This window comes from Lutjanus erythropterus, chromosome 13 (genome assembly GCF_056507025.1).
Source record: "Lutjanus erythropterus isolate fLutEry1 chromosome 13, fLutEry1.hap2, whole genome shotgun sequence".
Taxonomy (NCBI): Eukaryota; Metazoa; Chordata; class Actinopteri; order Lutjaniformes; family Lutjanidae; genus Lutjanus; species Lutjanus erythropterus.
Genome location: NC_139329.1, coordinates 34,339,484 through 34,627,841, shown reverse-complemented (window position 1 = coordinate 34,627,841; position 288,358 = coordinate 34,339,484). Strand labels below are relative to the sequence as shown.

The following is a 288,358-nucleotide window of genomic DNA, read 5'->3' as shown; positions in this document are numbered from 1 at the left end:
GCTTCAAAAATACATACGTACATACATACATACATATATACATACTTTTTATGCTTTAAACATACATACATACATACATAGTTTTACTCTTTAAAAATAAATACATACATCCATACATACTTTTTACGCGTCAAAAATAAAAACATACATACATGCACACATACATGCATACATACTTTTTATGCTTTAGAAATACATACATACATACATACATACTTTTTACTCTTTAAAAATACATAAATACTTTTTACTCTTTAAAAATTCATACATACATACATACATACATACATACTTTTTTATGTTTTAAAAATTCATACATACATACATACATACATACATACATACATACTTTTTATGCTTTAAAAATTCATACATACATACATACATACATACATACTTTTTTATGTTTTAAAAATACATACGTACATACATACATACATACATACATACTTTTTATGCTTTAAACATACATACATACATACATACATACATAGTTTTACTCTTTAAAAATACATACATACATCCATACATACTTTTTACGCGTTAAAAATAAAAACATACATACATGAATACATACATGCATACATACTTTTTATGCTTTAAAAATACATACATACATACATACATACATACTTTTACTCTTTAAAAATACATAAATACTTTTTACTCTTTAAAAATTCATACATGCATACATACATACATACATACTTTTTATGTTTTAAAAATACATACATACATACATACATACATACTTTTTATGCTTTAAAAATTCATACATACATACACGTACTATTAATGCTTCAAAAATACATGCGTACATACATACATACATACATACTTTTTACGCTTTAAAAATGAAAACATACATACATGCATACATACATGCATACATACTTTTTATGCTTTAAAAATACATACATACATACATACATACATACTTTTTACTCTTTAAAAATACATAAATACTTTTTACTCTTTAAAAATTCATACATACATACATACATACATACTTTTTACTCTTTAAAAATTCAGACATACATACATACATACATACATACTTTTTATGCTTTAAAAATACATACATACATACATACATACATACTTTTTTACTCTTTAAAAATACATAAATACTTTTTACTCTTTAAAAATTCATACATACATACATACATACATACATACTTTTTTATGTTTTAAAAATACATACATACATACATACATACATACATACTTTTTATGCTTTAAAAATACATACATACATACACATAGTTTTTATGCTTCAAAAATACATACGTACATACATACATACATACATACATACATACATACAGACTTTTTGTGCTTTAAACATACATACATACATACATAGTTTTACTCTTTAAAAATACATACATATATCCATACATACTTTTTACGCGTTAAAAATAAAAACATACATACATGCATACATACATGCATACATACTTTTTATGCCTTAGAAATACATACATACATACATACATACTTTTTACTCTTTAAAAATACATAAATACTTTTTACTCTTTAAAAATTCATACATACATACATACATACATACATACTTTTTTATGTTTTAAAAATACATACATACATACATACATACATACATACTTTTTATGCTTGAAAAATTCATACATACATACACATAGTTTTTATGCTTCAAAAATACATACGTACATACATACATACATACATACATACTTTTTAATGTTTTAAAAATACATACATACATACATACATACATACTTTTTACTATTTAAAAATTCATACATACATACACATAGTGTTTATGCTTCAAAAATACATACGTACATACATACATACATATATACATACTTTTTATGCTTTAAACATACATACATACATACATAGTTTTACTCTTTAAAAATAAATACATACATCCATACATACTTTTTACGCGTCAAAAATAAAAACATACATACATGCACACATACATGCATACATACTTTTTATGCTTTAGAAATACATACATACATACATACATACTTTTTACTCTTTAAAAATACATAAATACTTTTTACTCTTTAAAAATTCATACATACATACATACATACATACATACTTTTTTATGTTTTAAAAATTCATACATACATACATACATACATACATACATACTTTTTATGCTTTAAAAATTCATACATACATACATACATACATACATACTTTTTTATGTTTTAAAAATACATACGTACATACATACATACATACATACATACATACTTTTTATGCTTTAAACATACATACATACATACATACATACATAGTTTTACTCTTTAAAAATACATACATACATCCATACATACTTTTTACGCGTTAAAAATAAAAACATACATACATGAATACATACATGCATACATACTTTTTATGCTTTAAAAATACATACATACATACATACATACATACTTTTACTCTTTAAAAATACATAAATACTTTTTACTCTTTAAAAATTCATACATGCATACATACATACATACATACTTTTTATGTTTTAAAAATACATACATACATACATACATACATACTTTTTATGCTTTAAAAATTCATACATACATACACGTACTATTAATGCTTCAAAAATACATGCGTACATACATACATACATACATACTTTTTACGCTTTAAAAATGAAAACATACATACATGCATACATACATGCATACATACTTTTTATGCTTTAAAAATACATACATACATACATACATACATACTTTTTACTCTTTAAAAATACATAAATACTTTTTACTCTTTAAAAATTCATACATACATACATACATACATACTTTTTACTCTTTAAAAATTCAGACATACATACATACATACATACATACTTTTTATGCTTTAAAAATACATACATACATACATACATACATACTTTTTTACTCTTTAAAAATACATAAATACTTTTTACTCTTTAAAAATTCATACATACATACATACATACATACATACTTTTTTATGTTTTAAAAATACATACATACATACATACATACATACATACTTTTTATGCTTTAAAAATACATACATACATACACATAGTTTTTATGCTTCAAAAATACATACGTACATACATACATACATACATACATACATACATACAGACTTTTTGTGCTTTAAACATACATACATACATACATAGTTTTACTCTTTAAAAATACATACATATATCCATACATACTTTTTACGCGTTAAAAATAAAAACATACATACATGCATACATACATGCATACATACTTTTTATGCCTTAGAAATACATACATACATACATACATACTTTTTACTCTTTAAAAATACATAAATACTTTTTACTCTTTAAAAATTCATACATACATACATACATACATACATACATACTTTTTTATGTTTTAAAAATACATACATACATACATACATACATACATACTTTTTATGCTTTAAAAATTCATACATACATACACATAGTTTTTATGCTTCAAAAATACATACGTACATACATACATACATACATACATACTTTTTAATGTTTTAAAAATACATACATACATACATACATACATACTTTTTACTATTTAAAAATTCATACATACATACACATAGTGTTTATGCTTCAAAAATACATACGTACATACATACATACATATATACATACTTTTTATGCTTTAAACATACATACATACATACATAGTTTTACTCTTTAAAAATAAATACATACATCCATACATACTTTTTACGCGTCAAAAATAAAAACATACATACATACACACATACATGCATACATACTTTTTATGCTTTAGAAATACATACATACATACATACATACTTTTTACTCTTTAAAAATTCATACATACATACATACATACATACTTTTTTATGTTTTAAAAATTCATACATACATACATACATACATACATACATACATACATACTTTTTATGCTTTAAAAATTCATACATACATACATACATACATACATACTTTTTTATGTTTTAAAAATACATACGTACATACATACATACATACATACATACTTTTTATGCTTTAAACATACATACATACATACATACATACATAGTTTTACTCTTTAAAAATACATACATACATCCATACATACTTTTTACGCGTTAAAAATAAAAACATACATACATGAATACATACATGCATACATACTTTTTATGCTTTAAAAATACATACATACATACATACATACATACTTTTACTCTTTAAAAATACATAAATACTTTTTACTCTTTAAAAATTCATACATGCATACATACATACATACATACTTTTTATGTTTTAAAAATACATACATACATACATACATACATACTTTTTATGCTTTAAAAATTCATACATACATACACGTACTATTAATGCTTCAAAAATACATGCGTACATACATACATACATACATACTTTTTACGCTTTAAAAATGAAAACATACATACATGCATACATACATGCATACATACTTTTTATGCTTTAAAAATACATACATACATACATACATACATACTTTTTACTCTTTAAAAATACATAAATACTTTTTACTCTTTAAAAATTCATACATACATACATACATACATACTTTTTACTCTTTAAAAATTCAGACATACATACATACATACATACATACTTTTTATGCTTTAAAAATACATACATACATACATACTTTTTTACTCTTTAAAAATACATAAATACTTTTTACTCTTTAAAAATTCATACATACATACATACATACATACATACTTTTTTATGTTTTAAAAATACATACGTACATACATACATACATACATACATACTTTTTATGCTTTAAACATACATACATACATACATAGTTTTACTCTTTAAAAATACATACATATGTCCATACATACTTTTTACGCGTTAAAAATAAAAACATACATACATGCATACATACATGCATACATACTTTTTATGCTTTAGAAATACATACATACATACATACATACTTTTTACTCTTTAAAAATACGTAAATACTTTTTACTCTTTAAAAATTCATACATACATACATACATACATACATACTTTTTTGTTTTAAAAATACATACATACATACATACATACATACTTTTTATGCTTTAAAAATTCATACATACATACACATAGTTTTTATGCTTCAAAAATACATACGTACATACATACATACATACATACATACTTTTTTATGTTTTAAAAATACATACATACATACATACATACATACTTTTTATGCTTTAAAAATTCATACATACATACACATAGTGTTTATGCTTCAAAAATACATACGTACATACATACATACATATATACATACTTTTTATGCTTTAAACATACATACATACATACATAGTTTTACTCTTTAAAAATACATACGTACATCCATACATACTTTTTACGCGTTAAAAATAAAAACATACATACATGCATACATACATGCATACATACTTTTTATGCTTTAGAAATACATACATACATACATACATACTTTTTACTCTTTAAAAATACATAAATACTTTTTACTCTTTAAAAATTCATACATACATACATACATACATACATACTTTTTTATGTTTTAAAAATTCATACATACATACATACATACATACTTTTTATGCTTTAAACATACATACATACATACATAGTTTTACTCTTTAAAAATACATACATACATCCATACATACTTTTTACCCGTTAAAAATAAAAACATACATACATGAATACATACATGCATACATACTTTTTATGCTTTAAAAATACATACATACATACATACATACATACATACTTTTACTCTTTAAAAATACATAAATACTTTTTACTCTTTAAAAATTCATACATGCATACATACATACATACATACTTTTTATGTTTTAAAAATACATACATACATACATACATACATACTTTTTATGCTTTAAAAATTCATACATACATACACGTACTATTAATGCTTCAAAAATACATGCGTACATACATACATACATACATACTTTTTACGCTTTAAAAATAAAAACATACATACATGCATACATACATACATACATACTTCTTATGCTTTAAAAATACATAGATACATACATACATACATACTTTTTACTATTTAAAAATACATAAATACTTTTTACTCTTTAAAAATTCATACATACATACATACATTCATACTTTTTACTCTTTAAAAATTCAGACATACATACATACATACATACATACTTTTTATGCTTTAAAAATACATACATACATACATACATACATACTTTTTTACTCTTTAAAAATACATAAATACTTTTTACTCTTTACAAATTCATACATACATACATACATACATACATACATACTTTTTTATGTTTTAAAAATACATACGTACATACATACATACATACATACATACATACATACTTTTTATGCTTTAAACATACATACATACATACATAGTTTTACTCTTTAAAAATACATACATACATCCATACATACTTTTTACGCGTTAAAAATAAATACATACATACATGCATACATACATGCATACATACTTTTTATGCTTTAAAAATACATACATACATACATACATACTTTTTACTCTTTAAAAATACATAAATACTTTTTACTCTTTAAAATTTCATACATACATACATACATACATACTTTTTATGTTTTAAAAATACATACATACATACATACATACTTTTTATGCTTTAAAAATTCAGACATACATGCATACATACATACATACTTTTTATGTTTTAAAAATACATATACACATACATACATGCATACATACTTTTTATGCTTTAAAAATTCATACATGCATACACATACTTTTTATGCTTTAAAAATACATACATACATACATACATACATACATACATACTTTTTACTCTTTAAAAATACATAAATACTTTTTACTCTTTAAAAATTCATACATACATACATACATACATACTTTTTACTCTTTAAAAATTCAGACATACATACAAACATACATACTTTTTATGTTTTAAAAATACATATATACATACATACATACATACATACTTTTTATGCTTTAAAAATACATACATACATACATACATACTTTTTACTCTTTAAAAATACATAAATACTTTTTAGTCTTTAAAAATTCAGACATACATACATGCATACTTTTTATGTTTTAAAAATACATACATACATACATACATACATACATACTTTTTATGCTTTAAAAATTCATACATGCATACACGTACTATTTATGCTTCAAAAATACATGCGTACATACATACATACATACTTTTTACGCTTTAAAAATACATACATACATACATACATATATACATACATACATACTTTTTATGCTTTAAAAATTCATACATGCATACACATACTTTTTATGCTTTAAAAATACATACATACATACATACATACATACATACTTTTTATGCTTTAAAAATTCATACATGCATACACATACTTTTTATGCTTTAAAAATACATACATACATACATACATACATACATACTTTTTACTCTTTAAAAATACATAAATACTTTTTACTCTTTAAAAATTTATACATACATACATACATACATACTTTTTACTCTTTAAAAATTCAGACATACATACATACATACATACATTTTATGTTTTAAAAATACATATATACATACATACATACATACATACTTTTTATGCTTTAAAAATACATACATACATACATACATACATACATACTTTTTTACTCTTCAAAAATACATAAATACTTTTTACTCTTTAAAAATTCATACATACATACATACATACATACATACATACATACATACTTTTTTATGTTTTAAAAATACATACATACATACATACATACATACATACATACATACATACTTTTTATGCTTTAAACATATAGACATACATACATAGTTTTACTCTTTAAAATTACATACATACATCCATACTTACTTTTTACACTTTAAAAATAAATACATACATACATGCATACATACATGCATACATACTTTTTATGCTTTAAAAATACATACATACATACATACATAAATACATACATACTTTTTACTCTTGAAAAATACATAAATACTGTTTACTCTTTAAAAATTCATACATACATACATACATACATACATACATAAATACTTCCTTTTTACGTTTTAAAAATACATAAATACATACATACATACATACTTGTTACGCTTTAAAAATGGATAAATACATGCACACATACTCTTTATGCTTTAAACATACATACATACATACATACATACATACATACTTTTTACTCTTTAAAAATGGATACATACATACATACTTTTTATGCTTTAAAAATACATACATACATACATACATACGTACTTTTTACTCTTTAAAAATACATACATACATACATACTTTTAATGTTTTAAAAATACATACATAAATACTTTTTATGCTTTAAAAATTCATACATACATATACATACTTTTTATGCTTCAAAAAAACATACGTACATACATACATACATACATACATACATACGTATGAGCATACATACATACATATATACATCCATACATACATCCATACTTATGACCATACATACATATATACATACATATGAACATACATATGAGTGTACATACATACATATATACATATGACCATACATACATACTTATGACCATACATACATACATACATAAGAGCATACATATGACCATACATACGTACATACATACATACATACATACATACATATGACCATACATACATACATACATACATACATACATATGACCATATATACGTACGTACGTACATACATACATACATACATACATACATACATACATACTTACATACTTACTTACATACATATGACCATACATACATACATACATATGAACATACATACATACGAGCATACATGCATACATACATACATACATACATACATACTTATGACCATACATACATACATACATACATACATACATACATATGACCATACATACCTACATACATACATACATACATATGAGCATACATATGACCATGCATACATACATACATAAATATGAACATATATACATACATACATACATACATGCATACATATGAGCATACATACATACATACTTATGACCATATATACATACACACATACATACATACATACATATGAGCATACATACATACATACATACATACATACATACATATGAACATACATACATATGACCTTACAGACATACATACATACATATGAACATACATACATACATACATACATACATATGAGCATACATACATACATATATTCATCCATACATACATCAATACTTATGACCATACATACATATATACATACATATGAACATACATATGAGCGTACATACATACATATATACATATGACCATACATACATACTTACGACCACACATACATACATACATAAATACATACTTATCATACATACATACATATGAACATACATACATATGAGCATACATACATACATACATACATACATACATACATACATACATATGACCATATATATTACCATGCATACATACATACATACATACATACAAACATACATATGAGCATACATACATACATACATATGAGCATTCATACATACATACATATGAGCATACATATGACCATGCATACATACATACATATGACCATACATACATACATATGAGCATACATATGAGCATACATATGAGCATACATACATACATACATATGAGCATACATACATACATACATACATACATACATACATACATAAATACATATGAGTATACATATGACCATGCATACATACATGCATATGACCATACATACATACATACTATGGCCATACATACATACATACTATGGCCATACATACATACATACATACTTATGACCATACATATGAACAAACATACATACATACATACATTTGACCATACATACATACATACATAGATACATATGACCATACATACATACATACATATGACAATACATACATACATACATATGACCATACATACATACATACCTACATACATACATACATACATACATATGAACATACATACATATGACCATACATACATACATACATACATATGAGTACATATATATACATACATACATACTTATGACCATACATACATACATATGAACATACACACATATGACCATACATACATACATACATACATACATACATACATACATACATACATACATATGACCATACATACATACATACCTACATACATACATACATACATATGACCATACATATATACATACATACATACATACATACATACATATGACCATACATACATACGTACATACATACATACATACATACATATGACCATACATGACCATGCATACATACATACATACATACATACATATGACCATACACACATACATATGAACATACATACATACATACATACATACATACTTATGACCATACATACTTACTTATGACCATACATACATACATATGAACATACACACATATGACCATACATACATACATACATACATACATACATACATACATACATATGACCATACATACATACATACCTACATACATACATACATACATACATATGACCATACACACATACATATGAACATACATACATACATACATACATACATACATACATACTTATGACCATACATACTTACTTATGACCATACATACATATGAGCATACATATGAGCATACATACATACATACATACATACATATGACCATACATACATACATATGAGGATACATATGACCATACATACGTACATACATACATACATACATACATATGACCATACATACATACATACATGCATACATACATATGACCATATATACGTACGTACATACATACATACATACATACATACTTACATACTTACTTACATACATATGACCATACATACATACATACATATGAACATACATACATACGAGCATACATACATACATACATACATACATACATACTTATGACCATACATACCTACATACATACATATGAGCATACATATGACCATGCATACATACATACATAAATATGAACATATATATATACATACATACATACATACATACATGCATACATATGAGCATATATACATACATACTTATGACCATATATACATACATACATAGATACATACATACATATGAGCATACATACATACATACATACATACATACATACATACATACATACATATGACCATACATACATACAGACCTATGACCATATATATATACATATGAGCATACATACATACATACATACATACATACATATGAACATACATACATATGACCTTACAGACATACATACATACATATGAACATACATACATACATACATATGAGCATACATACATACATACATATGAGCATACATATGAGCATACATATGAGCATACATACATATGACCATACATACATACATACATACATACATACATACATACATACATATGAGTATACATATGACCATGCATACATACATGCATACATACATACATACATACATACATACATACATACATACATACATAGATACATATGACCATACATACATACATACATACATACATACATACATACATACATATGGCAATACATACATACATACATACATACTTATGACCATACATACATACATACATACATACATACATACATATGAACATACACACATACATATGAACATACATACATACATACATACATACATACATACTTATGACCATACATACTTACTTATGACCATACATACATACATATGAACATACACACATATGACCATACATACATACATACATACATACATACATACATACATACATATGACCATACATACATACATACCTACATACATACATACATACATACATATGACCATACATACATACGTACATACATACATACATACATACATATGACCATACATGACCATGCATACATACATACATACATACATACATATGAGTACATATATATACATACATACATACTTATGACCATACATACATACATATGAACATACACACATATGACCATACATACATACATACATACATACATACATACATACATACATACATACATATGACCATACATACATACATACCTACATACATACATACATACATATGACCATACATATATACATACATACATACATACATACATACATATGACCATACATACATACGTACATACATACATACATACATACATATGACCATACATGACCATGCATACATACATACATACATACATACATATGACCATACACACATACATATGAACATACATACATACATACATACATACATACTTATGACCATACATACTTACTTATGACCATACATACATACATATGAACATACACACATATGACCATACATACATACATACATACATACATACATACATACATACATATGACCATACATACATACATACCTACATACATACATACATACATACATATGACCATACACACATACATATGAACATACATACATACATACATACATACATACATACATACTTATGACCATACATACTTACTTATGACCATACATACATATGAGCATACATATGAGCATACATACATACATACATACATACATATGACCATACATACATACATATGAGGATACATATGACCATACATACGTACATACATACATACATACATACATATGACCATACATACATACATACATGCATACATACATATGACCATATATACGTACGTACATACATACATACATACATACATACTTACATACTTACTTACATACATATGACCATACATACATACATACATATGAACATACATACATACGAGCATACATACATACATACATACATACATACATACTTATGACCATACATACCTACATACATACATATGAGCATACATATGACCATGCATACATACATACATAAATATGAACATATATATATACATACATACATACATACATACATGCATACATATGAGCATATATACATACATACTTATGACCATATATACATACATACATAGATACATACATACATATGAGCATACATACATACATACATACATACATACATACATACATACATACATATGACCATACATACATACAGACCTATGACCATATATATATACATATGAGCATACATACATACATACATACATACATACATATGAACATACATACATATGACCTTACAGACATACATACATACATATGAACATACATACATACATACATATGAGCATACATACATACATACATATGAGCATACATATGAGCATACATATGAGCATACATACATATGACCATACATACATACATACATACATACATACATACATACATACATATGAGTATACATATGACCATGCATACATACATGCATACATACATACATACATACATACATACATACATACATACATACATAGATACATATGACCATACATACATACATACATACATACATACATACATACATACATATGGCAATACATACATACATACATACATACTTATGACCATACATACATACATACATACATACATACATACATATGAACATACACACATACATATGAACATACATACATACATACATACATACATACATACTTATGACCATACATACTTACTTATGACCATACATACATACATATGAACATACACACATATGACCATACATACATACATACATACATACATACATACATACATACATATGACCATACATACATACATACCTACATACATACATACATACATACATATGACCATACATACATACGTACATACATACATACATACATACATATGACCATACATGACCATGCATACATACATACATACATACATACATACATATGACCATACACACATACATATGAACATACATACATACATACATACATACATACATACATACATACATACTTATGACCATACATACTTACTTATGACCATACATACATATGAGCATACATATGAGCATACATACATACATACATACATATGACCATACATACATACATATGAGCATACATATGACCATACATACGTACATACATACATACATACATACATACATATGACCATACATACATACATACATGCATACATACATATGACCATATATACGTACGTACATACATACATACATACATACATACATACATACTTACATACTTACTTACATACATATGACCATACATACATACATACATATGAACATACATACATACGAGCATACATACATACATACATACATACATACATACATACATACATACTTATGACCATACATACATACATACATACATACATACATATGACCATACATACCTACATACATACATACATACATACATATGAGCATACATATGACCATGCATACATACATACATAAATATGAACATATATACATACATACATACATACATACATGCATACATATGAGCATACATACATACATACTTATGACCATATATACATACATACATAGATACATACATACATTTGAGCATACATACATACATACATACATACATACATACATACATATGACCATACATACATACAGACCTATGACCATATATATATACATATGAGCATACATACATACATACATACATACATATGAACATACATACATATGACCTTACAGACATACATACATACATATGAACATACATACATACATACATATGAGCATACATACATACATACATACATATGAGCATACATATGAGCATACATATGACCATACATACATATGACCATACATACATACATACATACATACATACATACATACATACATATGAGTATACATATGACCATGCATACATACATGCATATGACCATACATACATACATACTATGGCCATACATACATACATACATATTTAGGACCATACATACGAACATACATACATATGACCATACATACATACATACATACATAGATACATATGACCATACATACATACATACATACATACATACATACATACATACATACATATGGCAATACATACATACATACATACATACATACATACTTATGACCATACATACATACATACATACATACATACATATGAACATACATACGACCATACATACATACATACATACATACATATGAGCATATATATATACACATACATACTTATGACCATACATACATACATATGAACATACACACATATGACCATACATATGACCATACATACATACATACATATGACCATACATATGAGCATACATACATACATACATACATACTTATGACCATACATACATACATATGACCATACATATGACCATACATACATACATACATACATACATACATACATACATACATACATATGACCATACATGACCATACATACATACATATGAGCATACATACATACATACATACATACATATGACCATACATACATACATACATACATACATATGACCATACAGACATACATTCATACATACATACATATATACATACATACATACATACATACTTATGGCCATACATACATACATATGAACATACATACATATGAGCATACATACATACATACATACATACATACATACATACATATGACCATACATGACCATGCATACATACATACATACATACATACATACATACATACATACATATGACCATACATGCATACATATGAGCATACATACCTACATACATACATACATATGAGCATACATACATACATACATACAGACATACAGACATACATACATATGACCATGCATACATACATACATATGACCATACATACATACATACATACATACATACATACATACATACATACTTATGACCATACATACATACATATGAACATACATATATATGAGCATACATACATACATACATATGAGCATACATATCACCATGCATACATACATATTTACGACCATACATACATACATACATACATATGACCATACAGACATACATATGAACATACATACATACATACATACATTCATACATACATACATACTTATGACCATACATACATACATATGAACATACATACATATGAGCATACATACATACATACATATGAGCATACATATGACCATGCATACATACATATTTACGACCAGACATACATACATACATACATATGACCAGACATACATATCACCATACATACATACATACATACATACATACATACATACATACATACATACCTATGACCAGACATACATACATATGAACATACATACATATCACCATACATACATACATACATACATACATACATACATACACACTTATGACCATACATACATATGACCATACATATGAGCATACATACATACATACATACATAATACATGCATATGAGCATACATATGACCATACATACATACATACATACATACATATGAGCATACATACATACATACATATGAGCATACATATGACCATGCATACATACATATGACCATACATACATACATACATACATACATACATACAAACATACATATGGCCATACATACATACATACTTATGACCATACATACATACATACATATATACATACATACATACAGATATAAACATGGGTTGATAATACCGGCCCAGTTTTACTCATCGGACCAATGCCGATATGTTAAAAAATGACAAATATTGGCAGATACCGATATTAATTCCGATATATCGTCCATCCCTATATGAAACAAACAAAGTATCATATATGTAAAAATCTTTTCTAGAGTTTTGTCAAAAGGTCCGATGTGTCAGGCTTTACAGGGATTAGAAGAAAAGATTCACTGGATGTATTTTTGGTATGATATTCTGAACACTGGATATATACAACAAGAAATACACAAACTATTCAGCTTCTCTCCAGTTGTAGTCCTGTGACAGAGGTTAAGAACTGGAAAATTAAACTGCAGACTGAAGTTTACAAATCTTTTTCCAACCTTCTCTAAAAATCCCTTCAGGCTTCCTCTTTGCTCTTATTTCATTTCTGTCACATCTCTCTTACATGAATTTTCAACTTTAGAGGGTCACCGTGTCCCAAGGCTCCGACTTCCTTTCCACTGTGCAGTGGCTTCTCTTGCTCTCAGCTAAATTGCCTGAAATACAAATGCAGAGAAGAGAGGAGTGGGAGGGAAAAGACAAGAGACGAGAGTAACTATTAGTCGTGCTGATGAGAGAATTACCCTTATCTAGTCTCCATCCGAACCCAACGGGAAGGCAGGAAGGTGTCCAGTTAGACCTCCACAGCCCGTCCTCAACTCCCCCATAAAACCCTCTTCCAAAGTCAAAACGCGTCGTCATGGTAACCGCAGGAGGGCTGGCGAGAAGATGTGCGTGCTCTGTCACCCCACTTAGAGACCCAAACTGCATATAATAGTATGGCGCCCGGGGTTAGAGGGACTGCCAGCATGAGAGGACAGCAGGCCAGATTTGTTCTTCTTTCTTTGTCCGTTTCACTCCTGTTTTTTCTTCCAGTGAGTTTCGAAAGAAAAACAAGGAGAGGCCGGAGGCTGACACACTTACTGCCGGGGGGAGGGGGGGGCAATGAAATGAGAGACAAAGACAAATTAGGAGCCATTCATCACCAGCTGAAATGAGTGCAGAGTGTGTAACGGCAGCAGGTGTGGGTGTGGATACTTCAAGGTTGATTTTGGAGCCTTAATTGATCTGTCCCTCCCACCCCTCAGAGAGCAAGTAGGGTTTTTTTTCTCACTCTCTTTCTTTTTAAGTTTGCTGAGCTCTCGCTCTCTGCTTTAGTCAAAGATCTGTAAATGTCAAATGGAAAACTGCTAAGTTATCTTGACAAGAGGAGGGGGAGGATCTGCTGAAGCATGTCTTCTCTTTCATCTTTCCACCTGACAAATCAAAGCCGATCAACACACTGACCAGGCCTGTTGTCTCCAGTCTTGAAGCCGATCACACGTTTCCTCCCCTCATATTTAATTTACAGATTAACTGCAAACTCAACTTGTGAGCCTACTAAGCTTTTATTCACAAAAAACATACACGTATGATTTTTTTTTTTAACATCTGTTCGCTCAAACAGCTTGTGTTGCGTAATATTTTGAGAGAGATGGGGGTTCATCTCATCTGTCTACAGTGCAGGATTTACAGGCAGATTCAGGTGAGTATTTCAAATTTGCCAGACTCAAATGGTATAAGACTTTATTTGAATGTTGGGAAGAGCCCATGAGATTCAGCGCTTCATGATTCTTCACTGAACTGTCACTCACCCTTCAGTTGAAACCAAATTTGAAGGGTTATTTACTGCTAATCCCTGATCCCAGCATGGTAATGTCAGTTTTGGTCATGAAGGGGATAAAGATGAGAGCACTTTTTCTGAACAGCATTACAGAGTAGAGACTAAATGAATGTTGAGATGCAGTCACTACTGATGCAGCAGCAAATAGTTTGTTTGTCCACCAGCTGGAACTAATCATAGTTAATGAGAATGACCAAATAAAGCAATAAACTAAAAAAAAAAGAAAAAAAAAGGCCAGATTCCTCTTTTTTTTTTATCTTGATGAAGACTTGGGTAACAAATAAATTGCTGAAATGTTCCCATAGCAATTACATGTCACAGTACAAATGAATCACAGAAAATATTGTTTATCTAGATTTATCAGAGGAATGAAAAACAGCTTTGTGACAAAAACGACACAAATTCCACATCATAGTTATACTTGGAAACAACAGTCTGTGACTGTATGATGTTGCTGATAAAGAACTAGGATGTTCTGCAAAGCCTCATTGAAAAATTTCAACATTAAAATGACTATCTTATTAAATAAGTTTGGTATTTAGAGCTTGACTGATGAATCAGCTGAGCCAGTGATGATAACAGTTATCATCATGCTGGGTTATTGTTGCTGCCTCTGTAGTGATGAGCTGTCAAAAACAACTCTACGAATTAATCCTGACTCTTCCATCGATGAGACTGGACGGGTTTAATTTTCTGAAAACTGCATCTCTTCTGTTTCACCTGCGAAAACACAACGCAGCATTACAACACAGCAGAATTATGGCAGTTTGTGTTAACATAGTGTTTAAAGCACTTTTCAAGCTTTTTTTTAGCACCTTACAGCTGCTAAATGACATACTTACATACAAAATGATTATTTCACCTCTTCATCGCATTAAATCAGATGGTTTTGTGCTTTTATCAACCAAATTTATGTTCTGTGATAGAAAGTTTAATGTTTCAAAATGTGCCACCTCCTTTAAGGGTCACGAATTTTGTGCATTTTCCTTCCATAGTTGAAAATGCTAACAATTGATTAATTGATTGATCATTAATATTTTTTTCCTCACCTAACGTTGTCTTGTTTTTGTCCTCTTTTTTTCTTATCCAATGAATGGATCGCTAGACAAAACAATGTCAAACGAGACACAGTTAATGCAACTAGACTAGTGATTAATTATAGTAATTATCCTAATCATACTTCGATGTTTAATCAGGTAAAAACAATTAATGATGAATCATTAACTTCCTGTACAATCTGGCTCAGCAAATACTTGACTTATTTTATTTCTTTTCTAAAGAGTTAACTAATTCAGTCAGGCAGCAATTTATTATGAAAGTAATGTGATTACAGTTTCAAGCTGCTTCAAGCACTTAATGCAAAATCCAAACACTTTTCACACCTTGAAAACACTACACTTGCTCCAAGGAAAAAATGCATGCCCCATTTACAAGCGTCTAAAATCACACTGCTCTCATTTTTAGACGATACTTTGGTCCAGACTGAAATGTGTAAAGTACTGGATAGATTTCCAGTCATGGACGCCAGATGATAAATCCTGCTGATAAGACTTGGAGAATGGGTGACCAGTTTTTTTTTTTTCACTTGCCTTTCCGTAGCCTTGTTATATAACTGTGTAATGAAGTGTAAAGAGGCAAACAAAACACAACGCGACACACTTAGATTTCAATGTACTTTAATTGATGATCACCAGGCTGTTTCCCTTTTACAATGAATCTGCAGTAGTTCTAGTTTTACCAGTTAGATTTAAAGAGACAGAGATATTGAATATTGCACTGAAGAAGAAAAACATAACTAAGATTAATACAATGCAAAAAAAAGAGAGAGAGAGAATCAAACAGAACTACCAATACAGCGTCTTCTTAACAACATGTTAATAGGGCAAACAATAAAAGCACAGCCCAGTATTATATTACTGTAGGTCATTTCAGTACCAGTTAAGACAATTAGCTTTTTTCAAATATACCTCTTTAAAATAGCATTGTATTTTTTATTATTATTTCCATGTTAAACAATTACATTCAGGATTATAACTAAATAAATCACATGCAGAGATTAGATGGATGGATGACACCATATTGTGATCAAATGATATCTTCGTTTTAATGCAGGTATGGCGATGAGATTGAACTGAAAGATGCACTTTTTTTTTCATTCTGTATCTTGTCAGCGTTTTGTGTAGTTTGCTCGGTTCAAGGAGTAGTTAGCAGTTTTGATCATACTGTCACTAAAATCAGCTAAAATAAACAGTTATCACAAGAAGGATAGTTTCTTATATCTTTCAGATTTTCTTTTCTTTCCAGAGCAATATATGTACAAATCTGTGTACAGTACATAAACGTACATGTAGCGGTTGTTTTAATTTTACTCATGGTTTTTAAGTCTGCATGTGTTTCAAGTCATATTCAGGAAAAGGAAAAAGTTGCAGCTGCAGTTAGTACTATTTCTCTGTTATACTGTTAATGTATATTGTGGGATCTCAGTTGCTTTCTGACGCGTCAAAAGTCAAACTTGTCTCCTCCTCTGCAGCAGAACGGTAACTGATGTGACAGCTTGTCACAACAGGAAACAGTATCTGCCTTCCTGTGCTCCCGAAAATGTATTTCTGTCGAGGTTTGGTGTGAATGTTTATTTTTGTTTTTATTATTTTTTTGTCTATTATTGTTTTTGATCCAGCAGCATTCGCACGGTAGTACCAACTCTACATTCAGAAAAATAGATCTCCTGTATAGTGCATTCAGCTTCTGTATAGTCACACAGTTCAGTATTGAGTGATTCACAGCGTTCTACTGATGCCCTGAAACATCTCAAGGCCCGGTATTTGGAATCTGCCAACTTAAAAACATTATTCGAAGACAGAACAACACATCAGACTATCCACAAAATCTGATCCACACATTGAAAAGCTTCTCACTGGCTTTGATTTGGACACATTTCCAGACAGCAGCGAAGACGGGGGGGTCGCGAAAAGGACTTTTTGCTTGATCGATCGGTTCACAAACACATGAACTGTTTACACGGGAGTTGTTTCGATCCTTCACTGTCCCCTCAGTGTGCAAATCTTAATGCGGCCTTGGGTTAATCCACTCCCTGTGTGTACTTGTGCGTGCACAGCTGTTTAAAATACAACCTGCATCAAACTCAGATTCTCCCTGGCGGGATAAGAAAAGCCTCTCACACAGTGCATAATGAACACGTATAACTAAAGGGAGGCCAGGCGGAGCGACGAGAACGGAGGCTTTGGATGATGAGGTATAATAAGGTAGTGCGAGTGTTACGAGAGAGCTTTACAGGGAGAGAAGATGGCACTGGAGTTTGTTGTCATGTTTTGTTCCATACTTTGAATCAAGATCGAGGGAAGTTAAAATGTGCAAACAGAGGATCCTCCCTGCTTTTAGTTGGCAACAATCTGTCATCGATAACCCAAACAAAGTGCTTTCTTGAAATCCAAGCCTCCACGTGCTCCGCTCATCCTGGCCCGACTCGAATCAGTCTTCACAACAACAAAAACAACACGCAGGTCATGAGCCATCTTGACAAAAAAAAAGACAAAAATCAAATGTAAACAAACAAAAAAAAAAATCTGAATTATGCTTGACATGAATGAAGAAATAAAACTTGGCCTCATGTAAATTTAACACGAGCTTCTCTTGAATCTGGACAAGCTTTCATACCGATCCCACGGGAAAACTCACTCGCCACGTCGCCGGCAGAAACAAACCACGCTGCATTATAAAAAAAAACAGCTACTCAAGTGTGTATCGTATACTCACACTCAAACAGAACTACTTCAGAGACATTCCTACTTTGTAACTGCGTCCAGTACAATCATAACCATCACATTCATTCATGCTCAATCCTATAAATATTCCTCTGGGATTAAGATTAGATAATTAATTTATATTACAGTGGAAATACTTTCTGCTACTACGCTAACGCCCTGTGCTTCCGACGCCTGGATGCTCCTCCCCCAACCTCAGAAAAGTACATTCCTATTTGGTGCAACACTTTGCTCGAAGACATTCATATCTGTTTGGCTAAGTGGCATTTCAGTATAAGAATTACAAAGTTATTTCCATGTTTGTGTTTTATTTCAGAGCATCTACGTTGTGGATAAGGTTTTTGTGCGTCTACTGTTTTGAACTGATTGGTCCTGTATTTCAAAGTCATGTACTTTTGAATTACCCTGGTTTCTGGCTCGGCATCAAAATGGCTGACATGTCCTTAAAGTGTCCTCCTCCTCCTCCTCTCTCCAAAAGCACAAGCTAAAGGCACATGAAAGAAGCCTCCTGTAACACACCTCTTATCGTTTTTTTTCCCCTCTCCGATAATAAATACAAATATTGCGGTTCCCACTGGCGTAACCATCCCTCTGAAGAGACAAGCAGACGAGCTTCCGTTGCTACATTTGTCACAGGTCACTGCTCGTTTTTTTTCTGTCCATCGCTTTGTGATATCGACAGAGACGGTAAAAATGTGGCTGAACAGGAGGAAATGACAGAAATGTTAATTAAACCTTCAAAGAACGCTGCATTCACCTCGGTTGCTGCATCATCACAAAATATATCATTTATTTAACATAACCTCTGTATTGATATAGAAACATTGATCCTATATGTATACTGGAGTACATACAACCAACAAAGACCATGATAAAGACTTAAAGAGGAACCATTACATCCAGCGGAGATATGATTAGTGTACAAACGTCGTTCCTTTTGCCTGTCGCCTATTGAATTCACTTTAGCATAGACAGCCAAACAGTGTAGTAACCTATCTACACTATACTGCATTCCACACTTGAAGGCTGGCTAAAGAAAGGATTATTAACCCTACGCAGTTCTGAAAGAGTCCGAGCTAAAACGCAAGCATCATGCACCAGCGAAGCTGTGAAAGCCGAAACAGTGTCAACTTCAGGCACCTCCTAAAACTTCACCACAAATGACGAGAAGGAACTTTTTCTTTTTTTTTTCTTTTTTTTTTGTTTCTTTTTCTTGTTTTTTACGCAACATCAATTAATGTCATTATTGAGTTAATCCAAAAAACTACTGTAGCGTGAGCAGAATTTGCAATGGATGAGTTTTGTCATGTGCACAGATGGAAAAGAAAGCTTCAAATTATGAAACTGAAAAAAAATTCTACCCTTCTAAAAAACACTTTGCATACAATCTAAACAGATCATTGATCACTGATTAATTTAAGAGAGGTTGTGGAGAAGCTAATTAATAAGAATTTCTCTTTTGGCACTTGTTTTGGCCCTTTGGATGAGAAATTTGCCACTTGGGAGTATTTCATTTCCAAGATAATTAAGATTTGAGCCAACAGTTTTGAGAACTACACACTGTGGCATTATGCATTTGAGGGATAACGATGTCCATTTGTCTGTTAGATATGAGGCAAACAAAGCAGTTAAGTGTGATTATATTATTGAATTATTTGAAATTTTAATCAAAATTGTTAATATAAGAGGTGTGTCAGGGCAGACATTAAACTCACAGAAGAAAACAAACATAAAAGTAGGTTATTATCTGCATGATAACCCCACTGTCACACAGAGCACAAACCCAGAGTTTTGACTTTGATTTCAGCTAACAGAATCTAGAGTATTGAGGGCTGCAGTGAATGCGTTTGAGACTGGTACCATGAGAGAGCGAGAAGCTTTGTAGGAGCAGAGAGTGCTGTTCGCTCTCGCTCTACCTCCAGTGAGGACGGATGACAGGGAGGCGGAGAGGATGGGAGGGTGGGGAGGGGTGGGGGGAGCACAGCAGCGGGGCTCGTGAAGCTCAGAACTCGATCTTGCAGGCAGGGAAGGACTCGTCCTGCATGACTACGGTGCTGCTGGAGGCCAGAACCATGATGTTCAGGTCCTGCTGCCTCTCGTGGGTCTGCTGGTACCAGTCCCGGGTCACCTCCGTGTCGTGGGTCGGGATCAGAGTCACCTGACGGGGACACAAACAAACATAATGAAAGGGGAGGTAGTGAAGGAGAAAATTAATTGTTCATAAATGATGATGAAAAGTGGGGAAAAAAACCTACAGTAATGGATATTAATGCAACAGTTGACATTTTTGGGAAATAAAGTTATTTTCTTTCAGGCCAAGAGTTACATGAGAGGATTGATACTGCTCACTAATGTTAAATATGAAGAAGAAGTGTTGAAAGTATGATTAAATATGTTCATAAATGACATTTTCCATGAGTAAAAAAAGTCAGCACTGACATCATTAAACACCAACTGTTGCTAAATCAACATGCAATATTGTTGATGAATAAAGACAAGTCTGCCCGGTGAAATTAAAATGTCATGTTAGGCTAGTAAATCTAGCAACTCACTCGCCCCGTAGAGAAAGTAATAAATTATTTTGATTACTGATTAATCGAAAATGTAATCTTTCATGCAAAAAATGCTGTTTTCAGCCTCTCAATTAGGAGATCTCAAACTTTTCTTTGTTTATTATTATATTAAACTGAATATCTTTTGTTTTTGACTCACAAAACTGGACATTTAAAGACACACCATCACCTTGGATTTGAAAAATGTTTTCTGACATTTTACAACCATCGCAGACTAAACAGGGCAATGAACTTTAATCTTTGTTGTTATGTGATAACTGCTGCAGGAGCAAATTCACTTTGGATGAATAGATTTCTAAAGAAAACAAAAAAAATCAAACAAGAGCATTAACATTGAATCCTGATATTTGGTTCAAAAAATAAGAACTCAGCCAATCAAAATCTCTCTTTTCTGCTGCAGTTTGTTTTTTTTTGTGCTGCACACGCCATATCAGGGCCACACCAACAGGATACAATGAACACAGTCAGGGCCAGGAGTAACTTGCACCAACTATTTTACATAACAACAGGGCTTGAGAGAAAGAAACGAGGTGATATTTAGGCCCATTTTAGTTCAATGAGGCTGAGAAAAAAAAACGAATCCATGGCTTTATCGGAGGGGAAGCAGTGTGGCCCAAAACTAGCTGGTAAGAATAACACAAACCTGAAGAGACACAGAAAGGCTCATCACAACAAAACTGAGGTATGCAGAGGTTCTCAGTTTTTTTCTCAGTCAAGGACCTCTTACAAGACTATTACTACTTCTTATATTATTTTTCTTACACTTCTAACTTGGTTATTTAGATAAATGTATTAGAAATATAATAACCCATAACATACATACACCCACATCAAGAGAGTGTTTTTACTCTTAGTGCATACACAAAATAAAATGCAGATTCTATGTATTTTCTGTTATTTATATATGTTTACAGTGTGTGTGCACACAAGAATCTTTCTGCATCTTGGCAACATTTCACACTGATTCTTATCTCTGTTCAGGTGTGCCATTAGGTTATAGATTTTAGGATTCTGCAGAGAACTGCAGAAAGCTGCAGTCAATACAGAAGTGTCTTCATGATCGATGGGTGGACATCAGGCAACGCTCCCAGTCAAATCTATCCTACCCTGCATTTAGTATGTCACAACAGAGACAGGATCTGCTGAACCAGGCAGTACACGGTACTCGACTTCAGTTTCTCACCTCAGCACTGTTAATAATGTGTCTTTTTACTTTCTCTTTGCAGACATGAGTGAACACTCTCATGATCTTCCACCAGTTAAAATGAGTTTTGTGCTCCGAGTTGCTCTATTATACTGAGCAGTCATCTGCATGATTATGATACCTGTTACTTTACAATTCCCCTCCTCCCTGTTTAATTAACAAGTTACCTGCTGCTCAGTTCACTCCAGTTCTTTATTTTCCCAGGGAGGACTGCTGACAGGTTGCGTTAGTTTACAGCAGGGATGGTTTAACACCACTTTTTCATGCCAGAAACCGCAAACTTTATCTGTATCTGCTGATATGATGTTAATCTAATACCATTATATTTTCCTCTCTTAGACAACGTAGCTGTTAATAATACATGCAGTTTGTCTTACACCTCTAAAGAACATCAGCTCGATCTGTGAAACAAAAATTATACTCCATAAAACACCCCACAACATGACTCAGCTATGCAACAGTGCTGCTTCTTTTTGTTATCACACACAGAACTACTCAGAAATCAAAATAAAATTGAAATAAATTGCATAAATCACACTGAGCTGGTTTGTTTTTGTCTTCCTTCAGCTTAAAATAACTCCACACAGCTGACATGATGACGTGTTGCTTCTGTTAACGTGACACATGCTGCTCATCTGTGTCACTTGTGGCACATCTGTCTTTACAGCATGTCGTTCAATGTTTAATTAAGCATTTATGTGATAGTTTTGGCTAATGGATTGTATCAGATTACTATTAGATTAGTATCGGGTCATTACCCATACTGAGTATAAGATCGGCGCATCCCTAGTTTACAGAAACAGTCTCAGTAAATAATATCCACACTCTATATTTACTCCTAATTTATTAATATGTACAGCAATAAAGGTTCCACTACATTAGTCTGTTTAAAGTACATATAACAAAGTAAGTCACCAAGCAAGTCTTAACCTTCAAGTCTCAAGCAAGTCCCAAGTTACTGTGGTGTGATCAAGCAAATCAAGTCGAGTCAGTGCTCTGGTGAAGCAAATCACAAGTAAAGTCATGAAACCCTGATGATCCCCTCAAAGTTTCCACATTTATGTCAGTTAAAAGTCATAAAAAGCTGAGAAAAAAATGCAAATATTTAATTTAAAATAAGGCAAGTCCTTTGAAATCATCCATCTCAAGGCTACGTCAAGTCTCAAGTCATGAATACCAAGTTAAAGTTTTAGTCATGCATGTCTCAAATCCTCAAATTTGTGTTTGAATCCCCCAACTCTGACATATATTGGTAAATGCAGAGAATATGAGAAACGGAGGCACAGACAGACCGATGAATCGGAGGGTAAGTACCTGTAAATTGGAGCCCCACTGAGCTTTGCCCTCCAGCAGGGCGTCCAGGACTCCACGGCTGGGCTCTCCGCTGCCCGGGTCGTTCCCGCTCACCACATAGTACGCGGCTCGCACTCTCTTGAAGAATTCCTGGTCCACGTTCTTGGCACTGCAGTGGTTGGGCACATAGGCCAGGTCGACATAGACGGGCGGTCCGGGGGGGACGGCTGAGCTAGTTTTCTGGGAGTTGTTAGCTAGAAGTGAACAAGAATTTAAAACAGGATCAGACGGTAAAAGTACTCAGAATTTACTAAACTTGTGCCGCAGTAGCAAAGAATGTTTCTCGTCAACTAAACAAATTACAAGCTGTTCGTTAATTTATTGTTGGAAACCAGTGATTCTGAAAAACAACCACACCATGTATCACTGCACCTTCACAGAAAATTGTCTGTGCTGCATATTCATCATTATAATGTGCTCCTGTACCACCTAACTGCAAACATTTTAATGACCACAATCTGTTGCATGTCTGACGCTGACATTACGAGTCATTATCAAGTACAGACTTGTGACAGCTGCAGATAGACAGATGAAAAAAATGAATTGATTAAGAGTTATCAGCTCATCCACATAAACTCTGTTATGCACAAATCAGCATACTGATTTGGATAAGGTGACATCAGAAACCACTGAGGTTGGATCAAAACAAAATGTCCAAGTTTTTTTCACATAATTTCTTTTCTAATAAAGTTGTTTTTCTTGCAAATGTATGACTTAATAATCTCAAAGGATATCTGAGTTTTTTTTTTCTTGTAAATCTACCACTTTAATCTTTTTAAACTAATGGTCCTAATACACTTAAGATCTAGCTCTGACTTCATTTTTAGAACTGAAAAGATCCGATATCAAGTTTTTTATCAGTGTCTCAAATATGATTTCTGACACTGGAAATAAAAAACCCCTATCGTAACTGATCTACTACTGATGATATCTTTTTAGGATTATTTTGAAAGGTAATTCACATTACCAACTGCAAATGTAATCAGCTTTCATTATACTGAACAGTTAAGGCTCCATTTTCTTGAATTGTGGAGATTAGTGTTTCCTGATGGTCAGTAAATCTGGTGTGAACGTGGTTCGAATCAGCCTGTGAATCATTTTGAAAGTAAATGCATATATTGTTGCAGGATGTGAATGTGTTAACACACCTGAACTGCTCTTGACGCCATTGACCAAGCCTTTCCCCGGGTTGAGGATCTCAGTCCTGGAGCCTTGGGTCTCAGACATCTTGATCAGCCTGGAGCTTCTGTCCGCGTCCTTCCTCCTGAGGGAGGCTGATCGAGGTGAGGCGGAGTCCTTGGAAGTCTGCTTCACTGGAGTAGAGGACCTCTTCCTGACTTCCCCCTTACGAGCGGGGGAGGCTGACTTGGGTTTGCCCTTCCTGAGGCCCTTGGTGGTCTTGTGCTCCTTCTTGAGAAGTTTCTCTGTGCTGCTGTGGTCGTTGAGAAGAGCCTCCGGATCCACCATGCACACGTCTGGGTGAGGAGGGTGGGGAAGAGGGTCCTTCATCGGTGTGGGGGGAGGATCGTGAGTCTTCTGAGATGACCTTGGTGATGGAGGATGGTGGCCACCCCCAGCTCCAGATGCAGATAATTTGTCCACTGGCAGATGTTCAGCATCTTCATCTGAGTCCAGATTTCCCTCAGCTGTTATGGACGGACACTCCTCGGTTTCTGGAGGGACGTCAGAGTCAGACTGCGAAGGCAACGACTCGCTCACCGACGTTGGGGGCGTTTCCTCTCCAGCTAATGTCACAGCCAAGCCAGATGACATGGCACCAGGAGGGTGTGATCCCTGTCCGGCATCTCCATGGTAACTTGGACCGTGGTGGCGCCTCTGCTTGTGCGATCTCCTTTTCACAGAGTGCTGCTCCTGATCGTCTTCGTCGCCTTCCTGTGAGTGGTCACTGTGGGCCTCCTCCTCACCCTCGTCACTAGAGAGCTGATGAGGGCTCGGGTTGATGAACGATGGAGAAAGTTCTCCTTTGCGATGTTTATATTCACAGGAGGAGTAGCCTGGATGGGAGGAAGAGGAGGAGGTGGCTCCGGTGTCCAAGTCAGACGGACGATCAGCCTTTGTGGCTCCTTTGCTAGATGTTTCTGTGTGATAGGTATCTTGTGAGGACATGGAGGTACTGTGGACGCTGGCCATCCATTCCATCGCTTCCATTGCTTCTTCATCCTCTTCCTCATCATCATCATCACCATAACCTGGAGGTGGGGCACTTGGGCAGTCATCAGGCCTTTGTAGTAGCTCCCAATCAGATATACTGCTCTTTCTCCTGACTTCTAATCTCTCTGATGGCTTCTCTAACAAACTTTTCTCCTCTACTCTTGCATCGTCTTCTCCTCTCTTACCATCTTCTGCTTTTTCACACATCTTTGGATCAGCTGTTGCCTTCTTCTCCTCTGTACTGTCTTTACATGTCTTTTCCTCCAGTTTTGTATCCTCTAATTTCTGCTTAACTTCACTGTCTTTAGCCATCTCTGTCTTTTCATCTTTCTCCTTTGTTTCTTTTTCTGACACCTTTGCATCTTCCTTCAAAGGTGCAATAGCTCCATTTGTCTTTTCCTCTTTTACCTCTGGTGTTTTCTCCTTTTTCTCTTTATCCTCTTCTTTTTTGGACACATCTGTTGTGGCACATGTGGTTTTGCTAGCACCACTATCAGTCAGTGGAGTGAGTGAGGCTGTCTGTTGAGTTGTTTCCATCACCACATCAGGTTTAGACACAACAGAAGAAGACGTAATGGTGACTGTCTTTGTCTCAGTAGAGTGTGTGGTACTTTCTACGACATGTGACTCAGTTATTGATGAAAAAGTCTCTTTTTGCTCAGCCACTTTGATTTTTTGACATTCAATACGACATGGTAGAGTGCTGTCCTCCATTTCAAGTGTATCAGGGTCCTCATCGTCCGCTGATTCTTGGGACATTCTTTCAGAGGACTCAGCCCTTTGGAGGGGGGAGACGTCAAAGCAAGCCATTGATGTGGTTAAACTCTCTGACACCTTCACTGGTTCGGTGCTTTGTAGAGATGGTGCTGCAGAGGACGTTGTAATCTTAGTTTCCAGCATACAGAAACTATCAGTGCTCGATTTTGTGTCCGTTTCAGGCTTTGCAGAACTACTTTGACCCTCAGTCTGTTTGGCAGTGGTAGGTAAGACTGGAGACGATGGTTTGGTCTCGTCCAACTTACTGGGTAAAGACACTTTTGCTGCAGGTTTCGTCGTCACTTCCATGTACTCATCTCTCTGAAACCCTCCAAAGCAGGAGCTTGATGACTCCTCTTTGGCCAGAGTTACGTCAGAGCTTGATAGTGTTGTAGAAGTTTGAACTTTGTCTCCAAGCTGTTGGCTCAACGGGGCAGAAGTTGAGGCCGTGGACGAGTAACTGTACGATGTGGAGGAGAATGTTGAAGAAGAGTATGTTAAGGTGGTGTACGTGCACGACGATGAGGAAGTTTCCTCATGTTTTGTGGTGATATCTGCGGTCTGCCTCTCATCTCGACTTTCCTCTTCTCTTTGGCTGTAATATTTATCATCGCTTAGCTTGGTTAGCTGGGAGGTATCTGGGAGTACAGGGGTTTCTTTCTTATCCTCCTTCAATCCTACTTGACTCTCCTCACTGTAAAAATGCTCAGAATATGCTTCAGATCTGCTCTGTCCAATATCAGCATAGCTGCCAGTTAGCGGAGGGGAGGGACTAGATGTGGTTTTGGGCGTAGACTCTGAATGGTCAGGTGGCAAAAAGCTGCCTGTGAAGCTGCTTGTGGACGTTGGCTGAGAAGTTTCTTTAGTCAAAAAGCTTGGGGATGGTGACCCCTTGGCTTCATCTCCTTTTGCTGACTCTAATACTGCAGAGGTAAAATCCTCTGCCGATGACAACCTTCTCTTTGTGGTTGGTTCAGGAGACAAATGCTCTTTGTCTGTGTCCTCTGCTTTCTTTGTTTCAGGAGGTTTTTGGGCATCTGATGTTTTGCTTTCATCCGTTTTGTGTGCACTTGGAGCTGGTGATGGAGTTGTTTTAGCTACATCTTCGCTCTTTGTCTCAGGAAGCTGGGATGAGGCTTTATCACCAACTGTATCATCCTCTTTGAGGGGTTTTGTTTCAGGAGATGGTGGTTTTTTACTAATGTCCCCCTTGTCTGCCTCTGTGACTTTAGAAGCTGAGGCGTCATCAGGTGTTGGTTTACAGACCATTTCCCCCTTAAGGAAGCTTGATTCAGGCAACTGAGACTTTTTATTTGAGTCCTCGACCTCTGCTAACGTAGCACTATCACCAGAGCTACGCCTGCACATTTCTTTTTCAGACTGCTCTCTGGCACCCTTTTCCATGTCTATATCACTTAACTCCTCCTCTTCCTCCTCCTCCTCATCCTCATCTTCATCTTCATCATCGTCAACATTGAAATCTTCCCCCTCTACGAGTAACCTTTTATCTATCAGGCTCTCTTTTCCTTCAGGAAAGTCTAACATGGATTTACAAGTGGCAGAGCTGCTAATCTGACTATTGTCTGACGCCAGAACATTATCATCCATTTCATGTCCTAAAAATGTGGCAGCAGGTGAAATCCTTGAATCACTTGAAGTTTCTTCTTTCTCTGAAGGTGATGCTTGCTGAGGTAAAATGTCTTTTTCTGCAGGTGAATGCCGACCAGATGGAGATCCATCTCTTTCATGATCAGAAGACTCAGGTTTTTCTTTTAGTGACTCAGCAGGTTTTTCTTTCTCTTTTTCTGTTGTTTTCTTTTCCGTGAATTCTCCAAAAGCTACGGGAGAAGCTGAAACCTGGGGACTGAGATCTGATTGGCTCCATGATGGAGAGGGTGTTTCTTGTCTTAATGATGTACCTGCTGAGTGAACAGCTGCACTGGTAGAAACCTTATCACTCTCTCCTGTTGCCCCTGGTTGAAAGGCTGCTGCAGCACCCTCGGTCATGTCCTCTTTCTCCTTCTCTGATTTCTCAGGTTTGTCCTCTTTGGGACTGAAAGAGTAAGACTCAGCAGCCTGGGACATTTTGTTATCTTGCATTTCTATGGATGAAACGCTCTTGTCAACATAAGGTGTATCCGGCCTTTCTTCTCTCTCCCTCTCTTCTTCTTGGCCTTTCTCTCTGTCATCATATTTAGGTGAGGCACTTCGGCTGTGGTGGCTGCTTCTTTCACTCTCTGTGAGGGACACTGGACTGTAGTCTACTCTACTGAAGGACAGAGGCTCTTCTTTGTACTGATCATCCAGGAGGAACATGGCTCCTCCAGCCTCTGCCTGGCTTGTTCTTCTGTTATCATCAATACCGATATCAGAGGCGTGATCAAACCCTAAAGAAACCTCACTTTCTTCTCTAGAGTCCGAGTCATGATCCTTTGGAATGGGCTTTTCATAAGGATCATACTTTGATGCACCAAAGGTTTGCTTTTCGTCTCCAAGGCTTGCGCTGGCTGCTTCTTTCTCTGAGGTCATTTTATCAAAACTCTCCATTTTTGCAGTGTCTGGTTTTACAACTTTAGTGTGGCTGGCGTCCTCAGAATCTTTGTCCAACATGAAATATGAACAAGGCTGCGATAATCCTGGAGAAGCCACCTCTCGCTCTCCTTCCATCTCCCTTTCTGCTTCCTTTCCTGGTTTCTCATCCGGCTTTGTCTTTTCTGCAGCAATAACTCCTGAGCTCGTCTGAGACGGCATCTGCTTTTCTTGTTGTGGTGTTTCATCCACGCTGGATTGGCTCTCAGTGCTGGAAAGTGTGCAGCTCCTGGGTTGACTGTCAGTGCTTGATACCGTTGACAACACAGGTTTTTTCTCAGTTGAGTCTGTCACTGATTCAGCTTTAGTCGCTGAAATATCAGAGGCTGTTTCTTGTTTTGGAATAGAGGTCGCCTCCTCCTTTGATGTGACAATATCAAAGGAAGGCTCTGGCTTGGCAAGTGGCGCAGGCATGGTTTCTGTTTTCACAATATCTTTGCCTGCTTCAGGTGAAAGTCTGGATTCTTCTTTGCCGAAATCTTTGATGTCTTCATCAATTGAGGGCTCCTGCATTGTAAGTGTGGGTATGACCACTGTGGTCGGTTCTGATACTGCAGGTTTAGTTTCATCACTTGTCTGTGGAGTTTGGGATGAGGGCAGACCTGCAGAGGAGATGTCATGCTCGGATTTTCTCGGCTCTACTGACAAAGGTCTGGAGCCTGCACCTCCCATACAAATGTCCTCCTCCTCTTCATCTTCCCTGTCTTCATCGGAGGACTGAACCACAAACGCAGGTTTGTAATCTGACTTGGATGCCATTGCTGCTTCTCCTAATACTGCCTGTGCAGGTTGTTTAATTGCTTTGTCCAGGTCTTTCTCTTGTAACTCCTCTCTCTCCCATTTCTCCTCTTTGGTGTGATCTGTATCAGAGGAATCATACTTGTCTTTGTCAGTGATTTCATCTGTCTTTGTCTCAGAAAGATCCTTTTCTTTGATCATTTTTTCATCTTCTTCTGGTTTTGTCTTTTCATCTTTGATGTCTTCAGTCCCATAAGTATATTCTTTCTCTTTCTCTTGTTCTTTTTCCATTTTCTGTTCTTTGCTCAGTTCAGCCTCATGTGCATCATCTTTTTCTTTCTCCATCTTCTCTTCTTGACTAATAATGACCTTTGCTTCTTTATCTTCTTTTTTCTCCTCTTGGATGTGGCTGGGAGGCACACAAATGTCATCTTTTACTGGTTTTAGGTCTTCGCTTGGTGTAGTTACAGAAGTGTCTTTCTGCATTTCTACGGATGTAGCGCCGAAAGTTTCCTTCTCTTTTGGAGTTTCAGGGAGCTTATCAGAGATTTCTTCATCTTTATGCTTATCGCTAACATCACAAATGTCATCCTTTTTAGGTTTCTCCTCTTCCAAGGTCTGAGACATGGGAAGATCTGCCTCTTTTTTATCATCCTTCTTAGATTCAGACTCAAAAGGATACTCATCTTTCCCTTTTTCCTCATCTTTGGTGCCAGACGTTGGAGTTGTCATCTCCTTCTCTGGCTCTTGTTTGATGGATTCAGATTCACGACTATCCGGTTTGACAACGTCTTTCATTTTGTCCTCAATGGTTTCAACTTTAGGTGGCTCAGTGTCTTTTATAACCTTGGGTTTCTCAACACTGGAGTCTATTTCTTTCTCCCTTGTTGTGTCATCTTGTTTAGTCTCTTTGTCCTTAATTTCCTCCAAAACGGGTTTGTGATCCAAGATATCACCCTTCTCCTCCTCTTTATCCTCCTGTATTTTTATTGGTTTGTCAGAAACGTCAACTTTTTCCAACTCCTTTGTGGGTTTGACTGAAATATCATCTATGTCTTTTTCCTTTTGCTCCTTAACGGATACAGAATCAGTAGTATCACTTTTTTCTTTCTCTTTTTCCTTTTCTTCTTCTTTGATCTTAATTTCTTTATCAGAAATTTCTTCCTTCAGGATTTCTTTTGCCTCTTCCTTGATGGGTTTTACATCAGGTGTAATATCTTTTAACTCCACCTTCTTCTCCTCATCTGCAGGAGGTTTTACAGCAGCAGCGTCTTTGCTTTCCTCTTCCTTGATGGGTTTAATATCAGGTGTAACATCTTTCAACTCCACCTTCTTCTCCTCATCTGCAGGAGGTTTTACAGCAGCAGCGTCTTTGCTTTCCTCTTCCTTGATGGGTTTAATATCAGGTGTAACATCTTTCAACTCCACCTTTTTCTCCTCATCTGCAGGAGGTTTTACAGCAGCAGTGTCCTTGCTTTCCTCTTCCTTGATGGGTTTTACATCAGGTGTAACATCTTTCAACTCCACCTTCTTCTCCTCGTCTGTAAGTGGTTTTACAGCAGCAGCGTCTTTGCTTTCCTCTTCCTTGATGGATTTTACGTCAGAGGTTACATCTTTCAACTCCACCTTCTTCTCCTCGTCTGCAGGAGGTTCTACAGCAGCAGCGTCTTTGCTTTCCTCTTTCTTGATGGGTTTTACGTCAGATGTAATGTCTTTCAACTCTACCTTCTTCTCCTCGTCTGCAAGGGGTTTAACAGCAGCAGCGTCTTTGGTTTCCTCCTCCTTGGTAGGTTTGACACCAGAAATTTCATCCTTAATTGTAACTGCATCTTTATCTTTCTTGATGGGTTTGACAGCAGCAGTTTGATCCTGAATTGGCAAGTCTTCCTCCTTGGATGGTTTCACAGTTAAAGTTTCCTCTTTGTCTACAGCTTTCTCCTTTTCGTCTTCTATCGTTGACTGGATAGGACTGATATCTTTACAGATTTCCTTCTCCTTTTCGTCTTGAGTGGTAGGTTTAACAACAAAAATGTCATCCTTTTTGGTTGCTTCATCCTCTGAAGTTTTGACAGTGGAAATATCTTCACTGATCATTACATCCTCTTCCTCCATCTTGGTGGGTTTGGCAGCAGGAATGACATCTTTATCTTTACTTGTTTCTTGCACCTTTACTTCTTCAACGGCTGGTTTGACAGCATCTTTAACGGTCTCTTTTTCTTCTGCTTTGGTTGTTGTGGCAGAGAAATCATCCTCTTTACACACTGCTGTATGATCTTCCTCTGTTTTGCCAAGTTTGATGGCAGCAGTTTCATCTTTGCTTTCCTCTTGTTTCTTATCTTCTCCAACAGTTGGTTTAACAGCAGTAGTGTCTTCCATACTAGGCAGTATTTCCTCTTCTTTTTCCTCTGCCTTGGGAAGTTTTATAGCAGCAGTATCATCTTTACTTGTGTCTTCCTTCTTGTCTTCCTCTACAGTAGATTTGAGAATGTAAGCATCATCCTTGCTTGTTTTCAAATCTTCTTCCTGCTCCTTGGAGACTTTGGTGTCAGAAATCTCATCTTTACTTGTTTCTTTTTGTTTTTCTTCCTCTGTTGTTGGCTTGGCTGCAAGAATCTCCTCTTTACTCACTGTTACATCCTTTTCCTCCTCCTTGGTGATGCTGATGGTTGAGATAGCATCTTTACTAATTTCTTGCCCCTTTTCTTCTTTCATGGTAACAGCAGACGTTTCATCCTTAGTAATTATTTCTTCTTCTTTGGTGAGTTTAGCAACAATTATGTCGCCCATCTCTTTCTGCTCATCTGTAAGGGGCTTGGTTGCAGAAACATCTATCTTTTCAATCTCTTTTTCCTCTTTCTTATCTTCTATCACTTTGATATCAGTTTCCGTCTCCTTTTTCTTCTCATCTTTAGTGGGCTCAGTAACGGGCATATCATCCTTCTTTGCCTCTTTCTCCATCTCGTCTTTAACAGGCTTGATATCAGCAGCCTGGACCTTTTCAAGCTCTTTCTCTTCAGTTTTTATGGAGCTAATATCAAAAGCATCAGCCTTCTCTGTCACTTCCTTCTCCTCCTCTTTCAAAATCTTACTATCATACACATCATCTTTTTTAACCTCTGTCTCAATACCCTCACCTTTGGTTTTGAGGTCAAGATCATCGTCTTTTGTATCTTTCTGTTTCTGCTCATCTTTGATTTGTTTGGCCTCAGAAACAACAATTTCCGTTTCTGCTTCTTTAGTAGTTTTGTCTTCAGGAATGTGGTCTTTTTCAGGCTCATCAACTGTGACAATGTCCTTTGCAATTTGCTCATCTTTGATAGGTTTAATGTCAGAGGTATCATCCTTAACTGCCTCTTTCTCTGCCTTCTCGTCTGTGACGGACTTAATGGCAGAAACGTCTTCCTGGATGACAGATTTCTGTTTTTGCTCATCCTTGATTTGAATGACATCTGAGGTGTCATCTTTTTCTTCCTCCTGTTCTGCCTGGGCAGTTTTAACTGCAGATTTATCACCATGATCATCATCATCATCCTTCTTGTTATCATCGTCATCCAGGAAACGACTCTCCCTCTCTGGAAATTTACCTGGAACAGGTGATTTAGGTTCTTTTTCTTTGAGCCCTTTGTCAACCTCTTCATCAGTTGGTTCAGATGAGATGAGGGAATCCTTCTCTAATACAGGTGGTTGTACTTCTGTTAAAGCTTCAGCAACAACAGGGATTGTTTCTGCCGGTTTGGATTCATCTTTTGGAACTGATGAAATGTCTTTTTCTGGCTCCTTCGTCACTGGAACCTCTTTTATGTCCTTTTCTAATGATTTGTCCAAAGATGTTGAAACTTCTATCTCAGGCTGATCTGCTTTCTGTTTGTCAACATCTTTTTGTGTCACTGTTTCTGCTTCGTCTGTCTTTTTAGTTTCGTCTTCAGTTGCTGTGACTACCTCGAGGATCTCCTCTTGCTTTTGCAGCTCCACATCAGGGAAGGCCTTCATCTTGTCTTCCACTGGGGACTGACGAAGTGGAGAGTGGGCTGCACTCGGTGGTCCGGACTGTGGAGGAGAGGCCATTTTCACAGTGATATCATCCGGACTGAAGCAACGCTCCTCACTCTCTGAAGTTACTGAGTCTGATCCAAAAGGTCTAGTAGGCACAACAGATGAAATATCTTTAGGTGCAACTGCATCTATATTTTCCTCTTCAACTGGTAGGTGGACTGGTTTGGTATCTTGTAGAGACTTTGAAACTGGAGAAACGGTGCCAGCAAGCTTTTCGATATCTTTCTCTTTATCCTGTAATAACTGAGTTGAAGCATAGCCCTCTTGGAGTTTTTCAAGGGAAATTTCAACGTTAGGAGTTTGGTCTTCTTCCTCTTCTTCTTCTTCCTCCTCTTCCTCCTCCTCAGGAGCTTTTGCTCCTGTCTTCACTTCTCCAACAGGAAGCTGCAAGTCCTCTGATGGAGACTTGGCTTGTTTGTCATCTTCTAGAGAAGGCGGTGAAAGAGTTCCTGCAGAGAGTGGCTGCTCTTTGCCTTGGGTTGCGTCAGGCGACGTTGACACCGGAGCGGGGGTTTTGGGCGGTTCCTCAGCCGGAGGTGCTGCGACAGATGCCACAGATTGGTCTTCCGCGATAGATGTAGGGAAAGAGGACATTTTGTCATACTCTGTGATGGACGTTGCAGAAGACACGTGCTCCTCTTCTGCCAGAGGAGCGGTAATGATGTTTGTAAACACGGATACTTGTTCCTGCACACCTGGGATAAAAGTTTTCTCGGTCATAGCTGCAGCTTGCATCTCCCTCATTCCGTGAATGTTTACGAATGATTCAGTCTGATCTGGAACAGAGATGTCATAGGCACCAACATCGTATTGAAGGTGTGGTATCCTCTCCTCTGCCTCCTCATGAATCTCCTCATCAGAGATGGTCTGCTCTGTCTCGGAGTAGCCGGGAATGGTCTCGTCTTGGATGTAGGAGATGGGTTCAGCTGCAGCGGCTCCTTGAGCTACTGAGGTTATGGGAGCTGTGGCCCCTGCAACATGTGACAAGTAGCCCTCCTCCTCTTCCTCCTCTTCTTCTTTGGCTGCAGTCAGAATGTCTGTGGTTTTGCTTTCAGCGACCATTTGTTCCTCAGCTGCATCTTCGGGTTTGACTTTGATCTCTTCATCTGCTATTACATCTAAATCTTCTACCTCCTCCAGTTCAGCTTTCTCCACTGCCTCCTCCTCCTCTTCCTCTGCTTGAGTCATTTGTAGCTCCTCCTTTGACACAGCCAGAGCTGTGAGAGTTTCTGACTTCTCCATTTCTTCTAGCTCATGTTTCCTGTCAAGCCCATCATCTTTTGCCTCCTTCCATTTTGATTCATCTTCCTCTTCGCCTATTCCCATATCTTCTTCCTCTTCCTCTTCTGTTTTCTTTTCAGCAGCTGGGGCCACTTCCTCCTCCTCTTCCTCTTCTTCATCCTGAGTTGCTGCTCCCTCATCTTCGAACTTTTGAGCCTCTTCCATTTCTCTCTCTTGTGTTTCTTGTGACTCTTTGTCCTTGACTTCAGCTTCTGCAACTGGGACCTCCTTTTCTGGAGACTTTGTGCCAGGTGGAATTTCAGGTATAGTTTCTTGTGCTTCCTGCTTCTCTGGGGTAAGGCTTTGTGCTGTCGGCTCCAGTGAAATCTTGTTACTGTCTGGTGGCTCTGCTGATACATCTACAACTTCAGCTTTTTTCAGTTCTTCAAAATCCTTGGTGAGGTCTTCGGGAGTTGAGGGAGCAGATATGCCCTCAACAGCTCCGTTCTCTATTGGTTCAGGTTGAATCGCTTCAGGTTTGGGTTCTTCTTTCTTCGGTTCAGCGGGTTCAGCCTTTGCTGGTTTGATTTTTCCAGTCTTGGCTTTGCTTGACACTTTAGCTTTATGTAATGTCTTTCTGACTTCTGGTGTAAGTGGTTTCAAGTCAGGCTTTGTGATTTTTCTCAGCTCTGGTTTGGATGTGTCCTTCTTTTTGTCTTCTTTGGACTTAACATCCTTCTTTTCATCTTTTTTAGCGTCATCTTTCTTTACTTTCTTGATCTCTTTCTTTTCCTTGTCCTTTTTCTCATCCATTTTTGACACCCTTTCCTTAGAATGTTTCTTTAAGGATTTTTCTTTCAAGAGTTTTTTCTTTTCTGGCACGTCAGTTTTAGATTTAATAGTTTTAGTGGGCTTCTTCTCCTCTTTTTTCTCTGATATATTTTCCTTCACGGAGTCACTCTTTGCCTCTGTTGCAGCTGACACATCATCTTGTCCTTCAGTTTCCTTCTTTGTGGGCTTCGCAGTAGTCTTCGGGGACGACTTGAGACTCTCTTTGCTATCTGTTCTTTGTTTTAACTTGGTTTGTTTTATAACGGAGGGAGGAGCTCCTGAGGCAATGTCCTTTTGTGTGGCTACAGGATAGCGCAAGAAGTCAAGGTGCTTTAATTTTTCCAGCCCCTCCAGGATCTTGTTTTGTGGTGCATTCCCAGGGAACAGCACTCTGACGATCTTTTCTGCAGGGTTGGCAGGGAGCCAGACGACTAAGGCTGTAACTGATGTCAGGTAGGGCACAGAGATTTCTCCTTCTTTGCCGTTGGGCAGCACAATGCCAGTCTTGGCCTTGCTGTTACCGGCCCACTTCTGCATTAAAAACTGCATCTCTTTACTGTCTTTGACAGGGTTGAGAATATACATGTCTAGCCTGCCCACTCCCATCTTGTGGAACAGAGTGATGGGCTCAATAGTGTTGCTGACCACTCTACAGAGAGGTTCAGGCTTGATTCCTAGTTTGTTAAGGTACTGCAAAGTCAGCGAGGCCTCTTCGATGCTGCGTTTCACTTTAAGATTAGATTCTGGCATACGGAGCTTCTCTGGCACGTTGAAAAAAACCACGCCTAGTTCAGGAGAGATCAGGTTCTTCATCCAGTCGCTGTAGTTGGTGGAGCCTTGAGACTGCTCCTCCTCCTGCTCTGCTATCTTCCTCTGAAAAAGCCCATTGATACCTGGGAGATTGTCAGCGCCGATGTGTGTGAGTAGAATTGAGTCAATGCGGTCCAAGTGACGAACCAGCTTCCAGAAGCATGATTTCCGCTCGGAGCCTCCGTCCACTAAGATGTTGAAGCCATTGACGGCGAAGAGAGCGGAGTCTCCTCGTCCGCCGGGAAAGATGTAGCAACATGGCTTGGACAGTTTCAGGAAGCCTCCGGAGGTCGGTGGCTCCAGGAGGTCGAAAGGTGAAGGGACGTCGACCGTCTCAGAGATGTACTCTGTGAACTCGCTGACGCCCTCCATCTTGGAGAGAACAGGCTCAGGGTTTAGTTTGTAATCCAGGAACTCCCTCAGGGTCTGCTGCTGTCCCAGGGAGCTCCAGCCCACCTCCCCGCGGCAGGACACAGTAAGTGTAGCCTGCTGCTTGGGGGCTGCTGTGCCCAGTAATTCACTGACCTGCCAGAGGGAAACACCCAGACACATCAGTCAGTGATGAATGCATAAATGTTGCAGACTTATGTTGTTAAAAAAGAAGAATAAAAGAGTCAAGCAGACAATCTTTGTGTCAAGAGAACGTGTGAAATTGATAATTTAGTCTTTAGAAAATATTTTTAAGCCTCTTGTCAAATATCCATATTTCTGCAAATGTTTGTTGTCTATTTCTAGCTAAATTTTTTGTCTGCTGCAGCAACAAATACATTCCTAAAACATATCAAAGCATGCACCTATCCTTTGATATAAATATTTTAAAGCACTGAAGGGCATTCATTAATGCGGCAGATAGATTTTTCATCACATTTGTTGTTAAGTGCGAGAGGACAATAGATTTGACTCACCCCAGGATCAGCAAAGATACGTGAAAAGGTCTGGTAGGTGAAAACCCCAGTTTGAAGAAGAAGGCCACCGTGATCTGAGCTCTGGCCACTCAAGACCAGGAGCTTGTGTCCTGCTGAGTCTGTGACTAGAGACTGGATCTGGGACACACACACACACACACACACACACACACACACACACACACACACACACACACACAGGAAGAGAGAGAGAGAGGGAGACAGAGGACAGTTAAAGGAGAGACAACATTGCCAAGATAGAGAGAGAAATACCTGCGTCATTGACAAATGAATATGCACTTTAATTGTGTCAAGGTTAACAAAATTTAACAGTTTTTTTTTCTTATTGTATATCCTTAATAAATGTGAAAGCTGCGTGGTATTTTGTGCTGAATGAAACCTTTATTGCCCCTAAGATAATTTGTGATGCACAATGAGAATAAAGACATCAGCAACCATACATGACAGCACATAATATAACATAAAGCATAAGCATCACTGTGCTAAATTCAGACCGTGTGATCGGAGCTTGTTAGGGAGCTGAATGCTGCGTGGGACAAAGGATGTGATGCCTTTTTTAGTCTGCATCCTGGGCATGCTATACTTTCACCCTGGAGATGAAAGTGCGTATTCAGGCCATAGAGGGTGCAGTGGGTTTGCTATGATCCTATGTTCTAAGTCAGTGTTTCCCAAACTTTTTTTCTGGGGACCCACTTTTTTTAAAATGACAAAGCATCGTGATCCAATTCACAAAAGGTCTTATCAGCAAACCTTGGGGGATTTACTGGGTGCATAACTGAAGGTTCCTGACCTTTTTTACTGCAATTTCTGCACCACCTTGTATTATACTGTATTATTGAAAACATATACACATGTTAAATATTGTATAAATGAGAAATAAATGCATTTAAGCTGAGTTAACTGACCATCTTATTATTTTTATTTCCTCTCATCTGGAAAACAAGGACATTTTAGCCTACTTCCTAATTGAGACAAAATAATAATAAGTTAATAATAATGATAAGATGCTTTATGAAAAGTGTCCTGCAGATATAAATCTTAAATTTGCAGAATTTCTTCCACAGTCTTCTGTTTTTTTGGGGGGACCCAAATAAAACCTCCTGACTCCCACCTGTGGGTCCCGACCCAGTCTCTGGAAATGACTGCTCTAAATTCATGGTGTACTAGTCTGTAATGTAAGAAATGCGTCACGCTGCTTCCTCAGTTTAAAAACTTTTTTCAGTTTGTTCTTGTTCTGTACAGATGATGCTCTCTGAATGAAGGTCTTGTAAAACTTTGTCTGCATACTTCTGTCCACATTAAAACATTTAAGTTTCCTTAAAAAGTACAGACGTTGTTTTGCCTGGTGCCATAATTCAATATTAGTTTGCTATCAATAATGCTGCCTAGGTACTTATAAACCAGTACATGAAGACGAGGAGCTTCTTCTGAAATTACTGATAATTTGTCAATTTTTCTTTGTGTTTAAAATCAATGAGTTATCTGAACACCAGTTGTAGAAGCCCTTAATCTAAGCTCTATAATGTTCAGTAATTTATTTTGTTCCTGGTTAATACAGAAATAAGTATCTGTTTTCACTGTCAGTTAAAAGACCTGTCAGAGCCACATCATCTGCAAATGTGATCACAGTACAATTATCCTGGTGGCTAACGCAGTCATTGGGATACAATTTAAACAGCAAAGGTGAGAGGACACAACAGCTGGAGGCAGGAATTGAATACCTGGCCAGATTTATAAACTTGTTGTCTTTGATGAGACTGATTCTGATTCAAATAATAGTTTTGCCAATTTTAGACTGTATAAAATAAACTGGTTTACAGAAAAAATGTTTATATTCAGCAAAGTTCTGGGAAAAAGTAGAGTAGAAAAAGGTTTTGTTTTTTGCTGATCTGATATGAGCTTATCAGATATATTAGTGCTAGCATCGTATGTTGCTGATAATTACAAGACATTACAGTACAGACATGCCAGTGATATGTTTTGAGGTAATTTACTAACAGTGTCTTAATTACATACTTAGTTTTTTTTTTTTACTGCAAAATCTTCTGCCACAATTGCCTCAAGCCACATTTTGGTCAAATATTTCTTTAAAAGTATTTTAAGGGAATTTTAATTTTTGCATTTTGAGGATAAGATTGAAGTTAAAATAAAGGTTGAATAAACTTGAACTTTCAGTATTAGTCCCAGACATAAGAAAAAATAAATCAGAGGAAGATTTTTTGTGGCACTTTGAGAATAAAGTTGAAGTACCATTTCAACTTTATTTAATCCTGATTTATTTTTTCTGATGCCTGGGACTAACACTGAAAATCTGAATTTACTGACAAAATGCAAAATAATACATAACAAAAAAAAAATCCTCAAAATCAAGCACTTTTTGTGCTATAGAAAAAAGAATTGTTTTGGTATTACTGGCAAAATCATTGGTACTAAAAATGTCCGACAATGTAGAAGTGACAGGTACATTTTGACAGGTAGGAGGAGAAGTAACAGAGCATAACTTTTGTATTTATACACTAAAACACTGATATGTAAGTGTCCATGCAGCTAACACCTGAATAAGTTGGCCTTACCTCTGATACAACAGTATCTTCTGAGGGGTTGACGAGCACCACAGTCTCTAGGACATCACTTCTGTGGTGGAGAGTTCTTTGTCCTGTGAAAAGAAGATTGAAAACACGATGTTAATCTTTCATGAATAAAACATCCAAAGCCTGAGCTTCAACTCCCATCGAGGTACGAAGGTCGAGCGAGGTAAACAAGTTGACAGACAGTGTTGCCAGACGCTGAGCCGTCTGGTCTGAAGACATCCTGCTGGACGACATCCAGACCTGATCTGGAAAACCTCTTTGAGTCAGGGAGATTTACTATACTGCATTCTGCGTCGTATGTGGGGCAATCACTATATAGAGACCGGCAACCCACTTGTGCATCAACGCAAGAACAAAAGTTGGAATTGGAAATAGGTCACTGATGTCTGTCGGGTAAAGTTTAAAATTAAAGCTGCGAGAACAACACGCACTGAATTCAGACCAATATTTACCCTTAGTGCCAGGCATTAAACCTGATTTCATGCTTTTCCTTTCCTTGACCTCTGGCCATTGACAGACACATGCCACTTACAATGTGGCGCACCCCCTTGAAGATGAGTCTGATTTTTAGATTGCACGGCAGGAATATAAAAAGACAAAACAAGCCTGTGAGTAACAGCACTAATGCATGTAAATCTGCACACAAAAACAAAGAAAACATCTCAAAATGCACTTCGCTGCTGAGCACATTTCCATACGTCCTCATGCATATTCATCATAATTATGCATCAGCACTTAATTCCACTCAGAGGTGATGTTAAGCTTTTAATTCCCCTTTGTTTCAGCACAGATGCAGGCTCTAATATTAGAGAGGAGGTCTAATAATAGGAGGATCTCAGTGACTCCACCATCCACTGGGATCTTTAGTGCATCCCCTGAGTTTGCGGTTCTTTTTAGGATCAGGGCCGTCAACATGTGTTTTCCATGAAAAACGTCTGATGTAAATCATTCTGAGCCTCGGATATGATGATGTTTAAAGGGACAGTTCACTGCAAAAATAAAAAAAACACACATTTTTCCCCTGGAAATGCAGTGCTTTTATCTATCTAAATAGTTTGATACTGATCATAGAGATGTCTGATTTCTCTCCAATATGATGACACTAAAAGGCGCTCGACTTATGTGTGCTCAAACAGCCAAAAAATGAATTTGAAAAATTCAAAACCAGCATCTCTTGACCTGGTTACTCAAGATAATCCACACACATTGTTGTGAGCAGTTTCATGTAGGAACTATTTTCTTTCTGCAACAGAATCTACCAGAACTAGTGTCTTTCTACTAGAAAGAAAAAAAGTTAGCATTAAACTGACTGCTTACATCAAGGATTATCTTGATTGTCTTGAGTAACTGAGTATTTTTTTGGGAGAGACATCTCTACAGCTGATATCTCCACAGCTCTCCAACTCACACCAAAAAAATCTGGATGGATAAACAGCACTAAAGACCCGGAGAAAATGTGAAAACTGTCCTTTTAAAGTACTGAGACATTATGAAATGATAAAGGTGTTACTAGAGTTAACATGCTTAAAAGTTTGCATGATAAGAAAAGTAATTTCATACAGTAAATAAGTGGTTCAGCTTTCTATCAATAAGGTAATCAGTGCAGTACTTAAAAGTCTAGACTATCTATGAGTCAGGGGCAGAAGAACTCACTAAGTAGCTGTTCTATTACAGATTATAATCACAGCCATATTATCTGCTCTCAGCTGATGATTGTATTTTATGCTTTCTTATTCCTCATTGAACTAAATGGCATTAACTTTATAACAGTGATGAAACGAACGAACTGAATTAAATCGTTTTATATTCCAGCACATTTTCCTCTTATCTAGCAAATAGTCATCCATGACATTTTCTAATATGAAGAAATGTCAGGAGATTTTGCTCCTCTCTCGCAGATCACGAAAACTTTTTAGTTGGCTGCTCTGCTCTTTTTAGAAACTTATCTGGCTTAAAAGCAAAAGTTACATTTCACTTTTTCAGCAGCAATAACAGAGGTTCATGAGGATTAAATAGAAATAGAACCAAACAGCTGATCTATTCATCTTTAGCAGGATATTATTGTACTGTTGCAGTCTTTTCTCTACCCAAAAAAAGCTTCTAAGGCAACTACAGCTTGTTCAAAATGCAGCTGCCAGACTTAATAACACCAGAGACAGCAGTGCGTTAAGCTAAATGATAATGTCAGAGTGCTAACATGCTCACAATGAAAGCACTAACAAGCTGATGTTCAGCTGTTATGAAGTTTACCATGTTGATCATCTTAGTCTGGTGTGTGAGTCTGCAAACATTTGCTATTAATGTCATTAATTTCTCAGATATTTGGTCATAAAGCAAAGTATTAACCCTATGATGGCATACAGATTTAAAAAAGGGGCATCAATAAAGATATTTCAGTTTATCCTCAATAAGACAGGAATATCTGTAAATTTTATAGCAACACATCCAATAGTTTTGCAATTTTGTTAACCTGGCAAATGATATAACATTTTGTTAGCCTTTTAGCTAACTAGTAAACAATGTAACATTTTGCTAACTTTTTGGCTAGCTAACTAGTTGTGTTTTTTAAAAATCATTAAACTAGGACTGATTAAACAGATTAGTTTTTATTTGTGCAACAGAGCTCTTCTAAAGTTTAAACCTGGATTTACTAATTTTAAACCTTGTTTTGCAAAACTCTGATTGTTGTTGCAGCCCAGTCCAAGGAGAGAAAATCACAGAATTTGTTGAATTTTGTTGAGTTTGCTGAAAAAGGTTAGAATAATAAAGTCAGTGTTGGCATGGCCTTTAAAAATATTCATATTGAGAACATTAACTTCATAAATATCCATCGACAGCTGATTCATAGCTTCATATAAATATCATTCAGAGAGCATCACTGTGGCAAACTAGAGGCTGTGGCTCCCTCTGTTGATGTTACCATAGCAACACACTGACAGCCATATGTGTTTTTTTCCCCCCTGCAGACTCACTGCCATCACCATCACTAATGTGAGACAGAAAATCATTTTTACTCAGCTGACCGCCGCGTGGAGTGAGCGGGGAGAGGTGATTGAAGGATGCTGTTGATGGACGGAGAGCGATGATGATGATACCCCTCGCTGTTCAAATGAACCTGCTGCTGCAGCAGTCAGGAGCAGTTCTGACACTTCAGCAGATCTGCCCACAGACGCGTCCGGTTTCACAGCGCGATGACTAAGCTGCGAGGGTGAGGGATGATTTGCAAGTTTGCTTTGATACTTCCAACGCTGACAAGAGCAACGCGCACAACACCGAGGCAGCGATACAGACGCTAGAGACACCTGCGTCAATCAGATGTGACATGAATTTGTAAATCCACTCTCATAAGAATGAAGCCCTGAGACACAGCGTGCCCCTTTGACCTCCTGATGTGCTTCTCTCAGGTGAAACAGAGGAGAAGAGACTGCATTAGCGGCTGCTGATGGCTGCCTGCAGGGTGACTGCTCGCTGACACTGCGGACTGGTACAACATGATACTACGACAACAAAGACACTGAGTCGGTCTGAAATGCTGCTGTTTTCCCCCAGGGGGTCAGAGAACATCAACAATGCAGAGCGGCTGAGAGGGCTGTCACTGCCACTGCAGGCTGGAGGTCTCTCAGATCAGGTTCACTTTCACTCCCGAACACAGCAAATGGACGGGACTCTGTGTAGGTGACATTGGTGGTGCACAGAGAGATTAAAAGGCCCCTGTAATACTCCTCCTGTGATGCTATGCAAAGACAAGTTGTTGTTTTTTTATCAACTGGAAGAGTGCTTAGAGAGCATGAGGACAATAATCGAGTCTTTTATAAATGATATGCAAATCTGCACGTGCAAAAACGTGTCTGGATGTATTTCCAAATCGAATACACATATGTAAAAATATGCAAGAAGCCTCATCACCTCAGCTGTGCATTTACAAATATCAAATTCTCAGATTGAAATTGACATCATGAACACGGCAGCTTGTTGTCAAAAACAGTTAAAGCACACCATTGACAGATTTGTGCATGTGAGACAAAACCAGTTCTTTTTGCCAAAAACATTGCCGTTACAACTGATCGATCTTGCAGGATACCCTCCAAAATATAATGGGCTCCTCCTTGGCCCGCGCTACATCTTTCCAGCAAGTTTCATTATAATGAGGTCAGTAGTTTGTCTGTAATTTTACTGACAAAGAGACAAACTCGATTCATTAATCGATTAATTGGCAGACAGAAAATCAATCTGCAATTATTATGATAAACGATTAATCTCTTCAGTGAGTAAAAAAAAATCCGAACATTCTCTAGTTCAAGTCTATCAAATGTTCCGAGTCTCATTTCCAGTATGTCCAAAGTTCTGGGTTGGAAAAGCATCCTGAGCAGAAAAAATTAATCAAAATAAGAAGGTACGTGCAGAGGGTGGGGTTTCTGTTGATGCCACACACTTCTGCTGGGTTGATGGGTGATGATTGAGAGGGATTATTTTGGTATAAATTTATGCAGTGTTTTTTGGGGTGAAAATCCTGCATAGTTTGTATTTAACACACAGATAAGTGCAAGACGTAAAATAGTTTGAAAAGGTTCAAAAGTTTAAAAATCACAGTGTCATTTACAAAAAGAAAATCAAGACTTTTCATCTTTGCTTCTAAAAATACTGTACCATCAGTATGACGGCACAAAGACAAGGTGTCACCCCACCTGAAGCAACATTTAATCTTAGCATTTAATTAGTTTGTGCGATGCGACGTCTCCTTGGAGGTGTGTCTGTTTAGACCTGCACTTCTAATGAGGACCCACTTATTGCTGCTGCAGAGACAGACTGATGTTTCTGAGAGAATATCAGAGCGATGACGTGTAAACCGAGAACTCGACCAAGGATTCTGGATGATTTTCGGTAAGGCTGCCGAGTTAGTCATCCCTCCTACTGATGCATTTGTATTTTCTCTTTCATCAGTTGTACTTTTTACTGGATCTTTGGGCGAGGACGACAGTGTTACATACTGTTAAAAAAAAAAAAAAAAAGTTGGGTCATTGTCAGATGTGGGTGTGTTGTTTTATCACAGCCAGCATTTGTGTGACTTTTCAGCACAAAATATCCTGATACATATGTTGTTTCTGTATGTGTTTAAGTTACGTTATGCAGTGAAGCATGCAGGTTAGAAGGATTTTCATCACCTGAACTTGAATGCACCGCAGGTCTCTTAATTTATTAGCATCCCCATTAGCTAATGCCTTGACATCAGCTAGTCTAAGGGTCAGCGTTAGATATTTACAAAAACTTTAAACATTATTTAGATTCAGCAACAGCACTTTACTTTGGAAGTCCATTTTCAAATCATCTGAAACTACAAACAACATAAAACTTGTAGGGTTTTCAAATTTATATGTGCAATAACTTTGTTGAATTAAATACAACAATAATATATACAATGCTGCTGGTACCTGACTTTCCTCCCAAAGTGTCTGTATTTTCATTTAAAATGTTTTTTTAAAATATAATTTACAGCAAATGCAAAGAAAATGTGATCATTTTTAACTTTTTCATCCATAAGCGGTCACACAGAAATTGCCACAATTACATTGACACTATTTGCACAATTGGAGATGCATCTCAGTTGCTTGGCAACTATCATTGTGTCTGTCAATTAAAATTTCACAAGCGGTGTTGATTTCCAATTTCCCAACATTAAAATACCAATTATTGTTGTCGGGCAGAAACCTTGTATTTCTAAAACTGTTATTTTCCAATATATGAAAACAAGAACTGTGTTTTAAATTAACTGAATGCTGCTCATTCAAAGTTAGTAGTGGAGAAAAGTAGGGGAGACCAGGGCCAGTTGTAACTCTTTTTGTCTCAGCACAGTTAACTCACTGGAGTTTTGTGTTAAAGTACCCTTACTCATTACAAAAAGTAATGTTTCCATTTTTTTTGTTTGTTTTTTTTTGTTTCATTTTTGTACTTATTTTCAGCCTTTTCCTATTGGCTATGATTATTTTTTGTGATGGTTCTAGGTATTTATTATTAATGTTAAAATATCATGTTTATAATCTTATTAAACACACTTGACTGTGTCTCACTATGAGTAATTCTCACTGTGAGTTACTATCCTACAGAAAAATACGGCTGTGAATATATGCAATCATTGTGGTTTACTACACGCAATGGCATGCATATTGATAAATATATAAATAAATCTTACAAAATGTACATTTTGGTGTTATTTCATTTTTAAAATGATAAACTAACAGAAAAAATGCATTAAGCTCTTAGTCTTGTATTTATCGTGAGAGATAACTGGGTCCATTGGCCAGTCTAGTAGTTACTTTTAGTGTTAAAAGCGGCTCTTTTGTCTGTTTTACTGGTGTGATTCAGTAAAGTGTTCACTCCTGTGATGGCTCTGTGAATTACATTAGACTTCAGAGATTTGTCCTTGGTCTAGTTGGTGAAAGACAGCCTGAACTGGCCTGTCTAGTCAGATGGTTATGTCAGTTTGTGATGTGCACTTCTTGGTCAGATAAGCACAGTGGTTTCATCCCTGAAGAGGAGCAGAAGAGTGGATCATAATCTTTTCTCTATAGCAAGCCATGAAAGATCTCTGTGCATCTGATTAACATTAGTGCACACTGAACAGCGGAGAGCTAATCTGTCAGCTTTGTTTTTTTAGATGTTTCTTAGCTTCAGATGACCAAATGACTGAACAGGAGTCGAGGTGTGAGCTTGGATCACTTGGTTCAGTATCTTTCATCTGTGTGTTTAAGCCTTAGAGTGAAAAATTCAAATCTAACCTTTTTGATTACTTGACGGGCATAAAATGATCCAGAAAAAAAATCCAGAAAGGGCTCTAAAGTTCTTTGTATAACTAATTTATTCAACATTACCACACTACTATAAAAGTAATTTATATGTGTATCTTAATAACTATCTTTGTGTCACACTGACAAATGTCAGATCGATGTAAAACCTTTGGCAAGTTTCTTACTTATAAAAATGATGAATGTGCTCAGCCTGAAGAAAGCTGTCAAACGGGGAAGAGTGATGGATTTTTCAATGACTTAAGTCAAGGTGGGAATCGACTTATCTCTGCAGTGCGTCAGACACGCCTTGATTAAACACAACTCCACCTCCAACATCGTTCACGCACCACTGTGTCGGCCTTTTTCTGCCTCTGTCCTCAAGGATGGAATCCATGCAGAAGCAAGAAAACACATTTTTGCACCACTTTTTAGAGGGGTCCATGTAAAAAACGATTAAGAATTCTAGTTTCAGCCGAATTTCAAGGAGGTTTTGAGGTATTTGTGTGTCTACTGCAGCGAAACAGCGCACCATTAAATAACGCAGTCAATGCTGGGTAAAGTAGCCAACACAAAGAAAACTGTGTGCTATTCATGACAAACCATCTATCATCACATCAGTAAATTAACCCTGTGCTCTTTAAACTGTAATAAATAAACAAGGCTGTTACTAAAAATTACAACCCAGTGATGTGAGTCAGCCCCGGGGGTCTCTCTGCATCCACCGAGATACAAACAGTGTGAAGCTAAAGCCTCCTCAGGCAGGCCAGCGTCTGTTCCTCAGCTTAAATGTGTTTGTTTAAACAGTCCTTTTGAAGAGTGCGATGTTCAGCCAAGTTGCCCTCATCTATTCATCCCCGTGGCTTTCCTTCACTGGCATCCCAGACAGAGAGGAGGCATCATCCTTTCACATGAAGTGACTTTCAGCCAAAGGCATTTTGAGAATCTCAGTAAAAAAAAGAAAGACTTATAAAAATGTGGCTGATTATTTCTACTTACACTGTTTTAAAACACCCCTCATTCCTCCACAGAGTTGACTGCTCTTCCTGACTCCGTGCTTTTCTTTGTCGAATGCGAATCAATCTTAAATACTCGTAGCTTCTTGGTTTTCAAGCTGAGTAAATATGCCCGTGATTGTGAGCATCAAAGCGGTGCATATCATTAGCATGTCACTGTGACACATTTCTGCACTTCACTCGGTCCACAACAAAAGACATGGCAACTGACTTTGGGATTAAAAAAAGAAACTTAATTTGCTGAAATTTATACGTCAAAGCTTTAAATCCACTGAGTCTTTGCTTTAAAAAGCATCAAACTGAGAGGGCTAAAAATAGAAAGGAAAACTTCTTTCCTGTTTAAGGGAAAAAGTAAGAGTCTATCAAGTCATCTGGCTTGGCTTGACTCGGTTTGACTCGGCACGTCAAGGATTTGCACCTCCATTACAACAAGGCTACCCACTTGAAGACGTTTCTTTTAACCGACAAGCTCATCTTGAACAGCGAATAAACATTTCGCAATAAAGGTCTCATTATTTTGTTATTTAAATGCTTTTATTATGAAGCAGCAAAATCAGGAAATGTTACGTTTTTATCTGAGCTCATGTTTCATTTACTTCAACAGATACGTCTGGGTCTCCTCCTGTTCATTTTTGTACTTTTGCACAACTGTGTCTGCTAAATCGGCTATCGTGTCAGTATTAAACGAAGTGGACTGTTTATTTTCTCTAAAAGAAAAACACTTAAAGCTTTTGCTGACAAGAAAAATGGGTTTGCTGTTCTTCTGACAGGATTTGGTCTAAGTTTAAGTTGAATTTACCAACTGTGATACGTCACATGTTTTGTTGTTCTGATAGTTTGTAGGTCTGACCTGTCCTTTGGTCTACACCTGTTGAACGCCCTTGGAAATCAAAATGAGCTGAAAGACGTCAGAATAATTTTGAATTTCTGGTGATGCCAGTCTATGCCATAACTTTTTTTCCCAGTAAGGACATTTGGTAACGTGTAACCCAGCAGGGGTATCTGTGTTAAACAAGATCACACATCTGCAATGATCCATTTTCTTGACAGAAATAACTTTGGTGGCGGGGTAGATGCTGAATGTCGTGTGGCCCGCTTCTGTCGGTCGACTTAAGGATCTCGGGAGGAGGTGAACTCTTCGCTCCCTTTCGGTCCTCGCGCGACTCTGTTCATAACTGCGAGGCCCAGAGGAAGGGAAGGTCATTTGTCAGACAGAACTCAGTGTTTCTGCTCATTCCGGCTCTTCCTCAGCTGACCTGCTTGTTATAAATATCCAAGTCTGAACTCCCCAGACGAGAACGCTCTGTTTAAAGGCGACTAAAACGGAGCACTGATCGACCGAGGCCCAGCCACTGCACTGCTCCAGATAGCATGTTCCACATTTGCAGTGGCGAGAGGGATGACGAGAGGGTTCAAGGAAATTTGAAGACAGCAGGTAAAACATTTCAAGCTGTAGCTGCTTCTAGGAAGACAGACTCTAATACAGTTTAGTGTGCCGATAACCTGACTTTTTTAGACTGGAAATTCTGTTCAGCAAGTTATTATATTAAAAGTGGAGCGAGAAGTCTAAAACTGAACTCTCCAGCGATGTTAACACAGTGTTTCAGAGTTCAGTAAGTTGTCGGTGTATCACAAAGTTCGACACGGAGCTGAAAATGATTCAGCACCAAGGACAGCTCCTCTTTCAAATGTAAAAGTCATAACTCTTCCTAAGTCCCGCCCCGTTTTGCTCTGTGCTCCAATAACAGCTGAGCAAACTCGGTACCCTGCAGAACCACAGTCAACGTTCTCCTTTCCTCTTTCCTGTATTCGATATGCCACATGCTAGGCTTGTTTATGCTGAAAAGAAATCACATTTTGAAGATGGTTAAAACATGTTACTTGGGTTTCTGTGAAAGTGACGTATTAACAGTCACATCTTAAGTTAGTTAATGTTAGAAAAATGGTAGCTAACAGGCTAGATAACATTTGACATGGACTAGCTAGCTAATTAGCTACTATTTTGCTGACATCAGCTATCAGATATAACTAGCTAGCTAATGATTGATGTATGACTTATGCTGTTGTCCCTGCATTTTATTGTTTTTATGCTGAAATGGACTGAAATTAAGTTTAACTTTAGTTGAAATAGTACATAATCAGTATTGTAAGATTCTCACTGGTGCGACAGTAGAAATAGGGTATGAATTTGAGATTTACTGCAATTACATTATGTTAATGTATTTGTTTTTCATTACATAATATTTTATTACAATTTAGTGAAGAAGAGAAAAACTCATCAGTGAAATTTGCTAATCAAATCATTATTTAACGCAAAGGTTTGCTTGTTTTTCCTCTTGAATTATTTAATTGTAAATGAATAGCTCTGGCTCTTTGAAGGTCATTTTGGACTCAAGTAACTTGCATTTGATATTATTTTTGACAGTTTATAGAATTAAGAAAATAGTGATACACTTTTCTACCGTGACTGTCAAAGCTCTTTGCAGTTTTGATTGAGCACCTCTCGGTTCATTGTTTTGCTCAGGGACACTCTGACTCTTGGACAGGAGGACACATCGACCCTGGGATTAATGGACAACTCACTCTACCTCCTGAGCTGCAGCTGCCTGCCTTTTGAGATTAGAAATGTATTCTTGACCAAAGGGAACAGTACAGACTTTTCAGGTCTCAAGGATTTAGCACTTAGGAGAAAACATTTCACACCTTAAGATCTCTGATGGTACACAGAAAAGAAAACCCCTGAAGGGCAGACTGTTACTGGAGCGGTGTAAAAACATCGCACGGAGAACGCTGGAACACTGGACAAGAAATGCTGTGCTGTAACCTGCCCTTGTTTTCTGTTAAAAGTAAATCAAGTTAAAATTAAGTTACGTAATAAGTGAGTTAATGAAGCTGAACCGATGCCTCAGGCTTCTTCATATACACGTCAGATCAACAGAGGTTGATTGAAGCCGACATCAAAAAGTTATTACCCTGTTCTTAATCTCATTTGCCTAATGTGGGCTCATTCCTTCCTGCGGACTGAGAACTATTGTCTGAGCTCAGAGATGAAGTGCTGTGAAGTGGGTTGGAAAATTAAAGAAGCCACAGCAGACCCGGCTGTCTCCACCACGCTCATTTCTGCACTGCACCCCCCTCACCGGTGAAACCATACATCAGAACTACAAGTCCAGCCATTTGTTTGTGTCTGAAAGCGTCAAGCGAGTGCTGAGTCACTGCTGAAGTCTGCAGACTGTCGAAACACAGGGCCTGTAACTTTAAATTATGCCAAATTATGCCAATGTTTTCACTTGTCTAATGATAATGAAATGAAAATATGGAAGATATATTATTAAAGTTGCAACAATTAATGTATTTATCACTTTTTAAATTAATCACCAACTACTTTGATAACTGATCATTTGTTTGAGTCACTTTGCAAGGAAAAAATGGTAAAAATTTTCTGATTTTAGCTTCTTATATGCACATATTTTCAGTTTTCTTTAATACTTGATGACAGTTAACTGAATATTTTTGGGCCGTGAACAAAACAGACGTAACCTTGGGTTTTGGACGACACTGATCAACAATTTTCTTTTTGTATTCATCTGTGTGAAACAAATAAACCTAAACACAAACATAGATACAGATATTTTATTATTTCTTTAACTGACTGAACTCTTAAATAGATGCCATGTGTGCTACCTGTTGTCTACTGTAATTAATTGCATAATCGTAACTCAGCGGCTGTAATCAGCCCCTCGCCGGTTGAAGATTATGTAACTCCTCATTCCACAATGTTGAAATGATGAAATCAACCCCGATTACCTGGTTTAACCTCCAGGACAGAAAACTTGTTCCTTGAACCACAATCAGTCTCATTGGTTCACAACAGCAGCAGGAAGCCAGAGACTTAGTTCCTGATGCTAATCCTGGTCCTGTGATTTGGCAGCGCTGAGTTGTAGGGCTGTTCAGCCAGTTAAAGCCTGTTTGCCAGAAACAGTTAGCAAATACTCTTTCTAGGAAAAGAGGGAAACATGCAGCATGTATCCGGTATCCATTCAAAGTGGTCAAAAGAATCGAAAGCTATTGTTCAAAACTTGTTCACTCATATCCTCAAGGCTAATTTTATTAGCTTCACCGTTGAAGTTGCTAATCTTCCTGGGGATTAAAAATGTCCAAATAAAGGATGAATATTATCATGAAAACAAGGTCCTACTGAAAGCAAGTGGATAAAATAAAGCAGCTCAATCAAGTGAACTACTCTGGTGTCCAGAATACTATTCTAATATACCTCACAGCTAGATGACATTAAATTCTGCACACTGGTCCTCTAATACAACAAATCAGTAATCAGACACAGCTATCAAAATGATCATTAACTGGTTGAAATCATGAACAATAATAACGGCAAACATTGTGCCAAGTAAGCACAGACAACAATGAATGATTGTTGCACAGTGCAGCTATGTGTCAGTACACAACCATCCGTTAAATTCACAAAATTTAAACAAAATCAGATTTAGAAAAACAAATATTTTTAGTAATAGTTTGCTTTAGGTTGATTTTAAAAAGTGCAAACATTTGATTCTCTAATTTTGTTTGCTAACTTGTTCCATTTCACAGAAGCCCTGCACATAAATGGATGTTTTCAAAAGTTTGTCTTGGCTGTAGGGATAACTAATTGTTGTTTATCCACATACTGAGAGGGATATGTACGTGTTTGACCTGAGCACTACAACAAAGATGAATAAAAACTGTAAAAAAAAAAAAAAAAAAAAAAGGCACACTGTGGGAAAAGTACATTTAAGAAAGTGGAGGTGGAGTCAGAGATACTCAACACAACAGATTAACTTTCATGTGCAATGCAGTAAATCTTCAGCAGCGATGTCTTGTAGAGTCAGAGGTACGATGTTGGTTTAATGAGTGAACAGACCTCCAAATCTCCACAAATCCATTTCCCCACAGGGATCACTTAAAGCGCATCTGATCTTATGTATCTTAAAAATCCATCACTCCCTCATGTCACAGAACCATCGGTGGTGTGTCTCCTCAAAGATGATCTTCTTTCTGAATTCTTACCATGCTAAATTGTTGCTGATAAATTGCATATTATCAATGTGCTAAGACAGCAACTTCATTAAAACTAGCTTGCTTGAGGCCTTGATTCAAACAGTGAGCCACGAATCTGCAGCAACTCGCACCTTTAACAAGACCAGTGAAGTGTTCAGAGATTTATTTGAGTATAAGGAGCAATACTACAATATAAAAACACTTAAAAGTATAGGTCTTGCATTTAGAGTTTTACTTTAAAAAAGTGTGTAGGATTTAGCGGCATCTAGCAGTGAGGTTACAGATTGCAGCCAACTGAACACCACTCACCTCACACTCTCTTTCTAAGCACATAGGAGAATCTACAGTGGCTGCGAAACTCGTGAAAAACTCAAAAGGCTCCATCTAGTGCTAGTGCTTGGTGCAAAATGATAGTGCAACATGGCGAACTTCGTGGAAGAGGAACGAAAACACAACGGTTCTTATTTTCAGGTGATTAAACACTGATGAAAACGTACTTATGAATATTATATTTGATTATGACCATATTCTGTCGATAAACCCCAGCAAATCTTACACACAGGATCCTTAAGTAAAAGTATAACATAAAGTATAACATCAAAATAGACTAAAAGATACCAAAAGTAAGAGTACTCAATGTGCAGAATGACCCACTTCAGTATTTATAGATTAAAAGTTGTGATGTATTAATGTGTATCTCTCTTTAATGTTGCAGGTGGTAAAGGTGGACATGATTTTAAATTACTCTATAAACTGCTGGGTATAATTTATGACATGTAATATGATAATCTATAATAATTTACGAGTTGATTGATTAATAATTTAAATCTGCAAAGTTATAAATAACTCTGGTGGAGCAGAAAGCAGCACAGCATATCTGAAATACTAAAGTAATGTACAAGCACCTCAAAATTGTCTTAAATTATAGTGCTCGAGTAAATGTTCTTCGTAACATTTCACCACTGATTAAGACTATTCAAGCTCTTCTTTGTGACATTGATTAAACCCTTAAAATAAAGCAACACGTGCGCTCATGTTCTCCAGCAATTCACCCTAAGAATGTGTCTAATTTTAGTTTGGTTAGTTCAATTTGAATTATGTTTATCTGCATAGGGCGCCTAAGCAATGGAGCAAATTAAGCAGCTGCACCCGTGTTGTAAAGTTTGTACAGAAATATATTCAATCTTCATGGATTATATTGATGCTGAATTGACAAGAATACTATCAACATATGATGCCTTTTATTTTGTACTTCTAGAGTTATGTGTTTTTACAGAAAAGTAAAAAGAGTTAATATTTCATAGTTTTTAAAGGGGGTTTGGCGCAGGGAGGTTTAGGTTAATTCGAGGTGCTAATAAGTTAATTTTTTAACATTTTGTCACGACTGCAGAAACACTAAGGATGTCTAACATTCACTGATGTTAGTTACTGGTCTGATAATGTCTTAATAATTCAGTCACCATATTTTTTGTATCCAGATTACATAATCTGTAATCTGTAATCCGTTAGTCCTCAAGCCTGCAGGCAAGTTTGTATATTATGTTACAAAAGAGATAAATGTCACTTTATATGGTCTCTTATTAACATTAAAGAATATAAGATGATTATAATAAAATATTATCTAATGCACAAAACATTTTCCCCACCACTTCAAATTGGATTCTAAAATAGCTCCAGCTCATTATCAGTGTATGAGTCATTACCACATGAATAAGGAGATGAGAGAAAAGAACATAAGCCAGCTGACTGAAGTTGAAAGTGAAAGTGCTTCACTGACCTCCTGCAGTCTTTTCAGGGGAAACTTTCCACCTGACAGGGCTGAAGTATTACCTCACGATCATCGTATCTGACACATTAAAAGAAAAAAGTCAATAGGAGGAGGAGAGGATAGAGGGCGAGGATCTGACGATGAAAGAATCGGAGCTCTTTAGTATTTCAGTATGTAAGTATCAGCAGTATTTAAGGTCCAGACTTTTTTTTTTACTCGGAGCTGATTCAACTTCCATAATACGACCAGCCTTTCCAATCTCTTTTTTCCTCCGCTCCTTGAAGGGCCTCTGAGTTCCCTTTGCAAGTCTGTGGTTCAGTCTTTGTTGCTGCAGACTGCCATGGTGATGCCCTACTCACACACACACACACACTCTGGCACCTGCACGCACGCTTTCATGCGATCACTAAAGTCTGATAGCAACAGATTTGACCAAAGTTGCAGATATTCATTTTTTTTACAAATGTGACTATTTTTTCTAGAGCAGATATATCGGCTGATGTTGGCTCGGGACAGATGTATAAATAAAGAAATGTCAGCACAGAAATGCCAAAGATATGAGGTCGGTCCTCTACCGGAGAGCACAAACAAGATTATTTTTCAACTATAAAATGTCCCTCTCAGCACAAACTGTGGTCCCGACTCTTAAATAACCAAATTTAAGGGTTTCTTTACGAAACAAAATGTTCATGTTTACATAAAGGAAAAAAAATATCGACTCATGTGTTGTGAGTCTTTTCACTTTTCACTTACTTTACTCTTGTTATCGAGGAAAAGCCTTTGAAATGGTATTAATAACATCACAAAATCTCTAATAATAATTAAATGTTAGATCAAACTATAGATTAAATAAAAACAAACAGAACAATCAAACAATTATAAAAGAATTAAAACAGTAATGTTAATACTCTTCTAAGAAACTGTGAACCAGGCAGCACAACTTTAGATAACAATATATCAACATACACCACATTAATAATTAGTGTGGTCGTGAAGATCAGTCCTGGTCTCAAGACAACTATTTCTGAAGTCTCAGTCTTGTCTTGCTTGGTCTCGTCTTGGTCTAAGACAAAGAGGACTTAGGATTTTATGTCAAGATCATCATGTAAAACATCAAATGCAACTTTATCATTGGATTTAGCTGGTGAGATGATGGTATGTTTTTTAATGTTGTGTTTAACAGTTTGTGGAACTCAAGAGGGGAGATTCGTACTCAGTTTCTTTATTGTGCAGATTGTATAATGTTAAAATGCTCACTATCATCTTTCTGATCTTTCGCAGGTCTGGGGTTCCCTTCAAGACTCGACATCACTCTCTCCATCCTCTGCTACATCGTCACATACAGTACAGCTGTTATCTCATTGGTTGGCATTAAAAGGTCAGCAGCACATGAGGCCAAAGTTCAAATAATTTGAACTTTTCAGCGCAGCGTTCAGTGGAAAATCCACCGCTGATCATGTGTTGGAGCCTTTACCAGTTATTCATCACTCTCCAACTCTCTTCATGCACATTGAAGAAAGTTAATGTGGGAGACAGGAGGAGAAACAATGACTGTCTGTCAGACAAATCTTTGCTAATAAAATCTGGCTACTTGAGCCACAAAGAGTTAATCTGCAAAGCAATTCTGCAATGCAACGCTTACCACTTAGAAAGGAAGGATAAAGAAAGGTAAGCTAAGTGTAAATGACGCTAGCAAAGCTGGCTGGGTAACTTACAGTTTTGCTTGCTAATCCATATGTTACGTCAAGGTTAGCTAACATCAGCTTTGACATAAATGCTGCACAACACTGGGTGAGAGGACTGGAGATGTGACAGCACTTTGTCTTGACTTGGTCTCAACACCTCAAAGACTTGAGCTCATGTCGGCCGCGATACACTCTGGTCTTGGTCATGACTTGATCTCAGTGGTCTTGACTACAACGCTGTAAAAAAAATGAAGGATCAGTGATGCTGTGATAGCCCTACTTTACATGCACACAAACCTACATCCAGCTTCTACTTTCAAATAGTCATGTCTGTTAATGGAACTGCAGTAATGTTTGTCATTTACTTGAAGCAGTCCAATAAACCAGTTTAGTGATAAACTTTATGGGAGTTGAAGAGAATATAATGAGAGCGACAGTGAGAGAGAGAAACAAACAGAGCGACAGGCCGACTGACCACCCTGAGAGTGAGGAGAAGCATGAAAATGCAGTAAGAGCTGCTGTTAGAAAAGGGCAGCGGGAGGATATTGGCAAAGTGTCATCGTCTCTTAGAATCCAGCGTGCCAGCTATGACATCACTGCTACCCCCTGTACTCCTCCTACCGTCTAAAGGCCTAAAGAGTCGCTGAAAGCAGTTCAAACAACACACACAAACACGCGCGCGCATGCACACACGCTACAGGACAGTACAATGCTGCCAAAACATCACACTAAAATGTGTCAGACCATCTTTTTCAGGCCACCACAAACATTTCCCCACGCTGTCCAACAGTATAAATACCCACAGTAATGGGCCTTTTGTGTTCAGCGTGTATCTGGAACAAAAAGTCACATTCAGACACGTCGCCGTATCTGTCCTACATGAGCTTGTGTGGCAGTGAGTAAGTTATATTACTGACATTATAACTTCCTTTAAAATCTTATGTGGAGACTTTTATTTTGAAGGGTACATTTTATCACCTCCTGTATCATATCCTACTGTTCTTTCATTTTGTTCTTATGGGAGTAAATAATTAATATCATGTTTTAATATCATGTGCAATATTACTTTTCGTTCATTATTATTACCATGTGCAGTATTGTGTTTAATGGTGTGCAATTTGTACATTAATTATCTTTTTATTACTTCTCAGTGTCACTTCTAGTATTACTATCAATGTCATGGGCCATACTACTTATTCTGTTTTAGTTTACTTTTTTTTACTTAACCTGTCTTATCTCTATTATTATTCTATTGAGCACCGTTTTACTCCTTATACAATTCAGATTTTATAATTCACTACAACAATCTATTGTTATACATATATTAGTGTAATTTGTGGAGCAATCTGGTACAAGAACCTTATTTTATCTCATCTTGTCTTATCTTATCTTATCTCAGCTCAGCTCATCTGTTCTGACATAATTTGTGCACTTTCCTCTTAAAGGGAATGAAAGATGTTTAGCAAAAGCATTTTTTAAAACTTCTATCTTCTCCTCTAGTCTGTCCTTTGCGGTGTTGGAAAGTAACTAATCACGTTTACTCAAATACTGTTTTTGACATTCTTGTATTTGAGTATTTCCATTTTATAATACTTTATACTTTTAACTTATACTACTTCTACTCCAGGTAAACACTGTACTTTTTACTGTACTATGTTCATTGCACACTGATAGTTATAAGTTAATTTCTACACACAAAAGACATATGATGCTTATATCATACGGTCTCTGCAGATGAGACTGAAAGGGATAATTAGGGCTTATGTTTAGATGAGTCTGCATCGTTTTAGCAAAATGTTGCATATTTATGCCTTTAATTTTAATGATAATTTGGTTTATCTTTATGTGATGTCTACATGTGCTCTGCCTCTTGTTTCAATTCTTGACTTTTCCTTAGGAGGGCAGAGAAATCTGTGCAAGTTAAGTAAGTGTTTCTGACATTTTATGGACCAAACAACTACATGGATTAATCAAGTAAATAATCAACAATGAAAATAATCATTAACCCTAGAAAGAATAAAAAACCTAGAGTAATACCAGTACATCAGCACCGTTTAACTTGAGAAAATTTCATTCAGGAGTTTGTCTAAAAGCAGAAATACATTCAGCATTTTGAAAACTTTCTTACTGCCTATTTTTCACTCTGAAATATTGACATAAATGTACGCTGCATCACCCCTGACACCCGCCCAAACACACACACACACACACACACTCCCACACCTTTTTTCTTTTTTTTTCACCGAGGACGTTCCTCATTTTCATCGCTGAGGTCTTGCTGTGTCAGGAGAGAGCTACAATGATTACAAACTGGTTGTCAGCAATACGTTGACGAGCAGGGACGTCCCATTCATCACGGTGACGGACACAAGACGGGGTCTCTGGGTCAGACGCATACGAGCGAGGGAGTCGACAGTTATGAAAAATAAGTGTCAGCGTGACCTTCCCTCACACAATGACAAGATATTCGATCCCTCATGGTGGGAAGACATGAAGTGATGGAACAGGGAGAGAAGAAGAAGCTTTCCTTCCCTGATGGAGAAGACTTCAGCAGCCCAGGAGAGATCACAAGCTTGAGAAAGAGAAAATGGGAATGGAGAGGTGGAAAAAAAAAAATGCCGTTCAGAAGTCACGGGCTGTTAAACTGGCTGCTGATAGACTGCTATTTGTTTGGAGCTTTTTGTGCAGCGGCTCCTGGGTAAGAGGCACTGGCCCTCGGGGATTTGCTCTCAGCTTAAGGTGGTTTGAAAACCGCCAGCGTGCGGGTTCAAGTTACTGGCTGGTCGCTTGGTAATAACAGCTTATCAGAAACAACAGCCTCATAGATACTTGGCTTTGGATGGAGGACGACTTCTTTGCTGATCCAGTCTAACGTGCAGAATGAATAGCTGTACGGCAAGTAAAGGGCACTGTTTTTTTTTACAGTCGAGGCTCTCAGAGAAGGAAAAGCCGATGTAGATCCAAATCTGTCACTAGTTAAACTCAAAACAAAAGTGAAGCACAAGGCTTCTGCTTTCACTATTATTCATTGGCTGCGTTCAATTCAAAGTAATAATAAAAGAAGAAAAAAAAAAAAGCTCTGTGTTCCAGTTTCTTTCTGGGCTCAGCCAGTCACAGATTTGGATCAACACACACACACAAGCTTACTTCAGGACTATTCCAGCTTGGCGTGGTGGATGCTTTTCAATCTGCTGTTCTGTTTGCAGGTTTAAACGTCTGCAGGAGGATTTGAGGATTTAAAACTGCAAAATTAGGTTTCTAATATTTAAAAAAATGCAACCCCTGCTCTGACCAAAACATGCTAATAAAGACTTATGAAGGCTTAAAGGGATACTTCAGATTATGTGAAGAGGTTGTATGAGGTACTCATCAATGGTCAGTGCATAAGTCAGTTTGGGGAAGCAGCAGTAGTCCCGGTGTAGGAAGCTAAACAATGTACTGCTGCTGTAGGGTCAGCAGCAAAATGTTCTTTAGACACCCAGAAAATAAAAATCAGTTAAAGTACACACTAATTTAGAATATCTTCACCACTTTACCTTGTTGTCACAAAGCCTTTTTTAACTGGAAGCCACTGTTATATAAGCTAAATATCTCTTTCTCCAAACCAACCAGACACCTTTTGCAAAAACAATAATTTTTACCTTGCAGATAGCAGGAATTGTCGATCTGCCACTGCCTTAATCTGTTCATTTGTTTGTGTTGTCTGTGACTCTGGTGTTTTAAAAGGCAAGTTCAGAATCACCAGAGTCACCCAATAACACAAACAAACTAATTGATCGAGGCAGCGGTAGACCAACAACTCCTGTGTTCTGTGAGGTAAAATTACTGGTTTTGCCAATGGAGTCTGGTTCAGCAAGAGAGAGCAATATTTGGCTTATATAACGGCGGTTTCCATTGGAAAAAGCTGTCTGACGGCTAGGTGGGCCTTTTTTTAAGTGGCTACTGCAGCAGTATTTTGCTTAGCTTCTGTGCTGGTACTCCTAACCACTAATAAATGAAACAGTTTGTACAAAAGCAAGTAAAAAACTGACTTTGGACAAGTAGATTTCTGACCCAGAAGTGAAAATTAACATAAACGTTGAACCCTGATTCCTCTCTGCTTCTCTAAACTGCGGGCGTGTCTATTGCCCTTTACTGCAGGTAACACACAGACTACAGATAAGTACCTCATACAAGCCCACTTCAAATATTCTGGACTATCCCTTTAAACTACTCTGAGACTTTTCATAAAATGTTTATAAATGTTGGACTGCAACTAATGGCAAAAGAGTCTGTGTCAGCTCTGTCACAGCACATAACAAAACAGAGAGGTTACTTCATATTACAACAGGGTTAAATGAAGGACAGGTTACCATGGACACCAGCCCCTCATTAGTTCTCGCTTCCCTCCTCATTTGCATCTGCTGGTTGCAGAGCACATTCAAACCTGCAATGTTCAGCAAGACACAGGTCCTGAGGTTAAGCTTCGGTAATTTTTTTTTTACACACAGAGTTTCTTGTCCATGTTTTTTTTTTTTTTTTTGTTATGACTAATGTTTATGTTCACTTCAAGACCAGCAGCTTGATGAAAGGGACGAGGTAAAACATTTAAACCAGTACGAATTCAATTCATGCTGACTGTCTCTGAAAGTCTTAGTTATTTTGTGATTAAATGTTTTCACTTGCTTTTTTTTTTTTTTTTGATGAGCTCACTTCCTTTCAGCCTGCATCATGATGCCTTAGACAGCATTTTCCTACATTTACCAGAATACTGTTCGGACAGAGAAAGCAACAGTTATTGAAGTTGTTGCAGCATTACAGTTCTGTCCTGCCTGGAGAGACACGAAAGCCATGCTTCTGTTCCACTTTTCCACTTTTTTAAAACTCGAACACCTTATGTTTACCAAAGGTATAACATTTGTTTTCTGGCGTTCAACAATTACACCTCCCACGTGTTTGTGACTGCACACACAATTGTGGAAAACTTGACACCAAAAAACTGATTTCTAATATGATTGTTGAACATCGGTGCAAAGTAATTAAACTAGGTTCTCAAACTGTATCCACTGACAAAGACCGTGTGACCCACTTGAAAAGCCCTGAATCATGCTTGTAAGTGAGCCTTAAATTTGGACAAATTGCCAAATTGTTATTTTGAAGTAAAAGAATGAACTTTGATGAGCTTTTGAGCCAACAAGAGAAACAAGATCCAAGTCCTAGGCTGTGTTGCAGAGCTCACATGTAGGCAGATTCGTTTTCACGTAGGGATGTCACTAGAACCTGTACTTAGGTACCACGGGGTGATGCACGCCGACAGTTAAGCCAGAGAATCTAATCTACTTCATTTTGAAGTAAAACTGAAAAACAGTCGAGGATGTCAGTAAAGGTCAGTTGATTCCCCTGCTGGAAAGCTGCGCACACAGTTACGACAAGTGAGGGAAGTCAAAGCTGAAGAAGGACGACAGTTTGGGTAAATAATCTGTCATTTTCTCTTCCTCTTCCAAATAAGTTTTCCTCACCTGTGGGTTGGTTTAAAACACGTATGATTATCCAGTCGTTCGTGTTTCTACATGCACGGCCTACCTGTGCATGTTGGCAGCTTTACAATGGCATGACCTGGCCTTAAAGGATTCAATTATTTCATTAGTCTCTGTAAGTTCCCTTTAAAATAAGAGGCCATCATCTCCATAGTATTCTAGAAATAGCTGCAGGCGTTGCAGTGTTTACTACACTGCTAATCTCTCATGATGCTTGCTGGGGTCATGGCCACTTGAAAAAGTATCAGCTTGTGTGAATTTGATTGGAGGGTGGGCTGTGAATAACAGTACATTAAAATAAATTTGATTATTTTAATCGTTTATAATCAATAATAATTGTAATTGGACCACAGTAGCCTAAGTTTCAAACTAAATGTTTTCGTAAAGCTATAACTAAACATTTATTCTGTCTGAATTTTGGGTGTGCCAGCTGCCTCATTGGGTGACGGATGCACGCCCTTTCACACCCGTGGCTACACCACAGGTCACAGCATTCACACATCTCAGCAATTAACTAGATAGATAAATCAAAAATAACATTAATACCAACTGATGAACAAAATATCACTCAAGTTGTAATCAGCAGTGGAAAAAAGTAATAAAAATCTGTACTCAAGTGCAAGCACTCCTACGTCACTAAAATATTCTTCAGTTACAAACAAAAGTACTGATGTTTGAAAAATACTTAAGCTAAAGTACAAAGAGTTCCTGGTCACAGTCACCTCTCCAAACTAGGGTTTCAAATTTTGAACATTTTCCTTTGAAAGATACAAAGCATGTTTTTTTATTCTCACTTTTTTGTTTTGCTATTTTTTTTTCTCATTTTAACTTCAAGTTAAAGTTTCCTTTCTCAACAAATGCCTAAACCTTGTCAAATGAGGTACAATTACTGCCATTTCTAGACTACTGATTAAACATCACTCACTCCAAACCTGTGCTGCTGAGTATTTGTAATTAGTAACTTCCACCCCTGGTTGAAAAATTATTTTTAACTGCGCTTGTATCTGCAATAGTAAATCAAAGTTGACCCAATTTTATCAAACTTTGGTCAGTTATACAGGAAAAGAAAAAATTCACAGCCAAAAATGAACAACAAAACAGAGAAACAGATGGAGCTGACTGCGCCAGTAGCTGTTAACAAAAGGATGAAGGTTTGTGTTTAGATGGACTTTCCTTCTCAGATGTATAAAATCTGAAGGTGAAAAATAAAGGATTATAATTTATTGAGGTCCATCCCCTCAGAGTCTGGGTGTGTCGGGCTCATTGGACACACCGTGGCGTCCCTGTCAGCAGATCAGAGCGGACAGAGGGATGGAGGCTGAGGCCTCTGGGAACGACTCCTGACGGAGGGATCAATGTCTGCTGCTGCTCTCTCACCACCACCCCCCTCTGACAGAACGACACAGAGGCATCACCTCCGCGCTCCGGCCCAATATGGCTGCCGTCAGCATGAATTGTCTGTCTGCGGTGTGACTACTCTCTCTTTGTCCTGTCCTGTTTGTCCGTCCGTCTGACTCACTCACCGTTGTTCTGCCTCTGTTCAATATGTTTGTCAGGCGGTCTGTCTCTCTGCCCATTTCTCCCTTATTTCCTTTTCTCACTCCATCTCTCACTCTGCGAAAGACCATTTTATTTCTTCTTCCTCTCTTTTTCTTGCTTTGTCATTCTCACCCCTCTATCTCTGCAGCTTTCACCGAGTCTTCCTGCTCTCCATGTCGAAAAAGCTGCATAATGATGTTCTTTACTCTCCTTCAGTTCATACATCTATCCCTCTGTATTTATGCTCTATAGCCCCGAGGGTATAGAAAGAAAAAGAGAGAAATTGGACAAAAATATTTAGCATTTAACCCTGTGTGTCCCTGATTCTCATCTACTGGTTAGTGGCTGCCTATTTGAGAACTATGGGACGTGGATCTGCATGGTTGCACCGGTAAGAAATAGAAGAAGAATATAATAGAATAAAAGAATATTTGTTTTTGTACGTTAGACGGAGCGCTCCTGTACAGAGAGACAAAGATCTTGTCAAGCAGAACGCAGCAGAGATAGAAACTGAATAGGAAGACGGAGACTGTGGCTGAAAGCTTCTGTACCTTGAGACTATCTTTTCTTCAAAAAAACAGGGACTCTAATCTCAGCAGGGGGTATTTAGGGAGCGGAGGGAGGGGCGGAGGGGTTCGCCGCATTGGTCTATACCAACAGTCGAAACAGTCTCTTTTTACATAAACATAATACAAACACAGCCTGGCTATTTTCTGCATATCTGTACATCCCCTCTCTCTCTCTCACACACACACACACACACACACAGACTCTAGCAGAAGGGAGAGCTGGCTAAAGCAGCAGAGCAAACAGGGAGGTGCGAAACACTGCAAAGACTGCTCACTGCTGCATTCCCCGAGCCAGAACCTCCCCTCTTTTCTCTCCATTGTTGTCGACGAGTCCCAAGACTCTCGGCTCAGTACCCGTTCTTTTCTGTACGCCTCCTTTGTCTCGTTAAATCTGCCCAGGGTTTTTAGAAACGGAAATAATGTACAGACCTTTACGTTTCATGCAGCGATGATGGGCGACTTGTGCCTGGTCGTTACTTATGTAACTAGCACTTCTTAATCATACATAAATATCACCAGGGAACAGGATTAGCTATACTGTGACAAATTACGCAGCGATTATCGACAGGCTGTGGCTCGGACAAACGTACACTTCGTAAGGGTTTGACCACTGATGCTTTATGAAAATCAGTACCAGTGACTGTCAGACTGTTTTGTAATGATGTTCTGCATGTTAATGCAAGTGCAGTACTTAGTGTTTCCTCTGACACAGCAGTTAAAAATGGGACAGTAAAATCTACATTAAATACAGGCAGGTCAGCTGCTCCTTAAGGTGAGGTGACCCAGTAGCAGGGTAGGGTCTAAATGCACCATCCCTTTAAATGAAGACCTAAAAACTAAAAAACTGAATTTTACTACCTTCATATATGTCACTCATTCTTAAGAACTGGAACAAAACTGTATTTTGAGGGGGTTTTGATTTTTACGTCTTTCATTTCACAGCATAGAAGCTATTTTATTTTTTAAAGTTACTACGAGTCCTTTTCAGGCTAATCAAAATACACATTTTAGAAGGGCTGCTGAGTTGACATGTTATGATTGAGACACATCTGGGAACAATATTATTTAATTAATTTGTCAAAAATTTGGAAAGTTTACCTGCACTTGAGCAGCATTCCAACCTATTTTTAAACCAGGAAGTGAGACAGGGGTCCGTGGGGCATAGCTAACCCTTTTTATGCCTGATTTAATCATGTTTTTGTAAAAATCTGACAGAGTTGACAGGAATTGGGACACATCTTTAAAGAGCCAACATTTTCATAAAAAACTTATTTTAAAACAAAGTTAATTACAATAACACGTTTTATATCTGTGGTATCAGTGGGTATTGTTAGTTTTAGATTTTGAAAGCTTTTAACACATTTTTAAATTGTTTGAAGTTATTGTCTGGGACAATGAAGTTTTCTGACACAGAGCAAATTCAAAAGTAAAAAAATAAATAAATAAAGCAAACCAAAGCCATTTCATAAAGTACATATTTTGCAGAAAAATAAATCCTTAAAGAATAAATTTACACCAAATGACTGGAATTAGAGTGTTGGTATTAATCATTCCTAAAGTTTTCTGTTTGTTTGTTTTTTAGGTAAGACATGATTTGTCCCAGTTTTCAAGAATGTGTGATGTGCTGTAGATAATCAATGATCATATATCAGTGATTAGGAAACCACTGCGTAGCCAAGATAGATATATCAATTAGAAATGAATTTAGAGTGGCCAAAAGCTGTGTGATTATGAGGAAAGTGGGAGTAAACCCACACGACCACAGCAGTTAACACACAAACTCAGAGAGGCTCAGGACCGGGAATCAAATCCTCGCCTTCTGGGTGTGAGGTCACACTGTCGAGGAGGCCCTCAGAGCTCAAGTCCTGCCCCAAATCTGGGTAATTTTCTGCTCCACTGGTCTCTGTTGAGCAACAGAAACCAGTGGAGGAGAAGGTAACCTGGACTTGAGGCCAGACTTGAGCTCTTCATTGCTTTCACTTTGAGGGAAAATATAAATCTCAGACAATTTCTTCCTCCAGGATGGAGATGGAGATCTGTTTTATATCAAAAAGCTTTTGGGCTAACAAGCCTTTTTGGGGGGAGCGAGTGGTCCCAAGTCTGGATAAATGGGGAGGCGATGCTGGAGGGACATACATCATAAAAAGCAGATGCCAAATCACATACATGGATCCATGCTGGGTTGGGCAGGGCCCAATCTGCCAGCACGCAGAGGATTCACTGTGGATTCTCTACAAACACTGAAATCAGCAGCCTATTTGCATCACCAAACTTCTTTCATAGGTTCCTGAAAATAGCATTGTCAAGGTTTGTATAAACTTTTGAGGTGATTTTAAAATCTGGATTCTCAACCTCAGCCCATGTTTTTTCCAACAAACTCATGTCCTGAAGGTCTCTGATGGTCCGCTACACCTTTGCTTTGACGAGGGTCCGCAAAACAAGCTTCTCGATTAGCGTCCTGACAGACATCTGATTTTTTTCTGCAACTGTCCCTTCACATTTTGAGTCATTCCCTGTAGCAGTGGGAGCCAGTGACTCAGTGTCCATTAAAGCGCAGGTCACCCTTTCACTGTGACTCGTAGCCTGAGTAGTCAGCCGCACATGTATCAGCATTTAAATGTTTAAATGCAAGTTTTTCTCCTTTCCATTGGTTCTGGGATAATGTTTTGCATTTCCTCTGTCATGTGACTGTAGAGGAGCTCACTAAGTTGTTCTGTGAATTTTTACCACTGAAAATATTTTTGAGCCTCCCAAATTCATAAATGTCAGAAAGGGTGGAATCCTGCTGCTTTTTACCAGCCTCTGGCAGAGGCAGAGAGTCGACTCCATCCATAACTGACTGCACTGACTACTTCCTTTCAACTTTGGAGTCTTGGTGAAATTGGCTCTTCAATCCTGCCAGTGTGTGATGTATCAAGACTTTGGCAAAGCGCTTTGCAAATAAGGTCTTCATCTTGAACTTTTGTCTTTTCAAAGACAGTTTGCCCTTCTGTTTGTGCTTTGGACTTGGACCTGCAGCATCTGTCTCTTCCATATTTTTTGATCTTTGCAATGTCATCCGTGACAACTTCAGTCTCCAGGGAGGTTTCAGATTGCAGCGACTCATCATCAGAGTCTAACGGATGATCCAAAAGAGGTTTTGTGATTTCACTAATTGCTTCCCTAATTATTTCCTGGACTACTTCTCTCAAAATGCTGTCGTCTGATGAAATGTTCTCTGGGGTCTTTGATTCCGCTGACCGGTGATTGACAGACAGTTTCTGATTCCACTGTTTTGGCTGATTTCACTGTTATGACCATGGACCGAATACCAGTTGTTGGATCCACTGTAATGACTGACAGGAATCAAGAATCTCTGGTGACTCCACATCTGGAGGGCTTTCTGCCCCCTTAGAGGTCATAAACTTCTCATCGTGGCCATGAATGACTTTACCATTTTACAGGCATGACCAACTGTAGCATTAACTCTGTGTGTGGGAGGTGATGCCATGGCATCATCAGGGGAACCTGATTTCAACAATTCCCACTGTTCAGCTGTCAACCTTTTAAAAAAGGAGTTTCTAGGAGAGACCCTACATTTGTTAAACTCGTGTGAGATTTGTATGTATTATTCATTGTGCACGCTATACAAACTAATAATGTTTTCCAATGTGACAATGCTTTGTTTAAGATCTGGGTAGGTTAGGACAAAAAACACCTGGTTATTGTTGGTTAAAGTTCATAGTTTGGGTTAAAATGATCAGTCTCATGGGTCTGGGGTTCCCTTCTGGGCTAGACTGGCGGCTGCCTGGTTTCAATCCCTCTCGTTTTACAAGCAGTCACAAAAATGTGCCTCTGAAAACACACGAAATAGGCGACGTAGTAACAGAACCTTGATCCATTTTTGATCAGCACTGGAAAAAAAAGCCAAGAGCCATTTGTATTCGTAGCATGTTTTCATGAAATCACTAATCTAGTCAGTGCTGAAAATTAGTAAAGCGACATGCAAGTACGGACAAAAACATATGTGGATGACAGCATATGTCATCTTGTCTGGTACAACTGGCATATAGTAAAGGGACAGTTCACCCCAAAATCAAAAACACATTTTATCCTCTTATCTGTAGTGCTGTTTGCACTGTAGAGTTGCAGAGTTTCTCTAGAATATAATGGAACTCGAAGGCATTAGTCCTGTGGTGCTTACAAGAAGCACAAGCAGGGTGCAATTTAGTCCCATTATACTGGAGAGAAGGCAGACATCTCCATGGTCGATATCTCCAAAACTCTGCAACTCACACCAAAAAACATCAAGATGGATAAACAGCACAATAGGTAAGAGGGAAAATATGTATTTTTCATTTTGCGGTGAACTGTCCCTTTAAGCAAACATAACTAAACTAAAAATAACTGTTTAATATCTGGTAATTCAGTTTGCCAGTAATTGATGGATGAGCCAATGAAGTTAATTTTGGACACAGACTACACCAGTTTGCAGACAGGTTCTCTCAAGGCGATGAGCCAGCAGCATGATGATGCCAGTTTCCTGGATCAGTTTTATGATGTTCTCTCAGTCCATCTAACAATGCAAAACACCCCATACATTTCAGCATTTAGCTGATGGTCTTATCAAAACAGAGCAGGTAGAGGCTCAGTGTCTGTCCCCACCAAAAAAAAAAAAAAACCCAAAAGAAAAATAGACATGGCTGTTGATGGAAGCTGGCATCAAAGCTACGACTCTCCCGCTAGAAGTCTGCATCTGTAACGGCTCGACTTCCCTGCAGGGCCTGTGCAGGACAGATAATGGCAACGGGAAGATTTGCTTTGTGACAGGTGTGGGGAAAAAAACAGAAACATCACATCAGGTTTGCAGCGAGCAATGGAGAGAAGTAATAGGTCAAAGCAGTGGCCTAAAGCTGAATTAGCTGATTAGTGGACTTTGTTACGTGCCGAAATAAGTAAAAACAGGTCTCGACCCAAGAGGATCGCTCAAAGTCCAGCTGGTATGAAGCAGAAGCTGGTTCAAGCTGATTTCAAGCTCTGCTCTCTGACTGCATTTACATAATCAAGCTGGTCACTAATTGGAAAGCCATCTAATGGCCCCATTTGAGCATTTACCCAGTGACATAAGACGGCTAATACTTTAATAAGACAACCTAATGAAGTATGGCAGCGATCACAGTGGTCTGCACCTCAGGCTCTGTCAAGTGGTCCAGGGAGAGTTATGAGGGCTTTGGGGTTATTTATGATGGTCAGCGGTTAAGCCGTTTGGAGACATTAAATGGGACGGAGATGTGTGAGTTTGTGTGTGTCCACGATTATGATTTCAATCGATGAACTTCATCTAAATGAGGTGTCTGCTCTATCATGTGATCAATTTCCCCAGACGCTCACCTCCCCTCCACCGTGTTAAGCTGGCCAGCAGCTTATCTGAGAGCGAGCGCGGTTCATTGTCTCCATCACAATCCCAAATCCTTGCAGCTTAACAAAAAAAAATAAGCACCTTCTTGAGTGGGTAAGAGTTGGCAATTTGAAAACATGCACTCGAGTCTGTTGTGGCAAATTATACATATTAAATAACTGGGGTAAGCACCAATGTGCTTGAATTAATGGTGAAAGGGTAATAGGATAAAGTCCAATCACCTGATGGGCTGATGGACCTGCCAGTTTTTCTAAATAAATGTGTCTGTTTTGTTACCAGGTATGGTCTGAAGTACAGCTGAGATTATTATTCAATCAGGACAACTATTTTGACAATGGATTAATTGGAAAAATATTTTTTCAAACCATAAATTTCCCTTGTCCCAGCTTCTAAATAATGAGGATTTATCATTTTCCTTTGTGATAGTAAACAGAATAAATTTGAGTTTTGAATAAGAGACGGGACAACAGTCTGCTAATGCTGTTGTGCTGACCTTTATTTCACTAAACTTCAACTTGAATTATTTCAGTTGCTTCCCCACTTACTGTTAATGAATCATAATAATTGTGGGGTTGGGAAGCGTGAACTTTTTTTTAGCTTCTCCAGAAGAAGTTTGGGAACCACTGCTACAGGAAATCTGATGAATTCTGATCTATGTTCACATGAAGTGACGCACAAAATTATCAAATCTACCATGTGTTCTTTTCAGTACACATTCAGTATTCAGTAAAAATAAGACACACAAAAATCAACTCATTGTGGCAGCACACTGAAAGGAAGATGTTTGCCAGAAGTCTGCTATGATTGGTGGAATCTGCTGGAAGCTACAATGACTGGTCAAATTTGCAGAACAGTGGATTGCACAAAATTGCAAGGTCGAACAGAATGGTTGAAATGAAAACGGTCGAATTTGCATTAATTGTTGTGATCAACATCGCAGCTTCCTGGAGGGACTGTCTGACCTCCTGGTAGAGAGTAGAGAAGGAGGAAAGACAACTCTCCCTAACAGATCAATAAAAAATACCACACTATCATCCCTTTAAATACCATGTAGTTTGCAACACTTTCTTATTGTGAGCAGCCTTACTGGTGGTTTTGGTTGTAAATTTGTTGCAGTGATGTCTCAGTACGAACACAGAGAAACTATGGATGTCATATTTTGTTTGTTACTCCTTTTCCCAGAGATATCAACAACCTGTTAAGTGCTCAGTCTTCCAAGAAAACAGTGTAATACATTAACAACCAACAGCAGCACAGATGTAGCAGACCAGAATTTGATGCTCTGCTCATTGACACTTTATTAAAACCCAACTCGTTCATTTATTTTCCTTTCCCCACTGAGATTGACGTCTTATGTTTAAAATCCGCTCTAACCTTTATCCTGCAGCTGCTCGATTAACTGGAACAACTCGTCAATCTCTAAAGCTTTTCAGTCTGAAGCTACACCAGCATCAACACTCCCTCCAGGCCTATCAAAGGCAGATCTGCTCAGCCATTATAATTTTTTGTACTATCAAAGAGACTCAAGAGGATTTATTAATACCAACTCTCTGATTTGTATTAAAAGACTAGTACAACCACTGGACTTCTGACTAGCATCTAAAACCAGATGGCAGAAGCTTCAAAAGAAAACAGGTAGAAGACTAAAGACATTTTCTCTTGATTTGACAAGTCATCTACTGCAATTTGTGTCTTTATCGTCCAAAGCGCTTTCTATAGCTCATGTAGAAACCTTGTATTTATGTAGAGTCAGCGTGGGATGTGAGGACTGAATCGTAGGAAGCAAATGTCAAAAAGTGACTCAGCACTCTCACTGCAGCTAACTGTTGATTCACTGGCAGGCCGAGCAGCTAGGATGGGATAACAGCATGTTATTCCTGACTTGCCTTGCTCAGTGGTACTTCAACAGCGCCCGTTAATGAAGCACAGACTGTCACACAATCCGTGGGATTTGGACCACGCAGTTTAAAGTTTGTTTCTACAACATTTATTCAATGTATTGGCTGCCTGACAATGGGGAGCAATAAATGTCAAATAGTGACTCAGCAGTGTTATTTGAGCTGGTAACAGCTAATTCACTGGCAGGCCAGACAGTCGGGCTCAACTTTTGCTGCAAAGAAAACAGTGCTAATGATTCCCAGCATGCCACAGGGCCCAGATTCTTATCTTTCCACCAAGAAAGGCGGTTTTAGCTTTGGCACAAATGCAAATAAACATTTGCATGCACTACTTTATTCCAAATGGTAAAACGGACTAAACCATGCTCACATTAAAGTTCAGAAGTTCACCATTTTACCTTGCTATCAGACACCATTTTCCTACTGGAAACTGAAGTTACATTGCTTGTTATCTTGGTCTCTCCAAGGCAACCAGACTCCTTTGTTGCTGGTCTGCTGCTGACTTGATCAGTTAGTTTGTTTGTGTTATTTTGTGACTTCTGTGTTTTAAAGGGCTAGTTTGAATTCAACGTTGTCACACAATATCTATCAATATCTATCACCTATCAATTGAGGCACAATAGACCAGCAACTTCCGTCTTCTGTGAGGTAAAATTACTGTTTTTGTCAAAGGACTCTGGTTACATTGGAGAGACTGATATAACAAGTGATATAACTTTAGTTGGAGTTAGTCAGTTAGTTAGTCATTTTCGGGTACAAAAAAGATCTAATGCTCGTATCATTTGACTTGTGAAGTTTCAATATTACTTAGTACTGGATTTTTTCAGTCAATACCTTAAAGGGGCATTTGCTCCTGATAATCCACAGACCTTGTTGCGAGCAGTTTAATGCAGGAACTACTTTCTTTCTGCAGTAGAATTTACTGGAACTACATGAAACTGCTCAAAACAAGGTTTGTGGATTATGATGAGTAACCGGGTCATGATTTTTGGAAAGAGACACTGGTTTTGCATTTTTTAAATGTATTTTTTCTGTGTTTTGAGTACCACAAGCTGAGTGTCATTTCATCCCATTATATTGGAGAGTAAGTAGACAAAACAATCTAGATGGATGAATAGCACTACAAGCCAGGGAGGAAATAGGTAGTTTTGATTTTGGAGTGAACTATCCTTTTATTGGTATCGAGTCCAGGTACCCAGCCCTACCCCTGTCTGCCTCTCCAAACTGGGGGCATACAAACTGCTGTCTACTTTTGGTAACACACTTAAATATCTTATAACACTCCACTTCAAAAAATCTGGACTACGCCTTTAAATCCATGGCAAACACAGCACACACACACACATTTTAATACAGCAGCAGGGCCTTTTCAACTGGGCCAAGTTAGCCCAGTTTAACTCAAGCAGAATGTTAAAGTACCCTGGCTGCAAAAGCATCTAAGTCTAACTTAACAGTAGAACTCTATGACCAACACAAATTCTAACTAAATGATTACTGTGTGTTCTGCTGTGAGGTATTTGAAGCAAAGTCATGGCTTGAAGTGCAGCCTCCTCCACCGACAAAAATCAAAGTCGCACATCGTCAGAGGAGATCTCTCATGACACATGATTACAGAAGTTGACGGCTCAATTTTAGCCTAAAATTAAAGTTGGGATTAGCACGCTGCAGAGTAATTACAGAGACACAGCCATGCATCCAGACAATCAAGAGTCTATATCACACTGCAAAAATAACTGTGCATGCAGACAGACTCTCAATTAGATCAGTTACAAAGACACACACACACACACACACACACACACACACACACACACACACACACACACACAGTAGCTGGGGTCGAACCACCTTTGCTGAGTCACTGGAAACATCCAGTCCCAAGAAACCTGTACAGGAAACCAGAGCAGCCTATTACATGACAATAACCCAATAACACAGGATGAAAACTGACTAATACTGAAAAATAACAGCTTTTCTTGGCATCAGTCGTCATCTCACAGACAGCCCACCACACACACACGCACACACAGTAACACACTCACAGAGAAGGATGGTTTCACTGCAATGGCAACATCCTCGGCATGAATGAATCATCACAAAACACAGTTAACTATTTTAGAGTACAAATGCGACTAAAACACACAAACCCTCACCCACTCGCAGCCTCTATCCCCTCTTTGCGCACTCAAGTCTGAACCTGCACGGTCATTTGTCCTCCTCTGGACCACAACACAGCCCCAGAGACTGACTTCACCCCATTACGTTACCAGCATGCCAACTGGAAACCATAGCAGTGACACAATGAAACTGTTTTTTTTTTCTGTTTTTTTTCTCTTGTGTCTGTAGGGGGCACTGAGTTCATCTGCATCACCTGCATGTTAGGTATCTCTCACAATTATCCATATGACTCACAGTGACTCGGCAGAAAGAGGCTCATTTTAGGGGATCAAACCTGTGTCCTTGCAGTTGCAGGACAATCTCTCTATCCGTTACATCATCCTCAAACCTCTTATCTTTTGGCAAGTTTTCATATGAAAAAAGTAGGTACAGGCTGCAGAGATTTTTCATAAAAGCTCGCACACATTTGTTATTGATCTGCAGGTTCACGTACAGAAATCTTTTCACAGAGAAAATAGGTTAAATAGGCACCTACTGTTCTGTCTGCCTGCATTAATCCCGTTACTTTGGATAAAGAAAGGTCTTGCCCAAATCCCTTGACTGAACCTTACATGGCTCCTCTTATGTCAAGGTAGATTTAACAGGACTGATTTGTTTAACGAGTTTATGCCGTCTCATGCCCTAATTTCTTCCAGACATTTCTCCCAGTACGCGCCATCAACAACACTGCGCATAAAAAAAGTAAATGTTTCCTATCCTGGACGTTTAGATGGTCTTACGCAGCAAAGGCAGGCTGGAAGAAAACCGACTGAAACGCAGTTGTTTGAGGGTGAACGTCACGTCTGTGCGGAGAGGAGAAAAATCAGAGCTGGGACTGAAAAAAACAGAGAAAATACGCAGCAGTCGGTCCACAGCATCCCACTCGAGAAGAAACCTGTCGTCGCATCAACTCCGCGCAAAAAAGGCAGAAAGACACAACACAAACAGTCACAAACAGTTTACGTACCGTAGTGGGTGATGAGCCACTTTACCGGAGAGTTGTGAGTCTTGAAGCGGAGAGGAGCGTCGGCGGTGCGTGTGTGTGTGTGAGTGTGTGTTTGTGTGCGTCAGGCGGAGACAGGAGGACAGAGGAGGAGATTTGGCACATTTGGAGAGGAACGCAGCCTGGTGGCGGAGCGCAGCGCGCCGGGATGCGGCAACATCCGTCTGCAGACAGCCGAGCAGAGCAGAGCAGCGGCGTGCGGTCCAACCAGGGAGGGGCGCACCAGGCTCACACACTGCACCAGCAGTAACTCATTCACTGCCAGGGCGGTGTGGGTGGGTGCACTGCTTTTGTAAGCAGGGGGAGAGAAACAGCAGCTCTGTGCTGTGTGTGTGTGTCTGTGTGTGTGTGTGTGTGTGTGTGTGTGTGTGTGTGTGTGTGTGTGTGTGTGTGTGTGTGTGTGTGTGTGTGTGAGTGGTGTTATGCACCATCTCTCACAGCACTGAACAAAAACATCTGTCGTCAGTCACTCGTCAGTTTTACAATGACACCGCGAGATTAACCACAGCAGTTTATATATCAGGCAGAAACTACACGTCAGATATGATCACAGACAAAACAGGAGTTCTACAAGATATAAAAAAACAAAACAACAATGCAGCAAATTAAAAATATGTCAAAATAAATATACTATAAGCCGAATATACGTGAAATTATAGTAATATTATGGGGGAGTTCAAATAGGATTAGCCCACAACTTCATTAATTTGCTTCCCCATGACAAGATACATTATCATCATGACAATGCAAAGGTGTTTTTTCATATTTTGCATCTGTAAAGGAGGTCAACGGGAACCAAAGAGAGTTAGAATAAGGTGTGTTAACATTTCTGCTTTATCCAGTTACATAGAATCTAGCAGGAGTAATGTTTAAAGCTGCTGCAAGGACTGGTTACGAAATGGCCTCAGTTTAATACTGATGCCTTTAAATGACCTACATAAGCAAAGGAGACCATCAGCAGGAAGATCGGCTATTTCTATAAAGTTATTCTTAATGCCTGCTTCTTCTTATTGAAATCTGATGAAACAAGCCACTGTTTATGTTTTGTTTGTTAGTCTTGGTGAAATAAGTGCAGAAGTTTGGCAATTTTGCAAAATTTGGCAAATTCTAACCAAATTCCATGGCAGTGAGGGCAGAAGGGACCAAATTCACCCAACTGGACAGAAAGCACCCCTGGAAAAACAGCAGGAATTACCCTCTAGGTTGCTCAGGGCAAAACTGGAGGCCCAAATGGACATCTTAATACACATACAATAGAGTGTCAGGAATGAGTCCTAAACAGGGAAATGAATAAAAAAATATCAGCGTTTTAGTTTGCGCCCTGTCTCGAAGTCAGCGTTTTTTTCTTTTTGAACATTTTTTGATTAGATGCCTGAAATAAGATCTATGTTTTGTTTTACAACTTATATCAGTTTTGAAGCCTTAACAGGTCTTAAAAAAGGTGGTCGCAAACAAGTGGCTAAATGAGACTACAGAGGTTGTCAGGGACATTAAACGTCATCACGCCGAACACAATTTACTGAGTAGAGGTGACGCTGAAGTGATGTGACTTTGGTGTAGTCCTTTTGTGGTATCTTGCTAAACAAAACATGTAAGTATCACAATTTTTTCTGCACTAACCCAAAATCCAACAGAAAAATCTAATTGGAGGGAACCAGAGTGATGCATCTCTGCAGCACTGTAATATAGTTTTGGTCTGATTTTGCTAGCTCGGAGATTGTTGTTTCCTGGAGTGTCAGTAACAGATGTTTGCGTTCTTCTGTTTTCATGCTAGTCAAATGAAACACGATCAAAACGCTTACTCGCTTGCTTTTAATTCTCTGGACAATGACCTGCTCTATTCACTCATGGGCTCAAGTGAACATTACATGGACTTTGTACTTGGGAGCTGGCAGAGTAAAGTCTGCTAAATGTCCAGTCCAACTAATTTCGATATTTGCGCTCACATAAAACTCTTTTGTGTAATGTCTAGGTAAGTCAGTTTCTTCTGATCAAGATAAGACGTGTCCCCATGCAGAAAGCCAGGTCTATAAAGAAGCATTTTTCACAGTTTGATGTGGAAGAACTTGGCTTCCCTGCACAGCGGCCTCACCTAACCTCGTGCAACACCTTTGGGATCAACTAGAACATTGACTGTGAGCCAAACATCAGTGGCCGACTTCACTAATGCTCTCTGGTGACTGAATGGGAGCAAATCCCTGCAGCCAGGTTCCAACATCTTGTGCAAAGCCTTCACAAAAGAGAGGAGGCTGTTATAACAGCATGCTCAAGGCCCATCCATGCTCTGGTAATAAGATGTTCAACAATCACATATGGGTGTAATGTTTGTCTGCCCACAGTGTACATTTTTAATAACTTTGTCTTTTACCATCCTAGTTAAACAGAGAAATATAATGCACAAACAACACACAGGTTTAATCACAATGCTGACATTGTGTGCATAATGTCCGCCCACAACACCGATACGTTTGTATTTAGCTGTTGACTTCACGTTATTTGACAAGTGCAGCCCACCTTCCCTCTCAAACACTGAACTCTAATCTTTTATACCTCTCTGTATAATGCTGTATCATAAAAATAGATTCAAATTAATCATAAAAGTAAATGATGATAATGTTTACGCTCCAGTAAAGGGGATTGTGGGATTGTGGGTTTGTGCGTGTGTGCGACTGTGTTGGCTATTACGTATAATTATGCTTGTATATTGTGTTAAGTATTTAATGTGTGTCAGGTTGATCATTATGTATCATCATGCTGTGTATCAGTGTGTGTGTGTGAGTCAGACAGCATCACTCAGACGGCTCTTTGGTGCCACGAGTACACTGCACCAACTGCCACCCTGTTTCATCTAACAGTGAAGCAGTCCCCTCAACGCACACACCTCATCCATCTCTCTGTCTCTTTTGTCGCTGGAATAAAACCTGCCAGCTGATCAGATCACCAGAGCCCATTCAGTAGATGGTGAGACCACACCCCTTCACCCACTTATCCCCACCTTCTCACAAAAAAAAAAAAAACCACTGCCAATCCGTGGAGCAGAGAGAGCGTCTGACACGTCTCTGCATAGATAAGGCTGCAGTTCCTACCAGAGGAAAGAAGATTTTCCCTCCTGGTCTTGGCAACAAAGTGTCTTAGTCATATCTGTGCTGGAGATGGATGGGAAAGTAATGCTAGCCTGGTTCCACACCACTACCCACATATCATATTTTGTGGAGTGATGCAAATGAGTCTGGTGTAGCTTTAGTGAATGGCTGCTGGAGAAACGGCCAAAACAATCAGTGCTTTTGTGGGTTGGACTAAAAGCTGAGTCATAGTCAACAGTTAAATCACTGTGGCACTGTAAAATGCTGCTCATTATCAGACTGCCTCTACTAAAGTTGCCAAAAGTATTGCTACCTCAATGCTTTTTCAATATCACGTTTAAAACAATACAATACTAACATTTGATAGTATGGAAGATATATAAATATATGAAAAAAGATCTAAGTGCTCATTCAAGACCTCAGTTCAGTTCTTACTTAAACTTGCTTAAAATGGTAATCTAACTCCATACCGGTAAAAGGTTTCTAGCCAGATGATTTGTTACACAGAACAATCAGAGGAGTCATCTTTAGAAACTGTTTGGAAAAGGGCAGGTACTTAAAAAAAAAAAACTCTTGCCGTAGCCGGTGAGGAGAAGAGTGCCGTTCTTTTCTCTTTTTTCAATGACAAAATATTCTCCAGTTCTGATATAACCGATGCTATAGAGGTATCTATGTTAACCTCTTCATGAGCCGCCATTGTTTGATGCTTCTCAATGTCGTCACACCAAAAACCACACCTGTAGCTGCCAGTAGTCCCTCCTAAGACGCTGATTGGCTGCACCGCTGTTGGTGCAAAAACAAACAGATAACTTGAGGCCTGTCAAGATAGAATCCAGCTGCCTCACAAGGTAAAAAGGTCTCTGCTTTCAGTAAAATAATATGTCTAGTGAGCTAGTATTTAGGCAGGAGACTTATAGTCTGACAGAGAATAATAATAATTCACTCTCAGACTGAGCCTGTACTTTCTCCGCCTGACTGCCCCACCTGGAAGCACTGGTTTGATAAATCATTATGCAGAGGTAAACATCAGGGCAGATGGTGTGCAACGCTGCATCAGGTTCTAACCTCAGTACTGCCTCCTGCTGGTTTCAGTGAAGCACAGACAAGTCAGACTTTTACCTCATTTCACCCTCTAGCAAAAGTAGCATTCAAGCCAGGCCGCTTGGAGATCAACTTCATGCTTGAGATGGATGACAGATGTTCGTGTGTGCAACACTGGACTCAGTCATAGAAAGACTGGAGACTGGATGCCGCTCTCTGCCAAGGTCTGATGCTTTGTCCTGGCAAGACTACACACTGTTTGGCTCTCCGGAGCACAAAGCGCTGGTCCCAGATGGATATTTTTCCTAAACCTTTCTCTTTTTCTGTTCTGTCTGAAGTGTAATCTCTGTCTTTTTTATTTCTGAGATAACTTCTTAACCATAGGTGCTATTTTTATTCATGACAAACAAATTTTCCACAAAAAAGAACTCATGAATGCATGATGTATTCTCGTTGTCACACACCATATGGGCATCTCAGCGTATCTTCATCTTTTTATTACTTTGTTTTCGATGGATTGTTCCATTCTTGACGTCTCTTTCTTCCCATTTTTTTTCTCACTTATTCCTCCACTCTAACTTACTTTCTCTGTATTCATGTGACTGCAGTGATGGCAAGCCCTGGGATCAATATCAAAGCTTTGCATAATTCAGCAGCTGCCTCAATAATGTATGACGCAATGAGCCACTTTGGAAGGATGCCTCTCCCCTCTCTGTCTCTCTCTCTCTCTGTGTCTGTGTTTGTCTTCACTCAGGTGTAGTCAACCTGCACCGCTATGTGAATTAGCGATAAGTATGCCCAAACAAAGAAGTCAAATTAGTTTAGGAATTTTGTCCCGTGTTCAAATCTCAGCTCTCTTCAAGTTTGTTTCTCACGTCCCTACAATGACTAAAAGAGCAACAAATAACAGGATGATTCAACAAGCTGCGTATCGTCTTTTTGAATCACAGCTGCAATTAGCATTGTTGCAAAGAGGATTATCGCAGGAGTGGAAAGATTCAGTCAAATCTAATGCTGAGGAAGATTCTCTGTATGTGGGACAATACAACACACTGTATGACAGGGATCAAAAGCTAACCTGCAGGGCATTAACACCAACAACACAGATCAAACACTGCAAAGACAGCACTTATTAAATATTTAAGGAGATCACTTTTAAAGTAAGGTGAGCAAAAATGAGCTGTTTTACCTGAAAAGTGCTTTTAAATGTTGCCTCTCACTCTCCACATATGACAAAAATAAATATGACAAAACCACAGATACACATCCTCTTTTCCCCCACATGGGAAGGGTCAGGCTGGTGAAGCATCTCAGAGAGATTACAGCAGAGCGGTCTATGATGACGTTGCACTTTAAGCACTATTGGATTAGCATTAGTGTACGCACAGTTGTAGATTCACTCAGATCCATTCAGCACCTAGAGGAGTCTCCTGAGACCAAAGATTTTAAATAGAAAGACCCAAAAAACTCTCAAAAAGTGAAATATCATCATCATCTTCATTCCCCCACCATCCTGGCCACATATTTCCTACCAATGTTTTTATGAGGCTGCAGGAGAAGAAGACTTTAATGTGCCTATTAATCATAAATGAATACAATTAATTGCATTAGCATTTTATTAGGGGACTCTTTATTCATGCCATGTGGATTTATTTATTTATGGAGTTGCATATCTTGAGGAGCTGCAGGTTCCACACTGTAAAGTCTCATTTCAAAATGTTTCTTTAACAATGTTCTCAATTTTTTTGTAGAAGAGTCTCACTGATAACTAAATAATACTAAAGGTTAATGTTATGGCTATCAGTTTTTCAAGGTCTGCTGCACTTTATTTAATCCTTGCACTTCTTTTTTCAATGCTGAGGATAGGGGTGCAGTGACCTGCGAATCTTGAAACACTGCAGCGTCCGATGGATTCACCCTCGGCAGCTGGCTGTGGCACGAAGCGCCCCTTACTGAAGAAAGACGCCCAAATCTCCCGAAGGATCCGGTCTGAAGCCTCACGCCAAGTGACTGAGAACTTTTTCAGAGTTTTAGTTATTGTTGTCAGCTACGAATGAGAAGCTGCTTTTCTTTACTTCTCTGTGGAATCAATGACATTTTGTCCACAACCCAAAGATATTTAGTTTACTCCCATAGAGGAGTAAAGAAAGCAAGAAAATTATAATTTAAGAAGCTGAAATCAGAGAATTTTGATTGTAGTCTTGAAAAACTTACTCAAACGACTAATCGATTATCAAAATAGTTGCAGATTAATTTGACAATGGATTAAACAAACCTGTCAGAAGCATTTAGCACTCACACCAGTTAGCATTTAGCTTCACGTTTTAGCGCTTGCATTCAGAGCGTGGGTATGAATGAAGTCCTCTGTCGAAGAGTACAACTTGACAACACGAGTACTACGAAAACAAACATGAAATTTTGATGTTCCACTAACCCTTTTAGACGCACTTGCGAACTTGAGGGAATTTAAACTCTTCACCCCGCTCGCTGCCTCCAGGCGCAGGGGAGCGTTTTACTAGAGAGCACAAGACAAGACGATGTGCAGGGAGGCGGAAAGACACGAGTCGACTAAGTGCAAACGGCCTTTCCACTTTGGTTCAGATCAGGGCCAACGAAATGGAAACCGACAGCTCCTCAGATGCTATTATAACGATAGCTGACGCCGTGTGTGTGTGCGGATTGTGCTGTGTGTGTGTGTGTGAACATCCAGTACTCACATAAGCATTATTTGTATTTGTATGAGTAAGAGGAGAGTGTGTGTGTGTGTGTGTGTGTGTGTGTGTGTGTGTGTGTGTGTGTGGGTGTGTGTGTGTGTTCTCAGCAGGTCTGTTTGGAAAGGTTAAAGTGTCCCAGAAGTGAGTCTCTGTGACCTTGGTTTGAATGGACACATCGCCAAATCCCACTGAGAGTGATGACCCCTCCCCATTCCTCCCAACAGCACCAGAGGGGGTAACCTCACATACACACACACACACACACACACACACACACACACACAGAGTTCCTCCCTGTCCCGCTGCGACAAGGTGAGAGAAGAGAACTGCTGTGTCACACTGTGGGTCAGGACACTGTTACACAGCAAAATTAAAATGGTGGTTACCTTGAGTGATGTAAGAGCCAAGGATACACAGCTGAGACAATGATGACTGTGATTATTTTTAATCTTACATGCAATCCTCATTTTAACATATTTATATAGTGCTATTTATTAATCTATATTCCAGACTTTTTGTACACAAAGCTCACCGAAAGTTGAGCCGAAAATCGAGGGATCAAACAATAAACCGCAAAGAAATTCCTGATGATTAGTATTACTATTTTAAATTTTAATTTTCGTATTGTGATAACAGTGTTTTATTACTGTGCTTTGAAAACAAAAATCACAGTAAATGCAATCCAGCATCAATTAATCAAAAGTTAGAAACAGTCCCCCAGAGGCTGCAGGCGCAGCAGCGACGAGGGTTTGTTCTGAGGGAGTGAAAACACGGACATGATGCCATTTCAAGTCCCTAAGAGGTTTTCAAAATAAAACTTTGCGAAATTATTTCAGTGTATGTATCAGCACCTTTTAACTGTACTGTAATATTTTCTATAATAATGATATGAAATTTTTGTACCATTTAATCTCTACCAAACTGTCAAGGCACATGTGAATTCATGTCCATGTAAAACAGCCTCTGAAACACTCATCCGAATCACTCAGTAGACATTTATTTTTATTTCCTCATGCCAAATAAAAACTGACATCATCATCTACTGTACTTCATTAACATCTGCACCAACTTGCCTCTGTATTGGAAAATGAGTGCACATTAAGCACTGATACAACAAATTGAAAGTTAATTTGAAAATGTTTGCGTAGTTGTTTACTGTAATAATAATAATGATGTATGTTTGTCCCAAAATCCCATGGCACATCTGGCCGCTGCTACAGCCTCTTACTGTTAAACACAATCCTCATCCAGTGCTATTATCTGCCCATATACTGATGCATAAAGTGAAATACGATGTATCTCTCACACAATTCTGATTGTAATATATTTATACAGCATTAGCATTTCATTAGAATTAGTATAGTGATGCATATTGTCAGCATTAGCACCTTTATGAACGTTTATGACTTGTTATTAAGTGTTATTGCCTCCAGAAAAAACGTTGCGTTCAATTTAAAACATTATTAATTGAACAAGTCTTACTAATCAATAAGATTCAAAATGAAACATTGATTTTTCTGAAGCTGATGATGAAACTAACTCTCTTCCTTCTCATCTCTTTTCACATGCCCAGCGGCCATCAGCATTTTTCCCCGTCTATATTCTAACGTCGTCAGCGTCTAGCTGAGTCTGGTTGGACTGGAGATCCCAGCCAGACCGGAACCGAACACAGACTCTAGGACCGATGGTGGCCAGTTTGAACACAGCGAACACAGTACTGAGGTGGTTTTCTTGCTGGGTTTGACTCCTGGCACCCCGGTGCTGAGTCAGCTAATTAGGCGGCTCGCTCCACAGCTAACGGAGCTAACTAGCTAGCACCAGCTACAGATCACAGCTGACGCAGTTAGCGTCAAGTAAACTAGCTAACTGCTTTCTGTCCATTAGCTAACTGCAGTTAGCAGAAGTGTCACGACATGGTTATGACAGTGTAATAATGATAAAGTGTTACTGTATTATCTTAGAGTTAGTATAGAAATTAATTACCTAATTCAATTAAATCTCCTTCTTATCTTACTTTATCTCTATTTACTGCTGAGCTGCTGTTCTTCTCATCCCATACATTTCATTGAAGCGTTGACCCTGCATTAACCTACATATAACCAATAAAACTGCACTCGTACTCAAAGATAATCAGTGAGAACGCTCCAGGCGATGGTCAAACAGAGTTTAATAATGTGCTTCACAATGCATGTGTCTTTTTTATGTGTTAAGTTTTATCAGTACAGTAGATTCCCGAACCAAGAGCAGCATCTGGTTTAAAACATGAAGCACTGACTGAAGAAATAAATAGAGGAGCTGTGCTCCACCAGCAATTTGCTTTTCTTCTTGTGCTCTGCTTTTCTTTAACTACATTTTGTGCATCTGATGCTGTATATGTATAATATAAAACCAGAATATATAAATAATTCTTTACTTGACATCATTTACACAAAAGTAGGTCAGAAAAAGAGAGAAGAAAATCAGAAAGAAAATTATCCCTTCCCTCAAACACATTGATTCAAAGAATCTTTAAAGCCAGCAGATAAAGAATAAGAACTGTACGTGACTTTCTTACACAGTGCAGAATAAAACTTTTACATCTGAATTTAAAGCTACTTACAGAGAAATCTGCAGGTGGTATTGAGGACACTGAAGGTTAAGAAGTTAATTGTGCAAAGAGCTGCTCTACATCATTTTTGCCCCAAGCATACTGAACACTCAGTATGTCGCCGATCGATACTTGAAGCCCAGCAGAATACTGACAAATAAAACATACATTTAGGTGGGGAATAATGAAATGATGCTGAATTATTTACATGTGAAAATTCTTGTCTTCAAAAAGAAATATTTTTCCAGAAATGTCAGGTGACACAAATGTGTAGAATTTATGAGCTGAATGCCGATTGTGAGTTGAATAATGAGGACCTTTTTGCTCGCTTGGATTCTCCACAGCACCGGATTACTTTGTCTAAGAAGCCATTTGGGACAAAATAAAAACAGCAAGCTCATGCAATCCTGAAAGTGCAGCAGTGAGGAGAATAATGTTGATTTTTTCATGTGACTAATTGCTGTTCAGCCCTGAGAGGAAAACACCAAACACCAAGGAGATTTTGTTTTTTTAAAAAACAGCAACACTTTCTATGATGCCCATGACTAAAATGCATTATAAATATACAGGACTTATAATGCATGATAAATATAGTTACAAGAACTTTAAAGCATTTTAACATTTTGATTTTTCACCATGCAGTTAGTTCAACAGTGAGGAACATACAGCCTGGTCTTACAAAACAGTTACAGGTGATCACAGTGATGAGAGACGAGTTTTAAATGCAATTATTGACTTTTCTGCATCAAGATATAATCTTTCAAGAAAGAGTTCTGTTGCATCTAAGAATCGATTTCTTCCACAACCCTAATTATGACAACATTGTTGAGGGGAAATATTACATAAGTGAAATGCCAATTCGGTTTCTGTTCTGACTCATTAAACAAATAAATTAATTTTACAACTTTTTAGCATAGATTTATTTTAAACCTCAATCCAGCCCTTTGAAAACAAAACTAGTCATTTTATTTAAATAAAAACAAAATAAAAAGCTTATGGGTATTTAAATTGTTTATTAGAAGATCATCATTTTATTAGCAGTCTAATTAGCCCATTCATTGGTTCTGTCTGTTGTTAAGCACAGAGATGCTTAATTTATTATAATTATAATTATTATTTACCTCAGGCTGTTTAAGATGAGGTAATTTAGGAGACTCAAATATAATTTTTAAAAAAAGTTAAATACAGCAATGTGTTTATTTGAAAAAAAAAAAAAAAAAAAAAAGAAGCTACTTCTAATTTCTGATTACAAAGGTGCTTAGATTTTTCTTCCTGCACGTTTGTGCATTTGTATTTTCCAATTTTGGAAAAAGTAGACAAAAAATAAAAAGGTGCGTAGGTTTTACACGTTTAAACTCCAAACTTTACAGGTCAAACAGGAAATATAAATATGTGGCCCCTTGAAACTTTAATTTTTTCAAATCTTGGCCTTCTAAAAAAAAAAAATAACTGAATAGGCCTGACTGAGAGTAACTTATAATCACATTATAATGCATTATACCTGTGATTATAATTAGATAGACGGCTCTATCAGTCTATATAATGTCTTTATGTCTGATATGTTTTTTACAGAACTTAATGCAGAATTTAAATTTTTTTCAAAGACTTTTTTTTTAATGTACAGTTTTTCAAATATCATCAAAGCTCTGTTGTCATTTTGGATTTTACATACACACCCATTTTAAATGGTTTTAATATATTACAACTATGAAAATACACTATAATACTTGAGAAAAAAAGCCAGCAATTATGAAGTATTATGACCTCATAAGTCATCACATATAAAATGTTTTATGAATATTGTTATAAAGCATAATGAATATTTATGAGTGCTTATCACTATTATACTATAATCAATTGTAACTATTTACAACTCATTATAATGCATTATAGACCTGGCCATCATAGAAAGTGTTAAAGTGTGGGGAAAAAGAGCTTCCAGCTTCTCGACCATAACTTCTGCTGCCACTGTGCTCAATCGATTCCTTCAAGGCAATCTAGCAGAGCTTAACAGTGATGAAAATGTCTCCTTCTCACCATCCAGTATAGAGGACAGAGACAGAGACTGACACGGGAGGACATATTTCAGAGGCAGGAGGCGAGGCGTGATGGGAGTAGGAAGGAACAATGGCGCCGTAACCGTGAGAAACAACTTTTTGTACGACATGACAAACATCACAGGAGGTCAGCGGAGAAAATCTGGTTTAGTGTGTGTTTGTACATGATAGAGAATCCAACTGCTAAAACTGTCTCTTTCAATCTGTCAATATTTTTGACTTTGACTTTGTCCAAATTCTCCGTTTTCAGCTTCTCAAATGTGAATGATGTCTGGCACCAAACAACAAACAACAAATTGATTAATCAAGAAAATAGCTGAAAGAGAAATCAATAATGAAAATAGCCAATTTGTTGCATCTCTATTTGTGATCTTCTCCCAATGTGTTTGTCATAGCTGAATAAATTAATTTCCATTTCTCCACCATCACTATTGTTTCCCTGATTTTTATTGCTTTGTTTTCATCTTCTCCGTTCAGAATATTCTTGTTTTATGGCACTGTTTTTCTCATCTGTGTCTGTAGCACACGTCAGATTTGTTTTTCTGTCTTCCTGTGTGCGGCTCATCAGATGGTCTAATGGTCTCCGATGTTAGTTGAAGCAGCTCGGGGAAAAATCAGGAGCAGTTGGTTTGATGCAACAGCAATCAGCTCCCTGCTAATTCGAATATAGCAGAATTATGGCTACATGAGAACGAGACTGTAGCTATGAAAAGAAGAAATAAAAAGAAAAAGAAAAAGAAAAAGAAAAAGAATTCATGAAACTAAATCACCACAAACTCATATGAGTCAGATCCAGAGTCCTGCTACTTTTTGAAATGATCAAAAATAAGTTCTAAAAAATTGAGAAACTCGAACTGGTAAAGCAATCATTATATAATACAATAGAAATACAAGAACATAATAATTATATAGTCTATATTTGCTTCTTATATAGTCTATATTTGCTTCTTTGAGGACATAGTTATAATTTAACAACCAGTCCCACTTTATATATATATATTCCTGGTTTTTGTCAAACAATTTCATGGAAGATTAAATTCTTAATCATCATCTTAAAATATGAGTCAAAATTATTTAATTATTACTACTTATGCCACCCTCGTACAGATATTAAATAATGTAATATTTATGATCTCAGTGATCGTTTAACTGATGAGAGCAATTCAGTCAGGTTTCGTAAGTATGACTCAGCAGATAGAGCGTATATACAAAAACAAAAAGAAGGTCTCTAATTTCAGAATATCATCATCTGAGTCACACTTATGATTAATGACTTCCCATCACTCCCACCTGTTAATCAACCGTATCAGTTACAGAATATATTCTGTGGTTATTGTTGAGTTGTCATTAGGAATATCCAACTGATGGACTTGTAGCCGGTTAGTTCACGTATGGAGGAAGTGGGAAGCTTAGCATTAGCATTTCCTGCTCAGCTTCCCAGCAGTTGGGAAATGACAAGCAGGACTTTCCTTGGTCGTGAGAATCTGCAGCTTTTCTTAACCGACAGGCCGTCATCTGTGCTGTATATTTACTGCGCAAATGTCAGTGTTTCTGCTCTGCTGTGAGCATCACCGTCACTTTCAGCCCGCTGCAGACTCTCCTTCACTTACACGCCAGTTACACATTACAGACCACCCTATCCCTTAAAGGAACTATGCTACGTTAATGACACCATGCTTCAGTAAAGTACAGTAAAACGTATTATTAAGGCAGTTGTGGTAAACCGTCATCCCACAGGAATATGTTGCTCTGTCGCCGCGGTAAGGAAAAATCCACACCGTCACAATGGGTTGCGTCCACAGAGCACTCAAACCTGATTTATCAACACCGCTTTTATTTTGTGGTGATCAATCTGAGAAACACAAAGCACAGATTTATATTATTCTGTAATTATAACTGAGTCCTGGTAATTTGACAGTCACAAATTGGTGATAATAATCTACCCATCATTTTATTTACCACAATAACACTGAGTGGAACCACAAATGGGCCACATTTCAGATTAAATTCTGTCAGATCATATTTTCCCATCTCTCCCCCTCACACACACACGTCCCTCACGGGGTTTCTGTTGTCGGTACAAATAAATAAAAATGGTGGGTGGACAGCCCATTCTCCCTTCAAAAGCAAAATTGGAAAACAACAGACACGGTCAGCAAATTTATTGACTAAATAAAAAACGATGGTACCAAAATGATTTGTTGGTCAGATGTTAGGTCATGATGTGAACGTCTGAACGCTGCATTTCTTCAGTGTGGGCCAGCAGCAGGCCTCAGCTGAGCAGAGTGAATGTTTGCTGTGATTAGACCTGCTTAATCTATGTGGATAATTCCTTGTTAGTGCCTTCATATGAGACTTCCCCTCTGCAGAGTACCTTTCAGCATGAGTGAAATGGGATCAGATGGCCAACCTTTCAAGCAACTGATACGTGTTTCAAAGTTCAGAGCAAATATGGCTATGACTTAAGAAACCGAAAGTGTTAGGAAATGATATAAAGACTAAGAAAATAGATAGAAGGGATTTTTGTAAAGCAATTAAAGCCATCTAGAGCTCATATTTTAGGTGTAAAAATATTCCTTTAAGCCTAAAATGAAGTGAGAAAGAAGTGCAAGAAATGCAAAACAGTGAGGAAAGCTTAGAGACGAGGTTTTCTTTACTTCTAGATAAGCAGATACATGGAAGTAAGTAGAGGGGGGAGATTTGGGAGAGGGGACCTGACACAATGCTAAAAGGAACAAATGAGGTACTACTCTAGATACTACTCAAGTCCATGCATGTGCACAGACATCCATCAAAACTAAAGATTTTCATCTCGTCTTTATAATGTAAATGTGGTGAACTTGTGTATTTTGACAAAATAATTCAGTGATATTCCAGTCATAGACCTGCAGGTTTGCAGGTTTGTGGCGGCTGTAGACCTTTTTCTGTGCAGCCATGTTAATATGCACTTAAGCACTGGGTAATTTTATTTTCAGCAGATGTATTTTTAAGATGTTACACAAGGATGGCTCAGTTGGCAACATCTACTGTATATGATGGTCTGGAAGCTCACCAGCTCAGTGCAATGTAGAGGTTATTATTATTATGTTAGCACAGAGAATATAGGCCCCCACCTTAATGCCACACTGGGCTGCTATGAAAAAAGTCTGAAGAGGCCCCCAATAGGCAATACGCCCAAGTGGTCAAAATTTATAGAAAGACTTTTTTTTTACCTAAAGCCATGCATTTACAGTAGTAAGCCTACCTGCAGCTGCATGAATATTTAATTTTGGACCCTGAGCCAAGATACCAATAGCTGTAGTGGTTGTGGCATAAATACATGCACACAGCAGCTAACAGTGCACTGGTTCTAACATGTGTGCACTGTTTTATTTGCCACGACTTTCTTTAAAAGATGTTCAAATTCTTTTTGCTTTTGCTGTTTTGCACGAGGCTGCAGCTTCCTACGTCCTCTGGAAGGTACAGTTTCCCACACTGTGCCTGTTGTGATATTTTTAATTAACTGCAGAAAAGAATGATAAATAATGAGCACAAAACTAGAAGGGATAGTATAAAAGGACAGAAGGACATAACAGACCAGGTTTACAGGCCTCTGTGGGCTTGGCTGGGCTTGTTCAGTCTCCATTTCCTTAACATATGGCATATTTAATGTATTTTCTCAATGGTTTGGATAATACACACTCCTTTTTTTAGACATTTTAACAACAAATGAAATAGATGTTGCAATAATACAGGAGACCCAACTAATGACTGAAGATGTCAGAGGGTTGAGTAATAATATTCACAAACTAATGGCTTATTCATCTGCATTAAATAAATTCTCTAAATGTCGTTTCAATGGAGAAAAATGTGTCTTGGCTGGAAATGAACGCAGTTCTAGATAGGAAGGGTTCAGTCAGGACCACTTCAGTCAAAAAAAAAAAATTAATAAGTTATATTTGGCAGTGTGGCTCTGTTTCTGGGACCTTCCACATGCGTGTGTGGAAAGCCTACGGCAGGGAGAGCAGCGGCACAGACCCCTTATAAGGTACAGAACAGAGCAGACATCAATTAAGTCAAACACAGCATAAAAAGGAGGAGCTGGGGCGGAGGCAGGTTGCAAAGCAGCTTGCAGAGGAAGCAGCAAGGGTAGCCAGGCTGAAAGCAGCTTAAATAAGGCGCCCTGTATGAGCTTTGCCAATTAGATGCTTAGAAGTGAATCAGCTGAACCATCAGCTGATGTGGGCTACTCGAGATCAGCTGCTATCAGCTGATGCAGCTTGGATTGTTAACTGAGCTTGACTTCATGCCCTACCTGAACCAGCACTATGCTCGATTAGTAAAAGCTGCTAACATGCTAACAAGCTAAATTGGTAAACTTGTTAAACACTAAACCTGCTAAACATCAGCTCAGAGGATCACTGCACCTACGTACAGCCTCACAGACCCGCCTGCATGGCTTGATCTTGTGTGAGTAGAGCTCATTGTTCACCTCTCAACATACTGGCAATGTTGAAAATCACTGAATAAGACTGCACTGCTGTCTGCCAAAGTGATTGTTTTGATACTTGTACAAGGAGTTGCTGAGGTCAGAAATGTTCTAATCCCACACCTTAGTGCTAAACAAGAAAATTAACCACTTTTAATGTGGATGTCCAATCAGTGTTAATGGTAAATGTGGTCAAACTAAGTTTTCCTTCCTGCATCCAGTGATGTCACAGCAATGTTGCTGGTGTTAAGGAAGAACTACAGGCCATTTCAGCTTGGATTTCTCGTCTCTGCCTCTGTGTAGCCATGAATCGTGTTAGGTGAGAACATTTGTTACCTAAAGCTATGTTTTGGCCCGCAAGGTGATAGACTTCAAGCAGAAGCTTGTACATGCTAGGTAGCCTGCAAAAAATTATATAAAAATGTATATATAAATTCATGTATATGCGTAAGGATAAAAATGAATTCTAACTAGCTACTACTAATACCACTCCTATTAGTTATACATCCATCCAACCATCTTCAACCATTTATTGAAATAGTGTTGCAAAGGTAAGCTTTTGGTCATGACCCACCCTTCATGACCATAGATTCCCCCAAACAATGTGACATCACTGTGTGATCGACAGACAGAAGATACTGCATCGGCATTGTCACTCAGTCTTGCCAGCAATTTTCCGAGTGGCCACTCAGTACTGGAGCAAAAAAATCCCCACTGGTCCAAAAAGCTTTTCCCCAAAGGCTACCATTATAAAAGAGATATCTGTAAAACTGTTGACAGGACACCTTGAACAGGAAACAAGGTCAGTTAGTTCATTTTCTTTGATGAATTTTTGTCAACAATACATTGTTGATGGCCAGGACAGACATCTGGGAGGAATTTGGCGTGATCAGAGACTGTGAGAATAAAATTTACACAGTTACACAGTGGATTAATGAGGATACTTCATGCACTCTTTTAGAGAAATTAACTCACAAGACTTGGAAGATAGAATCAATTCAATGTACTGTCTAATCTATTAGATCCTGTTCAAGCCAAAACTACATTAATTTATGGAACGAGACAAAAACAGAGTCTGTCCAGCCTCCACCAGCTAGTACTGTCTTTGACCTCTGTCATGATAAATCGATAAACGGCATCCAGCCTCTTTTAACCTTTCATCTTTGAGACCTTTGGGGTCCTCCAAGTGTCATCACACTCAGGCAGGGTTGGAGAGGTCGCTACGGCAACGGGCATCAAAAAGCAAGGTCCCCGAGCGCCGGAGAAAATTGGCTCCATCATCGAATGTGAATCTTTAATCGCAGTGCGCCGCCCCCGGGCCAACTCTCACCTCAAACACATCCATGTCAAACAATGCCATGATGATAACACTACCTTGTAGGTGTGTGTGTGTGTGTGGGGGGGGGGGGGGTTCACACATGTCAGGTTGAGAGAAACTCTTGGGAAATAAATGGAATTAGTTTTCTAATAGAATAAAAAATGTTTTTCCTCACATCTACACCTACATACACAACCGACGGTCCATTTCATGACGGATTTTTCTAATTATTGAAGGTAAAGCTGCAACCTGGAATTACTTTTCTTGAGAAGTAAATCCCCTCCATTCATTCATTAATTGGGTGCGTGTGCATTTTTGTTTCCAGAGGTCACAGATTCACTCGGAAAAGCTACAAAAGGACGTCTAATCTCAGCAACATGACTGCCCTCATGAATGGGCGGCAGAATTGTACAAGGTCTGTACTGCAGATCTTTCTGGAAGCCTCATGTCTGTACTCGTTCATGAGCTCCCCTCCTGACTAAGCCATCTTACTGAGTTCAACCTGTGTGTGTGTGTGTGTGTGTGTGTGTGTGTGTGTGTGTGTGTGTAGGAGGGAGGATCCACACGTAATGATTACATCGAGTTTATTCCCACTGATTCTTTTACTTTTCCCTTTCTCTCCGCCCACATCTCCCTCAACGAGAGCGAGTAAGAAACAGAAGAAAGACGAGATGTTTCACATCTCACTTCAAAGGATCTCTGGACCTTTGAGACGTTAAAGCCCGTTTCCCATCAACAGACTCATGCTACAGTCCTACTTAGCACTCTCACTGCTTTGTTCAATACGTTTCATAAACAGCTTAGAGAAATACCTGCATCGACGGGCTGGTAGTAGCATGTGCAACCACTAAACAGTATACTGTTAGTGCTAAATGTACAGTCCTCATCGACACCGTTTTCTAAAGGTGTTGTATTCATCTGTCAAAACAAATATGCTTCTGTTTCTAATTACATTTAGTTGCCAGTTTATTGCAGCCCTCCTGCAGAAACTACTACTTTCATGAAGGTTAACACAATGCTAGTTGCTCTGTTGTTTTATTGATTCTATTCTTTTCTCTCCTACATGCTCTGGTAGTTGGGTGAAGCTAACTGATCAGTGCGAGATGTATGTGGACTAGGGTTGCAAATTTAGTGCATTTTCCTTAACCAACAGTTGAAAATGCAACAAAACTCAACAAAAATCAACTGATTAATCAATAATGATTAATAAGATACAAAAACCCACCTTTTCACTTTTTTTTCCTGATTTTTTTCTAATTTTCTTCTCATTTTACATTTTTTAAAATGTCAACAAATGGCCTACACCAGACAAAACAACGTCAAATGAGGCACGATTACTGCCATTTCTAGACTATTGATTAATTACTGAAAAATACATTTGTAATCGGTCAGTGGGATGAGACAGCAGTATAAATTCACTCGTGTGTCACCCTCAATCCTCACTGACATAAATGATGTTGAAGAAATATTAGAAATACCTCTCAATTGCCATATAAAGGTCCAATGTGTTTATGAGGAGTTATTGCCAGAATATGGAGGAAATGGAATAAAATAATCATAAGTAAGTTTTTATTAGCGTATAATCATTTTGTTTTTCTCTACAGTGTCACGGCTAGATGTCACTTAATCCTGCACACTGCTCCTTTAAATAAGATCTGCTTTCAATATTTTGTGAACTATACTGATTGTCCAAAACCTCTCATATCAGTATGAGAACGTATAATTAAACTTTAGGGGGGAAATAAATCATAAAAAGATAACAATCATGACTAGGAAGCTCAGAAGCAAATTCCTAAACAAACACAATGCTGAGTCGAACACTAAATAAAGAACCTAGATCAGGGTTAGATGAATGGATGTTTCTGTAATGCTAATGTGTCTCCTCTGCTAAAAATTCAAGGTGAGACCTCAGTTCCCATAAATCCCGCACCTGAAACACAGAGGTGATTTTTTTCAGGATGTGAACTTCCTTCACCTTCCAAAACTCAGAAAACTTGAGCTCAAACTCCTTTTGCATGAAGCAATACAGCAAATTTCAAAAACCAAAACCAGACAAAAGGTAGATTTCCCAAGAAAGACGCTCTCTGGTGTTCCTGGAAATGTCTAAGAACCATTAATGTAAAAACCACAGCAGGGAGACGGAAGGATTTTCAATGACTTAGAGACATTTTTTAAATAAGGAAAGCGAGTGAGGAGTCTGATGCTCTGGAATCAGCACACACACAAAGTCCACAAAACACAGCATGCACACAGGCAATTTTCAGTCACATAAGTACACACACACACACACACACACTGAGAATGGACACACACACATACATACACACCCCTTTGTGAGTTCAGTGTGGGAGGGTTAATCAGAGTAAATCGCTGACACTAATCCATGGCCTATCTCACCCAGTCCTCGTCTGGGTATTTGTGTAGGCAGCCTGTGTGCGTGTGCATGCATTTCTATACAAGCTGGCTGCTTGAGCTTCACAGGTAATGTGGCTCTTAAGTGCTGTTAGGTTCGTCAGCTGTGTGTGTGTGTGTGTGTGTGTGTGTGTGTGTGTGTGTGTGTGTGTGTGTCTTTGCGAGTTCAGACAGACAGACTGTCTGTCCCTGTTCAAAAACATAAAGTCATCGCTGCATTACACAGTTTCAACACTAGGGGCTGCTGTGTAATGTTTGCAAAAGTGAAGTGAACCTTCCTGTAAAAATACAAATGCACAGCATGTTATTATAAAGTATTAATGGACACAAATATGTCACATTCAGTCTGAGATGTTTTGCTTTTGCATTTGATCATCCCCTTAAAGAGACAAGTGAGTGCTTGTGTTTCTTACTGTAAGGCTCTTGAGCTGAACAGCAGTGTCATCATTACTCGACAAAATGTACCCACTAAATGGAAAATGATCACCATGGAAACTTTGAAGGAGAATTTTAGATCTTAGATCAATAGAGACAATCTACAGCCCTATTCGCATGGGACTAGTATCATCTAAGGCAGTGGTTCTCTGCCCCCAGAATAATCGGTTTGGGGATCACAACCCTCCACCCCCACTGTCTGCCCGAGAAACACAAACACGAAGAGCTGTGACTCTTAGAAAAACAGTTTAAAATCTATTATAAAGGCAAATTATATCATTGGTACAAGCGATATAATGTTAAAAAAAAAAAAATCCCTGGCTCTTATTTCCCATTATGCCTCAGTCTGGACTCAGTTTGCTGCTTTATGTTCAAAAATGCTACATTTTGTTAGTGTTTGTGTTCACAACATGCTGGTTTAAGCAGGTAATTGTAGTTTTTGTGTTGGTTTATCTTTTTAATCATTAGTGAGATGGTGTTTGCAGATTTTTTAGTGCTTGTCTCTTATGTTCAACACCTTTAAAGGGCTGACATTGCTGAGAGCTGCTTTCTGACTCTTATTCTGTGCTGCTTGCCATAATATATTATTTCACTTTTTCCACAACCACCTGGAGACCCCCAGAAAATATCTTCCGACCCCGAGATTGAGAGCCATAACATAACATTCGCCCACGCATAATATCCGCTTCCTGACAGACAAGAGCATTGAGCTGCCTGAATTTGTACCCAAAATGTTGTCAAAACTTTTATTTCTAATTGCCAAATGTAGCCTCCATAATTCTTGACCCGGAAAGAAGGAGAAAAAATGCAAGAAGAAAATAAAAAACCTTGCACAAACAAAATGCAATCTCATATCACTGAGATGCCGAGTCACACAGGCCTAACATTGTCACAGGGCCTCTGTGTTCGGTGAAATATGGTGGGTAATTTGTGCAGGAATGGATTTGCACGTGGGTTGTTACAATAACAGCATTACCGCAATACCGCAGTCATGTGATTCCTATCACTGCAAATTTTATTTTGAAGGGTCACTCTAATGTTATTCCAGTGTGCAACAGGTTTGAGATCAGAGCTACACAAACTACAAGCACATTCCTCTTTGTTTCTAAATGTTGTGTAAAGCACTTTGTGACTCATGTCTGTGAAAAGCGCTATATAAATCAATTTTCTTCTTTACTGCCAGACTGACGACTCACTGCTCAGTTTAGGTTTCTGCTCTGTGATGAGCGGCGCCGTCACTCGTCTGCTGCTTTCTCTCCTAAACCTGCAATCCACGCCCACGTCACACACCACCCTGTTTCTTAAAGGAGCTACGTTACACTTACAACAGCATCCTTCAGTAAAGTCATTGCTTTTTCACCACAGTCAGAAAAAATGTATACCATCGCAGCCCTTATTTACATGGGATTAAGATCAGAGAAGACTGCAGTTATTACAAATTAACAGAGGTCCCCAGGTAACGCTAGTCCCATGCACACAGGACTTACAGTCAGTATTTTCTATGTAATCAAAATCAATTGTGCTACATTGGCTCAATATTGTTGTCTGGATCAAAATCTAGATTTAAAAATATCTAAAGGTTACAAAGGATGTTATTAAGTCAACTGAATGGGGTAAAATTCACCCAAATCACCTTGAAGATACTAAACAACTCAGAAATATAAAAAAGACAACAGTAAATCATGCGTTTATTCCGCAGTAGATTTGTTTTCTGGTGGTTTGAAATTACGTGTACAAGGACAGATGAAAACTGACCAGAAAACAAAGCTGTGGACACACAGCAGCAGTATTTTGGATCTGGCAGTAATTTTATTTTTGGTATCAGTCAAAACCAGTAAATCCCAGTGATGACTCGCAGTGAATCTGTGCTGTTGTGAACTTAATATGAAAAGAAAACACATTTCTTATTCTGCACAAGTACAGAGGGCCTTGAAAACGTTTATTAAAAACCAGCACGCTGTGAAATTTCAAGATATGATTAAACTATTGTGGCTCTGTTTGAACAGCTTGTTGTATTTTTTTTTTAATGATAATGATGCATAGAAATGTCGCATTCTGCAGGTTTATTAATAACACCCTGACAAGCTGAGATTTAATTGCTCTTGTTAGTTTACATGTGGAGATAGGTGTCATTAACACAGGGAGATGGAAAATCTTATTTTGAAGAATAAACTATGCTTTGTCATAGTCAGACGACCTTGTTGGTTGGCAGCATTTTAAACTGAAGACTTAACCAACACTTTTTCTCTTGCTATCATGGTGTAGCCAAAAAGTGGTTTTGAGGGCAGCCAGCCCTGGACTAGAACGATGAGTTTAGAAGCCACACATCCCCAAACACCTCCATAAACCGTAACCCCCGTTCAATTATCCGACAATTGCCCCTCGGAGAAAACAATACAGTCATGGGTGGAAAGTAGTTAATGTGCATCGAGAGAAATCAAGGACAAGCTGCCAGTTATCAGATAAATGTCCCTTCATACTGGTTCAACGCCACAGAGTTTTGTGAAACCCAACAAAAAATGACATTGGATGTTTCAAAAGGGAAGGTGACACGAAACTGAAAGTAATTTGCAAAGGAATAAAAATGGTAGTAGGGAGCTGAAGGCCTTGGTAAAAGATTAAATTTCTATTTTTGAGATACTTATAAAGGTAAAAGGTTATTTTCTCCATCAAAAAGAATAGCTTATATTTTGTAAATTAACATTTGAATGTTTTTTTTAAAAGTTAAATTAAATGCCTGCAAGTCTGTAAAGTTGAATTTGAGATATCAGCCACAACTTTACTTCAGCTGTAGTTACCACAGTAATTAAAGCTGCTGCAAGCAAAACCTGTCAAAAAAACTTCCGTCTTCCTTCTGGAAATGATTTAAATGCACAATATGTAACTTCCGCTGCTTGGTCTCTTTCTCATTAAAACAACAACAAAAGATGGGATCATGGGAATTGTTTTCATTGCCAGTGAAAATCTGACATTACTCAGACAGAACTCATGTTCACAGATGAAGTAATGCATTGAAGTTTTATTCTAGTTATGTTTAGTATAATTCACTGACTTCCTTCCTCAATCTGATGTTCTGACGTATCCAATGTTTTCACAGAACTTACAGGAAATGCACCGTTACTTTGAATAAATCATGGATTCCTCTAGAATCAGTAGACAAGTAAACAAAATATATCACATAGGTCTGGCTTATATTATAGCATACAGTACGTTTAAGAGGCACTGGAATATTTACAAGATTTTATAATCATGGGTGGAAATTAGCACTGGACCGTGGTAATATTATGTATATATATATATATATATATATATATATATATATATATATATATATATATATATATATATATATATATATATATATATATGTATATATATATTATGTTTCTAGTAGAAAAAATAAGTTCCAGCATATTCTATGGCAGAGTGAAAGTAGTGCCTACATGAAGCTGCTCACATTAAGGTCTGTGTATTATCTTCAGTAACCACTTCGTGATTTTTGGAAAGAGGAACTGGTTTTGAATTTTTCCAATGCATTTTGCCCCATTATAACGCAGAGAAGGCAGACATCTGCACGGCCGATATCTCCAAAATTCAGCAACTCACACCAAAAAAATCTACATCGATAAACAGCACTACAGGCCAGAGGAAAAACATGTACTTTTGATTTTGGGGTGAACTGTCCCTTTAAAGGTTATTATGGAATTTCTTGCCAAGTGATGCCAAAAATAAACCTCCTACTCCAGCTTTAATTGAGAAAAGTTTTGCTGAGCCTGCAACGCGCTGACTCACAGTCACACAACAGGACTCAAACTTAAATCAGTTGCCCAACAGCAGCTCAGCTGGTGGAGAGAGAAAGCCGAGCGTGATCGATACACTCCATTCACCCAGACCTTCCCAGAGTTTATCAGTGAACCGATCAGCCCTCCTTCACCTTATCACCTCATTTTCTAAACCAGTCGGGCTGATAGGGAGGACCGCTGCCGCTACTTTCCCACAATAGGAATTTTTCCGTCAACCCAAAGCAATGTGATCCCCTTATCTATTTCTGCACCGCAGCCATCGGATTGCTCTCCATTGAAGTGCTATTGATCTGCCTTGTGTGCTGTACTGAAAAAAAGGTGGTGGAGGGGGGGTGTAATCAATATCCCCAGCCTCCATCCTTGGTCTTCCACCCTCAGCTACCTCACAGTCTTAAAAAGGGATGAGCTCCGGGGCAACGTCTTACCGTAACTGTTGAGAACGACACATTAAGTTCTGCTGAAAAATGTTTCACATCTATTCTGAGGAACAACAAGTAAAACGTTTATTTAACATTTGAAATTAAAGGGACACTACGTAACATTTGAAACAAGAAATGAAAAGTTGAATCTATGAGCATTCGAAGACACCAGCAGCTAATTGTGGCAAATGTTCTGGCCAAAGTTTTGACAAACTTAAACTTGAAAATAACTTCCACTCATATTACTAGGTCAGTTTGCTGACTTTGCTGCTCTTAAGTTGTGTGAGACTGGCATTTATCACTGAAAAGACAAAGTTCTTCATCTACCTAGTGTCAGACATCATCAGCAGCCTGTACAGAATTACCACTACGGATGCACTGTATGGATTTTTTTCAGCTGATATTGATAACCAATAATAACCTCCTTCTCATGGCTGATAATGATAAGATAAACAATAATTTCACTTTTTTTCTTTGTTTGTTTTTTTTCACACAAAGTTAATTTAACCTGTAGTTTATGCAAGAAAGGTACAGATGTTGTAATTAAAGATGGATGATTTAATATTCCACATTACTATTACAGCAAAAAACAAATAACAGTTCTGACTTTTCAATGTTAAATTAATTTTGCTAGTATCTAAAATCTTCACAAACATACTTTGGCTTTTACAGAGTATTTTGCCTAAGAATTCAAATTGAAATGCTTTGACATAATCTGTTGAATCGGATATTATTATAGCAGATATTTATCAGCTACCAGGTCATTATCAAAACAATAAAATAAATAATTATTTTTATTACTAAGCCCCAATACTTATCGTGCATCCATAATTACCACAGTAGTAAAAACCAAATAAAACAGATGTGATACAACAAAATAAGTCTTCACTATAAATGGCAGAGAGAAAACTGCATACATGTTAGTTTGTTTGAAATATTGTTTTGTGTGACAATTAATCAGTTAATAAATTATTAATTGATTATGAAATGAATCCTCACCTATTTTAATAACTGATTAATCAGTTTAAGTAATTTTTTAAAGAAAAATATTCAAAACTCTCTGATTTCATCTTCTTAAATGTGAATATTTCCTTGTTTCTTTACTTCTCTCTGACAGTTAACTAAATATCTTTGAGTTGTGGATAAAACAAGACATCTGAGGACGTCATCGTGAGCTTTAGGAAACACTGATCAACATTTTTCTCCATTTTCTGGCATTTTATGACCAAACAACTATTATACTACCAATTAACTGACTATGAAAATAAACATAAATTTCCTTCATTCCTTCTCCAAGGAAATACTAATTTCCATGACGTTTTTTAGTCATTGTACAACGTATAGTGACATGTGCTCTCTGACTACTTGCAGCACCTGCTAGGGTCCGTGTGGCCGGAGCATCCCGAGGAAACAGGGAGAACAAACACAATACAGAAAGGGAACGCCCCAGCTGGGATTCGAACCCAGGACCTTCTTGATGTGAGGCGACACTGACACCCATTTTTGACTGTCAACCTCCACAGAAACACCAGCATGAACCCTACCTGCAGGGCTTCAGCATCATTTTTCATATCTGCAGAATGCTTGAGGTCACTGGACACTGAAACAATGACAAGTATGACCGCTATGCCACCATGCTATTTAACATAACATAAAAATCCAATATTAGAAATCAATACTGCTTCTCTTAAAGCAATACAATCAACCACGATCCGTGAAATGTCAAAATAATCATCTATCAAAACATGTTATTGTCCCCTGAGGTCAACAGAAAACCTTATTCTCTAATGTTGTTATTCTCATGTGTCCCTGAGGGGATTCATCACTAAAATATGTGGATGTTTGTTTTATCAGCAGTTGAATCAATAAACAGCAGTTGTCAGCAGAAACGAAGGTGACTCACTCGTGTTTCTTTATAAAAGTAAGCAGAAGAACAGACTGGATGACAGATGGATGAAGGATACTAATAATGTTTATTGTTTCACAGGAATTCCTCTGTTTCCTCTGAAGGAATTCATTTAACCATTGTGTTGAAAAATGCTGTGTCACTTTCTGCTGACTGCTGCTGCTGCTACTTAGCACTTGCCACCAGTGCAGTAATAATCTATCCCGTGGTCGTCTGTTTCCTCATATTCGTGTGTGTGTGTGTGTGTGTATATACACAAGAGTGTGTGTGTGTTTGATCCCATCAGGCCCTTACCTGGCAGATGATTGAAATAATTCCCTATTCAGCATCTGTTGTACTTTCAAACTGGGCTCTGAGCACTAAATCACAGCATCACATAGACACAAGAGGCAGGCCCACACACACAGAAACACACACACACACACACTCAAGACAGGCCTAACGCTGCAGGGCCACAGCTCTCTGAGCGGTCACCATGGTGATTATACACACAGTTCAGCTTTGATGCAATGCAGATGGATTAAATGTCCACCAAACTCACTGTTGTCAATCATCTGATTATAATAAAATGAGTTAGCATAATCAAAAATAAATGAGTTAATCCTGCTGGTTTTGTAAATCTATATTTGTGTCTTTTATTGCTACTTAAAAAGCTTAATAGGTAACTCTAACATTATAAGCTATATATATAAATATACATATACATATATATATATATATATATATATATATATACATATATATATATATATATATAGATAGATAGATAGATAGATAGATAGATAGATAGATAGATAGATAGATAGATAGATAGATATGTATATATTAATTGATGCTTGTTTATATTTTTGATTTCGACTTTGCTGCTGGAACACTGTAAATTTCCATGCTGTGTGACTAATGAAGGACTTTATTTTATCTTATTTTTCTGACTTTTAACTTTTACTCCCTAGATTCGAACACAAATATCTGGACTTTCTCCTCCTTACATTTTAAAAACACAGTTGTTACTTTGGTTTTAAGACATCTGATTGAAATATTATTTCGATTATGTGTCTAAAAAGGTGTCTTGTGAATCTGTCAACTGCCTGTGAGAGACTTTTTTTTTCGCACTGCAGGACTGATTTTTAGCCTCGATTCAAAAAGAACTTTGAGCTCCAGCTTCTGCCGAGGCTGAACAAAAGCTTTTGGTCGTGCTGAGGAGATGAAGGAAATTTGAACAAAAGAAAAAAAGACTTAATCAGACCTGAAGTGTGTTCTTGTTTTGATCATAATGTTTCAAGTTCTGATGCTGACACTGAAAAATAATTTTGCAGATTGGAGCAAAGTTAATGTTTACTTTTTTCATTGTTTCCAGTATCTATTTTTTTTTTTATTTAATCTGAAGATAAGATGGTTGAGGTTCAGGTAGCTTTGCACAGAAACAGGTGACTGAAATGTCCTTCAGAGGGCTGCTTTTTACTTTGTGTAGACTTGAACACTGATGCGTTGCAGCTATAAGTCATGTGTCTGTATGAAATTTTTGCTGAATGGATCTCATTGGTTGTTTTCCCCATATCTGTTCCCTACAGCGTATTGAATGTTTGTTACCAAATAAGCAACCTGAAATGTGTTTATCGATGATCCACTGCCTTGAAGACCACCATATCTCACTGACCTCTGACCTCGGAGGAGAAGTGGGCGGAGTGACGAGTTATAAACAGCTGCAGCTGCTGATCAAGGTCGCAGCACTTCAGGTCGACGTCCCAGGATCGAATTCCTGCCGGGAAGGAAGAGAAAGATTGCTTGAGAACAACACCATGACGCAGGGAAGGACACACATTAGTGAAATTGAGATATCTGATGAACCTGAGGCACAAACAGACGAGTTAGTGATGTTCCCAGCTCTGTTTTTGTGAGTTTGAGATAACCTTTTTACCAGATGTTGCTGCAGCATCTCGCCTCCCTCCCACCTTCTCTCTTAAACTTGATATATAACTCCCACAGGGAAGGTCGATGAGCAGGACGCCTTCTGGCGTCCAAAATGACCTGAGACTGATAACACAACATGCATTTCTCACCTCAAAAGACACTGATATTGTGCGGTATCACTGCTCACTACAACAGTTTGTATGCTGTCACACAACAATCCTTCTACACAAACACAAAGCCAGTCTTTTAGTATTATGGTGGGCATATTGATCATTTTTTACGCAGCATACCACTTCTACGTTTGTACAACATAAAGATTGGGTATTACGTTATGATATTTTGGTTTTTGATACTGTACAAATTTTCAAAAATGCTGTTATCGTGACACAAGTGTTGTTATTAAATCCGACCACTAGATAGCAGTGTGGTTATCTGTTGTATTATCTTTGTACTGTGACATTTCTCCTACAATTAGATTTTTAAAAAAAAGCTGTAAACCACTTTTCTTACAGTATTGCAATATACTGAACTGTAACCCCTGCATTGTGATACGTATCACCAGATTCTTACCGATACACAACTCTAATCAATACTGTGCAATACTCGTCGGATGAAAAAATCTGTTGTGCCTGGTCATTGCATACATCCAAGTGAACAAAAATGTGGGATTTTATCAGTAAAAGTCAAACATATTTTGCAGCAACCAATGAGAAATATCTTCAGTTGTGCTTTTGGAGTATTTCTTAATCCTGGAATGAAAACAAAATTTAATAAAAATTGTTTAAAAATGAACTATTTAACACATTTTAATTACTTTTTAAGCGTAATAAACAAATACAACTTATTATCATGCCATCAAACACTAAATCACAACTTTGTCTTCTGTGCCCTTTGGTTGAAAACAAATCTACTGAGAGCGATGAGAGTGAAAGATGCTAAATCACTCTGCAGAGCCGAGAGGAGCACTTAGTCATCTACAAATAAAGCATGTTTTGTTTTGTAATCCTGAGCCTTTTTGGTGCGGTTACTTAGGGGGCTTTCACATCAGGGACCCGGGCCCAGATCCAAGTACACTTGACCCCGAAGTCCAGTTTGTTTGATTAGTGTGAAAACAGTGTGGTATTGTCCTCCCAGGGACAAGTTACCTTTGATTTTTAATTAATCATAACAAAAAAAGTAGTTTTTTTTTATTTTAACTCCTTTATTTTGCAATTCAATAGCAAAAATGCTTAAAAACACTGCAGCTTGCATTGCAGAAAATCTGCCTCAGGCGTTTTCGGCCATGACAATTGCCCCAAAATCCGGGAGGAACAGCCTAATACTCCATCGTATAACTGCGTCATGATTTTCATTGTCATTAAATGTTTCATGCCTCATGAAGTAATAATGTCTAGTTAAAGAAAAAGCCACGGCATAAACATCAGCATACAAACATGGCAAGTAATCTGAGCTGAATCAGTAGAAATGACTCAGTAATGAACTGATCAGCATCTCACTCACTCACACTCTATCTAACACACACACACACACACACACACACACACACACACGCCAGCTTTATCAGATCCTTCTGAGCCACAGTGAATCAAACTTCAGAGAGAACTTGTCAGATCATATCCAGCAGGATAGAAACCAGTGCACACACCTCTCTCATCTTATCCACTTGTGGATTCCTTCAGTGGGAGCCAGAGAAATTAGATTATTCTAATTTTTCAAATCCATACCCCTGTGCTACAATCTCCTCTTTCACAAAAAGAGACTTTGAAGACCTTGTTTTGCCCTCAACTGAGGAGGAAATGTTCCCTCACTGCAGACTGCAGCCCGTTTCCAGAAACGCTGTGTCACTGTTATTAACGTTTCGTTAGAATTCAGTGTCAAACGTCTTTCTTTGCACCATCAGACGCATAAAAATTACAACCTCGACTCTGATGTTGATGCCTTCTCATCCTAAATCCTCATGATGCAAAGATTGTTAGCGTCAAGAGAAGACAGAGGAGATGATGAGACTAAAGGAGGCCTTCATGTTTGTGTGTCTGAATCCGGGGGGACGACATCAGTCAACAAGTTAACAGTCGGCGTTTCAAACACTGAAATAAAGCTCAGATGTAACTGACTGTTTATAGACAAGAGAAGAGAAAAACCAACAGTGAGAGTTTCAATCTACTTCACTTAATAAGTAGGTAAACAGCTTTGTGTCAAATCGTGTAAACATGACAACAGTTTAATGCTGAAATCAATCAATTAATCCACCAACAGAAAAATAATTAGCAGCCATATTGATAGTTAATCAATCCTTTCAGTCATTTATTTAATTTCTGGTTCCAGTTTCTCATGTATGAGGATCTGCTGCTTTTCTCTCTTTCATATCATTGCAAATTTTATATATTTGAGTCTTGGACTGTTACAAAAAAATGAGACATTTTCTCAATTTTCTGACATTTAATAGACTAGATGACTAATCAATTAAAGCTACCACAGGGAAATTTTATATATTGATTTGTTATTATTTTTGGAGACGCCTGTGGACAAAAGCTGTCATGTTTTCATTGTAACAACCACAAATATAATGTCAAAAATAAAATGATCTAAATAAAAATGTCACGGATAGTCTCCTTACCATATGTAGGTCATATAGAGGCATCAGTATTAAATTGAAACAGTTTCATAATCAGTTCAAAACTACAACTACTGTTGTAGCTTTAATTAATAATTGACAGGTTAATATATGATGAAAATTAATCCTAACATTATACCAGTTAAAATAAGTCACAGTTAGACATTAACAGTGGCCCAATGGCCCATAGACACAACAAGTTATTCTGTGGCCACCAAGTTTTAATCCCTGTACTGCGAGTCTTCGCCAACACATTACAGTCCCCTCACACGGCGAACAGTACTCGCCACCAACTAGCTACCGATATGTCAGGACTACTGAAGTATGGGTTTACTAAACCAGCTCAAATTGCCAACCTGATCCTTACAGAAGAACCAGAAACACGTGTTAAAAGCGTGTTATACATAACAATGCAATGAAAATGTAGCAGGTATTTAAGTGGCGAGAACACGGCTGATCTAAGGATGTAATCTGTGAGCTGCAGGTCTCCTCACGTTTCTAAGAAGTCTAGTTTGTTTTTCATCAGAAATGGTGGCTTCAGAAAAATGCCACATCCTAATTAATGAGAAAAGTGGAGAACAGAAGTTAAGGAAGGCATAATTTTACATGTGGGCATGGATAAAAGTACTTTGGCCACCAAATATAGTAATGCCACTTAAACTCCGTCTCTAAGATGGATTTCTTTCACACTTTAACTTTTGAAAGTTATTGTGAAGTAAAAACCTCTTTTGCCCTTTTACATTTAGTTACCAGTATCTGTTCAAAGTCACAGAGTCACGCAGAGTTGCACATCAATATGCATCCAGAGTGCAGGAGACACTCACTGAAGCTTCCATTAAAAAGCCCGAAGAAGCAGCTGAACTTCTGAAGTCTGACTGTATGAACTCTTACAGGAAAATGAGCCTTCTTCTTACTTTACATACTTTATGGTTTCCCAGTAAGTTTATGGTCTCAATCACTAGTTTCAAGTCTTTTTCAATACAGTATAATGTTCATTTAAATTAAATTATGATCCCATTTACAATAAAATAATAAGTTAAAACAGGATATGCTTCAGGGCGTACCTTGTGATCGACAAGTAATTTTTAGTGAGTCTGCTCATTATTGTGTGTGATATTATTTTTTATCTACTTTTAATGTACAATATTACCTTGAATATCATATATTATGTTCATGTTCATGTGCATGACATGATAAAAAAGTCATATTGCGATTATTGTGACTGAACTGATCATTTTTGCCTTACAATTTTCATTTTTACAGAAAAGTATTAAAATTGTTATCATGAGACATTTGTTGAGGTACCAAACAAATGTTTTCTTTTACCAGGAGAACAAGATTTTTAGGCCAGGGCATCTCTGCAGCACCACAGAACTTCATTATGATGCTGTTTTCTCATATATTTTTCCTTTATCAACAAATTGAAATTTGGTTCTGGTTCTGCAATTCGTATATTGCACTTGACCATATTGTGATTTTGATAATATTGCGGTCAATTGTGGAGCCCTAACATGCAGTATTACTTTCATGTACGTATCAGACGCAATCATGGTTTTTATTATTCTTCAATATCATCTTATATTACCTTAATATGAGAAACTTGAGAAAAAACCAAGGTGGCGAAGACCTTTACCCCAAACTCAAGGCTTCAAAATGTTAATCCACAAACCGATGAGTGACGCCACACTCACTAACTTACTTCAAGAAGTGACACAGAGGTAAATGCTTTGCTGGGACCGACATCTGAATTTATTAAACCTGCATGCAGCAGTTGGACTGAAATATTCTAGTATTTGGTTTGCTTGAATATAGAGGTTTAAAAGATTCATTTGAACCTAAATAAGACCTTGACCAGAGCATGGCCAGTAAAGTGAGCATTAAAATGATCCACCTGACACTCAACCCACAGTCGTTTTTTAACACCAGACACTTATCTGCTGCAGTCTAAAAGGTGGCTGAAGTTTGTAGGCTCCTCTTTAAAAGAGCAGTTTGATTTGTGTCAGTCATGGACTCCAATCATCAAACTTTTGCAGAGGGATGATTGTTTGGAACAAACCAAGCAGCATATGGATGAATAACAGAGCAGCGTCTTATGCTGCAGGAGTGGTTTGAGAACTTTCTCTTTGATATTTCAACGCTTTGTGTCCAACGTGAAAACTTGCACTTCATTGTCGCTGTCATAACTCCAGCTGACCACACCCACGAAGCTCTCTGTGAAGGGCAAAACCATAAAGTTTTTACAGCCACGTTCCAAACCTACAAAAGACAAGCGTCTGGGACTCAAAAGGTAGGAGGATGAGAGAGGTGTGAAATGTTAATAATGGCATTAATACAAATATGTTATTAATACCTCATCAGTTGCTGAATGAGTCATTTACTGCGCTGTGTGTAAAATATTTCACTTTGAGATGCAGCCAAAGTATTATGGCTGCTTAATGCTGCAGAACACCTACAGCAGCCTGTTATGGAGGGGGGGAGTGTTATGACACTATTTCAAAGTTATATCCAGTATGGACTGGGACGTGGTGTCTTCATGCTGTCTGAAGTGAGAGGGTGAAGAGCACCCAGCTCGGTGTCAGAACCACAGTCACACTAATTTTCTATTTCACTGCCTCCGGGTTCCAGATCCGCTAAACCCGGAGGTGTTAGGCCTGACATTCTTCCCCAGCACCTCTGGTAGAAACACGGGATCACAAGCCGAGGACGTGTTCGTGATGTTTGATGAGATGGGTTTTCTCAGGAAAAGTTATTTTCTTTTCTAGGATCAATGAAGTGCACAAGGGATTAGGTGCAGGGGACACTTTAAGTAAAGACACAGGACTGAACAAATACATGGAGTGGGAAATGGGCCTCAAAAAAAAAATCTCTATCTCAGCAGTGCACGGTTATAAGTTAAAGGACCGGTGTTTAGGATTTAGCGGCATCAAGTGGTGAGTTTGCAGATTGCAATCAGCACATCTCCCTCCCTCCTTCCAAACACGTAGGAGAAACTACGGTGGCCGAGAAAGTTGCACAAAACGCAAAAGGCCAAATCTAGAGCCAGTGTTTGGTTTGTCCATTCTGGGCTACTGTAGAAACATGACGGTGCAACATGGCGGCCTCCATGGAAGACGAGTCACGCCCTCTGTAGCTCATTCTAAGGTCACAAAAAACTCTTCTTACTTTCAGGTGATTATACACTAATAATAATAATTATAGTCAAACTTTGTGAATTATCCCCAAACACACATCTATCTATCTAATAATCTGCTGATTATTTTCTAAGTTGAGCCTAACTCTATAAAATATTTTTTAAAATGTGAAAAATGCTCATCACAATTTCCCAGAGCCCAAAGTGGCGTCTCCAAATTTCTTCTTTTGTCCAACCAACACTCCAAAACCCAGAGACTCTTCATTTATTGTCAAAATGATAAAGAAAAGCAGCAAATCCTCACATTTAAAAGGCTGGAACCAGCAAACGTTTGACATTTTTGCTTGAAAAATTAAACTACTAATTGATTATCAAAATAGTAATTAATTTTCTTTGGAATCACTAACCAATTAAGCTTTGTCCTGTGGCTGCTGGCTTAGGATAAACGAGGGCTTAAAAAGTGGACGCTGACAGATTCTAGCGTAACTAAAGACACAGGGTAGTATTGATAAGTAGTGATAGACTGATTAATCAGGCTGACTATCTGGCATTTTGAGATAATCAGCATCGGCCGATGAGCTCACAAGACAGATTAACAAAAAAACGTCCGAAGACACATCAGCCTCGTCGGTGAGGCTGATGTGGAATGATGAAACTCACCAACCGACACTGGCTCCCTGTTCTGTATTGATTTTAAAGTTCTTCTTATAACGTTTAAAGCAATAAATGACATTGCTCCAAATTATTCACAGGACCTACTGACTCCCTCTGTGCCTCGGCGGTCATTGAGATCCACGGATGCGGCTCTGCTGGATGTTCCAAGACCCCGACTCGTGACCAAAGGCGAGCAGGTCTTTGCTGTCAGAGCACCCAGACTGTGGAAGACTTTACTTATACTGAGGCTACTTCATCAGCTTCTTTTAAATCCTAGTTTAAAATCTTTTATTATAGGAAGGCATTTGTGAATTGTTAATCGAAGTCAGGGGGTTTTATCACTCTGCTCTGGCCACTTTAACTTGGTTGATCGATTTTATCCTTCAAACTTTTGTGATCTTTATGATGTTTTTATTTGGTTCCTTCTTACCTTCTGTATTTTTATATGTGCCGTTTACTTTTGATGTGTTATTTGCCGTATCGTTTTATTGGCTGTTTTTATTGTTCCTTTTCTGTAAAGCACTTTGTATCTTTGTCAAGAAAAGTACTACATAAATAAAGTTTATTATTTTACTATGAGGTGATGAAAAAGTTAGTTTGGATCCCTGTACAATCACATGCTAATGATGGTGAAACTGTAAGCAAGCAATTATGCAAAACATTCCCTTGTTCTAGTCTCTGAAATGTGAGGATTTGCAGCTTTTAAATGTTCAGATTTTGGAGTGTTGGTCAATAAAGCAAGAAATCTGAAGCCGTCACTTGTCTCTTAGGAAACCGCATTTTTTTTTTTTTTCACTTTTCGTGTGAACATGTTTTACTGTGTTTGACATTTTATAGACAATTCAAAGAATAAAAAGCTGCAGAACTTTTTAAATTTCAACTTTTTAATGCGTCACATTGGATTCTGGAAAGCTCTACAGCTGCAACTAATGACTGCTGTCATTATCGATTATATTGTTGATTGATCAATAGTCATTTGGTCTATAAGGTATCCGAAAATGGTGGAACAATGTTGATCAGTGTCTCCGAAAGCTCAAGATGACGTCCTCAAATGTCTTGTTTTGTCCTCAACCCAAATATAGGAATAAAGAGGCAGAAAATATTCACATTTAACAAGCTGGAATTAGAGAAGGACGATGACTTGTTGCAGACCTACAACAGGACCCTGCAGCTAAAGTGTAATGAGAGCTAATGGCAGGTCGTTCACACTGAGTCACACTTAAAACACAGACCTGCACGAGAGAATTGATGCTGTAATGAGCCGAGGGGTGTGATACTGAGCTCGCCACAGTGCAGCAGAGCTGTCAAGTCCCTTACAGCGGTAAGAGCGGGTCAGAGGGAATGGATGGGGTTGCTATGGCGCCGGACTAGCATCTGAAAGTGCGATTGATCATCTGGACTGAGAGAGAACAGCTTAGACTGGCAACGGCACAGCAGAAAATTGCTGACTGGCACACTCCAGAGTCCACACATCTTTCACGACCGCTCGACGATCCTTTTACATTCCTAAACTTCAGACAGCACACGCTGGCTGATTGACTGGAGCCTGCTGCAGTTCCTCAGGAGGAGAGGCAGGGATCGAGCTCAGACAGTACCGAGATATTCAGCTGAGTAATGATGCCCGAGTCTAACAAAATAAGAGCCCAGCAGGAAACAGAAAGCTACGTGTTTTGTTTTTAAAGGGATGGTTCGGATTTTTGAAGTTGGGTTGTGATTTCATCTTGCAGAACACGTAAGTTTCTGTTCTACTGCTGCCCTAATCTGTTAGTTTGTCTGTGTGACTTTGGTATTTTAAATGGTCAGATCGGATTTACAGATGTCACACAGACTAACAGATAAAAGCAGCAGCAGACTAGCAACTCTAGTTTTCTGCAAGATAAAATCACTGATTTCATCAATGGAGCCTGGTGTGGCTCGTATAATGGTTGTTTCCTGTTGGAAGTACAGCTGTGAAAATATTTTAAATATAGTGTACACTTAAAACATGGTTTGTATACATTTTCCATTTCAAAATTCCATACATTTACAAATCTGCAGACTCCTGTGAAGATTTTTCAGACCATATTTGACATGAAGCTTTCTTTTCCCATTTGGAATCCTTCACCAAACTCACTATAGTCATGGCATCCTATGCAGAAAGTTGAACGACGTTCCACTGTCAAACACCTCTGCCCAAACAGGAAGTTAACTAACTGGTACTCTGTATACTACTGTATTTTCTTCTTAACATATTAAATAATTAATATTACGCCATTGTTTCCCCCATATTTTTAGCCTCTTTTATAAATAAAACCTGAAAATTAGTTGTAAAAAGTTAAATAATTCTATTTTCATAGTGTCTGTGCAGCCCTGTTTATTTACTGTGTCCACGGAAACAACAATGAATGCAGCCATAACAGTATGGTTTGCTTACACCCTCACACAGACTGTAAATAGCTATTAATATTCAAAATCAAGCCTTTTCCTGACTGATTACAACTTTTGTAATTAAGAAAACATGAAACATGATTTGGGACATGTGTCATTACTTTGCATAATTGTTCAATAGCAAAAAATTTAAAAGTGTTCTAAGAAATTTTAAACTTTTAAATTACAGTTTGAGACTGAGGCATACTCTACATTTTCCTCATTTGTGGCAAGATGCTGCTCCAAAATGGCATTAAAAACTTCTGAATTTTCATTTTTCAGAAAACAGCATAAGGACAATAGTCTGGAAATACAAATATGTTCCCATACTTTCTTTTCTTTTTACCATGCTTATCAAAACCTGGAAATTAGGGCCTTTTTAATTGGATAAAGTATGATTTGTGGTCCACAGCAGTACTTTTGCTGCTTCTCCAAACTGAGGGTGTACTGACCGCCATCTACTGTATGTTATACACTAACTATGGATAAATTTCTTATACATCCACACTTCAAAATATCTGCACCAACCCTTTAAATATCTGTGAAGTTGTTGTTTTCACCTTGCTCAGAAAAACAGCACGCAGATTTTGTTTGTTTACTGGTTTCAGGATACATAACGCCCCATCCAGGAATACACACAAGCATTACAACACACACACACACACACACACACACACACACACACACATGCAAGCTTGAACACAAACTGGCTTCCAGATGGCTGCTACAAGACAGACATGCTCATTACTGTGTTTTTAACTTGTTTTACTTAACTTATCCAGCCACTCTGGTCAGGTCTGTTAATATCAGCTTAATTATCAATTCATGCATGAAAATAGAGAACAATAAGCGGTTAACACTGAGAGGGAGATGACTGCTTTATTAAAGTAAAAAGAGCTCTGCTGCATCTATAAACTGAGTCTGCAATTTCACAGTCATACAGTTCACAGTGGGTGAGGGAAAATGCGTGGTGTCCCATGGTGCAATGCTGCAGCAACTGCGTCTACTACCTATGGATACTATCCTGTCCATTGCGTCAAAATATTTCCCTCCTGTTGATGTTCCCAGGTTTAAACATTTCTCCGTTGACTTTCCATCCCGGAGCTGCTCACAGAAACACAGCTGACAGACAGAAAAACAACCACAGAATCAGACCGGCGGCTCGTCCATCACTCACCCCGCTCTATCTGCGCTTTGGCGGCGTCCAGCTGGTGCTCCGTGCCGATCTCCCCGATCACTATCAGCATGTAGTAGCTGCCCCGGTTGAACGGAAGCCCGCGCCGCCGTCTCCCTGCTCCGCGGCGGTACAGCAGTCGCTCCTCGGACCCCCGCGGCTCCGCGCTGTAGCCCTCGTCCTCCTCCACCACCGGGAGCGCACCTCGCACCGGGATCTCCATGGCAACAACCCCTGGAGCCGACGCCGAGGCTGACTCCATCGCCATGACAACTACCGGTATGCGCGAGGAGAAGACTCTGGCGGGGTGGGGTGAGGAGGGGGGGAGCGGAGGATGCTGAGAGGTGAGGGAGGGGAGGGAGGTGAAGACAGGAGAGGATAACGTGCCAAACACCTCAGAATATAGATTAAAAAAAAAGTTTACTTCCGGTGGAGCTTTCAAAATAAGAGGTGAACAATTGGCAACTTGTCACAACATAAAATGAACGTAACATTGTGGTGCAACAGAGATGCCCCGCCCACCCAAATAATATCCACGAGGGGAACACAGGGGTAGATACCCAGCCCAGACGACAAAATCGTGACTGACATTATAATCTGAATAATGCATTTCTTTTTATGCATGTATGCATGTTGCCACAACTACATATACATCTCTGAATAACTATCCATGTGGACTGTGCTCTTTTAAACATTTCTCTTTTGGTAATTTTATAACAACTATACATGTTTGCACTGCTTGTTATATTTTTGCACTGTTTTTGCACAGTTTATACTTCACACTCTTTAATTTATTGATGTATACTGCCTCTTCCATCATCTGCACTGTGATGTTCCTGCATCATTACACTGAAAATGTTACTTTGCAGCAACGTTCCTGCAACACTTATAACGTTCAATGACCTGGCAGTGACCCTGTCTTAGTAGGGACGTTTCATGCAACACCCTGAGGCTGTGGCATCTCCAAAAAGTGGTGGAAACACTGGGACGAAATGCTGGCAAAGTTTAAAATAACACTCTGGAATTTCTCCTGGTAGGTTGCAACAACGTCACACGTTGCCAAAAAATATGTTGCAACTGCATTCCTGCAATGGCTTTGTGTTAAAGGAGAATAAGATTTTTGCTAAATAATTATCTGTAATGTGGGTACAGTGAACAAATGGGTAAAGTTAAATAATAGAACAGCTAGAGCAGTCTAATAAGTTCAGAAAACAGCATTGTTTTTGTGTAATGCAGCCTTTAAAACCAGGAAAATACATAATATCGACATACTTCTCAGCCTTAAACTCTATAGAAATAGACAATCTTCTTGCTGATGGTCTTGTTTGCTTATGTAGCTCATATAGAGGCATCACTATTAAATTAAAACTGTTTCCAAACTAGTTAAAAATTCCTTATAGGAGCTTTAAAGTACCTTAAATTAGTAAAAGTAAACCCAGAAGCTTCAGGATTTTATTGAGTCAGAGCTAATGTGCTGGAAAACTACCAAAACCTTAATCTGACAGCTTGAGCAGGACAATAAACAGTGACACATTTTATGTATAAGATAGTACTCATAGTTTGGCAGGGTTTCTAAGTAAAACTGGACTGTGCCACTCCAAACATCAATCAGTCGCAGCGGCTCCCTCTCAGTCTCCATTTAGGATTCAGATGATGTATGAATGTAGTCAGCCTTGTGAAGAGAATGTGGAGGATTTATTAGAATAATCTGTAGAATATTAAAGGACAGTTTCTCCAGCTCTCTGACGTGTTTCATGCACACACACACACACACACACACACACACACACACACACACACACACACACACACACACACACACACACATCAGAACTCACTGATAAAGACAGAGGGAGAATGCAGACCGGCCTTAAAATAGCCCCTTTCTTCTCAGAGAAATGTTCCTCATTCAGCTTTTCTCCTGGTTAACCTTGAGCTTGGCACATTTCAGTGTGTAGCAGAGGGCGTCTCAGCACAAACTGTCAGTACCACACTGAGGACATAATGAGGAGGTCCACACCAACTTCTGCTGGGCCTCACAAGTCCACCTGAACCTTCCTTTAACTCTCATTACCACGCAGCAGGGTATACAGTTTACATTGATGCAAATATAAAAACTTTACTCTCATCAAGGCCTTTTAATGTGTATTTTTCTGCTAATATTTCTGATTCAAAATCCAAATGCCTCAACAGGCCCAATTAAGGGTTCATATCTTACAAAAAAAAGCTGAATCTCTCACCTTGAATTAAAGTTAATTGTAAAATATCTTGCAATAAACAATAATCTATAAGATGTGATCAATTTGGTGTAGTTTCTAAAGGCACCGATCAGCTGTGTGTGTGTGTGTAAAGGTGAGTGTGTAACATCCCACAGTAGCAATGTGAAGATACCTGAGTGTTTTTCACTGCAGCTCTCTCTGACAGTGAGTCAGCACTTCACTCCACAGACGTCCCACACCACAGTCCTGCTTCCCTCTAGTGGTGACGAACGAGGCTCCAAACTCACCACGAGTTGGCAGATGATGTAAGCTGCAATACATCTGTAGGTTATAGCAGAGAAAAAGGGTCAAACCTGCCAGAATGTACGGGTTATCTTCCTTTTTTATAACAGAGAAGAGAAAAAAAAAAACAGACAAAGCAAATGTTTAATCATAGACTGAGGACGCTTCCAGTATTTTACTTTTAATTGTGTGCAATTAATCCCCATGTTCACTCCAAAGTCAGACAACTAACACAGATTTTATCAGTTTTTAAAACAAGTGGAAAATTAGGCAATTTTGATCGCAGTTACGACACGTCAAGATTACTGTATGAAGCTCTGGCGACTATGAATTTACCTCTATTTCACCATCTACTGGACAACTGATGTTAAAACACATCATTTGGTGAAATCATCCATAAATAAATACAGTATCCCTCATACCCAATCTACATGAACAAATCCATATAAACAAAATGTAATCTACTGCATTACTGTATGAAAATGTCAGGTGTTAAAACATGTGTACTAAAGAGTAGTATGAGAAAATATGAGAACAAAACAGGCTAAATATTATCTTATGATTACCTAAGAAGTGGTATAAAGTTAAAGAACGAGGTAAAACAGAAATAGATCAGGATTAACTTGATATTATATGCTATAAAATGGGGCTGGGCAATATGGCAAATATAGAGATAATATCAATATTTTTAGACTATTCCACAATATACAATATATTCCTCTATCTACACATTTTCCTACAGTAACATCCTGTAAATTCTCAAATAGGGCAAAAAATTTGATGATCTTACAGAATAAACTAAACAACGGTGTATAAAGTAGTTACAGTTGGGCGATATGGATATTGGTGCTCACAAAATATGAGATTTTGGATCAATTATCATCAGCAATGTGGATGCAATGATTAAGGCAAATAATAGAACACTTATATCATGTCACAATATAACAATGTCCAAAATCTAAGAATATAATAATAATGTAATATCAATATATCCCAGCTCCCAGCCTTACTTTGAATAAATTAGGTCTAATTATAAATTGTGCCTTAGGGCACAGCTCTACAGACAAATGTATTTTTTCATGCACAGATCAGGCATGAGATTTTGGTCTATTTTGTATCTGTAACATGTCCTCTCTCAGACTAGTGGAAAGAAATCACCCAAAATACACATGTACATGATTATTTTATTACAATTTGTCTATTTACGTTTGTAGATTTCTCCCAAAGTCACCAAACATTGGTGTTAAAAAATGCCTCATTTGCATATTTAAACTTACAATTTCAGAAAACTTGTGATACAAAAAAATATTTTAACGTAAATAATCAGTTAGGTGATATCTGTCAGTTAAAATCTTTACCTTATTCACCTGTAGTGTCTCCACCCTAACTGAATTTATAATTTTGATTTGAAGCCCTTTAAAAGTAATCTGTATCTAGAACAAGGGTCAGAAAACTTTCCCTGCTGATCACATGTACCAGACAAGAAGAAATGAACAGAAGTGAGTAAATGTCGAGCTGAACTGACCTTTTAAAATCCTCTTTAGGATGTGACTGTGACTGGCAGCAAAAGCATCGTCTTTCACAGACTGTAAAGCAACCGTATAAAACATAAGCGGTTTGAAGGATGTGGAGTTGTGTTGTGCGACCGTCCTGTGTGCAGAACACAGCAGCATTAAATGGCATTTAAAGTCTAATGATCATATTTATCCCACAGAAAGAGATGAATGATGTGAGACGACAGCTCAGGAAGGTGTTTTTTTTTTTTAAAACAAATCACATGAAATCACTCCCTGATATTTAGGTTGAACAAACCGACAGTGTAGCTGGTTCGTTAGGGAAACCCAGGTGCTGGTAATTAGATCATTAGGTAATTAGTATGCTCAAGATAAACTGCTGGGATGTGACCTTTTCCTGTCTCTCATTACCTGCACTATCTCAGCAAAACATGGATTATTTTTTTTGTGTTGCATTGACCTTGTACAGCAGACACTGATATAAGGAAACATTCACTGGAAAATACTAAAAAACAAATGTCTGACCTCTCATTGGCTGCATTCTCTTTTATTATGTGACTTTCTCTGACTTTAAGGATGCAGAGAGGAGTGAAACTGCATACTGGACCATTTTCGCAGCAGCCGTATTGACATGTAATAGCAGGGTAAACACAGATGTCAGTAATGATACTAATTAAGGCCCCGTTCCATTTAGTGCAGCAAAGATTTTCCAGTGAGACAACATGCACATTAGCAGCACCCTGACTCTGTTTGACCTGAATGCAAGGAAACATTAATTAGTATCATTGCTGACACCCGTGTTTACTAGTTTATGTCGAAATGGCTGTTGTGAAAAAGGTGTATTGTACCTCTAACAGCTCAGGTATGTGGCCTGTCTGCTCCAGCTGGTGATGGCTGTGTTTGATGAGAAGTGGCTGCAGTCATTCTGAGCATCAGACGGAGTGACAGACGGAGCCCGGAGGAAGAAACGCAGAGTGACGGACAGACAGATAGATAGTGGAAGCGGCAGCAGTTTGGGTTTCAGCACAGATCCCCCACAGACCGTCTGGGTCAGTGCAGATACAGAGAGGTCACAGAGGTCTTCTTCTCCTCTGTCCTTCTGAAAATAAACTGACAGGGTAGTGTCAGACTCTCTATCCAGGATGAGAAAATGGCCCGCAGCACTCGATGAGTATGTTGTCTATAGTATGTTTAACTACTGTTTTTAATTGAATTTCAGATAATTAAAGGGTGGGTCCATTTTTTAGAGATTTTTTATATAATTCATCCCAGGAGGGTTACTTATGTATTCAAATCTGAATATTCAAATTTTGCATAAAGTATGTTTTATCATTTTCCCATGACCATTCTGCAAAATGATGTTGCCACATATAAACCCCTTAGGTTGAGGGTGAGGAGGAGAGGACATCCGCACTCTAACCAGCGTCGCTGCTTTTTGCTGACGGCTGAGAGGGAGAAAAGAACACAGATGGAGGCGCCCTTTAACAACCTGAGCAAGTAAGCAACACGTCAGCAAAACATCAGAGAATCCAATAGTAACAATTGATGCAAAACCTTTGAACACCAGTCAATGTCTTCTGTGCAACCAAGAGGCAGACCAGTGCAGGTGGCACAACATCAGCATGTCTCCATCTGCAAGTCTAAACCAGAGGTTCCCAAATTTTTTCATGTGAAGGACTCATACAGCAGATGCACATTAGACCAGACCCCCAATTCCCTCTGAGTATTTTTTTAAATATTTTTTTGGATTGAATTGAAAAAAAAAATCCAAATCTAGTTCTTCCTTTGTTGTTCCAACTTCTAATAAGTGTGATTAAAGTTAATATACTTGATTCCTCATTTTGCTGGGGAATGGTTTGTATTCTCTGGTTGGTGCATGCTGCAGCTGCTGGACTTTAGATCAGTGTTTTTTTCATCCTTTTTGCCTTGTGACTCCTTTAAAACAAGAGCAGTTTGAACTATGGCTAAGTTTGCAGAGAATTTCTGCTTATTTTAATAACATTTAAACCATTGCAGAGATAAAACAACAAGGTCTTTTGTGGAATTACTGTGAATAATCTCATCTCTACAATAATCTAAATATTAAATTCAACAGAAATTCTTAAATGCAAACAGTAGAACCAGAGAAAATGAGCCACAGGTAGGACGTTTCTTTCCTCTGCCTTCTTATTCATCTTACGCTCCATTGTTTGGCCTCAACCCTCAGGTTGGGAACCCTTGCTTTGGATTGTGCAGGTTGGCCTGAGAATATCCAAACAGCTCCCCTTTGTGGAGAATCTGCAACTTTCAGAATCACATGCGTGACTTTGTGAGGGAGTTTTAGGTCTGTTTCATGACCTGATTCAATAATAAAATGTGCATTAACCTTTACAGTACCATCACATTTAACGCTCTTGATTAAAGGCAAACACATTGTTTCTAATAACTGCACTTGTATAATTGATCAAAGACTAACCTGAAAGGACAAACTTAAATTAAAAGCATCAGAACAATTTGCAACATGCAGAATATTTTGTTAAACTTTCATAACAAAAACTATACAGGGTTTTTTTTATATAAAGAAAAACTGACACCTTTAAATGAAAGCAAAGCATTTTATTAGATGCTATATTCAATATTGAAATACAAAAGGCACTGAATTCTTTTCTCCCAAAACAATGCATACAAAGATGTGTGAATGAATACAAATCTTATATTATGTAATGGATGCAAGATCAAACATTAAATTAGACCGCTATCTGTTGTTCTTTCCGTATGCTTACACGCGTTACATCCAAGCTTAAAACCGTACATCAAATAAACACACACATATGCATGTTCTTCAATATCAGAAATCACGTAGAAAATATACATCAGTACACAAATAATTTAGAACTTGGTGGCAGAGAGGCGCAAGAGAGACTTCTGAGAGTGAATCCGTCCACGAGAAAAACCTTCGCTGCACACTGGTGATGCTGAGCCACCGGTTCTCTTTTAACAAATGAAGGTAAATGCTCTGGAAAGTTTGCACCACTCTGGTAGAAATTACAAATGAGATTCACGCCAGGGAAAGCTTGGATTTTCCCGTTAATCCTCATTAGAGCTCCGTGAAATCTGAGATCTTTTCTTTTAGTCCTAGAGATTCGTTCTTCATGGAAAAATAAGTCGTTCTTCCTCCTGCATTTACTGTTCATAGTGAAATGAACAGAATAGGCTCAGCCCATTAAAGCAACTTTCAATCTGCTTAAACTACATTTATTTCACCAGCAAAATATTCCACTTTTTTTTAGTGAGTATTGCTTTGGTTTCCTTAGAAACAACTCTTGGGCAAAGCAGTGATCAATGACATGTTGAAGTTGCTTCTGTGTTCTAAATTCAAGAAGAAATTAAATTTGCTTGAAGTTGATTGAAGCAAAACACTTTTGATTTTTCCTCTGTGGATGTGATCTTTATGTAGAAATCATATAAATATCATGTGACACTATGGAAGCTCATTTCCACCAACATGATGGGAGAAGAAATAAAAAGATCCTGTGAGTTTAATAATGAGAAACTTTCTCATAATAATGACTCGGTATCTCAAAATAAGCCAAACTAACTCATTATTTTGAGATACTCAGTCATGATTTGAAGAAACATTCTCATTATTTTAAGAAAGTTTGTCATTATTTTGGAAAAAGTCTAAATTTTATCATTTGTTTGATATTAAGTCATTATTTTGAGACACTATTTTGAGAAAGTTTGTAACTTTTTTAGATATTAAGTCATTACTTTGAAAGAGTTTATCATTATTTTGAGATATTAGGCCATTTTTTGAGAAAGTTTCTCATTATTTTGAAAAGGTTTCTCAGTATTTGAGGGTATTAAGTCAGTATTTTTGAAAGGTTCTCATTTTTTTGAGGTATTAAGTGATTATTTTGGGGAAATTTCTCATAATGATTTATAGAATCTATTTTTTTTTTATCACATTGGCAGGCATGGGCCTCCATCGATACTAAAATATACAATATTTCCACTATTTTTCTGACACCACAGTGGTTTTTCCAGACAATCTTGGCAATATTTTGGTTCCAGACAAAAGTCAAAGGCACACATTTTAAAAACTGACAGCATACTGTTACAATCTGAAGTGGTGGGGTGTCAGTCTAACAAGTCTGAGGATTATTCCTTGTTGAATAATTGACCACAGATTTAAGGAAATACTTACAGTAACACTAATATCCAAAAATCTAATCCAGACAGATTACAGTTAACTACACGATTTATTACAGTTACTTCTCTTCCTTATCAGAATTAAATTTGCAGCACACAAAAGAGATGGTTTGCCAAAACAGATTCAACAACAAAGAAGAAATGCTCTTGAGACAGAAAAAAAATGCCAATCAATGACAAACAGAAACACTTCATCTCATTTATATTACAGGATCACCATCAGTGTGGAGAAACAGGAGCGTACTGCGCCCACATGAATACACGTGGTCAGCATGCCAGTACACACACACACACGCACACACGCACGCACGCACGCACGCACGCACGCACGCACGCACACACACACACACACACACACACAGTCACGCATTACACTGAAGAGCTTTGCCAAAAAAAAGTGCACACGAAATATACAAAGCCAGGCCACACTGAAATAGCAACTTCATTCATGCTTTCCACCCCAGAATGCACTTGGTTTGATGTTCCCCTCGACCGCTTCTTACACCCAAACAGAGCCAGAATGAGTCACTCTGCAGGAGACGTGCTGAATGTGTAAAGCAAAGGGAATTACATGTGCACTGATGGGGGTTAAGAGGAGGGAGGCTAATAATGTAGCCTCACCTAGCTCAAGGTCTATACATTATCAGGCTAGATTATAATTTGCAGCTGTTGGCTCCAAAGAGCAGAGTCACCCGCTACTTTGGTGCAGATGAACACAAACTTCCTGATATATTCTGCTTTGTTTTAGTCAATAATCTAGACCTGACAACATGTAGACCTTGGCCTGTTCGATGGAGCTTAGATCAGCTCAGTCTACCATTAGTTGTTTGCCTGGAAGGTTCCCTGGGCAGCGGAGGATGCTGCGCTAGCAGCAGCTGTCTGGAAGGTTTTACTGGTGAAGACGCCCTGCGAGAATTCCTGCTGAGCCTTCTGGAAACTGGCCCCGGTGCGGCGGTACATGCTGTGAACCTGAAGAGAGAGAGATTGTGAGCAAATGGTCCAAATGCTCTGGGTCACAGTGGAGCAGGAGAGTGAGGTACAACAGAGCAATTCAACTTAATTCACCCCTGATCAGCTTCTGCAGTTTTATTAATATTAACAAACAAGTCAAAGACCTTTACTTTCCAAAACACAAAATGACCATGACCATGTCCAGACTGAAATATCTCAACAACGACTGGGGGAATTGTCAAGAACAGACTAATTTTACCTGCAGTGGACTGAAATTTCAGTTTGCTAATTGACTTTGTTTTATGACCAAATATGTGCAAAACTAATTACATTTCCATCACCTGCAGCTGGAATCCTAACATGCTCACAAGTAAAAGCACAGATTAATCAAAGGACATAGCTGTTGACCCACAAATCAAAACTTAAAATATTAAAAAGGGAATGAAGTCTCACCATCTTGAGCAGGATGACAGACAGCACGGCGCAGATGGTGAACAGGATGGCCACTATGATCATGATGGCTCCCACTGCCTTGTTTTTGCCGATTATAGTGAAGGCAGAGATCCAACCGCTTGAATCAACAAACACCAGTAAGTTAAATTACAGTAGAAACATCTGTACACAGTACACATGTAACGTAACTGTTAGAGTTGGGTTACACTGAGGGAGAGAAGAAGTGTTGAAGGAGCAGCAGAAAAAGCTCAGAAGACACGAGAAGAAGAGGCAGAATTATAATGAACATTACATAAGTGGTATTATTATGTCAACATGCTCCAAAAGATCAAATAAAACACATTTAAAAGTGTGGGTAAATTTTCATATTAATATCCTAAAAGTGCCTTTGTTGTTTTCAGAATATGCTGTTAAAATTGTGCTGCTTTGTTATTTGCATCCAATCTGCAAAAGAAGAGCTACAAAACAATAACGGGTCCTCTTGACTTTGTCTGTTCTGACATTATGCAAAGAGCCATGATGAAACGAACAGAATGATTGCAAAATGGAAACGGGGGGGAAAATGAAGAGACACTTGGACAGGGGTCATTCTGGAAAGTGCCGTTTTGAAATCAAAAGGCTTTTTTTTAAAATGCACATCACCCGAAGAGTCTTGTTAAAATTCAACATCAGGCGGACAACTATGAGCCTTCAAATGTAAAAGTACAAACAAACATACAGGTGAGAGCGTTAACATAATGTGATTTAGGTTAGAAAATTTAAAACGGTCATCTACTGTAACAACAAGTTTTTAAGTACAAAACTGTAAAAACTGATCTTATTGAACATGGAAACAAAACATATGATAATAAAGACAGTATGGAGCCTTCAAATGTCCATATGTTATTATTTCATGATGGCATGATATCTATTTTGTCATTTTCAGACCTCTACTCCAGATTTTCTGAGGTATTTAAGCTAGCAAAATAAGTAATATCATTAAAAAACCTCTAAATATTGATTTGCTTGTCTAAAAAGGCTTTACTTAATTAGATAAAAGATTTCAAAACACTTGTAGTAAATAAATAAATGAGGAGTAAATAAAATGAAAATAAGATCAAATAAATGAAAAGTACAAAATATAAGTACAAGTATACAGAATAAAAACATGTCAAACAAAGTGAAAATAAAGGAGTGATCAGAAAAATAATTTATTTTATTTTATTTAAAGATGAGTCAGTACAAGTCCCTCTAAACCTGCAACTTTGTTGGACTTTTCAACAAAACTAAGGAGAAGAAAAAGCCTAAAAAAGTAGGTTGTTTTTTTTTAGAAGTTTAACACAGTTGACTAGAAATGACTTGCGTAGTGCACTCCAAGAGTTTCTGAAGTACAAAAACTTTGACACAAGTATTACCTGCCAGGTTAATACTTGAAATCATTTCAAAGAAAAAGGCAGAATGTTTGCAAAGATGCAAAGAAAATAAGAGCGATGGACTGTGACACGGTTAACATCGAGGTCTTACAAGCCACTAGGACCACCCACCCCTCCATCTGCACACCCCTCATCAGCACCCATAAACCATCTGCGCTTCAGCAGATTAACTAGCAACTGTTCACAAGTCACGGCCAGACTAGAGCTCAGAGCTAGAGAGGACGAGGAGCCCTGTTGGCCGGTCCTGCTGTGGTTCCTCTGCTTCTGTTTGACCAGTGGAAAGGCACTTCCTTTTCATCATGATAATCACAGTAATAAAAGCTGTTGATGATGCGCTGCAAAAACACTGTATACCAGTGTTTCTCAAACTTTTTACAAAATTTACCACCTAATAAAATATTAGCCTTTATTTCTAAGAAGTCCCGCTCTAACTGATTCTAAATCTGAGGTAACTCAAATCATATCTCCTGATTGTTTAATGGTGTTTGGTGCAAGTTTACTGAACACTTCAGTTGTGCTTCATAAGTAGCCACCAGCACATGTGCTTGGTTCATAATCATCCTCTTCATTTTCAGCACAGCTGATTGAAATATTCCCTTCCTGATCTGACCTTCTCTCTTAATATTTCCAGTTCGGAGCCGCAACTTCAGCATTTTTGAAGCATTCATTTAAAGTCTCTACACTTTATCTACGCCATGACAGTTCAGCTTGTAACTACAGGTAATCATGGGTGACGTAAACAATATGTTCAAGACAACGTAGCAGGCAGCTATTGAAACAAAAATACAAGAAAAACAAAACTTAATTAAATTATATTTCAATCATCTCATGTTTTATATATTTTCATTTCATTTTTAATTTCTGACATTCCTCAAAGTACCACTAGAGGGAGCTTGCATACCACAGTTTGAGAATCTAGGCTCTATACTGTTCACCTCACCCTCCCCTTCTTAGATTGTGGAAAACCTAAGGTGGTCCCAAAACTCTCAAATAATACAAAAGACAAAATCTAGAGCCAGTGTTTGGTTTGTCCATTCTGAGCTACTGTAGACACATGTGGTGCAACATGGCGGACGCATGAAAGAGAACCTGCGCCCTCTGCAGATATAAAAGGATAATTTCAGATGATTATACAGTAATAAAACATACTTATGAATACTACATTTCAGTCCTGTCATAGTCGGCCAATAGATCCCCCTAAATATAACACACTGGACCTTTGACTCATATTTTCAAGTTTATGAGGATAAAGCGAGAAGGAAGTGAGTGTTGGCAGAAGGTGGCAGAGACAGTGAGCAGCAGAAACTTACAGAGTTACCAGCAGACAGAGAGGCAGCAGGCTAGAGGCTGAAGGATGAAAAGTCTCTGTCAGAAGACATGGAAGAATGCAGAAAATGAGAAAAAGAGAAAGGAGGGAGGACAGCAGCTTAAAGACGGCTGATCGGTGGTATTTCAGATACTAAAGACAAGGAGCCATAAGAGAACAGAGCACTCCTTTAAATTAATCACCAGTAAATCAGTGATTTATTGACATATTCAGATTAACTAATATTTAAGTAAAATGCACCAATTTGTCTTTTATTCTGACTACTTGTCAACTATTCATAGTTGGATCTATGCAAAAAAAATCATGATGTAATAAAAAAGTCTCATATTTTATAAATTTCAAACCACAGTTAAATATAATCCATCCGTTTATGAATGCGTGTATAAAATTTGATGGCAAAATCTACAAATTAAATTAATGGGATTAAGAATTGGGCTTTTTTTTTTTTTCTAAATACTTGACCATATTTGAGCGTGTGACTCACCTGTTGCCCCAGTGGGGGATGCCTACAGCCTGGATGACGAAGATCACCACTTGGCAGAAAAACACAAAGAAGAAGAAGAAGAAGCTGAAGGAGCTGTCAGTCCTAAAAAAAACAAGAAAACATGCATGTCACTCAAAATGTTACACTTTGGAAAATATTTTCAAAGAATTGCTGGTAATTTCAAAATAAAAGAGGCGACTTTATGTGCATGTATGACCAAATCTTACATGGATGTCCTTTATTTTCTATACTGGTACAGAGTGTATTACTGTGTGTTTTAATTGTTGTCCATGTTTACTGTTTGTTTACATTTTGACCTGCTGTTACAGACCTCGTGCACCGACTTAGAACAGTGGATGAAATACAGAACGGAAATATTGATTGAGTGGTGAAATATTTTAATATACATGTGCAAAAAACTGTATTTTCCATATTTTCCACGCCCAAGTTAAAGCAAATGACGGAGGACTCACTTGAAGGCCTTGTAGACGGGCCGGTACCAGCAGAGGAAGGAGCAGGGGGCGAAGAGGATGAGCCAGAGGATGGAGAGGCCAAAATCCACACCGTTGGGCGAATCAGTGGTGAAGTAAGCCAGACAGGCCAGCAGGTTGAGGAACAGAGTCACACAGTTGACTGAAGACACAGACGAGGGAGACAAAGGGTTTTTCATATAAATCAGGAACACCTCCACCACAACTACTGTAAACACTGATGATAGAATCAGTTCAAACAAAACACTGGTAGCAACTTCTGTCATTTTACTTTTCTAATTTAACGAGCCTAAATGAGTGAGAGCCGCTGAGAGGAAAACAGCTTAAAGAGCCAGAATACTTCCACTTTTCACGAGGTGAATTAAGGATTTATTGGGACCAAATCAAAGTTGGAGATATTTGGATCGCTGGAAAGACTGTCAAGTTTGAATGAAGCATGTTTTATGGTGAGTTAACTAGAAATTAAGCTCATCTTAGTTTGGCAAAAGTGCACGGTTGTATTTTTCCATTTAATAATAAAAACAGCTGTAAGAATATTTCCTTTCTTGACTTTATGTGAGTTTATTTTGTTTATTTGTTGGACAATAAGTAAATAAATGGGAGAATTCTGCTCTTTTTATATGGCTGTCCAGTCAGTATTGATGGTAAATGCAGTCAGGTTAAGCAATAAATTCTTCAGTGCTGCTAGACTGAAAACAGATTTTTCCTTCTTGCAGAGCCATGCAGCAGTGCCTACAAATACCATGATGAAACTTCTGACCCACACACCCATGTTGCTGTGTGTCACAACCCTGCCTATAGTTATCACTTTGTTGGGCAAAACATTGTGTTAGGTGACAGAAATATTAATCTAAACCTCATCAAGTGAATACTTGAGCATTTACTGTTTTCCCTTTAATACCAAAAGTTTGTTTTTTGCCAAAAGATTTCAGAGAATCCAACTACATTAAAGTTTTACAGGTTTTGAACTGTTTGCATTTCAGCCCTGATGCACAAGCATCATTTAACTGTACTTACACATCCAGAGATAGTACATCATCTTGCAGACTCTCTGGTATTCTGGGGGGATTTCCTCTGAGAAGTCCTGATAGAAACACGGTTTGATGGGGAAGCTCTTTGGAAGTGGAGGCCAGTTGTTCGCTTTACCTGTCAAGACAAGAGACAAAAATCTACCCTGTTAGAAAGAAAGCAGTTTTCACCACGGCAGGCAAAAAAAGACCAAATTCTATTACAAAACATGGTGGACACACAAGGAAATCTCTAAGTACTGTTGCATCTCAACAACAGGGAATCTGCGCTTATGTTTAAAATTATTATATATATTATATTCTTTTTATACTATCAGATCGGGTTTTTACAACAAAGACTTAAAATTTTAAAATCAAAAACACACAATATGTCATTCAAATTCCAATGACAGTATGTCTCCTCATTATTTGCACACAAACATCATACTGAGAGAAATAAAAAAAGGAATATACTACTATGTAACAAGCAGAATATAATAATATATTATATATAACATACATAAATAATATAGCTTAGTATATATATAAAATATATAGTAAGCATGCAGACGAGCACAGCTGGTCGATTTTCCACACTGCAGGTTAAATACACTTAAGCAAACATTGCAGCAGCTGGATAAGACATCTGCACACAACATGATTTTTTTTTTTCAATCAATCATTCTGTTAATTTAAACGTAAAATGATGAAGGTGTCTGACTTAGATTGCAAGAAAAATGTAGGTTTGAATCTGTTTTGATAGGATAAAAGCAGCACGTATGGATCTTTTTCAATAAATTTCAACTTTTGGATTTTACTCTAGAGTTACTAGAAATGTTTGGATCACAACAGTTTGAAACAATCCTAGACAGCCACCACTGGAATCTAATTATACAAATTATATAATACTAATAATATTAGTGCCTAATCTTTATTTGTAACTGTGCAGAAATATCAGATTTAAACAGAATGAATAGACATTTAAAAAAAACAGCAAAAAGCTGTGCAGTATTCAAATATTGATTCAGAATCTGAATGTGGACGTTATCATATATATTCAGTACAGCTCTAATGTAATATAATATAATGAAAAACTTATTTTTTTAAGAAGGTGCAGGAGTATTTTTCATTTTCTGTGTGCAAAAATGTGTTTATATTCCCCTCTGTGATACCTAATGCACACATTGCATATTGTTTTTCCTGTCTCTGGAAGTTGTGCTGCTTGTGATAGTACTGCAGAAAAAAAAAAAAGAGGAGAGGTTTCGTCTTTAATGACCTGTCGGGCCTCTGCTCTGTAGCTCCTTCTCTCTGCGGTCCAGCTCGGCAGCTTTCCTCTCCAGCTCCTCCTGCTGCCTCAGCAGATTGGCCTGAGCTGCAGCAGCAGTTGCCTGAAAAAAAAAGGAAAGAGTCAGAAACACTTTACTCAACAAACACACTGAATGTACAGGAATTCATCTTGGAGACGTCCATGCAGAAACACATCGGGAGTTTCACGTTACATACAAATGGTACAGATACAATAGGACCTTAGACGCGTGGCAAGGCAACAACGAAAAATTATTCACAATAACAACAAATATCAGCCTGCATTATATTTTAGATATTTTATGTATAAGACCTACAGCTGGGCTGATCCACAGCGAGCTATTACAGAAGCTAAACGCAGAGATTAACAGCCTTTCTGAGCTTTGCAAATGTTTTCACAAGTGTTTATAAAAGAATGCATGTATTTTTAAAAGGCCACGACACTGTTTACAGTCCAAAATACATATTTATGATCATTATAGCTGATGTCTGACTAGGCAGAGAAAGGAAGGCCAGAGGTGATCTGTAGTGCAAATCGTGAATATTTATGAGTTTAGGAGCAGAACAAGGAGGCTCATTATAATATTGTGTAAACTGAGTCGATGTTTGTGAAGCCAAACATCCTCAAGTAACATTTACAACCTGAGGCTGAGGATACCTCCCTGACATTAAGCATTATTATAGATATAACATCTAAAATATGTTAACTGTTGGCTAAAAGTCATAATCAGACTGACTAAATACTGCACACCAGCTGCTATTTGGCTCTCTATCCTTATTTCTATGTAAACAATTACTAAGTAAACATGACAACATTAATAATGCAGTTAGTCAAACAGAATACTCTCCAGGTTTGACCAGAAACAGGATGTGGTTTGTCCATTATGCCTCTTAGAGGTCAACATTTGACCTTGATCCATTATCAGTGTATTTGTTTTAACAACAGCAGCAACAAAACATATCATCCTCGAACTTTGAATAAAGTTGGTTTAGTAGAATCATCTCTTTTAATGATGGAGCACAAGCTACGTTCCAAATTGCACACATTTTCTTTTTAATTTTCATATGTACTGTAGCTTCCCTTGCCAAGTACATACTGTTGCAGGCAACATGCATACAATTACATACAAACTTTTAACCTCACGCAGCTCAATCAAAAAACAAAACAAAACAGAATTCCCACCTTTTTTAAACGAGGAAGTGAGACAGTGGTCCTTAGCTAAGCCTTTTTATGCCTGATTAAATCATGTTTTTCTAAAGATCTGTCAGAGTTCATGGAAATCTGGGTTTAAAGAGCCAACATTTTGATGAAAATATATATTCTAAAACAAAGATAATTATATTAGCATGTTTTTTACACCTCTGTTATCAGTAAGTATTATTAGTTTTTGATTTTAAAAGCTTTGAACACATTTTAAATTGTTTGGAAAAAAAAATCAAAGTACACCAAAACATTAAATAAATGATAGATATATTTAATAATAAATTATCACAGAAAAAAAAATTATTTAGAGTGTTGGTGATGGAATTTTTGAAGCATGCATCTATACTGTACACTGTCAACTGTGTGAAGAGATGGACACATCTTCTCATTCAATGTTTTTTTTATTCTTTATTATTTTTCCACATTGTAGATTGTTACTGGAGACATCAAAACTATGAAATATGGAATTATGTGGGATTCTGCAGTAAAGAAAAAATTCTGCAGTTGCGATCAAAAATGTAATAACGTTGTTGTTACATTTATTTCATTTTTATTTTTCATTTTTGATTGCAAGTGTAGATGCCAGTGTGCGAGAGTGTTTTTGTTTTTTATTGTCGACCCATGGTCTTCTCATGTGAACCTGCAAGAGTGCAAATGTTTTTTGCTCTTTGATATTCTTCAAAGTAGCCACATTTTGCTTTGATGACAGTTTTGCACACTGTTGGTATAATCTGAACAATTTCTTATCAAAAAAAGAAAGAAAAAACTTTGAATTAGAAGCGTGTCTAAATTTATGACTGTATATGGTTCACATATATAGGGAAAAGACCCGTGGAAGTGCCTCAATCTGCTCCAACACAGTATTTATTCCTCTGCAGCAGATAAGTGCAGGGTTTGGCAGACAGAGAGAGATGCAGCACGGCTGACTCACCTGCGGACTGGGCTCTGTAGACGGCTGCAACACCGCAGGCTGGTAGGGAGAGGTGGAGGCTGGAGTGGTGTGAGCGGCCAGGCCATCCTGGTAAGTTATAATAAGAAAACAAATTACATGATTGTGAAGGAAAGTACAAGGATGAGACAACAAGACCAAGACAAACAGGAGAATGAAGGAGGACGAGGAAATGAGAGTTAGGGGGAGTACGTGGAAGCAAAAGGATGGGAAGAACAAGAAAAGAAAAAGAGGGAAAGAATTAGCAAGGAAGAGGACCAAAACATCAGGTGCTATAGGTGGAAATCAAGGATGAAAGGCAAGAAAAGACAAGGAAGAGGAGATTAATACAGTTTGAAGGAAGATGAAGACCAAGAGATGAACAAAAACATGAAGATAACGAGACAAGTTTCAGATGTCTTACTGTGGGATGGGCAGGGAAAGGGTTGTACTGGTCAACTGGGTCTATGCTGGAGTTGGTCACTTGTGTGACTGAAGGATCCTGGAATACAACAAAACACTTGTCACCCATCATTATCAGTCACTCAGCAAATTGCCGCGAAAAAAAAAAAATATTAAAATGCTCAATCAAGACCTCAGTTCAGTCTTTATTGTCCTGCGTGAACTTTGGCTTTCAGCAGCAAAACCAGACGGTGTTCAAATTATAAATAAAACAAAGAAATATATCCAATTTTGTGTTCCTATGACTTTTTTTCTTTTTGCTGTGTAGCTTGTATTGTTTTTAATCTATTTTTTTATTTTTCTATTGTTAAAACTTAGTTTAAAATTCTGGTATTGTGACAATTTTTAAAGCGATAGTTCACCCAAAAATGAAATTTCACTCGATATCCACTCACCCATGTGCTGTTGTACTAGATTTGGCTGCAACACTGTTTTCCGCTGAAGCTCCAGGAGTGTTTGTGAACTGGAGATCTTCACCCATCCTCACATCAGCGCAGGGGTGAGTAGATATTGAGTGAAATTTCTTTTTTGGGTGAACTATCACTTTAAGTGGATATAACTGTATAGAAAGACCTGTGAGTTTGTTCAAATGTACTGTAACCTTTAATCTTGACAAACACAAATTATTAACTGCCGGGATTGTATCTTCAGAAGAACTCTTCCTTAGAAACTTTCATTTCCTGAAACGCCGAAGATAAACCTTAAAAACAGTCAGCCCAGACTATGAAATCTGGTAAGTCATAAAGTGAAGTACAAGAACATCCGGCTAATGTCGCAATAACCCCTACAGATCCTGATGAATCATTACCTGGCTTGAACCGTTGGTAAACATTCACTGACTCTAGTGGGTTCTGCACGATCAAAAACCTCACAATTAGTTTAACTGTTCTGAACTGATATGAGAGTCCAGTCTGCCGAGCCTGAAAAGAGAGGGTCTGTTAAAAGCAGATTTCTGCAGGGCTTTAGTCCTCATGAATTCCATGAATTTTCCAAGACATTCCCCTGACTGGATCAAAGCACACAAATGACCTAAAACGGTTGCCTCGCTGGATTTTTACACACAATTTTCCAATTGAAAAACAAAACTGAATCTAATGCAATTAAAGTGTCAAATAAGTTGGTACAGATTACAACTGCAGAAAATAGTTGAGTCTCTATTTACAAAAAAAAAGTCAATATTCTCATAATGCAGTTTCTCTCTGTTATGATGAATACCTTAACTGAATATTTTGTGGTGTGTTGGTTTGACAAAACTTAAGACGTCGACTTGGGCTCTGGGAAATCTTAATGGCAATTTTTGACCATTTTATAAACTAAAGAATTAATCGATTTGTTGAGAAAATATTTGATCAAGTAGGAGCCCAGAGCTGGAAACATCATGCAAATAAAATTCCTGAAGGAGGTTTTTGGTGTACAGAACTTTGCTTCTATGTTCAGAGTATTATACAGCACCCATCCCATTGGGCTAACGGATGTGTGTGTCATTTTCAGCTTTTCATGTAGTCAGAATTTGTCAAAAATGAGCCAGCACAATTTGTGCATCTCTCCAGCCCTGCAAAGTCCTGCAGCCAAGCAAAACAAACCATTTCCCTTATATGTTGTGGCAGTGACCTCATAGTCTCTGATGTTGCCTGAGTACCAGGGAGTACAAGTTCCTCTGGGAATTTTTCTAATTCTTTGATAAGCACAGTCTGAAATACAAACAGAACATCACATCATATTTGACAAATGTCATGACTGTTTCACTACCAGAAAACCAGAACAACAGTTAAACTTTTTTTAACATATATATTTACAGTAGAGTATTTTAATGGTTAGGATTAAATATCTAAATATATAACATTTATTTTAAGATGTCCAAGTATACTAAAGTGGCCACATTAGAGCTGCAATTAGCAGTTGATTAATCAATTAATCGATGAGTCAATTAACAGAAAATTAATCTGCAGCTATTTTGATAATTCATTTATTGTTTTAGTCACTTTTCCTTTAAAAATTCCAAATATTTGATGGCCCCAGCTTCTCAAATGTGATGAAATATTGTGTGTCTTCATCATATCCAATAATAAACTGACTATTTTTATACTATTTTTAGGCTTTGGGATGGGTTGGTTGAATGAAATAGCCAATTTAATACATCACCATGGGCTGTGGGATTATGCTGCATTTTCCAATTCTTTCTGATGAAGCTGGACAATTAATCTAAATTTACTGAAATTAGAATGAGGCCTACTACAATTTTCAACCTGAATATATCTGTCAAATTATTACAATTTTAAATTAAATACCATCGTGCTACAGAGATGCTCTGGTCTGAGACAACATCTTTACTTGGTACAGATCCCCACAAAAATCACACCAAATTGACATTTTATATACAAAATAATTAACCTGATTACTGCAGAAAATAATCTGTAGATTAAATTATTGTTGTAACCATAGCCCAGATTACACCGCAGCTGTCAGCTGTTTTAAAATGAAAGGCAGCAGAGTGGATTGTGGGTATTGTAGGACTAAGCTAAACCAAACTGTCAGAGCAGTTTCTATAATCTGGGTCAACTTCTCCTTTAATGGTGTGAAGAAAGACCAACAGCCTCACATGATAAACCAACACGTCACTCACTGACCATGTGAATAGAAGTGCAGTCTCACTCACTTTTACTTATCTGCTCAGGACACACCTGTAAACATTCCCAGCAGGAAACAGAGGGATGTCTGAGCAGTTTCACTCCTGAACACCTTTTTCTGAAGTGGGGTATTCTGAAGAAGAATGTGGCTAAATAAACAATTTAACAAGTCAAAAATACAATTAATCTCATCCTTTTAGACCACAAGTTAATTGCCAGTTTAAGACATTTTAAAAAATATAATCTTGCCAGAGCATATCTAAACTGACTTTTAGAGGAATAGTTCAGATTTTTTTTAAGTTGAGCTGTATCAGGTACCTATCCATGTTTTTTTTAGCCACCTAAAAAAGTCTCATATTAAAAAGATAAATATCAGTTTAAGTGCATGCTATATTTATAATATTTTATCTGCTTTATTTTGCCGTGAAACAGCTTCACACAATACAAACTAATCGATCAAGGCAGCAGTAAACAAGCAGTTCCCATATATTACATATACATACATCGATATATTGGCTTTAAACAGGGTCACTCTACCAAGACTGCACTTATGTCAGTAACAGTCTCTGCCGCTGTTGGATCTATCAGATAAATTTGACACAGTTTACCACCAAATCCTCCTCTCCACACTGACTGAGGTTGGTGTCTCAGGTTCTGCCCTCCGCTGGTTCATGGTCTACCTCTCAGGGAGATATTTTAGTGTATCTTGGAGGGGACTTCATGCCTAGCTGATATCTCAACATGGATGAAAGAACCTCTAAAAGACTGAGCTCCTTGTCATCCCAGCCAGTCCCTCTATACAACGAGAGATCAGTATTCAACTCGAATCCACCCAGCTCACACCTACAAGGTCTGCCCAAAACTTGGGCATCATGATTGATGACCAACTAACCTTCAAGGTGCCGTTGTGCTGTTTTTCCCTGTACAACATCAGGAAGATAAGACCCTACCTATCTGAGCATGCAGCACTACTCCTGGTTCTGGCTCTCGTAATATCACACAATGACTATTACAACTCTTTACTGGCAGGCACGTTCAAATCTCTACAGATGATCCAGAACGCGGTGGCACATCTGGTTTTCAATCAAGGACAACACGTCACTCCGCTGTTCAGATGAAACACTGGCTCCCAGTCGCCGCTTGCATCATATTCAAAACCCTGACACTTACCTACAAAACAACAACTAAAACTGCCCCCGCACACCTGAACTCCCTCATCCAAGTCTACGCTCTGAATATCCTGACTAGATCCTTGCTTGTGTTGTGTCAGCTCTCAGCTGCACTTTGGATAAAAGTGTCTGCTGAATGAAATTATAAGATCATAACTGTAAGATGCATATAGCAGCAGCTTTTTCATCAGAAAAGGCAAGGTAAAGTGGTGAAAATGTTTTATATGGGCCTTTTTAGGTGGCAAAAATACCCGTTCCTGCTGACCCTGTCCACAGCAGCGACCTACATTGTTTAGCTTCCTACACCAGTACTCCTACTGCTTCTCAAAAGTGGGGATGTGCAGATCGCCATCTACTGTAGGTAATACACTGACAGAGGACAGGTACCCCATACAACCTTACGTAAAAAATACAAACTATCCCTTTAAGAGGGAACTCTTGCACGAACAAAGACATTCAGCCTATGGAGATATACAAAACATTTTATGCAAAATGTGTTTACCTCACACCACAGAAACAGCAGGACAAATATCTGCTGAGTCACAGCTGAGAGAATGTTTGTGTCTTTTGATGACAAAGCATAGACAGCAATGAACAAAGCCAAAAAAAACACAAACCAAATTGATGACAGCAGCCACTAAGCCTGTCTGAAATTAAGTCTAAGCCGGGACAAGCCAAAACAAGGGACGCAATGTTCATAATAACAGCACAGGGGTGTGGAGATGCACACAAACGCACCTCTCTATTGATATTTCACCAGTGTGAAAAATTCTGTTCTGGTCTGTCCTAAAAAAGGTTGCAAATTCTAACCTAAGAGTGTAAAAATAAAGTTGGGATAAAATCAGCGTGATAATCTGATATTAACGTCTCTGTACCGGGAAACAGGACTTGCTGTGATAACCGTTGATTGCCTGGGTGCGGCTGTTGTACCTGTTTCATAACTGCAGTTGGGTATTGCTACTGAAGAGACTTAAAGGGATAGTTCAGATTTTATTAAGTGGGTTTGTGTGAGATAATAACCCATAGTCAGTGTATTGCTAAATGTAGATGGCCCCCAGCAGGCCCAGTTTGAAGATGCAGGAGTTGTCCTGCTGAAAAAAGCTGATCAACCTACTGCATGTACTGTATTTCAGCCACTTATAAATCATATTAGTTTAAGTGTACACTCTATTTAGAATATTTTCACTGCTTTACCTTGCTGTCAGACATCCTTTCCTGATGGGAAACCAGAGTTATATAAGCCAAATACTGCACTCTCCAGAGCAACCTCACTCCTTTGGCAAAAAACAGTAACTTTCCCCCCAAAAAACAAAAGTTTGGTTTAGATTCACCAAAGTCAAACAATAACACAAAGTAACTACCAGCAGACCAGAGGCTCCTGTTGCTTATTTATTAGTGGTTTCCAGTGTGATTTTTTTTAGGTAGATAAAATCTGTTTAGCTGCTGACCATGTCCACTGAAGTATATTGTTTAGCTTCCTGCACCAGTACACTTACTGCTTCTCTAGATGCAGATCCAGTGTAGGTAATACACTGACTACAGGTGAAAGCAAATGTTACAGGTGAAAACAACCACTCTAATTTGACTGGCGGGCAATAAAAATCCAGATGTTGCTGTTTAACCAAGCTCCATTTTAAAAGCAGGTGCTTTAAGGTAAAGCCACATTTTCGCAGTAAAAACTTAAGTTCAACCATCACTGAGACTCTTTTCTGATTCACGTCAATCTGCAGACACATTTGGCACACGTTATTTACTCAGTAACATCATTAGCTAACCTGTGATAAAATATTTGCCACGGACACACACACACACTGACTTGCCGCTTTTACAGCGCTTGTTTTCGCCCAGAGTTGCGGGGGCGTGGTCATGGGGCATGACGCATGGCTGCTCTCATCCATAGATAAGTACCTCATACAACCCCACTTCAAAAAAATCAAAATTATCCCTTTAAGTCATCCTGCATATCACAGCCCTACACTGCTCATGATTTTTAGAAACACAGTCATTAAAGCACACTGCAGCGGGGAAAAGTATTTAACTTCAAGGTCACAAATGGTGCAGTTATGTTTCAATGTTGCCTTGTTGAAATTCCTTAAAAAGCTGGCAACATATTAACTATTAACTAGACTGCACGCTTGTATAAATATAAATGCAAATGACAGTGAATTGGTGCACTTCAGCTGCTGCGAAGTTATTTATTCAGCCACTTCCACACCCAGCAAACAAACAGTGGTCTCCACTGACGTCATGGCCATTGTGCACCTGATATAATGAAGTGTGACTCTGCACTATTGTAAAAGTGACTCCTGCATTATGTAATGCAACTGAAAGCATAAAAGTCTTCACAGATTCTTCGTTTTGATAAGCTGCCTGTCTAATATGAGTAATTTACCATCAAATATGTCACACTGTGTGTGAAGCCTGGTTGCCCTTGAGCTACGAATGTCTTGTTTTACTATGCAAACGGCAACAAACTGAAGTCCTCCACATTTTCTTTATGTACCTGACAAATGAAGCAATCCTGAGTTTAGAAGATCTAATAATAGCAAGTTGTTGAACAGCTATAAACAGGAAATGTTAGCATACGGCCCTAATGTGGTGCTAGATTAGCTCTTATCTGATACCGTGTTCAAAAGCACTGTAATCTGGGTGTCAGTTCAATTCACCTTATGTGTTACGAGTCAACCCCTTCCCATATTTCCGAGGAATGTCCTTGTGACCAAAATGTCATGCTTCTAACACTCCTATCAAAGCACAGCAATAAAGAGGACACTGTTAACCTGCTAACACAGTTATTTCCATGCAACTTTTCAATTTAAACTACTACATATTGAGAAAGTTAAACATGGAGAAAAAATACAGCTAGATGACGACTGAAGAAAAGTAGGACAACTTGTTTATGACTTAACATACAGGAAAAAACAAGGGTCATGTCCTGTGCAGAGTGCGATTTCAGGCAAACCCCAAAAGTTTTCATGTGTTAGAAAAAAGCTAACACAAGAAAATTAAACCTACTTGTGTGTAAATAAGCAAATGACATAACCAGGGGTGTAACAGTCTCAGTTCTATACTGAAAAATAAACTGTTATGCGCTTAAAAAAAAAGGACCAAAATGTCTTCATCCCCGCCTACTTGCGTCCACTGGGTGTTCAAAGAGAAATCAAAAGAACACTTTGAAAATGACACAGCATATCTATCTTATGCCCTGACAGTTATCAGGGCATAAAACCAATGTTCTGTTGACTTTTCCAAATCAGGACACTAAAAATAGCATAATGATCAGTAAAATAAATGTTTAAATTGAAAATCAAACTGAATCATGAGCTTAAAATCAAAACTCAAACTGAATAATGGATTTGGACAATTGGGGAGGGATATTACACTGTAATGGTCATCACGTTATGGGAAATGCAGGATTCAGATTAACTGGAGTTAAAGTAAAAGTAAGGATCTCTCTTTTGCAGCTTCTTTATTGAACATTCTTCTGTTGATGTGTTTCTCCTAAGTCAAAACTGGGGATGCACAATAAATAATCAGCAGATACTGGGAAATTTATAGGTTGTTATTATTTATTATTCCAGGAATGAGATTATAGCTGATAAATATCAGATGAAATAACATCTGGAGCTGTAACTAACCATTATTTTCCTTATCCACAAAGCTGGTGATTATTCTCTCTATTAATTGCTGAGTTGGGTCCATAAGATGTCAGAAAATGGTTAAAAATGTTTATCGGTGTTTCCCAAAGCCCAAGGTGATGTCCTCAACTTGTTCACAACTGTTATGTGATATTATGCTTACTGTCACACAGAACTAAAGAAACAAATAATATTCACATTTCAGTGGCTGAAATCAGAGGGTTTTGACATTTTTTGTTAGAAAATGACTCAAAATGTCTATATCACCCAGCTCTAATTCTTCATGTTCTGTAAGATCATCATATGTTTGCACTATTTTAGAATTTACACTATATTATTTTAGAGAAAATGCATATACCAAGATATATATTGTACATCACAGGTTAGTCTAAAATTATGGAGGTATAATTCATAAGCCATATTGCCCAGCCCAATTATCAGTTAGACTTGGTTCAGTCAGAACTGTAGAAAATAAAATCATCCATCTTTGCTCACTATCTCTTAGCCCCTCTTACCCTTAAACATGCATAAACTGCAGGTAAACTTCTTTTTAAAATGTAAAAACGTGAGGATCATTTCATTTCGACTGCATTTCACAGTAAACCACTACAGTAAATCAGAAGGTCTACCTTTACATCAAGTCACTTTTCCCATCTGCATAAAGAATCGCTTTCATGTGTATCCCAGCCACTTTAACAAGTTAATGGCCTACTTCTGAACACTGAACAATACTGAACACAGCCAGCCAGCTGTGTTCACATAAAAGCAATCCGGATTCGATAAATTTCTAGGGCATAAACACAATGAAGTTACAGAGCTTTTTATAAACTGAATAGACTTCTAGGCTACATCCTGTAGGTTAGAAATTATTTTCATAAAGTAAACCAGCAGTACTAATGGAGGTACAGTAGTTAGCCTGCAATTGAGCGTTTTGGGGTGATATAAACATACATTACAAGACTACAAAATTATATCAGCTCACATCTTACATGTTAGAAAACTCAAAGTATGATATAAATCCTTTCGAAACGGAATAGTAACAATTTTAATATGGCTAAAAACGGTTTGACACACATTCCTATTTGGCTACAGTTTAACTTCCTGCAACTAATCTCGCAGGACACTCCACCCTCTTTTCAGAGAAAGCCCGCTGATTGGTTGCAGGCTTGCCAATCAAGGGACATTCAGCAAATGGCTTTCAAAAGAGCAGGATTAAGTCCCGCCCCGACATCCACCCAACAAGTTTCCTGGCGTGCTGGCTACCTTTTAACGGATGATATGTCAGCACCCAGACTCGACTGTGCCTCAACAAAATCTAAAGTAACACACTTACATTGAAAGGGTTGACGGCGGCAGGCTCCGCGAAAGGGTTGTTATCAAAGTCCGACATTTTGAAAAGTCTGCGTGCACTTTAGTCCTCTCTGAAACGGGGAATAAACAACAAACTCTTCTCTGCCGTTTGAGTTGCCTCTCCTAGCACTTCCTCGAATGAAGTTTACAGCGCAGGCGCACTGAACCAGCTGGACAATGACGTGTAGTGACACACATACGACGTTCACAGAAGAAGAAGGGAACTCTAGACCCGCGAAAAATCTCGCGAGAATAAATGTTGAAAGACAAAACACGAGCTTTCTTTGACACTAACATTTTTTAAATTCTCTTTACCAACCCACATTTTTAAACGCAGCATTGTAAAACATAAACAGTTTATACAACGTGCAAAATGAAGCAACTATGTGCATAAATCTCGCGATAATTACGCAAATTGCGGGATCCCTTCTAGACATGACCGCCCACGCAAAGCGCGCCACCTGTGGATTTTTATCGCAAATCATTCGGAAACAGGTCTATTTGAGAATTACCGTTTTCGATTATGATTTTCCTATTAAGTCAGTTTGCGGATGATACCCGTTCTTAAAGAACAAATCAATAATTGGAAAAGCTCTGAACATAATTTTTCCCAGGCATCTCGTTTTAAGTTAAAATCATATATTCTATGTATTAATTATAGATATTTGACATTTTAAATGGCACACATAAGATTACAGTACATATAGAATACAAATGAGAAAAAAGGACAACACAATACACTTAATAAAACAAATTAAATTAAAGTTAAGTTAAAGAGTTGACCTGTGATAGTAAAAAAAAAAAAATATTAATATTAAATGCTAAATGTAAAGTGCTGTTTCCTGCCGAAGCGCACTGAGTACTTGAGTTCCTGTTTATGAATGTTCCGGTTAAATTTGAAGTAAATTATTTAGCCATAAACTTGATATGACATGTAGAAAAAAGGGTGCTGGGTCATTTAAATTACTCAACATTTTTGAGTGTGCAATATTTATTAAATTGAGAATATAAAAAAAAAATCCTTAAATCATTAGCTTATGAGAGAACCCATCGTTCAAAACTGAGGGTATATCTAAATTGGTCAATTAATGCCACTTTTTGGTATGTTGCACTCCAAGATATCAAAAAAATACCGACAGTATAATATACATTTTCTAGGGAGAAACTGAACATACTATCTTTAAAAACAAACAAACAAACAAACAAAAAAAAAAAAACAATAAAAACAATCACTTTGTTTGTATTGTTAAACTGCCTCTGAAGTTATCAGAATTTCATAGACAAATATTTCATGATTATACGACCCCTAATTTTACTTCACATAGCTCCACCTTGTGGCACAACAAAACAATTACAATTAACAGGAGAGCCTTAATCAATCAAAATTAAACAAACAAATAAAAAAAAAATTAGTTACTGATTTAAGGGATGATTGCTACTTCTTACAATTACCTTTAATGAAAAAATGCAATCTACAGTGTTCTTTAAAAGAATATAGCTACATTTGTAAAATAGTACCATTTATGGTGAAAATGATACCAAAGCGCTCTCTTCAAATGTACAGAGCAATTGAAGAAAAATATTAAAAATATTTAAAAAGAATTATTCCTCCAATGGCTAAAGAAGTACTGTCTAGAATGATCAATAAATATTATCCAGCAGCAAGAATGCTAAGAAAGAGATATGGGTTGAAGTTGATCCCTGTTGTTTACATATTGAACACTTCCTCTATTCTTGTCCAATTTCAATACAATTTTGGCAGAACTTCTATAACTGGTTGAGAATTAGGGTGAAAAAAAATGACACACTATTTTGTGCACAGTAAATTCTAATAGAGATCACCTCTCTGAAGAAATATATATTATGACAAATGTTATCATAATTATAGGTAAATATCACATTCAATAATGTAAATGGAAAAACTATAAATATTCACTAACTTGGTTTAAGAAAACAACAAAAAATATTTTTGCAAGTAAAAGGATCAAAATTTATTTAATTTATGTTTTTTTGTTTGTTTTCTATTTCGTTTTTTTCCTTTTGCATTATTATAGTAATATTCTTATATCAAACTGAAGGGGAAAAAATTAAATGAAGCTTTTGGTCGAGTCGTGACGTCACAAGGTCTGACCACCGCCGGTCGTGAGTAGAAGGCAACACTTGTTTTGCGAAACTCTCGTGAGATTTATACGCAGTGTTTCTTCATTGTGCACTTTGAACAAACCGTTCGTGTTCTCTGGCGCGACAACGCTGTCGTTAGAATCTGGGTAGGTTTAGGGAGAGAAAACACTCACACAGGGTTAAAAAACGGTCATGATTTGATTTGACGGTATCACTCTCGCGAGATCTTCCACGAGTCTGGGGTTCCCTTCTTCACACAACAACCTGACAGCCGACGTTGCAGCCATGGAGGAAGTAAGAGGTGAGTGGGATTTTCTCATTCTTAACTGTTTCAAATCATCTGTTTTTTCGATAAACATTTAGCTAGCTGATGGTGCGACGGTTTATTTACATTAGCTACATGATACCTTACATATGTATTAGATACGACGAGACTGAGGAAAAGAGGTCGTTGTTGAGCAGCCACATCATTATTTCAGCCGGCGTTTTGTTTGTTTAATGGAAAGCGGATACTGTTTTAAAGCAGCACCGTGGCCACTACAGTGAAATAACACGTAGCATGGCCTTCTGAGCACATATGCAATGTTTACAGCCATACTCAACCTTTACATTTTATTTAAAGCGGGGAACGGACTCAGTCCCTCGCAAATGTAAACCTGCTTACTGTGTGTGTTTCTATCAATGAACGTTGCATCGTCAGCTGGCCGGTGTTCTGCCAAATAACGTATCCCCGGCGGAATCTGCCCCCCCCGGTTTCACTGTTTTTTTAATGAGGGTATATCCAGGCACTGTGTGTATGATTATTTCTCCCTGACAAAACATGCCACAGTTTAATGAGCTACACAGCCGGTCGTGCAGGTTATTAGAATCTAGACTGTATGCAGTTTTCTGTTTTCTTGTCTCTTACATTGGTGGAAGTATTTAAATCCTTTATTTACGTAAAAGTACTAATACCACACTGAGAATACTCCACCACGAGTAAACCTCCAGAATTCAAAACCACAAGTATCAGCACGTATCAGCAACTTGTACGTAGTTCCTGGCAGTGTTTCATTATTATATATGATGTTTTTGAATTAATATTACTGCTGCATTTATGTGTATGTATATACAGGCTTATTCGGTTACTTTGTTAGAAGGGCCAAATTTGAAAAAGTTTCAAAGGAAACTGACATTTACATGTTCTATTTCTGACCTGTAAAGTAGAGCCGAACAATTCATTGAAATTTTATCAAAATATTTGTTCAGGCAAAATGTGTGTTAAAATATAATTTTCATCATTATCATACTCTGCAGAGTTAAAAAAAAATCTTTATTCAGTACAGATCCCTGCAAAAACCATCAGAATTATTTGACTTTTTTTAAATTTAGAATAATAATCTAATAGTTATCATTCCCTTTAATATTTCAACTCATATCTCAATTGCAAAATCAGTCAAAACAATTGCAATTAGATATTTTCTCAAAATCATTCAACCCTACTGTAAAGTTCGGAATTTAAATGTGTAACACGATGAACCTTTTTATTTTTTCTCCACTTTAGTAATTTTCACAATTAGAAAAGAATAATATTTTGATGTAACCCTTTTGTAATCCTCAACATTTTGAGTAGTAACTGTAATTTAATTACGTTTTTCCGTCATTAACTATAATAGAATCAGAATTGTTTATTTTGTAATTTAATTATATGTAACCAATTCCATTTAAGTAGTTTCCGTCCAGCAGTAAAAGTATGCTGTTAGACATTTGTTGTCATAATTTCCCTATGAATTCCTGAGTTATGACCAAACACATGTTTTGTGAGGTCACAGTGACCTTTGACCACCAAAATCTTATCAGTTCATCCTCGAGTGCAAGTGAACATTTGTGCCAAACTTGAAGAAATTCCTGCAAAGAGTTCCCGAGATATCACGTTCACAAGAATAGTGTGACCTATAAAAACATATATCCTCTGGCCATGGTATATTCTGGATTCAGGAGTTCTGTTGTCCCTCTTTGTTTTAAAAATTCACATGCTAAATCTGGTCTCTCCTCAGTGTTTCCGTTGACCTGTGCCGTGCAGAATTATGCGTGGGGGAAAGTTGGTGTGGACAGCGAGGTGGCCAAACTGGTGGTTGGTGGAGACCCGCTGGCTGTCATAGACGAGGGCAAGCCTTATGCTGAGGTAAGGGCTTTTACTGGGGAGGCACTGGTTCAAATCATTAGACTGGTTCTGGGCAAGACATTTAAGGGAAAATTCCACACTTTTTCCAGTAGATTTGTACAGAACCATGTACAATATAAAACATAAATGTTACCATTTGATGCAGTTATTCTGAGGATAATTCTCATGGCAGGTCGCAAGTCCAACAGTGACAGAACAGCACAGCACTAGACAGACCTGAAAGACTTGACAAACAAGACAAAACACATAATACAAGTTACACGCAGGAGTATGTCACTCACACACACACACTCCACGTCAGCACCATGGTTATGTCAGACTTACGGCAAAGATATTTATATACCAAGCAAAACAAATAAAATACAGTCAGTGGTTTAAGAGTTGAGTAGCTCTTGACAGATTTTTAAGGATACTGATAGAATGAAAGTCTTCATGTTGTCTGGTTAGACGTTCCACTGAGATGTGGACTCTCCAAAGGCAGTGTGACGAAAGGGAATAGAACAATCTCTTGTGGATTTTACAGAGTTCTTTGTCATAATATAAACAGTCATATAATGGAGGAGGGGCTGAACCACTCAAAATTTTACACACAAGACACATTTTGAGAAAAGTCTAAACTTTCCAAAGCTCAGAAGATGATGTTTCTCTATCCCACAGTGATGATACATTTAACTGGCTTCTTACCCAGAATTTTTAAGGTTTATTTTTACTGCCCCCAGCATGTAATACATGTGGGAAAGGATCATTGCAGGCATAATTATATTGGCTGCATCCACAGAAAGTCAGATTTTTGTCTAAAATTTGTAATTAATGTTTTCTGTCTTTTTTTTTTTTTTGACATGTTCTTTAAAATTAAGGTTAGGATCTATTATTGTGCTAAGATATAATGGACAAACAAGTGTATATATAAAATGCATGAACATGTTTTTAAATAGAGATTGTTTGCTGTAATAAAATGATTTTGTAATTTAAAGTGAAGTTCCTCCAGAAATGATGCAAGCACCAGTCAAGTGAGAAAGAATTTGTAATCCTCGTAAGTTTTATCAGTATGGGTGCAGTGTTTTAAAATAGACAAAAATGAGGTGGAAAGGAAGAAGAACCCACACTTCAACAGTGAAATCCCAGATTTTTTAAAAATAAATATTATTCCTTGAGACTAGAAAACAGAGACACGAGATTTGTCAAAGTTCGTCCGGATATATCTGAACTAGCTTGTGTTTTTTATCTGTAGCTTTCATTTTATTGCAGAAAACAGTTCTAGGTCAGTTAATGCAGTTTAATTTAGGGTATTTTTAACACTAGAACAGAACTGAAAACTTGTTTTTTGTGGAGAAAAAAACTGATTATAACTAGTTTATATTAAATTGTAGGACATTTCATAGACATTACCTGTTACTTGGGATAATCACACAGATGGAAATACTCATTGCCGGCATTACAGGATCTTAAAGATTTTGCTCTACAGAGCTCACTGTCTGTCTCAGTACATCATGTTGTTCTTTGGTGTTTTGGCAGAGAGCCTTGTTCTTCTCTCCATGCCTTTCATGAGTCTTTCCTTATTTAGCTACAGCAGCTCTGCAGGGTTTGTCTGTCATGAAGGTTATTAGTTCAAGTTATGGCAGCGGTGACATTTTCACGGACCGCAGGACACGTATTGTCACATGCCACAGCATATGAGCTGTCATGCCAATAGTCAGAGGGCGGCATGGATGTTTAATCCCACAATACACGTACACGTTCGTGGCCTATAGTACAGCACATCTACGAAATATCTAACACTTATACTATTATTATTTGAGAAATTATCATGATCCTTGTCTATACATTTGTTCAGTTGCATTCTGGTGTTTTTATTGATTAGATTTTACTTTTGCTTTTGATTGATTCATTCAGTTTCATCAACCAAATCTGTTGGCTTTTCTGTAGTCTTTGTCGCAGTTTTCGGTTCTGAAGAACCACTTAACCCCCTTTTCTTTCATCTGTGTTTTCTTGTAATCTCAGGCGAGCTGTCAGCTTTTCCATTATGTAGATTTCCTCTACTATCTTAAGCCATTTTTCTCTGGATAGGAAGATCCACTTTACCCCATTTAAAAATTGACAATTAAACATATTTGTGCAAAATGACAGAATTTACTCAAAAAGCAGCGGTATGTTAACACAGTGGGACTTTCCTTGAGATTGAAAGCACAGAAATAATCTAGCCAGCCAGCAAGTATTGTATTTACACCATAATGTTAACTGTGCGATATACGATCAATAATTCCAAAAAATGCTGAATCATTTTAACACATCCATAAACCCGCAATGAGACTGTCTGAGAGCAAACAGTCACATCAACGCCGTACTGATCAAGCAGCTGGTAGAGCAGTCACACAGTCTGGGGCTTTTATTTTGACAGGTAGGAACAGAAGGTGATGGGCTGCGATTGATTCTGTTCGTTTAAAGTGATAAATGATTGCGCTCTTGTTCAGATAATAGAGCTTCTGCACATGGACAAGTTTAGCCATTCAGTATTCAGTATCCTGGCCCCTTCCCACGTTGTTTCTGTATGTATGATCATCTATTTTTAAATACGATCATTTTAAAGTCACAATAAAATATTGATGAACACTGGGGTGAGGTTACAGGGTTGAGCCTCAAGGCTGCAGTCTGTGTTTGTCCAGCAACACTGTGTGTCCAGTGTCCTTGAGAGACAGTCTCCTTCATTTACATTTAAGTCATTAGAGTAACCCTCTTATCCAGGGTGATTTACAGGGTGAGATGGTTAGGATTCCTCCTTTCTCGCTGCGTGTAAATCACTGTGGATTACAGCATTAGATTAATTGGTTAAAAGTGTTTGATATCAGGCCTTTCTCTCAGAAGGCTGAGGAACAACTATGACTCCTTCAGGAAGCTTGTGAACGGAGGATAAAGGAGGGAAGCAACTGACGTGACACATCTTCCTTTTTTCGAGTTTTATTTATTGTGGGATTCATCATAGTTTAAATTGGGATTCAGCAGCTGTTATTGTTGGTTCATGTTGTTGAAGGGAAAGTGTTCACTTTCTCACTTTTATTAGTGAGTTATCAGGATTTTGACGAATTAACCTTCCAGTCGCTAACGCACTTCTGCAGCCTTTAGTCTGCTCCTGCTTCGTCCCACTAATATTAAGAGCATTTGGACAATGTTGACGTCATCTCTGCTGTCTCTCTCAGTTGTGGATGGGTGCCCACCCGAAAGGCGATGCCCAGATTAAAGACAACAGGATCGCACAGACCACGCTGGGCCAGTGGATCGCCCACTTCCCCGCCTGCCTGGGCTCCAAGGTCAAAGACACCTTCCAGGGACAGCTGCCCTTCCTCTTCAAAGTCCTCTCTATCAATACAGCCCTGTCCATACAGGCCCACCCCAACAGAGTGAGTACACACAAACACACACATAGACGCCTACACACACACGCTGTTCATGAGTCATTCTGTATTGGGAAATCATTTAGCAAGGATTTTTTTAAAAGTTTTTCTATGTTTGAATACAGCTGATCAAAATGTGAACCATAAAGTCTCACCTACGTTTTAATGGTTTTAGGATGAACAACTTACCTGCTATTTTTTTTATTTTTTCGCATACTGTCTTTGACCCTCTTCCTTTTGTGTCATTATGGTTTGGTCAGGAGTTAGCTGCTCGTCTCCACGCTCAGTTTCCGGAGCACTATCCTGACAACAACCACAAGCCGGAGATGGCCATCGCTCTCACCCGCTTCCAGGGCCTCTGTGGCTTCAGAACAGTGGAGGAGATCCTGGGATTCCTTAAATGTGAGTCCCAAAGTCCCATTAGAGGGTCATTAGAGGGTTTTGGATTGATTATGCTGTCACTGGAGAAAGGAATGAAAAATATGCTTGTGTCAGACCCAACATATATACTGTATGTTATATAATTTACTTGAAGTTTATAAATTCATATCTTTTGTATGTGTTTGTGTATTCATCAGCTGTTCCGGAGTTTCGTGCTCTGGTGGGAAACGAGGCAGCCGAGGAGCTGCAAGGCAGCATGGGAGATGCAGCTCAGACGAGCCAGGTGCTGAAGAAGTGCTTCACCAGGATGATGAACTGTGAGAAGAAGGTGTTCGTAGATCAGCTCAACATGCTGGTCAAGAGAGTCACTGAAGAGGGTGAGGAGGCTGAGGGGTGGGGCTCCCAACAGCAGAAAACAAATGCAAAAGTCCTGCTTTTATTTCAGCTGTTTTGTCATGAAGCATTTACCGGTCAGCTGCTGAGAGTCAAAACACTGCATGTGTGTAGACGTGCAGGCTGTGCTTTTTGTTGCTTGCTCTTTATTTGACCATGAGAGGATTGCTCAATATGTAGAAACAAGCTTTCATTTGATTATAGTCAATAATCTGGAATCTGATGCAAGGGTTTTAGAAAGAGAGATAACCACAAGTTTAAAAAAATCATGTAACACAAAAAAAATTAAAAGAAGAAAGCCAGTGTCAGGGCTGCAACTAACTATTATTTTTATTCTCAATTAATCTTGAAATCATTAATGATTAATTGATTAATAATTTAAGGTTATAGAATATATATAAAATGTCAAAAAAAGTGAAAAATGTACATTACAATTTCCTAGAGGCTAAACTGATGTCTTCAGGTTGCTTCTTTTGTCCACCAAACAATCCAAAAAACAAATATTATTCATCTGCTTATTAAAATAAGTGGCAACTAAGTTTCTTTCAGTTGGCTAATCGATTAATCGACTAATTGTTGCAGCTCTAGTTAGCATTCTCAGCGGTCAAATAATCAAACATACGAATCAAAATATTAATTGAATTAAAGCCACTATGTGATGATTTCTTTTGTGATTATTAATCCTCATGGTTAAATGGGTGCAGTCTGCTGCATGTGCTGCTGTAGCCCATTAATCTCAGTGGCCCATTTCTGTCTGGCACTGTCTTTCTTTGATACTACCACCAGGAGGCACCAAAATCAGACATTTTCTAATCCTACAGTAAAGAACAGGTCAGTTGTTCAGCACTTTGGAAACATATTTTACTGACATGATCACACTCGTGGATGTTTCTGATCCATGCAGGCGCAGCAGGGAAGGACACGTCAAGCAGCAACGGTGACCTGCTGCTCCGTCTCCACTCCCAGTACCCCGGAGACATCGGCTGCTTCTCCATCTACTTCCTCAACCACATAGTCCTGGAACCAGGCCAGGCCATGTTCCTGGGAGCCAACGAGCCGCACGCTTACCTTTACGGAGGTCAGATGTTTTTTTTGTTTATATTCGTGGGCCTGAATTCCTATACTTCTTTACACTCTAGCATCCCTTCAGTGCTCCTGTGTGAGAGAGGCAACAGATTAAGTATTAAAGGGGTAGTTTGGATTTTCTGAAGTGGGGTTGTATAAGGTACTTATCCAGACTCTGTATTACCTACAGTAGATGGCGGTCAGCACACCCCTAGTTTGTCAGAAGCTAAGTCATGTACTGCTGTGGACAGGATCAGCAGCAAAACATATTTTAGCCACCTAAAAAAAGAATAATATCAGTGTACGCTATATTTAGAGTATTTTCCATTAGACAGTATTTTATGACAGTGCTAAATATTGCTTTCTCCAAAGCAACCCAATCCACTGCTTCCTAGATTGATTAGTTTGTCTTATTGTGTGACTTCAGTGAATCTGAAACTGAAGAGTCACACAATAGCACAAACAAACTAATCAATCTAGGCAGCAGTAGACCTGCAAGTCTTGTGTTCTGCAGGGAAAAATTACTGTTTTTGCCAAAGGAATCGGGTTGGTTTGGAGAGAGTAATACCTGGCTTATACAACTGTGGTTTCCTGTCAGAAAAGGCTGTATAACAGTCAGGTAAAGCAGTGAAAATACTCTAAATGTAGCATACACATAGGTCGGCCTACATTCGTACTCCTGCTTTGTATGGATAAGTAACTCATACAACCCCACTTCAAAAAATCTGAACTATCCCTTTAAATGATAAGGATTACATTATTCTGCCCTTTTCTTATTGTCAGCAGCCCCCAAAAACCAACAGTGTGTCCAGCCCCCATGTTCACTGGTTCACCCTGAAGACAAACACCTTTAAGATTGGGTCACAAATATATGTTTCATTTTTTAAAAAAGGCTCAGTGTTTCCCCAAAACAGCTGGATACTGTAGGTTTTACAAACATTACTCAAACAGGAGTAAATGGTTCATTCACTAGGGACTGTTTTCAGCTGCAGATGAATACACATTCGTTGCTCTAGGGAGAGCTGCCTGCAGCAGGGTGGTGTTGGTAGGACTGAGTCAAAATAAACTACAGTGTGTGTTCATGGTGATGAAGGAACGTGTCACCCAGTATTACTGTTTGGCCAACAATGGAGCTCTGTGGCACAGAGGTACAAGCTACACCAGGAATGTAATGAGCGACTAAACACAACACTGACACAATTTTACTGTTATTATTTATTTCAGGAACCTCAATGAACAGAAAATAAAATATAACTTGTGGCACAAAATGGATGATATTCTAAAGCTCCCCCTAAATGTCTCAAACTAGGCTTTCCAGGGAGTTCATGTCCTTTTCTCCCTTTAGCTCCGCCGTAATTCTAATCTACTAACCTTCCAAGCATCTGCAAAATGTTAAAAATGCGATCTGTGATAGCTACTGACCTTTCAGTCAAGTGTTTTTAGTGTCTGGAAAGGGACTCAAGTGGTTTCGGAGTTGCTGTACTTGCTTGTGACCAGCTTGTAAAACTGTATTCTATGTGGAAAAAGATCATAGCATGCATAATTTGGATGGCTGCCTGTGTTAGGTTTGGTAAGTTCTGCTGTCAGTCCCTTAGAGACACATACTGTGTGCTTCTCCCTGAACTCAATTCAGGGAGAAGCAACATTAACATCTGCCTCAACAGACCAGAATGCAATGCAGCTATGAGATCTGTCAAATTCACCTTTATCTTGGGGAAAAACGTCAGTCTTTTACTTACCATCACTGTTCCCGTCCACCCATATATTCATCAAGTTGAGTGTAATTTCACACCTGTTCTGAAAGGGCATTGTGGGAAATCACTAACTACTAAGGTAGACAAGGCGAGCGGAAGAGACAAAATAGCTCCCATAATGCATTTAACAATCATTGTAAGAGTATCTGAGAATTGATTTTTCCATTTGAAGGAGAGTCGACCGCCCACTCTGCGTATTTAAAGCTCGCTCTCCTTCTCTGTCTGTTCATCCATACAGACTGTATCGAGTGTATGGCGTGCTCAGACAACACGGTGAGGGCCGGTCTGACACCGAAATACATCGACGTCAACACGCTGTGTGAAATGCTGAACTACAGCCCCGCCCCCGCCAGCTCCAAGATCTTCCCGTGTGTTCAGGACGCTTCAGACCCCTGCGTGTCTCTGTACGACCCACCAGTGCCAGACTTCACCGTCATGAGGATACAGGTAGGAAACCTCAGCTAACTACAGGAGGGACAGATTTATCTATTATTTATTTATTTATTTATGTATCTTTATGATGGAAACCTTCATTTATAAATGAGACTTACTTCAGATAATTTTTCGACAGCGTGCTTTAGTTCAATTTGTAAGAGATACAAAGCATCACAAAAATTTAGGCATTTGTGCACAAACTAACATGTAGACAATCTGATGGTTATTGTTATTATTGTTAATATCTAATCAAGTTACATTCGGAAACGTTCTCACCATGTTCTGTCCCGTCCGTCCTGCAGGTCCCAGCCTCGGTGAAGCAGTACACCGTTGCCCCACTCGACAGCGCCAGCATCCTCCTGGTCATTGAAGGCGACGCCACGGCAACCTCCGCCGCTGCCCTCTCTGACGTCACGCTGAGGCGGGGCACCGTCCTGTTCGTCTCGGCCAACGAGAGCGTCTCCCTGCACATCACCTCCCAGTCGGGGATGACCATGTTCCGAGCCTGCTGCCTCCTGTAGTCGTGAGTCTGTGGCTGTGTGTGAAAGCTCCTGCTGCCTGTGTTTGTCGACTCAGTAAGGAGGTCTACACCGCGGTATGGATTGAGTCCAATGATTGTTTAGTAAAGGAGCTTTCAGACACAGTGTGTCGATGCCCGTCTGTGCCCGCTGCCCCCCCCCCCCCCCCCCCAACCCTAACTTGACCTGTGGACTGCTGTGCCTCCTCCAGCAGTGTTCTTTAGCTTTAAAATCCAGCAGTAATCCGTCACTGCTGGATTTTAACTGGTTTTAACTGTCTTTTTTTTACCTGTAGTGGTGCAACTTATAGAAACTTATAGAAAAAAAACTTACAGAAAAAGCAAACAATGTGCACATCCCAAATTCTTCATAGGTGCTGGACAGAGGACACATACTAAGAGTAAAAAGTAAAAATGTCCATTACACTGAAGCAGGCCCAATATAAAAAGTGCTCAAATCATCTGATCTTCCTCAGGTTCCTGATGGTGAAGATCGCGTGATTAAATTGTCGCATGAAACTTTAGTCTAGTTTAGTCTAGTTCGAGTGTAAAGTTCATAAAGTGCTCAGATCTGATCTGATGCCGTCTTCCCTCTTTAGCAACTAAGCTGTTCCTTCTTTTTATTTAAACGTTTTTACACGGAGAACATTTAGCAGCACTTTTGATCGGTCAGCAGTAGAGGTGTTGTGATTATCAGCCAAGATAGCTGAGATATTTACAAAATTAAATACTGATAAAAAAATTTTAATAATACACAAATTATAATATCGTTAGGCCTTATCCATTTGGTGTAAATGCACTTTTGTACAGTTACTGTCATATAGTCTCTCTCCACCTCCATACACTTGTATTTTTAGTGTAATTCATTTGCCAAAGAAGAGACAGAGCACACAATATACAAAGTTAAATTTCACTGATTGTTTTTTTTTTTTTTTTAAATTGACGTGCAGCCTTTAACTGTCAATCAGTGTTCTCCTTTTCTTACTGTTGAGGTTTGCTGTTCTCAACGTGAGAGGCACCTGATTCAGCTGCTGTTTCAGTTAATAAACTAAACTTCGTGAGATTGTTTTCTCAAAAGAAAGAAAAAAAAAATCTTAATTCTTCACAACAACTGACGAAACTCCATCATCTGATGACAGTGAGAGCAAGCAAATGGACTTCAAAAATATTGGTCATGCACAATTTCTAATTAATTTTTTACTGGTTGCCCTTCAGTGTTTTTGACATTTTATCTTTTTAACCCTAATGCACCCCCAGCTGTATGTTCTTATCTTCCAGTCTGAGATAAAGTTATCAACACACACCAACAATGATCTATTCAATCAGCACTGAAGCAGGGTAGGGGATATGTTTACACTGGTGCAGAACACCGCCACTCACTGCTTTGTACAACTACAGTACCGCCATGTTGAGGACTGAGCATGTCTGTCATATGAGCCAGCAGTTTGTCTTTCACCAGGACCACTGGTGCAACTACTTGTTTTATCATTTTAGTTTAGCTTGAACAAGTAAATATTCCTCCTCTGGGAAAATACATTATTAGTATATCAGCGGTGTAATTCTGAGATGCCTGTGCATGTTTCATTCAGAGCAGTAATACTGGAGAGGGCCTCGACTGTGACGATGGTGCCACCCACAGTCACAGTGAAGTTGACCCTAGAAAAGTATTTCTGCTTGTAACTGGTACCAGCGCATGTTTACGGTCTGGAAACGTGTCAAAGTAGTGAACAACCATAAAAATAAAACAAAACAGGAGCGAGAAAAAAGGGCCTCTATCTCCGTCCCATTCAGCACGACAACATGGGAGTTAGGAATGCATATTGATTAAGACTTCAAAATAAACTACTGCTGCTTGTTGCATACTTACACAATTGGACCCAAAACGGTTTACACACATCCATGTCTTGTACAGTTGTACAACAAAATGCTGCATTCAATTTTATAGTAACAAAGGAACAATCATGTCTGTATTTCTGAGTATTTGAAGCCAAATTTTTCAGACTTGCATGTTTTGTTGTTTGTACTGATTCATCAAGAGAACTGATCCCTGAAGCCGCACTGTATTATAAGGTTTTACCTGTACATCACGGGGCGCGTGGTTTATCTTTACAGTAAAATCTTTTATGGTGACCACTTTCCAACATGTGGGTACAAATATTCCAACTAGATTATTTCAGTATGGTGCAAACTTGTGCATAATTAGGGGGAACTGAGACTGCCAAAATTAAAAAATAAATGACTCAAATTAGCATGCCATTAAATGCATAAATGCAGGTATTAATTTATAAAATGTGAAATAAATTGATTGTTATTAATTAATCAATATTTAAAATTAAACCATAAAGCGTATAAATCAATAATGAATCAATAGCATACCTGGCAGAGACATTTGTTGAATAAGGAAACCTACACTTAAAATTAAAAAAAAAGAAAAAAAAAGAAAAAAGAAAATGAGCTCTGCTCTGAGCTTCCAGTCCAGGCAGCTGACAGTGGCTAGTCAATCACTCTCATGTCAGTCAACCATTAAGCCCAGTTCAGACCAAAGATTCAAAGGCGAAAATAATACAGAAATAAATACACAAATACTTAACTAAATTTAAAAATTAATAAATGGAAAATTAATTGGGAAAGTCATTTACACAATTTACACAAATTAAGTGATGCCTACATTTATTTTTATCATTTTAATGGCATAATTATTTAATTTTGAGTCATTTATTTCTTTGCTTTTAGCTTTGGCAGTTTCTATCCTCCATACATAATATTCCAGTTCATACCAGGGTCCATCGAATCCAGAATCAGTCGTGAAGTGGATTTTCTTGTTGCAACAGTTTTTATAAGTAATCTTGAATTAAATATTTGAGAATGAATGCTCTATCAGCCTGCCAACCTACCACTGAGTAAATATTTCTCTGAATAGTTTGACCTGAATGAATGACTCCAGTGAATTGAGCCAATCCTGGTAATGCTTTTGCCTACGTCATGACCACGTTAGTGATGTAGGTGGATCTCTAAGCTTGTCCCTAATATAGATGCACTAAACCTTTAGCTGTTTGTTGTTGCTTCAGTTGTTGATAAATGGGAAGATTATGAGATAGAAGGGTGTTAATAGTTGAAATCACTTCATCTTTTTAATTAAAGAACCATTACCTCAAATCCATCCTTCTGTATCTCTAAAACTGTAGAGCCTCCAGTTATTTTTTCAATAATCTCTTTGCCATCTTTTTTAAATGTTTTAATTTAGTGATCTTGTCAGGGTCGATGTTTCACACAGTATAGTTTAATTTTTCATTTAACTGTCTCACCTTTGTTACTGATCTTGTTTTATGTCACCTTTTAGTTTTAATACTGTAAGTCTAGGACTTTGCACAGAGATCAGTTTGATTTTTTTTTTTTTGTTTTAGGGTTTTTTTTTCACTTTTAACTCATGTCCTTCAAATGCACACTAATCTGAAGGCCACATTATTTTAACTTAATTGTTTTATTTAACTGTTGTGAGAACATTTCTTGGGGTATATCTCTCGTGAAGGCATGGTTTAGCATTTTTGATTGTGGGGATGCTGTAGCCTGGGACTGCAGAGAACATGTGTATGTAAAAGTGGTTTAATAAAGACTTGTTCTGTTACTACACTGTCTTTTTGGATTCTTTCTGTGATACCATTTGTTGTTTAAACCCCGGCAATAATGGTCAAAAAATATTAAGGGTTCCAAAATGCAGACTGATCTTTAATATTTTCTCTCCCGTGTTTCTGACTAAATAGGTAAAAAAAAAAAAAGGTTTGCCAGAATAATTTAAAGTTTTCCCAAGATATTTTTTTCAACTGAACCAGGTGAAGAAAACTTTTGGCAAACTGTCAGGATCATTTTGTGTTTTAGCAAATTCTGTAAATGTTATTGTCATGTCAGGTCTTTCATTTGGTCGCCAAGTTTGGCACCAATTAAATTACATTTATTGACAAAACAACATGGCAGATGTTACAAAACTTGCTAACACACGCCTAAAGTTTTTGTCACCCCTTTTTTTCAGATGAAAAAAGTAATTTATACTGGAAAAACTTTTTTTCCATTTGTTCTTACTGTAAGTCATAAACACAGGAGAGAAAACAATTTAGATCAGCCTTGGAAAAAGGATCACCTGAATTTATCTTCCTCTCATGGTTTCCATACTTATCATACTCCATATTTTATGTATAATTTAGCCATAGTGAGATAAATCTCATAGAAAAACATTCCTCTTGATATTGTGATTATCAATTTCAGCCATATCTCCCATCCCTACTTGAAATATTCTAGAATTTAATTTATTAACATTAACCAATCAGGGTGTCTTGATTTTTTTTTTTTTTTATTATTTAAACATTTTTTAAATTTTGCATCAATGGTTACGTCATTATTAGACTATCAAGATTTGATTTGCAAAGATCAACAGATTGTTGGCTTTATGCCCTGACAACTGTCCTCTTTAAAAGGAGAGGTGTTTTTTGTTTTTTTCTTTGGACACGCGCCAGATGCCCCTACTAATCAGCAATGAAGTATATCATTTGGGACACCATGTAGAAATACAATACATTTATTATATTTATTTACCTTCAATAAAATTTTCTGCCACAGAAGCCTTTAAGTAAATTCAGAATGAAAAAACAGTAACTATATTTCCAACAGTAGTTGCTATTTCCACACATTGATGACTGAAAATCACCTAAAATAGACTTATTTTAAAATCTGCCCACCATTATCTACAGTTTCACCATTTATAAATCACATAACCATACGTCTGAATCTCTGAAAAGAAAATATTAATTACGGATAAAGACGGTCTGTTTGTTACTGAAATAAATGGTGAAGATGTAGGAAAACAGCACGCAGATTTGTCTTACAACAGCTGCAACAGACCCTCATGTTTTCAGTCTGATCAGTATTGTACAATAAATTATAGTGCATGTTTTTGGAATAATCTAAAGGTTAAAACTGAAGAGATTTAAAACTCCAGATTGACAAAGCCAAAACAACAGCGTCTAGAAGAAACAAAGGCCCAATTAGCCTGAGGAAAAACCGACCACATCCTAATCTAAGTGCTGCATCAAGCTGAAATGGTACTGTGTGACATTCAGATGTGAATGCAACCTCACCTTTGAAAAGCTTCCACGAACCGTTGCAGGAATACTCCATTTGCACTGACATTTAATTGCTTTCCTTTTTGCTTTGATGAGGAAGATGTCTAAGGAGATTTTATCCAGTCAATTTTTCATTCATTCAATCATCAACGGTCTGATTTGTTTCAGGTATTACTTTCTCAGTCTGAAGTTTTATAATCCATTAAGTTCTCCCTCGTGGCCGTCTGCTTTGCTCTCTGTGACCTTCACTGTCTGTCTGAAATGCTCCCACAGGGGGCGCTGCTGTTCTGGTGGCTTACAGCTTACCTTAGGTTTAGCAGCAGGTTTGTCCTCCATGGTGTCCAGAGTAAACCCGTGCCTACAGATCAACTCTGGTGTGGGCTGAAGCACACTGTACAGCGCCTGTAATGCCCGTACGTCCTCCAAAGCATCATGGGCCTTGTAGTTCACACCCAGCAGCTCCCTGACCAGGTTCTCCTGTCGAAAACTCTGGAGGCCGCGGTCCTTCAGCATCTCCCGAGCCAGTGGTAGAGTGTCAACACAGCCTGAGATCGACAACTCAAACTCTGCTCTGAGCTCCAGCTCATCCAGAGCTCGGGCCAACAGGGGGCAGTCGAAACGGCGAATGTTGTGGCCGATGACGAGCGGGCGTCCGAGCATTTTAAGGAAAGCTATGAAGGAGACGAGGACCTCTCGCAGGGAGTTTGTGAGGACAAGCTGTCGATGGAGGTACAGCCTCTGTCTGTGGACCCTGAGGCCGGTCACTTTGGTTGCTCCCCGCTGCATCCGACACCGAGGGATGACATAGAGGTTGAGTGAGTGACCTCCACTCACTGCAGCCAGCTGGACAATCTCACAACTCTGACCTGTTGAAATAAAACACGGAAACAAACAGAATCACATCATGTACTTCAGAGGATTTTCCCCAAAAAGATCTTCCAGACACTGGGTGTTAAAGCAGTAAATGTACAAACTTTGATGAACTTAGTGCAGGCTGAATCAAAGGCTATTCAATTAAATGAAAACCAATCAACATCGATAAAAATCAAACTTTAACTCAGTGGTTTGTTCCAGGGACCAAACAGGAGTTCACGAGTGGGTTGTAGGGGGTCCACAGCAAAATGAGAAATAGAATATTTGAACTTTTATCTAATTTTTTGGAAGTTGGATCATCAGTGGAAGTAAGAGGGGTGGCCATTTTGATTGATTGTATTTTCAGTACTGGTCAGTCTACCGATTTCTCTTTTTTTTTTTTGTCCAATCAACAGTCTAAAATCCAAAAGACTTTTACTATCAGAATTGACAGAGGAAACCAGCAAATTCTTACATTTAAGAAGTGAGAACCAGCAAATGTTTGATATTTTTGCTTGCAAAATGACTAAAATGATAAATCAATTATAAAAATAAGTAGTTTTTTTTTCCTTTTGATTGAATAACTGATTGATGATTGAAGTTCTAGAGCCCACATGGATCTGGCACACTAGAGATGTAACCGTTATATGGTCTCACAATATCACCTCGGCCCACTTCAGTAACAAGCTTAATAACCAATAAATTAATCTTTTAAGTCACTTATCCAACAGCAACCCAAGAAATTCTGTGGTTTCAGATTTTTGTTGTTGTTGTTTTTTTTTATTTCATATCACTCAAAACAATCAACAGTCACCTTGGGAAACTTGTAATGTCCACATTTATTTAATCTGTCTTTTATTTAGATGATTTGGGGCTATTGCAATACGATTCACAATTAGTGGGAATGATCATGTTTGCATCACAGTTTTCATTTTCACAGAAGAAAAAAATTATAATCATGATGATGTCGCATCTGTTAGGGTCTGTAGAAAACATCTGGACATCTCTGCAGCTCTACTGTACTTCATTACAATGTGGTTTTGTCACACATTCGTCCTTTATCAAATAACTGCAGCTTCTGTGATTCTTGGTCATACTGTGATTTTGATATTTTGATTAATTGTGCATCTCTTAACAAAAATTGATCAGACAGAACATAAAACATGAAAACTTTGATTTGAGGAAACACCTAGTAGGTGTAATGCTTTTCTTCCATTAAGCAGGCAAAGTGGACCAGACAGAGACATTGAGATAACAGTGAAAATAAATTACCAGTTATGTTGTCCAGTGTCCACTCAAGGACAAATATTTAGAGGAACAGTGTGGACAGTTCCAATGAGAGACCCTTCTCACAGCCGCCATTTTGTCCTGAAACAGGTTAAATACAGGTGTTACCACTGGTGGCACCTGTGTTCACCCTGCTATTTCATATCAATATGGCTGCTGCGAAAAAGGTCTAATATCCACAAAGAAAATCGACACACTGCACCGACACTGTGGTCTAACTGACAAAACATGACAGTAAAGGTTTAACTGCCAATTATTCCTGTATTAACAGCAGAGAACAAGTGATCTTACTTAGTCCAGTTGTCTCCAAGTCAAAGAAAACCAGCGGCTGTTGAGGCTTTTCTCCTCGATCTGACTCTGATTTTTGCATCACGACAACGTTTCTGAATTATGAAAGACAGTTAGGTTTTATAAAATAAACGAAACAAAACGAGGCAGTACGTATTTAGGTACATGATGGCGCCGCTAAACACTACATCCTATGAACATTTTCCCTCCATGTTTTTAAATACCTTTGACCGACAGCCCCGGCGGAAGATGACTTTCAAAACAAAAGCCTCAATGATGAGGAATTTACGGAAGAGAACAAAAGAAACGAGTCCGGCATTAAAAAAGATGCTGTAACAAATCACATCTGTCTGTAACTACATACTACGACGATGGTTGCAAATTAAAGTATTATTTTCCAACAAAAACAAGAATAATTCAAGAAAATCCACATTTCCGCCATCTCCTTACCAGACACAGATTTGCGCAAGCGCAGAAGAAACCTTTCTTCTTCTCCTGTAAAATGTGAACCAGCTATAAACGTCATAGACACAGTGCTGCCCTCCACAGGAAATAAATGGTCACGAAAATAAACTGTGGTAAATAAAAAGGTGGATGAACTGAACGAACATATCAAGATTATTATAGTCAACGAAAACTAAACTAATAGCTAAAACCACGTGTGAAAATGATTAAAAAAAAAAAAAAAACATAAATAAAAACGAGACTGTGGAAAAGAAGACAAAAACTGAAATTACAGTGTACAAAACTAACTAAACTAACTAAACTTTAACTAACATTTTTAAACTGTAAAAATTAAACTAGAGGAATCTTTGGATGGTGTCATATATATATACAATTTTTTGCATGGATAACTTGAGTTTCAAAAACAACTCAAAGTCAAATCTGTAAATATTCTTAATAAGGAGTCTTTTTGTTATGTTTTGTGGTATTTTGATTGTAGATAAGAAGGTAAAGCTGTGATGTCTGCTTGTCCACTCTGCAATTATAATAAGATAATAATATAACATCCAGATTCAAACCATAAACAGTTTTAAAAGTGACTAATCACCAACTTTAATGAATCCACTTCATCTCACCTCTTCTCTCATTCCAGGTAGTGATTTCCTCAACTTCCCAAAATGCTGTGTGGCAAACTCTGTGAAAGTCTAGATTTGCTTTGAGTTATTATACATAGACACTACTGTACACAGTAAAAGAAAAGAAAAAATCAAGGCAACATACTGTGATAGATGTTTGAACTTTGAATCAAACTCAAACTCTCAAGTCGTCAAATAAACTAAACAAAGTTTGAGTTTTAATTGAGTTTTATACACTCAAAGGAAAAAAATAGTTTAAAAATTGTTCATAGTGATCTGTAGACTTTATTTGGGTGCCTGAAAACTAGATGGTTTTAATTGAAAATATTAAAATATTACCTTTTGTTCACTTTCACCTCAACAACTGAACAATTTCTGAAATACAGGTTTTGGATAAGAAGGAGAAGAAGAATTCAAAAATACACCGTTTCTAGGAGAATCAAATTGTAATTTAATGGTTCTTGTTGGAAAACTGTGCTACATCTCACTGTAAATACAAAACAGTACAACACCTGTGATTATATGAGACAAGTTACAATACATCAAACAAATTAATATAAATCACTGTATTATCAGTCAGTCCAGTCACCTGAGATGACATGAAGAACCAGGTCTTTTTTTTTGCCAGACTGTTTTCCTCTTGTTGTTTCTGTAGCTTTTTTAAAATATCATGGACGACCTGTAGATAAATCTGCCCACAACCAATCTGTTGAGCCTCCATGAGTTGAACAGCTCCTGCAGCATCTTGGCGTCCTCCACAGCGTTGTGGGCGTCGTAGGTTTTTCCCAGGAAGTGTCGGACGAGGTACTCCTGAGAGTTACTGGCCAGACCACGAAAGACATTCTTAGCCAGCAGGAAGGTGTCCAGAAACCCGGACACCACCTGCTGGAACTCCTGCCGCAGGGAGAACTGTCGCAGCACTCTGGTGAGCACAGGTGCGTCAAACCGCCGCGCGCTGTGGGCCGCCAGCAACACGGGGCGGCGGAAGGAGCGGAGGAAGGCGATGAAGGAGGTGAGAACATCAACAAGAGGGGTGGTCTTCATCGGAACCCCGTGGAGATACAGGACGTCATCGAGGACGGTGAAGCCTGTGACTTTTTTGGCGCTCTCAGTGAGGGGCTGCCGGGGGAGGGTGTAAGCGTTAAAGACCCTCTGTTCACAGACGGCCGACAACTGGATGATGTCACAGATCCCGGTGTCTGAAAGTAGAGAAGACACCGATTGAAGAAGGACAAGAGAACAAGAACATAGTCTACAAATAAATAAAGGTTACAATGAGCAAAATTGGGAAGACCATTTTCTTTTTATCAGCAATTCTTGCAGGGGTGTGTCCAGACTTTTTCTTTGACAGGGGAGGCCTAAGGGGGCCCCTGACCTTTGCTGGGGTGGCATACATGTATCCACACATGCATGCATGAACGCAACATGTTGGAATAGCATTTTATTCTTTAAGTGCTCAAAAAGTAATTGCACTTCCATTGTACCTCTGTCCTCAGGCTGTGAGATAGATAAATACGTCCTCACCATTTTATTTCGCTTGCATATTTTTATTTATTTATCCATTTGCTGTATGTAGCTTTTGTGTATGTTTTGTGTTTTTGTGAGTACCATAAAGGAAATTACAACTAACATCTCACTATGCAACCCTAAAATTATCCATAGAGTAAATTAACCCTAAAAAAAATTAAAGTAGAGAAGAAAACAGTGCATATTTATAAATATTCATCAGTTAGTTCAAACTAAGGTCCCGCCTCTCACTGGACAGATAGCCAATCATACTTGGGGTTACAGGGTGGCACTTAGGGTGGTCAGTGGCCCCCTTCTAGAAACGCCCCTTAATTATTTTTTCTGCATTTCTCAGGAATCCACTGGTGAGGTTAGCACAAAGAATGGAAACAGTGGGAAATAGCAAGATTTGACCTGTCCAAAAGTAACAAATCCAACCACTGTTCCCACCCAAGAAACAGTCCATGGATTGTATATGTATTAAAGTAAGGAGAGATAACATGTTAATTAGTGAGCTTTAAGGTGCTTGTATCTGGGGTTGCCAATTGCTCTGACTACCCATTATTCTGGTAACGCCCATCGCTCACCCCCTCCCTGCAGGTGGTAACCATGAAACTACCCATCTAACCATCCTGAGACTTTAAAGCTAATGACACTTCCCCTAACAACGGGCCCATGCATGAACTGAGGTAAAACCCTTTTTATTTTATTCTGACATTGAACATTTGTTTGCAACAACAAAATCAATTGAAATGTAATTCAGTGTAAGGCCAAACAGAAATCTTTTAACGTCAAAACCCCCACTGATTCAGCACCATGGACTGGGCCAGGGGAAATGAGTATCAAAGGGTTTCAGAATAATGGACAATCAGAACAGTTGAAAATCGTCCACATGTTGTATCTCATTTATTTAATCTGTATAAAAAACGTAAAGTGTAAACTTTCAGTGTAAACATGTCAAGTTTTGGTTTTCATGCAGGGGTATGTGCTGTAATATTTAAAACACCTTTGCATGCACATATTAACATAAAAAAAAAAAAGTTTTGTCAGTTTTCTGTTATGTTAATGAGTGCAGTCACTGAGTCATTCTAGCTGCACACACACCCACACGTAGTCAGAAACCACAGGCAAACTCAGGAACTTCGCTTTAAAGTCACAATAAAATCTTCTCAACGACCAGTTTCAGTTGTTTCTGCTCTGACAGGAAGGCTAATTTTGACTGACCAATTAACAACCAGGGCTCCACTTAATGATTATTTCCACTGTCGATTCATCTGTTAGCTTATTTTCTCAATTAATCGATTTATTGTTTGGTCTTAAAAATGTGACAAGACACTCCATTTATTATTTTAAGATTTGTACTCTTTGGTTCATCTGTATGATCTGCAGTTCAATTCAAGTGTGTCACATAGGAGTGGCATCCTGTGACAGCCACAGGAAGAAGAACATCTCTGGTTGGTTTGTGGTTGGGCAAAGACACGTCCGCTGTTGTGTAACGTTATTGGCCCGAAGTGTAATGACAGCCTATCCCTTCACAAAACAAACTGTCGGTTTTAATTTCTCAGAATCCTCATGAACTAGAAGAGTCAGGTGTCATAATCACATGTGAGATTAGGAACCAGCGAGAAAAGAAACTGAAACACATTCTTATCCTCTTTATCACAGAAATACCTCCACCTGATGCGTCTCTGCTGACAGGTGGAGACTTCAGATGGACTGATAACAGACTCTGACATCAAGTGGATGTTTAGGTGACTTACAGATACACAATAAAGGAAACACTACAGACATGTTCATCTATAAACTGTATCTTTCTGTCTATAATCTATATAACAGTTTGTTAGTTGATTCCATAGTAAATGTTACACCAGTGGAACATATTTACTCAACTTATGTACAACTTTACTTGAGTATTTACATTTTATGCTACTTTTTCCTGGCTGATATTTTACTTTTTTTCTCCACTACATTTTATTGACAGTATTAAATACTTTGCAGATTCTGATTATTATGATGATTTATTATGATAGATTAAGGTATATAGCAGTTAAGCATAGCAGTGGGAATCAATATGATATTATCATGATACTAAAGTCACAGATGTTATTGCAGTTTCAAACGTTTTGTTATGAGTAATGTGATCACCTTTTTTCAAATTTTGTCCACAAAGGAAGCCTGTCAACATGTAATAAAATAAAGTTCAGTCTGATCATCTTCAATCATTTTAAGTAAGTAAATAAGTAAATAAGTTTTAGATGAATAGCACCTTTCACAGATACAAAAAAGTGCTTTACACCGATAAAAAACCCCAAACAATTTTAAAGGGACTGTTAAAAATATCCCAGCAAATGTGGCATTGTAAAGCAGACAGACTGATCAACCAATCCAGCTGATCATGCCCTCTGCTGACCTCAGCAGAAAAAACTTCTCAGCACCATTTAGTGGCTGAAAAACATAATTTTTATTTTTCTAGTATACAAATTTTAATTTTGCAAAGTTAATAATTTATATTATAAAAAAAATACTTGGCACCTGATACAATATTGCCATGGAAAATATTACAATAGATACTGAGCTGTGTAATTTCCACCCCACGTTTATGGCCAGCAGAATATAAAGTAGCAGAAAATCCCCACCTTTAAAAATGTAAGTGAAGTTTGCACATTAATGCATCATTAATTAAAGCCTAATCACGTGATATAATATGTATCATTCTGAAAGGGCAATTCAGAATCAGAGCCACAAACACTCTATTTCTCCCAGAGGGGAAATGAGTCACATTACATTCTGCTTAATGAGTATTTTTACTTTTGGTAGACTCCTACTTTAAATATAGTTTGAATCAAATACTCATGTAGGCCTATAGAGTGCAGGACTATTGACAGAATTTTTAAACTGTGGTATTTCTACTTTTAAGTTGCCACTTCAGTAAAAATAAAATAAATAAAAAATCTTTCATCATTGCTTAAAAGTTATTGAGGATTTAAAAAAAAGTCTTCAAAGTCTACACAAGCTTAGAGCATAAAGTTATTTTGACATAATAATCTTTAGTAACAAAGGCAACCAGGTGTGGCTGAAAGCTCTGGAAGAAATTCTCAGTGTGTGAAACCTGTTATGTTCAAGATCAACAATGAACTTTCACACTGAATACAAAAAAATAAATATATATTTCAAAAATATATTTTGGGCACTCTGCCAAAAATGTCCCATTATAACAGTGACTATTATCAAATAAAGACAAAGTAATATTTAAATAAAAAAAATAATAATAAAATAAAATGACGTTGTGACTGATGAAATATTGATAAGCAAAAAAACGTAAATTAAAGTGACTCTTACCTAATCCAGTGGTCTCCAGGTCAAAGAAAACGATGGTGTTATAATCAGTCATCTGCAGGATTTTAACAGATACGACATGAGCTGATATTCAAATCTGATTTATCTGACAGTGTATAATCATCAATAGAGAAGCTTTAACATTTTAAGCAAACAAAAAAAACATAAAAGCAGAGTTCTTTTAAATTTAGAAAAGTACAAAAAGAAGTTGCTCACCGTGGACGGTGTGATGTGGTATCAGCTGAGTCTCTGTGTGTGTGTGTCTCTGTGTGTGAGACAGATGTGAAATCAGCTGTGTTGACCTCAGACGGCTTCATGTAGCGACGCATCCGGGAGGGAGCAACAGGTGAATCACTGCCACCGCATTTCAAAACCTACAGACTCTCAGCGAAACGCTTACTTTCATTTTAGTGGAAGAGAAACTCCGCGTACGTTTTTTTTTTCTTCTTCTTCTTCTTCTTCTGATGAAATCGCGTCCCCGCTGCTCTGATCGTCCGTCAGCGGGCCGCAGTTACAAAACAAAAGATATATTTTCTTTTCTGTCAGGGTGGAATCTTCTTCGCTGTTCTGCTCTGTTAGTTTCATTTTTAACGCGGTGCGTGACGGGAAGTGGAGGCTTTTGTTGTGGCAACTGTCGCATGGACAACTTGTGAGTGTGAAACCTACTGCACAGTGCAAATGTTTGACAAGAAAATCAATAAGCAAATAAATTTAAATCAAATGTTAAATACATAAGTTACAATAAATAAATAAACAAACAGTAGCAGAGTATTTTTAAACTATTTTCCAGAGTGGGTTTGCTCATTTTATTTTAGTTTCCATTGTTTAAAAATGTTTAGTTTTAACTTTTATTCAGCAGCAAGATGTAAGAAGTTCAGACTCAGTCATGTGTGTCTCCTCATGCTTGGTGTGGTGACAAATGTGACAAAAATGAGTAAAAATAAAGACATTTCCTGTAGTTTTTGAATTTTTTTTTTTTTTATTTCAGTTCGTTTCGTAAGTACACTATATTGTTTCAGTTAGTTCTAGTTTTTTATTTCAGTTCCTAAAATCTTCACACATACTTTTAGTTTTTAGTTTAGTTTTAGTTGACTTTTTTCCTTTTTTATATAGCTTTTAATTTTAAATAGTTTTTAACATCATGTCTTTTTACTGGAATTGCTGATTGATCAATACGCTGCTATTGAGCGTGGGTGTTTTGTATCGATGGTTGTTATTTTATTGTTAAGTTTATTTTATGAAACCAGGGCACCCTGTGTATATATGTGTGTGTGTGTGTGTGTGTGTGTGTGTGTGTGTGTGTGTGTGTGTGTGTGTGTGTGTGTATATAAGGATGTCTAAGAACAGAACAGAGAGCAGAAAGAAGGAGGAGAGAAAACGCAGCAGTAAACAACAGTAAAACTCATGAAAGGCTTTCACACTGCACTGAAACTAAATTAATGCACATAGATTACTAACAGGTTGTTTTGTTTTGGTTTTTGCTGAGGGCAAAAAACGCACCTGAAAGTGACAAAGCAGTTCTTTGTAATATCCCCTTTTCAGAGTCAACATTTTGTTTAGTCATAAAGCCACAAGAAATTTCATCAATGACATTACCGACGGTTAGTCAGCAGACAAAACACCATGAGTCATAAGCTGAAGCATCTACAAGTAATCCAGCCAATCCTTAATTTTATTATCCTCACCTTTGTCTTTTTTTCCTGCTGTGACATGTCAGAATGTCCTCTGTGGGAAAAATTAAACTGAAATTTTGAACAATTCATGATTTTTGAATCAAATAATTTTTTCAGTTCGTCCCGTTCTTGTGAGCAGAGAAAATATACTGACATTCCAGAAATAACAAAAAATTGTACCTTCCACCCTTTCAAAGTAAAATACCCACAGTTACATTGAAGCAAAATATGACTCAACTCGTTTGTGTTTGGCTGCAGTTTTGCTTTTTTATTAAGCAGATGAATTTCCCCCATAAAGTCTTTTTTTTTCTTACAACCATAGACATGTTTGTATCATTAAAAAAGAAATATAACACAAATTGCACCTTATACATAACTGTGTCCAGAGTGGCGCAGACAAAGAGACACTTTTATTTTTTTTTTCTCGCTTCGTAGCACAAACATGACAGACCTGGTGTGGCCTGTTAAAATGTTGCCATGATTAATAGTAGATAATGAACCGTACACAGGATAATATATCCTTTTATAACACCTTTTATAACAGATTCTTTTAAACCAATGTACACCCCAAAAGCATGATCATAAATAGTACATACACTGTGTATAAAAGAGGAACAAAAACAACCAGAGAAAGCAGAGCATGCCTTCCAGTGACAGGTACATTCACTTTTTTTAATTCTTTTTTTTTTTTTTTTTTTCTTAATTGGCTGAATGCCATATTGACAGCCTGGACATGTACAAAGACCATCCCATCAAATATCAACTGAAAAGATATTTGACCTGGAAACAGTTTTGTCCTTTCAGCTCACCTCCGAGACATTTTTTTTTCCTTCTCCTAAACAGGTTTACAGTTTGTGTTGTAAAAAGACAGCACACTGCAAGTCTCCACACCTGCATTAAAACTGAGATCAGCACAGTCTTTACTGAGACTTCCAGCTTCACGGAAAAAGTTGATTAACACTGATTGTGTTGGTGAGATCGGAGCAAAGGTTGCCCCGAAGGTATCTGATCACAGACGCAGCAAGCAAGGAGGGATATTGCAGCTTAGGAACGGAGACATCATTGCTGTTAAGCTACTCAGTAGGCGCATAAAACTGAATATCACACTGACTTTTTGGATACTGTATGGACAGACAGAAAGAGAGGAAGAATATGCAGAAACACGTGGACGGTCTGAGTTAGTTGCTACTCATTTTTGTCTGGTTAACAGGCAGATAAAATGCTACTTTTCACAGCCAGAGCCCATAGAGAAGAGGATGGAAGAGCCGATATTATGGTGAAGAAGAAGAAGAAGAAGAAGACGAAGAAGAAGAAGAAGAAGAAGAAGAAGAAGAGTATTCTGGGTGGCTCAGAGGACATCGTGGACGGTTTGAAAGTGTGAGTGAGTGCAAGAGTTTCCCCACAGGTGCAATGAAATTCAGACTAATGAAACAAGTCTGAGTTAGTTTTAGTGTCACTTGATGTTTGCAGAGACTATTTTTTCACCTTTACAAGAGGAACATTTTGTGAGGGAAACACTAGTGTATGTGTGTGTCGAGAAAATTACACATGCACATGTGGGGGCTGATACAGTGGCAGGAACTGACCCACTGCAGGTCCCGCCCCTTTTTGCTCTGTGCTCCAATAACAACTGAGCAAGCTTGGTATCCAGCAGAACCAACTTTCCTCTTTCCTGTTTCCAGTTCAAAGAAAAATGCTTCTGTAATATTTTTTTTCCCCCAGGATGACAAAGTCAAGTCCTGCCCTACTCTGTCTCTGATTGGCTTACCCTAACCTTACCCAATAACTGACCCCTTATGCCTAAACCTACCCATAAGCTACCCAACCCAAATGACCCAAACCAAAAGGTCAACGAGGACAAGCCGGTCAGAGTCAGAGCAGGGTGAGTCATGACTTTGCCATCCTGGGAAAAGAAAAGTTGCTTCCTATGCCGTATTCTTGTACCAGGCTTTGAAAAATTTATGTCTGCTGTAAAGTTGGGTATTTTATTATCAGGGGTCTACTGGGATTGAGTCCCATTTGGAGCAGCCACAAGTGGCAATTCGTGGAACTGCAGTTCTTGGTACCTCTGTGCTGGCTTCACTTGTCATCCCCGGACGTTGCCTCTTGGCTAATCTACATCCATGTTAGCTAGTTAGTTAACTAGGGTTTTGCTAACATTAGCCAACTTAAGATATGACTTTATAGGCTGTATATCACTGTTAACGGTCCTTTCAAACATCTTCAAAATGTGTTTTTTTTTTTCAAAAAAGACAAGCCTAGCATATAGCAGATCCAAGTTCAGGAAACAGGAAAAGAGAAAGCTGAGCACGAGTCCAGTGGGTTCCAAGTTTGCTCAACTGTTACTAGAGCACAGATCAAAAAGGGGCGGGACTTAGGAAGGGTCAATAATTCATTCATTCATTCATTCAGACATGCACACACACACACACACACACACATACAGACAGGAAAGAAAAATGGCTTTCATCTGAACAAAAATAATCCATGAAATAATATTGACAACAAAAACATGACATCTTTGATATCAATAACAACACCTATAATACAGCAATAATATATATATTAAAAATTCAAGTCCTGACGTAGTAACACTGATGTTTCTGAATAAAACAGAGGGAAAAACAAAAAAGCTTGCAGGGAAAGGCAGATACAAATACACTTATGGCTGATTGACATGTGACACCTCAGGTCAAGTAAACGTGACACCAGACGTGATGCACAGCGAGTGAAGATTGACAGCTTTTCCTTCAATCGTTTCGCGAGAGTATAACCCAAAACTGGCTCTGTTTGTTGTGAAATAGGAAAAGAGAAAAAACAAATAATGCTAAACCGAGCAAAACCAGCACAGAAACAAAAATGGAACCTGAATTCCAGACACTTCACTTCGCAAAATAGAGGAACAGGAAAGAGAGACTAATCGACAATGAACGACCCAGGAGCAGCACTGGAGTTTCTTTCTATGTACACTTTTTTCCTCTGTAACAGAATAATAATATTAATAATAATAATAATTATAATGTAACATACAGCTGTAACATATTTCTGTACAGTCTCTTCAAACTGACGTAGGAAAAAGTGTGATGGAGTAGCATGCAGCCTCTTGGCTGGTGTGTCCTGTGTAAACGTGAAAAGCAAACTTAGCTTGGCGCTGGTTACAGACAAAATGTCCGCCAGTTCAGTCAGTCAGTATGGCTACATTTCTTCTGGGTGGCTTCAACCACCTGCCCACATGCTAAAAAATAAAGATGGGGCACTATAAGATTTGGCTTTGCAGGTGTGGGTTTTCTCTGCGTGTCTCACCACCCGTCCTTCCCTTCTTCTCTGGCTCCTCTAACCAACCCCTGGTGCTCCAGCAGGGGTCAAACAGCGCTGCGATCACAGGGTCAACAAACATGGCCGACTCTGTTCCAGCTTTTGACCATCATTTTGTCCTTCTGTCTTCTCTTCTTTTATTCCCCACAGCTTTCTGCTCTGACTGGACCAGGGGAGGAGGGGGGTGGGCACTGAGGAGGGGCAGCAGGCAACACTGGGCACGAACCTCGCCCCGTGACCAGCCTCGTTCAACCCCGGACTCTCCCTCCTCCCCTTCCCGTGCACCCTCCTGCGCTCAAACAGGCGGCGGTGGCGGCCGGTGTTCCTTCCCTCCACGGCTTCACACCATGAACTCGTTGCTGCCGTACAGAACCAGCTGCTGTGGCCCCGAGCTGAAGTCCGACTCCCTCCGGTGGCCTCCTGAGGGCTCGCGCGGCGAGCTGCGGCTCAGCCTGAGCCTGTGCCGGGTCTTACCGGCTTTTTGGCTCCCCTCTGCCTCGGCCAACGGGGCCCCCAAACCGCAGGAGGTGAGCAGGGGCCCGGAGGAGGAGGAGCGGAACCGGTAGTGAGGGGAGGGAGAGCCGGAGGCGTTGGAGGAGACAGAGGAGGAGGGATGGTAAGAGGAGGAAATGGTGGAGGTGGAGTCCGCAGAGTCCTGGGAGTCTGGCTGACGCCGCAGAGCTCGTCTGCCCTTCGCCTCTGACTTCCTGGAGCGATAAGTGCCGCGCTCTGGGGAGAGAGACAGAGCAGCAGGGCAGAGAGGTGTTACAAACAAACTATACAACATTTAATCCTACCAAAGAAATGCTAGTTATTTTAAAATGCATGATCATCATGTTGACAATATAGAGCTCAACAATGAACAACAACTTTTTTAGCAGCTCTAGTTCTAGAAGCAAATTCCCGGTTCTTTCACTTCACTGAAATATCCGAAAATTCTTATAGCTGTTCCTAAACACACCAGAAATATTATTCATAAAGTTTACTATAAAATTTATTGTTGTGTCTCATTCCCAGGAATAATGACGTTTTGGGTTGGCAAAATGTCCCGAGTACAGAAAAATAATTGGAAATACAGTCAGTGGGCAGAATCTCTGCAGATACAGCCACCACCACGCACTTCTAGTGGGTCATAAGTGATTATTGAAAGGGAGTATGTTTCTAAATCTTTTTTTTTTTGTTATTCTTTTTTTAAGGAAAAAGCCTGGAACTGCCAGATGAACTGTGACCATAAAACATTCGACTCGGAGCAAAAATAAAGATTGGAAAACAGACAAAAAAAACTGAGTACAAAATTGTTTTAATGGTGAAGGAGCCACTCATCCTATAAACCACTGCATATTATACTTTTGGTTTGTGTGTGTATATAAATTATGTTGACTGCTGCATAACAACATTATCTGTTTAACTCATGTTAGCTAATGTTTGCTACCTAGCTAGCCAGCCTGTAGTAAACATATTCTTGTGAAAACATGGTTGACATCAGACAGACTTGTGGCTTCTGCAGGAGTATAAAGCATTGTTTCATACTCTCATAGCTCGTGGTAAATCTACCTTGGATGGACAGGACATTATGGCCAATAATCTAAATCGTATATGCAGAACATGACTGGGATTTTCACTTCAGGAACCTCATTGTTGAGCTCTATAATGTGACACACTTCACACTTTCAAGAGTGCAGCTGAAGACCGATTCAAAACTCAGAAAAATTCAGAAGGGATCAATTAATGCATCTCTCTGAGACACAAATGTCATTTTTATTCCCCTGAACCCCATATCTATACTACAAACATTACATCAGCGTTGCGCTCGTGTGACAACAGCGTTCGCGCCACTATGAAGCATCTGTCTAAACCGGTTCTATCTTATCTATGCATTTTAAAGCAGCAAATGAGCAGCCAAACTTTGTGCGCAGTGTGCAGTTTTCCTTCAATATATGTGAATCTTCCTGATCTGTTCTTTCCATGAACATGAATATGATATATGTCATACAGCACAGCAGTGTGTGTTGGTGTTAGAGATGTCAATGAGTAATCATTAATCGATTAATCACCATTGAGGAAAAAATGAAAATGAGAAAAACATCTTATGAAGTATTAACGATTAATCGATTAATTGATTAGCGTTTTCAACTATCACTTAAGGAAAATGCACAAACTTTGCAACTCTAGTGGGCGTAGTGAGTGCGTGGCTGAGCAAAAAAGAGGAGCTGTTTATCAGAGCAGAAGGAACATTTAACAGTGAAGTCGTCTAGTGGCAGTAAATGTACAGTGAGGGTTACAGTTTGCCAATGAATAAACACTGCAGAAGAAGTTCAGTAAGTTACTGTGTCTTGCTTACCAGCTGCTGGGAAAAACTGAAGGGAGAGTCTGTGGAATTACAAACCCTAGGTTGCAAAATATAAATAGATAGTTATTCACTGCCTTTTTATTGGGCATCAACCTTGTGTAATGCAAACACTGTGAAAAAAATAGACTTTAAGTGCAAATAAATGCTTCAGGTTGCATATGCACTTATGAGACGTGACTTGCAAGGAGCTGGTGAGAAGGTTTCTGTGTTTCCCTTTAACAGCGGCAGGGAAAGTGATGCTAAAACTTGTCGTCTGTCATATTAAACCAAAAGGAAGAAAGAAGCTTCGGCAAATTAAACATAAACAATCAAACATGAGGTGTAACATGCTGTAGCAGCATGCATTTGATTTTGACTGGTTTTACAAAGTCATCTTCATTCTTCATGGCCAACCATGAACTGTAACTTCCCTGGTTCAAGTCTGAGCAGGGACCTTTGTGGCCTGTTGTTCCCCATTTCTCTCTCCACTCATTTCCTGTTCTCGCCACTGCCAGTTTTCTAACATACACAAGAAACACCTCCCCAAAATTTAAAAAAACAGACACAACTTTTGTTTCGCTCATACTCCATCACTGCAGTTCATTCACGTATTTGTAAAAGGTGATGAATAGCTGTTAGCTCGCTGGATAAACTGTTATTGTTGCAACTAAACAGCTAAACTAAACAAATTATTCTTCATGTGGAGTTTTTGTCAGCTATCAAACAGTCTCAGCCGCCACACTGAGGTGGAGCTTATCCTGAATTACATCAACTGTCATGTAAACACATAAACCAGACTGTTTAGCATAAAGGTCAAAAGGAGTAAACATAATGTGATTAACACACTTTAAGAGCTTTAATCAAGTTACTACCTTAAATAAACAGTAATCAAGTGATACTGTCGTTCCATCAGTACTCAGCCAAGTACCAGCTGCAATCATGATGAGGAGGGGACTGAGGGGATATCAGAGACAGCTCCATCTCTGATTTAAAAGATGAGTAACTAACTTATTCTCATGCACACACATACCGGAAGGGTCTGAGGTGGCTCCCTCCGTCTCCATGGTGATGTTCTCAGAGCTGTCTGCCGTGCCGATGGATGCTTCGGACTCAGGAGTCTCGTCGTCAGACGTCCGCGGCTCCAAGATCAACATTTCATACGTCAGCTCCTCCCTGCCGACACAAACGCACACAATACACACACAGAGGACAGGTTACAAGCCTGGTCGGAGCTGCTACATCTAATCTGTGTTTCAACACTTTAGCTATAGCTGAATTAGCACTACAGACTGACCTTAAGTTTTAACTTGGCCTACTAGCAATCCCTACTGAACATGTGCAAAACTCAAAGTGATTTCGTCCTAATAAGAGATGTCACATATATTGTACTTGCATATCTCTTAAGGGATGAATGTACAATATTGCTGGGTAATGAAATAAAGTGAGAGCCACAGAAAATAAACGTGTGTATGTTCAGCTACCAGTTTACACTGAGAGTTGTTTTTATGTGTGGTCATGATTGAATGATGCAATCATTACTAAAATGCTTTTGCAAGCAATGCTGCAATTATTTTCCGGTCGGTAAAGACGGAGTAAGCGTGACTCTGGATGTTTAGGTCAACAATTACAACATGAAATTATTTCAGAGTTGTTGAGGACGTTCGTGTCAGTGGTGGAGGAAGTAATCAGATCCTTTTTTAAAAAAATAAGAATACTAACTGCATTCATTATGCTCATTATATGTGGAATACGCTTCATGACTCACAAGTTTTTAAACACAGAGCAGTTTATGCACCTGTTGAATATATTTTGAATATAGTGAAGTATAAAGATAAAGTGGCATGAAAAGAAAAAATAATTATGTCATTCTTAGTTACATTACACCAGTAGTTTGTGTGGAGATTTACTAAAATCATCACAGTTGTTTTTCACAGTGTACTTCCTCTCTGCCTTTGTACACACTTTAAGTGACACATTCAACGAAATGCTTCTAATTTTGTGTGCGAGAGGCGTCATACTTCTCTTTCTGGAGACTCTCGATCTGCTCGGTGAGGATTCGCTCCTCCTGCTGCATCGCCAGCTGCTGCTGCTCGTTCAGCCCGGCCTCTGCTGCATCCTCTCCTCCTCCTCCTCCTCCCCCTCCTCCTCCTCCTCCTCCTCCTCCTCCTCCACCTCCTCCTCCTCCACCCCCTCCTCCGCCTCCTGCACTCTCTCCGTCCACCGCAGGGGGCACCTTGGGGCTGAGAGGAGGCGAGGTGGCGTGGGCGCTGCTTTGCCGGACACGACCTTTGCTCTGCAGGGTCACACACAAAATCAAAGGCAAGAGGAGGCTGAACCATGCTAATCATTTTTCTTTTTTTGTTGACAGAGATAGTGATGGTGCACAGACAGAGGACTCGCTTTAGACACGGTTGAATGTTTTGACCACATACGGACTATACAGAGGATGTACTGACCACAGTTCACAACATCACTGCTAAGAAACTATGAGGTCTAATGCTCTACACAAACATACAAACACACACACTGCTACACACACACACACACACACACACACGCACACACACACACAGGTAGTCATTACCTTAAGTTTAGCTGTGTTAGGCTGCATGTTAATAAGTCATGAAGCAGAAACAGAAAGCAAAGAGCAGTCAGTGGAGCTCCAGTCAGTGCTGCTGTCTCTTAGCGCTCACCGTAAACATAAACATCAACCGAGGACAAAACTACACTTACAGTCATACTCACGCCTGTCTTGAAACTGTAAAAAAAAATATTTAATACTTGAAATAATATCCCTTATTTGTCCCGCAGGACCAGTAGCGCTAGCTTGTTAGTAGCGTTGTGACCGCCAACATTAGATGTGATGCTGCTTAAAAACAAGCTAGGTTATTAGCTTGCTTTGCTTTCAACAGACACTTGGCAAACACAACGCGAAGCAAACAAGACAACGATGTAACTTTTTCTGACATTTAAGACACAAACAACAGAACAACATTATTATCCATATCTGAGTATAATTCAGATCAACTATGTTAGCAGTAACTTGGTAGATTAGCTTCAAAACCTGCTTTTACCTACTTTGGTTTTAGAGAACAAGTTGCTTCATATGAATCATCTTAATTCAGACAATGCATTTACTGATTAGTATGTAATTACATCTTAGCAAACTAGTTCCCCAAATTACTTGTTTAGAACAGATTAACTATCTGTTCAGTTATGTCACAAATTCAAGTCTCAAGTCCTGTGACATATTTTAGTCCAAGTCAAGTTCTGAGCCTGCAGACTCAATAAATTAGGCTGCAAAGTTAAATTTAGTGGAATTTGTGGCACACAAACCCGCCCATGGACAACGCCGTCCTCCGTGCAAGGCCGTGGATAGCATGGATAGGTAATGGAAGCATGGATAATCTGAATAAATAATTAAATAATTGATTGCTTTCTTGTTCTGTACATTTAAAAAAAAATACCAAATTATAGGAAATATCAAAAATCCAAGTCAAGTCTGAAGTCATTAGTCTCGGTGCTAGTCTGTACCATTATTTCTAAAGTCTCTGAGCAATAAAACTGATGTTGTGGGCTGCAGCCCCAAGGTAAGGTACTGCAGGTGGGCTGCGAGAGGTCACAAGTTAAAAACTGTTGTGGCTGGATTATCAATTTACAGTGCATTACTGTATGCAATTAATCTGTTTACAAAATAAGAAATATATCTGGAAATATAGGGTCATACTCTCGTGTCTTGATAAGAGATGTGATTATTAATCTTCAGGCAGAAGATTAAATCTGGCCCTGCCTTTCTCTTTGTGGCATTTTTCACTGGCTTCAGGCAGAAAAGGGAACAATATTAACAATCAATACTGATTAATTTTAGGTCTTATCCCCCCCATCAGTCTTAAGCGACAACACTTGTCAACTAACCAAGTTTTAATAAAACAGTAACAAATACACAAACAGAAGTTCAGACAGCTACAAGAGAGCTAGCTTACAGACAAACGTGTAAAGTATTATGGCTGGAGGAAACAGACAGTATGACTGGACGGATCAGATAGACTGACGGACAGGACAGGACTGGTGGTGGGCGAATGGGCGGGCGGGTGGTCACATGGAGTGGCAGGGGCATACATACCGGGGTGGCAGTGCGGGTTATGCTCATAAACCTAACAGCAATTAGTACAGGTTTCTGGAAGGAGGGATGGGGGGGGGGGGGAGGGAAGGAAGGACAGATTAGGGTTAAGGAGTGATGAAGGTTATCAAGTCAGCATGGTTTTGGTGGTTTGTAGTCAAAAGATGTCTCACAGTTTCGGTTAAAACTGAGCTAAAGTTGGTTGGAAAGTGAAAGTTTTAGCCAAGTTTTAACCAAGACGTCTGGACATCTTTTGATATGTATATCATTAAAACCATGTATGCTAGGAATGTTTAGATACAGTTGGTTGGTTGAGGAATTTCGGAGGTTTGGGAATCACAAACAAGTTGGCAGCATCTTTCATTCATGTTTCCTATGAAAAGGATAGTTGAGATTATTTGAAGTGGGCTTGTATGAAGTGAAAACATCCAGTATCAGTCATATTTTGAATATCTCCGCTGTTATATGAGTTAAATATCGTTCTCTCCAAATCAACCAAACTCCATTGGCAAAATCAGTAATTTTACTGCACAGAACACAAGATTTTCTGCTGTACCATTGCCTCAATTGATTAATTTGTTTGTGTTATTGTGTCAGTTTGGTGTTTTAAAAAGGTTGGTTTGGATTCATGGAAGTCAAACAATAACACAGACAAACCAGCAGATCTAGGCAGTGGTAGACCAGCAGCTCCCATGTTGCATTAGATAAAAACTGCTGTTTTTGCTAATGGAGTCTGGCTGAGTGAGAGAGGGTGATATTTAGCATATATAACGGCGGTTTCCAGTCAGAAAAGGCTGTCTGACGGCAAAAGAAACCAGTCAAAATACTCTAAATATAGCGCACACTTCAACTGATGATGATTTTTTGAGGTGGGCCTTATTTTGTGGCTTTGAACAATTCCTTCAAAAACTATTGCACAGCTCAGTGCTCCTTAGGGATCACAGTAATTTCATTCCTTGTTATGACAGTAATATTAAGGTGTATGTTACAGTGAGTGCTACATATATGTATTAACTGTAGTGTAAGCTGTCTACAGCATGATGTATTGTATACTGTAGATTTTTGTTGGAAACCATCTTAATTCTGTTTGTGTTCCTTTCTTACTTATAATTTCAATGCATTACTTTAAATAACCAATATGAGCAACATCACCATTGCCATATACTGTACTTTTCACTCTCGCCACTGTGTCGTTTTGTTTTGTATATGGATGTTTTCTTTTCTCTGAATAAAAGAAACATATTTTGGGAGCTCCTGAGAGAGTGATTTGAGTGTTTGAGTTTTTTTTTGGTCAGCTTTTTGCTTGTGTTATAAAAACACAGCAAAGTCTGTTGATGAAAGATGTAAAGGAACACAGAGGAATGAACTCCTGTCATGGCCATGTGAAAACCATGCCAGCTGCTCATGGAGCTGAAAACTGTTGTGTCACCATTTACATGATGAGTGAGAGGAACAAGTAGAAAAAGGATTATTCATCCTAACATCTTCAGCATCATGAGTATGTAACTTGGCCCCGGGCCCCGAGAGCTGCTGTCGGATGTTCTGCGGTCTGATCTTACCATGGACTTCCTGATGTGGGTCAGTCGGCTCTTGGCTTTACTTTCTGCAAACTCCAGACTACTGATGTCCTTCAGACGAGCTTTGTACTTGCTCATCTGCTCGTTGATGATCAACTCCACGCACCTACAGGGGAGGGATCCATTTAGAATAGAACAGAATAGAATACAACAATAAGAAATAATAAAAACAAAAACAATATACCAAAACAGGCTCGAGGACGTGTCCTCGTTTTTTTTTTCTGGATCTTTGTTTTGTGTTTTATTGTAAAGAGAATATTATGCATTGGTGTATATTTAATTTAATAATTTAAATTAAACTACATTTTCAGCTATTGTATACACCTTCTTTGAATCTAAAACTAAACTAATCTAAACTTTTTTCTTTCAAGAAATAAACCTGAGTAACTTTTTAACTTCCTTCACCTGCAGTCAGCTGCTGCCGTTACACCTGGCATTATACTTTTCTAATGTGTTTTATTGTTTGGATGAACTTGAGTACTGAGTGTCAGATAATTTGGGGAAAAACCTGAAAGACAGTGCAGTTGTGCTGCTCTGCTCATTTTTTTTAAACAGTGAAAGTGATTTCAACAAGAAACCGAACTGAAAAAGAGTGATTTCAGCCATATTTTTGACTTTGTGTTGGATTTGAATCAAATGTGTTGGCACTGACATTGTTTCCTAACCTCAGTGGTAAATCTTTAAATAGAAATGAAAACTGTAAAGTGAGACATTTTTGATAAAACTCCTAAGTCGCTGGCAGTTATTTTGTTTAAAAGTCCTATCTGTGAGCTAAAGAGTTAATTCTTGGAGCAACAGAGGACAGTAAAGGCCGGTGGACGTACGCCGTGGTCTTGCTGATGTCTTGGACGCTCTGCAGCGGGTCGATGGTGTCGGGACAGCGAAGGATGCAGGGAGCGAACACGATGGCGAGGGCATTGGCTGACATCCTGTTAGTCTCCTCCTGCAGGGCGATCCTGAAAGACACCACAATGTAATCCTGTTAATCCTGATGCTGATCCTATCCTGAGTGTGAAACCCACTCCCACCAAACACAGCGGACAGGACGGCCTGCGACTGACAGAGCTAATCCAGCATGTTTGATCAAAACAAAGAGAATCTGAAACCACTAAACTGCACAGACACTTCGCTCACAGGCGAAAACATGATTCAGCTCTTATTTCAAAAGCTGGTTTTTACACACAGGCCATCTTGCTTCAGGTCGCACAGCTGATGTTGATTATTATCTCATCACCCACCTGACCAGATGGAAGATGAGGCGCTCCAGCGTGCTGAGGTGCGTCCTGCTGAGCTGGTCGATCACTGAATACACCCCTCGGATCACCTCCCGCTTGTCTGGCTGACCTGAAAAGAAAACAAGCACACGCCATCAGATCGAGTAACGTCTCACCTCCTGAAACCGTCTCTCAGCTGAAGGGGTCACCAACGGGGCTAATTATGATCTTACCCATGGCCCTGAGGAACTCCTCGTACAGTTCAAAGGTCATGAGCGGGCTGGGCAGGTCGCGGAGCCACTGTTTGAGAACGCTGGCGATGACGTGGATGTTGTAGTCGTCCAGGCTCACACTGTTCACATCTGGAACAGAGAGATACGTTCATGTAAGCTGACTTTACTGCAGCGTTTTACTGCAGTAGGTTAATCTGACGTGGCATATAGCGTAGACTGGAGTATTGTGAGTTGTATTTTCATGAATGTGTATGCTGAGACGTTGTACTGTCCTGTGTATTGTGTAATGGGTTTTTATTTTAATCCTTATCATGTACGTGTGATGCAATGATCAATCTGTCCATCAATCCAACTGGCTGCCTCAGGCTTGTGGTGGGTGCACATTAAAATCACGACTGCAAAGAGTCATTTTGTCTCAAGAAAAACATTCCCCTTGAAGCTTATGACAAACTCACAAAAACGAGCCCATGAGATTCAGTAGCGAATCCTCAGGTTACCTTGTGTGGTCTCTCACCCAACAAGAAACATCCTGCCAGTGACGGAGACAGAAGAAACACGTAATGCCCCAAGTCTGTTTAATTACTACCTGACATGAAAGGTGTATTGTATTTTTACATGTATTTTTGAGATGTTTTATGAAAAAACCGAAGGCAGATTTTTACACTGTGGTCAGTAAAGTTTTTGTGTTTGTACTTCATCGTCCTCCTTTTGTGAAAAGAAGAAGTAGAAGTGGTAGTAATAAAAGAAGTAGTAAAACAAAGAGGAGAAGGGGAATAAGTAGATGTAGCAGTGGTGCAGTCCCTCCAGGATTTCGTGAGCTTTTTGGGGGGATTATTGCAGCTTTAATTGCCTGATTTCACGGCAGCTTTTCTCAAAAATTGTGATGCATGCTGCAATGTTTTCAGGTAATGTCTGCAATGAAATCACAGGAGCAAGTGAACATTGCAAAAAAAAGTTATTTGTTTATTTATTTGTATAAGTCATTAAAAAATCAGAGACAACTTGTTCCAGGGAGAATAAAAACACACTCTGTTCTAACTAATGTTAACAGAAAGGCTCAGGATTACAAAAATTCTATCAAAATATGGCTTATTTGTAAAATGCATGAGTGTGGGAGGGGGTTCCACAAACAAGAAAAATCTTCTGTGGACCTCAAACTAAAATATAAAAAGTGTGACAATAAACATGTTCCTTTCAGTACCTGTGACAAAAAAATAAAACAGGAAAACACTTTTGAGATGCACATGCATGACGTTTGTGTGAGGGACTGCTATGACTGATGGAACCTGCAGGAAGCTAAGATGATTGGTCAAATTTATGGAAAAGTTGCAATGATTGCAGAATTCAGAGCGTTGAATTCTGCAATTCTGCAATCCGTTGATTTTGCGTTAATTGTTGGGATTGCAACTTCCTGGAGGGACTGCCAGTAGTAAGAAAATATAGAAATAGAAGAAGGTGAAGAAGTTATGTCCATCTTTCTGGGTCAAAATAATCACTATGAATTGATGATTATAATAACATTGTTTTTTTCTTTCATTTTATTTCTCAGGCAGACTTCAATCGAATTATAATAAATATTGTATATTTATGACATTTATATAAAGTAATGAAATGGACATCTGTTTCACACTCTGCGTCGTCCTCAGCAGCCTCACCGTACAGTTTCTTAAACACAGTGTTTTAAATCACTCAAACCAGCCTATGGAAACTTTGCCCTCTCTCAGGCTCGCTGCCAGTTCTTCTGTCCTTTCAACAATAAGGGCTCGCTCAGTGGAGCATTACATGACCAGACTTTATCGATTCTCTTGTTGAAGGCGGCTTTAAACACAGGTGCTTTTCCCATGTGTATTCTTCTTCTGTCTCCATCATGAGCAGACTGTTTCTCATTGTTTGAGTAGACTAAAGTAGCCCGAGGAACAAAATGACTTTTTTCCCCTGTTATGATTTCAGTTTGCATGCAGCAAACAGAGGCAGCAGAGACAAGGCATGGGAGTAACGTTAAAAAATACAGTTAATTTACTGTGTCAGGGTCTGTGTCAACCTCACCTGTGTCCAGACCCTGGCGGAGTTCTTTGATCTTATTGGTGGAGCCCGACTTCCTGTAGATCCCCTCCGTGTAGAGGCCGTGCATCTCGATGTAGTTGATGAGTTTCTCCACCAGCTGAGGCACTGTCCGCTCCTCGCTGGTCAAACGAGACAACTCCACGCCAAACTGCCGAGACGACAGCTCCGGATCGTACTGTTGTACAAAAACATAGAAACATGTCACGATAAAGTGAAATTTTACCTGCTGTAACTACTGCTGTGACCCCTATAACAATTACGGTATCAAGATCAATGACAGAGTAGTAAACTCACCAAGTAATGTCAATTATACAGCAAAATCTACTTAAAATTAGCTTATAATAGCCACCATAAGTAAGAGTATAGCAACAAAAGTTTTTGTTTTTTTAATTAGTTAAGGTTCTTAGAGTTGTCTTATTTCTTAGTTTTAATTTTCTGTTCACGTCTTACATTGAATATCTATCTATCATAACATAGCAGGCATAGTATAAGTCTTTACTCAGTTAAGGTGCAAACCTATTTAAAAAATACACCTATTGTTTAAATGGCTGAACGTGCACCCAAAGCTTTACGAGGCGCATCAAACTGCTTTGGCGTCGCTATTCTGACCTTTGAAGCATCAAATGAGGACCAAAGCTTTTTTCCTGCAGCTTCAGTAAAAGAGAGCTAAAAGGAATAAAAAAAAGGCATGGATGCAAGAAGTGGATGTTGACGGGGCTGCAGCATCCCTTTAAACTGGGCATTATAGAGACAATCAAATGACTGAGAAAAAGTGTGATGCAGCAGAGGGTGAGAGGAGGAAGAGGGAGGAAGCGTGCTAATATGGACATGATGATAATGAATCCTAATGTTACTCTGCAGATTGGAGTCTCTGTTAATGCTGAGAAATAGACAAAACTGCATTATATACATTTGTCTCCTCTATGGAGCATCTGTCACTGCACTGCATCATTAATAAATATAACAAACTGTCCGGGTGCTGTCTCAACTAGCCATTCAAATCCAAATCTGATCCATGCAGCGCGCTATAGGAGCATCAGTTGGCACGCGCCAAATGTAGCATGTCAGTTATTGCCTTCACTGCATTTGGTAAAAACTTAAAGACTTAATATGCAACATTTTCCTTTAAAAACATTTAACAGACTCATATAACCATCATGTTTTGATGTGTGTGGGAGTGGCTGTATCTGCAGAGATCCTGCCCTCTGCCTGCGTTTCCTTATTTTCTCATTATTTTGCTGTGCTCGGGACATTTTACCGACCCAAAACATCCATATTTGACATCCTGGGACTCAGACTCAACAATTAACTCTCTTTCCGGTGCATTTAAGCCCAGCCCAGACAAATCCGACTTCCTTTAAGTCAAATCAGTTTTATTTAAATAGCACCAAATCATAACAGAAGTTATCTCAGTATAATTTCCACGTCTAGACTGTACTCTTTATAATATTATTTATAAAGACTCAACAGTTTCCATCAAGAGAAAGCAGTAAGGTGATAGTAGCCGGCTCCATTGTGATATTACAGCAACCTGAAACCAGAAAAATCTCCTCCTACCTTTTTACTGCACTTGGTGGTCATCTTGGAGCAGCACTTCCTGTGGCAGGCGTAGCGACACACTGCAGAACAACAGACAGACACAAGAATCAGACTGATGGCATTTCTCCAACCTCAACAACAGCAGCAGCAGTCAGTCAGTCAGTCAGTCAGTCACGACCCCAAAGAGTCAGACTGCAAACGCCAAGGTGGCGGCAGAGAGTTTGTGTGGGAAGTCTGCTGCTCAGTGAAAATGCAGATGGATCTTGTAACTGGATAGAAGATGGATTTATGACAGGAGAGCGGGGTTTAATCGAATCTTTCTGATACTCAGGGAGGCAGGGCAAGACTGCGAGTTTTGAGCAGTGGTGTGTGTGTGTGTACGTGTGTGTGTGTGTGTGTGTGTGTGTGTGTGTGTGTGTGCCTGAGTGTGTGAGAGAGAAAGGATTAGGAGGGGGTGTAATGTGCTGTGTGGGTGGAAATAAAAACTACACACATGGGCGTGAGAGCCTGTGGGTAAGTGAGTTAGGAGAACATTAGGACCTGCTGGTGTGTGCGTGTATCAGTGCGTGTGCGTAACATTAGACAGACTTTCATATTTTTACAAACTGCTTTTATGGTAAAGTCAAACATGCAAATATCATATCATATTAAAGTAAAATTACTGCTCTGCACTACTTTTTGTCCTGTTTCTACATAATGTGCATCATTATTTGTGAAATATAAGGTTTTTTTGTGAGCTCTTAGCTGGTTAAGTCAGTGTAAACATGACACACAGCAGAGGTAAAAAACATTTTTTTTTTTCTTTTGTAAGGGCCAACTGAAACAACACATCCGTGTGAAAGCAACCCAGCTAACGATGCTAAGCGTGTGCGTGTTTTCGTGTCTGATCCTCACGTTTGCAGACGCAGGCTCGGTCCATCATCCAGATGAGGGAGGAGCAGTACTCGCAGTAGGTGGGGATACTGTACTGCGTGGACTTGAAGATGTGACCGTTGTGTTCTTCCACCTGCAGGGGGCAGCAGAGACAACAGTAAGCTCAACTCAATTATTCATTTTTTTCCAAATGCTTTGTTTAAGTCATTAAAGTTACAACTCACGATGTCCGTTTCCTTCTTCCTCGACTTCTTGCGTTCACGTTTAGGGGCCTGGAGAGAGAGAAATGTGTTAGCATGTGCATTTTGTGTGTTTTCTTGTGAGTACTGCACATGTGATGAATTAATATCTGTAGATATTATTTGTATTACAAAGTGCAGTAAATGAGTAAAAGCTGCTTCTTCAGATTAATTGATTTTAAAATCTGAATTTAAGTTCCCATTAAACTGCATTTTGCTCCAACAAAACAATCTCACACCTGAGCTTCACAGAGGATCCATTATTACTCCATTATTGCATCCATTACTTGAAATTTATTGAGTATTTTTTAAATGTCTTGACAAGTACTTCTGTTTTTTTTCTGCGTCCATTCACTTTTAAACTTTCTTACCCTGCCGATCGTTCCCTCCATGGGCTTAAACTCGGTCATAAACTCATCGAGGAAGACCTTGAAGGTGTTGACCCACACCTTCACCGGCGATTCGCTCCAGTCCCTCTGCTCCAGACGCATGGATTTCTCCAGGATGTGCTCGAACAGTGCGTAGAGATCCTTGTAACGGATACTCTTCCCATCATCCATCTGGTGGTGAGGGAGACGGAAAGGAAAAAAATTCATATATATCAGTAAACATTTACAGACAATCACAGCAGAGTATCTAAGAGTTAATTTATAGTGTGATCGATTGACTTCTCTGTCTCTTGCTGCAGAGCTGAACAGAGATCTAATGATGATTTAAACAGCTGAGAACAAACAAAAAGAAAAGAGCCACAAAGACTCACAGCCAGGGCGGTGGAGTAGGAGTTGAAGATGTTGATCCTGAACTCCTTCAGAGCTTTCTTGAAGACGACATCCACCATGGTGTCCTTCTTACCATCCTCAGACTCCAGGTCAGCGATCTGGAGGGACAAATGATTTTCAGGTAAATGACTCAAGTCAAAAGCTGAAAAAGATGATGCTCAGCTCAGCAGCTGTTTACTGAGATAACTAAATTGGATGAATAAATAGTTGTTCACAGAAGAGACTCAAATTGTGTCTGCAAGATTTATAGAGTTAAATTTATGTATAAAATCCACATTTAAAAAAATGACTTCTACAACCAAGATCCGGACAACTAATGATTTCATACACTTCTACATTTTTAATACCTTGTAAATTACGTGTCAGACTTCCAGTAAACTCTGATTTAATTCCAAAGATTTCCTGACAAGACAAAACACTTTCTCACTTATTTCTTGTCGTATCTAATCACACAAATTATTTTGTTTTAATTTTTTCACCCCCATACAAGAAAGGTGGAAGGGAATTTTGCTTTTGGAGCTCACAGCATTGAAAAATTAAATAAACCAGCAACGTCTCCCATGAGAATCATTGCCCCAGTTAATCTGAATCATCTGCATGTTTATTTTAGTAAAACTCTGAAAAAAGTTTTCAGTGTGACACATACGAGTTGTGAGTTGCGAATGGTTGAAAATATTTCTAGTGCAGACCAACCAGATTAGGGTTAGATATCTCTAAACCCAGATGATTAAATGATTGGAAGTTCTATTGTAGCTGCAGCAAACTTAGCAAGTGTACCTTTAAACTTTGTATTCAAGACTATTTTGAACCTTGAGTTTCAGGTAATGTGATGTAATTAGCAGGTCAGGTGATGCTAAGTGTGTACAGGTACATGTTTGCCCTCTCACCTTCTTCATGAGGAAGTCGTTCATGCTGCGGTAGTCGTGGGCCGAGGTGAGGATGTGCAGTGAGTCGTTTTGCCACTGGGCCGGTTCCAGAGCGATGCTGCTGATCTTCACGCTGCGACGCCTCCTCATTTTAGGAGACAGCTCCTTGTTCTCCTTACTGTCCCTGATCCCCCGCGAAGAGGCCGCCTCCAAGTCCGGACTGTGAGGAGGAGAAGGGCCTTCTGGGAGGATGGAGGGAGGTAGAGAGAAGGTGGATTACTAAAGGTGATATGTGTTAATCCAAGAGTTGAATCAAAGGGTGTTTGAGGTATAATATCAGTTTCAGTGTATGCTTTAGATCATTTTCACCACTTTACTTTGCAGTGCAACAGCCCTTTCCGATGGGAAACTGCTGTCAAATAAACCAAATATCACTTTCTACAAACCAACCAAAATCCATTGGCAAAATCAGTAATTTAACCTTGCAGAACATGTAGAACATGGGAGCTGCAGGTCCACCGCTGCCTTGATCTGTATTTGTACTTATGTATTTTAAAAGGTGTGTCCAGATTCACCAAAGTCACACAACAACACAAACAAACTAACACACCATGTTCTGCAAGGTAAAAATGACTAATTTTCCCAAAGGAGTCTGGTTGAACAAGAGAGAGCGATATTTAGCTTATATAACGTTGGTTTCCTGTTGACAAAGGCAGTCTGGCATCAAGGTAAAGTGGTGAAAATATTCAGCACAACAGCACTTTTTCTCTGTTTGTTTTTGTTACCTGCTTCTCCTGCTTCGCTCCTGCTGGCCTGCTTCTCTCTTGACAGTTTTTTCTCCGAGTGCTTCGTCTTACTCCAGAATCTCATCTTTCCCTTCATCCTGCTAAATCACAAATACAATTGATAAATTTAAGACGATCTAATACACAAGTCAGTCACAAGAAAAAGAGGAAAAGTCATGGAAACACTCTGATTAATGACAATTAAAGCTCATTAGTTATTTAGGAGCCTTCAGAGAATAAATCTAGTAAACCACCAAAAGTAGAATAACAAGATCAGTTTGTATTTTTGTGTATTGAAGTCTTTTAGAATTGTACAACTGATAAACTGACGCATTTCACATCTTGAATGTATACATTTTCAGTGTAAAAACATGTATTTCTAGTGTGATTCTACCTTCCATCATGACTGGAGGTTTTCCTGAGCATCTCCACCTTGCCCAGGTCTCCTGACGACATGGTCTTATGGATCTTCTTCTGGTCTTTGTGAGATGGCTGGAGAGCAGAGGACAGAAACTGGGTCAGAAAAAGGGCAGGTTTAAAAATGTTTCTGGTTGCACGACTTTCTGTTTGACACAGTTTGGTTTCTGTATGTCGACTATTTTTGGAACTTATAGACAGAAACATTATGTTATTGAGTTCATGCTCATGTAATTTGTTCTACCACAAAAAATATTAATGTAAAATTTCATAACACTGCAGTAAATGTTTATAAATCCTTTAGGTGACAAGATATATAGTGTAAATTACTTAGTATGGTTCTAGTGATGCTACTAAATGTACTGATAAAATAAATCTACCGACTGAAGAGATTGAGAGTGAATCAGCAGAGAATAACGCTGATATCGAGATACTGAGAGAGAAACAGAAGTCATGCTTGTAAGATCCTAAATTATGCTGTTAGTGAGAAGTTATTCGGCTCGATTTTCCGGCATGCAGGTGCAGCAGTTGGCGTGCAGTGCGACACGAGGCGTGATGTGTTGTTGCCGAAGATCAGAATATGAGTGGACAAGATCTTCAGTCAGTCCTTGGTGCTATTTATTGCTGTCAAAGAAGAAGAAGAGACCGGGATACACCGGCATTTTGAGTTTTAACCTTCTATTTTTCCTTCAGGACAGCTGCAACAAGTTTTCTTATTCACCTGTCTTTTAGTGACTGATAATGTTTCCAGATTAATTTGATAACGGTGCAAACAGCAGCAGACAAATAATTTGAGGCTGTAGTTTGCTTTCAATGATGCATTATATACTAACTAAGATAAAATCAGCCTCACCTAACAAATAACCTTCCAGTTCTGATAGTCGATTAATCATCTAGATTCTTTATTCACCAAAAATGCGAAACATTTGCAGCTAGTTTAACATCATTGCAATGAAAATGATTTCACTTTTGGGCTGTTGTTTGGACATATCTTCCACAATCTTTTCATAATTTCAAGTTGCAGTAAGCGATTCTGGAGAGAGACAGCTGAGTCTCATTCCCAGGTTATCAAACTACTGAGACTTTCAACTCAAAGTGTCAGTGTTTGATGACCTGGGAATAAGTCTCAACAAAGCAACTATCTTACAGACCTGTGATCAGCCAAAGTCTCCAGTCACAGGCTAGTTTTCTTTCTGACCACTTAAATTACATTATTCTTAAAGCTTAAAGCAAAAATAAACTGCCAAATCCAGCTTTAAACTAAAAAATATCAAAAAATTAATATATAATAAATTAATTGTTAGTTGCAGTCTTGCATGTCAACACTGCATGTGTTTTCTGAAGGAAAAATAGAAGATTAAACTCTAAAATGTTGAAGTATCTCTTGATAGAGAAATAAACTCTTGTGAGATGAAAAGGGGACAGAAGTCTAGAAGTGACAGCTCAGATGACTCAGCTCGGGCCGAGTTTAAAACCAGCAGCCACCAGAGCGACGTGCAAAGGCCTCCAGACGAGCCGCGGTGACGGTCTGTTTGATCAGACTGCAGCTCAGCAGTCAAACAGTCGAAAAAGTTGGGTTAGCAGTGTTAAAAGGCTCCTCCCCCTGCCGCGTGGCCAGGTCCACCTGAGGAGAAGGTGAAGGGGGGGACAGGGAGGTCACGGGACCTCCGGAGATCCGGTATTTTACCATCTCGGAGTCACTGTGACAGTCGGCCTCGGGGTGGACACACGAGGGAGACAGGGAGGGGGGCAGCGTGTGGGAGTGGGCGGGGATGTAGTACTCGTCGTCGTCGTCTGACTGGGTCGCCCCCTCGGAGTTACAGCGGGTGAGGAAGTCGGAGCGCGTCCGGGACATTCGCGCTTTCTTTTTGGGGCCGGGGCGGCCCACCTGCTACCAGGCAACCACAGGAACATCAGGTCAGCCGCCAGCGTGTGTATGTGTGTGTGTGTGTGTGTGTGTGTGACAAGACTGTGAATCCAGTGAAAAGCAAATGTACCAAACCTTAACTGACCCCTGAAACATTTTTATAGGGTACATTTTTTGGATAAATTACAAAAAAATAGCTACTTAATTAAACAATTCTTGCAAATAAATCTGTGTATGCATATGTGACTATATATTAACTATACATATTGAATTTCATAAAATTTGGTGACCATGGTAATTAGGGTAAATCTTAAGATAGGAAGTTTCTGTTACATGGTCACTTTTCATCCAAATTATGATGTTATAGTTATCTATCTATCAGCTGTACATAACTGCTGTACATACCTCTCTAGCCAGTATAAATCTGTTTTATAAGTGTTTCTGCTGGTTTGATTTCTGTTTATTTTCTGTATATTTATGGCACAATGAGAGCTACTGAGTCAAATTCCCTGTATGTGTGAACATATGTGGTCAAATTAAGGTGAATCAGATTCTTATGTTGATGATAATTCCAAAGGAACAAAATCAACATTTTCAGTTTTATGTTTAATGATTTATTGCAACATAATTAGTCTGAACACATCAACAGACCATCAAACATGTAAGATGTGCACATCGTGTGTGTGTGTGTGAGTATGTGGCTTCGTTCACATACCTATGTGTGTGTGTGTTTGTATGTGCATGTGCGTGTGTGCACGCAGGTGTGTATGTATGCGTGTGTGTGTCCTACCTCTCTGTTTCTGGATCCAGCAGATTTGGAGTCATCTCTGAACATGGCCAGAGACCTTTCCTGGTTCACCAAATCCTTATCTGACCTGCAACACAAAACCAGATGTTAAAGGCCCAAATCCAGACCTTTGATAGGACAGTGAGTGAGGGGAAGACATGCAGGGGCCTCTGTGCGTGGGACACACACTTCACCCAATGAGCCAAATCTGCCTCTGCAGAAAGGTCTCATGAGTCCAGTGGTGGCAGATGTTTTTTCTTTAAGTAATGGTTTATAGAATATACAGTCCTTTGCAGGAGGGAAACTTTGTGAAAATTAACTCAGTGAGCAGATTACAAACATGTTGTCTCACCCTTCCCTTCCTAGCGTGTAGGAGAACCCACAGTGGCCCTGATGCTCACACAAAATGTGAAAGGCCCACGCATTTGGTTTGTCTGTTCTGGGCTACTGATGATTATTCACTAATGAAAACGTACTCATGAATATCTTATTCAATTCCTGCAATATTCTGCCCATAGATCCATATAAATCTTACACAATGGACCTTTAAAACATCAACCTGTGATCACTGGCCGTAAAAACAATGCTGCTTTAATTAGGGCAAATGCTTTTAAATTTACAATATATCACCTTCACATATGTATGATGCACTTTTCCTGAATTTTCTGAGCAAATCTTTATAAAAGTCCTTTGTCGTGATGGCAGAATCATATTGTATGTAAACAATGATACTACCACACAAAATTCATGAAGGTAGGTCCTTACCCATAGCCTGCCACCATATTATTATCATATTTTATTTAAAAGTAACTGTACGGTTTAAAACATAAATGTCACAATGTGATGCACTGTACCAGATTACAGCTCAGATCTAATTGGCATCTGCAGTTCCTTGGCAGGTGAGGACATAAAAACAGCACAGAAACACAACACAAAGCTAAACACAACTGCACATCACAAGTGTATGTTTGTCCAATAAAAGTAAGTCATAAAGACCACAGTTTAAGGTCGCTTAATGCAGAGCTGAGCACTTTTTAAGTCTGATATTTTAGATATAATGGATCACTTACTTGGAGAAGGGCAGCTTGCGTCTGGGTGGAGAGAACACAGTGTTGGAGGGTTTCTCCACCATGTTCACAATCACAGTCTGGGCTGAGCTCTTCTTCTGAGCTTTTGGCGGTTTGGTGTCCAGGACCGGGCTGGGAGCCTCCTGAGCGGGCCGGGTCGCCTTCCTCTCCTTCTGACAGGGGACAACAGCGGGAACACTGTCCTTTGGCTCCAGGATGATCTGGATGTCCACCTCTGACGAGCAAATCCCCTGTACCTCTGGACTCGATCCGTGGGGGGATGAAGATGGGACCACTCCAGATATCCCATGAGGCTGTTCCATCTCTGATGCTACCTCCAAGCCTGCGATGGGGGTCATTTGGGAATCGGATGGTGCTGCTTCTGTTTCCAGAGCTCTTTCTAGGGTTTGGGCTGCCAGCAGCTCCCGCTCCTCCACAGGGCTCTCCTTCTGCATACTGATCAACACCACCACAGGCCTTCGAGATGTCGACTCTCGTCTCTCCTTGTAAGGTTTGCTGGGGCTTTCGAATTTTGGTTCATGAACTGGACTTTGGTCAGAAGGAATGTAAAAGGTTGCCCTTGGACCTTCCACCGCAGGCTTTTCATTGTGGTTTGAATCTCTCAGCCCCTCGTGGAGATGAGTATCCAGTGCTTGGGGATTATCTTCAGGTGCAGTTGGCTGGGAACCTTCGGTCTCCATGTCTTCCACACTGAGCAGCTCAAAACTTCCATGACTAGCTGGAGAACCACGGGGTGACTGTCTGTGATGATCCTCCAGCTGAGATGTGCTGTCTTCTTGCAGGGGACCTCCCATGCTGCTCGTCCGGACCTTGAGGAGCTCCAAGCTGAACTGAGCCTGCTCCAGCTCTCTCATCCGTCTGCTCTCTCGTTTGGACCGGTTCTTATGACTCGTCTCGTCTATGCTCCTGCTTCTCTCCGAGTCCTCCTCTTTCTCTGCCTCTCCCACGTCCAACAGAACAGTCCTAGAGTCCTCAGGAAGCTCCTCAGAGACATCCTGGATGTTACCTTCCTGTCCTGATGAGGCTATGTCCTCCATGGGTCCTGCATCTGTCTCTGCTGGTGGACTCTGTTGTTGCAGGAGTCTCTCATGCTGCTCCCTCACTTCACTGAACCTAAAGACATTATTAACAAATAAAGCAGAAATGGAATGAACAGCTGTCGCCATACAGAGCAGGTGGACAACAAGATACAAGAGCGACAGCATTTATTTCGAGTCATGTTTCTGTCATCTGATTACAGTCCAACATCCACTGAAAGGAACTACAGTGTCAGGTGATAATTTTCCAGTATACAAGGCACCGGTCACTAGTTGACGTTAATGGACTACATTTCTGAGATAACATTTGCTGTTGTTGGACTCTGTTGGTGCTGTATGGGAGCTAAAAAGAGGCGAGGCCTTTGGGATCATGGATAAATGCCACATCCTTGATTTTCCCCAAAAAACCATCAAGAGTCCTTTACAAAGACATCAGAAGTCAGGGCGGTTATAGTCAGGGAGGGTCTCCTTTTTTAAAGGTAGAATCAGCAGGACTTGTCCGAGCTGTTCCTAAATGCACCACAAGATAGTTGATTGCTAAGTCTTATTCTCAGGATGTCAGATATTCATGTTTTGGGTTGGTAAAGCGTCCCAGGCACAGCAAAATAATGAGAAAATTAGAAAATACAGACAGAGGAAAGGGTCTGTGCAGATACAGACACCACCACACGCTTCTAGTCAGCTTAAGTGATGATTGAAAGGAATCAAAATGAGTCTATACATTGTTTTGTAGGAAAAGTTACATCCAATTTTCAAAAATATTTGATGCCTGATGCGGGTTTGTGACCAAAATTATGTCTCTACTAAACTCAGAGCTGACAAAATGCAGGAATTCAACATTTTCCCCTGTCCACCAGGTGTGAATTATGATTTTCTTTAGTAGAACTGAAGTTGCTGCACTCACCTGAGTCGAGCCAGGTATCCCCTGCTCATCGCCTGCAGCTGCGTCACACTCCTGTACGTCCGGCAGTAGCGGCTCCTCTCCCTGAATCCTCTCCAGGCAGCTTGAACCGTCACGGCTGCCAAAGACCTGCGGTGACAGAAGTGTCTCCAGCTCCTCTGAATGACGGTGGCCGACTGCCGCCTTTGAAGGTACCTCCTCCGCTCGCTGTAGCTCCTCCAGGCCGCCTGCAGACACACCGCCGCGTCCTCCTCGATGCTCAAGTCAATGGTAGACTCTTTGAGAAGGCAACGTCGCCACCATCGCTGCAGAAACCAGAAAGGAAGGGAGAAATGTGCTGAATTAGTAGGTGGAAATACATGGTGCTAATAGAGAAAACTTGTTCAGCTAAGTGCAGTAATTCCAGTTTGACCAGAAAAAAATCTGTCTACTGATTTTCCTTTTTTGGTTTGATCTATCTGAAGACTTTGGGCAGCAAATATTGTTTTTTTAAGGAAAAGGTTTTAATGTCCCTTTCTGATGTCACTAAAAACATCTAATTTCCTGCTGGGTTTCCCCATAACTTTCCCAAATAAGTAACTGAAGTTTGTGGAATTTGGTATTTGTTGTTATTCATGGCATACTCCGGTATGACGGACTTATCTGGCACCTGCATCTGGCAGACATCACTGGAATTTTTCACAAATTCATACAGGCTAAAAGCACCTTGCTTTTGGTTAGATCATGTAAAAACTGTAATCAGCAATCAACTCTTATTTCTGGTTAATTGTCCAAATTAAAAGCCAGATTTCAGATATCTTAAGATTAAATAGATTTAGGCCCAAAAACCAGTTTACTGTATATGTTAATGTTTTATTTTTCTTCTCATAAATGCTATCTGTGCTCCACTGGCTCCGGTTCAGTGTTTCACTGTTTCTGGGTTTGTTTTCTTTCAGCCTGACAAAGATTTGGACAGCTCCCCTCCGAGGGCTCGTCCAGAAAAAACATACCGCCTAAATGCAGTGTTTTCTCCCTCCGTCAGTCCTTTCACTGTTTGCTTTCTTTCATTCTCTCTCTCCCTCTGTCTCTCCTTCCTCAGAGAGATGTAACAGTATGGGTCTCTAGTACAACAACATTTCTTTTCTGCTCAAAATCACAGATTCAAGAATAAAGTGTTGAATTAAGACTCCTTTTTTCAGATTTACAAACTTGACTTTATTTGTATTAAATAGCTCTAATTCTTAAATATACAGTGGGGGAAAATATTTCTTAAAATTATTTGTTCAAGAGTCACATCCTGCCCTTAAAAAGTAACTTAATACCAGGCTGAAAACCATTTCTCTCTCTCTGGCTTGAAAGTTTCAAGCCTCTCTCATCTCTGACCACTTACAGCATCACAGATGAGTGTGGTTAGACTGTGCACCTGTAACTACACACAAAAAACTGGTCACAGGGTCCACAGAGTACATGTGGGCACCTCTGCAGCAAAAAATCAGACAGCCTTTTCCAACAGGAAAGCAGTGTTACATTAGCCAAATATCACTTTCTTTTAGTCAACCAAACTCCATTGACAAAAACAGTAATTTTACCTCACAGAATATGGGAGTTACTGGACTACCGCTGCCTTTATCTGTTAATTTGTTTGTACTATTGTGTGACTTTGGTGTTTCAAAAGGTTAGCTCAAACACACAATAACACCAATAAACTAACAGATTGAAGCAGCAGTAGACCAGCAACACCAGTGTTCTGTGAGCTAAAATAGCTGATTTTGCCAGTGGAGTTTGGTTAACCAAGAGAAAGCAATATCTGGCTAATATAACAGTGCTTTCCTGACGAAAAAGGAAGTAAAAATATTCTAAATACAGCATACACTTAAACTAATACTGATAGTTTAAGCTGGGACTTTTTTTAAATACTAAAATATGTTTTACTGCTGACCCCCACTTCAAACAATCTGAACTATCCCTTTAATGTTATCATGTTGTTCTGAAATGTTTTAAACTGTAGAAATCTCATTTTGGAATGAAAGTCAATCCCTCAGGAAGACAAATACATACTTAACATTACATACGAAGAGCAAAAACAGCAAGAGTAAGAAGTGGAAACTGTTGTAAGCGCATAACTGTGTATCATCTCTAATGGATTGACTATATTTAGAGATTATTTCTTGTATATCAAGAGTAAATGCACCACTATTAATCACTTAATGCTCAAACAGTCTCAGGCTAAGTAACCTTAATGGACTGTGGAAACTCCTCCTGAAACATCGGGAGCAGCGCAGGTTTGTTAAATTGATTCATGATGCACTTACAGCAATAATTTTACAGCTAATCAGAATGTGAAATATTGTTTCAGCTGCATGAAGGAGACCGGAGGAAGGGGAGGGGGGGGGGTTACAACTGCTGGACGTGATCACTTCTAAGGCTGAAACCCTCTTCTTCCTCACCTGGATGACACAAGTGGCTCTCCTCATGTTAACAAAGTGCTTCCTCTCCAGGACGGCCCTGAAGCGGCGCTGCAGCGTGACGATCCGCCGCAGGACCTCCTGGTGGAGGAGGGTCTGAAGACGCTGACGCTCCGCCTCACGCAGGAACACCTACATCACAAAGGAACATTCACATAAGTAAGAGCTGCAGTCCAGCAGACAAGACGATACAACAAAAGAAAAGAGATGAACTGATCCGCACCATGGTGTTGCCCACTTGATACCCAGCAGGTGGCAGGTGGATCCGTCTGAAAAACTCCCTGATGCCTGACTTGGTCGGGCTTGTGCCTCGAGGCAGCAGCACATGAAAGTGACGCACAAACTCCTGCAACACAATGAATGTGTGGTCAATAAAGCAGCTTTTGATACGATGAGGCTTCATGCAACATACGTATGCATTGAGAATGTAACATATAACATCTCGTTATGTTAAGATAGCCTGCTCTGCAATTTCAAAATAAAAACCGGAGACTAAAAAATGTGAATCTCAACATCTAACCACGTTTGCACAGCAATGAAAAATAAGATTAGAATCTTATTGGCTGAGTACTGTATGTTCAAACATGCAAAGAATTCAACTTGTGTTTTCAATGGCTCACAGTGTACTTACACACAGTCAGAACAAATTTACAGAAGGATTCGTATAAATATAGAGCTACTAACAGGATAACAAAGATAAGAAATCATAAAAATATACATGAGGTATAAAAAGATACATAAAATTACCACAAAAGCATGTAAATTGAGTGCATTAAATAAAAAACAGTATTTTTTGTTAGCCATCTTTATCACTGCACCATGAAGTAACTGCCCAATGTTACAAATAAATTACATTTTAAAGGGATAGTTCAGATTTTTTGCAGTGCGGTTGCATGAGATACTAATCCATAGTCAGCTGAAAAATGTTTTTTAGCCACCCAAACAAAGTTTCAAGAACATTCACAGAGCTATATTTAGAATATTTTCACCACTTTACCTTGCCATTAGACAGCCTTTTCAGACTGGAGCCTGTTTCTTCAAAGCCACCAAAGTCCTTCGACAAAATCAGTAATTTTATCTTGCAGAACACAGGAGTTTCTGGTCTACTGCAGCCTCGATCTGTGAGTTTATTTGTGTTATTGTGTGACTTCAGTTGATCCGAACTCTCTCTTAAAACACCAAAGTCTCACAATCGCACGAACAAACAGAGGCAGCAGAAACGTTCTCATACAACCCATCTTCAAAAAACTTGAACTATCCCATTAATACTAAAATTGCAACAACTATAGATCTGCTGTTAGATGGCAGCAGGACAGGGTTACCTGGAAGGTGTACTTGATGCTGTATCCTGATTGTCGGATCCGGACGGTTTCCAGCATTCCTGTGTATCTGAGCTGTCTGAGCACCAGGCTGTCGTTGAAACGCAACGGCAGCTGAAGGACACAGAGAGACAGAGACAGGAAAAAAAAAAAAAAGCAGTCAGTCATGACGAGAGCAGAAAAAAATCTGCAGCAGAAGTTAGTCAAGTCGAGTTAATTTATTTTTTGTTCAAAAACAAAAAAATGTTAACCAGAATGAAAGTTACCTTCTCAGCATTGGAGCGAATACATTTGACAAAGTACGGCTCTGATTGATCAAGTGTCTCCATCAGCTTATTGAGGGACGCCTGCAAACACAAAGTAATAACATCACATCATCATACAATGCAAAGAAAAATGTCCTTTTGTCCTACAACAAAACATAAGTCTTGTAAAAACTGCATTTATACTTTATGTAACAGCTCAAATCCGGATTTATGTTTTATTCAGGCCACAATATATATTACATAGATAAGCAGTATAGAAGTGTTGTAAAAATCTGCTGCTGAGTCACTATTGTTGTTGTAATCCCCTGATTCTCCAGCAGAGGGCGACGGCAGCACTGACCTGGAACTGTGCGCTGATGCTGGGCGGTTTCTTCTTCTTGTGCAGGTGAAGCAGAGACTTGGTGATGCGGTCGTGGAGCGTCACGCTGCTCAGGTAGTGCAGGGACTTCACGTCCAACAAGTGCTGCAAACGCAAAAACCACAACAGACATGAACACGTGTCTGTCAGCTGATAACCTGCTGTCAGACCTCCAGGGTGTCTGCACGTATAAGCAAGTTAAATGAAAGACTTTTAAAATTACATTAAAGGCTAATTTTGCAAGAAAACTTAACTTAAATACAGGCATACTTTTATCAGTAAATACATATATTGTCACTTCAAAATTGTAATGAGGCAAAAGTACAATAACTGGTTGAGTTAAGGAAAGTTTGTCCTTGTTAACAGACTGTAACAGGATAACAGAGACATTTGTATTCAACTCTTGCTCATTAAATATATATTTAAGACCGTTCCAAACATTATTTTCGTTCATTCATTCTTCTATTCAACCTTTACTTTAATTTTACAATGTAGACGAGTAAAACAATAAAATAAAAGCTCCTAGACACAAAAAGACCAAAGAGAAACTTACATAAAAGTGGCAACAAGAAGTGAAAAAAATAATAAAAGCCACAAGGAAATTTTGAGAATAAATAATAACGTCAATAATAAATAAAAACTGTTGAAATTTAAGGTATATTAATCAGCTAAAACAGGAACACCAGGAAGTAATATGTGATGCAGTTAAAAACTTAAATTTCCCAATGGAAAGCTCATTTTTTAAAGACTGTTTAAAACTTTTAAGGCCTTTTATTAGTAAATGTGACATTTTAAAGCTTTTTAAGAACCTGTTGTCACTTTAGTAACCGACAACTGTTTCTGTGTGTATCTTACCTTAGGAAGGGTCGGCTTGCTTTTGCAGTTTTTGTTTCTCCTGCAGGTGAGAAATATTGTTTTAATGAACAGATATTAACATACGAATTCATGGTATGACAAAAACATTTAAATGCATCTACATTCATTACAAGTTAGCCATTAATAGGGACTATTTTCATTTTCAAAAGTTGTGCACTGGAGCCAGAAATACCCTTTTTTTTAAGTCCATATATGATTTCCCTCTATCTTGGCTACTACATTACCCATAATCCAAATGAAAACACTTTCTCCTTATGCCCTCATGGACTGAACATGAAAACTGTTGTTAAAGCTCATTTTCACTTCTATCAGCTAATGAGGAAGCCCAAAAAAACGTTAAAGAGCTAAGACAACACCATGTTGCATATCTTAGTGGAAACTCTTAAAAAAGAGAAAAAAACTAATTAACATATTAGTTATAATCAATATTAATATTAGAGCCATGGTTTGTGTGCGTGTGTGAGAAAGACACTCACAGTAGGATGCCCTGAGCTCTCTCCAGGAGCTTGCTGCTCGTCGAGTTGAGGAAAATGCCGTCTTCTTCCAGGGCGTGACTTCCTGTCGAGGACAGGCGGCCAGCCCTGGAGCTGCGACCGTTACAGCCAACACCGTAGCCATCCCTACAGAAAGAGAGAGACGTGAGACGAGGATCATACCACACAAAGATGACACAAAAGAACAAAAATCTTATGTTTTGGGTCTGTTCTTTTCTGAATCAAGGGTTTCCTGCAGATTTTCCTTCATGCAAATTTATGATTTGTGATACTGAACTAAAAAAAATAGACTAGACACTTGTTTTTTTGTTTGTCGTACTCACCAGCTGGCCTTCTCATTCAGGGCGTTGGTGCCTTGAAGGTCTGACAGAGGTGTCCGAGGATTCTTCCTCGTGATACCTGGAGAAAGAACAAGAGGAAAGAAGAAAAAGGAGGGGGAGAGAAGACAAGAGGAAGAGCGATATAAGATTCAAAGCTCTCTGGATTTATCTGCGTCTGTCAGTCAGTCTGTCAGTTGAGCTTTCAGTTCAACAGTATGTGTGGCTCCAGCTTTTGTGCTACTGTTAGTGGAGAATCAATTTAATATTATATTTCCTTAAGATTTAAGGATTTACAAGACAGATTTAACAAAAAAAGAGGCAAAAAGGAGGCAGTATACCAGTTTTTAGTCCTAACTATGAGTCAAGCCCCCAAAAATCTTCAATAGTGTCTTCTCATAAGAAATTACAAGCCTTGTGAATGCCCACATTGTTCAAACTCAACACCATCAGTTTTTAAGACAGGATTTCCTTTTATAGAGTCCAAACACAAGGCGAGATAACCTCTACTGACATCTTCAGAGTTATTTTTCACACTTGGTGTTTCCTCCAGAGCCACACAAAGATATTATTCAACTATTTTTACATGCTGAGTTAAACTAACCATGACTACTACGCTGATTTTCATGTGTAAAATCAGCGGAGTTTCCCTTTAGTGGAGGAGGAAACTCTTTGGGGGATTTACTCGGAAATTTCCTTAGAAATTGATTTCTGTGCCAGCAGCTGTTAAATCCCACTGGAGTAATGTGCATGAAAACAAAGTGCTGCTGTATAACACGATGCCACGTGATACGCATACTGCATGTATAAAGACCTTTATCGCCAAATGCGCGATGAAGGACGACCAGAAAATGTGAGGGCGCCGTTGAACCGCACAGGTCCACGCGGGACTGATTCATTCATCTGATCACTCGCGTGTACCAACGTGTTTGTTATGAGCTGCTGCTGTTAGCTGAATCAATCTGACCAGAGCTCTAAATGACCCAGATGCCTGATTTCCAATATCTTATTAACAGCTGTAATAAACCAGCCCGCTGAGGCTGAAAATCATAAGTGATCCATTACTTTCTCAATACAGCCTGGAATTGATTTCTTTGACTGGGCCGAGCTCGGTGAAGGGCTTCTGATTGGGATTTTTTTTTAAAAAGTACAATGTGAGCACCTCAATTCAAAAGACCTTTTATCGACAGGAATCCAAGCCATTATAGACTCATTAACAGGGAGCACCTCTCAAAAACTACTTCAGAGGTTTGAGGGTTTCACTCTAAAAAATTATTAATCTACCGCCGGGAGGGTGAGTGGAGAAGGTGGTTGCAATCTGCGATGCCTTCAGGACCCTGAGGTGTGCAGGTAAGATTGTAGTGAACAGTCCCACACGTTTTTCGTGGATGCAGTTGGCCTCATCAACAAGGCCAGAGACCCCCACTGTCACCGACTCTCCCTACACTCACTACATGTTACATCAACTTCAGGTCTACACCATCTGTCAACACGTTACAATAACGCACATCGTTTTTTGACTACAGATTTTTCAGATTACCATCTATCACATCTTGTAAAGTCTTATACTGTGAACTTTCACATTCCTTGATGGACACTTTGCACAAAACAGTGCAGCTCTTTCATGCAAACTAGATATTGTACCTATTTTCATAAGTTTAACATTATTCCATATATTATCACCAAATTGTTTATATTCATGCTTCTTGAATTGCAGAACTTGCTTTTTATTTTTTCACTGATTTTTTTTATAATTCTACCAACATCACAGAGGAAAATTCCTCAAGTGTGCAAATCCTTACGGTGGCTAAAACCTTAATAACTCAAAGAATAAGAAGAGGATAAAATGTCATCATTTTGGCTAAAAAATGGCCACAGAATTTTGCATTATTTGTTTTGGATAGAATTAAACACACACCAAATATTGAGATAAAAAATACCCTAAACAATAAACTTGAAGGAAAGAGACTACTTTAAAAAAAAAAAATACTTTAAAAATACAAAGAACTTGTGAATATCTAGTTTTGGATTGAAACTACTTGTCTTTCAAGTGTATTTTATTAGTTTCTACCTTCTGCGACCAACTCCACTGACTGAAGTATTTTGAATAAAACAGTCGCCTTCATCCCTTTCATGTCTGCTGTGTGTGCAAATGTGCCAGAATTATTCTTTAAGGAAATTTCTGAATTTATGATTTTAAAAAGAGGTGGCAAAAACTGTGAAAATCAGTTTCCAGCACAACAAAATCAGCATTTTCCTCTTTATTTGAATGGCTGTGCAAGCACTTTTCAGGCACTTTTCTACCCATTTTCTTCACTTTCTATTCACAGAAACTTATTTTGTGGTGCCTTCACCTCAAGAGGATCGTGTTTACTGTTAGCTGAGGACAATGTCCTCCTGAAGCAGAAAACAGGGGAACTTCATGATACGTGAGAACATAATATTACAAATGAACATCTGTTTAAACCTAACATATTTTATTTTTGTAGGTAATTGGTAAAAAACAAAATACCTTTACAATATGGTGGAGAGTCTTGAGGTATTTGGAGTAACTTACTGTATTTCTCATCTTTGCATCTTTGGAGGATCTCGAGGCTCCTCTGGTGAACCGGGTGATGAAGGAAACTGAAGCTGTCGACGGTTTTGACAACAGCGCATGGAACTGCTGCATCATTCCCTAAAACAAAGGGAGGCAGAGCACAAGGGAGAGAAAAGGAGACTTAATGTTTCGCAGAGAAGATCACAAAGGAAAAGCAGTTTCAAATGCTAAAAAATAAAAATAAAAAGATGAATAATCAAACAGATAGAGAGAGGAGATGAGAAGGAGAGCAGGGTGAGGAGGTGAATTATCAAACAGGAGAAGAAAAGCAGCAGAAACAAAACGGAAGAATCAGAATCAGAGAGGGAATTCTTCGAGTGTGAAGAACAAAGACACAAACTCCTCTGAGATAAGTCAGTGGTGACATTTTCAAACACTCTGCACTGTAGCGTTCCTCCCAGTTTGGGAAAATAAACTCTGAAGAAGATCAAAACCTCTCCTCCTCCTCTCGTCCTCATCATCATCAGCAGCAGAAGCACAACTCCAAGTTAAAACTCTTCATCTCCTCCCTAAACACAGCGTGTTGTTCTTGGCCCAGTCGAAACAGGAGTCTGGACATCGCAGCTTTCGTCACAGTCATGAATTACAGTTTGGCGTAACTGTGTGTGTTTGTGAGTGTTGAGAGAGTTAAGATCATCTGTTATCCTAAAAAACAGTCGTGCAGAATCATTTTATGGAGAAAACAATGATTGTTGCCTGCTGCAGCTGCAGGGAGATTAAAAAAACTAAAATAAAATGCTTGAATTTTGGGTTCAAGCTAATTTTAATAATGCAAACCAGCATAATAAAGGCTGCAACTCCTGAATATTTTCATAACGGATTAATCTGTTGGATTATCTTTTTGACTAATGACTGTTTCCTGTCGCAAATCTCTCAAATTGCACGTTTTGTGTGACCAACAGTCCAAAAGCCAAAGATAAATAACACTTACAATGCTGTATTGTTTATTCTTAACCTATTTATTGTTTTCATTGAACAGGGAAGCTGCAAACATAATTTCATTCTGCTTGTGCAACGACAATAAAGCTATTCTGCTCTGTTCTATGAAAAAGACAAAAGAGTCAAATCCTCACATTTGAGAAGGGACAGAGAACACATGTTGGGATTTTTTGCTTGGTAAATTATAATTAAGGGATTATCAAATCATTGTTGTGAATCCACTTAATTAATGGACATATTGTTCAAGCGCAAAATTAAATAAATTAATAAAACATCTGCAGTGGATGTCAGCTCATATTGGACTCTACAGAGGGTTAGTTTGGTGTTTAGTGATGGAAAATAATTGAAATTAATTGTAATTTGTTTTCCATGAAAATTTCAGATCTTTTTCTGTAACATAAAATATTCATGAAACAGGCAACAGCCATTAAAAAAACATCTTTACACATAATTTATGAGAAGTTTAACAGTCAGTTAATCTGCTTCATCACGACTGGGTGGGTGAGGTTTAACCCTTTCAGTTCCAGGCCAAAAACTGCAGGTTTTATACTATTTATATTCATCATCTCATTTGTTTCAGCATTTTCCTTTTCTGAATAAACAGGACTATTTGAAAATAAAGAAAAAAATGATGTGAATAGTTGCATGGATTATATATATATGCAGAATTTAGTTTTGCCTAAAAAACAAACAAACAAACCCGTTATAAACTCTCTTTTATCAGAATTCTGAATTTGACAGCTCATTACAGAGATATAACAAGACTAATCCACCTGTGAGATGACGGTTAAACTGACAGACACAGTGAGCAGACAACAGCTTCAACACTAATAAATAAAATACTAAAAGTAAAAACAACAAAGATTTAGTCAAGTCTCTAACATCAAACCTGACTTTGATGCCCACATGGCGATTAGATCGCCATAGTAACACATGAGGACGGATTACAAGCAGGCATGATAACTCACTTTGCTTTTGAGGAACAGCGCTATTGATATGTTGATGGACAACAAGATAGACTCGACCAGACTTGTTTTGACTCACAGGTTCATGACATCAGCCACTACCACCTGAGCCCCGCCCACTTCTAACCAGTGAGAAGACCACAAAGAAAAAAAAAGAAATGCGACGTGTGAAATAACTAAAACTGTTCTAAAATTAAGTTGCCACCCCCTCTCATCATTACACTGGACTCATGAACGTTTCCTCACCAGTTTTCTTGTGGGTGTGTCTGCGACCGGCCTCCCTGAAAGCCACCAGGGCTCTGAAGTAGGCTCGCAGCACGGCCCAGCGGAAGGTCGCCACGGGGTCGATCCCCATCAGGCCGCAGATGAAGGCGTTCTTGCTGCTCTTGAGCAAGGCCACGATGTCGGGACGCATGTGGTCAGTGTTCTTCTCCCTGAAGTCCTGAATGAAGGAAACACAGTGGAGCATTACTCCTCATAACTATACACAGATGACCATAAACTGTCTGCTTCTTTATCCTCATGTTGATATTTTCTCATCAAAATTGCAATTTTAGCAGTTCTTGTGTGTATCAAAACATCAAGATAGAGAAATCACAAATCATGACCACATATCCCCTTGTGCTGGACTGTGTTTTTTCAGAGAAGCAGCCAGTTGGCAGCAGTTTACAACTATTTATGGACAAATATTTCACTGCTGCTATTCTACAAGTAAAGGACAGGGTTAGATAAGAGAATTGACACCACTCTCTGTCAGCAGATGGTTAGCTTAGCTTAGCATAAACACTGCTTTGCTATTATTGTAATTATGAGTCTGAGGATAGACAAGGACGGGGGGCGAGACATCAGCCACTGTCTATTCCATCCCCGCCTCCAAAGTCTCAAAAGTCAACTCGAGTGAGCAGTTGTTGACCAGTTGTTGAGCCCCTAGGGAAGTTCGAGCCAGTGCTGGTCAGAACAATACTGCTTTGGATGTTGATTACCATGGCAACGGTGTAAACTAGTGCTGTCATGACCCTGGGATTTCTAACTTTGCTACAATACCTTAAAAATATTGATATTCAATTCCATTTTTGATACCACAGGGAACATTGAGGACATAAAATTTTATATTTTTATTAAAAGATAAATATAAAAAGACTGTAACCTGACAAGGACAATCCTAACCCTTCTAGAAACTTATATAATAAAGGATCTAATTAACTAATCTTTGAAATTAAAGGCATAATTTGGATTAAACAAACAAGATACCAAGTGTTGATGTTGATTAGTGAACTTTAGAGATGCTGGTGGGCAGATTTGTGACAAAGCGAAGCTAGCAATTTTCATTTGTTTCCATGCTTTATGCTAAGCTAAGCTAACTGGCTGCTGGCTCCAGCTTCATGCTCAACAGAAATATGAGAGCATCAATCTTTTCATCTAACTTTCATCAAGAAAGCAAATAAGCCCATTTAAACTATTCCTTTAATCTCCAGGTTTGGAGCAGAGAAGAATGCAAATATGTGAATCATCAGCTTCTGAAGTGAATTTATTATAATCAAAGCCATGATACATAATAATTCTCTTATAAGTTTCCATCCAGCGCTCACTTCTTTACATTAAATATGAGGTGCAGAAACACTCTGTTAACCGCCGTCTCTTCTTCTTCTGCTCCATCTGTCTGTAAGCAATTAAATATTCCGACTGAAGCTGTGCTATGATAACAGAGCCGTGAACTATAAACCCTCCAACGCACTCCGTCTCTCTCCATATGATACGAGTCAGCTGTGTGTTCGACGCCGAGCCAACGTCGGACACATTTCACGACCGTGGCGCTCGCTACACATTTCACACCAAACAGCTCCTTGGCTCTCAGCAGATACGGGATACCGTTCCACGTCCACGAAAACCAACTGTTACACATTTATATTATACAGTCAAACAACAACAATACGCTCGGCCCGGTCCAGCACATGTGCTTCTTATCAAAACGCAGCTGGGAGGCGAACAGAGAATTTGATTTAGCTGAAAAAATAGGTCGACAGAACAACAAGTAGGTCTGCTGCAGATTTGCAGCATTTCATAAAGGTTTAAGTGAAGTGAGAAGAGGTTTCCTTCATCTGTTCTGAGCTCTGGTGTTAAGACTTTAAACACACAGACAGAAGACTCTTGTTTAATTTTCATTTTAGGAATTTAGCTCACAGTATTAGTCCACATACAGGCCTGATTTATTGGATTTTAAAATGCTCTTTTAAATTTTGTTTTACTGCAGTATATTTTATGTTACTGTATTCTGTAAAGCACCTCATCACTCTGGTTTCAAAAGGCGCTATAGAAATAAAGTTTATCATTCATATTTCTATTTACAAGACACACTAAACCAGAATCACTTCAGTTAAGGTCAAGATGAAATTAAAGATCTGTTTTTAACCCTTTTAGATCACACAGTTACACTGTTTAACAATATGTGAAAAAAAAAATTGTATTGTTATATCGAAACCCAAGTTTTCTCCGTGTAGAACTAAATGTAACGTGTGCTTACGCAGGCCAATAATGTCATGACATGATACGTCTGGATTTTAAAGGGCCGGCATTTTATTTTACCTCAATTGACAATTAAAGCTTTGTCGTGTTCAGTTTTTTGGCTTCTCTAATAGACTGATGTGACATGTTTCAGTAATTGAGGACCTGCTTGGGTATCATCTGCAGTTTTATGAAGGAAGGTGAAAACAGTCAGTCACCCACAGAAAGATAAAATTTAAAAAATAAAGAAATAAATGAATAAAACCCATTAAACAAGTGTTTCCACATATTGTACAATGGTTTCAGCCTATGCATGATGTCTTAAGTGATCAAACCAGGCAAGAACACACGAAAAAAAACAACAAAGTTTTTGTTTCATTTTGTTGTTTCTGCTGATCCCTGATTGATCCCTGATTGATCCCTGATTGATCCCTGATTGATCCCTGCTCACGTCACCGTCACCTTTAAGCGAGTAGGAGAAACTACGGTGGCAGCGATTATATTTTCAGCTGTTTTCTCACTAATGAAAACATACTTTTGAATATTATATTCCATTTCTGCCATATTCTGCCAGGAGTTCCCATTAAAGTTTACACACTGGACTGGACTAGTGGGTTCTTTAATAGTTTGGTGTGGTTCTTTCTTTAATAGATTGATGCTGGCATCAAATTGAACTTGTGGTTACGACATGAGGCATCGTGTACAGGAGCTTTCAGAAAAATTTCCACTTACGAGGTCATGAATACCACAAGAGGGGGCGTTCATTTGAACTGTTCTTGTGAGCACAGTCATAACACATCATGTTATTTTCTTAAAAGAGAAACAGGAAGATGTGCAACAATACAAACACACTTAGCTTCTGCACAAAGCCCATATAGTGACACACCAGAGCAAGCATCTCACCTTGACTCCGTACTTGACTTTACCAGCGTAGTGTCTGATGATGAAGGCGGGCTCCATGACAGCCGGGAACTCGATGTAGCTGTTTCCTTCATGCTGACGCTTGAACTTGTCCAGCAAGGTCTGATTGGAGGCCTGGGGGAAACTAGAAGAAACAGGCGCAGGTTCAAAACACACATCAAGGAGAGACTGAAGATCTGAAATCTGAAGATCTGATTTACCCCCGATGTTAAAATGTGATCTGTATCCTGTCTGACTACAACACTGACACAGATATTTGTTTTTATTTAACATAAAACACAGGTTGTTCAAATTTAGAGAGCAAGCATGCCTTTAATTTCTGATTATATGTCCATTCTGTGTCATGTATTACATTTGCCGAATTTGCAAGAGGGGACAAATAATTAAGAATTTTTCTGTCAGTGGTCCACAAAGTTTATAGAGTCACGAAACTTTGGATTTTTTTAAGGGAGTCTGGGTCCGTTTTGCCACCACCTCAAATTACTCAAGCGCAGGAGTTGCTTGAGAGAACAGATCCGATCTCGCTGAGAATAACGAGAACACATTAACAATACCAGGTTAAATGCAAAGGCAAGATAAAATCATGTATTATCCAGACTAAGTTTTTCTCCAGGAAGCAAAAAAGGGAAGCTAAATGCAGTTGCACACACAGCCAACAATTCCATCTAATAATAACTTTTATTTCATCCACTTTTTGTTTCCAACGCAGTGATGTTTACGTCCTGCATTTCTCAAAATTTAAGGAAAGGATACAGTGTATTGAATTTCTTTCCTCCTACACCCTCAGGGATTAAAACCGAGCGCTGCGGCTCAAATGTAACCAAAGAAACGTTGGTGTTTTCACCTTTGCTTCTTGGACTTTTTACCCTTTTACTGCTAACCTCAGGCGGAGGGATCAACATACCTAAAGGGATGTTTCATATCATCTAAAGCCTCTCCTCCCTACACCTCTGAAACACACTGCTGGCTGAAGTATAACCGCAGGGGTCTTCAAGCTTGATGCTGTTACTGTAGAAATGAACCCCCCCCACCCCCCACTCGCCCCCCCCGTCCTGCAGTAACCTAATCCACTCCTCCAGAGGCCCCGAAGCCCCGCGAGCTCCACTAACTGTGAATGATGAGATCTGTAAGCGTCTTTCTTCCTCTCTGTGTAATCATTTAGCATGAAGCCCCTTCCCGTGGCAGCAGAAACCCCCAGAGAGACCCTGTCCCCCCTCGTTTCTTCTTTAGAGATCCCCCTTTGACCCTAATTCTCCAAAAGTGGTCCACCTTTTGACTTACAGACACACAGAAACACACACATTTATACATCTATATCTACACGCTTAGAAATAAAGGTGCTAACTAGAACCATAAAGGGTTCTGTGGCTTGTCACCAGAACCTTTTATAAAGTTTCCACTTTGAACCCTTTCAGTGAGTTCTACCTAGAACCCAACATAAAGGGTTAAACCTAGAACCATCTGTGAAAGGTTTCACCCAGAACCCCCTGTAAGAGGTTCTGCAGAGAACTGTCTTCTATGGTGTAATGGTTCCATCCAACCTCTCTTGAGGTTCTATTCAGAACCTTTCCACCTTCTATCTTGAACCCACCAAGGGGTTCTACCGAGGACCTTTTTATATCAAGAACATATCAAGAACACACACAGGGGGTTCTATCAAGAACCGTTTTATATTCCAAGGGTTTTATCTAGAACATGCTGAGGGAGAACATTTTAATATTCCAAGGGTTTCATCAAGAACACACACAGGGGGTTCTGCCAAAAAACTTTTCATAAGAGTTTCATGTAGAACTGACCTATTGGTTCTGCTGAGACCCTTTTAATGTTATATAGGTTTCATCAAGAACACACACAGGGGGTTCTACTGAGAACCTTTATAGGGGTTTTATTCAGGACCCACCCAGGGGTTCTATCGAGAACCTTTTTATATTCCAAGGGTTTTGTCCAGAACACACTCAAGGGGGTTCTATCGCAAACCGTCTTATATTCCAAGGCTTTTATCTAGAACATATTGAGGGAGTTTTACTGAGAACATTTTAATATTCCAAGGATTTCATCTAGAAAACACTCAAAAGGTTCTAACAAGAACCTTTTAATATTCCAAGGGTTTCATCACGAACACGCCAGGGGGTTCTACGGAGAACCTTTTTATAAGCGTCTTGAACCCATCCAGGGGTTCTATCAAGATCTTTTTTGTAGTGCAAGAGTTTTACATGGAACACACCGAGGGGGGTTCTACTGATAACCTTTTTATGTTCCAAGGGCTTTTTTTTTATACCAAGGATTTTATCTAGAACTCATTGAGGGGTTCTACCAAGAACCCTTTAAAGTAATGGTGCAAAAACCCTTAATGAAAGAGTTCTTCAAGAATTTCAACAATCCTTGAAGAAAGGTTCTTTGGATGAAAAGGGTTCTTAATGGAACCTTCAGTCTGTCCAAACGCTTTCTTCAAAAAAATGGCTCTGTAGAAGTAAACTGTTCTGGAACCTCAGCCCTTCAGGAAGAACCCTTGTGGAACGCTCATTTCTAAGAGTGTACAAACATATACACACCGTTTGGTCCATTCCAGGCGTTATTAGATCCAGATGAAGCAGCTACACTAAGTGGCGGGTAAGATGACAGCTAACACAGATAAATACGGCTGTGTGTTTACCGCCTGATGTGTTTTTATGCGAGGGGGGACCGAAGTGCTGCGTCTGATTTATGGAGGAGAAAGATGCAGAGTGCTGACCTGCAGGACCGGAGCGCTTCACAACAGAGGGGGCAGAGAAAAATTCAAACGCCATCCAGAGACGCTGGCGGAGGAATCAGCACGTTTTCATGCTTTAGTTAAGACCTGGTAGAAGTCCAAGTGTTGTTATCAATCAGGCTAATGAGCTGAAGGCCTGCGCAGGGAGCAGTTTGTCTCTTAGGCTCAAAAGCTGCATTAAAGACAGGTCTGTGCAGGGTGATCAAAGGGTCATTTCAACAAAGAAATGAAAAATGTTTTCCACACACACATGAATATGTCAACTAATGCATTACAAATCGTAGCAGTGTACTTTATATTATACTTTATTAATCTAAAAACTACCACACTTAAACATTCATAACAAATATCCTGCTCTCCACTTGGTGCCTCTCACGAGTCAAACAGCCACAAATTATCCAGAATATTTTAAGATTTCCTTTCCCTTTTTCTTAATTAGTTGCAATTGTGAAAAATAGCCCGGAGGTGTCTATGAATTCTGCATGTGAAGGCCCGAAGACCGCTGTAATGGATTCAGTAACATGCAGAAAGCTTCAGTCCAAGGTGCTACTTGTTTAGATATTCAGTGGAGATGTGAAGTGAAAAGTTTGTTCTGAAACCCAGCCTTGAGTTAAGATTTCCACTGAGCCGAGACTGGTGTCCATTATAATAATACTCAGATATATTTTCAGAGTTCTCAGTTTTAGAGTGGAGTTAACCCGACTGGCTGCGACGCAAACGTGATACTAATCTGATTTGTCCAATAAATGTCCCTCCTCATGTTTGATTCTATTTGTTATGATTTAATGTGATCCTGTTGAATCATTTTAAATTGTTGCCCAAATAAGTAAACAAGTGTAACCGAGAAAATAATAGGTTATCAAATTGTCTCAAGGTGGTTTTTTACCCTCAACTATATCCTGAATTTAAATGTGTGCCACAATATCAACATATCATCCATCTCTTTAGGGATAAATTGGTGTGTGGCAACGACAAACCTCAAACACCCAAATTTCAAGTTTCATTTAGAGAATTCCACCCAGAAGTACAAAACTTTCTTTCAAAGTTATTGTAGGTTTGGCTTCTTAAAGGACAGTTTACCGCAAATTTTTCCCCTCTTATCTGTAGTGCTATTTATCCATCTAGTTTGTTTTGGTGTGAGTTGCAGAGTTTTGGAGATATCAGCCACAGAGATGTCTGCCTTCTCTCCAATATAACAGAACTAGATGGCACTCTGCTTGTGGTGCTCTGAGTGGCTAAAGAATACATTTTAAAAACTCAACACCAATGCCTCTTTTGAGAAATCATGACCCATATGCTCAAGACAATCCACAGACCGTGTTGTGAGCAGTTTCATCTTTCAGCATGCGGGATATAAGCGTTTAGGGTGACCTGTCCCTTTAAAGCATCAACTGTGTTTGAGCAGGTGACGTACTTGCACTCCTCGTCCAGCAGGTGGAACAGTGCTGTGGGTTTCTTGCTGATGAGGTTGATGCAGGCGCTGTTGTCGATGTAATCAATGTTGTGCCAGGTGATGCCCTCTGCCCGGTATTCCTCCTGCAACACGGAAACACAGAGGAAGGAAGGAATTTAGGGAGGAAAAAGGAATTACGTTGACATTATCGACAGCAACCATAGTACAGCCGTCATCTATAGTTTGCTACCGAGCAGCTATACAAGAAAAATCTGAGGTTTTGGCGCCTTTCTTGATGCATTTTCATGATCGCTTCATAGGAGTAGTCTGTCTACTCCTCACTTTTTTTTTATCACCGAGAGACTGACTTTGACAAATTCACTCTCAGCTTGACTAAGAGGCACACTGACTGAAATAACAAGAAGCAAAGTGTGGCTCTAATTTATTCTACTTGTGCAAACTCTCCCCCGTATAAAACCAAAGAGTCCAACCAATGTTTTCACAGCACTGAAAAACCTGATTCTCCACTATGAAAACACCTGGCCGCTTGTTGGTTGCCAGTAAAACCCGCCGTCAGTTGAGAACGTCTGTGCGCCCCCGGGGGCCAGTGACGACTGAGGTATATGACCCACGTCCCCTTAATACCCCTGAGGGAGGACCAGGGGACAAACAGCAGTTACAATCCCTCTGCCAGCTGGGATGAAAAGTCTAAAGGGAGGGATGTGAGTAACGATCTCCTCTCCCTGGAAAGCTACACTTCAGGTAAATTTGAGCAGGTATGTAAACAGTTCCTGCTCCAGCGGCTTCACAGGTCACAGTGTGTTTGTTGGACCGCTGGAAAAGAGCATGCAGAGTCAGCAAACCTCCCCTGAATAAGTACAACACTAAAACTTAAGGGTCAGCACCAGCAAGGCAGTACACCTTGCTGCACAAAAACTGAAGACAAAGAGTGTTTTTTATCTGTAAATCAATAATAAAAATGATTAAAGCTCTTTCGCAGCCTCTAGACACTGCAGCAATCTTTACATCCCCCAATACCACATGATAAAATGAACAACACGCTGCTAATTTTGCTTTTCTTAGAGCCTCGCCAGGATTTGGATGACAGACAGTGGGGTCATCACTGTGCGAACAGAACAATTTATCCCTCTTGGAAGTACAAATGTGCTCAGAATATTTAATAGCAATGCGCCTATTAGATTGTGTCAGATCTTGTGCACAAAGTTGATGAACTGGTCCTCTGAGGAACATTATTGTGCTCAGTACAATTCATGGCATGTTACACTGATCTTGATTTAATCTGGATGGAAATTTAGGACTGAAGCAAAGGTCAAAGGAGGGATCACGAAAAACATCCTATGGGATGTTTGATTAAAAGCCAGAGGTTCAGATTTTGAGGGTAATCTGTGGCCAGACAAAAGCAAGTAAACTTTATTTTACCACTTTTCAAAAACATCATTTACAAAGAGCTTTGCTGGGGGAAGAAAAGAGAAAGCCAGAATATAGCACAAATGCAAGGATGTAAAGTGTGAACCACATAATTTAAATTCAGAAACTCGAGAAAAAGACAAAGAAATGAAGTGGATTTTTAGGTACTTCTAAAAATGTGCGTTGGTTTGGCTTCTCTAACACTTTGAAGAGGGCTATTCCAAATTCAAGAAACAGAAACTGAAATATCAGGTTAGTCAACAAATAGGAATAATCCTTCGGGAATCATAAATATTAAAATTCATGGCAATCTGGCCAGAATATGTCAAGATATCTTGGACTGAAGTGTTTGCCATAAATTAAGGCGTCGGTCTGCCTCACACAAACTTCTTCTAAGATTGTTGAACAGTGTCTTGAACCCGCTCTCTGACAACTTTCTGACGTCTGTATCTTTTTTTCCAAAACCACCAACTCGACACACACAACCACATAATTCAGCAGCTATCTGACCAGAATATGTCAGGGGTATTTTGGTGTGGAAGTACCAGAGTAGCGTCATTCGCACCATCGTGCAGCGACTGGCCAGGCATGCAAAGGCGCGAGAATAAGATGACACCTCTTACAAATTTGTTCACTTCAAGCATCCTGGCCTGCAGGCAGTCACAAGAAAACCAGCACGGACATGAATGTACATAATGATTGCAGCTAACCCTAAAATAAACCCAGCAGGAAATATGACTGCGTGTGCTATTATGTGCATTTTGAATATTTTGTTGTTGTCTTAATGTATCTGTGTCTCTCTGCATCTGCATGCTGGTCCCCTTTTGTATTCATCTGTGAAAGTGTGCATGTATTTTTGAACTAACATTATGCTAAGAAAGGGAAAAAAATGTAAAATATTTTGATAATTGGTTACTAGAATGAGACAGCAGTGAAGTATTCAAAGCAGCGCTGGCAGATACTTAAACATGTGCGACACGTCTGCCCTCGCCTCCTTTTTCAGGCTGCTGAATCACTGACGAGGCATCCAGAACATGTGGTGTGTTTGTTTTTTTTTTTTATTCAGACGTCGCACCGGATCAAGCAAAAACGAAAGCGGAGCCGTAAAAAAAAAAGTCGCGTGCTTGTGCTTTTGTTTAAATCTCATCAAGCCGAGCACTTAGTCATTTCATCTGGATGGCTTTGTTGTGTCTGTGAGAGAGAGAGTTGTCGTGAACACATCTGTTGACTCAGAGAGACAATTAGATGCAGACGCACAGATAAAGAGATAAACACCCGCACGCTCATCAGCCGTTTTATTGCATGCACACGTTAACGTAAACAGCCGGGCCCGGCAGACAGTTGGACTACAAACCTGTGACTCAGTATGTGGAGCACGCAAAGAAGGTGGTTCAGCTACGGTTCGGCTGAACGCCAGAATGGCCGAGAGACGGTGAGCGGAGTTTCATCATGAAGTGCCAGACATGCCAGATCCAGCAACGAAGAAACAGCTGCTTTAGTAGAATCTTAATATGACCTCTGATCTCACCAGCTGCTACTGTCTGAACCACAGCTGAAACGATGACATACTGTTAGCTGATTTACTAAAAATGAACGATAGATAATTGATTGTTTCATTTTTAAAAGAAAAATTATATTTTTGCTGGTTCCAGCTTCTCAAATGTGACGATTTGAAGCTTTTATTTCTCTTGCATGATGGTAAACTTAACATCTTTGACTTCAAATTAACAATAATGGGCATCTTTCTCTTTTTTCTCAACAACATCATTAATAAGTAAATAATCAGCAGAATAATTAATGATGTAAATAATTAGTAGTTGCAGTCCTGGTCTCTAAACTCAGAACTAATGGTCCTCAAATCCAGTGTCATGGGTTCCAGAGCATCACTAGTTTCTTCTTCTGTCTGCTGTTATAACAGTCAAATAAAGCACTGATGTAGACTGAGAATGGCAAGTAAATGCAACTCTGGAAAACAGGAAAGCAGCAGCATTCTGGACCCTGCATGTGCGATTGCTACATATCGCTCCTTTAAAGTGTCCACTGACCACGATAAAGAGAGAAAAACATAACAGATGTTGGTACGTACAGTACAACAGACACAGGCACAGACATAAAAAAAGACCAACACCAATCTGTGAGCAATAAAAGCCCTTTAAGACTTCCTGCTGTGCTGAAGAAAGCCGGGAGTCGTGTTGTGGTCGATGAGGTTGGTAAGGATTTGTGAACATCCCTCCATCTATTAGTCAACCGTGCGTCTGCTCTCTGCTGTGCAGCGCTGCTTTCAAGTGAACTGTGTTCAGCCCAGCTCTGCGGCGTAGAGGTGAGGGAGGCTGTGAGCGTGTTTGTGTGTGATTCTCCAGGTCTCCCGCTATCTTTCTATTTCTTCTGTCTTCATATTCCTCCCTCCCTCAGCGGCCTCCTCTCTTGTTATGACAGCAGAGTGTTTTCATTGAGCAGACAGGAGGAACGGCGGTGCAATCATGGGAGCTGGAGCAACTTCTGGTGGTTTTTTAAAAGCAGGGAGAGAACTGACAAAGAAGACATGCTCGCTGTCATTAAACATGCTCTGTGCTGTAAGTGGGTTCTGCTGTTTGTGGTCCAGCTAGAAGGAGCGTAGCTGCGACTCTGTCGACCAGCATGACTCATAAAAAAATGACGTCAAGCAATGAGCTGGGCTGGGTGATTGGAATAAGGGTGTAGAGGGTGGAAAATCTGCATCAAAACATCAACCTCACTTTCCCGATCAATGAATAATTTACTTTATCAGAAGAAGAAACAGTTTGGATTATTTAAAGTGGGGTTGTATGAGGTTCTTACTCATAGTCAGTGTATTACACAGTCAGTGGCAGTCAGTACATCCCATATTTGAAGAAGCAGAGAGGAGTGCCAGCATCGAAGCTGAGTAATGTAGCCACCTAAAAAAGGCCCATCTAAAAAAGTCAATATCACTTTAAATGTACACTACATTAAGTATTTTCACTGCTTTACCATGAGACTAGTGTCAGGCTGATGGACAATGCCATCATCCATTACTGATGCCTTACAGTCATTGAGCACTGAGTCTTTTACCATCGAAACACTGTGATTTAAAAGAACTGATGCATAGTCTGTTTATTTTACTGTTGCCATAAAGTCAAAATCAATGTTTAATATGTCACCTGTACACCAGTAACTGGCCCAACAATTTGAAGATATTCTAATTTTCTTTTTAAATGATATTTTGTCTTTTCCTGCAAAAGGATTTGTTAACAATTGTTGACGCATCCTCTGAGGCGCTGCTAAAGTTTTGTGCAACTAAATGCTGTCTTTCTTATGATGCAGCAGAGTGTGGAAGACAAACACATCTGCTAACCAGAGAGAGTGAGTGGAGTGTTTCTTGGGAGCAGGCCTCACCATGCAAAAGCTTTCTGCTGCCCTTCCAAACTGGAGGCACACAGACTGCTACCTACTTTAGGTAACACATGTATGAATAACTACCTCACTTCAAAGAATCCAAACTATCCTTTCAGTATAAAAAAGAGCACATGTCGTTAAAATATGGCATTACAGAACATCCTTCAGAGAATCTCCTTGTATTTATACATCTGTTGGACTCAGTAACAGCAGGCAGCGGGAGTCTCCTCTTCTATCAGATGAAGGTAAATCTGTCCACATACTTTTTATTTCTTCACTGACTCAGCAGATCTCACAAGTTAAACATGATAGCGTGTTTGCCTAAGGCGGTGGCTGTCATGTGTTTTCTTACTTTGATATACCGTCTTCACACAGAAAAGAAATCAAGCACCAATTGGCATGTTGAGTGTAAACACTGGACTCCGGAGTCACATACACATACACATATACACACACACGCCCTCCTCCGTCTCGCTGAGGGTTGTAGTTGGTGTGGTCCTATTAGCTTTGGCTGCTGTTCCCAAGGTAAACACACACTGCTGATAAGACCAACTGATTGGTTGGAGGGGGGTGAAGCCCGGAGGGAAGAGGAGAAGAGGAAAATCCCCCCGATGGAGAGTCAAAATCACCTTTCAGAGTCAGAATCACGAACAAAGAGAAATTCACGACTTGTTCTCACAAAGCAAGTCACAGTTTCACTGGTTTGGTTTTAATCGAAACACCTAAAGCTGGAGTTTGTGTTAAGCAGGGCTGTAACTGTAAAATCATTTGTACCAAACCGTTTGGTCCAGGATGTTTGGTTTGATACACCCTGTCATCCAAACAATTACTGTCAAAATATCATATTCTTGTCTACCTACTTGCATGAAACAGAAATTTAGAGCCTGTTTTTTTACCTCAAAAGTTTTGGCAGCTCACCACTTGTTGTCTATCAGCTGTAAACTGTATGCCAACACTGTTCAACTGAAATCTGCAACTGCACGTCTCATTTACGCCTAACGTTAGATACCCACCCATCCTTAACCACAAACAGCAGTGATAATATTTCTAATAAACATAGAGGATGGCCAGATTCTGATATTCCATCATTTGTAAGGGAAGAGTTTGGAGGGAACAAAACAGCAGGGAGAGAAGGAAAGAAATTAAGAGTCAGACAGCATGGGAGGCTTATTTATCGTATATAAGACATTGTTTAGTGTAGATTATCAGTGTGCTGTTAGGGGTGCTTTGCAGCACTTTTGTGTACTGTTACATGCCTAGTTTTAAGGGGATACTATGGCATACATGCACTCTTCAAAAGCAGCGATTGTAGGATATGCTGTAGCTGTAGCTTAACTACAGGTCGGGGTTACAGCAGCGACAAGGACACTAATTGGAGACTGCAGGAACTGTGACTGGTCAACTTGGACTGCTTGTACTTTCTCCAACATGAGAAAGCTGAGGAAAGGCTGCGTACTCTGCACCTTTTCTACTGCAAAACCCTCTGCTCACTGCAATCAGCGTTTTCTCACACGGTGACTGAAACAAGGTAAACACAATGACAGAAGACTCTTAAATTTAGTAATGAAATGAGGCGAACCCTAACACTTTCACATGCATAATAAGGTGAATGAAAAGCAAACAGAGTTATTGTGCAGAACATAATTAAAACAACAATGACAAATGTTTGCACAGAGGATTCCTGTCATTTAAATTTTTGTATTTCAGCTCCAGCTAACCGAAAAAGCAGCTTTCTCTAATTATTAACATCCCCGGTAGATGAGATTTTTTGGTAAGCAGAGGATAACAAAAGCCACCGCCTTCTTATAAGTAAGTGCTTTATCTAATAAATTGTAAATAATCTCACAAAATATACCATACTGTTAAGTTTGGTGATTTAACGTGAGCCAGGAAAGTTTCTGTATCTTCTAAAGGTGCCAGCAGTTTAAGGCTCGATACAATACACCAGACAAGGTGTGGAGTTCTTTCTCTCCTCATGACGTCAAACTGAGGGCGCAGGGGGCCCGTGGCGTGAACTGCACGACTTTATTCAAACAAACACAAATCAGTAAAGATCTGGCAACCCTCGATTAGGAAGCTATACCAAGCTGCCTGAGAGGGGCCCCCGGAGTTCAGCACCGCCTCAACTGTTGTCCTGTCAAATAAACTGAAGAGCGGCGGAGAGCCAAAGGTTTGGAAGACCCCGGTGATTAAAAGATAATAAACGTGAACTCTGCTGAAACAATCCCGGGCACCGTCCTGTGAGGGCCGGCGTCTCGGCAGCACTTTGGCACTTATTAGCTGAACATAACACAGGAACAAACTTTCAACTGAAAGGTTCAATCAAAACGGAGATAACCATCGAGGAGCACCTGCTGTCACAGAATGACTGACAACACAATAATAATCAATTTACAGTTCTTTTAAAAGTACAGCGGGCGGCTACTGTTGATAAAAACACTTTTATATGCATGTTCTCTGCAGACGGCGAAGGATTTAATGAACGCCATGTTTTATTTTTCCTGTAAAATAGATATTTGTCATTTTCACAGTGAAACATTTTACTAGTTAAAGCTACTACAAGGAGTTGTACAGCTGCTACCTTGGCCACATCTCTCTCGTGAAAGAGATGTTGTCAGTGGTGGACAGGAATGAGAGAATTCCAGGTAGGCTTTTAATGTTTTTTGTCTATATTTTGACTCAAGTACTGGGGTTGAGTACTTTGTCCACCACTGTCTATTGTCTAGTTTTGATGGCAGTTAATGTTTTCCTTGTATGATCACCATTTTCAGCAGCTGAAAAGGATTTAAAATTGAAGCCCCCGAGTGCTTCACTTCAATCTTTCATCATTGTAATACAACCTGTTTGTTAGTACATGTTACATCCTGCAGTGTGTGTTTGTGTGTGTGTGTGAGAGTGTGTAAGAGAGTGAGTGTGCAGGGCCCTGAGGGCTAACTGTCAGAAACAGATAACAGAACCATTAGTGCATCGGCAGTCTGTGATCTTCATCGAGGCTGAAGGGACGTTACTGCACTCGTTTGCTGAAACACTGCTCTTTTTTTCCCCCCACTCTGTTCCTTCCCTCAATTAGCCTTCAGCGATGGGCCCGCCTGCTTAGTTGCCACAGCCAATCAGGGTTCGGTATGAGGGAGACGAGAGCTGACAGCTACTGTGACACAGTCCAACTGATTGAGACTCATTATCTCCCCCAAAATGTCTGTGTCTGTCTTTTATTTCCCTCTCACTGCTGTCTCGCCTGCTCTATGGATACAATCTGGAAAAAATAAAACACGTGTGCTGAATATTAAGTGGTTTGGCAGTTGGTATCTGAATAAATGAGCATAATGAATACATAATATAGCTGGTCAGGGATTAGTGGTTCAGAAATAGACCTTTTGAGTGGAGGAGAGAGGGTAGTTATGAAGCCGGAGCTGACGTTTCTCCGATCAGCGGAGAGGAGAAACTGATGAAACTGCACGAGAAAAGAAGGGGAAAACACGGCCATTCAGAGGCGCAGAGAGTAAACAAAAACAAACAAACCAAGCCCGGTCAGTAAAAATGCACAAGAACCTACAAAAAGCTAAAAGTGTTGCCGATTTTAGCAGCATTTAGCTGTCGGGAAGCATGCAGCTCTGTTTGACTCCTGCACTCTAACCCTGCCTGTCAGCCTGTTCTGGTCACTCAGCACTTTTCCTCTGACCTTTTACTTTAATGGACGTGCATGCTAACTTAACCCAGCTACATAATTACAGCCGCTTGCGCTGTAATGTCAGGGGGGACGTGGCTGTCCAGCACAAAGCAGCACTGGTTTCTTGGACAAGTGAAAAGTCTGCTGATGATAGCCTGGTGCCACTGAAATAGAGAATAAAACTAGTAAAATTAAAACACTGTTTCTTGTAGGCTGCATTTATGCAGGTGAACACTTTGCTACTAAAAAGCGCACGTGAATTAAACTGCAAGTAAATTGTGGCCAGTTCAATCAAAGAGTGATTTTTGGTTTTATCACACTATTTTTTATATATCTTATTTTGTATAAGTGGTAAAAACACTACAGGCAGAGTTCCATGGCAGTTTAACTCACCTTTGTAAAATCTGTAAGTAATGGCAAGCGTCTATTAATTAATAAGCCTAGTAATTTCGTTTTTCTGCAGTTTACCGGTAACCAGGCTGGCCATTATTCTAACTATCTGAAGTAAACATGCTGCTAATACAACAGTTGTTTACAATTTGCATGGATCTTTTTGACTAATTCCAACTCATTATTCACTGCCCTGTATAAACACATACGATTATTGAGTAAATCCCATGAGAGTTTTATGGTTAGACTAACTCAATTAATTTAGTGCAACCAACATGATGTGCTTTGTCCTCTGAAAGCTTAATTTAATTGAATCAGCTTAATCTTAATTAAACCGTTTCAGTGTATGTTTGTTAATGACTGTGCTGTCTTGCTATGGATTTAAAGAAATAGTTTTTTACAGATAAAACAAGAAAAATATAACTGTATAACTGTGTTAATTAGGAGGCAACAAAGATACTGGTGGGTGTATTATGTTACCTTTGCACAGAGCCAGGACAGCTGTTTCCCCTTTATTCATTCTTTATGCTATGCTAAGCTAACTAGATGCTGGCTTCTACTACATATTTACCCTATAAACATGAGAGTAGAACTTATTTTAACTCTAGGCAAGAAAATAAATAAGCAGAATTTCCAAAATATCAAACCTCCTAGTACGAGGGAAAATATAACTAATTTAATAGATTTGTGAATCAAGTTTTCTTGTTACTGTAATTTAATCTGAGAACATTTTGTTTGTCAAACTGCTGTTTATGGTATCTCATCTTTTTCTTATTTTAATCACTATTATTGGATTTGTTTTATCCAATACTGTCCAGTAAAAAAAATTGAAGGAAGTAAAAAACAAAGCCAGTAAAAAAACTTTCAGCCTTTTAATGAAAGCGTGTTTAGCATAGTGACCAACAAAAAGCTACAAATCAAATTAAGAAAATAACATCTCAGAAAGCCAGCGGCACAAAAGCAGCTCCTCCCTCACAGTGTGTTAAATCTTATTGTGCTGCATTCAGGGCTGAACTGCAGAGGAAGTCATCCATTTTCACCAGTTTGACGTATAAGGGAAAACTGCACAGTCAGTCAGTTCGGGGGGGCTATTCTTCACTCCATCAGCTGAATCTATCAAAAACATAAAAGCATTTCTGCAGATTGTGTAACAGCCGACAATAATGTGACGCCAGAACACAAACTGACGTCAACACACACCGTAACAGAGCGTGTATGAATGTCTGCCTGTTGTAAAACACAAAATGCGATGATGTGTTATCGGCAGCTGCACAATAATCATTGTCTGGATGGTAACCAGTCCTCCTAACCGCCAAATCCTCCTCTCCACAGTCACTGAGCTTGGTATTTAAGGATCTGCCCTCCACTGGTTCATGTCCAACCTTCATTCCAAGAGCATCTTGGAGGGGAGAAGTGTCCAAACTGCACGGCTTATCCACTGGGGTTCCTCAAGGGTCAGTGTTCGGCCCTCTTCTTGATATGCACCACCTCACTTGGCACAATAATCCATGGTTTCTCATACCGTTGACAATACCCAGCATTCCCCCCCAGAAGATCACACAGTCTCTGCTTGCATCTCATCGTGCCTTGCCGATATCTCCACATGGATGAAAGAGCGCCACCCTCAACTTACCCTCTCCTAGACTGAGAGATCAGTATCCACCTTGATTCCACCCAGTTCACACCTACAAAATCTGCCCGAAACTTGGGCGTCACGATTGACGACCAACTAGCCTTCAAGGTCCATGTGGCCTCAAGTGCTCGGTCGTGTTGATTCTCCCTGTGCAGCATCAGGAAGATCAGACCCTACCTGCCTGAACATGCAGCACAACTCCTGATGCAGGTTCTCGTAATAACACGCATTAACTACTGCAGCTCCTTACTGGCAGGCCTCCCCACAGGTACATTCAAATCTCGCCATCCTGGTGTTTACATCGCTCCACTGGCTCCCAGTTTGCTGCCCACATCAAATTCAAAACCCTGAAACTCGCCTACAAAACAGCAACCAACACAGCTCCCACAACAGGGCTCTGAGTTGCTAGCTAAACTCTGCTTTTGTAGTTCCCCAGTGGTGGAACGAGTTACCTAACTCTGTTCAGAGTCCCTCACAGTCTTTAAGAAAAGATGAAAGATCCAGCTCTTTTGGAAACACTCAAAGATCCCATGCATCCTATGCACTCTATGCATTGCCTCTTGCACTTCCTGTAGGCACCTAAGCCCTATCAGACTTGAACTTTGCTTTAGGGCATGTCCAGGCACACCCTTACTTGTGTTGTATCAGCTCTCACATGTATGTTGCATTGGATAAAAGCATCTGGTAAATTAAACTGTCATTGCAAATTGTAACAAACGAGGAGGAAAAAAGACTCTACCTGTTCTAATTTGAAGATGTGTTGGTTGAAGTAGTGCTGAAGCCGCTCGTTGGCAAAGTTGATGCAGAACTGCTCAAAGCTGTTGTTCTCATAATCCTCGAAGCCAAAGATGTCCAGGACTCCTATGGACAGAAGCTGGTGAAGAAAAGACAAGACAGCTCTTTTCAGTTATTGGAAAAAGCGCAATGAATAAAAGAAAAATATCCTCTAGCAACACTGAAAACATCAGTAAAAAATTTATGGTCCCTTATCATCTTTATTTAGGGATATTTTTATTGTGTTTCTTTTTATATCCCAGTCTTTACAGCTTCAGTGACCCGGCTGCTCCCCTGGGTGTCAGTAAGATTCATATCACCATAAATCATTAATATGCACCATCTGAGGGAGGCGTTCACTCAAAGAAGGCCTTTAATTATGAAATGGGCTGTAAAAGCTGTTTCCAATTTAATTTAATTTAATCCCAGAGTGTTTTATTTCTCTCTGAAGGACATTTTTTTAAATATGCTGGCATAAAAACATACATGAGCGCACGCCGCTGCATGTATAAGCTGTTATTGGTACATAAGAACAATGACCTTGACAGAAAGTGCAACCTCATCGACCCCCTGACAGCACAGAGGGAGGGCAAACACACACACACACGGATGATGTCAGTGCCAAGGGAAGCACACACACACACACACACACACACACAACACAATGTGCAGTGGGACAGCCGAGGACCACAGGGGGTAAACTGAGCTGAGGGGAACTTGATGCCATCTGCCCAAATGTTCTTGGCACACACACCAACACACACACACAAAATGATCTGTTTTCTAATCCTTTAGATGCCCCCACAGGGTCTGACTTGCCAGCTGCCACTCCAACACACACACACACACGCACACACACACACAATGGAATTTTCATATCACACCACTCCCTGCCTCTGGGAGGGGATGATGAAGCCAGAAAGCAGAGAATTGTCTTGACTGACAGACACACAAACAGGCAGGCAGATGTGGTTGACAGACAGACAGACAGACAGACAGCAACAGCGGCATGAGTCAGACGATCCAGTAAAGACAAAAAGAACAAAGGGACGACATGATCAGGACAAAGAGATGATGATTTGGGAGGTAGATATTTCTCCCTTTCTCACAACAGATGTTTTCACTTGTCACACTGGGACAGGCTCAGGTGTAATTAACACGGTTAACGATGCCCCAATTAAGTGTATCAGTCCGCCTCGTCGATGAGTCAGCACACACAGCAGCGGTACCCTGAAACTAGTGAAGCTAAATGGTGTGCAGCCCTTGTTAATATCATCTTTACACGTGGTTTTCCCGCTGTGCCGTGTCATAATGTCTATACAAAGCCAATGTAGTATTGTGATTTAAAAAAAAGGCTTAATACCATACTGGTAGCTGGGTATCATTTAAAAAATTACTATACCAGCACCTTTAAAGTTTTTTTTACACTCTTCAGGCTTTATTAGGTGCTTCATCAGGTTAGTCACATTCACAGCTTTTCCTGAAAGAATCCTTTCACATTTTACACATTTATTTTTACCAAACACCACAGGCAGGTAATATAGCCATCCTTTTTAACATTTTGCTGGCAAATCCATACAAAAAGTCTTTTTTTTCTTACTCTGGGAGCACAAAGGATCGAGTGCAGGTATCATCTGACTGGAGAAGTTTCAGGTATTTCAATCGATACCTTAAAGGCATTGACTACAGATACCCAGCCCTACAGGTGATACCTACTGTGATATAACATGGTTCATTTTTTATTTTATTTTATAAAAAGGACTGTTGCTGACTGCTGCATTGTTTTTGTTTTGCAATAGTACATATAATAATTCAAGCATGTCCATTTTTTGCAGGATTAGGTCACAGCTGTCTACTTTTACTTTATTTTATTAAAGAAGGAAAGGAGGAGCACTTTAAATTAAATGGAAAACTGCATTTCATTTGAGCAAAAAATGCTCCACATGTCAGATTTATTATCAATAAAGTAGATTTTTTTTCTTATTTTCAATATTGCAGTATATAATTGTACCTTGAGTTTTTGGTATTGTTACGTGATTAAATGTAAATGCTTCACAGCAAGAAGGTCAAGAGTTCTAGTTCCTGGTTCAGACATGTTCTTCCTGCCTGTGTGTACCTCCAGTTTCCCCCTACCATCAAAAACATGTATATTAGATCAATTCTCCTCTCAGCATCCCTGACCAAAGTGTTGGCTTAAGAGCCGTCTGCACCAAGACTTTAACCATAAAAAATTTATCTCTAAAGTCATTCTAACTCAAGTGGATGGAGTCACACGTCCTCCATCCACTTGAGTTAGAACTTTTAGATTTTTTTGTATTTATACTTGAACAATCCTTCACATCTGGATTTGGTTCCCGGATGCTGCACACTACCACTATAGTATTAGGATAGGTTAAAAGCAGAAACTGTATAATTGCACTCTGTATGGTTATATAACGTCACAATAAAGCTGGCTTTTACCTTACACTATTAAAAATAATAATATTCAGACACACTGTATTAAAACAAAGCTCAACATCTCATCCATGAGATCGGTGTGAAGAAAATTTCCACCTGCTGGTGGCGCAGTTTAGCTAGCTGGTTCACCTATTTGGTCTAAACTTAGACTTTTAACATGTGGTTTAAGTGTGGTTTAAGATTCTGTCTTATTCTGAGAAGACAACGTCGAGAAACAAACCCACAAACACCTTTTATATGAACGTTAAACCGTCACAATACTAAATTAGAACAGAAGTGTCATTTTGGAAAATTGTCTTTGACTGATCTGGCAGCACACCGCATTTGACTTTATAACAACACTGTGACAATAAATATTATCATATACTTTATTATTACCACATATACCACTATTTGACATTATGTTATGTTATCATGACAATTACAGCTGCAAAGTGCAAAGATAGGTGACCTTTCTTAAAGAATGTTTATGATAGAATTGAATTTTATTGTCAGTTACTTTTCTCAATTAATCCATTAGTTGTCTGGTTTATAAAATGTCAATGTCAAATGTTTCCCAAAGCAGAAGATGACGTCCAAAAATGTCTTATTTTGTCCACAACAAACAAAAGGCTAATATGTTTGTTTATGTTACTGGTTTCATAAAGTTTGGAGAAAAATATCAGTCTCTCTGACAGACATTGTATTGTTTTTGTTTTTGACTGTGAGCATTTGTCTTTAAAGTGTGTTTTCATTCCTACCTTTGAATTGTCCTCCAGGTCCTTGTTGTTCAGCAGGGCATGGTTGGTCCTGAAGACAATCCAGTCAAACAGCGCGCTGTACAGTGACTTGGCCATGGAGTCCCTCACCGTGCCCGCCTACAAAACACACACAGAGAACATGTCAGTTTCCTGCTGATCAAAAACATACGCATTTGTTAATCTGAAACAGGAGCCATTACTGTTGCAGCCCACTGAATGTGTTTTATCACCCGCAGCCTCGCTGAAGTAACTCTCCTCAGCTGCTCAACCATTTTTATAACGTTTTACAATAACGTTTTTATTTCACAGTAATGGTGGTGGTGTTGCTGCGGTGGCCTAGAAGTGTTAAATGAACACAGAGGGAACACTTATGCAACCAGTAAAACACTTCCATCCTTTTTGGTAACTGATTTATTTTAAGAATAATAAGGAGAAATATGATAGAAAGCTTGTATCAAACCCAAACACCTGCGCATTGCAGTAGTTCAGGTCAGAGCGACAAGACAAACATGACATTAATGTTCCCTCTCTCTCCTCTCTGGAACTGGATCAGTGTCATATTAAAAGTGTGAAGTGGGCAGAGAGGAGGTCTAATGAACTCCTGCACAGGGAGCAGCTGAGTCATCTGATGGGACTGAGAGAAAGATTCAGAAACCAGCCTGGGAACCAGATGAATCTGCGAACTCATGTTATATTTGCTCTGGCAGATAAGTCGCCGTCCTCCCTGGCTCCCGTTCAGACAGATTTCCACCCATCCTGGATTTGGTTTATCTACAAACCCCAATCCCATTTTCCCAATTAAAACCAATTTAAAGGTCAAACTGATAACTTAACATTCTTGCTTGATACACGACTTCAGGTGCTCAACAGTCCGAAGTCTTTGTTGTCATATTTTGTGCTTCATAATGCACCACACATTTTCAATAGGGGACAGGTCTGGACTGGACAGGTCAGTCTAGTACCTGAACTCTTTTACTACGAAGACACGCTGTCGTAACATGTGCACAATGTGTCTTGCTGAAATAAGAGGGGCCGTCTCTGAAAAAGACATCGTCTGGATGGCAGCATATGTTGATCCAAACCCTTTATGTCTTATATATATGCTGTCTTTGTACTGTATTTAATTCAGTCAAGTCAAAAAGTTTTTGCAAATCATCGCTTTCTGCTTTTATTTTAACTTCTATGGAAATCCGGTTTGTAATACGGGACAGATTTGACACCACAGCTGTGCAGAGGAGTGCAACCTTACTGGTTATTTTTTTGTAAATAACCAAGATGGCAGCTGCTGATGTGGAAGTACTTCTGTTGAATCCATGATCACATCAGTCTTAAACTAACTGGAACAACTGCACATTGCGTTGAAGACGGTGCTGATTTTAACGTCAGTGAAAGACGCTGCTGCCTTTAAACGTCATCATCTCAAGACAAGCGCATCATCGGTTAAAAGCACACCCAGAAGCAGGTGACTCTGCTGCAATGGAAATGGAAATCCTGCTGTACTGGGCAGATGTGCCGAATCAAAACGAGTCGATCGAGCAGATGTGTATGGAACAGGTCCATATATTTTCTCAGAAAAACAAACAAACAAAAAAACTTAAAACCTTTCTCCCTGAGACGGATGTGTTTGCCGTACTTCAAAAAAGGTTTCTTTGGACGAAATGGGTTCTTCATGAAACCCTTAACCTTACAAAGAATGCTTGATGAACCCATTCTTCAAATCTAATAGTTTTGGGTAGAACCTCAGCTCACCTCACCCTTTTGGAACCCTTATTTCTCAGAGTGCCTATATAGTTTGACCAAAAATTTGAATGTTTGTATTTGAATTATATAAATACCCCCCAAAAAACCTTAAAAAACAAAACAAAACTGGACCTTCCTTTAAAGGTTTAAAACAACAGCCAGTTTGTATTCAGAGGCCAAACACTGGGCCTGTGTTAAAACTCCCACTCTGCTCACAACTCGGAGTTACTGTTCCTTCGCTTGGTAGTCTTGCTGTGCAAAGTGCTGTAATACTTTAGGTGTTTTCAGTCAGGAGCCAGAGCTTTAAGTGCCTCCAGACCTGCAGATTGCTATTTGGAACTTTTTTTATGGATCACTTTTTGATCCATGAAAAACAACACAGCCAAGAAGAGCCATTATTACGCCTCAATAAGCCAGAGAGCAACCATGCTCTTCTCCTTAGACATGATAAAATGCATGCTAAGCTAACATAAGCGCACTTAAACGGAGACTTGGACACCGGAGCGCGTTCTTTGGCGGCGAGAAGTGTTATGATTGAATGAGGAGTGGAACAAGACAAAAGAAATCTGCTTCAACTGGGTCAAACATCTTCATGCCAGGAACTCCAAAATAGTTGTGCGTTAACACAGACCTCAAGACCCTGTTCATCGTAATCAAATCAGAGGAGATTTAGTTTAGTAGCCTGATATCAGACTGAATTATCAACTTGTTACACTTCATTTATAAACAGCAAACTCAGTGAGACGGGTGGATTTGATGCTCTGGACCCAGGCTTTTAATTTAGCAACAACTGGGCGAAAAAGGGTAACAAGAGGGGTGAAACCTTTGCATTTGTGACAGTCTGTGGTGAGACAGAAAAAAACCCCACAAAATCACACTTACCTTGTTAACTTGTTAACCACAGACAGGGGAGGTTGTGACTGGCTCCAGAGTGTCTTTATGTCAAATACAGACAGTAATGAGGACGACAGGATGTTTGGTTTTGCTCATGACATACTGGCTGTGAAAAGCGAGAGTGTCTAGCCCTGGATTCACACCATAAGCGTGATGATAAATAGTATTTGTGAAGCATTATCATCCTATCAAACAGCTTACAGGACTCTACAGACTACATCTAAATTTCTATTCAGTTTCTAATATTGTATGCCCTTGAGATAAGTCATTCTTTGTCATTAAGCTTTAAAAAACCCTGTGCTGAGTGCAACTATTGTCTTAAAAAATAAGATTTTCCAGTGTTTTTACTGGTTCAAATCATTTTTACCGGTTCCAGTTAGTAATGCATCACTTTCAGGCCCCGGTAAAACATGTGCAGCACTTTCAGTTCGGTTCTTTTCTGCACAAGCGCCATAAAGCATTTGCCGCGGCGCTGTGACTGAGAGATGGGCTCGATCAGGGATACTCAACTTGTTTTGCCTGGGAGCCACTTTTGCAAAACAACAGGAGGCCGGTGGCGACTTAATATCAAACACTGATAATAACAATATTCATCAATTGAAATTATTGAACATTAAAAGGCCCACAACTCATCTTTCTTTGAAATTCTTTATTTTAAAATTTATTTTCTTATTGACTTAAAGTATTAATCAACTTGGTGGAAGGATTGACCGTATTTAATAACTGCAATTGCATTTAGTTGTAAGTGTTTTATTAACATTTGAAAGAGTTTATACAAGATTAAACATCTGGAACCTCTGCCATCATGCCATCAGTGAAATGTTGGAATGATTCACAGACAATCATAAACTTAAACTGCTCCTACCAGTTCTTTTAGGATCTGAATTATCCTTATTTCTGCTTAAGTTTTGCTACATTTCAGCTAATAGTGTCTTCACTGGGGACACAGAACAGCCTTACTAACAGTCTAATTTATTCCATCATACAAAACTGTCAGATCTGTCCCTCCTTCCTGGGAAAAACAGTGTGAATCAACTTATATTCAGAGTGAATTAGAAAATGGTCAAAGGGCCACGTGACACTCTGTCAGGGGTCGGATTTGTTGAATATCACTGGGATAGATGCTCAGGTTGTTGTTAAAAGGTCGTGCATTCGTTTTGCTGCAGCAGAAGAAAAGTTTCTGTCCATGAACACCACAACATCTCGCTACTGTCCTTCACCAGCAGAGGAGCCCCGACCCGCTAAAGTCACAAAACAGTACCACAGGTAAAGCTAAGTCTACAACAACATATAGCTTGGTCACAGTCCAGCTCTGAGATTTGTTTAGTGATTCAAATAGGTTTGCTGTTGTGCCCATCGATGACTGTTTCTGCCAGTTAGAGAAACAGTCGACCAATCAGAGTTTGGCAGAACAGACTGATAGCTACATTCATTAAATATGCTGCTGTAATTAAATAAGATACAAATGGAACTTAATATTCCTAAGTTTTCATTAGTGTATAATCACCTGAAAACAAGAATTATTGTTTTTTTGTTACCTTAGAATGGGTCTTTTTATTCCTACACAGGCAGTTGGTCCTCTTCTATGGAGGCCGCCATGATTTTAACCCAGAATGAACAAACCAAACACTCGCTCTAGATAAGGCCTTTCGCGTTTTTGCACCCACAGCTCTTTTTCTTACATGCCTGGAGGGGGAAGGTGATGCCACCTGTTTGCAATCTGAAAGCTCACTGTCAGATGCCACTAAATCCCACACACTGGTCTTTAAAAAAATGTTCTTAAAGGTTTTTTTTTTTTGTCTGTCTCAAAACAACAGTAAGACGTCCATATGAAGGTTCACCAGTCATAATCATTCATTACAGCCCAGACGTTGTTACATGCAAGAATACATTCCACAGTTTATCTGAAGTTAATATGAGGCTTCAACAGTCTGACTTAATCAAATCGAATCAGAGTCACAGTGTTATTAGTTTGAAATTCCTCCTCACTGAGCTGCATTGGAGGGACAGACTGCTGAAGTCTTACATTAGCTTCTGTTAGCTTATTATTATGAACTGATTAGGGAATTGATCTGTTAATGGCAACAGAATGATTACAAGAAGCAGAACATCTTACAGAGGTCAGATGAGCGTATGACTAAGACACGCTTGAAAAGATCAGGAACTATCCTTTAACTGGGTTGGCTAAAGATAAAACTTGAAATATCACCAGTACAAAGTACACCGTGTTACAACTCAGAGGGAAGCGACATTAAAATTCAAAGAGGAAGCTGGATCGAAACTTCCTGAAACAAAACACAGACTCAAACTACCAGGACATAAAAACTGAATAAAGCAAAATGTCTTAAATCAGTTATATAAAAATAAACTGAAAATACTTTCAGAGGACTTTGTGGGACTCTGCGAACCTGATCAAGCCCCCGGAGCGGACGCCCTCACTTTGAAGGACTCTTGGAAAGGCCGCCTGCTGAGGCCACATGCAGCCAACAGCCGTGATGAAGCAAAACCGTGCATTTTAAAAGCTGCCTCTTCACTCCTGCATTATTGATTGTTTATGATATTTTTAGCGAGCGGGCCTGTGACGTCCCCGCACCCACAAACTTATGTAAGATTGTTATGAATAATACAACGTTTCAGAAAGAATCGCGCTTTAAATGCTTCAGCAGGAACTCTGGGGATTGGCAGATATGATGTGAACATTTGACGTGCTCACTGAGCGTGCATTGTCTCTGCGTTTGCCATGTAATTTAATTATTCACCACAATGGGACCAGTTAGGAACTGGGAGGGAACATAGCTGGAAGTAAATGGGTTGAAAACATTTTACTGAAGGGCCACCCAAGAAACTGACAAATTAATTAGCAGGACTTTTGTAAACTGTAACGGTCCCGTGTGTTAGACCAGGTCTTAGCTGGTGTTTGTGATTACAAGGCTCTGCTGGGTGGAAGTTGTTGTTCTCTTTCTTTCCAATTCTTTCTTTATTTCTCCTGAAAACCACAGGAGGTGTGAAACACCAGCATGAGCTCACATTGCACGTGGCCTGCTAGCTTCCTCGCTGCAGGATGTTTGGTGTGTGTGCACGCATGTTTCACCACAATATGCCAATCTGCATCTGTTGTTAATTTGCATCTATGCAGTTGTTGTTTTTGTCCAGCAGCGTACATATACATGCATGTCCATAGATCTATGTGATATATTTTACATCACTTTTACAGTCTCGCTGTGAGGCTTCAACGACTTTGAAACAGTTTCTAATAAGAAGCAGACCCTTTAATATGAATGAGCGTCTGATTACTCCCCCCCCCCCCACCTTCACTTCCCCTTCCTCATGTCTGTCTTTGAACAGGAAGAAGGAAGTGGTGGAGTCAGATTATCTGAAGCCACATCAGAAATGTCAAAGTCAGACAGCACACATTATTTTGACAGATATGGGCTCACACGCATGTGCACCTTAACAGACACATACGCACACAGATGCAAACACTCAAGGCCGGACCTGAAATAAACTCTGCGTCTAAAACCCGAGCTAAACCACAGAGCTCGAGAGTATCGGCGCCCAGCATGGCTGGCTGAAGGCTGGAATTCCCCATAATTTTACAATAAATGTTTATCAATGATAACTTGATAATAGCAGTTTTGAAGAGAGGCTGAACTTTAGAGGTTTGGTTTGCATAGATTCATGCCCTCGCTATAAGTCCAAATATTGTTGTCGTTTTCATCTTTGGTTTCATTTTTTTTTCTCTCTCAATTCACTGTAAATGCACAGTGAAATAAGTCTCAAACATCAGACTTTTAGCACAAAAACAAAACAGACTAAAGCGGATTTACACAAAATAGCACATGCTAATAATGGAGCTTGTTCATTTGAATAAACGGACGCAGTTTTGTTGGGTTTAGGAAGGTAATGGCGTGTTCACACCGGCCTTGTTTAATCCAGTTGAATCGAATCCTGGAGCGTTTAACCCCTTGATGCAGTTTGTTTGGGTTGGTGTGAAACGCTGGACTCAAACTCCGGTCCAAAACCAAACAGTTGATCTCTCGTCCGCCTCGAAGGGGTGGTCTGCATCGCATTATGGCTGCACCAAGTTAGCCAAAGCTGATCGCAGCCATTCTATCCTGTATCATGTCCACACTGGTTCTATCTGGGAACCAGACTTTGAGGTGTGAACTCTCTCTGAGGGTCTACAGTCATGCTAGAAGTTCTATGATACATGGATGCAGTGGTGAAAGTTGTGTATGTTTAGCGTGTTAATATGCTACTATCTGCTAATTAGCTCTCACCATGAGGCACAGCTGGAGCTAGTGCAGCAAAAATATACTTTTATTGCTCTCTGTACTTTAGTGAAAAATGTTATTCTTTCATAATCAGCATTTGGGCACAGACATTTAACATTTTGAACAGATTCCCAAAACAAACAGTACCTAACTACTCTTAAAACAATGGAAGACTATGTTTTTCATTTATTTCTGTGTAATTTGAGGCTGGTTTTGCCATATAATCAGTGAGTGGAGAAAGAGAGAAAACTTTCTCAATCTCAGAGCGTAACTGATTATATAAGCCTGGATATTATTCCTGCCTTTCTGAGTTAAGCACTGCCTTAATAAAATATTAAAATATTAAAAACAGGTTGGCTTATTGATTAGAAATATTGCTCTTAATCTTTTGTAAATCCTCTTGTCTTGATGGATCGAGCTTGAGAGAAACAGCAAAAAAAAAAGGAGACAAGATTAGTGGAAAAGTGAAAAAGAATTGAAGGCTGGATTCAAATCTAAAACACTGCACTTCAGCTGAGCCACTAAGACACTTCTTTAGTGTCTAAGACTGAAAGAAATTAACAGACGCAACTCCAGATTCTGACCTCCTTACAGGCTGCCAAGCATAGTTTCCCTGCTTGAAGAGGAAATCACTTGTACTTTCATTATAACTCTGGAAACAATAAGCGCATTCCACCTGACTCAACCAGGACTCATCCAACCTTCACTCTGCAGCGGGCCGAGGTTCATCAGGTCAGACACCTCGCCAGAATCTCCCCAATCCGCCCATCCCGACTGTGGGTGGATGGGACAGCTGCCTAGCACACTTTCTCAACCTTTCTCGTCCAAGTAGGAAGAAATGATTTCTGAGAAGACCCAGCAACATTTGCCAGGTTCTTTTTTTCCCACATTTCCTTTGTATAAAAACAGGCGTGTTATGGATTCCACAGGTGGCCTCCGTTCGCTCCCATGACCCTCAGTCAGATCAGGGCAAGGCTGGTGTGTGTGTGTGTGTGTGTGTGTGTGTGTGTGTGTGCGTGTGTGTGTCTCGTCTAATGTGTCCATCTTTGTCAGGACCAATTTGAATGTCAGATATTGAGAGTGAAGACATTTTTTAGAAAGTGAGAGCTTTCAAATGATTCCTTGAGGGCAAAGATTAAGGAATTTAAGGTTTATATTAAAGGTGGAGTCTGTAGAATTTGTCTGAGCTGTTTGCAAATTCATCAGAACATCAAATACGAATGTTTTCATTTGGTGAAACAGCATAACAATGAGAAAAAAAGGGGAAATACAGGAAGGGGGTAAGTGATGATTCAAACAGGTTATGTATGTTGACTCCATACACTGTTTTTTTTAGGAAACTGTTGCAGATTACACATTTAAGGTTGTAGGATCATGCATTGTTTGGATAATATACTACGATTTCAAACCAGTTGAAGTTATTTCAATAAGTTTTCTGTGTATTCCGATCAATTCAGTGTCCTCTAAAGCTTCTAACTTGACTGAAACTAAAAAAAAGCTAAAAAAAAAATCCTACATATAGGTGATTATGCTAATTTCTGATGATTATGTAAACTGACAAATACATGCAAGTTAGCATCTGCCAGTTTCATAATGCTGGGAACCCTTACTTTACATTTTTGACATTTCCTCACCTCAAAGCTTTACCTAAAACTCCTTTAATTCATTATTGTATGTATGTGAAAGGGGTCCCTTGCAGTGAGGCAATGAGCCAACAGATAATTATCACCTGGCTCTGCAGAGCCTTACAGCAACTTTCAGCTCTTTTTTTGGTTTTGTTCTACAACTTGCATCTCTACTATTTTGGTTCACTCTCGTCGCTTTCATCAGTGTTATTTTGAGGCAGCTATTGTCAGCCAAAGAGCTCTTAAACCCACTCTACGCTACCTGCCAAGCACGAACCCATGGACAGACAGAGATAGCGACTAGCTGGTGAACACAGTCAAGCGTTTTAGCAGCTTAAGACCCAGATATTTCCCTCAGGAGTTAGTTAGTGGGAACCAATAACAGATGTAAAAGAATACAGTCCATGTTTTTTTGAACACTTGACACTGAAAGATAAAACGCTTTGTCTGTTCAGTGCAGCTTGTTTCATCTGCTCCCAAATGGACAAAAAAATCAGTTATTGCAGGGTTGAAGGGATAGCTGGATTATTTAAAGTGGGGTTGTATGAGGTACTTATCCAAGCCAATAAAAAAACTCACCTATAAAAATCAATATCAGTTTAAGTGTGTGCTAAATTTGAAATATTTTAAAACTATTTTCTTGCTTTCAAACAGCCTTTCTGACAGGAAACTGCTGTTATATAAGCTAAGTATAGCTCTCTCCTAACAAACCATTTTACCTCACAGAAAACGTGAGTTGTGGGTCTAACGCTGCCTTGATGGGCTGGTTTGTTTGTTATTGTGTGACTTTAGTGTTTTAAGAGGTTTTGTTCTGACTCACCAAAGCCACACAATAACACAAACAAAAGCAACAGATCGAGACGGCAGTCGACCAACAAATTACTGATTTTGCCGAAGGAGTCTGGTTGAACTAGAGAGACAGTGATATCTGGCTTATGTAACAGCAATTTCCCACTGGAAAATGCTGTCTGTCTGCAAGGTAAAGTGGTGAAAATATCCTAAATACAGCATACAGTTAAATTGATATATATATTTTTTAAGGTGGGCCTTTTTTTAACTGGCTAAAATGCGTTTTGCTGCTTCCAAGTTATCCCTTTAATGATGCAACTATGATGGTGACAGTTATTAAGACATTTTCTTCTTTTAGGGCACACATCTGGGGATTTCCACATATGCTATTCTATGCTTTTTTTTTCATTTCTTTCCTTTTCTGTCAATTGGGGACTTTCAGAGATTGAAACGTCTCTCCAGGTCTTTCCATTTCCGTCCATTTGTCATTCCGTTCAAGATAAGACCATCTTGTGAAGGGCATGAGGGAGCTTCCAGGCATGACACCAGAAGCCGCAGGACAGGGTTTGTCATATCTGCACCCCTCGTCCGGGATTAGCTTTCCGATCACGCTGTCTGAGCCTCTGTTAACACAGCGGGTCTAGAAAAAGTGAATTTATTCATGTGTTTGAAACGTGTGTGACTGCAGGAGAAAGACAGAGAGAGACACAAACAGAGACAGACTGAGGAGCTGGCTTTTGGCCTCTGTACTGTATATTCCAGTGGAGGTTGCACATTCCTGAGACCAAACCACATGACTGGAGAGATGGGGGGGCGTGTGAGAGTGGGAGCAACCATTGTTGGGCTAAACTAACCCTCAAATCAGATGGGGGGGGGGGGGGGGGTAGTGGAGTCGAGCAGGGTGACAGACTATCTATGTGTAGCATTTCCTTCCTCGGAGAAAAGGCCCTGCAGACATGAGCAGAGAGCTGCTGGACTAAATTCAATTCTACGCTGAACCATCAAAGGCTCAGAGAGATAAACGAAAACCACTGAATATTAATACTCACTAGCACAATGATAGACATCAGAGGAGTCTATCTAGGTCAACTGGGGCATCCTGGAGGTACATTTCTCAGCCAGAGGGCTGTACGGACAGGGTTAAGTCTCTCTGTTTCTTGACTGGACAGGAAACAGGAAGTTGCAGAGGAAGAGACCCCTATCAAAAGAGCTTTAGAAAGAGGCGGCGGGGGCAGGAGAAGTGCCACAACAAACTCCCCAGACAAGCTCCAAAGCATGCACACACAAACACAGAATCTCCCCTGCAGCTGACGCACTTCATGACAACATTCGGCTCCAGTATGCTTTCTTGAGACTGGCTGGAGTTTATTCACGCCACGCCCCTCCTGCCACCCTCACAGAGGCACAAAGCAGAAAACCATAAAAATGTGCAAAAATGTCCCATCTTCTGGGTTTTGTTAAATGTGAACTAGCAAAAAAGGGACCAGACGGGCTCACAGGGGTTTTACCAGTAATAGGTCATTGGTTTTAGAAGGTCAGATTAAGTCGGTGTGCTGGTGTCACAGTTTGTTGCGGTGCTATAGGCAGATGTTGTGGTAACTAAAAAGGTCACCTCAGCGAGTTTGTAGGGAACGATGAGCCTCTCTCCAACAGTCACCGTCTTCCTGGTCGTCAGTGCTTCCAGCAGCATCTCCTCTTTGACCTGAGGAGGAAAAAAATACAAGATTGAGATCAGTTTTTGCATCAGATCTCTTACATGTTGACCTGATGATGCAGGGATGTGGTGTTTAAGGTGCAACCTATCAGAGTGCAATGAATTCATACAGTATCAGGGATTTAAAGAAAGCAATATAAGAATCATGCAGGGCCCCTGATCATAACAAAAGTAAAGCTGGAGTGAGAATAATCTTTAATCTTTATTTGAAGATGAATTCATGGGAACGATAAGGATTAGGGATGTCAGTTTCGGTTAGTTTTTGCATTCAAGAGCCTGACACCCATTTGTGAGAGCTGTCCAGTATTCGTTAGTCAGAGCTAGCTTGTCTGCCCTGGTTAGCTTGACATTTAGCTCTTCGAATGCTTCACCATCTACCACACTGACCTGGTGATGGCCTCAAACTGGCACGCATCACACTATCTCCCCCTCCAGCTACCAGTGACGTGATCTTTGGCTGATCTCAGTGGTTACTCAAGTGACGGTTAACCACTGATATCCCTAATAAGGACAATGACATGCAGCAATGGTCCAGTCACTAAGGTCCTAGAGCATTGTTTTATTAAAGGGGTTTTACAACAATTTAATATTGCACTTCTATTAAGATGAGGGACACATGGGAGACAGATTTTTAAAAAGAACAGTTCAAAGTTAAGCAGAAAATGCAAAGATCAAGGCTTTAAGGACGTTGTACATTTCCCATTCTACATTCCCCATGATGACATCCCTACACCATAACCCCACTCGTAATACAGGCTTTGTGTTGTACATGTTTATTAAAAGATACCAAGATTATTTATGATGTCATTTGAGCTGAATTTTCTTAGACTTGACTCCCTCCAAAGCCACAGAAAAAATACACTTTTTTAATGAGACCACACACTGAGGTGTCTCAAAGCAAGACACAAAAACCAGGGAAGCTTTTTTCTAGACTCCAACCTCCGTTTATCAGAGGAAAATATATAATATAAATGCGCTTCGGATTTGCTTTGAACTTTGATCTCCATTAAGCATATGTTAAGCACTGTCCACAAAACAGCATTAAAGATGATACTTGATAACAGCTGACAGCTGGTGATGACTGACCCTACAGCTGGACAATAAGAGGATAAACTGCAAACCACAAGATGAACATAGATTTATTTACAGGTAGAGAGTTTCCAATAGCATACCATTTAAAGGTATTATTATTTCTTTTATATTGTTTTAGTAGATCATCGCTGAAAATGCTGCATTTTGGACAAGTACTACCGTAATTTGTCTGCTATTTAAAAAGACAGTTTGGGTTATTTGAAGTGAGGTTGAATGAAATCATTATCCTTGGTCAGTTTATTACCTACTGATGGTGGTTGGCATGAACCCTGTTTGAGGAAGTAGCCGGACGTAGGTGTAGGAGGCTCAGGATCAGCTGCAGACATATTTTATCCACCTACAAAGTTTAATTTATGCTATATTTAGAATATTTCCAGGGCTTCACCTTGCCATCAGACAGGTGTATTAGCCAAATATCGTTCTCTTCAAACCAACCAAACTCCACTGGCAAAAACAATAATTTTATCTCACAGAACACAGAAGTTGCTGGTCTACTGCTGCCTCAATCAGTTAGTTTGTTTGCATTATTATGTGACTTTGGTGAATTTGAACTAATACTTTTAAACACAGTAAAACTACTAATTTTGCCAATGGAGTCTGGTCGGTTTGGAGAAAGTGATATTTGGCTCATATAACAGTGGTTTCCCATCAGAAAAGGCTGTCTGATTGCATGGTAAAGTGGTGAAAATGGTCTAAATATATCATACACTTACTGATATTGTTTTTTTTTTAGGTGGCTAAAATACATTTTAATGTTGACCCTGTCCACATGAGTACATTGTGTAACTTCCACGCTGGTACTCCTCTCCACTTTTCCAAACTGATGGCGTGTCGACCACCATCTACTGTAGGTAATACAGTGACTATGAGTAAGTTTCTCCTACAAACCTGCTTAGATAATAAACTATAACTTTATTTAACCAGATAAACCAAAGACAGAAATTCCCATTTGGTCATTTTATCTACAGTTTCAGCAGTTTCTGAAATGACTTTACAAGAAATGTGAGATTTTATTACTCATTCCTATCTGACCCCTAAAACTGGAGCTCATAATAACTCTGCTGCCTCTAACTAACACAGCTGGCCAACATCAGCACGTAAACACTGCTCTCTGTCCTCACACATGCAGTATAGTACAATACTGTGTGGCCCTGCATGCAGAGTTCACGCAGACTCTAAACTTGGCCTGAGACAAACCATTGATGACAGGGCCACACTGGGAGAAGCAGATGTCACCGCACACATCTCCTCCATCTACAGGGATTATGGGATTGGGCCGAACAGCTGCTGCTGAGACCACGTGTGTGTGTGTGTGTGTGACTATGTGTCTTTGTGTGACTGCCTGATGTCTTCATGCATAAAAGGCAAGAGTGTTAATGTTAGAGCTAATACCGTTATGGATCTAGTTTTGTCAATTGCTGCCTTTGTGAAGACTTTGACATAAACAGAGGAGGGAGGACAGGAGGAGGGCTGTGTGTGTGTGTGTGTGTGCGTTTGTGTGCGTGTGTGTGGGAGTGGGTCGGCGGGGGGGTGGCATAATCAGACTTCATTTCACACTGCCTGATAATCCCTCGACTATGAGCAAAGCCTATTCTGCAGGCTGGTGATTGGTCTTTAGCCGCTACATTTCCATGTATTAGTCGCTTGGTAACAGGCTTGCTGCTCCGTCAATGATCACAGCTCTAATACCATAATACACACAAGTGTGTAAGCACTGGTTTGGGTCAGTGATTCTGCTCTCAAATTAACGGATTTTTGTTTTTTTTCCCCCTCAATTCTGATTCTGGGTTAGCAAATCTCTAGCTCTGATAGATGCTGTTCTCACACCATAATTGGACATGATCAGCCATCTTTCTGGGCTGCGTCTCATTACTCATTCAACATGCCCTCATTGACTTCCCTGTGGCATTTGCCCCCGAGGGAATCCCTGCCGCTATCACAATTGTCTGAAAAACTGAAGTGAACTGAAACTGGTCAGGAGATATTTTCTGATGATTTGTGAAAAGCAGTAAAGGGCGAAGCCTCCAACTGCAGGTCCATCAATGACGGTTTGGGCTGAAAGTTTACAAGGATGAGTGTGTTTCATTTAAATTCCCAGCTCCTCCCAAACATTGATAAACAAACATTAGTCATTGTTCAGACGTGAACAAACAATAGAAGGCCCCTTGACTCATCTTTCTTTTAAATTCTGTTTCTTAGTCATTATTTACACACCCTCATACTGATTGAAGGTTGGGTTTTGTTTTTCAGTCCACAAAACACTGCTGGAGTTTCACAGGAAAACAGAGTTTCAGAATCCCCAGTTTTCAAAAGGAAAAAATAACTCCCAAAAACATAAAATGCCTCCATACTGCTCGTCTGGTGTAATCCAAAACTCCTAATGCCCCAACATGCCCCTCACTTGTGTGTGCACACCGTCACGCCACACACAGCCAGTTGAGACAGTGTGCACATGCATATGAAGGTGGCTCCAAGCTGAGGATATACAGTGAAGATTTAGTCTAAAAACATACTCTATCCCCTTAACTAACTTTGGATATTTTACTGCATTTAAAAACTGCAACTGCAATTTAGTTGCAAATGCTCTGATTACATTTGAAAGAGTTTTTTTACAACATTAAACAGCTGGAGCCTCAGCTGGAAGACCATCACACACAGATCAGCCTCACTGATCACACAAAACTGACATATCTGTCCCTGCTTCCTGGGTAAAACAGCGTGCATCAATTTAGTTTCATTGTGAGTTAGAAAATAGTTGGGCGGCCACCAGACACCCTACCGGGGAGCCACATTTGGCTCGCAGGCCGCAAGTTGAGTGTCACCGCTGCACAGAAACCTCCTCCCAAAGAGCCGACAGAAAATTTATTTGAGCATCTGTGCGCGGACTGTCATCCTCTGTGTCTCCTTCATGCCGCTCTGCTAGTAGCAGCAGGGATTCTGCTCAGCTGAATCTGAACAGAATCCAGCTGATTCGCTCCCGTCACTCTGGATTTGACATCGCGTGTAGTGTTTCAAGTGACGCAAAAGACACACAAAAGAAATCTGATTTTAGCAGGACAGAGTGGCTTGACTGAGACGCGTCTGTAGAAATCTGACTGGAATCACATTTCAAACCACCTGCAAATGTGGCTTGGATCTCATTTTATGATTTTGCTGTCCAGTCTTTCTAAAATCAGTCTGAATACGACGTGGAAATGCCAAAAAACTGATTTGGGTTGAACAAGGCCCAAATGGCCTCAGTGTAATACCAAGGGATGAAAGTAAATAAATGAAGACAAGTGGAAATACTAATGAAACACGACGCTGGTCTGATGTTTCTGCTGCCTGGTCTCTACATTTTTCGTAATATGCTATGAACAACAAAGACATTTTAAGGATGGTCAAAAGATGTGTTGTGGTGTATTTTTAACAGCAACACTCTGTATCCTGATTGTGTACAGACTGTCTTTATTTAATTTCTACAACCTAAAAAACAAAAGACCTCACAGTCATCTCAACATCAGAAGCAAGACAACTATGTTTTTAATCCATGATAATTAGTTATGCAGCTGTTATCAGAGTTAGCTAACATTTACTGTGGTTAATTACTACATTGCTGACCTTATATTCCCAAATAAATTCAGAATGGACATTGAAAACCCATATATCTATCATTATGAATGTTTTAAACGTGCCATTGAAGGCTGGAATTATTCTAGAAATTACAAAACTGGCCCTGTCTGTAAAAAAAAAAGGGTTAGAAGTTGGCAGAAATTGTAAACCAGCAAAACTCAAGGCAATATTGTTCAGTTTTCCTTTCCAGTTAAAACTCCACAGATAAGGTAAATCTGTGAAGGCTGAATTTCTTTTCCTATTGTCATTTTTCTCTGTCATATTTTGTCATTGTTGTGTTCTGTTTGTTTTTAGTCACTGATGTCTCAATTACTGTTTGTGGTGGTTTTCTGTCTCTCTGTCGGTGTTAGTGTTGTATCTTGTATTTGATTCCTTAAAAAGCTAATGGACAGAGCTCCTATAAATTAATATAAATAAAATAAAAAAAATATGCTTGAGGAAAAACAATATGCTTCATGCATGGTTACTGATAAGGAAAATATAACAAAATGAAGAGAATGTTTGGACTGGACTGGCCTCAGGCTTAAAAACTGTTTCAAAATACTGTTTTTAGTATTAAAATACCATCAATAAACTCAGGCTTTAGTGGGATTTGTTCTCACAGTGAGACGCTCTCTGAGGACCGATTACCAGTTTGCACAGGAATGTCTCTCGTTAAGTCAAATCACTCAACTCTGCAGCTCAGAGGATCCAGTCCGTCAGCCGTCCATCAGCCCCTACGAGCTCTACTTCCTCCTCCACTTCCACCTCCACAGGAAACAGGAAGTCCCAGCTGGTTTCATTCCTATTCATTCATCAGTCCACACTCGTGCCAATCACTTCTTTACATTAGTGTACCGCAGTAATAGTGAGAGCTGTCGTTCACATCTCATCCTCTTCAAAACGTTGTCCATGTTTTACATATGAAAGTTTAGTACGGACTGATTCCAACACTGTTTATTCATGCAAATGAAGACCTCACTCAGAGCCAGTCGGTGCACTTTAGCTGAACTTTCCCTTGAAGCAACTTCAGCCTCGCATGACTCACACAAAACTGCATTCAGCAAACCTCAACAACCTATTTTAGCCATAAAATGCTAAGTGTCTTAAAATAAAGTCATGCGTCATCAATAAAATGTTAAGTGCTAAGTACTTCTCTGTGGCGCCTGTCTGGTCTACACTGGTACTTCTGTTATCTTAGCATCAAGCAAATTCAATTTTAAAAGAATTTTAAAGGTGCTTCCACTGTACACACATGCTCTGCTGTCAAGTTACAATTAAATGAAAGGTGACTTCCTACCTTTTTATGTAATTTCCTGAGATAAAATATTTTTAACACTTATTTAAAGGGACAGTTTGAATTGTCTGAAGTGCGGTTGCATGAGGCACTAATCCATAGTCAGTGTATTAGTAGACGGCAGTCAGCAGGCACCTAGTTTGGAGAAGCAGCAGGAGCACTGGTGTAGGAAGCTAATCAATGTACCACTGTGGACAGAATCAGCGTGGAAAAGGGGGTTTAGATATTCTACTCTGCACCCTCAGACTGGAAAACACTACAGAAAATTTTTAAATTACCTGATTTCATTGCATGGTTTTAAATCAATCTGGAAACGGTTTCATTAATTAAACTCTGCTCTTTTATTTCTCAGGATGTGATGTATTGTAACGTTTTCTGTTTTGTTTATTATCTGCTTTAAAGAAATAATCTGCAACATTTTCCTTGAAAAATAATGTATAAACTCATGTAAACACAATCACTTTCAACCATCACATATGACCCACAAGAAGCGTGTGCTGTTGACTGTATCTGCAGAAATCTGTCCCGCTGCCTTTATTTCATTATTTTTTCTCATTATTTTACCGTGCTCAGGACATTCCTGATGTCCTGATGCATTTACGAACAACTTGGACAAATCCTACTGACTCTACCTTTAATTATCTCTTCTCCTTTTTGTACTGCTGCCTGTCTTGGCCAGGAATTTTTAGAGATCAGAGATCTCAATGGGACTCTTCCTAAATAAATAAAGCTTACACGAAAAAAGCAGCAGAACATAATTTAGCTACCTAAATCCTTTACTTTGCCATCAGACAGCCTTTGCAAAAGGGAAACCACCGTTATATATAACCCAAATATGACTCTCTGCAAAGCAACCAGACGTCATTGGCGAAATCAGTAATTTTACCTGGCAAAACGTGAAAGTTGCTAGACTGCCGCTGCTTCAACTAGTTGTTGTTTTTTTTTGTGTGTGACTTTAGTGTGACTTTAAAAGATTAGTTTGGATTCACAGAAGTCACATAATAACAAACCAACTAACAGATCGAGGCAGGGGTGGATCAGAACCGCGGTGGCTTGTTTAACTGTGGTTTCCCATTGAAAAGGCTGTCAGACAACAAGGTAAAGTGGTGAAAATGTTGTAAATATAGCATACACTAAAACTCATATTGATTCTTTAGAGTAGAGCCTTAAAAACTCACGGGAGAAATCCTAATCCTCTCATCAAATAACACTGACTTTCCTCACTGACCCCTCTTTTGTCACACCATAACATATTTGGGCAGAAATGTTCAAGGGCCAAATTAAAGGGTTAAGATGCCCTCAAAATCCTGTTTCATTGCGACTCTTTGTTTAATTTCATTGAGCTGTGTTTTGGTTTTCCTTCCTTTCTTCTCCTCTGCTTTAAGAATGTTTTATGTGTCCCTGGGGACAAATAGCCGCTGCCTCTGCACCAACTAACAGACATCCAAATAAACTTGAACTTAAAACACTAACCCCCGAGCATGTGGCCAACATGTGGCTCAGCTCACGTCACTGCCTCGCTGGACCTCTGCAGAGTCAAAGAGACCGGTCTGGATGTTAAAGGGGAGCCCTGGCAGGCCCTCCACCAGCCATAACATCCCCGCTGTGCTGTTGACAGGAGTCTCCGGCACACTTCGGACATTGTTTTGTCAGCGACTCAACAAGCACATCCGGCTAATCGTTGAAGTTTGTAGCGGGGACTGGGAAGTGCCACCATCGCTCAGTCCCAAGGTAAATCAGAACAGCATGTGGATGTTTGAGTTGTCCTTGTGGTGGGCGCACACTGATGAGTGTGTGTGTGTGTGTGTGTGTGTGTGTGTGTGTGTGTGTGTGTGTGTGTGTGTGTGTGTGGTCTGCACTTAGTGTCAAGAATGAACACAAATTCAGCTCAACATCATAAATTTGTAAAAAGCTGCGTGGCACGGTAACCTGTGCCAGGAAATGTTTTCTCATCTCTCACCTTGCACAATAGAGTCCAGAACAGTCTAAATCTACCTCAGTGAGCACCAATCTGGATTTAAACATTGGTTTCTAGTTAAAAACTGGATGATAATCAGTCTGGATGCCTAAAACCTCTTTGTAACACCCTACTAACACAAAGGAAAGTAGTTGCAGCGTATCTTCCTTAAGCTTAAACTACAAGTAAAATTCTAGTGTCGTCCTTAGCATGTTATTTTTAACGTCGCCAGTATGGTGTGTACGTTGTCCTGTTTCCATCACTTTTTGGAGATATTGTTGTCACAATTTTAGCCACATTGCAACAACATTACCATATAAAGTAAAGGAAACATCATGCAAAGGACGTGTTAATTTGTTCAGTTGTCATATCTCACTGGTAGCTGAAAATGTGCACACAAAGATGTATTAAATGTTTCTTATAAGATGTCATAAATACGAATGATATAGGCTGTGTGCCGCCAGCAAGAAGCTTCAGGACATTGTAATGGGAGAAGAAGTACTTACTGGTTACAGTTTCAACTGTAGTCTTCAGGCCTTTTTGCCAGAAATGTCAAAAGGTTTTCTAGCAGGAAGGCTTTAAGAAGTCAGGGGAAGAAGTATAAATGAGGACAAAGTCCAGTAGTTGGCAGGAGGACTTACATCCAGGAGGCTTCAGTCCTTGCCAGGGGGAACGTTTTTTCTAGTTTTCAATTGTGAAATTTTGATACTGTTTGTAAGTTAGGCTAACGTGATGATAGGCGATTATTTACAAATTTTGGAGGATGAAAAATGTCACAACTGCAAAAAAAAAAATAATAATAATCCCTGTGAAATACAGTCTACATTGGAGCATTTTAAAATAGTCATGAAAAATAGTTTCACTTTCCACCGCTCACAGTTGGTATTAAAACATCTTTTCAATGGAAAAATACCTACTGGGACAGACCAGACTGTTCAGTGTATGTTGGGTAATTACTACAGTGTCTAGATTGAGGTCAGGAAGATGTATGCATAGATCAAAGCTTTCATAAGAGCCGCTTTTGTTTGTGCAGTACTAAAACAGATGTAAGGTTGTAAAATTGTTAAAATAAATGAAGCAAATGAGGAACACTGAACCAGCATGAGACCTTCTACAAGGCACTGATGCTGCAGTCTATGAATAGTCTGAGGCAGTTTTACTTCTACCGCTTCTATAATAATGATGTTGTAACCAGAGGCTGGCTGAACTTCATTTGAACTTTATTTACACAGACAAAGTGCTGCCACTGAGCAAACTAATCTGCTTTCAAATATGCAATTAGACAAGTAATGGCTGTGCAAGCGGGAATGTGATTGGACATGCACTGACCACCCACTACACTCCATACTCTGAGTGACAATTTACAGCTCTGCAGGCTGAGGCAGAAACCTGCAGCGCTTTGCAGAAAAACAAGAAAAGATTTCACCTCAAATTTAAAGGGATAGTTTGGATTGTTCTGCTTATCCGTGGTCAGCGCATTACCTACAGTAGTTGGCGGTCGGCACAGAAGCGGTAGGAGCAGGAGTACCGGTGTAGGAAGTTAAGCGATGGATCAGCAGCAAAACCAATTATCAGTTTAAGTGTATAGTTTAATGTTATTTTCGCTGCTTTACTTTGCTGTCAACCTTTTCTGACACAAAACCACCGTTATGTGAGCCAAATATCAGTCTCTCCAAAGCTACCAGATTCCACTGGCAAAAACAGTCATTTTACTGTTAGTTGCTGGTCTACCTCTGCCTTGATCAGTTAGTTTGTTTGTGCTACTGAGGGATTTCTGTGTCTTAAAAGGTTAGTTTGGATTCATCAAATCATACAATAACACAACCAAGCCAACCAATGGAGGCAGCGGTAGACCAGCGAGACTCCAATCCTGTGCTAGCTAAAACTTATGTTTTTTTCCAATGGAGTCTGGTGGCTCTGGAGAGAGAGATATTTGGTTTATATAACAGTGGTTTCCAATCAGGAATGGCTGTCAAACACAGAGGTAAAGCAGTGAAAATATTCTAAATATTGCACACACTTAAACCGATATAGTTTTTTCTAGGTTTTTGCTGCTGACCCTTTTCACAGCAGCAATTGCTTAGTTTCCTACACTGTTACTCCTGCTGCCTGTCCAAACTGAGGACTTGCCGACTGCCATCCAATGAAGGTAATACACTGACTATGGAAAGACAAGTACTTCATAGAACCTACTTCAAAAAGAGTGGAACTCTCTCTAAATCTCTTTGAGGAACAAAAAGTTTTTGGTAAGTCTTGTATTAACTCTTGTTGAAGCTTGTGTCAGTGTTTTTATAATCAATTAAATACGATTTAACAGTGCAGGTGACACTGGGACAACAACAAGGACTCGTTCCTGGTGGGAAAGCTCGCCTACGCAACAGCACGCCAGCACAAGAGGTCTGAAAATAGCCTCGACACAAGCAGTACTTTGTGGAAGCACTGGCTGGTTGGACGGCTCTCTGGGACCTGAAGCACCTCTTAACTTCCGCTGTCACCACAAGCTGTGCTTGTACGCAGAGAGTCCTCAGCTCTCTAAAAAGGCTTTTTGAAAAGCCCCATACAGGAGGTAAACTCTGGCAGCAGGGATCACGATTTCTCACAGAAAAAAAAAAAGAAACAGCAAAAGGAAAAGTCATTCGCTCAAATGGATCCTACGTGTTCTTTAAAGTTCACTAAGTCCGCAGAGTTTTAAGTATCTCCAGTGGGCATGTGATGGAATAACTTAGGGAGACAAAATGGCAAAGAACGTATTTAGGGAGAATAAACAATCCCTGTGGTAAAGCCCTGCTACAATTCTTCATTTTTATTATCCTTCCAAGTATTTAGAGTATTGTATTTCAGCATAAAGCCAGTAAGACAAGACGTTCTGTGTTTTTTGACTCAGACATGTCATATGTGGCTTTTTCTACTGGGGTTTCAGATGAAAACTAGATTATTATTCAAATTAAATTATATTTTGCAAAAATTTGAGTTTTACTAATAGTCGATACTTGAAGTTTAATGTTTTGTGAAAAGGCTGCAGGATGCTGCTCACCTCTAGCAGCTCTGAGACGATGGGGAGGACCTCTGGGTTGCAGATGTCGATGGAATCGTCCCTGTAGGTCTTCTTCTTGTAGCGGATGTTTCCCAGGTGGAGGATCGCTGACAGCAGGGAGAAAATCCTGACGAAGAAGAAAGACACTTACTGTTAATACATTTACATGATTTTGGCCGACTAACCTTCTGTCTTGTCGAGAATGTTTTACGATAGATGAAAAAAGTTGCTGTGCTCAGAGATTCTTAACCAGAAGAGCTTGTAGGGCTATATCGTGTATTTCTATATCTCTTTATTACACTAAAATTTCATTTTTGACTTTATATTTTGTGGTTATTAAGGTGGAAACACTAAAGCTTTTGTCTGCAGGAGCCTCTGAAATGAACAAAATATGAAAGTTGCTTGCAGCAGCTTTAAATACTTTTTGCAGCGGATATAAAATGATCAGGATTTTGAGTTTTACTTATAATTGCTAAGAAAGTGACATTAAAAAGTGCTCTGACTGAGGCCTGTTTACTCACAGAATAAAGTGACCTCAGTGACCTCAGTGACTCAGTTCATCATTATAAAGATTTAAGGAAGTATGGCACAACATGCTTTGAGCTATGTGAGATATAAAAAAATAAATGTTTTGTGGGAACATGAGTTAAAGAGTAGGATTACTTACAGTGTGATTATTCTGATTTAAGTCTCCATTGACCACATCTGGTGTTTCCACAAATATGTAATGTAATGCAATAATTTTCTGCAAATTCTTTCAACTTAAAGCCACTACAAGGAGCTTTTAACTGGTTATGAAACAGCCTCAATTTATTACTGATGTCTCTACATGACCTGCGTAAATTAATGAGACCACCCGCGAGATGATTGGCTATTTCCATATAGTTATGTCGGCCATTGGGTCAGATTCTCCTTGAAATCAGATTAAACAAGCCTTTACATTTTCACAGGCAAAGTTAGAGTCAGTATTATGTTAGCCACTTAAAAAGAAGTATGAGGAGGTTTTTATTTAGATAATTTTATATTTTGTGGTTATTACAGTGGAAAAACTTCTGCTTTTGTCCACAGGGGGCTCCAAAATCAAGCTATTATGAAAGCTCCTGGTTGTAACTTTAAAAAACCTTCCTGAGCACGATTCTAACAGACAAGACTGAGGTCCTGTAGTCAGTTATATAACAGCGCTCATCTGCAACATTTAGCTCATCTTACTGTTTGCGTGTGGTGGGTAAGAAGCCGACCATCTCCATAGCCAGCTGCAGCCGCTCAAAGTCATGTTTCAGATCCTCTCCCTCCACTGTGAAGCAGTCCTGCTGGTGTCAGGTGGAGACAGAAGAACAGAGAAGACGGAGAGAAACATCAGCATCACGAAGGACTTTTTAATGAATATATAACAGTGAAGCTTGTCTTGTAATCATGCTAGACTTGGCGCTTTGTGAAACTAATGGATGTATCAACTGTGTCCTGCAGGAGCTAAATGACTGCATGTGTGTGACTGAGCAGAGTTTCCCACAATATTTCATATATACGAGAAATAAAGACTGCTTCTGCTAAAATCAGAGGAAGATAATGCACCTGAAAATTAAATAAAATGATAAAATATATCATTAAATCAGAGGTGGAACAGTCATTGTTTTGCAAGTTACAAGTTAGAGTCTGAGTCTGACTCTACAAGGTGGAAACAACTCGAAAAGAAAAATGGATTCTCATGTTTATTGATGTAACATCCTTGTAGCTGTCCAGTGTTTGTGTGATCGGAGTTAAGGAGTCCAGTGTTTGTTTGTGGGGGTTGGCAGCTGAACAATTGAAGGATCCAGCTACAATACCTTCTTTTTTTATCCTGTTGTTATTTTGATCGTATTGTTCTCTGCGACTAATTATTGTGTCATATTGTTTATTATTGTGCATCAAAATTATTATTATTATTCTTAAGGTGTGTCTTGGTATTCCTGTGATGATTTGGCTTGAGGAGATCGCCAAGTCACGTCTTCAGAGTCACGTGACCCGGGTCCACACCTCGGTCCTCTGAGAGCTCCATCAGACAGCGGAGGCCACGTATTTAAACGTTCGAGACCACCATGCTGGAACGAAATTGATTACAGGAACAAATACTGTCACGGTCGTCTGACTCAGCTCAGCAGATGACAGTAATTAATCAGTCAAATCGTACGTTGGCTTTGAAGTGATTAATTAAAGCAGCATGTCAGAAAAGACAGAAAATCTTCAGCTGAGAAAATTCAAGATAAACGACGTCAGTGAACGCACTCTGTGGGGAAACTCTGCTGAGTGAACACAAGTGCATTTCTGTGTAATTGGGAGACACTAATATCATACAGGGATTGTAAAGGAGGGAGGAATGTGTATGTATATGATGACAGTGTGTGTGTGTGTGTGTGTGTGTGTGTGTGTCTCCTCGAGCCCTCCGGTCGGTCAGTGTGTCTCTGCTCCGGCAGCGAGCCTCTCTCAGGCTGTAATTAGCACATACCACAGCGACCGGCCAGCGAGAGAAGACACAGGAACCCATAATCCACACGCTGGATTGCCTCTTCTACACTTTAACATCCAACACTCCTCTGCTCTGCCGCTCCATTGTTTTCCTTTGGCTTAGAACAAGTCAGGAGCTGCAGTGCCAACAATCGGCGTACCTCTCCAGCGAGCCTCTCCAATTGCAACAAAGGGGGTTTTGAGGCTTCTCGAGCTACGGCGAGACCCGGGAAAAGCCACTTTTAAAATTGCCGGGTATGTTCGACCTCAGCGCCAAGCAGCACAATGTGATACGTTGGAGGAAGTTGAGAAAATAAAGAGATCAATTTTGGCCAGTTGCGAGGGAATACTTTGGTCAAAAACCAAAACCTTAGCTATTGGTACACTGTAAAAATGAAAAAATTGAGAAAACTCTTAACTTACTTCAATAGATTTCTGAGTTTAGAGCCCAACTGAAACTCTTAAAGGAGAAATCAGTAATATATTTACTGTAATTTATCATAAAACACTGTCTTCTCTAACAATGCCACAGCCTTCTTTGAAATCTGGAGTCTGGCAGACACTCCAGAGTGTGTATTTTTGTACCAGTGGGCTTTTGTTTTCAGGATAACGGGCTTAGCTTTACTTTGATAGGCAATTGACGGCTATAAATAGCTGATCAACTTACAGTGGAGGACTTGTCCTCACTTGTTATTGTCAATTTACAATGTTGCGCTCGCCTTGCACTTCTGCAGTGTTTCTGCAGCCTGCCTGAGCTTCACTGATGGTATATTAAATTTTGGACTTCAAACTATTTCATACGCTGTCTCTGACTTCAGCCTGCTATCTGGACGGCTGTGCTCATTTTTGCTCAGAAAATACACACCGGAGTCGGAGTTCAGTGGATGTCTGTCTCATTGTGCGCCAGACTCCATTAAGATATCGCTCAATTCAATCAATCTACAACTAAAACATTATTAATGATTTGTTATGACTCAGTTGACACAACACTTATTCATTCTGTGAACATGTGTCATTAATTTGAACTCTAATTATCATGAAACAGGCAAAACATTCCAGACAAGAATAGAAAGGAGGACACGTTGCTGTCAGAGAAGCGAGTATTTCAACTTAACATGTTTCCTTGCTCTCTGATGACATGTCATGGTCATTTTAGGATTTATTTCAGTAAATATATTACAGACTCCTCCTGCAAGTTTTGAAAAAGTTTTGCCAACTAATAGGGCTGCATGATATGGTATAAAAGTCATATTGCCATTATTTTAACTGAAACTGCAATTGAAATATGATTAGCATCACAATTTTAATTTTCCCTGAAAAAAAACAAGATTTGTACTCTAATATAATGGTGATTATACTGGTGGTATGATTGTTTATGCAGCTATACCAACTAATAGTGTTTTGTTGAGATAATTTACTTTTTTCTTTAGCTAAACTTGAATATTTGAGTTTTAGAAATCACCCCAAAATTTGTTTCAAAACTGTTGACTCATTAAAGTGAAAGGAATAATTGTTGATAATTTAATATTTTAAATATCAACCAAATTTCAAGCACCTAAATAATGACCAGGTTCACATCTGACTGTGAACAATCTTTGAAATACCAACTTTTGGGATTTCTAAAACTCAAAGATTTAAGTTTATCCAAGTCTATCTCAGTAAATTATTTCACCAAAACAATATAGGTCAGCAAAACTTTTGTTTATTTCAAAACTCAAACATGTAGTGAAGCCAGATGCCTTGAAATAATGTTTTTCTTTTACAGTGTACTTTGAAAAAAAGAACAAGGTATTCTTGAGTGCAGCAATGGGATGATTAAGAAACAATCTGTTCCTCTTACTTATTTTAAACAAAGAATCTTTTCTTCCTTCAGAAAATGAAATTGTAATATTATGCCAGTTGCAACACTTCTGGTGCAGGTTTACACTGAACTGAGTCGAGTCGGGAGCCCAGCCGACGCTGCACATGGAGCTTTTTAACAGATCACTCGGGGATCCGGTTAAAAGTTTTGTGCATCCAGTCGAGGCTTTTCCCGCTACTTACCATGACTTAACCGTGATTTATGTTGTCAAGGCACCCGGTCGACGTTGTGCCAAAAACAGCATGCCACCCCGTCACTAGACATTCCACACTCCAGAAACCATAGACACCCAAACAGGCACAAAATGCAAACCCACAGCCACCGAGGCCCCGAACCAAACGCCCGGCTGCACACATCAAATGCAAACATCCACAACATGTTTGGTCTTTGGGATCTTTAGTCAGATACTTGTTTTTCCTTTTTAATCCCGTTTGTTTATTTTCTATTTTCTGCTGCAGATGTTGCATCTGGAATCTGTATACACTTGTCACTGTTCAAAGTGCTGAGTGTCTCTATTTATTTCCAACGTGCCCCCCCCACACACACACACACACTGACCAGCGCTGGAGGTCAAAGGTTAAATAGGCCCAAAGGGTTGGTCAGATGCTCAGACAGCTGTCAAGGGCTGCTGAGCTTTCTGTCTGTCTGTGTGTGCGTGTGTGTGTGTGCATGGTTTGTGAAGACGGTGACATCATCTCCTTAGACGGTGGGGTCACAGACTGATGAGGTCACTGACTGACCCTTGAGAGAGAGACAGTGTGTCAGCAAACAGTGAGCAGAGACGGTTGTGTAACGAGAAAACATGAGACAGAAAAAAGGAAAAAGGAGAAAGTCACTGAAGTAAAAGGAAACATTTTGGGGTTTCTGTAAATGATGTCATAAAGCGTATAGTTTAGCTTTGCTGTATATGAAAACTGCTCTTAGAAAACTCAATATAAATAGAACTGACTTTTGGGAAATACTATGTTTTGCTTCCTTTGCAAGAGTGAAATGAGAAGATGAGAAGATCAATAACAATCTCACGTCTTTTGTTGAGGCAAGTCAAATTTATCTGTATACTGCAGCACCTTTCCACAATAAGGCAATAATTCATTTAAGAACAAAATATACAAGAAACACAAAGCGACACATGAAAGACATTAAACCATTAAATTAAATAAAAGATTTTGTTTAAAAGCTACAACTGATTGGAACCAATGTAAAAATAAAATAAGTATTACAGTGGAGTGCAGTACAATATATGAATGGGTAGTCTCAAATTAATTTTAATAAAATGCAGTGCCAAACATCAAATACAGAGGAATCAGGGGGTGGTTAGCCTAGCTTAGCATTAAGAGTGGAAAAGCAGCTAGCCTGACTCTGTCAAAACACACCTACAACACCTCTAAAGCTGATTTATTCACTGTACATGAACAGAAATGTGTTAAAACAACAAATTGTATGTAACATGTTGTTTTAGCTAACAAATTAGTTTTCCACTTTAGACAGAGCCAGGCTAGCATTTTTCTCACTATTAGTGGTCTTTATGCTAAGCTAAGCTAAACATGTCCTAATTTTTAATGAATTGATGTCAATCTTCTCCTCTCACTCTCACAAAGAAAGCAGATAAGGGTGTTTATAAAAATGCTGAAGTATTTTTTGCAAGGAAAAGTCATCATTTGATTATCAAATATTCACCCCTTTGTAGCCTGGATCTGAAATGTTTGTAACTGACTTCGTGTGAAGTATTAAACCTGCTAAGTCTTGTGTCCATATAGCATTTTTTTTCTCTTGCAGCTCTGAAAAGCAAAAAAAAAAAAGCTGCACATGGGTTGCATTTCTATGTCAAGCATTTTGACATTAGCTGGGGAGCTAGACAGACATGAAAACACTCAGGTCAAAAAGTGTTTCATGTTTGTATTTTTTCTATGTATGTGGCTGGGATATGGCCTGTTAGCCTGCAAAAGGACTGCAGCCACCAGTGTTTGTGGCTCCTCTCCAGGATTAGGAAGCTTCTCTGGAGCAAATTGAGCTCCTCATATCAGAGAGAATAAGTTACCAGGGATGCAATACTTAAATATTTGGGGAAACTTGACAAATTTGGCTGCTTTAACATGTTTTGCTGCTAGTTTGATGGCCTCTTTTTGAAGCTCATAAACACTGATACTGATTACTGAGTTAAAGTCTTCCATTCAGGTATACAGGGCTCATCTAACTGACCACTGACTGACTAACAATCTGTTTTTTTTTTTCATTAATTTTTTTCTTTAATGTAATTAATGCACTTTACAATTGACAGCATTTGTTGTCTGAGAATCTCTTTCATATCCAAGCAAAACTTGTACTGTAGCTGAAATATTGAACCGATGATTCGAATCACAGACAGAACTGAACTGGATTTTGTAAATCAGAATAATCAGGAAATCACGATACCCAGCTGTCAGCTTAGAGTTACTTACAATGATTTAAAACGGGAAACCATGACTAAGACCATGAATCAAAACGAGGTAGGGATTGTTCTGCAAGATTTTCTCAACAGTTTTTGCAATGACTCTGGGCTAAAATTGGAATAAATTGTAACTACTAGAAATCCAAAATGACGACAGCATTTTAGAGCACTTTTCAAGCATACAGGAAAAGGGGATTATTTGATATTCAAAAAGCAGATTTTTGGAAGATACTCCTTTAACTGGATGAATGTGAAGCAGGATCTACAATAAGTGTTAAAAAAAGAGTGAGTGTCCTCAGAAAGCCTTTCCTGGACAAAAGAAGATGTTAAAAAAAAAAGTGGGAGACAAAGAGCCAAAGTCAAGAGGGAAATACAGTACGAGTTATATTTATACTGACCCTGTACTCATGTCAAGTGTTTGCTCAGCGGCAAAGTCAAAGTAACATAATCTCCCATTAGGAGATACTGAATCCCTTCACCACACACAACATCCCACTGACCAAACATTACTCACTTCAGGTGGAGACGGTGGCAGGCTCACAGACCGGTGAAACGGCAAACACACACACACACACACACACACACACACAAAACAAAATGGACCACACACTTCGAGGGAAGTTTCAGGATGTGAAGCCTACAGTATTGATCACTACTGAAACCTACTCATAGAACAAACAACATGTAAAGAAATGGTAACTAGCGCTTTCTGTTATTGCCTACTGTATTCTCAGAGTAAGGAAATAAAGTTAGTAAAGAAAAGGGGGCGGGACTTAGGAAGGGTCAATTACCTGCCATGGGACACATTTCTGTTACGACTATTTAAGCTATAATCCTTAAAAGGTTCAAGAAATGAAACCCTGCCTTTTTCCAGCAATATACTGTGAAGTAGATACATCTGTTGTCATGCAGGAATACAAACTTTAATGACCACATTTTGCAATTAATGTTCATTTATATTAGAGATCCGATGATTAGTCAACTAATCCAACAAACTGACAAAGTATTTTTATAATCAATTAATCATTTCAGTCATTTTTCAAGCAAAAATGTCAAACATTTGCTGGTTCAAGCTTCTTATATGTGAAGAATTGTTGCTTTTCTTTTTCATGTGTGACAGTAAATGAAGAGTCTTTGGGTTTTGGACTGTTTTGGACAAAAGAAGCAATTTTAAGATGTCACTTTGGGCATTGCTAAATTAATGATAATTTTTCACACATTTTTTTGGCATTTTGTGGACTAAAGGATTAATCAGTTTATCATAACAATACTCTACTGAAAATAAATGTTAGGTGCAGCCCTAGTTTATATTATGTGTTTAAGTTTTTAAAAACTAATAACCATATTGGTACAGGCCAAAAACACTCAACACTGATCCCCACTAAATTAAATCCTAAAAATGACTCAATCCTACAGTGATTTAGTTACTTAGTAAAGTAACTTAAAATGGAAAATAGTTAGTTAAAGTAACTTTCTACAGCTGTCAGTGTCTGCGTGAGTATTCACACTCCATAATGTCAATTAACACTTCCATTTCATATTAAACTAAGTTAATATCTTAGCCTAAAAACCAAAACCTAATTTTTATTTAAGACTCAAAGCTCATTTGATATTTTCCTTCCTTCTCTGCTCTTGAATTTAACAGTATTCTATAGGAATTTACTTTTAGAATTTAATTGTTTAAAATGCAAATTTAAACTCTACAGCCACTGCTTTGTCTACAGCACATTATTCTGCGGTGTTAAGCGTTTGTGTTAGATAATAAATGTAAATGTAGTGGTGAAGGTGAACCTGAACCTTCCCTTTAAAGATGGCGGTCTCCAGTTTTGACGTCATCACCCATCTCCCGACAGCAAAGCATCCAGAGCCAAAGACTTGATTAAAGGGATACCTTTATGTTTTTTGTATCTTGTTTGGTTAAGTAGTGTATATATATTAATTTTCCTTGGTTTCAAAAGAAATGAGAAATGCAAAAGCTCAATTTCTTCTTGAAAAAAGTCACTTTAACTTACAGAGAGATGGAAAACTTTCTCTATTAAAGCATTTTTAAAACAAGGAACTATTTTACAGTAAAAGACCAATCAGTTAATTTTCCTATCGATCTTTTTTTCAGCTTCAAATTTTTCCAGTTTGTCTCTTAAAATGGGATGCTGAATGCCTGAAAATTCACGATCAAATACAGTCACGTAACCTCCATGTTAAAGGTATCCCTTTAATCGTTTTTAGAGGCAGGTCTTTCGAGAGCTCGACCAGCTGAGGTCAGCTCAGGTCGCCTCCATCTTTAGTCCATTTCACTGAGAGCAGGCGTGTGTGCACAGCGGAGGAAGAGAACAAGACCAGGACTGGCACCAAAAAACCCAGCAGAGTACCACGACACACCCATGAGCACAGACGTACACAAACAACTTGTCATCCACATGATACTGACCAGTTCGCTCTCATAGTAATTGTCCCAGTGGTGTTTGTGCGATTTCTTTGTCATCTGGAAGCAGGGCAGAGCGGGTTAAGAAGGCATCAGTTATACACAACAATAATACGCACACTTAGAAGTGAAGAAAGATGACACATGCTGTTAATATGTGCGGAGGAAAAAATTACTAATCCTCACACTCACAAACAGACACACACATCTCCAGAGCTGTGATAATTAAATCCATGATGTGATGCAATCAGAAATGTGGGAACAACTGGTTTAAATCTCAAACAGCACACAATCTCAATCAGTGAGTGAGAACTTTATGTCCACGGTGACATAACTGACTTGTTTACAAAACACACAAGTATTTTGATCTTTCACTTCAATAAAAGTAGCAGGACCAAATAATAAAAATACTTCATTACAAGTACGAATTCTGAAAATCTTCTGAAAATCTTACTTAACTTAAAGTACAGAAGTTCTACCATTGTTAGCCAGTGACGGTTATATTGTTGTATATCATTTTCTTGAATAATTCATACTGATGCATTAAAAGTGCAGTAAGCGATTCTGGAGAAAGATAGTTAATTGCTGAGTCTCAGGCTGCCAAATACCATTAGCGGCCACCAACCCTACGCAGCCTCTGAGGAGGTGCAGAAGTCTAATTTTTATCTCAGACCACTTCAATTACAATATGCTAAAAAGTTATTCTGAAATTTTTGCCAAATCACACCAAAAATAAATTGCATACCCCTGCTTTAAAGCTGAAGTAGCATTTTACTGTTGCAGCCGGTCGAGCTGGAGCGACTTTAAACTTTATTATATACTATACTAGGTAGTTTAGCTACCAAAAGAAGTAGTGAAGTAAAAAGTAAAATACTTCCCTCTGAAATACAGTAACATCAAATTGAAGCACTTGTACAGTAAAGTACAAGTACTTCAAGTTATAATCTTAAAGATTTAAACCCCTCTTTGTCTGCATTTTTCTGAAACAGCCACTCAATTTATGTATGTTCTGTAAATACCTCTCTTTGAAGTAGTTTTTATTGGTAGTGGCGGGGTCCGCCATTTCTCTGGATTCATATTGCCTACGTTATTATGAGGGATTCACAGGAAATGCTGCATGCATGTCTAGTCATTTATTTACTCACTGATTAAGGTAATGCTAACACTACCCCAACCTATCCTACTGCTGCTGCAACATATTAAAGCTGAGGCAGGCAATTTATTTTCCATTATAACCTTAAAGCATAATGTAATTCAAGCGGTCTGAGAGAAAACTGTACTTATGCGATTTTAGATCATCCAGCCCATGATGCCAGATTGATCAATCAAAGGTCAGTGAGGTAGTTGATTGTTGAGTTTCATTCCCAGGACGTTCCCAGAATCTTTAGCTGCTAAATGCTCCACTATGTTTGCTTGATAGCAACAGTTAAGTTGCAGCCGGAGGCCAAATAAACTCACTGAAACCTCACAGGGGTCAAGATACACTGCAGATTCAGAGGATAATTCTCTGTAGTTTCATCACTACATATTGTTTTTACTTTCAGATTACGATTAAGATTACGACTTTAAGTGCACTACTTGAGTAAATGTACTTAGTTATGTCAGACAGAGTCAGATGAACTCAGAGAACAAAATCCATCTGTGACAGAGCAGACAGATAAATATGGATAATCATTTCGCTCCTTTGTGATGCCATGTGTGTAAGGAGTGCTTGTGTGTGCGTTTAGGCAGACGCGCGTGTGTGCACGTAAACACACGCGACCGCCGGCGCCCTCTGCACGAGAGCAAGTCAGCGCCAGATTAACTCGCGAGTCTTTGCTGTTGCCATGGAAACAGAGCTGCATAGTAACAGGCAGAGCCGGCAGCAGAGGATGGAGTGTAGTGTGTGGGGTGGGGGGCGGTGGGGGGGGGAGTTGTTGTCGTGGGGATTAAGGGAGGAGGAGAAAAAAAAACTGTTACTTTTTTGGGGTAAGCCAAAAGAGAAGAACAAAGGAGTGTTTTTCTGTTGCCTCCCCAGTGTACACTGCCATATGAAGTGGGAATATGAATCCTAACACATCTGCTGCCAATGCACACAGATGTACTGCAAAAGATGCACACATATGGGGGCTTTTGGCATGTACACAAGCATGTAAACACACCCAGCCACACACACACACACACATACACACACACACACAGATGGCACACACACAGATGCAGGGTTGAAATTTTGGGGCTGATGCAATCGACACTTCAGAACGCTGAGAAGTGATCCAGTTATGATAAATGAGTAAATAAGATCCAACTGAGAGAAAAGGAGGGAAAAGAGAAGCAGAAATTTTCTATCATCATCCTCATCCTCAGGGTCTCCATCAGTCTCTCTACATGGCGCCTCAGCTGTACTTTTCAATAATAACATACTTTTCTTGCATTTGTGAAGATGGAAAACCGTTTTTTACCACTTCAAATTTACTAGGAGTACTTTGAAGCACTGCAAAATTTAAACGTCACATTGGGCCTCATGTAAAAACCACTTGTACAAACAAGATTTGTCTTTATGTGGCACATATGAATGATTTAAGAGAATTTGTGGCATTCACTGAGCCTCATGCAAGAACATTTTTGTATTCCTGTCTTATATTTCTTTTATTTTTCTTCATACGAAAGGCTCGTACGAACACACCACGTAAGATTCAACAAACGCTCGGAACTTCAGACAATCGTGTAAATTATCCATCTGTGTGTATTTGAATGCACGTGCATGCAACTTGTAAATTAGCTTAGTTAACGCCCCAATAATACCATATATGGCTGTGCTTCCTGCTCCATATGTCAGGAAGTGTTCATTCATGAAAATGGCATCAAAGAGAAAAAAAGAAGAACCCTACAAGTTTGGAGTTTGATGTCCTACTTTCAGATCTATAAAGGAAAATCAATAATGTTGACGTAATTATGAAGTATAATTTACTTTTCAAACTCAAATTGTCTTCAAACTAATGAAATATACAGTCATTAGTAAAAAACTTCAGTTTGGAGAGCAGCAGACTGACTGCACATGACTCTACGACAGGTCAGGACCACTCGTAAATTGTGTTTGCATATGGAAGAAAATTCAAAATACAAGAAAACTGGTGAATGCCACAGTTTCTCTTAAATCACTCGAGCGTATCACTTAAGAACAAATCTGTTCGTATGAGCGGTTCTTGCATGAGGCCACCTATTTTTTTCTAAGGTACACACAAATCGTAGTCCAATGCAGAAGTCCAGACTTGCTGCACGAGTCTTTCATGTTGGGAGAAACGAGATTTTAATCATTTGACAGGTAACACAACAGAACTGCATAAATATATCCATATCAACACGGATGTATTTATTTTTCTGTTTGTATCTGCACTGAATCCTGTGTGTGTGGGTGTGTGTGAGCGGACCTGGTTGAGGTAGTGGTATTCCTCAGGTTTGAGCAGGTGGAAGGACTTCCTCTCCTCTTCACTGGCTCCGGCCAACAGGTAGTAGAACACATGGTAGTTCCTACAGACACACACACAAAAGAGTCGGAGGGTATAATTCTACAGCACAAAAACGCTTTTCCTCTATTGATTTCTTGCATCATTTTAAATTCCCTCAGAGGTAAACTGAGGCTTTCACGTCTCCTCGCGCCGCTGAAACGACGCCTGAGGGGGGAGACTCCATTCAGAGACCCGGAGTGCGGAGAAAAACTCTCTATTTGCAGCCTATTTCACAACCAAAACATACAGCATGTAACAAATAAGTCACATCTGGAGGCTCACATTTCAGGTCAAACAAAGCGGCAGTGTGGTGTGTGGGCTGGAGGTAAAGAGTCGTGCCTCCGTGACAAAGGCTGGGGCTTCAGCCAACGCACCGAGATGTAATTCTATTACAGCTGGAAACGAGCTTCAGTCCTCTGCACAGGGACGCTTTGCGCCTGATGGAGTGGCGGAAAGTTAAAAAGCCCAGGGAGGATATTAAAGAATCCGGACCTATAATTGGAGGATGGGTAGATGGTTTTGACTTTAACTTGTGTACAGTTACATGACTTATACTTTAATATAGAAAGGCAATAATTAAACAGAAAAGAAAAATACTTTTATGTCACATTTTATTATTTTTTTAACGGCCGCTGTTCCTGCTGCCAGTACAACCACAAATTAACTTCAAGGCAACGTGAAGTTCTGCGTTTGACTCCAGCTTTTCCTTTGTTTTGCATCAAGCTAACGCCATGATGTAATCATAATGTAGGCCCAACTACAGTTGCTGAATACAGTAACAGCCTCTCACTTGCACCAACTACAATCCCATCAAAGTCCAGAGTCCTAAAGCTCGACAGCATCACTGTGAAGCTCAGTCAGCTCCCTCCTGGTAATTCTTCTCTTTCACTGAGGTCGTTCAGAGGCAACCTGTCATGAGGCTGACTTTAAGATTTAAGATAGTTTGCAGTTTATCATCAGCCTGCCCGCTCCCCCGCCTCTCCGCTTCAGGTCTGAGCCGTCTGGGAGGTCCTGTCTTTGGTTTCCACCCTATCAATATGGCCGCCAGGGCCTGTCATCAGGTTGAAACAGAAACCCCGGGCCAATCAGGGTTAGAAGGATTAGATGACCGGCGGACGGTTTTACGTTGTTTTTTTTCCTTTCCTCACAAAGCTATTATGCTGGTGGGATCAGTGATTTTGTTTTACTGTTGACTGGGAGAGATGAGCGATATGGGGACAGAGCCAGTGGAGAAGAGAGGGTGTGTGTGTTGTCTGAGAGAAGAAAAAAATATTTTAGGTATGTGGGTACAGGTGGAAATTCCCACATATGTGTTTATGCAAGGGTGTGTTTGTGCATGCTGCATAGGAGGTCTGTTAGTGTGAAAAATTAAGAAGTGAGAACAGACGGTGCTGTTTTTACTTTAAACTGGAACTATTTATGTTCTCTTTCTCCAAAATCCTTCTGATGTGTAGTTAGTATTAATAGACGACCATGTCCCATGTGCATAAATGACCAAACTCAGAGGGAAACCTGATAAATGCAGTGTTAACTGAGCAAAGGGCAGAGGCCTACTCCAGAAGGACACATGATATATCCTCAGCCTGCAGAGGAAATGAAGACAATTTTAGTATTGAGTTTCTTTGACAAAGAACATATCAGTGCAGAGATATGGATTTGATACCTTATCCCTAAAACAAGTGGAAATATGATTCTCAATATTTCTAATTTCTGATTTAGATTATTTATGGCTGCATCATGTCACCCAAGGCTCCTTAAAGGGAAAGTCTGGATTTTTTGAAGTGGGGTTCTATGAGGTACTTATCAAACGTCGGAGTATTTCCTACAGTGGATGACAGTTGATGCATTTGGAGAAGCAGAGAGCAGTAAAAAGAGAGAAGAGACTGCTTTAGCTTGCTGTCATACAGCTTTTTCTGTAAGGAAAATAAGCCAAATATCGCTCCCTCCAAACCAACCAGACTCCATTGACAAAATCAGTAATTTTACCTCACAGAACACAGGAGCTGCTGGTCTACTGCTGCTTCGAGTGGTTAGTTTGTTTGTGTTGTTGTGTGATTGTGGTGAATCGAAATTAACCCTTGGAAAAACCAAAGTCACACAACAACACTAACAACCTAACCACTCAGGGAAGTGGTAGATAAGAAACTCCGGTGTTCTGCGAGGTAAAATAGCTGATTTTGTCAATGGAGTCTGGTTGGTTTGGAGGGAGCGATGATTTTTTTTTCATGGGTTCGTTTGGAGTCACAAAAATCACACAGTAACACAAACAAACTCTCAGACACTGGTAACAATAAGTGAGCAACAACCACTGTTCTGTGAGGTAAAATGTAAAATGTTGTTGCCAAAATAGTCTGGTTGCTTTGGTGAAAGTTATGCTTGCCTGACATGACAGTGGTTTCCCTCTGGAAAAGGCTTTTCTTGTGTAAAATTAAACTGTACAAATATAGAGTGCACTTCAGCTGGACCTTTTTGTAGAAGGCTAAAATTCATTTTGCTGCTTCTCCAAACTGGAGGCGTGCTGACAACAAGATGCTGTTAACATCTGATCAGATCCTTGAAATGATCAAAATCAATACAGATGAATTCAGGGGAACCTTGGACAAAATCTTACCACGCGAATACGTCACAAATGTTTTAACTACAGGACAATAACTGACCAAAACACTGTAGTGAGTGAGCCAACTAGGGGAACCTGTCAACAAAAAATCTGTCAGATGTACCAGTGATGAAGTTATCATCCTCATCAACTCTTCATCATCCCTGATAAAAAAAAAAAAAAAGACACACACTGCTGCCAGTGTGATTTCCACTCACCTCTCATTGTGCTCCTGGTACACCAGACGAGATTTCTCCAGCAGGTACTTCTCCACATACGCTCTGAGGATGAACACACACACACACACACACACACACACACACACACACACACACACACACACACACACACACACAAAGCAATATATATATGTTTAGGAAAAAGCTGTTGCAGTTCTGTTAATAAACCAGCTGAAACAAAGTGAATAGCATGCACGGAAGAAGGCTGAGCTGAGATAATTGTGTTTTAATAATTTGTGAAATTAAACTTATTAAGCGCTCTGTCTCTAGATAACCTAATGGCTGATTAGTTCAGTTTCCTTTCTCACAGGAGGAAATAAGTGCTATGAATAGCAGATATGAATTTACAATCAGTGCTTCTTAATTATATTGTTAACTAAGGTATTCAGCGATAGGGAGCGTTTCATTTTCACGACACAACATAGAAATTATTAATTTATTGTAATTATTTTATGTGACCAGTGTGGGATATTAATCAGCAGCCATTTTTCTAAAATTAAGTGACTGTTAAATCAGTTGTTCTCAGTCCCAGTATGGCAGCTTGGTCGGTGCTGCTGTGCCTCAAACTATGATGCTGGCGGTGCCTCTCTAGCATTATGTTTTAACGTGCCATTAAAGTCATTTTTGTAGATGTGTGTGCATGTTTGTGACTCTCACCCTCTGACGGTGCCGCTCTCCTGGTAGTTGACCTGGATGAACTTGCCGAAGCGACTGGAGTTGTTGTTGTGGGCCGTCTTGGCGTTCCCGAAGGCCTAATTAGAAAACAGAAGGAGTCGCCATCAGGTCAACAAATCAGCGTGAAGACAGGTGATAACTGACAGGTACAAGTGTGTGTTGTTCATTCTATATGTACAGTTTAAAAACACAAAGACACACGCATCCGTTCAACCCGATGGCTAAATTACACGTTCAACTTGCTTTTGCCACAGCAGGATCATAAAATATTGTCAACGATCAACAAGTTATAGCAAAAAAATACCCAGAAGCCTTTCAGGTCTGCAGGGTTTTAATGCTGTATTTCTACAGACAAACTTTATGATGGGAACTGAACTCTGAACCAAAGTGAAAAAATGTGTGAGGAGTAGAGGGAAAAGCTACCAATCACAGCACTGTAACAGAGGTCATGAGGCTCAGGAAGGGGCCCACGAGACACACACACACACACACACAGACACACACACACACACACACACACACACACACACAGAGATACACACTCACACACACGTCAACCATGCACTAAACTGCCAAATTCCTATAAAGGCAAACACGCTCCAGAGCTGGAAACAGACGAACTTGTGGGAGTCAGTGGGCATTTCTGCTAACACACACCACACCACACTTACACCGCACACACTCAGAGAGTCCATCATTAGAGGCCCCTGGAGGACTCATTCAGGTTCTCATTAGGAGTCTGATGGCCCCGGTGGAGCTGGTTAGCGAGAGGAGAGGAGAGGAGAGGAGAGGAGAGGAGAGGAGAGGAGAGGAGAGGAGAGGAGAGGAGAGGATATCCGACATGGTACAATATTAGTTTCAAATTTTCACAGTTTAATAAAGGGAAAGAGACGGTACTGGTAGCAGCAGATACTTACGATTATGGTATCTATATTGATAGTGAACTTGAAAAAGTCCCATTTTTCTAAAAAAGGTTTTGCAAAATTTTTCAGAAGTCTTCCTCAATATTGTCAGACTTCCCTTAATCAATACACAGTGAAACACAGAGGATCATCTACCTCCATCACTACAATGAACATCGACATCATCATTGTTCAAAAAACATCTTCAAAAGTCTTCAGTTACCAAAGATTTGTAGCATCTCATTGCAATCCATCTCAAACTCTGTAAATCAGTTTTTAATTATGACTCAGTTTCGACACTTTGGAGTGGTATCAATCCATCCATAGCCAATATCAGATTACAGCATGAACTCACGTTCCTGAAATGACCTGCATGTGCAAAAGATTTCACTCGCAGCACGCTGTCGTACAGAAATAAACACGAAGGCCACTGAAGCGTTTACATTTTTATTTATGCGCTGAAGTGCAGTGGAGGGCAGCAAATTTGTGAGCAGATTATAAAGAGGATGAGCAGAAAGACAGAGGATTTTTTTTTAACTATGCTGAAACAGATTTCATCCAAAAAGTCTAGATGTCAGGGGCTTACTTCAAACTAGTGTCGCTTCACAAGACTGTCACAGTGAGACATTTCTGGCCAGTGACTTAAAACATAAAAGTTGCATGAATTCTGAGATGACTGTTCACACTGAGGTCACATTGCAAAAATACAGACCTGTACCTCAGTTAGGACCACATATAAGGAAAGTGGGCCAAATCACAATTGAAAAGATCAAAATTAAATAGATTTTTAAGACAAAAAGAGTCAAAATTCTCTGATTTCAGCTTCTTAAATGTGAACGTTTGCTGGTATCTTTACTCTTTTATGCTGAACATCTTTGGGTTGTGGGCAAGACAAGATATTTGAGGACTTCATCTTGGAATTTGGGAAACCCTGATCAACATAAACACAAAAAAAATTGATTTGGGCCACTTGTACCTGCATTGTGAATGTAGCCCAGGTGAGGAGAGAAGAGGTGGAGGCGAGGAGATAAAACAGGGAGAGGAAACAAGGAGAGGAGAGAGGAAGAGAGGAGATGAAACAAGGTGTGGAAACAGTGGAAGGAGAGGAAAGAAGACAAGTAGAATGGAGGAAGAGTTGATACACAAGAAATCAGGAGACTTCGGCAAAGATGCTAGAGAAGGAAGAAAAAAGTGGGAGGAGATGCAGTGAAGGGTGAGGGAAGGAAAGAAGGTAAAATCATCCAGGACAGAGGAGACGATGAAAGGGGTGACGCAAAGAGGTTAAGACAAAACAAAGGATGAGAAGAAAGGAAATAACAGGATAGGATATCAAAAACAAATGAGAAATGAAGGAAAGTGAGATGAGAGCAAAGGGGATCAATAAAAAGCAAAAGAAGAGAGGAGAAGGAGAAAAGAGGAAGGAACATATTTGCATATTTCAGCACACTCACAGAAAGCAGGGGTGAAAATTCAGGCTGATGCAATCAGCATTTTGGAGTTATGATAAATGACTGTATAAGAAGCAGGAGAAGAGGGGGAGGAAGAGGAGGGGAGGGAAGAGACAGAGGGAGAAGTGGGCGTCAGATAATTGATAGTGGCTGCTGGGTGAACACTACAGCTCTCTGGAATAACACCGTTAATAAGAACTAAAATCCTGCTTCCAAATCAGGCTTTGATCTCCTCTGATGATTCATTCAAAAACTCCCCCGACGTGACACACATTTAACGGCCAATCAGGACGAACCAAGAGAGGAACAAAACAACAAATACGGCCGCATTACGGTTTATCGGTTCTTCTCTCCTTCAAATCCATCCCTCTCTCTTTCTCTTCTCTCTCCACCAGATCCCTCGTGAGGTTTCATAAGTAACAGTCGACCACAGACGGCGAGAGGGGACTGATCTCCTTCAATTCCCTCAATCCAAAATGTAAATCGAAACTGCAATTTACATGATAATGACAGAGCTTTCATCCTCAATCATTTCTGGATATAGGAGCGCTTTTGTGGCAAAATGTTTCCAGTTTGGAGTTTTTAGAGGAAAATCCGCTTCCTGAAATGATTGAGTGAAACGAGCCCGACTCTAATGGAAACTGTCAATGACAATCAAACCACTGCAGGGAAGACGTACTCTGGGTATGTTTGTGTGTATATGAGGGTGTGTGTACTGTTTGAGCTCACAACACACGTGGGTGCACGCTGTGTGTAGTTTGTGTGCGTGAAAGAGATTAATGAGCAGGGCGGCAGTGTCTGGATGATTTAGTGGTGAACTCTGCCTCATGGTCAACGCCTGCTGTGACCACAGCACAGGAAAACACACACTGTGAAACGGTGATTACTCTGTGTGTGCGTCTGCGCTTTAAACATATGTGTGAACAAAGAGAAAAAAAACTGTCAGTAGTAGTTTTCTTACTTTGCACAGTGAATGCCCGCATTTTGAAAAGCATTGCATTATATGTCTGCATCTCCCAGTGATGTTCCTCTTAATTAGGTGGGAATAAATATGTGCATGTGTGACAATCAGCCAAAATAGGCAGGAAAATATTGAATATTGAAGGTGGTTTTCCTCTCAAAATCTGTCAAAATCTACTGATCTTATCTAACACATAAAAACACATAACATGCATGCACGTACTGCTAAAAAAACACAGAATTGTGTTCATAAACATTTTTGACGTTATTTTCTACACATACATGTGCAGAAATATGTCCATATTTCCGTATTTCTACTGCAAAACCAACATATTTTAAACACAATGTCTGGATTTATTTGGTTCTCGGTCTAAATTCACGGCAGGCGTGAGGAAACGTAGCAAACATGTCTGTTCTTCATGCAGCCTTGAGGAAAAAAACACACAAGAACAAGGAATACTGAGTGTGGACACATTTGCCGTTCCCATAGACTTAAAAGACTCAATTGTCATTTCAATTTGAAATTCAACGTGACTCAATACAAACTGAATTAACCCCGGCCTTCCCGCTGCATAGCCTGCGGTGCCATATGGGCTCCAGAAATAACCAACTTAAGTGTGTTAAAAACAGCTCGACACATCGTCCACTTACGCAAATCATAGATAGAGCGCTTAACTGGCCATATGTTAGATTTTATGTTGAAGCAAATGTGCCGACCCCGAGGCTTAATCCTGCTGTGACTGTGTGTGTGAGTGTCTAAGTCCAAATGGCAACTGGCTCTGTACGGACAGTATGCTAATGTATGCTTATGCGCAGCACTGTTAGCCCCCGCGGGCTCTTCCACGCTGTCACATTACGTTAGACAGTTGTTTCCTCCGCCACTGCAGAAAAGCCCGGCTCCTCGGCCTCAGAGGAAGCAAGCAGCGGCGCCGCTATTTCAGAACAGGATTTAGCGTGTTTAAAGTGTTGAAGGCAGAGGGACGAAATGGGAGCTAGCCTGATAATTAGCATGTCAGGACCTTCCTCAAAGCAGGGGCTAAAACCATCTCAAATACTAATGCTAATAACCCGCTGCTCTCTCTTTCTATTTCCCCCTTTGTCTTGTTTCCCAAGCACAGCTGCAGTGTTTCCCTAAACACTCTCAAAAACTGTTTGGTGACCTAGATTATGAAAAACAAGTGGAGGCGTGCCAAAACCTCTGCTGGGCTCGCTTCCATTAGCTCGTTTTCTGTGTTTCATGGAGTGCTGAGTGGTTAAAATTATTGATGCCGGCTGCAGCGCCCTGATGTCCAGGTGATGGTGACTGCTTGGTTCAGCACTTTCTTTGTTTCTGCCTTTGTGAACATCCAGGTCAGAGGGTGCTGACATTATGTGGGGACCTGAGACGTCTCATCTTGAGAGTTTTTTTTTTGGATTGCGCCAACTGTTAGCCAGATAGGTGAATGCAAACATGTCCACTGATATTATAAGGTCCTTGACACTGGTAGGTTGTTTATATTTTACAGGTCTGTAATTTCAGAATTATTTCCAAGACTACCTGACAATAAGTATGCAGTTTATTGAGGTGGTATTGTTAAAACCCATATTTAACAAATTATGATTAGTTCCTAGTTTAAAAGGGAGTATTTTAGTCAATGAACAGCAGGCTGGCTGAGAATGAAAAATGTTAAACATACGGACAGTTAAGTTTCCAATGACTGAATTAATAAACATCTACCTGGACTGAAATGTAGTTTGCTTTTCAAGGAAATTCATATTTCCCCTGTAAGCTGTGTGAAATAACGTAATCATTTCAAGAGGTGTAGACTTGAGTCAGACTTGAGTCACAACTTTGGTGACTTCAGACTCCACTTCACAAAATCAAAAAGACTTGCAACGTAACTTGAACTTAAAGACTTTAAATGACTCATGACTTCACTTCATTTTAAGCCTTTTGACTTGAAAATACTTGATAACTTCCCCCAAAAGTCCAACGCTTAGAAAGTCTGTATTTAAAAAGTGTAGCACAAATCATTTCTTTTCCCTTCATTTCCTGAATCAACTAATGTTAACGCTATTCATTAATCGACTTTGAAAGTAATCATCAGTTGCAGCCCTAAATGATACCAAAAGTAATTTTGTTCACATACAAAAATTACACGGCAGTCAACGAAAAATAACATTATACATGCTTTTTAATATTTCTAGGCTTACTGTCAATGCTGAAACAGAAAAAACACACACAAAAAAAATATATATAACCTGAATTTTGATACTTTTCTTTATGCTAGCCACACTAGGCTGTATTCAGTCAGCTATCCTCCGTTTCTTTTAATCTCTCTTTTTGAAAAAGCTTGCAAATAATGTGAATATTTTAGCTACACATGTATACACTGTTCTAGCAAGTAAAATATGTGCAGTTCATCAGTCCAATATGAATAAAACAAGTTAATTTGATAACAGCATCTGGCTTCAGTGCTCATGAGATGTATGTTAACAAAATATCAGTTATTTTATTGTACAGATACACATTTATCTTAGATTATGGACACAAAAACCCAATACTGTGTTTCATATTTTCCTTTAGTGTTCACTGTGTTTAAAGTTCATAAATTTTACATGTGGCAGCACATTGCTAGCATTGTTTTGTCCATGACATTCACCTGCTGTTTATTTATGAGGACACAGAATTGTGTTTGGACAGAGCGGTTCCAAACAGTAGGTTAGTTTTTCTTTAATTTTGCTGCATGTAGATTTTGTTTTAAAACCAGCAGGAGGGCAGAAGCGCTCAACCTTCTTCTGCCAATTCGACCTGACAAAACCAAACCGGAAACCAGCGCTCGCTTTGCATTCAGCCCCGGGGGAGACCCGGGCCGCGGCGCACAGCAACGGGCCTGCAGCTCCACCAGTCTGCGTCAGTCAGACTTATGGGCTGCACGTCTTCTGCGGAGAGGCCAGATTTCCACAGCAGATACAGTAAATGCCATCACTTACAGACACACACACAGTCAAGATCGCATTAACCTCATTAGCTGGTTCATTAAACAACTATAACATGACAGGAGTAGGCTGCCAAGAACATCACTGATACGCATGAACAGTTACACATGTCAAACTGCGCTTTTGACAGCTTCAGAGCTGCTAAAACAGCAGTATAGCGACAACAAAGCCCTCATAAACACAGAAGCGGCTCTCCAGTCATACAATTAGGACTTAGCAGAAAAACTGTGAAAGCTATTTCACATCAACAAATGAGTAACACAGAGAAGAAATGTTTCTCGTTCCTCAGATTACAGAAAATTTATTCAGGAGTGTTTCCAAAAAGACATTAAAAGGATTCGCTAGTGTGTTACTGTCTTGTCCGCTAATTAAAGGCTTCCTCTTTCAATAGTTGGACTGATTAGTGCCGGTTTACTCCAGAGCGGCTGATTTCAGCCCACTGGGTCTTTATTAAAGCAGACGTCTGCTCTTTCGTGTTTCTCTGTCCAAAAAGGATATCGCAGTGTAATGAAAATGCAGAGACAGTCAGAGGGTTGTGGAGGCTAAGACTGAATAAAACTAAATCTACCTTACAGGCGTACAAATACTTTTACATGGTACACAGCACAAGTAGTCGGCCTTCCTCTCGGTTGTATGAAATGAGCAGCTGTGCGAGACATTTTGCCTGAATAAATCAGTCCTCATTGACAAAATTATGAACTAAACAAGCAAACAAGATTACAAACCTGACCTGGGATTTGACGTAAGCTGCTGGTTCTTGACAGCGTCTCCGCTATGGACACATTTCACTCAGCACTAAAAAAATAATGAAGTCCTACTTACAGTGCATGAGGAAATCCAGTGGTGGAAGAAGTAGTCAGGTACTTTATTAAAGTAAAAGTAAAGTAAAAACTGTGAATTCAAATGCTGCTTTTATCTATTGTTACTATCCTGCACAAAATGTAAAGTAAAACAACTACATTAAACTTTATATTAGGCAAAACAATTTCATCATATTTGATTTGAGGTAATCTAAAAGTGAAATTAAGAAAGTAATTTCCTGTGTCACTTTAATATTGTGATACTTAAGGTCTCTGACTGCATTTTTTTCACAGTTTACAAAATTTCTTCACTTGTGGGCAAACTGAATGAAGGTGAACTGAAAAAGTCCATTTCATCACCTTCATGTCTTCACCATCCACCTTTCCTTGCCTGTTTAATGTTGTTGAACAGCATCTGGAGCAGCAGAAATGCCTAGAAAACAATCTTTCACAATGATTTCATGCTGTGTGGATTCCCCCAGAGGTCCGTCTGAGTCTGCTTTTAGACCCACAGGTTTGTGTTTTTTTTTCAAAGGCTTTACTACTTCCACATTCACAGCGAGAAGATGACATCACATCGCATTCCTACGCTAGCAGGTGCAGCTCGGCTTCACATGGCAGGCTGGGAAAACAGAGCGTGTGTGTGTGTGTGTGTGTGTGTTTCTGTGCGTGTGTGGTTTGGAGTAGCGTCAGCGCCAGCTCTTCCTCTAGGTGTGCGGTCAGGTTTAAAAAAAAAAAAAAAACACACTCACAGAGGAGAGCAGGTGCTCGTGAGGAGCTCTGCCCTTCATAGCAGCGAGCTGCAACATTCATAAGACGTGACAAATGACAACATTGTGGGAGTGTGTGTGTGTGTGTGTTTGCATTCAGTTCAAGAGCGCTGCCTCCTTAATCTGTTCGAGGCCGAGCGTGTAAACTGCTATCACGTGCGTCTGGACATTCGCAGCCACTCATTAACTGGGATAACTGGTGTTTGTCACGAGCAGCTGGGAGGTTGACTCATACAGTGACTGGAGGTTAAAATGTTTGATCCTCTGCAGGAAGAGGGAGGAAGACAGGTGGTGTTAGTCCTTCATCACCGACCAAAATGTCCTTCAACGAGGCATTAAACTAGAGCTGCACAAAAGTCTCACGGCAGTTTGATTTAACACATATATTAGTGTTTTTTGTGACACTCTTTTTTAAACTGATATATTATCCACCATCTTCTCATCCTCTGAGGGCAACGATAAAATGCAACATCATATTATAATTTCAAAATAAAGCTTGCACAGAAACATTTTAGGTGACGGTTGTTTGGTTAGGTTTAAGCAACAAAACGTTGTGGTTAGGTTTAGGAAAAGAGCATGGTTTGGGTTAAAATTCCTAAAAAACAATTAAACAAATCCAGTCTCCTGTGTGAAAGTCCTGTCTTTAACCCATCCAACCCGAACCTCACCAAGTGGACATTATTGGTCTTTATACTACGTTCAAACTTATTAGTTTTAAAGTTGTGCTGACTGTCCTGATAAATAAAACGGACAAAAATAAAATTTAGTTGCTATTTCATGGTCTGTAACTGTTGTTTTCATTATAAACAGTTTATTACTGTTTTCAGATAATCAACAAAATGAGAAAATAGTATCACAAGGTGGATTAAGTTGATGTCTTATTTTGTCACAATGATAAAAAAGCAAGTAGAAACACTACTTCTTCACATTTGAGAGGGTGAAACCAGTGGAAACGACTGGTTTTCAAAATTGTTGCTGATACATTTGTTTGTTAATCAACCAACTGATTCTGCCAAAAGTTCTGTCTGTACTTGTATTGAGTTTTGCAAAAAAAAATTAAAAGAAATAGACAGAGAGAAAGAAAACCACACACAAAACAAATCCCTTCACTAAACAGCAAACTACTTAAAGAGACAAAGTGCTACATTTGACCCAGACATCTTTGACAAAACGCACAAAACAAGGCACCACGACTGGTTGTATCTGCAAAATCAACAACCCTAAATAATGCGAGCAAATTTAATAAAGTCTTCCTCCCACTGCATCTCATCTTTATTACTTTCTTTTAACTTTTCACTCCCGTCCCCTCCTCCCACTCTCCTTTTCCTCTGTTCCTTTTCTTCCTTTTGCTTCAGACACATGGGATGAGCCCTCCTTTCTAAGAAAAAAGGAAATAAGGGAGGGACAAGGAGGTGAGGACAGAGGAGGAGGACAGTTATGTAATCCTGACAGGTCAAACTAAAGGGACCTCCGTGTAACAACCAGCATGTGTAGGAAGGAGGTGAGTCAAACAGATAATATAGTATTTGGATATGTACCGGAAATATTTTCAAGCAAGTATTTACCAGAGTCTATGAGTCAACAAACACACATGCCCACACAGATGCAAAACCACCCACCCACCCACACACACCCACCCACACACACCCACACACACACACACACACACACACACACACACACACACACACACACACACACACACACACACACACAAACAATACGGCCATCAAGCACTTCCTTACTTCCTCTAGGCTTTTACAAAAGACCATTACCTTATTTCCTGTTTAAATGTTAACTTATAAACTACCTCATTTACTGGCTGAACATTAAGTACGGTCACTTTAACAAAAACACTAAATGCTTTCAAGTTTGTCTCCCATCGTTTACTAGCTGCACTTAAGCAAAGATTCTTATCTACGTTTTAAAAGTGAAGGAAAAAGTTGAGCTGCAGGAGCAAATATTAATATTTTCTCACCACTTTAGGAAAATACACTAATTTTCTTGAATGAAAATGAATGAAGCCACAGCTATGAAGACGATATGATTAGCTTAGCATAGCATTAATATGGGGAATAGGGGGAAAAGTTAGCTTGACTCTGTCCAAGGTTGTAAAAAAAAAAAGCAAGCACCTCTAAAAGCTCACTTAACATGTCATGTTCAGAGGTGTGGACTCGAGTCACAAATGTGATGACTTTAAACTTGACTTACCCAAATCAAAACAATCTCTTGACTTATAAATACTCGATACCTTCACCTAAAGACAATTATTAAAAAGTATATTTCTTAAAAAGTTTGCCATAAGAATCAATTCACTTCCTGAATCAGCTCACAGTATCCCTTCCCAGCTAGTTAACTTCCCAGATCTGTGTTGTGTGAATCAATCCGACAGCATCCAGTAAAGCTGCTGGAGAGAACCATGAGGAACTAACATGGCCACGACGAGTGCGAGCGGGACACCAAAGATAAGTTTGTTTGCACGCCAAAACTACATGGTGGTCAACAAATTTAGTGGGTTGAAAATTACAAACGGAGACACAACAACTTCCAACTTTCTTCTTCTTCTTGTGGGATCATAAGGAGCAAAAGATCAGCTGACCTGAGTGATCTTGATGGGATGCACTGTGGTTAAAGGTCAGAGAGATATGCTGCCTGCTTGCCTGCTTTAATCAGCTGTTTATTGATTAAATGGTACATGTAGTGGGAGGTCATGGTGTATTATCATAAACCTTTTATAGGGGTCTGTTTCTAAAACCTTCGAGCAACAAAATTCCCCCTTAATGGACAATTAAACTTGATCTGAAATAAGAATAACTTGGAAATAGCACATCTGTGACATCATTTTCATCACCTGCAGAGTTAACCCGCATTGGTTTCAGCTTTCTGAGGAACTGGTTTCATCATGGCACCATGTGGGTGCAGTTATTAGCTAATTGTGCCGTGCTATTAGGTGACACGCTCTGAAATGTAGGTCCGTTTCATGTGGCGAACATGAGCGGTTAACGTCACAGCCTAATGACTGGTACTTGACATGAAAAACCTTGCTCGCCAGCTATAACCCAGTTGAGTAAATGACCAGTATTTATTGCCCAATTCGCCCACAAAAAGGTTTAAAACTGGACGATGAGCTGATATTGGCCTGCGGATCCGCAAAAGGGTAAAACAGACATGGTTGTAAAAAATATAAGGCTTATTCTGAGTATATGTGGTGGCAGTATAACTGTATTTAATACACTCCTCAGTGGAGAGAAGTACAGGCAGACTGCAAGTGTGCGTAACTGAAGTGAAATAAAATCAGTTAAAGAACAAATATGAGGCAGTTTCCACTAAACCCCATCCAAGCTTTCATTACTGTGCATGACAAAGTAGAAAATAAACAAGTGTCATTTGTCTTGGCTGCAGAGGCAATATTGGCACTTTGCAGAGAGAACATACTGTACAAAGAGAGCAGTCTCTCTGCATATATACCGCTCTGTGTGTGTGTGTGTGTGAGGAACAGTGTTTTCTGTACATAATATGCAGGATATCTCTGCATGAATGTACAGTATTAGTCATCTGCAGCGCTTCATTCTTGTCTGTTGTGGCTTCGTCAGGGTCATCTTTTCAACATGGGCCCATTACTCCATTCACACACGTGTTACTCATGCAAGGACACGCCTCTGCAGCGCATCTTTACCGCAATACATCACACACACACACGGTATGAAAAAGGAAGGAGATACAGTCACGTGAGAGACACAGAATAATCCATGAAAAACGCACATCTGTACTTACGAGGACCCTTACTTGACGTGATGCGTTGCCTCGCTTGTTAGCATCACAACTAGAACCTGAACAATACTGGATTTTTGAGGCGGATGTTTTTACTGATACTAGGGAGTAAAATCTTTCAGGTACTGATCTAATTTTGGGGGAATTTTGTTTTTATTTTGCTTTTGTGAAGCACTTCATAACTGTGTTTTGAACAGTGCTGAATATATCTGTATTCTCATGGTATTTTTAATAAATATAAATAACTATAAAAAAAAAAAAAAAAACACAAAAAAAAAACACAAATACGCTGTAAAATTTAAATAAACTAACAAAAACAGCCACCATTGTGTTGACAGAAAATGAAAACCTCAGATCTGTGTGGAGGAATTATTAGAACTAGTATCAGTGCTGTTTGTGGTTGCTTTTCTTAATTATGTACTACACATATTTGTCAGTTGTGTCTCCAGAGAGAGAAAGAGATGAGCAGAGCAGACAGGCAGGAGGAAAGGACGACCTGCTTTTTATCCAGGAACACTTAAAAAGATGTAACTTCACTATGTTATTAAAAAGTTTAGCTCTACGTCTGATTAGACAAGAGCAGAGGAGCTGAATCACGAGTTGAATGGAGCTGAGAAATGCACTTCTAGTGTGTTCAACCAGGTGGCGGCTCCCTCCGGAATTCATACATTGCAGCACTTTGCTGTGCATCAGTGTGGAGTGTGTTTTTACCCATTACCTTCTTTAACTGCTCGTTTAATTACGTCATCTCGTTGTGCCACCAACTCTCTGTCTCGACAAACAAACTCCTAATAATGCATAACAGTACTTTTTTGTAAATTTGCACTAGATTTAAAAGAAGAAATAAAAATAATTAGTACAGAAAAATGCACAGTATCTGCAGTATCATGATAGTTTATCTATATTTTATAGCAGAGACAGACAGGGAACATGTGGTTGTGTGGTGCGATTCTTAGACCACAGGCTATTAGGACGCCCCGCTGAACTTCTTACCTTAACCCTAAAACTTAAACCCCAAACAGCTCTTTGAAGATACAAAGAATGTCAAAAATGTCCCCACGTTCCAAAAATGTCCTCAGTCTCAAGGTCAAAAATCCACACACACAAAAAAGGAATGCAGTACAACATAACAATCATCTTTTAAACATTTAAACACACCTTTATCCCAACACATCTCACAGAGTCCGATTTTTCAGAAAATGTGCTTAAATGCATTTAAATCAAAGTCCCGCGCAGCCAAACACATCTGTACACGTGTTGAGAGGAGTTAAAGACCACGTTGGGAAGACGACAACACATCTTTCTCACACTCTGTCTCACACACACACAGTAACACACACACACACATTCTCTCTCTCCCTCTCTCTCCATAAATGGCTGCTGTCACCAGAGTGCTGGGCCACATCTGGATCCCATTGGCCTCAGGAAGGGCTGAACACAGAGGCCCAATAAAAGCCTCCTTCCACGGCACAGGACTGTCAACAGGCCCTCTACCAGTGTCAGCGAGGAGGTGGAGAGAGAGGTAAGAGGAGGAGGAGGAGGAGGAGGAGGAGAAGGAGGAGAAGGAGGAGGAGGAAGACGGGCATAGAGAGACAGAAGAGGTGGGAGAGGTGGAATGAGGAGAGCCAGGGAGGAAAACAATAAAAGGGGGGAGAGGTAGGAGGAGAAGGAGACAGACAGGAGGAATGTGAGAGAGGAGGGTATCGAAGGGAGGTACGCGAGGAAGAGGATGACAGAAAAGGTGGAAAGTTGCACAAGAGATTTTTGGAAATTTGGGTAAAATAACTGAATGTACGATAATTTATTCAAGAGGACATGATGCATAATTAACTACAATGGAACTTGTGTTTTATCCTTTTTAAAGGAACAGTTGCTCATTTTGCTTATTTATGCTTATACAAGAATATGAATACAACTTTGATGTCTGTATGATCTGAATGTAGCTGGAGCTAGCTGCTGGTTAGCTTAGCATAAAGACTGGAAACAGGAAAACAGCTTGTGTACACAAAGCATAAAAATGACAAGCTGTGGTTTTTGAGGGCGGGACGTACTTTTGTTTGTGACTTTCTTAAGTCTTTTTGACACCATGAGCTCAGGCAGAGCCAGATCTATTTAACCAACGCTGTGTCAGCGCTGCAGAAAGGTCTGGCTCCACACATGATCATTCTGCTATAAGGAGGAAAAAAAAACGTTCTGGGTTGTTTGTATTTCTTTTAACCAATCATGATCGTCTTGGCGTCGCGATGCCCAGGATGCAGTAAGAGTGCGCCTGCAAAACGGTGTCACTGGGAACTTGTTTTGGTGGAACATTTGCACATGGGGAGGCGAACACTGGCATTAAAATGACTACATCCCTAACAACCAGGTTCAGTTTAGAATAAATGCTATGTAAAGCACGTATAGCTCGGATGCTGCTGCTGTTGTTGTTGTTTCCTGGAAAATGGTAACACGCAGAGAGGTGACCAATGACAGGTTTATTCTAACAGTCTACATCCGATGAGTCAAACTACCGTGAAGCTGCCACTCAACTCAGCGGGACAGAGCCTCGCTAGCTCCATACACAGATAGAGCTAGAGAGCACAGATACGAGAGCAGTATCACTCATCTCAGTCTCAGAAAGAAAGCAAATATTTCCCCAAATCTTGTACTATTCCTTTAATGCATGAGGCAGTTAATGAATTGTTCTGCTCTGATCCTTGTGCACCCCGTGGTGTTTTTAACACAGAGCAGGGTGACGAGAAAACAAGGGTCATCGTCTAGAATCAAACCCAAACACTGCGACTACATACTGCATGTGTTCCTGGATAAAAAGTGGACCCTCCCTCCCAGCCTGTCTGCTCCGCTCATATCTTTGTCTCCGTAGAACTGACAAATATGTGAAACAAGTACATAACTTAGAAAAATACAACCACAAACAGAACTGATACTATTTCTAATAAATATAGTGGATGGCAGATTTGTCACATGTCATATTTCATCATGCGGAGGAAAAAATCAGGGGAATTGAAACTCCAGGTGCAGGGAGAGGGAAGAGAGATGAGAAGAGTCAGAAATCACTGGATGCATGTTTCATCATTTAGCAGAATCAGATCATTTATATCACATGGAGTAGATATCATTTATATCAGTTATAGTAGATTTCTGTGTTTTCATACCAGATTTGTTCTCAGAGAGAAGAAAAGATAGAACAGATGCTACAGAGCTCCACAGCGCAGCACACTCTTCATAGATGTAAAAAAACACATCAAACAGTCATGACTGTTATAAATCACATTGCATTGTCTGGATTCAGATCTCTGATAGCAGGCCGAGCTTTTGGTTTAGCAACAGGAGTTGATTCTTCAGTCTGTTGTGTTTAAATGGAGGGACTCGCCTACTGGAGGACAGAAAGTAAATAAAAACAGCTGGATGGAGGCCCGCAGAGAGACAGAGAGAGATACAGGTCTGTATTCAACAACACCTGATGAAGTGATTAGTGCTCGACCAGCTGTCAACAACTGGCTAAAGAGTAACACGCTCTCCTATAAGACAAATACAACAAACACCTTTCAACACACAATAAGACACCTGATCGACCCCAAACCACCTTCACTTCAATCCAGCGCTCTAACGCGCCACAGCTTCGCGGCATTTGGCAGAATCCTGAGGTTTCTGGGAGCGTGCGTGGAGCTGGCGGTGAGCCTGTAACCCCGGCGTGTGTGACTGACAGAAAATGTAACTCATCATGCGAGGTGGTGTGGGAAAATCCCACGACTGAGTGTGTTGAAGTGTTAATCCCTTGAGAGCTGGACTCCTACATGTTGCAGTGTTTAAGTGTTTGTGTGTGTGTGTGTGTGTGTGTGTGTGTGTGTGTGTGTGTGTGTGTGTGTGTGTGTGTGTGTGTGTGTGCAACAGTGAGAGATGATTAATTCCAGGATTTGGGTGGGTGGAGTGTGTGTGTGTGTGTGTGTGTGTCTAGAAGTGTGTGTTTATTGATGCAGTGCAGTGTTTGTGGATGTGTGAAACAAATGTTTGTGTGTTTTACTTGTGCGAAGGCTGTCGTATTTTAAAACTTGACGTTTTCTTTATTTAACAATTATTTGATCTCTTGTGATTTGAAAAACTAAGAAACGTGTTTTTAAAGGAGAATTCTGTAATATATTTACTGTAATAAACCATAACAATGACCATGATATGCCATTAGAGGGATTAAGGAACCATACTGAAATGAAACACTCACTTTAACAACAACGCTACAGCTGTGGTGTCCTCCTTTTAAATTTGTGTGACAGTAACTTGTGTTTTTGTTTGTGCAGTTCACGTTAGTGAGAGTTAAAATTAATGCAGGATGTTCACAGAATGAGTAAGTGTCTGTTTATGAATTCTAAGAAATCATTATTCATCTTTTAGAGGCTGCAGATGTTTATAACAGTTAAATTGAGCAAAATGAGAAAACAGGCAGTCACTGAAGTCCAACTCCAGAGTGTGTATTTTCAGAGCAGTGGGCTTTTGTTTTCAGGATTGCAGGCTTAACTTTACATTGACAGACAATTGATAGTTATAAACAGCTGATCAACAGTGGAGGACACATGTCATTCGTCAATTCACAATGTTGCATCTTGCAGTCCTACAGTGTTTCTGCAACCTGCCTGCGCTTCCTTGAATCTGTGAAGGAGGGAGCAGGAGAGGAAACAACTCGCTTCTACCACACGCTGTATATTAAATAGGATTCAACCTATTTAATGATGCACCAACTTGCAATTTGACTGCAGGACTCATTTTTTCCACACACAATTGTTGCAAGCAAAAAATAAAAAAGTCTTTAAACTTAAAAAACAGGCAGACACACATCCACCACCTACAGCTCTTCCTGTGGGGTCAAACCTCTTTAGACATTCAAGATTTTCCTTCTAACAGCAGCCATTTCTGCAGTTTTATGTTGCTCTCAGTGTGTAGAAATCATGTGGTATGCACTGTATAGGTTTGTAGTACTGCCCATGTGTTTGTGTGTACACGCTTGTGTTTTGTTTACTGGGGGTTTTGCAGGGGAAGCGAACACTGGTCACAACCTCAGGCATTTCCTCCGTCTCATCTTCTTTTCCTTCTCCACTACGCTCTTAAATTCACTTTATTAACTCAGTTAAACCGGCCTTAGTGAGCTCACTGTTGCTTTTTATCTCCTTGTCAGCAGTGCAGTCTCCAAGTACCACTGTTAATGAAATATACAAAGGGGGATTTAGGCATCTTTCACATAACATCCAAGAGGAACTCAGACTTGTGCTGCAGATGTTTACACATACTGTTGTACACAAATTAGCACAAAACACAAGCTTACACACATTAGCTCTGACCTTAAAGCAGGCATTTAGATGGAAAACAACCCTGCCTTAAAAAAGCACAGTGTTACTGTTAGTGTTGGTGATTGTAGTATTGAGACAATGAAATCCAGGAAGTCCAGCTGGAGTAACAGATTAATGTGTTGAAATGCTTATCAAACCCAAAACACGGCACAACGGTTTAAAATACTCAGAGAGTAGATTCAACAGCCCTAGAGAGGGCAAGCTATGATACTTTCCTCAAACGTGCGGCCATTATGTACTTATGTACTTATGTACTTGTTCTATACTTTTCTATAAGTCTAATGACAGACGAGGACAGAAATGGAGACATCAGCCACCGTCTGGTGCATCCCCGCCTCCAAAGTCTCAAGCGTTTGCTTGACAAGCGAGTGCTGAACGGTTGCGAGCATGTAGGAAGGGTCAAGCTCGAGCTCGTCACAGCCCTGTAACCATGGGACTGTAGAAATGCTCCCTCATGAGGATGTTTCCTTCGCTCACGGATATTATTCTGCGTGCTCGTATCACGCACATTTTTATTTGTGTGGGTTTTGAGACTAAGTAAACACTAAAGAGGAACTCCATTTCCTACTCTTTATCAGTATTTTACCTTTTTTCAAGTCTCTTTCTTCAAAATAAAAAAACCCTACAACATTCAAATACAAATTTGGACCTTGATTACCATGGCAACAGCAAAGGCTTCATAGCATGTGAGAAACAGCAGAAACACAGTATAAATTGTAAATTCATGTTACAAAGTGATCCATCAGGAATTTGTGCTTCTATATATGTATGCTTCTCTACTTCCCTTTCCTCTGGTTAACTTTCCCCAACTTGCCCTCTTATTTTCGGCTAAAAAGTTTGATTTAAAGAGATTAGTTACAATAAAGTGTTAACAAGAAAGGCTACATAGGTTAGAAAAACATCTGATGAGCCTGATGAAAGCCACTAGCCAAAACGCATTCATCTGACAATAAAGTTGTTCTTTTTACTGTAAGTGTTGCTAGAGTTTTGACCTCTTCAGACTTCTTTTCTTCTCCATGATCCGTGGAAGAGAAGCTGTGCTGGAATTCTCTACTCTGCTTCTACATGCATGAAACATCTGTATGGTTTCTTACAGTAATTAATGCAGCACAAATGGAGAGAGGAGATAGCGGGATATTCAGGAGAAAACGCTGAGAAATCACTGAATGAATGATGAAGCACTTTTGCAAAGATAGGATACACTGAAAAAGGCCACCGCATCAACATTTGCTGTCGTTTTACGAAACAGAGACAGAGCAGTACAAAGAACCTCATCAATCATGTCAGGACTGTTGTGTCTGAAAGGTCGAACATGATGAGAGGGAGAGATTTCCACTTTAGACAGAAACAGCAGAGCCATTCTCTATCTTCGGTTGTGGGCTGAAACCTCATTTCTACAAGCAGAACCTCACATCACGCTCTTACCGCAGAATCTCATCAGGCTGTCATATCTGCTCCCTGTAATTCACGTCTGTCTTCGAATGTCCGACGGCAGCAAGACCGTCCTCACCCCCTCACTGACCGGACCGAAGAGACAAAACGTTTTGCACACACACACGCAGTGAGATGATGAAACACACTTTGCGGTATGGATAGTCGTAGTATTCGTGTAACTGGCAGCTGGCACAGACGACTTCATCTTCAGCCAGCAAAAGCACAGAGTTGATGAATCTAAAATAAAAGAGTTGGACGGGAATCTCCAAGTGGGTCAAAGATGGACTGATAAAGGAATAACAGAATTTTCACTTCAGGGACAGACATACATAAAACATCTGAGCTGGTGTTGGATGCAGCAAGAAGCGTGGATTGTTTGAAACCCGGACTGGCTGAGAAAAGTGTGTGGAGTGACAGCGGATACGTAACTGTAACTTACACCAACAACCTGCCGTTGAATAAGGCATCTGTAGCATCAGTTTGTTGACCATCAGTGACTCTGTAACCATCACAGTGCTGCCAGGGAACAGCAAGATTAAGGGCCCTATTTAGACCGTCTGTAGCGCATGGTCTAAAGTGCTGCGCACGACTTTCATGCACTCGCACATAAATGCACTTACAAACGCACCATACACGTTTTCATCACACGGATTTTTTAATTGGTAAGGTCAGTGGTTCTCAAACTTTTTCTGGCACGAAAAGAAGTATAATATTACGGTTATTAATTTAATTGTGGTGAAGACAATAATATTTAACACTAAAGTAGCGAACAAGTCAAACCACTCTGACCTTAAGATGGCACTAGAATTCATCACAGGACGGAGATGAATATTGGTCCAAAATTTGGTGGCAATCCATCCAATAGTTGTTGAGACATTTCAACAAAAAACAAAAAAGGTCAAACTACTGGTGGCACCACAAGAAACGTCAGAGGATCACTGTTGCTGATCGAAGCTGAAATATATCAACAAATATAAGATGGACTGTCACAAAATTATGCATAGACTTTCATGGTCCTCACAGAGGTAGACTGACCGGCCAACACTGCCATGTTCAAAGCTAGCATGGCTAAAACCTTTAGCTTTAAAACTAAACACTGAGACGCTTTAAGATGTGCAGCCCTCCATATTCAGGTCATATCTTTCTGAAGAAGTTACCAGTTTGGCCAGTTTCCCATCCAAACCATATTTCACGTTGTCCACAAGTACAAATAAATAACTCCAGCTTTAACTGAGAGTCACCTTACAGGTCAGAATTCAGTGAAGGGCAGGTTAGGAGCCAAAATGGTAGATCTTGCGGAACTATCGTCCAATCTCTCTGCTCATGGACGGGGGGATTGTGTTACCAAAGTGCCAGGGGAAGAAAGAGCGGGAAGTTGAATTAGTGCTCTGTAGGAACAGTAGATTTGGCAAACTAATTCAATAAAGGAGCATGGCATTTCCTCCCGCCTTATCTCTGCCTGTTGGGGGAAGGAAACATCGGAAGGAGGTGAAGCCACTGAAAGAGAGACACTTGTCTTCCTGTGAGACTGCTCTATTTAGTCTCTGTCTATCTGAAAATTAGCTGGAACGCTTCTCTGGAAACTGAGCAGCTATTCATTCTTTTTTCTTCTAGCTTTTACTCTAGTTTTTCTACTAATAGGCCGCTCTAATCCTATTTTTCGACTGCTCCTTTGCCTCTTTTGGCTGCCTCCACCTCTACCTCTCTCCCCTTCTTTTGTCTTTCACGTCTCCTCTCTATCTTATCTCTTCTCTGACCCGCCGTGTTTCAGACTTCTGGACGATGCTTCACTCTGAGATACAGGCAGCAAGATCTATTTTTACACCGGGGAGCAGCCACCGATGCCGCAAAAATGCATGGCGCCAATGTGAACAGCGCGACGGGCCACTGGAGCACTCACCGCATGTAATCCCAAAACCAACACACACACCGTACACTGCGCACACACACAAACAAACACACAGAGCAAAACCCCTGGATCCTGACAACAAACTGTTCATTTATAGTACATCCACGTTCACCATAAAAACAACAGCTACGCTACAGGATCCGCCACACGGCTGTTAACAAACAGCCGTGCCATGATGGTGCAGCGATAGCAGCATCACATCTATGTTTATCTTGACACAGTAAACAAGCATGACAGTGATAAGATGGATGTCGAAGAGCAGAGAAAACAGGCGTGTGTTGCCCTCTCTACACGGCACATATCAGAGGTGCAGACACATGATACAATTTGTGATTACACCAGAACT

At 38.9% G+C, this 288,358-nt stretch overlaps 6 protein-coding genes across 7 annotated transcripts; 1 reads left to right on the top strand and 5 right to left on the bottom strand.

The window, feature by feature from the left end:
* Positions 1-24,115: 24,115 nt before the first annotated feature.
* map1ab (microtubule-associated protein 1Ab) lies at positions 24,116-78,409 on the bottom strand. The gene is made up of 6 exons (XM_084735118.1): positions 78,314-78,409; positions 43,952-44,034; positions 41,358-41,495; positions 28,431-40,977; positions 27,244-27,476; positions 24,116-24,310 (listed from the first exon to the last, which is right to left on the bottom strand). Exons 4-6 carry the CDS (start codon positions 40,822-40,824, stop codon positions 24,155-24,157), a joined length of 12,783 nt encoding a protein of 4,260 aa, XP_084591244.1. The 5' UTR covers positions 40,825-40,977; positions 41,358-41,495; positions 43,952-44,034; positions 78,314-78,409; the 3' UTR covers positions 24,116-24,154.
* Positions 78,410-125,175: 46,766 nt separating this feature from the next.
* scamp2 (secretory carrier membrane protein 2) lies at positions 125,176-143,650 on the bottom strand. Its single transcript, XM_084734110.1, has 9 exons — positions 143,479-143,650; positions 134,674-134,751; positions 134,253-134,339; positions 132,089-132,200; positions 130,823-130,951; positions 129,788-129,947; positions 129,315-129,416; positions 126,092-126,209; positions 125,176-125,656 (listed from the first exon to the last, which is right to left on the bottom strand). The coding sequence occupies exons 1-9, from the start codon at positions 143,533-143,535 to the stop codon at positions 125,507-125,509; spliced, it is 993 nt and encodes a 330-aa protein (XP_084590236.1). The 5' UTR covers positions 143,536-143,650; the 3' UTR covers positions 125,176-125,506.
* Positions 143,651-145,780: 2,130 nt separating this feature from the next.
* On the top strand, positions 145,781-156,012 carry mpi (mannose phosphate isomerase). The gene is made up of 8 exons (XM_084734140.1): positions 145,781-145,917; positions 147,653-147,780; positions 150,975-151,175; positions 151,430-151,571; positions 151,748-151,927; positions 152,848-153,021; positions 155,001-155,209; positions 155,500-156,012. The coding sequence occupies exons 1-8, from the start codon at positions 145,902-145,904 to the stop codon at positions 155,716-155,718; spliced, it is 1,269 nt and encodes a 422-aa protein (XP_084590266.1). The 5' UTR covers positions 145,781-145,901; the 3' UTR covers positions 155,719-156,012.
* A 4,316-nt stretch (positions 156,013-160,328) lies between these two features.
* On the bottom strand, positions 160,329-163,601 carry LOC146316975 (protein PML-like). Of its 2 annotated transcripts, XM_084734459.1 has the most exons (3): positions 163,480-163,601; positions 163,259-163,350; positions 160,329-161,694 (listed from the first exon to the last, which is right to left on the bottom strand). In XM_084734459.1, exons 2-3 carry the CDS (start codon positions 163,335-163,337, stop codon positions 161,021-161,023), a joined length of 753 nt encoding a protein of 250 aa, XP_084590585.1. In that variant the 5' UTR covers positions 163,338-163,350; positions 163,480-163,601; the 3' UTR covers positions 160,329-161,020. The 2 variants fall into 2 exon arrangements, with proteins under 2 accessions (XP_084590585.1, XP_084590586.1); XM_084734460.1 differs by lacking the exon at positions 163,480-163,601 and having other exon boundaries at positions 163,259-163,471.
* Positions 163,602-164,773: 1,172 nt separating this feature from the next.
* Positions 164,774-169,763, bottom strand: LOC146316974 (uncharacterized). The gene is made up of 3 exons (XM_084734195.1): positions 169,393-169,763; positions 169,180-169,231; positions 164,774-165,533 (listed from the first exon to the last, which is right to left on the bottom strand). The coding sequence occupies exons 2-3, from the start codon at positions 169,229-169,231 to the stop codon at positions 164,995-164,997; spliced, it is 591 nt and encodes a 196-aa protein (XP_084590321.1). The 5' UTR covers positions 169,393-169,763; the 3' UTR covers positions 164,774-164,994.
* Positions 169,764-171,090: 1,327 nt separating this feature from the next.
* On the bottom strand, positions 171,091-268,785 carry LOC146316973 (unconventional myosin-IXAa-like). Its single transcript, XM_084734145.1, has 44 exons — positions 268,759-268,785; positions 267,683-267,777; positions 267,005-267,067; positions 264,113-264,212; positions 260,709-260,762; positions 252,720-252,817; positions 251,511-251,637; positions 240,438-240,527; positions 229,504-229,620; positions 226,272-226,406; positions 215,043-215,164; positions 210,862-211,003; positions 207,703-207,898; positions 205,511-205,630; positions 202,960-203,035; positions 202,619-202,762; positions 202,122-202,161; positions 201,249-201,371; positions 200,909-200,989; positions 200,646-200,756; positions 199,547-199,669; positions 199,306-199,455; positions 196,883-197,184; positions 194,924-196,054; positions 193,857-193,941; positions 192,887-193,090; positions 191,177-191,274; positions 190,783-190,880; positions 190,019-190,239; positions 189,113-189,229; positions 188,724-188,912; positions 188,338-188,385; positions 188,135-188,246; positions 187,259-187,320; positions 185,684-185,876; positions 183,638-183,766; positions 183,429-183,534; positions 183,015-183,146; positions 182,173-182,296; positions 180,617-180,670; positions 179,078-179,098; positions 178,512-178,786; positions 177,524-177,666; positions 171,091-174,893 (listed from the first exon to the last, which is right to left on the bottom strand). Exons 1-44 carry the CDS (start codon positions 268,783-268,785, stop codon positions 174,505-174,507), a joined length of 6,567 nt encoding a protein of 2,188 aa, XP_084590271.1. The 3' UTR covers positions 171,091-174,504.
* Positions 268,786-288,358: the final 19,573 nt, after the last annotated feature.

Excerpts from the sequence above, each read along its gene's own strand:
- map1ab (XM_084735118.1), bottom strand. The coding sequence starts at position 40,824 with ATGGAGGGCGTCAGCGAGTTCACAGAGTACATCTCTGAGACGGTCGAC. Across the intron at positions 27,477-28,430 it reads TGGCGTCAAGAGCAGTTCAG|CTAACAACTCCCAGAAAACT; the intron begins GTGTGTTAACAC and ends GTTCACTTCTAG. Across the intron at positions 24,311-27,243 it reads AGTGGGGCTCCAATTTACAG|GTGACTCTGATCCCGACCCA; the intron begins GTACTTACCCTC and ends TGTCCCCGTCAG.
- scamp2 (XM_084734110.1), bottom strand. The coding sequence starts at position 143,535 with ATGTCGGACTTTGATAACAACCCTTTCGCGGAGCCTGCCGCCGTCAAC. Across the intron at positions 134,340-134,673 it reads CTTTCCCTGCCCATCCCACA|GATGGCCTGGCCGCTCACAC; the intron begins GTAAGACATCTG and ends ATAACTTACCAG. Across the intron at positions 132,201-134,252 it reads CTACAGAGCCCAGTCCGCAG|GCAACTGCTGCTGCAGCTCA; the intron begins GTGAGTCAGCCG and ends TTTTTTTTTCAG.
- mpi (XM_084734140.1), top strand. Across the intron at positions 147,781-150,974 it reads AGGGCAAGCCTTATGCTGAG|TTGTGGATGGGTGCCCACCC; the intron begins GTAAGGGCTTTT and ends TGTCTCTCTCAG. Across the intron at positions 151,572-151,747 it reads GATCCTGGGATTCCTTAAAT|CTGTTCCGGAGTTTCGTGCT; the intron begins GTGAGTCCCAAA and ends TGTATTCATCAG.
- LOC146316975 (XM_084734459.1), bottom strand. The coding sequence starts at position 163,337 with ATGCAAAAATCAGAGTCAGATCGAGGAGAAAAGCCTCAACAGCCGCTG. Across the intron at positions 161,695-163,258 it reads CTTGGAGACAACTGGACTAA|GTCAGAGTTGTGAGATTGTC; the intron begins GTAAGATCACTT and ends TTATTTCAACAG.
- LOC146316974 (XM_084734195.1), bottom strand. The coding sequence starts at position 169,231 with ATGACTGATTATAACACCATCGTTTTCTTTGACCTGGAGACCACTGGA. Across the intron at positions 165,534-169,179 it reads CCTGGAGACCACTGGATTAG|ACACCGGGATCTGTGACATC; the intron begins GTAAGAGTCACT and ends CTCTACTTTCAG.
- LOC146316973 (XM_084734145.1), bottom strand. The coding sequence starts at position 268,785 with ATGTCGATGTTCATTGTAGTGATGGAG. Across the intron at positions 190,240-190,782 it reads GAGCGAAGCAGGAGAAGCAG|AAGGCCCTTCTCCTCCTCAC; the intron begins GTAACAAAAACA and ends CCATCCTCCCAG. Across the intron at positions 178,787-179,077 it reads CTAACACAGCTAAACTTAAG|AGCAAAGGTCGTGTCCGGCA; the intron begins GTAATGACTACC and ends GTGACCCTGCAG.